Source organism: Miniopterus natalensis, chromosome 15 (genome assembly GCF_054644295.1).
Source record: "Miniopterus natalensis isolate mMinNat1 chromosome 15, mMinNat1.hap1, whole genome shotgun sequence".
NCBI lineage: Eukaryota > Metazoa > Chordata > Mammalia > Chiroptera > Miniopteridae > Miniopterus > Miniopterus natalensis.
The window spans coordinates 52,747,266-53,020,924 of NC_142095.1; the positions used below are offsets into that span (position 1 = coordinate 52,747,266).

At 43.1% G+C, this 273,659-nt stretch overlaps 1 protein-coding gene across 1 annotated transcript; it reads right to left on the bottom strand.

Annotated features, from left to right (window-relative positions):
* Window positions 1-129,805: 129,805 nt before the first annotated feature.
* On the bottom strand, window positions 129,806-237,254 carry SHQ1 (SHQ1, H/ACA ribonucleoprotein assembly factor). Its single transcript, XM_087825138.1, has 11 exons — window positions 237,043-237,254; window positions 233,185-233,249; window positions 231,368-231,490; window positions 230,489-230,640; window positions 218,765-218,877; window positions 211,161-211,288; window positions 201,955-202,109; window positions 200,214-200,267; window positions 197,787-197,910; window positions 170,536-170,656; window positions 129,806-131,218 (listed from the first exon to the last, which is right to left on the bottom strand). The coding sequence occupies exons 1-11, from the start codon at window positions 237,183-237,185 to the stop codon at window positions 130,666-130,668; spliced, it is 1,731 nt and encodes a 576-aa protein (XP_087681264.1). The 5' UTR covers window positions 237,186-237,254; the 3' UTR covers window positions 129,806-130,665.
* Between the last annotated feature and the right edge of the window lie 36,405 nt (window positions 237,255-273,659).

Genomic DNA, 273,659 nt, shown 5'->3' on the forward strand with positions numbered 1-273,659 from the left:
GTTATCCTTACTAACTGGAAGGATGCACAAGGGAGATTCAGTGGTGCTAGGAATGTTTTGTTTGTTTTTAATTTATCTTTATTATTGAAAGTATTACAAATGTCCCCTTTTTTCTCCCATTGGTCCCATCCTCCCTGTACCCCTTTCCCCAGTTCTTCCTCCACTCTTGTCTGTGTCCATGGGCTATGCATATAAGCCTGTAAGTTCTTAAGTTAACATCTCTCCATCCACCCACCCACTCCAGCCTTCCCTCTGAGATTTGTCTCTCTGTTTCATGCTTCTGTGTCTCTGATTCTATTTTGTTAATCAGCTTATTTTGTTCATTAGATTCCACGTATGAGTAAGATCATGTGACACTTGTTTTTACCTGACTAGCTTATTTTGCTTAGCATAATACCCTTCAGGTCCCACCATTCTGTCTCAAAGGGTAAGGGATCCTTCATATTCCACAACTGCATAGTATTCCATGGTGTAAATGTCTGAGACTTGTTTTGTGTCCTAACATGTGGTCTATTTTTGAGAATGTCCCATGTGCACTTGAGAAGAATGTATATTCTGCAGCTTCAAGGTGAAATGTCCTGTAAATACCAATTAAATCTATTAGATCTAATGTGTCATCTAGAGTCACTGTTCCTTTGTTGATTTTTTTGTCTGCAAGATCTATCCAGTAAAGTCTGTGGATTGTTAACATCCCCATACAGTCAGATCTCTCCCTTAAAGTCCTCCAGAAGTTTTGTTCTGTTTCATTTTGTTTTGTTTTGTTTTATTTTGTTTTCCCCCGCTGTGTGAGTCTTTTGTTCTGAGGTGGGTCTCTTGTAGATGGCATATATTTGGGTCTCTGTTGTGCCGGTCCTTTGTGGATATACCACCGATTCAGAAAACGTGGTTTCTGTCTGTTGTTAAAACGGAATCTAGGGGAGCAAACAAACTGACTCTAGATGACACACTAGATCTAGTGTGTCAGCTTGTTTCCTCCCCCACATCCCAGGGTAGCCGCTATCCTCAGTTCTAACAGTGTAGATTCTCCTTGCCCTTTTCTTAGTTTCATATAAAAAGGCTCCATAGAATATGGACTTTTAAAAGTCATTTTCTTGAGGAAACAAGATGGTGGCGTAGGTAACAGCTGCACCCGCCTCCTCCCGCAACCACATCAAAATTACAACTAAAATGCAGAACCACCATCACTCAGAACCTCCTGAGATCTAGCTGAACAGAAGCCCTACAACCAGGGAACTGAAGAAGCACCAAGACTGGTAGGAGGGGCAGAGATGCGGACAGATCAGGCTGAATCTCGGAGACGCGGCCACAGGCCCACACCCGGTACCACAGGGTAAACCCAGGAGGACATCTCGGCAGTGGAGGTTTCCTAGAGGAGTGAGGGGTCCCAGCCCCACATCAAGCTTCCAGCCCAGGGCTCCAGGGCTGGGAAGAGAAGTCCCCACAGCTTCAAGCTGTGAAAAACAGCGGGGACTGTCTCTGAGGGTCCTGGAGGCTGCTGGAGCCCCAGGCAGCTTCTCTCAAAGGGCCCGTGCACGGACTCACTTGGACGTGCTCCCTCTGAGCCCCAGCGCCTGGCAGCAGCTTGAAAGGAACCTAGGACATTCGGGGAGGAACTAACCTGCCTGGAATCGAGGCACAAGGTGGAGGGGCAGCTGTCTCCCAGACAGAAAAGCTGGCTGAGGCCGTTGCTCCTTAGGTGAGTCCTCCGCCCCCCCCCCCCACAGAGCCCACAGGCAGGAGCCACGTTTGAATCTCCAGCACCTGACTCACACATTTGCCCCCCCCCCAGTGATTCCTGGAGGCTACGCCCCTCCCCACCTGCAAGCACATCCAAGCCATTTCAAGTGACTTTTCTATGCAAGTGGCCTCTCCAGCCTTATGCTTAGGACTTTCCTAAAATCTCTCAAACAAGCAGCAGCAGGCCCCGTAGGGCTTGATTAGTGGCCCCAGGCCTGGCGCTAGTGGCAGCCTGCATTGGTTCATAGCTTGGCCTCTCCTGGACACCTCCAAGCCCAGCACAAGTACCAGCAAACTACAGTTTGCTGAGTAGCTCATGCTGGGTGGCCCTGGGCAAGGGGCAGGCAGAGGCTGACTTTGCACCTCCCAGGAGGCCTCAGAGACAGTGCACCTGGTGGTCAGGCTCAACCATGCTGGATTACAACACTACCACATCCACAAGTGATACACTCAAGGGGCACACTTGGTGAAAACCAAAGCTCCACGGAAGTAAATTCTGCTCCATAGGGGTGTCTCCAGCACAGCAGCTCTCTGGCTGTAGTTGCAGCTGGTCCTCACAGCCAGTTGGCTTGGGAGTCAATTGCTCCCAGTGAGGCCAGCAGCAACCAAGGCTCAACCACAACAGGACAGTGCACACAGCCCACACAGGGGAGCACCTAGAAGGCCCAGCTCAGGTGACTGGGGAGGCTGAGCCACTAGGTCCTACAGGACACCTACTCCACAAAGCCACTCTACAAATTCCAGGAGACATAGCAGCTCTACCTAATACATAGAAACAAACACCTGGAAACAGCCAAAATGTGGAGGCAAAGAAACAAGTCACAAAGGAAAGAACAGAAGAAATCTCTAGAAGAGGAACTAAATGAAATAGAACCAAGCAAGCTAACAGATACAGAGTTCAGAATTTTGTTTATAAGGATGCTCAACCATATTAGTAAGAGTACTACAAAAACAACTGAGAAAATCGATGACATAATAAAGTACCAATTTGAAATGAAGGCTACACGAACTGAAATGAAGAATAATTTACAGGGAATCAACAGTGGAGTAGAGGACGCTGGGAATCAAATCAGCAATTTGGAACATGAGGAAACAAAAAACACCCAACCAGAAGAGCAAAAAGAAAAAAGAATCCAGAAAAATGAAGATAGTATAAGGAGAGTCTGGGACAACTTCAAGCGGCCCACCATTCGTATTATTGGGGTGCCAGAAGGGGAAGAAAGAGAGCAAGAAATTAAAAAACTATTTGAAAATATAATGACAGAAAACTTCCCCTACCTGGTGAAAGAAATAGACTTACAAGTCCAGGAAGCACAGAGGGGCCCAAACAAGAGGAACCCAAAGAGGCCCACAGCAAGACACATCATAATGAAAATGCCAAAGGTTAAAGACAAAGAGAATCTTAAAAGCAGCAAGAGAAAAGCAGTTAGTTACATACAAGGGAGCCCCTTTACGACTGTCAGCTGATTTCTCAACAGAAACTTTGCAGGCCAGAAGGGAGTGGCCAGAAATACTCAAAGTGATGAAAAACATGGAACTACAACTAAGATTGCTCTACCCGGCAAAGCTATTATTTAGAATTGAAGGTCAGATAAAGGGTTTCTCAGACAAGAGAAAGCTAAAGGAGTTCATCACCACCAGACCAGTACTACAGGAAATGTTGAAGGGTCTTCTTTAAGAAGAAGCTAATGAACAAACTAATCTGATGAACTAAATAGATCCAGAGACATTGACACATGCAACAGATGATCGTATTTCAGAGGAAAGAGGGAAGGGGTTGGAGGGTGAGAAGAGATTAATCAGTCATATGCATATATGCATAACCCATGGAAAACAGTCAATAATGGGGTGAAGGCCTGGGGAAGGGGTGGAGGTGAGGTGAAGGGGGTCAATTGAGGGGGGAAATGGGACACCTGTAATACTTTCAACAATAAAGATAAATTTAAAAAAAATGAATCTAGGACTACTCGGGCCCATAACATTTCCCAGACATGGAAGAGCAGCTGAGAGCTGTGTGTGGTGCTTAACCCTTTTCCCCCTTCCTCTGAGCCAACAAGGCCATCGAGCGCATGCCTTTACCAAGCCTTTGGAGTGGCTTTGTCGCAGCTCCTAACCACAATAAAAGTAACAGCCATTGAGAGAGTCCTAGAGGATGTTCACATCTCTACCTAAAAATGTAAATAAATACAAAGCTCCCACAGAGCACAAGATGAGTCATTTAAAACTCTTGCACTAAATCTCTGATCCAGCCCCTGCCCACCTCTCCCAGCCCACCCCCCACTACTCTCTGCCTGGCTGTTGTTCTCCATTAATACTTAACTACTCTGAATTCCTCAGTAGCCCATTGTTTTTATTTCTATGTGATTTTTCAAGATGCACCTCTCCATGCAATGTTCCTTTCCATCTAGCAACCTGCTTTTCAACTCCCTGCTCAGGTGTCCTTTCTCAGATACTCTTCTTCCAGTAATCTATGGTTGTGTAACAAACTTAGAGCCTCAAACCAACAACTTATTATTGTTTTCCATGGTTACTCAAGGTCCTTCGGTTGCCTGAGCTCAGCTGAGTGGTTCTTACTTGGGTCTCTAACAGGGTCACAATCAGGTGACCATAGTCAACTGGAGTGTCTGAAGGCTTAACTGGGCTGAGCACCCAAGATAGCTCCTTTACAGCATCTGCCCATTGCTTGACTGAGATGGACGGAAACAGTGGCTGCTGGGCAGGGTCCTGTTGTGATGCCTCCTCCTGGCTTGGTTTGGCTTCCTCACAGCATGGTGGTCTCAGCGTAGTCAGACTTTCCATGACAGCTGATCTCTCCCAGAGCATGTGTTGCAAGAGACCAAGGCAGAAGCTGCAGCTTCAGAAGTCACATAGGCCACTTCCACTGACTGCTATTGATCACACAGCCCAGCCCAGAGTAACGTGGGGAGGGCCTACAGAGGGGGTGAAGGCCAAGAAGTACAGTTCATTGGGAGGTCATCTTCCCAGACTGGCTACCACATCCTTCCTGTCTCTCCCCTTCTCTGTGCTTTCATGGGACCCATGGGCACCCCACCTTAGCTCAAGGCATTTGTCTCAGGACATTACACTTCTTTGTCTCCCTGCTCCACTGTGAGTGCTTTTGGTTGGTTGGTTGGTTGGTTGGTTGGTTAGTTGGTTATTTTTGAATCTTCCATGCCTGGTCTAGTGCTTAGCCTTCACTAAATACAACTTTACTTTATAGAATTCAACCAAACTGAGGCTTAGCGCTGCCCCAGCCTCAGATCTACTCAAGGCTCTAGTCAAATGGCTCCTTTGCTTGCAAACTAAAGAGGAGCCCCCTGAAACCGGAACTCAATCCAGGCCAGTTACCCTTCAGACAACATGAAACCAAGCATTTATTTCTCCTTTTCCCCTCTGTCAACAAGTTAATTCGGTTCTTGAAAAAGACACCAACTGACAGCTCCACAGATTGAGAAACACATATCTTCCTTCAGATGGGCCCTTGTACACCAAGAAGCAGGGTGGATTCTGAAGAAGGCAGCTAAGCGTGGGCCGGTGTGAAGACCTCACTATCAACTTCAACCACCAGGCATCAATTCTACCCTCTAGAAAGAGCCAAGTAGGGGGATGTTTCTTTAATAAGACATGACCTCTGGGCACTTTGATTTTCTAACACCTTCCTGGCTTCAGGCTTTGGTTCTGCCCGAGTTCTCCTGTATTCACTGGATTTGGGGTGAATTGGAGTGGAAGGAAGAGTGAAAGGAAAACCTGTCTTGATGGTGGAGACCAAGGGAAGAATTATGGGGTGAAGTGGGAGAAAAGAGAAGTGAGAAAAAATGTTCCCCTTCACCAAGTCACAGGGAAATAAATTCTCACTCGTTCCTGCCCCTGCAAACCATACTCACTCACCTTTCTTCAAGTTGTGACCCAAACCTTCTTTATTAAAAATAATAAATGTCACAAAGGCCACGATGAACAAGTGCTTACTATCAGCCAGGTACTGTGCGAGGCACTTTATGTGTACCCCTTTGAAGCCACACCATTTTGGGAGATGGTTGTCTGCCTTTTCTCCCCTTATGCCTTCCCCTCATTTTATAGAAGAAACCAAACAATTTGGCCAATATCACAGAACTTATAAGGGCAAAACCAAGACTCTCACCCTGGCCTGTCTGCCTCTAGAGCCTTCATGCTCAAAATTGGTCTAGCAACATCAGCATCACCTAGAAACTTATTGGGAATGCAGATTCTCAGGTCCTGCCTAAGACCTACTGGGTCAGAGTCTGCATTTCAACATGGCCAGGTGATTCTTAAACTCCACATGTGCACAGTGGAGTTTAAGTGGTCTTGGCCTCTGTCCCCTGGTGGAAGCAGTCCTGAGGACATTGGCTGGACACCTTAACATTGACTGAGCCTGGGTGCCTGTTACCCAGGACATGAGAACATAATTAACCTCAGATTGCTACTATTAGGCATGGTCGTTGGGATGGCTGATGCTGCTGCAGCTTCTCAGACAACTTTACCAGTGGGAAGGAACTCCCTTCTTTCTTTTTAAGTATTTTTCTATTAATGTATATTTTACATACAGCTAAGTGCTCAAATCTTACTTGCGTAACCACCACCCAGATGAAGATGTCGAGCATTTCCAGACCCCAGGTGGTCCCTTCATATGGTCCCCAATCAACACTCCAGTATTTACTTTTCTGACCTCTATCATCACAGAGTCACTCTACCTATTCTTAAACTTCAAATAAATAAAATGACACAGAAAGTTCTCTTGTGTCCATGTGGCTATGATATTCAGCCATGTTGCTGTATATTTCAGTATTTTGTATCTTTTTCACACTCAGTAGGACTCCATCTGTGACTATCCTGCAGTTTATCCATTCCAGTGTTGATGGACATTTGTTTTTTTTCATTTTTTGGCGATTATTATTACAGCTTCTATTAATATTTTGTGCCTGTGTGTAGGTAGACATGTGCACATATTTCTCTTAGATAAGCGCACAGGCATTGTATTGCTTTCATCCAGCATATTTTAAGTTTTATTAGCTTCTGTCAAACAGTTTCTCAATTTACACTTCTGCCGAAAGAGTGTGAGAGTGAGGCCCTGGTAAACCCTGGGCCTGTAGTTAGCCAGGACCCCTTTCTGTGCATTGAGTTGCTCTCCTTTGAAAAGGGGAAAGAAAGACTTCTTCCTCATTCTTGTCTAAGGGTGACAGCTCTACATGTCCCAAGTCAGCAGATTGTCCATGTGTGTTTGACATCAGATATTAGATGCAGGACCCTTGTATAGTGCACAAGAAAAGACACGCAATCCCAGTCAGCTGCAACAGCGCAATTTTTATAACTTCTCCTCACATTAGAAAAAGGTCCCAAAGACGTAATCAACCTTTACAAACACATGGGGCAAATTTCAGGGCAGTGCTTGGGGAACTCAGGGCACAACTCACATAACTGATAACCTGAAATAATAGAAGCAACGTGGGTACCACTGGCAGGGCAAGTGGAAATTACAGCCCTGAAGTCTCCTGCTCCACACCAGAGGCCATATATTAGCACACACTCCCTCCAGAACCCTGCAGTTCACTAGAAAGAGCCAGGACTTGGGTCTCAGAAGTAAAGGTCAGGGGCACTAAGCCCATGCTATTGCTCACTGACTCTCCACCAGCCATTTAGCCTTTCCACACGTCAATGCCCCTTCAATAAAATGAGCAGCCCAGCTCCAGGCTTCTCCTTCCTCCTCCCTGACTCTTAGCCTACATTTCCTTTTCCCCCACTCATTTTAAAAATCTTTTCATTTTAAAATCATTTTAATCTTATAAGAGATTCCAAGACTGGAAGGAGCATCCTTAACCCTTCGCCCAGCTTATATTTCTAACATTTGCCATACTGTACTTGTTTTATCACTTCCTCTGTCTAAAAAATAGAATTTTCCCCTGAAACTTTTGGGAGTTCACTGTAGACATCACACCTCTTTACCCCTAATATTTCAGTATGAATTTCCTCCAGGGCATTCTCTTATATAAGAGAAAATGGGATTTTAATAAACACCAATACAACACTTATTTAATATAGAGCTCAAATTTAAACTTCACCAATTGTCTCAATAATGTCCTTGTAGTGCTCCTGCTTCTCCCCGTTCAGGGCCCACTTAGAATTGTGCATTGCATTTAGCTGTCATATTTGTTAGTCTCTCTCTTTCATAATATTGACATTTTGAAGAGTATAGATCAGTGGTTCCATAGCATGCCCTTGAACTTGTCACTCTACATTCTTACCATGTTCAGATTGCAGATCCCCAGAAATGAAATGCGTTCCCTCCCCAGGCTTCTGTTCAACCTAGCCCCTCCACCTGGAATTCCCTTCCCTTTCTCTGGGAAATTCCCATCAACCTCTGAGGCCTTTCTATGGCCCCCTAAGGTTTGAATGAAAGCCCCTCCCATGAGCACCTATAACACCCCAAGCTTAGGCCATCTGAGCATCTACCAAACTGTACTGTGTCACCTGTGTGACGAAGAATCACCAACCACCACCCCACTCAGGGCTCTCACATCTGCCTGGTTCAGGGTCCCCCTAACAAGTACAGGTATGAAGGATTTGCACAGCAGCCTGCTATTTGCCCAGGGCCCCTCTGACTCCTAGGTAACCTGGGACGTTGTAGGGTTGAGCCCTCCTGGTCTGTCAGCGGTGGCATGACCAGTATGGCCAGCCAATCATGGGGAAGCCCTCTGTGGATGGAGTGGATCGCTGGGGCCTAGGTGAGGACAATAATGACAGAAGCAACAGGAATGTTAATAGCAAGCCCAGCACTTACTCTGGGCTATGACTAAATTATTTACAGATATTGAATCTTTCACTGCATTGAGGTAGATATTTTGGCAGTGTGTTGGAGGTATATTGTGCTGGTTCATGAGAGCCAATTATTAAGATTTAGGAATTCTACCATCTGGTTTTTAAACCATTGGTTACTTGAAATTGACCACTATGGGAGTATTTACACTAAAGACATCAGCAAATGCTAAAAATCATGGATTTATTTTTTGAGGGGAGAGCTAATTTACCAGCACACTGGATATTGTTGTTAACTCCATTTCATAAATGAGAAAACTAAGGCATAGAGAAGTTGCATAACTTGCTTGAGGTCACAGCTAGTATTTTAGTTATCTACTGCTTCATAACAAATTGCCCCAACTTAGTGGCTTAAAACAACAATGATTATTGGTTATTTCTCACAGTTTCTGTGGGTCAGGCATTCAGACAGGCTGGAGTGTGGATACCTTGTCTCTGCTCCATGCTGTGTGGGGCCTCAGATGGAAGCCTAGAAAGCTGGGCCTGGAGGAATCTGAAGGCTCCTTCACTCACAGCTAATGATGGACACTGGCTGTTGCCAGGGCTGAACTGGAAAGCCAGGATGCAGTCCCCAGGTGGCCTCTGCTTCCTTACAACACGATGTCCCTAGAGAGTGATTGCAGGTGGAACTAGATCCTTTGTAGGACTGAGACTGGGCAATCCCACAGCGACCCTCAGCCTACTCCTTTGGTCAGGGCAGTTACAGTCCTGTTTCTGCTCAAGGGGAAGGACCATAGCCACCCTCTCAGCAGGAGTGCCAGTCGCATAGTTAGAAGAACCTGTGGGGTAGGTGTGGCCATCTTTGGAAGAGACAGTCCCACACTGCCAATAGGTGGTGAAGCAGAGACTTGAACACATGGTCAGGCTCTGGAGTTCATGCTCTGAGAAGGCGAGCAGCGAGGGGCGAGGCCTGCTGGTAACAGAGCCCAAGCAGGGACCAGGCGCCCTCGCTGGCCTCCTGCTCTTGTCCACCCAGCACTGCTGAACCCTTTTCCTGAACATCCGCCTCAGGGCCCTCCTGTGTTATCCATAATCTCATCCTCTCTTTCCTTTCCCAATAGACCTTGGGAGCATTAACATTGACACCCAAATCATTAGTTGTCGGAAATCCGCCTCAGGTTTTCTTCCTTCAGCCTTCTGTCGTTGAGACGACATGGTTGCCTGCGCTCACTAGTGAGCAGCTTCCTAGAAAAGCACCCGCCTTCCTACCTAAAACAGTTCGAATTCTTGTATGGTAGTGGAGAAAAAGAAAAACATAAAGGCCTGGTTTCCTGGAGGCGGGCTGAATAACCATTATCCTAAATTATGTTTCTCACTAGACCCTTGGGGCTTAGTGACCCTGTTGCTGCAGGACATGACATTAAGTTGGGGCTTTATTTACTTTATGAATGAATTGATGAGAACAAATATATTTTGTAAGTTACTTTGCGCCAGGTACTGTCCTAAATACTGTATGGGTATTAGCTCATTTAATCTTCACAAAAGCTCTGCAACGCAGGGAAATAATAATCCTATTATTATCTCCATTCTACACGTGGGGAAATAGACGCAAAGAATAAGGAATTTGTTCAAGAGCATGGAGCTAGTAACTGGTAGAGTCAACTCTGCTACCCTTCTTAACAGGAGGGAAGGAGGGGAGGGAGAAGGGAGGGAGTTCCTTGTAGGTGGCATAGGTACAGATCTTTTTTTTAATTCCATTCAGCCACTCTATGTCTTTTGATTGGGGCATTTAGTCCATTTATATCTAAAGTAATTATTGATATGTTTGTAGTTATTGACATTTTATTAATAGTTTTCTGATTGTTTTTGCAGTTCTTCTTTGTTCCTTTCTTTTTAAATTTTATTTTTCAATTCCAGTTTACATTCAGTATTATTTTGTGTTAGTTTCAGGTCTTCAGGACAATGGTCAGACAATCATCTACTTTACAAAGTGATCCATCCAATATTTCAAGTACCCAACTGGGAACATACAAAGTTATTACAATATTATTGACTATATTCCCTAGACTGTACTTTACTATTTTGTAATTTCCAATTTATACTAAAAAACCATTTTTTTTCTTCACCAGAAGATGTATTTTTATTGATTTTAGTGAGAGAGAAAAGGGAGGAGAGAGACAGACAGACAGAGAGAATCTTCAACTTAGGCATGTGTCCTGACTGGGAACAGAACCTGCAACCTTTTGGTGCACAGCAAAACGCTCCGGCCAACTGAGCAGCCTGGCCTGGGCCCAATTTGTACTTCTTAATCCCTCCCCTTTGCACCAGCCCCCCCTCCCCCCGCAGTCGGCAGTCTGCTCTCTGTTGATGTGAGTTTGATTCTATTTTGTTTGTTCATTTGTTTTCTTCTTTAGATTCCATGTACAAGTAAAATCATGTGGTATTTGTCTTTGTCTGACGTATTTCACGTAGCATAATGCCCTCTAGGTCCATCCATGCTGTCACAAATGGTAAGATGTCATTCTTTTTATGGCCGATTAATATTACATTGTATATGTACCACATCTTCTTTATCCACTTATTTATTGATGGGCACTTGATCTGCTTCCATACCTTGGCTGTTGTAAATAATGCTGCAGTGAACATAGGTGCGCACGTATTCTTCTGAATTAGTGTTTTGGGTTTCTTCAGCTATATACCCAGAAGTGGAATTGCTGGGTCATATGATAGCTCTATGTTTAAGTTTTTGAGGAACCTCCATGATGCTTTCCACAGTGGCTGAGCCAGTCTGTATTCCCACCAACAGTGCATGAGGGTTCCCTTTTCTCCACATCCCCAGGTGAGTTATTGATGATGGCCATTCTGATAGGAATAAGGTGATATCTCATTGTGGGTTTTTTGTTTTGTTGTGTTTTTTTAAATCCTCACCAGAGGATATTTTTTCCATTGCTTTTTCAGAGAGAGTGGAAGGGGGAGAGAGAGAGAGAAACACTGATGTGAGAGAGACACATAGACTGGTTGCCTCCCTCACAGGTCTGAACTGGGGCCGAGCCTGCAACTGAGGTACATGCCCTTGGCCAGAATCAAACCCAGGACCCTTAAGTCCCTAGGCCAAAGCTCTAACCACTGAGCAAAACTGGCCAGGGCTCTCACTGTGGTTTGACTTTGCATCTCTGATGATTAGTGACCTTCATAATCTTTCCATGTGTCTCTTGGCCATCTATATGACCTCTTTGGAGAAGTGTCTGTTCAGGTCCTTTGCCCATTTTTTCATTGGATTATTGTTATTTGGTGCTGAGCTGTATAGTTCTTTACAAATTTGGATATTAACCCCTTTTGCATGTATCATGGACAAACATCTCCCATTTGGTGCGTGGTCTTTGCGCTTTGCTGATGGCTCCCTTGCTGTGCACACCCTAGTTTGGTGCCATCCCGTTGTGTTTGTCTTTTGCTTTTTCTGGCCCAAGAAGGTGTATACAATATTGCTAATAGAAATGTCAGGCACTTTGCTACCTGTCTTCATCTAAAATTTTATTGTTTTGAGTCTTGCATCTAAGTCTTTAATCCATTTTGAGTTTATGCTTGTATATGTTGTAAGAAAGTGGTCTAGTTTTTTGTTTTTTTGCATGTATCTGTCCATTTTCCCAAAATTATTTATTAAACAGAGTGTCTTTACCTCATTGTATAATCTCACCTCCCTTGTCGTTTATCCAGTGACCATATAGGCATGGGCTTATTTCTGGGCCCTCTATTCCATTCTATAGATCTGTTTGTTTTTATGCCAGTACCATGCTGTTTTAATTGCTGTTTGTTTTCTAGTATATTTGACATCAGGAGGTGTAATACCTCCGGCTTTGTCCTGTTTTCTCATGATTACTGTGGCTTTTCTGGATCTTTGGTGGTTCCATATAAATTTGTGAATTGTTTGTTCTAGTTCTATAAAGTATGACATTGGTATTTTGGTAGGAATTGCATTGTATCTGTAGATTAATTTGAGTAGTGTGGACACTTTAATGATGTTAATTTTTCCTATCCATGAACATGGTATATGCTTCCACTTACTTGTATCTTCTTCAGTTTCTTTCTTCAAAGTCTTATAATTTTCTGAGCACGGGTCTTTTACCTGCTTGGTCAAATTTATTCCTAGGCATTTTTTTTATGCAATTGTAAATGAAATTTTTTCTTAGTTTCCCTTTGTTCATTATTGGTCTATAAATATACAACAGATTTTTGAATATTTATTTTGTATCCTGCTACTTTATTGAATTCATTTATCAATTCTAGTAGTTTTTTGGTGGACTCTAGGATTTTCTCAATACAGTATCATGTCATCTGCAAATGATAGTTTTGCTTCCTCCCTTCCTATTTGGATGCCTTTTATGTTTTCTTCTTGTCTGATGGCTGTGGCTAGGACTTCCAGTGCTATGTTGAATAAGAGTAGTGCAAGTGGACATCCCTGTCTTGTTCCTGTTCTGCTTTTAGGTTTTTCCCCATTGATTATGATGTTAGCTGTGTTTTGTCATGTATGCCCTTTATTATGTTGAAGTATGTTCCCTCTATTCCCACTTTGCTGAGTTTTGTCATAAATGGGTGCTGGATTTTGGCAAATGCTTTTTTTTTGCATCTATTGATATGATCAGATGATTTTTATCCTTCATTTTTTTATGTGATGTATCACATTTATTGATTTGCATCCCAGGAATAAATCTCACTTGATCATGGTGTGTGATCTTTTGAATGTATTGCTGAATTTTGTTTGCTTATATTTTGTCGAGAATTTTCATATCTGCCCAGCCTGTGTGGCTCATTGATTGAAAATCAACCCATGAACCAGGAGGTTGCTGGTTTGACTCCCAGTCAGGGCACATGCCCTGGTTTCAGGCTGTATCCCCGGTAGAGGACACGTAGGAGGCAGCTGGTCAATGATTCTCTCATCATTGATGTATCTACCTCTCTCTCCTTCTCCCTTTCTCTCTCTGAAATCAATTTTTTTAAAAAGAATTTCATTAAGGATATTGGCTTATAATTTTCTTTTTTCTTTTTTTTTTTTTTTTGGTAGTGCCTTTATCTGGTTTTGAAATCAGGATGATGCTGGCCTTATAAAATGAGCTTGGGAGTTTTCCATCCTCCTGAATTTTTTGGAACAATTTGAGAAGGATAGGTGTTCATTCTTCTTTCAATGTTTGATAAAATTCACCTGTCAAGTAATTCGGTACAGGACTTTTGTTTGTTGGGAGTTCTTTGCTTACTGATTCAAGTTCATCGGTTGTAATTGACATGTTCAGATTTTTTTTTTCTTGATTTAGTCTTGGAAGATTATATGTTTCTAAGGTTTTATACATTTCTTCCAGATTGCCTAATTTGTTATCATACAGTTATTTGTAATATTTTCTAATAATCCTTTATTTTTCTGCGTTGACAGTTTTTACTTCTCTTTCATTTTTATTTAGTTATTTAGTTAGTTATCATTTATGTCTCCTTTCTTTTTCTTTATGAGTCTGGTTAAAGGTTTATCAGTCTTGTCTATCTTTTCAAAGAATGAGCTCTTAGTTTCATTGAACTTTTGTATTTTTTTTAGATTATTTTGTTTATTTTTGCTTTGATGTTTATTATTTCCTTTCTTCTACTCATTTTTGGGCTTTGCCTGTTGTTCTTTTTCTAGTTTCTTTACATTTAAAAACAAATTGTTTATTTGAGATTTTTCTTGTTTCTTAAAGTAGGCCCTCATTGCTATGAATTTTCCTCTTTAGAACTGCTTTCATTGTGTCCCACGGATTTTGGGTTGTTTTTATTTTTTATTTGTACCAAGGTCTATATTGATTCCGTCCTTGACCTCATTGCTAACCCATTCATTGTTTAGTAACATGTTATTTAGCCTCCATGTGTTTGTGTTTCTCAATTTTCTTCTTGTATTTGATTTCTAGTTTCATACTATTGTGGTTGGAGAAGATGCTCTTTATGATTTCAACCTTTTTAAACTTACTGATACTTGTTTTGTGGCCTAACATGGTATTTATTCTGGAAAATGTTTCATGGACACTTGAAAATAATATATATTCTGCTTCTTTGGGGAGAAATGCTGTGAAAATGTCAATTAAATTCATCTGGTCTAAGGTGTCATTTATGGCTGCTGTTTTCTTCTTAATTTTCTGTCTGGAATATCTATCCACTGATATCAATTGGGTGTTAAAGTCCCCTACTATGATTGTATTACTGTCAATCTCTCCTTTATGTCCATCAATATTTGCTTTATACAGGGTTGGGCAAAAATAGGTTTATAGTTATGAATACGCAAAACACAGAGTTAATAAAACTATTGTAATAATCATAACCTGAATGTCTTTTTCCAATGAACAGTGGTAAACCTACTTGTGTACCCCCTGTGTATTTAGGTGCTCCTATGTTGGGTGCACATATGTTTACAAGGCTTATATCCTCTTTTTGGATTGTGATCCCTTTATCATCATATAATGTCTTTGTCTTTTTGCATTTGTTTTAAAGTCTATTTTGTGTGATATCATTATTGCTATCACAGCTTTAAAAAAATTTCTATTCATGTGAAATATCTCTTTCCATCCCTTTCAGCCTGTGTGTGTCCTTTGCCCTGAGGTGGGTCTCCTGTAGACAGAATATTCATGTTATTGTTGAGAAATCAGCTGACAGTTTATTGGAGCATTTTTCTTTTCCATTTATCTACCTTCTGTCGTTTGATTGGAGCATTTAATCCATTTACATTTAAGGTGATTATTGATAGGTATGTAGTTATTGCTATTTTATTATACATACCTATTTTATTTCTCTCTTCCTTCCCTTCTTTCTTTCATACAGAAGTCTCTTTAGCATTTCTTTTAATAGTATTTTGGTGTTTATGAACTCCTTTGGTTTTATTTATCCATTTATTTAGGTCTGGTAAGCTTTTTAGTTCTTCAATTTTAAAAAATAGTCTTTCTGAGTAGAGTAGTCCTAGGTGTAGATCATTGCTTTTCATCACTTTGAATATTTCGTTCCAATTCCTTCTGGCCTGAAATGTTACTGTTGATAAATCAGCTGACAGTTTATGGGGACCCCCTTGTAAGAAACTGTCTTTCTCTTGCTGCTTTTAAGATTCTCTTTTTGTCTTTAACCTTTGCCATTTTAATTATGATATGTCTTGGTGTGGGCCTTTTGGATTCATCTTGTTCAGGACTCTCTGTGCCTTTTGGACTTGTGTGTCTTTTTTCATCATCAGGTAGGGAAATTTTTCAGTCATTATTTCTTCAACTAGGTTCTCATTCTCTTGCTCTCTCTCATCTCTTTCTGGTACCCCAATGATGCGAATATTGTTACACTTAATGCTACCATAGAGGTCCCTTAAAGTATTCTCATTTTTAAAAATTCTTTTTTCTTTCTGCTGCTCTGATTGGGTGTTATCTGCTACATTATCTTCCAGATCACTGATTCGATCCTACTTCATCTAATCTGCTGTTGATTCCTTCTAGTGTATCCTTCATTTCACATACTTTATTCTTCACTCCTGGCTGGTACTTCTTATAGTTTTTATGTTCTTTTTATGCTTACTATCTCTTTGTTGAAGTTCTCACTGAGCCCATCCATTCTTCCTCTAAGTTCCTTGAGCATCCTTATAACCATTGTTTTGAACTCTGTATTTTGTTAATTGCTGCCTCCATTTTATTTAGTTCTTTTTCTAAGGATTTATTCTGTTATTACATTTGGGGCATGTTTGTTTGTCTTTCTATTTTGGCTGCCTCTCTGTATTTGTTTCTGTGCATTAGGTAGATCTTTCATGTCTCCCAATTTTGGTAGAGTGGCCTTATGTGGTAGGTGTCCTGTGGGGCACAGTGGTGCAGTCTGCTTGATCACCTTAGCTAGGTGCTTTAAAAGTGTTTTTGTGCTCGGCTGGGTGTGGCTCAGCGATTGAGCAGTCGACCTAGGATCCAGGCAATCAGGGTTCGATTCCTGGTCAGGGCACATGCCTGGCATGCAGGAAGCTGATCAATGACTCTCTCATCATTGATGTTTCTATTTCTCTCTCTCCCTCTCTTTTCCTCTCTCTGAAATCAATAAAGATATATATATATATATTTTTAAATGTTTTTGTGGGGGTTATCTGAGCTCCTGTTGTAGTTGAATCTCTTTTTTTAATATATCTTTATTAATTTCAGAGACTCTCTATAGTGTTGTGTTTAGATTCCTTTCTCTTTATTTATTGTATATTTCTTGTAGATTTTTTATTTGTGTTACCTTTTTCTTCATATATACTAATCTATATTTATACCAGTCTATTTTAAGTTTGATGGTTGCTTAAGTTTGAACACATTCTAAAATCACTACAATTCTTACTTCCCCTCCATATTTATGTTTTTGTCTTCTTTTTAATTTTTTTATGTGTTTGTGCATATCCTTTAATTTATAGTTGTAATTACACATAATCTTTCTACTTTTGCCTTTTCACCTTTGTACTAGTTTTGTAGGTGGTTGATCTACTGCTTTTACTGTTTGTCTTTCTCAGTTAACACTTCTTTCATATATATATATATATATATATTTAAAATTAAATTTATTGGGGTGACATTGGTTAATTAAATTATATAGGTTTCAAGTGTATGGTGCTATGATATCTCATTTGTGTATTGCATTGTGTGTTTACTATCCCAAGTCAAATCTCTTTCTGTGACCATATATTTGACTCCATTTATTCTTTACCACCTGCCCCACACACACACCCTTCCTTCTAGTAACCACCACACTGCTGTCTGTGTCTATGACTTTTCGAGGGTTTGTTTGTCCTGTTTATTCATTTGTTGCTTTCAGTTTTATATCCCACATATCAATGATTACCCATATTTTTGCTCTTTTCTTTTCTACTTGAAGAATTCCCTTTAACATTTCCTGTAATACTGATTTAGTGGTGATAAATTCCTTTAGCTTTTTCTCATCTGGGAAACTCTATTTCTCCTTCGATTCTAAATGATAGCCTACCTGGGTAGAGCAATTTTAGTTGTAGGTCTTTGCTTTTCATCACTTTGAATATTTTGTGCCAATCCTCTGGCCTGCAAAGTTTCTGTTGAGTAATCAGTGGACAGTGTTATGGGAGCTCCCTTGTAGGTAACTAACTGCTTTTCTCTTGCTGCTTTTAAGATTCCCTCTTGTCTTTAGCCTTTAGCATTTTAATTATGATGTGTCTTGTTGTGGGCCTCTTTGGGCTCATTACGTTTGGGACTCTCTCTTCTCTTTCTGGTTTCCTTATGATACAAATGTTGCTATGCTAAATGTTATCTCAGAGGTCACTTAAACTAGCCTCACTTTTCAAATTATTTTGTGTTTGCTGTTGCAATTGCATTTGCCTGTTATCTTACCTTCCAGATTGTTGAACTGATTCTCTGCTTTATCTAATCTGTTGTTTCCCTTCTAATATATTCTTCATTTCAGTTAGTGTTTTTCATTTCTGACTGGTTCTGTTTATGGTTTCTATCTGTCTGTTGAGGTTCTCACTGAGTTTATCTATTCTGCTCCTGAGTTCATTGACCTTTCTTGTAACCAGTGCTTTGAGCTCTGTATTTAGCTCGTTCCATCTGTTTTAGTCCTTTTTCTGGATTTTGCCCTGATCTTTAATTTAGGACACATTTCTTTGTATCTTCATTATGGCAGCCTCCATGTGTTTGTTTCTATGTATTATATAAATCTGCCATGTCTCCCAGTCTTGGCAGAGTGGCCTTATATAGTAGGTGTCCTTTGAGGTCCAGTGCCACAGTCTCCCTGTTCACCTGAGCTGGGTGGCTCAGGGATGCACCTTTTGTTGGTTGTGTGTCTCTCCTATTGTAGCTCTGCCTTGGTTGCTGTTGGCACATCAGTTAGTAGGATCGACTACCCAGAGAGAGTTTCTCCCTGGTCCCTCTCCCTCCTAGTGAATCCACGTTTCTGCTGTTTAAGAGAAATGCCTGGGACTCCAGCAGTCTTCCATCTCACTTGAATGCAATCTTCGCTGGTTTTCACAGCTAGATTTTATGGGGATTCCTTTACCTGGAACCGGTGCTACAGGCTGTGGAGACCTATGTGTGCCTGTCCTCGCTCTGAGTGGGATCTTGCAGCTGAGACATTCCACCAGATTCTTAATCACCACATATGTGCCATGGGACCAGTCCATTTTGTAACTGCCCCTCCCATCAGTCTCAGTGTGGCTTCTTGTTTATATCCCTAGTGATAGGATTTCTGTTTGACTAGATGTCAGGTGGTTCTCAATGATGGTTGTTCTATAATTTAGTTGTAATTTTGAGGTGCTTGTGGTAGGAGGCAAGTATAGCATTTACTTACCCACCATCTTCACCAGAAGTGTCCTTTCTCAGGTTTTTCCATAATGCACAGAGATTACTTATTTAATAAAAATGATAAGCATTCCCTCTGAAAAAGAAAAAGTGCAACTCATAAATATTTTAGGAGAATTTGCTAAGATAAATATTTCTGAAAAAGGAAGTCTTCCTCCAATAAGGTCAACCTTGCTTCCTAGTTTATGTTTGGTACAAAAATACAGTTTTAAGGAGGGGTAAGATGTTTCTAAATAAACAGTTATCTTACCAGGTACACCTCTACCTATTATCTGAGAAAGCCAGATATTTGCTGGCTTTCACAGGCACATAGAGCCCTGGTCAAAGCTGCTCTCCTAGCTACCTCTTGTCATCCCAAGATGAGGCACCAGCCCTCAGTGTACTCCAATCTGTGTGGCATATGAAGGGTCAGTCTCTTGCCCTACCTTTTCCATCAGACCCATAGCCCAGAGAGCAACCTGACAAGCTGGAGCCTGTTTGCCATGGCCTAGCCAAGTGGCAGCCTCAATGGCTGAGTGGTTGTGGCACATCCTGTTGGGCAGGACCAACTTGATGGGCAGCCTACTCAGTATCAACATGGGGCAGACTCTCCTCCCTGAGAAACCAAAGCTACATGGCCCAGGGGAGTTTGAGAAAATTCTCGCTCCTACATCATCCATGGACATATAATTTTTTCCTGCGGGATGGCAGCTATGGTGGTTTTGAACATTTTTGCATAGCCTCGAGGGGCAGGGCCTGCATCATTTGAGGGTCATGATCAGTAAACCTGGAAGGTGCATTATTCTTCCATGTGCATCAGATACAGAAGCTCAGCTCTAGGCACAGCACGAAGGTGGGCCTTGTGCCTCTTTTCTCTTCCCTCACCAGCCTAAGGGCTCCTACCTCCTTGCTCCCTGGTCCCTCTCCCTCCCCCAGTGGCCAGTCTAACCTATCCCCTCTCCTCTTCACACATATGCAGCATCTTTCCTTCTTCTTCAAAACTTTTCAACAAAGGTCAATTTTTTTCAGCTTTATATTTGTGGAAGAAAAGGATCTAATCACCCAATTCATGCTAAGTATTAATGAATAAGAACACTTTAATGTATTCACCCAAAAGAATGAATCTTCTAACAGCAGAATTTTACTATTTGGAGGCAGAGTGGTAGGCAGAGGTTTGTTTTGTTTTATTTAATGCATTTCTAGAAAACAAATCCCAAATTACATCATCTAGTAACTGGAAATTGGGTTCTCAATTATTGTATAGAAACATCACTGCCAACCAGAATCTCACAGATGCATAATTTATTAGAACTTTAATGGAAATTGGATGCTAAATAATAATAATAACAATAATAATAATAATAAACATGTATTGAGACATTTCTATGCAATACAAGTTATGTTATCTTACTCAATTCATGCAACAACTTTATGAAGTAGGGACTGTTATTCTGGTTCGTGTTTTATGGATGAAGAAATCATGCTTGAAGAAGTTTTGCTAAGGCTATATTGCAACTAAGGAAGCTGGAGTTTGAATCCTGAAAGTTTGGCTTCAGGGTATGGACACTTCTACTATGTATTACCGTCTTCCACCTACTTTTCAGGGACTAGGACACTGAAGTTGCATGGGAATTGGCAGTAGGGTGAACAATGAGTGAATAGCCAAGGACAGAGCCTTCCTCCTCCTTGGCACCAATTCTCTTTCACCAGAAGCAAGACATGCAATTCTATGAGCCACAGAGGGCAGAAGGAGGCAGTAGAGACCCTGAAAGTTACTCCTAACTAATTGGTATTCAAATGTCTTTTATTCACGACTTTTATTCAAATGAGAGGCTACTTGAAGTTCAATATATCCTGAAGGTAGAAGTGAGTTACTCTTCCTGAAGGTGGGAGGGGGCAGCCCAAACTTTAATCTTGACTTATGACTTACTTTGACCAATAGAATACTGTGGAAGCAATGTAACACTTCTGAGCTTAGGCCTCAAGAGACTGCACTCTTTTGCTCTTCTCTTGGAGTCCCACCATCTTGTGATCAAGTTCAAGCTAGCCTTCTGGATAACAAGAGCCTATATGGCCTCAGTCATCCTTGCTGAGACCATTATAAGCCAACCCGCCAGCTGACCATGCCCATCGGAGATCAACAAAGCCCAGCCCAGACCAGCTGAAGCTGGTCCAAATTGCTGACCTGCAAAATTGTGATCTAGGTAAATGGTCTTGTTTTAAGCTACTAAGTTTTAGAATGCTGCAACAACTAATATGGTTCTCCAATAAAAGAATCACAAAATGATTCCATGGACTTCCTCTCAGATCTCAAATGTGAGGAAACAGTACAGCAAGGTTTCCCTCCCCAGAGGATGCCCTACCCCCCATTCTAACCAAAGCCCTTGCCAATCCACCTGTGCCTTAGAATGTGCTGGGCAGACGAGACACATGTCCCCACCTGTTCTAACTTCAAACAGAATTACAATCACACAGGGGGAAAAAAGTTTCCATTACTTGGCCCCAAGAGAGGCAAACTTCCATCTAGAGAATTCTGTTCAGAATTCACTTGTGTGGAGAGAGGGTACCTCTCTGTACTCCACAGGTATCTCCAGACTCATGTCATTCTTGAAGTCTAAGGTGGGGGAAAGAGTGGCAGAGAAAAGGTCTTAAAAGTTAAACCTAGCACATTAGAGCTGCTCAGAAAATACCAAAAAATGTAAATACAAATTTTCAGCTGCAGTGGTAGAAATCCAGGCCCAAGGCCCCAGGTTGATCTTTCAGACTGTTGGGTGCACTGTAAAGCTGTCTCCATTTATTTAGCTCTAATTGAAAGCTGGCATGCTGAGGGTTACTCCACAGGGCATGAAGTATAGCCATCTGTGAAAGATTTCCAAGACTTCCCCTTTACAGAAGCACCCTTCATGTGCTTGAAAAAGAAAATGTCACAGACACACTAAATTAAAACTCAGTTTTGTCTTTGAAAAATAGATTCATTCATTCTTCAGTAGGATGTGGTTGGAGAGATACCAGCATTAACATAATTCTTCAGTGCACTTTATATAGGCCAATCAGAAGAAAGGATACTCAGTAATCTTCCAGAAAAAGTGTTCTTATGGGGGACACAAATGCTAATTCTCACAGAGAGAGACTCTTGGACTCACAATTGACAATGGATAGTTTTCTCAGGGAGATTTTATCTCTTACAGGGGTTGCTTCAACACAATTGGTCAGCTAGTGCTAACTACCATCCAGGAAAAATAAGTTGACTTGCTTTCAAGGTTGTTAGCTATATACATGTTCATTAGTTCACTCACTCACCCCCTTTGTTTATTCAACAAATGCTTATTGGGCCCCTACAGTGTGTGAGACACCATGTTGGCTACTGAGCATACAACTGTGAACAAGATAGGCTCCCTCAAAGCCTACAGTCTCCCAGGAAAGAGAGACAGGCAAACAAGATAGTCAATTTTGGACAAAAGCCAGGATTGTTCAAAACTCTGGACCCATTCACCAGGTATCCATACAGCAGCACTGAAGACATCTGAGCATGCATTGGGCTGCTTACTTAGTCTCTTGCCTTTCTCCTTAGCAAACTTTACCATTAGCATGTAGAGGTAACGAATGTGGGCACTGGGGTTGGGGAAACCTCCATTCAAGTGCTGGCTCTTCCTTAACATCAGTATAGTCTTGGGCAAGATGCATGATTCTCATTGGTAAAATGAGGGGGAAAGCAGCACTATACTTTATATTCATTTTCCTCTTCTTTCTTAGTAACATAGCCTTGGCATTAGTGAAGGCTACAGTGAGCCCAGCTTAAAATAATACCTTGACCAACCTCCCTTGCAACTAGGCATGGCCATGAGAGCAATCTCTGACCCATGGGATGAAAGTGAAAGTTGTTGGTGGGATTTCTGGGAAAGCACTGTAGAGCAAACTCATAGAGTGAGCTGGCATTTAAATATTTTGGCTTTTCTCCTTTCCCTTATTGTCAGGAATATAGACATAAGGGCAGCAGCTACAGCAGCCATATGAGGTAACCTTGAAGATGGAACCAGTTTCTTCTAAACTAAGAAACCAGAAAGACTCTGAGACTCTGATGATCATGGAGCCACCCTCGTATGCCAAGTTTCAGGCTTCTTTTATATGACAGAAATATTAGTGTCTTTTAAAATAACTATTATTCCTGGTCTTTATCAAGAAACTAAAGGCATTCAATAAAAAAGTTGAAAGAAAGGAAGGAAGGAAGAAAAAAGGAAGTAGGAGAGAAACTAAAAGCAACTCCATAAGTGTTGCTGTGGGAGTTGATTGAGGCCATTCATATAGAGCACTTAGTCCAGGGTCTGGTTGCAGTAACTTCGCAGGACAGGAGAGTTCACATTTTCAATACACATTTAAAATATTCATATGTCTTAGCTCAGGCTGCTATAGGAAAATAACACAGACTGTGTGGCTTAAACACCAGATATTAATTTATCAGGGTGCTGGAGGCTGGGAAGTCCAAGGTCAATTTAATTCCTGGTGAGGCTCCTCTTTCTGGCATGTAGATGCCATGTTCTCACTGTGTCCTCACATGGCAGAGAGAGGGAGAGAGCACTGGTCTTTCTTTTCTTATAAGGGCCACATCTCATCATAGGGCCACATCCTAATCACCTCATCTAAAATTAATTATCTCCCAAAGTCCTCACATCCAAAATCATCATATTGGGGTTTAGGTCTTCAATATATTAGTTTGTTAGACATCAGTCCATAACATATATGGGCCCTACCAGAAGTGTTAATTACAGTTGATTTGCATAAGTTACATTAGCATAAGTAGGAAACCTCCTGGATTACAGTTAAGAGTCCTGACGGTTAATAATAAAGGAAAGTCAGGGTGCTGGAGAACTGAAAGTCCAGTATGATGATTGGGGATTGGAGGTTGTGTCCATAAGCTGTTCTCCCTAGCAAGATTTAGATGGGAGGGCCAGCTATTTGTCAAGGCCAGTCCAGATTCATGAGAGTACAGCCACAACAGCTGATTAAGAAAAGAAGGCCCTGAACAATGAAATCAATGGTCAAACCACAAATCCATCTTGCGTTGCATTCTCTCCTTTGTGGGTGAGAAAACAATAGCAGCAGCAGCTGTCTGGAGTGCCTGCCACGTGCCAGGCTCCACCCTCAGTCTCGCCTCCAATTGAATCAGTCAGGACAAGCAGAAGCAGAGGCACATTCAAATGGAAGCTTTGAGGGGAGTTTAATAGAAAGACCATTTGCAAAGGTGTGTGGGCAAGATACAGAAAAACCAAAGGGAGAGTGCAGCACTTGTATGTCAGTAGCAGGGGCCTGTCACCACCCGCCCTCTGACCTGAAGCCATGAGGAGACAGAGCAGTCCCCAGAGACTGTAGAGAGGGTCACCTGGCAGGACACATCCAGCCCATGCTGACCTCACAGGACTGAGCTAACCTTACTCCTCCTGCTCCAAATTCATGTTTCCCAGGGGCTGAAACCTTCCAGAAACTGGAAAGGACTGCTGCCCAGCCTCCCAGACATGGCAGGGGTGGGGTGGGGGTGGGGGTAGAGAGTGAGTCTGGAGGGGCCATGGCCTTTTTTTTTAATTTAATTTTCAAAGCCATCTTATGAGATAGATACTATTATTACCTCTATCTTACAGATGAGGAAACTGAGGACGAGAGAGAGATTAAACCATTTACACATTTAAAACACATGGTTTTGTAAAGATGCACAAAATACTTGGATTCTCTAGAATGAGATGGTGAGCTCCTGTTACCTGAGCTACTCAAAACAGAGTATTTATATTGAAAGATAGGCATGTCTATGTTATAGCTTAATGGACGTGACACTCCCACCTGTCAGATGCAGCCTCTGATTATCTGTGTTTTACTTTGATGAAGTAGAAGTGTAATGAAGTTGAACTAGGTGACCTCTAGGATTCTTTGAAATCAAGTAGTCTCTAATCAGTGACTACTTAAACTATTACTTTTGATTTGTTAAAAGTAAACCATAAAACTATCTTTACCACCAACAACAAAAATTTGTGCTGAAATTTTATAAAACCCTTTCCAGTGAAATATACCAATGCAGTAAGTCATTCTATTCATGGACACGAAAGGGGTTAGTAAGCACAGCAGAGATGACCTAGCATCGGGGAACCCATATTCTGCCCCTCCCAATCGCATTCCTGACCATAATGCCCGAAATTCATTCTTTCAGCCTCTTTTGCATCCCAAGACTTTTTCTTGGAGAGGAAAAAGAAGGTTTCCCTGAAGCTATGACATTTCAGTGGATTATTGGACACTATTAATTGGAATTCTGTTGGTACAATCTACAGGAAATCCAACTCGAACTGGCTAAAGCTAAAAAGAAAATCTAGGATAAGACAGTCTTTAGGTATTCATTGATGCAGGACCCAAAGGGTGTCACCAGGAACCAGCTTCCCTCTCTGTGTCTTGGCTCTACTCCGTGGTATGGGCCCCATATTGAGCTTCATGTAGTTGCAAAGTGACCACCAAAAGCTCTGCGGACCACACCCTTCCAGCATCAAATCCAACAGGAAAACAGAATTCCACTTCTTTAGTAATTCAAATGAAAATCCTAGAATTGAGCCTCTCGGGTCCTGGTTGGCATGGCATGGAGCGTGTGGTCCCTCTGACCAAAGGACTGTAGTACTGTATCCCAATCCCCCAGGGTGGGGTTGGCCCCTCCTACAACAAGGAGGCTGAGGCTGGGCAAAAGATGATCCTGTAGAAGCAACAGGGATGATGCTCAAAGAAGGGGGAAAGGTGAGGGGAAAACAGCCCCTGTGTGCCACAGCCTCAGTGCCATCTTCAGAAAGACGCCCAGGGAACTTTTGCAGACCAGAAGCTGGCTGCAGAAATTCCGAAGTTCCCCAAGCCACAGTGGGATCTGGGGACATGTCCATAACCTCCTCGCTCCGCCCTCCCCTAGAAGCCCCCACCTGTCTCAGCCTTCCTTCTCGGGGAAGGGCACAAAGATGGAAAACGTAGCTCCCAACACCATCGCCTTCCATTTTCCACTCGGTCCCTGGAGAGTTCCTCCCCTGCCCCATGTCTGAGTTGGAATGTTGCCTTCTAAAGCCATCCCTAATAAAACCCACACCTCCCCATCTTTCTCAAGAGCAAAACTCCTCCTCTTTTATGTACTCACAATACTCCGTACATACATTATCTTCAAAAGAGCATTTTTTTATGTATCAAAAGTATTTACACACCAGTCCCTCATATTCTACACTCACTGCGCACTCACACCCAACTGGATTAGAAGCTGTTTGAGAGCAGGGGTTTGCTTTTGTTCATTCTGAGTCCCTAACATGTGCGTAACATCTAGAATGGTATTCAGAAATGTTGGATGGGTGAATGAATGAATGAATGAATGAATGAATGAATGAATGAAAGCCTTCTACAGCTCTTGACCGCTAAAGAAAAACAGCAGCATTCATTTGTGTATCTAGTTAATCAATAGTGTTTAGTAAACTCTTATTGTGTATATAGGAGGCCTAAGCAAAATGCAGAAGATAACATTAAATCAGGAAAGAGAAAATCAATACTATGCTTATTCTGCTCATTTAAAATAGAAAAACCCTTCTGACAGGAGTGAGGTGATACCTCAGTGTGGTTTTAATTTGCATCTCTGATGATTAGCGACCCTTGAGCATTTTCTCATGTATCTCTTGGCATCTGTCTGTCCTCTTTGGAGAAGTGTCCATTCAGGTCCTTTGCCCATTTTTTAATTGGATTGTTTGTCTTCCTTTTGTTAAGTTGTATGAGTTCCTTATATATTTTGGATATTAACCCCATATCAGATGTATCATTGGCAAATATGTTCTCCCAGACAGCGGGTTCCCTTTGCATTTTGTTGATGGTTTCTTTTGCTGGGCAGAAGCTTTGCAGTTTGATGTAGTCTCATTTGTTTATTTTCTCCTTTGTGTCTCTTGTCCTGGGAGATGTATCGGCAAACACATTGCTATGAGAGATGTCTGAGATTTTGCTGCTTTTTTTCTTCTAGGATTTTTATGGTTTCATGACTTACATTTAAGTCTTTTATCCATTTTGAGTTTATTCTTGTGTATGGTGTAAGTTGGTGGTCTAGTGTCATTTTTTTGCATGTACCTGTCAATTTTCCCAGCACCATTTATCGAAGAGACCGTCTTTACTCCATTGGATGCTCCTGCCTCCTTTGTCAAATATTAATCTAGTGTCATGGTGTGGGTCGATTTCCGGGGTCTCTGTTCTGTTCCACTGATCTAGATTAACAAAAGAACTTATATGGTATATACATTGCTGATGAACACAGATAGTAGAGTGGTGAGGGCAAAGGGGAAAGGGAGAGACATCTCTCAACAATAAAGATTTAAAACAATAGAACAACCCAGAAATAAGAAGGTGCAGTGCCTATGGATTCACATGAGGGACGTACACCGTCAGGGCCTCAGAGGACACGGCAATCACTGGGGAAAATGTGCTGAGTTTGTTCCCATAGCACAAATGCACAGGATGGACTAGGGGCACACTGATGAGTTGTGAAAGCGCCGTTAAAAATCAGATCTGCGAGGCAGAAGGCCCTGGTCTCAAGTCTCCACTTTGCCCCTTACTATGAAATCTCAGTCCAGTTGATCAACTTCTCTGGGCCTCTGATGACTACCTCCTGATCTGCCTGGGTGGCTGAAGCCTTTAAACTGCCTTCATCCTCGATTCCTCCCGAGAGCACGCCCACCTGCCAAATATATCCAAATCCACTGCCTCTGTTTCGCTTCCCGGGGGCACATCTGTCTGAACCACAGTGACTGAGACAAGCACCTCAGTGTCCAGGGCACTCAGCTCCAGCGGTGCCAGCACAGTGAACCCTACTGTGAGCAACTGAGTCTGTGGTGTTCCTGAATTTGAAGGGGAGGGGACCCACACACTGAGGCAGCTGTAGCTTTCTCTCTTCCTTTGCCCGGTTTGGCCCCTCCAGCCTCTTCTCCACCCAGCACAGAGCCCTCCGCACCTGACTGAGCTGCTTCTCCCACCAAGGTGACTCCACTCTCTGCCAGGTCCACCCACTGCCCTTCGACGCTGCTGGCCTCCTACCTGCTCGCCGGATGTGCCAACGCATTTCCCCTCTTGGCCTTTGCCCTGCCCTTCTCTCTCAGGACAGCCACCTTCCCATGTCTTTGCAGCTGAATTCTCGATGTCCTTCAGATCGTAGCTCAGCGAGGCCTCCCCTGACCACCCAGGCAAGTTAAACAGGACTCAGTGGTTCTGTTTTCTTTTCTTCATAACACTGATCACTACTTGAAACTACCTATTCGCTTGCTTAATTGCAGCTGAACTAGAATGTGTGCCTCAGAAATGCAGGGATGCAACTTGTCTAATTAACACTGTGCTTCCAGACCCTGGAATAGTGCCTGACATGTAATAAACAATCACAAGTGTTCGATGAATGAAAGGGTGAGGGAAGGAGGGAAGGAGGGAGGGAGCAGGGCCCTCACAAGGTGATTATAAACACCCAGAGGATTCCCATAGACGTGTCAGCACAGTGCCTGGCAGTCAGGAACTCCTTCATACGCTGTAATTATTATTCCGTATTAGGCAGGCGAGTGAGCAGCACACACCTACCACACGCGACAGAGGAAAGGAGACAAGCGCCCCTTTGCTTGGCCCCAGCCGCCTCTGCAGAGCACGTGCGTGCCCCCCGCGAGCAGCCGCTCAGCTCCCTGGGCTCAGGCTTAGCCAGGGCCGCCCCCAAGGGTGTGGAGTTCACTTTCTCTTGGCAAACCATTGGCTTTTCTTTTCTAAGGGAAAAAGATTCTAAAAAGACACTCATATAACTTCTTGCAGATCAAATGGCTCTTGAAAAACTGCACTTTGATGAGTGAGGGAATCAAAACCACATGGATTAAATTCTTCTCAGGTCTCCAGGGAAAATGGGGGCAGGGCCAGGGGCAGGAATGGCGGACAGTCCGAGATGTTTCAGGTCCTTCAAAGCAGTTTGTTGACCACGTGCCAGCTGACTCAAAGAGAAGGAAACATAAAAGGTTTATTTTTATCACCCATGCTTCTTTTCTTCTGATTTCCCCTCCCCGATGGGGCTGACTTTTGAAAAGGGTAGTGGCTGGACTTTGAGTTTGTATAATTTCTCCCAGAAAGCAATTTCCAAGTCTGTCCCTGAGGAAATGGCCTGAAATATCTGCTGAAGCCAAATATTTGTAATCAGGTACTTAGCGAGTGGCGTTCATTTTTTTATGGTTCTGTTTCCATCTGCATTTTGCTGATCTGGGCAAGTTGCAAAAAGCAGGCCCTGACTCTACAAAGCCGTGACTCACTCTCCCGTTTCTGTGAGAGGGAATCAAGAGGGACACGCACCTCTCACGTCCTTACCTAAGGCAGAGGGAAGCCTCGAACCTCTTCCTCTGCTCCTCGCCCGCGTGCCCAGCACAGTGAGCACGGGTGGGCGTTCGCGTGACGGAGGCCCAGGGTGGCATCTCACTGTGCCCTCCCAAACCACTTCAAGGGACTGCTCTGCTCTGCTCGTTTACAACGGAGGCCGAGGCACAGGGAGATTAGCAGCTTGGCCACAGTCACACAGCTCGTGACTGGCAGAGCTGAGATTCGAACCATGGTTTTGCCAGTGCCAGAGCCTGTGCCCCTGTTATTTCTCTCAGGGTATTCTGTACCTTTGACGTTGTTTCTTTGCTTTTGCTTTTCTAGTCGTCTAAAAGCCACCTTGCTGCCCTGCCTTTTCTCCCAACCACATGACAGAAACGTCCCTGCCCTCCAAGCTGTGTCTCATAGGAAGCTTCTGACACCCCTAGTCGGTGAGACTCCTCCCACCTCTGGACGCCAGGGCACCTGGTGCCCCTCGGCAGCTACCCGTCACAGAGCCAGCTCAGTAGGATGGTTAGGTGCCCCGGCTTTAAATGAGACACAGCACACTTAATCCCTGGCGCGGGACTTTAAATTTACAAACCACTCCGAGACTCAGATTCCTCACCTACAAACAGGGAAAACGGAACAGGCCTGAGCAGTGAGCGAGCGAGGCGCGGACACGGGCCCGTCCCCGCGGGAGCTCACAGCTGGGCTGCTGTAGGGTGGGCTTCCGAGCGGTGGGTTCCTGTGCAGGCCGGCAGAGCCTGTTTCCGCTCTCCTCCCTGACCGCACATTTTCTGATTTGGGCAGCAATTGGATTAGCATTTGACTAACTGAGTCTGAAGAAGAAGAGGGGAGAGAGGGGCTGGTGGGAGCAGCAGAGGGAAACACGGCTCAGGGGAAACAAGGGCAACCAGTGCGGATTGAGAGCCTGCCCTGTGACAGGGTTTCCAGGGTTAATGCGTTTAATCCTCACAGCCCTGGGAGGTAAGTGTTTTTATTGTCCCCCATTTTACAGATGAAGAAACTGAGGCCCAAGAAGGTTGAGTGACTTGCCCAAAGCCATACACTGTATTTAGGACATGCAGAGCAGGGATTCAAAACTCAGCTTTCTGAGCTGGAACCTGGCACTGGGACAAGTTTACTAACCCTTTCCTGGAAGTTTATCCAATGGGGGAGTGGTGGATACTCCCCCAAGAAGACATGTTGGCCTTGTGGTTGCCCATGGCCTTGACAATAAAACAAGCAAAACACTGACTATATAATTTCATGTGTGTCTTTTTAAAGGACTTGATTTATCATATACCTCAGGGTGAGGTTCAGCAAAAATATCCAGGAGGAGTAGGGAAAACTTGAAAGATCAATACGATGGTGAAACATCTAAATTAGTACTAAAATGGTGGGGATCAGGGAAGGCTTCCAGGAGGAAGAGACAGCTAAACTGAGATCAGAAGTGTGAGCGGAGGTAGCTTAATGGAGAAGACACTGTGGATAGGTTAACTCAATAGCCATCCCAGCCCTTTCTGCTGCACTGTCCCCACTATGGAGGCTTGAAGAGCTAGTAGCTCCCAAGACCCCTTGAAGTTTACAGCCGATACAACTCCAGTGGAAGTGGCTGGAGGTTCTTCTAGAAAAACCTTGACTTTTCTTATGAAAGAAACAGAAACGGCTGGTTTAGCCCCTTTCTCTTCCTCCTGCTGCACATGGATGTAATGCCTGGGGCTATCGTATGACCACAGGCAACAAGGTTGAAACAAAAGAGAGTGGCGGAGACCCAGCCCTGTGGTCAGAGGGCCCAGCGCTGGAGCCGTGCTGCTCACACCCTCTGCATGTCTTGTCCTGTGAAAAAAATGAGCTGCTATTTGAGCCTCTAGAATGCAGTTTTTCCCCATTACTTGCAATTGAAGTATTTCTAACTCAGACAGTGGGAAAAATGGGAAAAAATGAGCTGTTCTAGGCAGAAAGCCCACTATGTGTAAAAACCTGGAGGGGAGAAAGACTGGCATATTTGAAAATGGGAATTAAATGTAACCCAAGTACATGGTGCCGGTGCTGGTGGGATGGTGGATGGTGGGTGGTGGGCCCTGGGTGCTCAGAGCAATCAGACTGGAGAATCATACAAGGGCTGCCACAACATGCAGGACCTTGTACAGCGTGTAAGATTAGAATTTGGAAACTATAACAATGGGGGCCATGGAAATGCAGTGTGTGTGTGTGTGTGTGTGTGTGTGTGTGTGTGAGAGAGAGAGAGAGAGAGAGAGAGAGAGAGATCAGGGGAGTGACTGGGATAAAGTTAGTTCTAAAAAGACCTTCTAGCCTGAGTATTTTTATTCTGTAAATACTTCATGAACAGGTGAAAGTAAATTGCTGCAGCCACTTTGAAAAACTATTTTGAAGTATCTACTAAAACTTAACACCCACTACCCATCTCACTACAAGGAAATGAATGCAGGTGTACACCAGAGACAAGCCTAAGCATATTTATAGAAACTTTACTCACAATAGCCAAAGCCAGGCAGCAACTCAAATGCCCATCCAGTCTGAGAGAGCGTGGTGGTCTGCGGGCACCCTCCCGGTCCGGAGCCTACCCGGAGGAAGAGGGCAGGCCGCTGCTCCTGCAGCCACGGGGGTGAAAACCACAGGCCTGACGGTGAGCCAGAGAGGCGCAGGCAAGAGAAGCTATTCTGCTAGTCTGCGCCCCCACGAAGGCAAGGTCAAAGCAAACGTCCAAGAGACAAGCAAGGGAAGTGCCCCTGAGGGAAAACGGGGAGGTCAGGGCAGGCTGGGACCCGTCAGACTGTGACGCAGGTCTGCCCACAGGAGGGAGGGAGGTCGAGTGGAAACATCCTAGACCCCCAGGCTTTTCTAAGGACCCTCGGCAAGGCCGATGGGGAGTCCTTCAGCCAACATTGCCCATCAGAGGACTCCCCGTCGCCCAGGAATGAGCCTGCCATGCGCGATTTTCAAAGGTAGAAGCAGCCTGTGGAAAGCAGCCTCTTGCAGATACACTGATGGGTTTCAGAGCTCAGCACGGTAGGTCAGTCCCCGCAGTCAGAGATCTAAGAGATGCGCTTTCATGGCCAAAACCATGGACAATTCCATAGATGAAGGTTACAAACAGGCAAAATCAACATTCGGGAATAAAAGTCAGAGTGGTGGTTATGTCTGGAATGGGTGGGGTTGGGGTGTGACTGGGAGAGGGCATGGGGGAGCCTTTTGAGATGGCTGGAAATGTTCAATATCTTTTTGTTTTCATCCCAAAGTATTGATTTATTTCTTCTCAATTGCTTCTTTCTCTTTATTATTATTTTTATTGAATTTATTGGGGTGACATTAATTATACAGGTTTCAAGCGTACAATTCTATAATACATTATCTATATATTGTATTGTGTGTTCGCCACCCAAAGTCAAGTCTCTTTCCATCACAATTTATCCCCCTTTTTACCTCTTCTACCTCCCACCCCACTCTCCCTCTGGTAATCACCATGCTGGTCTCTGTGTCCAACAGACAGAGACAGTCTGTTCTCTGTCTCTATAAATGTTTCTGTTTTGTTTGTTAGTTTACTTTGCCAATTAGATTCCACATATGAGTGAATCATATGGTACTTGTCTTTTTCTGAATGGTTTCTTTCACTTAGCGTAATGCTCTCCAGGTCCATCCATGCTTTCATAAGATTTCCTTCTTTTTGACGGCTGATTAGTATTCCGTTATGTAAATGAACCACAGCTTTTTTTATCCACTCACCTGCTGATAGGCACAGGGGCTGCTTCCAAATCTTGGCTACTATAAATAACACTGCAAAAACATAGGGGTGCATATATTCTTTCTGATTAGTGTTTTGGGTTTCTTAGGATATACTCCCAGAAATGGAGTCACTGGGTCAGAAGGCAGCTCCATTTTTAATTTTTTAAGGGAACTCTACCCTGTTTTCTACAGTGGCTGCCCCAGTCTGCATTCCCACCAGTAGTGCACCAGGTTCCCCTTTCTCCACACCCTCCCCAGTACGTGTCATTTGTTGATTTGTTGATGGAGCCATTCTGACAGGTGTGAGGTGATATTTCATTGTGGCTTTAATTTGCATCTCTCTGATGGTTAGTGACATTGAGCATCTTTTTATGTGTCTCTTGACCATCTGAAGGTCCTCTTTGGAGAAGTGTCTACTCAGGTCCTTTCCCCATTTTTTAATTGGATTGATTATTTTGATTGGGGTAGTAATGTGAGGTGGGTAAAAATCTTTCAAGACAACACCTAAGATTTGTACACTTTGTGTGCCACCATAGAAGAAATTAAGAAGTGTCTACTGAGTGAGTGCTCATAGCAAATGCAGTGCTTAGCCCTGGGCACACCGGGGTGGGGCTGAAGCAGCAGGGATGCCACCCTCCAGGGGCATGCAGCAAGGAGCCTGGCCTGGACCCCAAGACCGAGACAGGGAGGCCAGTGGCAGTGAGGCCAAGGCCTGTGACACTGCAGACAGTCATGTCCAAGAGACAGTTCATCTGATCCTTGAAAAGAGGGAATGAAGCAAAACAACCAACTCACAAGAAATGGGCACTGGAGATATGAGAGCAGGTGAGCCCACTGCGACCGCTGACAGTGGAGAATGCTTTTGGGGAGATGAATTCTAGGGAGACAGGGTGACAGTTCACACTGGGACCTCAGGGAGCCCTGAGTCCCTGGAATCTCCTCTTCCCTGGAGTCAGGCTCATCTCCCCATGCCCAGCAATCAGTTTCATTTGGTTTAAAAGGATCCACAGGGAAATTATGTCTGATATTTTTCAAAGCCAGGAAAGGATTTCACACCTGCTGGGAGGCAGGTAGAGGAATGGAGCCCCTGGGGGGAAGGGGTGCCAATTAGAGCCAATTAGAACTAAATTGACCTGTCATTTGCCAGAAATGCATAATGGAACTCAATTTATGCTGTTCTGGAAAACTAAGGATTCCTCCTGTGAGTTCATTTGCTCAGAGAAAGTTTTTTTTGTTAATCCTCACTCCAGGACTTTTTTTCCATTGATTTTTTTTAGAGAGAGTGGGAAGGAGGGAGGGGGGAGAGAGAGAGAAACATGGATGTGAGAGAGACACATTGCACAGGCAGGGCCAGGAATCGAACCTGCAACCCAGGTGTGTACTATTGACAGGGAATTGAACCCTCGACCCTTCGGTGCACAGGCCGATGCTGTAACCACTGAGCCCTGCTGGCCAGGGCCAGAGAAAGTTCTTTATAGAAAAGTGCTTGTATGATCATTCTTTCTGAAAAATTTTAAAATGTAAACTCATCCCCAATGACTGTGTTTGCCACTGCTTCTATTATCAGTACTTAATTTCCAGACATTTTCAACTTGAGACGGTGATGTTGACTTCCAGGCTCTGAATCAAAACATATACACAAGGTGGGGCAAAAACAGGTTTACAGTTGATGGTATGGAAAATAATACAATAATTATGAATAGCGTTACAAGGATAGACTGTGCTCTGCACCCTCACAATTGTAAACCCACTTTCCACCAGCCTGCCCTCAAAATGTGAGTCCTCCACAGCTTTCTAGAAGAAAAATCCATAAATAAAACATTTCACACTTGTCTAACTTTTCTAGGTTTCTGTGAGAAATGCATAAAAAAGTATTTATCCAATAATTTTCTGTGCCAAGATGGCAGCATACTTGAGTTAGCCCAGTCAAGTGCTTCAGGAAAATTTCTGTCATGTGCCTCTGCTCTCTAAGCTTTACGTAAACTTACTGGATCAATTTGAATCAATATGGCATTCTCACACAGGGCATGGTTAGTTTCAAGCCAGTTGAGCTTCTTATGACTTCATGATTAAGAACCCAAGGTTATAAAACATTAATATAAAAGTCAAAATTATAAAGGGAAAAGTAAAAGCACCTAACATGTCATAAAAATTACTAGAATCATTACGTAAGCTTAATTAAACAAAGTCCGAGTGATTAGGCAGTAAGTTGAGTACAGTGGTTGCAAAAGGCCCTCACTGGGCCGGATGAAACATTTTAGGAAGCTGGGATCCAGAAGGCCTTTCAGGGGATTTGAATCTGAAAGGAACCCTCAGAGTTCTGGTGGCCTTGCAGCAGGAATTCACAGCTCCCGGGAAAGCAGAGAGTGGGCTCTAGACCTTCTGGCCCTTCCCTCCTGACCTTGGCCGGCCTGCCCTCCACCACCAGACACAGGATGACTGACTCTTGGCTGGGGCCAGTGGGCAGCTACCTGAAAACATTTTAAGGGTCAGTGAAATGTGATTCTCGCCTTCTAGAGCTCACATGGACTTTTCCTCTCCCGGTTCTGGAGCACAGAGAGAGGAAGTGAAGAGGAGGGAGTCAGTTGGAGTTTAAAATGATAATAAGGGCTTCCCAAGGGCCAGACCCTTTGACAAGCTGTATCATTCTTATCAGTCTCTGCACTTGCCCTGGAGATTGTGGGGGATCATCCTCCCGCCTGCGACAGAGACTGAAGCACAGAGAATTTAGACAGCTCCCCGCTGGGTCACACAGTGAGGAGGGCAGAACCCGGGCCTGAATAATCAATCAGAAGGATGGGTTCTTTATCTCCACACAGTGATGAGGCCTCTTGCACCCACTTGTTCAAGATGCATTGACTGGGTGCCTTTGCCTGCCCTGCACCAGGTGTTCCAGGAGCTAAAGATACGGTGTGAACCACACAGCCAGGTTCCTGCCCTCAGAGGACTTTTATTCCAGGGCAAAGATATAAGTGATAAGTAATTAAACAAATTAATCAAGTCAGAGAGTGATAATGCTCTGCAGCGATTGTTTAAAGAGTGTTATCATAGGAGACATTCCAACCTGTGAAGAATTTCTGTGATTTTATGTGAGCCAAACTGTCAACCAGCAGAATCTCAATGAATTGATTTAATGCTCCACAGAAGGGCAGTTTTGCACCTTGTTTTTTACATTACAGTCAAAGGAGGAGACGTAGGTGGGTTACATGAAATCCATGGGTGAGAGATGAGGGAGGAGGGAGAAAGCAAAGTGGGGAAACCTCTGGGATTGGATAAAAAGTAAAATGATGGACACACACTTCTTTTTCTCAGGTGCAGGACAGTTAACAGTCAACAATTAACTCAATAACAATGAAGGGATCTGTGGTCTCTGCAGAGCGATGTCTGTGCTTTGAGAGGTCTGGAAAAAGGAAAACTACTTTGCCAGTCCAATGGTATGTTATCGTAGATGCAGAAAGACAATAGAAAGGCTTGGTTAAGGTAAAGATTGACCTTTGTCAGGGAAGATATTGGCCTAGGACATGACTACCCACCATAAACTGCTTTTTAGCTAAACAAATTTAATTCCAGGCATCCTTTGTGGTTATTTAGGCCTCTGAGTTTGCAAGGCCACCACGCAGGCCTCCCTGAGCTGTCAGGTTAGCACGTGGCCCCTTTGTGTCCATAAGGGTAAAATGATAGTGATTGGTTGCTTCTTTCATTGTATGGCCACCTCTTGAGAGATGACAGATGAGCTGAGATTTGAATGATAGGATGGTGACAGCTGTCCTGAGACCAGGGAGAAGGGGGTTCCATGCTGAGGGCAGAGGCAGGCCCCAGGGCCCCAGGGAAAGATGAGTTGGTCTTCTGACAGCAGCAGGAAGAGGCCAGGGCTGTGCCCTAAAGATTAGCACAAATTCTTTGTGTTTCCCTCCCCTTGAATCTGGGAGCACCTTGTGACTTGCTTGGACCAGTAGAATGCAAATGAGATGACAGTGTTCCAGCTTTGGGCCTAGGATGCTGGCAATTTCCTATTTCAGTCTTTTGGAGCCCTGAGCCAGTTCATAAAGGGACCCAGCTACACTACTGGAAAGACCATGTGGAGAGAAGGAAATGCCTGGCCAGGCCCCACTGAGAAGCCAGTCATGTGAGAGGAGGCGTTGCAGCCCCAGCAGAGGTCCAGCCAAATGCAGCCACATGAGTAGCCCCAACTGAAATCACAGTGGAATGGAGATGAATCTCCCAGCTGAGCCCAACCAATCCAGAGTCATGAGAAATAACCCATGGTCGCTGTTTTAAGCCAGTAAGTTTCAGGATGGTTTGTTTTGCAGCAATAAATCATTGAAGTGGCCAGTGTGGCTGGAATTGAGTGGAGCACAGGGGAGCAGTAGAGAATGAAGCCAGAGGGGTTGGTGAGGGCTGGGTCAGGTGGGGCCTGGAGGCCAGGGGAAGCAGTTGGGATTTCATCCAAAGTGTGGTCAGGAGCCATCAGAAGGGGTATGACATGGCCTGATGATTTATATATCTGTAAAGCTTATTCTGGCTGTTGTGTGGTGACTGGTGGGGTGGGGAGAGCAGGGGAGGAAGCAAGGAGTTAGGTGACAGTTGTGAGAATGCCAGCAAGAGACAATGGCAAGCTGGGCGAAGGTGGTGGCAGTGGAAATTCAGTGACCTGATTTATGTTGTGTTTTGGAGATAGAGTCAAAAGAATGTGCTGCTGATGGAGTGTGTGCTGGGACTGACTGAGGGTCACTGCTTGACTTTGTCTCGAGGAGCTCAGCTGATGGTGCTCCGCCCTCTACAAGGGAGAAGGCTGAGCAGGGAAGGTTTGGACAAAACAGAACAAGAGTCATTTAACTTTATACATTTGAAGCATCAATAAACTATCCAAGTGGAAATACAAATGGACAGTTGACTACAAGGGTATGGAGAGTAATGGGGAAAGTGTGGTATTTCAAGCTATGATCTAAAGAGGATGTTTATATAGATAAGAAAAAGGGCCCCTTGACTGAGCCCCCGGTACCGCTGTGCACTCTGACATTTGGAGATGAGAGGAGGGGAGGATGTGGCCACAGAGGCAAAGAAGCAGCAGCAGTGAAGTAGGAGGAAAACCCCGAGGGCATGGGAGTCACAGAAGCCAGGAGGAAAAGCTTTTAAAGCAGGAGGAATCAAATGACGTCAGGTCGGATAAGAACAGACTGGCGCCCTGAGCACTGTTCCCTGAACCAACGAAAGCCACTGGGGCCCAGGAGCAACCACCCCTTCAGAAGGCGTGGCATAGAGCAGAAGCTGTTCCCCACCCTCCCTAATCAATGCCTCGGTAGCATTTAAATCCCTAAATAGTTTATCAGTACAAGGGAGGGAAGAAAAAGGGTCCTGAATTGACTGGGTTTAAACTTTAAAAGAGGGTTTCCCCCTAGGTATCATCAGGAAGGATGGTGGCTCCAAGGGGAGCATATAGAAATGATTTATAGGAATGGGGAATAGAAATACAGCCTGGCCGGTGTGGCTCACCAGTTAGAGCGTCAGCCCCTTGCACCAAAGGGTCGTGGGTTCAATTCCCAGTCAAGGGCACGTGCCTGGGATGCAGCTTCGACCCCCAACCGCGTGCAGGAGGCACCAAGTAGTCTCTTTCTCGCATCAATGCATGTGTGTCTCTCTCTCCCTCTCCCTCCCCCTTCCACTCTCTCTGTAAAGCAATGAAAAAAACATCCTCAGGTGAGGATTAAAAAAAGAAAAAGAAAAAAGAAGAAAAATATAAAGTAAGTTAAATTTGATATGCAACTTGAATACATGGCTCAAAAATATTGGGCCTGCTGCCTCAGTAGCCAGGCCCTCCCAGGGGAAGGATCCACGTTGGCCTTGGTACACAACTAGGGTGACTCTGGCCTCCCCAGGGGACATGTGGTGATGTCTAGAGACTACTGGTATCTAGTGAGTAGAGGCCAGGGGAGCTGCTAACCACCCTACAATGCAGAGGAGGGTCCCCACGACAGGGGATTATCTGGCCCCAAATGGCAAAGTGCCAAGGTTAAAAACCCTAGTCTCTAGGAAATCCCAGTTGCATAGAAAGGAAGTAATCTATCATAAGGTGGCACTTGTTAAAAAAACAAAAAAACAAAGCTAATCACCTCCAGCTTGCTTTACCCTGTTGACCAGGCTGTGGGGCTGAGGAGGCCAGGTGCCTTGGTTCAGCCTCTTTCTGATCATTTATCTGTGTTCTCCCTGGGATCACAACCTGTACCCCAGCTCAACAGACCTCACTCACCACAGGAAGAGGCTGTGACTAGCCCAGTCAGCCCATGGTTCCAACATTTTTAAATATAAAACACCCTTTTTACCTCAAGCACTTTTACAGGCCCTTACACTTTAGTAATTATACTTTTAGCTTCTGTTGGCTCAAGAAACTATCTTATTTTCAGTACTACTTTTAAAACAGTTGTGAAGAATTATTTTTATTGATAACCCTGCACCTAATGTAACAAGATGTGTTAATGGTAAATGGAATTTTTCCTGTTGTTCTAAAATTGCTGCCAAGGCCCAACGTTGACAATAAAGGATATTAATGCTCATATTACAAGTTTAGAGATATGACCTTTGAGAATCAAAAGGACCAGCCACCTCCCCTCAGGGCTGTCTTTGGAGGTAATTGTTTAGGAAAATCACCATCTCTGCCATTACCATCATTTCTACCATCACGTCCACCATCATCGTCTCTACCCCTCCTTCATCACCACTCCCATCACCCCCAACATCATCACCACTGCCACTACCATCATCAGTGCCACTGTCTCCATTGCCATCACCACCACTGTGACCACCACTGTAGGGAGAAAAAGTCATTTTGGGGAGCAATGCAGCATTTATATATATATGCTTTTATTGATTTCAGAGAGAAGAAGAGAAAGGAAGAGAGAGAAACATCAATGAGAGAGAAACACCGATCAGTTGCCTCCTGCATACCCATACTGGGGATCAAGCCCGCAGCCCGGGCAGGTACTACCACTAGGAATCAAACTGGCAACCTCCTGGTACACAGGATGCTGCTCAACCACTGAGCAACACTGGCTGGATGCCCTTTCCTTTCTTTTCTTGTCCCTTGATGAAAAAGTGTGTTCCCACCTCCAAAGCCAGGAGAGGGAGGCCCAGAAAGAATACCTCCTAGTGGTCAAGGGTACCTGTAGATCAAAGAGGCTGAAATAGCAATTTCTAATTGGAGGACATGCTGACTTTCCCATGTTCTAGAATTGAGGTAGGCTGGCCTTTAGAGTCCACTGGGAAGAGAGGGCCACCCCTACTCTAAGCTTCTAGTCCTTGAGAGGTACAGAAATTAGATCTCATACATGTCCCGAGGCCCTGAGTCGGTCACGGAAGGTAGGTGAGCAAGGACACTTCACCATGGTAGGGGACCAAGAGGTACTCGTGCAGAGGGTCAAGGTGAGGTCAGCGAGAAGGTGTGGCCAGATCCAGGTAAAGACCAACAGTGCCCAGGTAGATGCTGGGAAATGAGTCCCTCGCAAGGTCAACCATACAAAGCCCACAACTCTGGGGCAACAACAGCTCTGGGCAACCAGACAGAAGTTTTGAGCTTACCAGGTCCAGGCAGGAGGCATGGGCCATCCTTCCTTCCCTTCCTAAAGCCCCTCCGCATATGTGAGCCAACGCAATGGGGGATGTGGAGGCCCAATGGTAGGAGAGAACATCCTTGCTTCCCATGTGTCTAGCTCAAGCCTCACCCGGGGCAAGAGCAGGAAAAGGACTTTCAATCTAATAAGACAGTGAAGTTTTAAATCAAACTTGATGGTTTTAGTAAAGAATTTGATAAATTATAAAGTCCAGCTGAACTTCTACTAAGGATATGTTTCCTGATGTCAAATGTTTTGTAGCCAGGTTGGGGACAATTATTATAAAAATAGAAACATTTCTTATGTATCCTACCAATGAACTGAGACACTTGAAAACAGGGGTTACACTGTACTGAGGAGCAGCCCTGTGCCAGGCCCTGAGCTGGCACCTGGCATGCCTAGCTTCATCTCATTGTTACACCAGCCTGTATGGCAGGCATGGCCAGTCTCTCATCCCCCTTTTGCTAAAGAAATTGAGACTCACACCAAGCCACATAGCAAATAAATGACAGGATTCAAATTCAGGGTACTTAGTGTGACCTGAAAATCTAATATTGTAACCAGGACCCTGACTTCTCAGAAAGCCTTATCGATCACAACAGCGGAAAGTGGACCACACTGCTGTGCATGTAGAATTACAGGCTGCAGACTCAGCTGTGAAGAAACATTTCTCCATTTTTATGACAACTAAAATTAATTTCTTTGTTAGGTCCCTGATCCTGGAGGTGGTAGAAACAAAATTGTTCTCACTTAGGAATTTCTCTGACTCTCCCAGGTTGAGTCCAAGCTCCAGGGGCCCTCAGGAGGACCCAGGCATGGGAGGTGGCTGCAGCCTCCGGAGGCGTCCGCGCCCTGTCCGTGCTCCCCTGCCAGCCCGAGGCGTCCTCCGCTCTTTCTGCCCAAACGCCCCATCAGCCAGGACCACCCAACTGACCCCATGCTGGGGCCTTTCCTCGTCTATCTAGGGTATGGCTATGGACGTGGGCTTTGGAGTCAGATTAGTCATGTGGCCCTGGGCAAGCTACTTAGCCAGCTTGTGCCTCAGTTTCCCTGTCTGCAGAGCCGACAGTCACATAAGGCTGTTAGAGAATTAGAGAAGAGGATGCTTGTCGGGTGCGTGGAACCATGTGTGGCACCTAACAAATCCTGACCAAAGTTAGCTCTTATTCAGGCGTCAAAGGGAGGAAAATGATAACTCACTAATCAAGTCTTTTTCTTATGCTTGGACAATAGCTTTGAAATTTAAAATGCCAAACTTTAGCCCATTTATTCCCTGGATTCTGTAACACCCTTTCTTTTCTTAGACAATACAGGCAAATTTCTGGCTTCACAAATTAGAGAGTTTGGAGATGGGCTGTGGTTATTATCGCAAGATCCCCCTACCCAGTCATAGGTGGACAGTTTTTTTTTTTTCTTGTTTTTTTTTTAATAGATCTTTATTGATTTCAGAGAGAGGAAAGGAGGGGGAGAGAGAGAGACAGAAACATCAATGATGAGAGAGTCATTGATCGAGCCCGCAACCCGGGCCTGTGCCCTGACCGGGAATCGAACCCCGATCGCCTGAATCCTAGGTCAACGCTCAACCGCTGAGCCACGCCCGGCCGGGCTGGACAGTTCTGTTTGAGACCCTGCAATAGCTTGCAGCCCCACCCCCCACACCATCGCTGCCTCCACCAGCACTCTCCAGGGGGCAGAACGTTCCGCATACACAACCACTGCCCAACTCACGGGACTTACCTCCCAGCCACAGCCATTCACTGGATCCTTATCAGTACCTTTGAAAACAAAGAAAAGCAGATTCAGTTCTGAGCCACCACCCTTTTTTTTAAACAAGAATTTGTATCCTTACAAATCTGTTCATAATTGTTTCCCACTCTACAGAGGGATGTACACAGATGAGGGTGAAATGCTGACATGCGCATTTCTTAGCCTTATGTCCCCCACGTAGACAGATTGCTCCCATAATCAAATCTGGTTTTTTTCACTATGGAAAACTTCAAATGTACACAAAAGTGAAGCAGTGGGACCAGAAATGCCTACACTCTTGCCCTCAACCAGTTCTGCTTTGTCCATCTCTATCCGCAGATTTTGAAACAAATCTCAAAAACCCTATCATTTCATCTGTAAATATGTGTGTGTTTCTAAAGCCTTGGGATGCTCTTTTAAAACACAGAACTATTATCACAACTTTAAAAACTAAGGGTGATTTCTTAATATCATCAAAAAGCCTATCAATGTTCAAAATTTTTAGCAGCACACAACTTGGTACATCGAAGTTAAGGTTTGTATAGCTGGTGGAAGTGGGTGTCATGAGAAAAGCATTTTCGGGGACCCACCAGGGAGGATGAGGTCTGGTGGTAAGATTTATTTGGGTGCTAGATGCAAAATCAAAAGAGTGCCCCTCTGGGTTCCCAATGTCCCATCCCTGTCCATCCATCATGGAAAATCAGGGCCAGAAATAGGGCCAATGTTCAGAGATCCGGGGCCGTAGTTAAGCTCCGTCCAGTCCAGCATCCCGCTAGCTCGGCTTGTGTTCCCGGCTGCAACCCTCTGCTGCGCTGCCATATCCAGACGCCCGCCTGCGGTCTGTGTTTGAGACCCTGAGAGAGGGCCGGACAAACAGGGGTCAGCGAGCGAGAGAGTGAGAGAGAGAGAATGAGAGAGAGAGACCAAAGCAGAGAGAGGGAGGGAGAGAGAGAGCTTTTTTGTTAAACTGGGCAGTGCTGGCCCCGTGGGTATTTGGGGTGGAAGTGAGTGAAGTTTTCAACATATCTATAATTGATGTTTTTACAAAAGACCATTTATCATTTGTCTTTTTTAAAAGAGTACATAATAAAAATTTGGTTTTGTTAACAATTAGCAAATATTTGTTTTATAATTTTTAAAGGTTCATTTCTACTTAAAATTTTTTAACGTGAAGAAAACAAATTAGGTGTTAAAAAAAAATTTTGGTGACTTAGGGCAATGGTTGTCAAACTTTTTAGGGCTCCACATCTTTTTTTACTCCTCCAGTTACAATTAGATACTAGTGGAGCGGCTGCTACTAAAACAAGGGCCTGGGGCCGGAGCCCCGTCCACTTGGCCTCCCCTTCAGCCTCAACACCTTCCCCACCTCAGGTGACCACTAGGCACCTCCTGGGAACAATGAAGTTGTTGTCAACCCAATGTGAAGATCACTGTCACCGAGGATTATTTAATGGCATGACAAAATATCATTAACTTTTTACTTTAAAACATATTATTAAATGAAAAGAGCAGGTTAAAAAAACACAAAAAAAACAGCAGTACACTCTGCTACCTTGATTTTGTGGAGGAAAAAAAACAAAAACACTTGTACATATTCATATACATAGAAAAAAGACTAGAGAGAAATACACCAGAGATTTTCCTGGGTCCCCAGCATGTTCTTACGCTCTTTTCTGTCCCAGTGCTATATTACCTCCATTTTAAATATAAATCATTTTTAGGCAAATAAAAATACAAGACATGATTTTAAGGAGGGGGGAGAGTAGAAAAAATGATTCCAAAGTCACATGTAGACACAGTAATAGTATCCAGACTCGATGCCATTGTTTTTAGATACTGATCTGAAGAGCAGGGCCTGACTCAGGCTTGGAGGGTTTCCCACTGAAGACGGCGTCACCCGAGTGACAGTCTGCAATTGTGCCCTGAGGGTGCTGCTTGAGCTCTGCCTATAAAATAAGCAAACAAGGGTGACCTTTCCACCCCAGCACAGGGAGAATCACAGTGTTCCCCACCTGGGTGCCCACCAGAGTCACTGGTGTTGTCTCTTAAAAGTGGGTTCCTGCCCTGGCCACTTTGGTTCAGTGGCTAGAGGGTCAGCCAGCAGACTGAAGGGTCCCGGGTTCGATTCCAGCCAAGGGCACGTACCTCAATTACAGATTCCATCCCCAGCCCTGGTTGGGGTGGGTGTGGGAGGCCACCAATGACTGCGTCTCTCACATCGATGTCTCTCTCCCCCCACTCTCTGAAAAGCAATGGAGAAAATATCCTCCAGTGAGGATTTTAAAAAAAAAGGGTTTCCAGCCCCACCCTGACCCCCTGACTCAGGAAGCCCAAACTCTAGCTCATCTGCTTGGCCATGCCACTTCTGGGAAGCTCCACCGCTTTTCCTGGGAGCAACAATAGCATCGGAATTCTCCTCTCCCCACCTCCTGTCCTCCACCTGCTCCTCTGGTCACGACACGCGCCTCCTGAGCCTGGCCTGCATCTGAACCGCTGGAATCCCGCCCGAGACATTCTCTTACAAAGGCTTCTTCCCGCAATATTCCGACTTCTTGTCCTTGCGTGTCTTTCCTTAGCTATAGGAAGCCAGTTATTACTTGATTCCATTGCAATTCTCTTATTTAAAAGGAACTGTTGCAAATATCTTAAGCAATTTGGTTATTCAAAGCATAAAGTGTGTGATGGTGGCTTCCCCATCCTCCTGAAGTCAGAAGTCCATGGTGGCTACGGATTTCCCCACTGACCCCTTAGCCAGGAGCTATGATACAAGGACAGCCCGTCTCAGCCCAAATTCCACCACGGGGGACACAGCTATTAGTGAGCAGACACAGCCAGACGCTCAGCCCGCTCTGCAAGCCTGGGGCCCTCTCAGCGATCTGTCCTTTTAAACACCTCGGCAGCTGCTTACTTCAAAAGCGCATTTTAGGCAGATGTGACAGCCCTGTCAGTGCAGCATTTAGCTAACTGAGTCAGGCCGGCGATGAAATCAACCCTTCACTGTGTGACAGACGCAGGGCCGGCTGTACTTCCCGGCTCAGTGCCTTTCCCCGAGAACGAGCAGATGGTCCCGCTTGATGGTTGCCCAGTCCAGACAGGACACACACCGTGAGACGTCTCCAGTCACTTGCCTTATTTTCATCCATGAAACACTAGTCTAGAATGGCATTATGCTAGTGGACACACCCTAGGCACTCAGACAGGTGTGAGCAGCCCCCAGCGGTAGCGGTCTCGGGAGTGGAACACCCTGCAGTGTAGGTGAAGGGCACACACAGCGCATCAGCTCTCCTTTAGTTCTGGAGTGAACTACGGTCCCTTAATGAGACCTACTGTACGCCAGGGGCTGTGCTAAGTGTTTAACCAGAAGGAAAGCCGACCTCATTTGATCCTCGCTGAGGAGGCCCCGGGAGATCAGCCAGGGCTGACTTAAAAGCTGTAAATCTCCGGGCCGGGCGTGGCTCAGCGGTTGAGCATCGACCTAGGACCCAGGCGATCGGGGTTCAATTCCCAGTCAGGACACATGCCCGGGTTGCGGGCTCGATCAGTGACTCTCTCATCATTGATGTTTCTATCTCTCTCTCCTCCCTCTCCTTTCCTCTCTCTGAAATCAATAAAGATACATTTAAATAAATAAATAAATAAATAAATAAATAAATAAATAAATAAATAAATAAATAAATAAATAAAAGCTGTAAATCTTTCCCACTCGGGAGACTGGTTCCCATGAGTTCCAGCCTCCTGAGAATTCTCCAGTCATCATCAACAACAATTTTTCACTCTTGGCTCAAAACTTTGAACAATAAATAAAATCCTGATCCCCAGAATGACTTCTGAGCATAACTGGTCCTGAGGCTAGCTTGGGAACTCTTCCCAGGTGACAACTGTGCTCTACTCAAAGCATGCGGGCAGCTGGCTCTGAGAGCCCCCAAGACCAAGGTGGCCAGAGTCTGCTTGGTGTCCATTTCAATTTATCAGCTGCCCTGAGGGGCCGAGTGTAGAAGCTGAAGAGGAGGGCCACCAGTCACAGCCCAAGAGTGCCCTCCCCTCCTGCCTAGAAGGCGCAAGGACCCAGCAGCACTACAATAACTATAGAGCTGCCGAGGAACTGGGCACGGATGGGCTGAGACATGGTCAAAGTCTGGATACATTATGAAGGCAGAGTTGAAAGAATTTGCCAATGGATCAAGACAGAGAGGAGTCAAGGCTGACCAGATGGGGAAACCTAAGGGGGAGGTTCAGGGAATAGCTGGACATAGTGGGTTTCAGATGCTTATTCAGTGTCCAAGGTATGCTTGTTTCTACTGCTGTGTAACAAATTGCCCCAAATTTAGCAGCTTGACACAAAATCCATTAGTTCACAGTCTTGAAGATTGCAGTCCAGGCAGATTCAGCTGGGTTCTCTGCTCAGGGGTCCAAGCTGAAGTCCAGGTGCTCACTGGACTGAGTTCTTATCTGAAGTGCTGTGGAAGAACCTACTTGCAGACTCCTTTGGGTTGTGGGAGAATTCAGTTACTTGCAGTTTAGGCTTGAGGTCCCTGTTTCCTTGCTGGTTGTCAGCTAGAAGCTGCCAGCATTTCCTGCCACAGGGACCCTCCTTCTCCAACAAGAAAGGTGGGTCGAACCCTCTTGCTTCCAACTGCTCTCTTACTCTCCTGCCATAGCCACAGAAAACCCTGCCTTCACAGAGCTCCTGTTATTGGATCAGGTCCACCTACAGAGTTTGTGTGATTGGTCAGGTCCACCTACAGAGTTTGTGTGATTGGTCAGGTCCACCTACAGAGCTCTTGTGATTGGATCAAGTCCACCTAGATAATGTAGCTTCTTTAGGTCAACTGTAAGCACAACATAATGCAATCACAGCAGCAAATTCACCATGCTCTCAGTCCCAGGAATTCTGCCTGCCACCCAAGCGGCAATGTGGAGGAGACAGTCTCCTTCAGAAACTTCCAGGACTGAAGGATGGAGCAGGATCTGGGAGCCCATTTGGATTTTTTTAACCTTTGGAACCTGAAGCACTCAGGAAGGCCTGCTCTTTGCAGAGCCAACTTCCTGGGCCCCACACGGCCATCCTGGCAGTCCTCCAGCACAGGCCCTGAGGCATCTTGGCTGCAGCTTCCCCATCTTTGGCAGGTGAGTCAACATTTGGCTTCTCTCCTGGGCTTTCCTGGAAAGGGCTCTGCTCCAGTTGGCAGCTGTGCTAGCTGAGGAGGAGGAAAGATAAAAGCCAAGTTCTGGGGCCTTGCTGCCAGGTGGACAACTGGGCTTTCTCCCCATTAGCCTCTGAAAATGACAGGAGGAATTTTTACTGTCACTCTAGGGAAGCTAGGTAAAGCCAGGTAAAGCAGGGTAGTAAAACTCTCAGGCAGTGGAGTCAGATGGGTGACTTGGCCTCTCAATTTCCTCATTCATAAAACGAGGGTAGTCCTTAGTAGCTGCCATAGGAGGTCTGTGACAAACAGCATGGAATCCATAAATCATTTAGCACAGTGGCTGGCATATAGAAAGTACTGATAATGCCCACACAATGAGTATTTTTTAATTAAAAAAATGTTTTTTAGGGTGGGAGGGAGGGAGAGACAAAAAGAAACAGAGAGAGAGAAACATTAATGTGAGAGTGTAATATTGATTGGTTGCCTCCTGCATGCCCCCTACTAGGGATCAAGCCCGAAACCTGGGTATGTGCCCTGATGGGGAATCGAACTGGCACAGGAGGATGCCCAACCCACTGAACAACACTGGCCAGAGCACAATGACTACTATTAACTGTAGCAGAAAGGACTGGCCGAGAGAGGTTTTTCAACCAGAAGGGGTTAAAAAAGAGAAAGGATCAGGTAAAGAGGTCAAGGGATGGGCAACCCCTTTTATTAAAAACCTCCCATGATATTGGAATGCGAGTTGGTTGTTTCTATAAAGACAGGGACCAGGGGCAGGGGCTTCTGCCCATAGAAGCCAGCTCCTCCCTGGCTCGGGGAGTCCACTTCCCACCAAACACTGAGGACGCGTTTCCTTGGTTAGAGCTGAAACACAGAAGATGTCTTGCTGGAGCGGAGCAGAGCAGACCACTGGGGAGTGGAGTAAAGAAGAGCTGCCCAGCTGAAGCAGGGCCTCACAGCCATGCCATTTCCACAGCCACACGGCGTCAGACTGAGCTGTTCCACAGCCGGCTGTTCACAGCCCTGCTGTATCACTGTTGAACTGTTTGTACTGAATAAATTTTCCTTTTTTACCGCACCCCAAATTGGGGATTCCTGTTGGCAATGAATTGGCGCCGATGACCGTCAGTTGATACGGTGATGTGTCCCATGGGTAACATCCTTCATTCAATGGCCAGGACAAAAGCCTCCAGGACAAAGGGGCCCACAAAGTCCACTGGACCCACTGAGAGCAGATGGTGGCATAAAAATGAGGTCTTACCCATAACCACGGTGGGCGAGCTGCCACTCTTTAGGAACCCCGCCAAGCGGGGGCCTTGAACATGCTACAGGCAACCCGGTGAGGACCCAGAAGGAGGAAATCAAGGTAGCTAGGCCCTACCATTGCTTGACTGTCCCTCTTCTGACTGGTGTGCTCTCTGACTTCTTAAGAAAGCACACATGGCATATGAGTCAGTAACCCAACCTGGCTTTACATCATCTCTCAGTTCAAGGGCTGAGCACTGTCTGAGTAGAGCTGTGTGCCTCTTAATTAACATGTCTGAAAGGCAGAAGCTGGTTGGCTCATAGACTGAGCCTATTGATTGGTAGCTAGGTCAGGAATTTACTTTTGATACAGTTAATGACGAGAGTGGGCCACCGGGTCACATGGAATAGTCATGGTCAGAGGACAGGCAGGATTTGGCAGGCACCCAAAATGTATTCACCACAAACCACCCCAAACTAATTCAGATTTCACAAATTTTTCTGTGACATATCATTAGAGTTCTTGCTATCTAACCTAGCCCAGAACATTATCAGATGGCCCAGGAGGGATTGGTACATCTTTGTATCTCCCTCTCTTCCAGAATCAAATTTTCAGTTATTTTGAAACTAGCTTTTATGGAAATCCCATTTTGCAAAACAAAGCCTCTTGTGGTTAAATAGTTATCTTTCATTTATCTTTTCAACAAGTCTCAGTTTTCGTAGAGTGGGCCTGTTTAATATGGGGTATACTCATGTGGGTATTTCTGGGGCAACAGTGTATCACAGAACAAGCTAATTAATTACAGGAGAGTTAATGACCTTGCCCAGGTTAATAGTAAAGCCAAGTGCCACGTGCTGAGTCTTCAACTCTTCATTAACTCAAATCCCAGCTGTAACTTTCCACTAGTTCTCATTTTCTATCCACCAGGTAAAATCAGGGCATCACCAATGACTGTAAATACTGTATCAGGCATGAAAAATAACAACAATAAGGCATCATGTTAGGAGAGAAGATTCGTCCGTCACACGTTGTTTACCATCTCAACACCCCAGTAGGTTTGGTGTCACAGTCTCTGGGGAAGCAGTTGGATTAAGGAAATCAGATTTTGGAAGAAAGAATGTGTACTTCGCAGTTGTGGAGGCCTCATTCAAACCCTGGCCAAGCCCCTCACTTCTCTAGTGGGACAAACCTGATTGTTCAGTGCCCATGCCCTAACCTTAGAGTGTGAATGTCAACCTGCTTCCCTGGCTCTCAATATTCCTTCTAAGAGGGAGAATAACTACCTCACAGGATGACTGAGGGTGACGATACCACATATGGGAAAGTGCCTGCATCTAGTAGATGCTCACTATGTTAACTTCTTTCACACTGTAACTGACTTTTTCTAAGTTTCTGGAATGAATGTCATGACCAACAAAAGCAACACAACAAGACCTAATGAGGAAAGGCAGAGTTTCCTCACTTTCCTCACAGGTTCTGAAAAAAAAAATCTCCCTCAGAAAGGTCCCGTTTGAGGCTTGAATCCCAGCCTCTTTTCCAGATCCTCCCTTCACTGCAGCAGAGGCTTCTGATTATCCCCTGATATCAACCTTCCTTAATTCTATAATAATAGAATTCTTACACACACGTCAAGTTTAAGCTGAACATGTGGTCAATTAGGGAGAGAGACTACAATTCCCAGCATTCCTTGCAGCCAGGCAAGATTATGTGACTAAATTTTCACCAATGGGATGTGAAAGGAAGTGAACTGTGCAATTACTGGGATTGATTGGGCTTCTCTTTCCCCGTCCTACTAGCTGGAATGTGGACAAGAAGCTGGTGAGTCAGTCGTGACCACAGAGATGAAGACAACAGACTGAGCAGCAAGAGAGAAGGAACCTGGATGCCTGGACCACCTCAGGCAGCAGAGTGTCCCGGACCATCCACCGACCTCCAGGCTGCTACATGAGGAAGAAGCATATTTCCATCTGGTTACTAACACTATATTGGGGGAGGGGAGCCTATTACATCAATTCAATCTCCCTAACTAATACATCCACCCTCACTTATCAGACTTCATCTTTGGAGCAAGAATGGTCTGGAGCCAAGGCTAGCCTTTAGGATAGTTCAGATTTCATAATCTGGCTGTTTGGAAACCTGATCCAACCCACAGACATACTTTGGTTGGCTCCCATAGTGTATTTTTAAAATTTTGAATTTGTCATCAGCATTTACAATTTGAGAAATTTCCCCTAAAAATCTAAATGTCCAGCTTCTTTTGAGAAATCTGAAGGTCTGGCAACCCTGGCCCCACATTCTGGCTTGGCAAAATTCAGCTATAAGCATGCTTTTGCTCAACATGGTCAATGCTTGTGACAGATGCTGTTGTGCCATGGGGCCTTGACACTTTGGGGTCCAATGGCCTGACTTCCAGCCCCCAGAACCTGTGGTCCTTTGCTTGAAGGCTTTCTCAAACCCTCTGGAGCCTAGTCAGCCAGAGGGGCCAGAAAATTAAAGCACTACCACCCCAACAGTCACCAACCAACAGTGGATGGAAGTGATGTATTAATACCCCAACTCCCCATTTCTTAGATCAGATAACTGAAGGGCACCTTTTACACTGCCTCCCAGAGTTCGAGTCCCAGCTGCTCATAGTGGTAACTCACCCCATAATGCACCCTTTATTGACCGGCTGCCACCCCTTCCCTCTCCTGGTTTCCAGTTCCCTTCCCAACATGTTCCAGGATCACCTTCCAAATAAACTACTACTTGCATGCAAATCTACTCTCAGAGTCTCCTTGGTTTTCCATATAATAGTCAGCATTTATCATCATGGTGCAGTGTCATGTTTCTCCTTAGAGCAATATTTATTTGCATTTGATCTTTATTAAACAGGAAAAATAGTTCCAGAAGATGATGTGTTTTAGAAAAAGTAGGAGAGAATATCTTTGTGGAAGTAAAGGATATCTCTGTATAGCCTGCTTAGTTCACAGACGCTATCTGCCTTACCCTCAGACGTTCATATTTGTGATCCCCGGTTTATAGTACTGAAGACTCTTGTTAAAATTCAGGTGTCTTTAATCCCTGACCTTAAATGAGGCCCTAAGGTTAGCTAGGCAGTCATCTGGGAGCACACTGAGGGAAGAGAAGGGAAGACACATAAGTTTCAAAGAGAGAAAGGACCAAAGAAAATCTTGGCACTTGGGCCAGGCAAGGGAGATCAAGGTGGCACCAGGGTGAGGGAGCTGAGGCCTTTTCCTAATCTGTGACGCTCCCTTCACCCACAGTGTCTGTGGTGCTCTGGGTCCACAGCCTCCTCTGAGTTTTGCTCTCCTTATACTGACACACCTTCTGATTGGACCCCCCGACTCCACAGTAATCACTGTGGCATGGAAGCTACACCTCTTCTATTCATTACCCCGTTATCCCAGTGCCAGGCAGAGGACTTGCCACATGGTGGGTGCCTAATAAAGGTTTGTCTTAAATTCCTCTGGGCCTCCTTGACCCTAGAGTGAGCAATCAGGATTGCATGGAAGCCAGAGGGCGCTGTGGTCCACCGTTCATGTCTCAATTCTGGAGCTGAAAAGATTTTTAACTGTATGCTGCAGGGATGGAGTACTCTGGCTGGCCCTGCACCGTTTAAAGCCAGGAATATAGGCTTTTGGGAAAACTAGCTATCTCTTACCTGGTTTACAATCAACTGGTTTGAGAATGTGGGCTCTGGAGTTAGATTGCCCAGGTTCAACTCCCAGTTTGCCTCCCTGTTTGACTACTAGCTATGTCACCTTAAGCAAGTCACTTAACCTCATTATGGCCCCATAAAAGATGGGAATTAAATGAAATATGCATGTAGAATGCCTCCTCCGCACCTGCACAGAGGGGTGCTTAAAACAGGTCAGCTGTTATTGACTCAAATTGGGGAGAGCAGGGTCCCAATTTAAAAGAAAGCCAGATATTATTGTGGGGCTGATGCCTACATTTTGAACAGAAATAAATACCAACTTACACTTAGAGATTAGCAAATATTAAAAAATTAGTCTTTTTCCTATCCAAGGCAAAAATCTCTTTCCTAAGAGGAGGCACAGAACATCCAGGCATATTAAGAGACACCCAAGTTAGTCCTTCCTTCTTTTCTTCCTTCCTTCCCTCTTTCCTTCCTTCCTTCCTTCCTTCCTTCCTTCCTTCCTTCCTTCCTTCCTTCCTTCCTTCCTTCCTTCCTTCCCTCCCTCCAATCTGTACACACAGACAGTGGGGATGGAGCAGGGTTGAGACTTCTGAGGAGGGTGGTTCTCCTTTGAGTCAAGGCGGGACGCTTCAGGGGAGGCGCTTAGAGACTGAGCGGCTTGCAGGGGAGCTGGGCATCTCATTTCCTGGTTGGGTTCCCATTCACGACAGGAATTCCAGACCTCTTCTAGAAGGGCCAAGAGAGAATTGGAAACAGTGAGGTGGGGAAGGGGTACTGTCAACCCTCCACCACTGAGAGAGAGGAATTGGGAAACTCCCTGGGGTAAAGAGAACCCCATAGGCTCGAGTCCTTGGGGCAAGAAGACCCCAGGAGCCAGTGTCCAGGAGGAAGGGAACCTTCAAGGGGAAGGAAGCAGGAAAAGGTCAAGCAGGTGATTCTTCCATGCCCGAGACGCGCACTGAGTAAAGGCCCTGCACCCCATTCTGCCCACACACCTCAAACACACTTCAAAAACCTCACAAATGGACCCATTCGGAAGTCAGCATTTGGAGGTCATCACTCAGGGGGCATGAGACACACCCATGTGAATGGAGCGAAGGCTCCCCAAGCTCAGCTGAGTAAAATCCAACGTGCTCCTTTTCTCCAGTCCCTCCTCCTCCCAGCACAAAGGGCTCCTGAAAACTCCAGGAACACACGTCACAGTGTCTTCTGTGTGGTGTCTGTCCCGGCTGCGCCAATGGTGTTCCCTGGAGCAACCCAGGGAGAGAATAGGGAGAGAGAAGGGGAGGAGAGAGACCCTTAGAGCAAACTGAGCTCCCTCCTCACTTCCAGCCCCAAGCTGAGCAGGGCAGGGGGAGGAGATGAGACTAGAATTTTAAATAAAACCTTTTTATATCCAAAGTGAACAGAAACCTATGGGATCCATCCAGAATGTCATTAAGCGACAAGAAAAGGCAATAGAGCAACTGGAGAAAAAGAATCTAATCCATGTTTATGTCTCATCAACTTCAGACTTGTCAACACCTGAAGTCAGCTTTGCAATTAGGGCACCACCCACATGCAGTCATGGGGCCCGAAGTCGGGTGGAGGCTCATCTTCATCTCAACAGCTTCCTCTCAAAAGATTGACCCCCAAATGGAAACACATTGCAAAACTGTTGGCTGATTGTCCCTTTCTCTTGGGGGACACAGCAGTCCCTCTGGTAGGCGTGCCAGCCAGCTGGAGCCTGCCCCAAATGCAGTGAAGCACCTTCGTAATCAGAGCTTGAAAAGAAACTGAAGAAATGAAGGAATTCACACCCCAAGAGACAATCCCAGCTCCAAGGATCATGGGTGTGTGACTGGCTACAGCCAAGGTCCACATGCACAAGTCCTGTGAGCGCTGATGTGGAATCCCTCGAAATCCCTCCCAAACCCCACCCAAGCACTGGCCACACATTTATTTCTCCAAAGCCAGGAAAGCCGTGGGGTCGCACAGACACACATGAAGCGCAGGGCAGTTAGTTTTCCAGGGGTCCCTCCCACAGTGGGGATGGCGTCAGTGGGTGCAGGCACCAGGACAGTGGAAGGTGCACTCCCTCGACCTGGTGGTCACCAGCAGAGAAGGCACCATTCTCAGCGCTCTCCTTGTCTCACGCTCCCTCCCTCCTGCTTCCTGAATCACTTCCCAGGTAAACTATTGCACCAAGCCCGACCTCAAGGCCAGCCTTTGGAGAAACCTAGCTGAGAAAGTCTGGCTTCAGCAAAGCCCGCCCCACCCTGCACACCTGGGTAATGTCAGGGCCAAACAGTGAAGGCCCTGGGAAGAGTCAGACAGGCGAGGACAATCATTAGGAAACTATAAAATTAAGTAGCTTACAAAGAGCAGAAGCCTGCCTGGGAAATAGGGGCAAGAGCACAAGTTGAAAAACTGACAAGAGAGGGCTTTATGGAGAAAAGGAAACTGTGTTGGTGTCAGGGGACAGAGGGGCCCACTGAAGGACAGGGGGCTGGGGAGAAGGAGGGAGTTAGGGTGCCCTGCGTGGCCTGCAGGAGTCTAAACTAGCCATTCCCAGAAGGATGGGTGGGCCCAGAGGGAAGGTGGGCCAGAGTCCCTCCTGTCTACAAGCTTTGTCCCCAGGGTCAGGAGACTCTGGTGGAGCCAGCGTACGTTGCTCCCTCCCCTGTGGGAGCTTCCCCGAGGCACACCGAGCATTGTCACTGCCACCTGGGAACACTGATGCTGTAAGATTCTGCAGGAAGGCTCTTGGAGATTCATTCAACAAATGCTCCCTGGGTCTGTTCTAGGCCTGGTGCTGGGTGCACAGGGGTGGCACAGATAACCCCAAACACTGCAGTCCTTTGGGGAGAACAAGCATTAAATTATATCAGCTGACACCAATACAATGGCGGGCACTAGTCTAGATCCTTGCATGTGCTACCTCATTAAATCCTCACCAGGACCCGTGCGGTGGATGCTGCACGATTATTATTATTTTAGAGAAGAGGAGACAGGCACAGAAAGGTTAGGTAAATGGGCCAAGATGACAACACTAGTAAGGTGTTGAGCCATGACCCAAGCCCAGCCAGTGCAGCTCCCAAGTCTGCACTCTGAGTCACTACAGTTTAGTGACTTTTGTGTTAAAGAACCTGACAAGTCTGTAGGCCAGACCCCCTACATAATTTGTGGGACCTAATGCAAAGTGCGAATGCAGGGCCCTGGCTGGTGGTGGGGAAACTGATCTCCTCTTAGCATGGCCGCCAACCCACAACATGAAAACTGAAACCTCCTCAGTACCCGGGTCGGGGTGAGTGAGAGGCCCTCACCAAGTTGTCTGCCAAATATGTGGGGACACTGTTAGCAGGCCCACCCCGGGACAGCTGCCGCCTTGCCCTGCCCTGAGGCGCCACGGGACAGGCTCCAGGCTCCAGCTCTGCCTTCACCTGCACCCAGGCCCCGTGGGGGCCAGAGAGTAGCAACAGGGTGCTCCCCCCAGTGCTGACCAGTCCCTGCCCTGAGCTCCCTGGTTTGGGCGCCCTTCTGACATGGTCTCTGGGCAGAGCAGGGAAGAGGAGCTGGTAGGGCCTGAGCCCCAGGGAGGAGCAGGCAGCTGAGGACCCAGCCTCGGGAGGCCGTGAAGAGGGGACTGCTATAGGCCGAGACTTCAGGCCTCAGCACCTGCGCTATTATTCCATCAAACTTCATTCACAAAACACAACTTCAAAGATAAAATCATTAAGAACTTCAAGACAGCAACCACAGGGCATAAAACTCTGGTGCAAGGTTGCATGCCCATGGAGTTGGCCCTGCCTGCAGTCAGGAAGGGAGGAGCGACCGGACTCTTAACAATTTTCCACACTCAGCTCTGCACAGAACCCCTTTTGGGATTAGCAGCCCATGGTGTCAGTGTCCCATGGACCACCCTTTTGTAAATGCTACATCAGCTCATGCAAACCTAGTAATAGCCATGTGAGTCAAATAGGACCAGGGTTATCACCATTTTTCCCAGAGGGAGAAACTGAGGCACAGAGAGGAAAGTGTTTCCTTTGAAATACGATGGCAGGGAAGTGGCACGGTCAGCTCCCAAACCCAAATATCGGCCTTCAGGTCCAGCACTCCTTCCCCTGCAATGCCAACCTTCCCAACCCTCCAAGAGGCCACACCCATCCCTGTGTGTCCCTCCAGAATGGGTTGTAATGCTGGCAGACTGCCGACCTAAAACTGGTGTTTATTAGGAAATCTCCAGATGCACCAGGAAGGTATAGGCCAGCCAACTAGCTTAGTTGTTTCACTAGCTTATTTAAGAAGCTCTCCATAAGGTCTGAAAAAGCTCTTTCAGGTACAAGTTGCTGGAAGGGGTCTTTTTTTGGTGCCTGAGAGATGCCATATTATCCTGAGCATCCAAAGTTGTCCTAGGGGAAGAGAATTCCCATCATATTAAGAAGAAACTTTAATAATACTTAGCACGCCCCTTGCCTCCCTCAAGAGTGTGGCAGGCAACCCCAATGACTCCTGCTCCCTGGTACACACACCCTTGCGTAGCCCCTTCCACTCTGAAGGGCTGACCTAAGCTATCAGTAGAATGTTGCAGAGATGATGTTTGTACTTCCAAGATTAGGTCACAAAAGATGGTGCAGCTCCCATCTTCCTCTTTCTCAGATCACTCACTCTGGGGGAAGCCCGCTGTCACATCAGGGGGACACTCAGGCAGTTCCGTGCAGAGGTTCCTGTGGCTGGGACCTGAAGTCTTCTTCCTACAGCCACGTGAGTGCTCCACATTTAAGTGGATTCCCCAGCCCCAGCGAAGTTTTCAGACGACAGCAGCCCTGGTCCATGTCTTGACTTCAGCCTAATGAGAGGCCTTGAACTAGAAACACTCAGCAGCAAAGCTGCTGCCTGACCCACAGAAGCCACGAGATAGTCAATCTCTGGTTCTTTTAAGTCACTAAGTTTTGGGCCCGTTCATTATACAACCATAGAGAACTAATACACTTTGTACAAAAGATAATGGGAGATCAGCTGCTATGGGGTGGGAGGGGCCTGGTCTTCTTGAGTGGGATCTGAAGACAGTCACATCCTTCAGGCCATCTGTTCTCCCCTTGCAGCCACTGTCACCTCAAGAGAACCAGAGGACACAGGAGTCACAGCCTTGGAGGGAGATGGAGAGGTAGGAAAGGGGCTGTTACATAGGATCCCTAAGCTGTCAGCAACCTGAGGCCACACCAAAGCTGAGAAGCAGCACAGTCTATGGTCATGTGTTTACAGCTGTGAACTGCTACCAAGCAGTCACCTTAGCTAGTGGCTCCCGAGTCCTCTGCATGCTGAGCATGTTGCACTTGTAGGTGCTTTACCCAAGTCAACCCTCACAGTCACCCAGCGACATGGTGTGCTGCTCAGATCACATCCATTGTGATTGACAAAACCCAGCTCATGCTGGCTTAAGCCAGAATGGGCACTCATTGGTTAATTAACTAAGAAGTGCAAGGGGTGATCTTGCTACAAGAACTGTTGAATCCAGAGTCTCAAACAAAGTTCTCTCCCTTTCTTGCAATCTCCATCTCTCTCAATCTCTGTCTCTTTCTGTCTCTCTCTCTCTGATGATTGGCTTGGCCTGGATCATGTGTCCAACAGTGAAGCCAGGCCCACCAGAACCACATGCCATGGTAATTTTCTAACTGAAAAAGGCGTGATGGGCAGACAAAACAATACATTTGTTACTATTATTATCCTCATTTTACAGGTGAGAAAACAGGCTCAGAGCAGCTACAAACCTGCCCAGGATCTCATAGCTGGTAAATAGCAAAGCCAAATCTGTCTGATTCCAGGTCCAAAGTTCTTATCCATGCCCAATGATGCTCCTCCACCTCCCTTATCTTATAGGGTCTTCTTACCCCACACAGGAGGTGTAAAGGCCCTGTGTCTAATGCTGCATCTGACCCAATTTGTCCCTTCCCACCCCTACCCCTTTCTCCTGAGGCTAGAAAACACTCACCCAGAGAACCTCCTATCCAGGCCCCGACTGTGCCAACCCACCCAGGGGGAAGCCCTCAATGAATCCCTTGTGTTTGGAGTGAAGACCAAAACTCTTACTTCAAGTAAGGGCCCTGAACATCTGGCTCCTCCCAACCTCTGGCTTCCTCTTTTCCACTTTCTGTTCCAGCCACACTGTTCTTTCACCTGCGAAAGTGCTTTGCTTCCTCTCACCGCAGGGCCTTTGCATATTCTGTTCCCTCTGCTTGGAATGCTCATTCCTCTTCTCTCCACCCAAGAGCACCCATCCTTTAAATCAACTTATCTGGAAGCCACACACTTCCACATTCAGGCTAGTTCCTCTGGTTGGACTCTCATGGAAATTCAGAATACTCACTGCAGCTAGGAGCATATATTTGTGCGTGACTCATGGTGAAAATCTGTCTCCCAGCTGTTAAGCTCATCAGAGCAGGGATAGCGCCTGTGTTTCTATTCACTATTTCTAATACTCAGCTCAGGGCCTTGCCCAGAACAAACCCTCACAAAATGTTTATTGAAAGGGAGACAGAAAGGAAGGGAGGGCAGGGAGGGATCTTCCATGACTCAAATAACGTCCCATGGAGTAAATCACAAGTATCTCAAAGATGTTGATTAAACTCTTCAACTAGGGTCAGCATAAAGAAAATGAAACTTACAAGCATTAGAGGGCTTATCGGCTGGGCCTGGCCGCTCTTCAGCTTGTTCTCTTTCTTCTCATTTCCCTGGCACACAGGGTGAAAGTCCCGCGGGGAGCAGTGAAGTGGAGGAAAAGGGACAAGAAACAAGGAAGGAAGGAAAGAGAGAACAAAGACAGACGTACAGGAGGGGAAATGGAGGGAAGGAGAGGGTAGAATGAGGCTACAGGGGAGGGCAGGAGGAGCCACCTAAGCCTGAGGACTCTGAGGAGGGAAAGGAAACTACACACGGCGCTCACAGGCCCAGCACTGAAACGAGACCCCGCCACGCCCCAGAGATGCCAGGCTTGGGACCCATGCCAATGACTCGCCACCAGCCTGGAAGCTGGGCAGGAATATGATCCATGGAATTGAGGACTTGAGGTGGGAGGCAGGCTGGAAGCAAGCAGAAGGAAACCAAGATGAGGGCTGACATGGGGAGAATAGAAGACAGTCACCTCATCCCCACGGAGTCCCCTCATGACACCCAGACACTTCTGGGCCTGTTTCCTCCCTGGTGGTGGTGGCAAGATGAAAGGATAGGCATTTGTCACTAACACTGCAAAGTGTGGCCCGGCGGCCAGGGCTCTCCCTGGCCCGATTAACTGCTGTTGTGCACAGTGAGCCAGTTTGTCCTGCCGGAGTGGCTGTTTTCCCCGGGGCGGGGGGGGGGGGGGGCGGGAGGGAGGGGAGCTGACCCCTGGTGTTGGCTGTCAGCGAGTCCCTGGACGCACAAACACCATGCACTGGTGCATCCCTGTAAATGCCCCATTTCCCAGTGTGGGTTCTGGGGCCTTTATTGTTAAAAATACGTGTGCATTGCCTCTGGGGTGAAAGGCTGTCTCCAGCACAGCATTCGTGTATCTCAGGCAATGTTTTTGAGCAAGGACAGGTTTGCAAAAATGTACGAATACAAGTGGAAACATGACAAGGATGACTACAGAAGGAGGGGAAATTCTTAAGGCAGAAGCAAGTGTCGGGTGAGATGGCCAGTAAAACGCCTGAGAGGAACTCAAAACCCCCACCACGTCCCGGCCCAGGGCTCAGCTTTGCTTCTGCTGAAACCAATTCAGCCCTATAACACACAGCCCTTTCTGACTCAGGTCACTGAAAAATCCAGGGATTAAATGGCTTCAGGCATGGCTAACCCCAGGAGTTCACTGAGACCATTTCCTCTCTTTCTCTGGTCTGCTTTCCTCGGTGCTGGCAGCCACCCAGTCTGAACAGTGCTTCTCTTTCCCAACAAACCTCAGGCCTGGGCCCTCCTGGCTGAGCTTGGGATAGGTGTCACCCCTGGAACAGGGACAAGAGATCAGTTCTACCCAAATAAGTGCTATTAGCCAAATGATGACCAATGGCTACTGTGCAGTCAAAAGCAGATACGCCCCCAGAGCCTGCCAACCACAGCACCCCTCCCCCAGGAAGGTAAACACAAATGCTGGTTGCTAGGGAGGGATGCTGAGGACAGCCCACATATTGGTTACTTTTAGAGACAGAAAGTGCTGGTGGGAGTGATCCCTCCCTCGCTGGTCTTCTTTGGGTGTTGACTCGGCAAATATATCCTGATGTCTCCAGAATTACTAGACCTGGAATGTGGCATATAACGACTTTGCTAGTGAGAGAAACAAGATGGCGCGTAGGTAACGGCTGCCTGCCAGCTGTGTGCGGGGAGGACTCGCCACACGAGCCATGGCCTCCCGCAACCACATAAAAATTACAACTAAAATCCAAAACCACCATCATCAGAGCCTCCTGAAATCTAGCTGAACAGAAGCCCTACAACCAGGGAACTGAAGCAGCATCGAGACAGGTAGGAGGGGGGTGGAGATGCGGGTGGATCGGGGCTGAATCCCAGAGACGTGGCCTCGGGCCCACACCCGGTGCAGCGGGTAAACCCTGGAAGACATCTCGGCGGTGGGGGTTTCCCGGAGGAGGGAGGGGTCCCAGCCCCACATCAAGCTTCCAGCACAGGGCTCCAGGGACAGGAAGAGATGGCCCCATATCTTCGGGCTGTGAAACCAGTGGGGACTGTCACTGAGGGTCGTGGAGGCTGTGGGAGTCCCCGCAGCTCCTCTTAAAGGGCCCGAGCACGGACTCACTCGGACGCTCCCTCTGAGCCCAGCGCCGGGCAGCAGCCTGAAAGGACCCAGGACACTCGGGGAGGAACTAACCTGCCTAAAACTGGGGCGAGAGGTGGAGGGGCAGCTTCCTCCCAGGCAGAAGAGCTGGTGGAGGCCATGGCTCGTGTGGAGAGTCCTCCTCGAACACAGCCGGCAGGCGGGGGCCATGTTTGAATCGCCAGCACCTGACACACCTTTGGCCCCGCCCTGAGATTCCCGGAGGCCCCGCCCCTCCCCACCTGCGGCTCATCCAGGCCATTTCCAGGGGCTTTTCTGTGCAAGGGGCCTCTCCAGCCTCATGCTTAGGGCTTTCCTAAAATCTCTCAAACAAGCAGCAGCAGGCCCCATACATCTTGGTAAGTGGCCCCAGGCCTGGCACTAGCGGCAGCTGCACTGGCTCATAGCTTGGCCTCTCCTGGTCACCTCCCAGCCCAGCACAAGTAGCAGCCATCTACGGTTTGCTGCGTAGCTTATGCTGGGTGGCCCTGGGCAAGGCACTGGCAGAAGCTGACTTTGCACCTCCCGGGAGGCCCCAGAGACAGTGCACCTGGTGGTCAGGCTCGACCACGTGGATTACAACCCTACCACATCCACAAGTGACACACTCAAGGGGCGCACTTGGTCAACACCAAAGCTCCACTGAAGTAAATCCTGCTCCATAGGGGTGTCTCCAGCACAGCAGCTCTCTGGCTGGAGTTGCAGCTGGTCCTCACAACCAATTGGCTTGGGGGTCAGTTGCTCCCAGTGAGGCCAGCAGCAACCAAGGCTCAACTACAACAGGACAGTGCACACAGCCCACATAGGGGAGCACCTAGAAGGCCCAGTTCAGGTGACTGGGGAGGCTGAGCCACTGGACCCTGCAGGACACCCACTACACGAAGCCACTCTACAAATTCCAGGAGACATAGCAGCTCTACCTAATGCATAAAAACAAACATCAGGAAGCAGCCAAAATGTGGAGGCAAAGGAACATGTCACAAAGGAAAGAACAGGAGAAATCTCTAGAAAAGGAACTAAATGAAATAGACCCAGGCAAGCTAACAGACACAGAGTTCAGAATAATGGTTATAAGGATACTCAAGGATATTAGTAAGAGTATAATGAAAATAACTGAGAAAATCGATGACATAAAAAGTACCAATTTGAAATGAAGGCTACATGAACTGAAATGAAGAATAATTTACAAGGAATCAACAGTAGAGTAGAGGATGCTGAGAATCAAAGCAGCAATTTGGAACATGAAGAAACAAAACACCCAACCAGAAGAGCAAAAAGAAAAAAGAATCCAGAAATATGAAGATAGCATAAGGGGCCTCTGGGACAACTTCAAAAGGCCCAACATTCGTATTATTGGGATGCCAGAAGGGGAAGGAAGAGAGCAAGAAATTGAAAACCTATTTAAAAAATAATTACAGAAAACTTCCCCTACCCGGGGAAAGAAATAGACTTACAAGTCCAGGAAGCACAGAGGGGCCCAAACAAGAGGAACCGAAAGAGGCCCACAGCAAGACACATCATAATTAAAATGCTAAAGGTTAAAGACAAAGAGAATCTTAAAAGCAGTAAGAGAAAAGCAGTTAGTTACATACAAGGGAGCCCCTTTACGACTGTCAGCTGATTTCTCAACAGAAACCTTGCAGGCCAGAAGGGAGTGGCCAGAAATACTCAAAGTGATGAAAAAACATGGACCTACAACCAAGATTACTCTACCCAGCAAAGCTATCATTTAGAATTGAAGGTCAGATAAAGAGCTTCTCAGACAAGGAAAAGCTAAAGGAGTTCATCACCACAAACCAGCACTACAGGAAATGTTGAAGGGTCTTCTTTTAACACGAAGCTAATGAACAAAAGAATCTGATGAACTAAATAGATCCAGAGACATTGACGCATGTAAGACAGTCATATTTCAGAGGAAAGAGGGAAGAGGGGTGGAGGGTGGGAAGAGATTAACCAAAGAAGTTATATGCATATAAGCATAACCCATGGACACAGACAATGACGGGGTGAAGGCCTGGAGAGGGGGTGGGAGCAAGGTGGAGGGTGTCAGTTGGGGGGGAAATGGGACACCTGTAATACTTCCAACAATAAAGATAAATTAAAAAAACACACAACTTTGCTAGTATGCTGTTTGTCCATCCATCCATCCATCCATCCATCCATCCATCCATCCATCCATCCATCCATCCTCCCCTCTCACCTCTTCCTATCCTTCTTCCACTCTCCACCTTCTTCCTGTATCTCTCAGGAACTGTGCTTGTGCACATGGCCGATGGCTTACATTTTCTGCAGTCCTGTGGACAGTCGCTATTTCCTTCTTCGATGTCGGCTGACGCAGCTCTGTTGGCAGCCTCCTTCTTGAAACCTGCCTTCTTCATGTCCCCATCTCTCCATTGGTCCCCAGTCCAGATCCACAGTACAGACCACTCTGCTGAGTTTCAGGTGTTGAATGCAAGTGCCTCCTGGAACCTGCATTCAAGTGTCCTACTGGTATCCTGTACTCAACATGTCCAAAAAACTGAACTCCTCACAGCCCCTCCCTAAGCCTATTCCTTGCCTAGGGTTCCCTAGCTTGGTGCCTGGTACTACCTTCCCACCACTTGCTTAAACCACAGACTGAGAACTGGCTAGCCCACCTCTCACTCCCACATTCGTTGAATCAGTCAATCCTTCTTGAAAACACCCACAACTTTCACCATCTCCAGTGCTTTCTAAGGCAGCCCTGGCCCCCATCATCTCGCATCAGGATTTTGGCCAACAACATCCAGCTGGCCTCCCTCCTCCCACCTTGTCCCACTCCAGTCCATCATCCACCCTGCAGTCAGACAGGGCCTCTTAAACACAGCTGATTGGGTTGCTTCTTTAGTGGCTTCCCACCGCTCTTAGGAATAAGTTCAACTCCTTGAGGTGGCATTGAAGGCTGTTACAGCTCAGGCCCTGCTTGCCCCTCCTGATTCTCTCAAACTTTACATGCCTGCCACACGGAACTCTTTGGCTCCATTTTTGCATAGGCTGTTCCCTCTGCCTGAAATGCCCTTCCTCCTGCCTGCTCACTTAGCCTTCCCTTGCCCATCCTCCAAGTCTCCTTTTACATCTATCACTCCCTCCAGGACAACTTCTCTGACCATCCCAAGACTAGGCGAAGTGCCTCTTCCACATGCCCCAAAAGGTAAATGAATGAATGAATTCAATCAATCAACCAACCAATGGAGATGGTGATAGCGTTCAAGTTCTTGATGAAAAGGAAAGGTCAAAGGAGGAGAAGGTACGAGAATATTTTTAGCCAATAGAGACTTTTTTTTTTTTACTTTTTTTTTCCAAACAAAAATGTGTGCTTACCCTGAGTCAGGTGCAGCTCTGCTGAACACCGAGATGTATATACCAGCCAACAAGACAGGCACACACCTTGCCCTCTAGGAAGTCATACTCTAGTAGAAAAGGGAGATTCTAAATAAACAATTCAGCAAAATTCACTGCGTACTAGCCCTAACTCTCTCATAGCAGACTGCATTTTCCAAAGACAGCTCCAGCCATACCACCCCCCCATTCAATATGCTCTCACAGTGTAACTGACACCACATCCCTTTCCTTCAAATCAGATGGACTTAGTAGCTGCTTTGACCAATAGAATGTTGACACTCATGACTTTGCAGTCCATAGAAGGCAACACGGTTTCCACCAATCTCTCTCTCTCTCTTTCTCCCTTTCTCTCCCTTTCTCTCTCACCTCTCCCCATTGGAACCCAGCCCACCCAGTTGTGAGGGAGCCTAGACCCCATGGAGAGGCCACATATGGGTTCCCTAGCTAACAACTCCTGCTAAGGCTCAGCAGACAGACAGCATCTACCTGCACTAATATGAATAAACGAGGCTACAGGTGAGCCCAGCTCTAAGTCTTTGGTCTTCCAGCGGAGGCTGCAGATGCTGTGGAGCAGAAAGAAGCCATCCTCGTGCTCAATCAAATTCCCAACCCACAGGACCCATGAGCATAACAAGTGGTTGTCTTATGCCACTGGGTTTTAGAGCAATTGGTCCTGTGGCCACGGCAACTACATTCCCTCTCTGGGCTTCCTTGTAGAAAAGAACACAGGACTTGGAAACAGAGTTAAGCAGATTGCCATCTCTGTCCTTGGCAGCTATTGATGCTCACCGGCTGTGTGGACTTGGGCCAGTCGTTACTCGTCTCTGGGTTCTTAGCCTTCCCAACCATAAAATAAGTGATGGGGCTAGATGATTTCTAAGACTCTAAGCAGCTTGAAAATTCTACCAACAAACTTGTTTATGAGATGACCTAATCAAAACCATGTTTGCTGGAATGACAAGAGGTGAACTTTTAAATTGAGACTCCTGGTTAAAATATTTTTCCTAAGAGATGAACTCAGCTAAGGCCATGAGAAAAACAAAAGGCTTCCTCTTATGCATACTTCATGAAAGGACAGTGGGTTTGACCCAGGAAGTCATTTGGAATAAAAATGCTGTAAAAATAAAATGTTAACCCTCCCTTCTGCCTCCCTCATCTCTTACACTAACTAATGGAGGGGGAGTGAGAATTAAACTAGAGTTCAGGGTAAAGATTTAGTCGATTTTTTACAGATGGTCATTCCCTCTAGCTGCTCCAGTAATGATGGACACTGCAAATGTTCAGGCAGGTTTTGTCCCCACCCCAGGGCCCCTCATCCTGAGTGACAGGACTCTCTCCTTCCCAGGGGAGATGAACTCGCCTTCTAATGGCCTGCCCAATTAGGAAGCATCTGAGCCCAGTGAGAAGACACCCTGTCTGCTTCAAAGCTTTGAGAAATTCCCCCAGGAGCTAACCTGTATCACAGACACAAAGGGAAAAAAGTAGACAGCCTATCATTAGTATAAAAATGTGCTCAGGTTCTACCTGCCTGTGATTTCCCCAGCTGGCTCATCCATTCATGTATTCATTCTCTCGGGCAACAAATACTTACAGATCCGCTGTGATGTGCAAACCCTGCTGATATGACAGGTCCCCCAGAAGGAGCCAATAATTTGTGTGCAAGCAACTGATTAAGGAAGTGCTCCCAGGGGCACCTGGTGGAGCATGGGGGTATCAGAGCAGGGAAGGAGAAACCGAGCAAAGGCTGGTTTCCTAAGTGCAAGCCTCTGCCAATCCTGCAGGGAGCCCTGGAAGGGGAAGTTTGCTCAGGATTTGTCCCAATTCAAAGTGAAGGAGCTGGGCCTTCCGCACTCTGCACCCAGCACTGGCAAGGGCTTCCCTGGTAGGAATGTAAACTCCAGGCCCTCAAGCTCAGGGACAGGCACATTACTCAAGCCAAGCCAGTCAGTCCATCCTGCGAGGTTTGCCTTTTCCACCAGGAAGAGCCACTTCTTCCTGAAAGCACTCTTGATAAGAGTGTGGCAGCCTCCTGGCATCATGAAGAGCCTGGGAAAAAGTCATCCCAAGGAGGAAAGCGCAGTGCAACCAAGAGAGGTAGAGACATCAGATCTGGATGACTTATTCAGAACCCCAGATCCAGGCTTGCCTAAGCCAACCCTAAACTGAGTCAGGAAAAAGTCCCTTTTTGCATAGCCAGCTTGGATTGGTCTTCCGTTCCTTGCAAGCAAAAGACTCCCAGGTAATACAAAGTGACAAATAACTCAGACCTTACCTCTGCCCCAGTGGAGCTCGCAGTCAAGTGGGAGAGACAGGTGAGCAGAGGTGCCAGCCTGGTTAGGCTGAGAGGGCTCCCGGGGCTGGGTTCTAGCTGAGGTTGCCAGGGAAGCAGCTGTGGTTACCCCTCGATTGCCCAGAGTGGATCTGGTGCTCTCCCAGTACCCCTCACTTTTTCATACCCCATTCTCCCAATACTTTAATTTTTTCAAAAGCTGCTGAAAATCATCCGATCCCCTCACCCCCCCTGTACTCCTGTAAAAGCCTTTAGTTCTGGAGAAAGACTGATTTCTTTCATGTTCAGAAATGTTTCCTTTTTTATGATTTTTTTATTATTGTTGAAAATATTACAAATGTCCTCCTTTTTCCCCATTGACCTCCTCCACCCCCTAGACACTCCCTGCTGCAGGCCTCCACACACATATAGTCTGTGTCCATGGGTCATGCATATATGCACGTAAATTCATTGCTTAATCTCTCCCCAACCACCCACACCCCCCCACCCTCCCTCTGAGGTTCGTCAGTCTGCTCCATGCTTCCATGTCATTGAATCTATTCTGCTCATCAGTTTATTATGTTCTTAGATTCTACATATGAGTGAGATCATGTGATACTTGTCTTTCTCTGCCTGGCTTATTTCACTCAGCATAATACTCCCCAGATCCCTCCATACTGTCCCAAAGGGTAAGAGACCCTTCTTTACAGCTGTGTAAATGGTGTGAATGTCCCACAGCTTTTCTATCCCCTTATCTACTGATGGACAGTTGGGCTGTTTCCAGATCTTAGCTATTGTAAACTGCGCTGCTATGAACATAGGGGTGCATATATTCTTTCTGATGAGTGTTTCAGGATTCTTAGGATATTTTCCTAGAGGTGGGATCACTGGGTCAAACGGCAGCTCCATTTTTAATTTTTTTGAGTAACCTCCACACTGTTTTCCATAGTGGCTGCCCCAGTCTGCATTCCCACCAGCAGTGCACCAGGTTCCCCTTTCCCCACACCCTCGCCAGCAGGTGTGGTTTGTTGATTTGTTGATGGAGCCATTCTGACAGGTGTGAGGTGACACCTCAGTGTGGTTTTCATCTGCATCTCTCTGATGATTAATGACAAAGAGCATTTTTTTATACGTCTCTTGGCCATCTGTGTGTGCTCTTTGGAGAAGTGTCTATTCAGGTGTTTTACCCATTTTTTAATTGGATTGTTTGTCTTCCTCTTGTTAAGTTGTATGAGTTCTTTGTACACTTTGGAAATTAGCCCCTTATCAGATGCATCCTTGGCAAATATGTGGTTCCTTTTTATTTTGAGGCTGTTTTCTTTTGCTGAGCAGTAACTTTTTAGTTTGATGTAGTCCCATATGTTTCTTTTTCTTTTGTTTCTCTTGCCCTAGGAGATGTATCAGTGAAAATTCCACTACGTGGGATGTCTGTGACTTTACTGTCTATGTTTTCTTCCAGGATTTTTATGGTTATATGGCTTACATTGAAGTTCTTTTTATCCATTTTGAATTTATTCTTGTGTATGGAGTAACTTGCTGGTCTAGTTTCATTCTTTTGCATGTATCTGTCCAATTTTCCCAGCACCGTTTATTGAAGAGACTGTCCTTACTCCACTGGATGCTCTTGCCTCCTTTGTCAAATATTAACTGACCATGTGGCGTGGGTCTATTTCTGGGCCCCCTGTTCTGTTCCATTGATCTATATGTCTGATGTTGTACCAATACCAGGCCGTTTTGACCACAATGGCTTTGTAGTATAGTTTGATGTCCAGTAATGCGATCTCTCCCACTCTGTTCTTTCTCAAGATGGCTATGGCTATTCACGGTATTTTTCGGTTCCACATAAATTTTTGGAATATTTGTTCTAGCTCTGTGAAATATGCTATTGGTATTTTAATAGGAATTGCATTGAATCTATAGATTGCTTTGGGTAGTATGGCCATTCTAATGATATTAATTCTTCCAATCCATGAGCATGGTATATTCTTCCACTTGTTTATATCTTTCTCTATCTCTTTTTTCAGTGTCCTGTAGTTTCCTGAGAACAGGTCTTTTACATCCTTGGTTAAGTTTATTCCTAGGTATCTTATTTTATTAGTTGCAATGGTAAATGGTATTTCTTTTTCAGTTTTTCTTTCTGAGAGTTTATTGTTGGTGAATAAAAATGCCATTGATTTCTAGATGTTAATTTTGTATCCAGATACCTTGCCAAATTCATTTATCAAATCTAGTAGTACTTTGATGGAGTCTTTAGGGTTTTCTATGTTCAATATCATGTCATCTGCAAATAATAACAGTTTTACTTCCTCCTTTCCAATTTGGATCCTTTTATGTTTTCTTCCTGTCTGATGGCTGTGGCGAGGACTTCCAGTACTATGTTGAATAAGAGTGGTGAAAGTGGACAGTCCTGTCTTGTTCTTGTTTTAAGGGAAATGGTTTTAGTTTTTGACTACTGAGTACGATGGGCTGTAGGTCTGTCATATATGGCCTTTATTATGTTGAAGTATGTTCCCTCTATTGCCACTTTGCTGAGAGTTTTTATCAGAAATGGGTGCTGGATTTTGTCAAATGCTTTTTCCGCATCTATTGATATGATCATGTGATTTTTGTTCTTCATTTTGTTTATGTGATCTATCACATCAGCCTTGCATCCCCAGAATAAATCCCACTTGGTCATGATCTTTTTAATGTATTGCTGGTCCAGTTTGCTAGTATTATGTTGAAGATTTTAGCATCTATGTTCATCAGGGATATTAGCCTATAGTTTTCTTTCTTTGTAGTGCCTTTATCTGGTTTTGGGATTAGGATGACGCTGGCCTCCTAAAAAGAGTTTGGCAGTTTTCACTCCTCTTGAATTTTCTGGAATAGCTTGAGGAGAATAGGTGTTTGGTAAAACTTGCCTGTAAATCCATCTGGTCACAGACTTTTGTTTGCTGGGAGTTTTTTGATTATTGCTTCCATTTCATTAGTTGTTATTGTCCTGTTCAGGTTTTCTGCCTCTTCCTGATTCAGCTTTGGAAGATTATCTGTTTCACCCATTTTGTCCAGTTTGTTGGCATACTGTTGCTCATAGTAGTTTCTTCCTATCCCTTCTTTTTCTGTTGGGTCAGTTGTTATATGGTGTCTTTCATTTCTGATTTTATTTACTTAGGTCCTCTCTCTTTGTTTCTTGGTGTATCAATCTTATTTATCTTTTCAAGGAACCAGCTCTTGGTTTCATTGATCTTTTGTATTGTTTTTTAGTCTCTATGTCATTAATTTCTGCTCTGATCTTTATTATTTCCTTCCTTCTACTTCCTCGGGGCTTTTCTTGCTGCTCTTGTTCTAGTTCTTTTAGTTGTTGTGTTAGATGGTTTAGTAAAGCTTTTTCTTGTTTCTTGAGATAGGCCTGTAATGCTATGAACTTTCCTCTCACGACTGCATTCAGTGTGTCCCATAGATTTTGGGTTGTCTGTTCATTTTTGTTACTTTCCATGAAGTGTTTGATTTCTTCCTTGATCTCCTTGGTAACCCATTCATTGTTTAATAACAAGCTATTTAGCCTCCATGTGTTTGAATATTTTTGAGTTTTTTTTATAGTGGTTGATTTCTAGTTTCATGGCATTGTCATCTGAGAAGGTGCTTGATATGATTTCAGTCTTCTTAAATCTGTAGAGACTTGCCTTGTGCCCTAACATGTGGTTCGTTTTTGAGAATGTTCCATGTGCACTTGAGAAGAATGTGTATTCTGCTGCTGTGGGATGAAATGTTCTGTAAATGTCAATTAAATCCACTAGATCTAGTGTGTCATTTAAGGTCTGTTTCCATGTTGATTTTTTGTCTAGATGATCTGTCCAATGATGATAGTGGGGTATTAAAATCCCCCATTCTGATTTTGTTGCTGTCGATCTCTCCTTTAAAGTCCACCAAGAAATTTTTATATATTTAGGTGCTCCTATATTGGGTGCATATATACTTATAAGGGCTATTTCCTCCTGTTGGACTGATCCCTTTAGTATTATGTAGTGACCTTCTTTGTCTCTTGTCATGTTCTTTATTTTGAAATCTATTTAGTCAAAAACAAGTATTGCTGCTCCAGCTTTTTTTTTTTTTGCTTCCAGTTGCATGGAATATTTTTTTCCATCCTTTCGCTTTCAGCCTGTGTGAATCTTTTGCTCTCAGGTAGGTCTCGTGTAGACAGCATCTATATGGGTCCTGGTTTCTTCTCCATTCAGCTACTCTATGTCTTTTGATTGGAGCATTTAATCCATTTATATTTTTTGATATATACTTATTTAATGTCATTTTTTCTTTTATGCTGATGTACCTTTCTCTCAATATTTCTCCTTCTTAAAGCAGTCCATTTAGCATTTCTTGCAATGCTGGTTTGGTGGTACTGAACTCCTTTAGCCTTTTTTGTCTGGGAAGCTCTTTATTTCACCTTCAATTTTAAATGATAGCCTTGCTGGATAAAGCAGTCTTGGTTGCATGTTCTTGCTTTTCATTACTTTGAGAACTTCATGCCACTCCCTTCTGGCCTGAAGGGTTTCTGTTGAGAAATCTGATCTCAGCCTTATGGGGGGTTCCCTTGTAGGTCTCTGCTTGTCTCTCTCTTGCAGCCCTTAATATCCTCTTTGTCCTTGACATTTACCATTTTAATTATGATGTGTATTGGAGTGGGTCTCTTTGGGTCCCTCTTGTTTGGAACCCTCTGTGCTTCCTGAACTTGTGTGGTTTTCTCCCTCACCAGCCTAGGGAACTTTTCTGTCATTATTTCCTCCACCAGGTTCTCTATCCCTTGCTGATTTTCCTCCCCCTCTGGCACCCCTATGATGTGTGTTGTTTCAATTCATGCTGTCCGAAAGCTCCCTTAGTCCTCATGCTTTTTAACTGTTTTTTCTTCTGCCTCTGTGATTGACTGTTTTTTTCTACCTTACCTTCTAAGTCACTTATCCTATTCTCTACTTCATCTGCTTTTAATTCCTTCCAGTGTATTCTTGATATCAGATATAGTATTCTTCATTTCTGCCTCATTCTTATTTGTCATAACTATATCTATTTTCACGATGGTTTCACTAAGTCCCTCAACCTTCCCATTAAGTATCTTGTTCTCATTAATTTCCTTGAGCATCTTTATAACCATTACTCTGAACTCTATTTCTGATAACTTGCTCAACTCCATCTCGTCACAGTCTTTTTCTGGCGATTCTTTTTTTTCTTTAGTTTGGGGGTTGTTTCTTTGTTTCCCCATTTTAGTGACTCTTAGGGCTTGTATCTGTATATTAGATATAGTTTCTTTCTCCCAGTCTTGTGGAGTGGGATTTTGTAGTGTATGTCCAGTGGGGCCCAGGGATGTGTTTTCCTTATACTTCTGAGCTGTTTGCTCTAGGCATGTGCCTCTTGTGGGTGTCCTTTTTGTGGGTTCTTTGGGGGTCTCCTGTTGTGATTGGGTCTAGATTGTTGTTGACCCATTCTTAGGACGACTCTCCTCTCAGGTTGGCTAACTTTGAAGCTCAGCCACAACCACACCATGTGAGCTGTTGTACAGGTGCTGACAGAGCACAATAAAACACAACCAAACTGCCAGAAAACAATCAGTAACTTACACAATATCTTGACAATCACAATGAAAATAACTCAAGAGAATGTAGAATTGGGAGAGCAAAGCGAGAACACAAAAGCAAAAAAAGAGAGAGAGAGAGAAGGATATTATTGCTAATAGTAATAAAAATAAGAATAATAAAGTAAGATAAAAAGTAAAAAAGAGAGAAGCTACTGGGAGATAAAAAGGGCAGAGAAAGATTCTGAAAGGAAAGAAGGGTGAGCAAAAAATTAAGGGTAGAGAGTAGGAATAGAAATTGGTTGAAAAATAAAAAATAAAAATTAAATAGAGATACAAACACAAACAAACAAACAAAGAGACAGGAAGACAGAATAAAAAGGGAGAAAGAAAGAAAGAAAGAAAGAAAGAAAGAAAGAAAGAAAGAAAGAAAGAAAGAAAGAAAGAAAGAAAGAAAGAAAGAAAGAAAGAAAGAAGGAAAGAAAGAAAGAGAGAGAGAGAGAGAGAGAGAGAGAGAGAGAGAGAGAGAGAGAGAGAAAGAAAGAAAGAAAGAAAGAAAGAAAGAAAGAAAGAAAGAAAGAAAGAAAGAGAAAGTTATGCCAATGGAACAAGAAGAGAGAGAGGTAAACAAGGGCAGGGAGGGAGGCCAATAAGAGATAGGAGGAAACAATATAGAAGAGCAATAAACTTATTGTTATAATGATAATATCCCAGCAATAAAACAGAGAATATCAAGAAAATCTTGATAATAGAACAAAAAACAAAACAAAGCAAAAAAAACAAGCAAAGCAAGACAAAACAAACTAAAAAATTAATTAAAAAATTGAAAACAATTAAAACAGAATTTTTTTTCTTTTCTTTTTTCTAAAAAAAAAAATGTCAATCAGGTGAGTTTTTTCTGGGCAGCTTATATTGTCTGAGGCTCACTGTTTTGTGGGCTGATCTCAGGTCTCCTGGGAGGTCCTTGTGTATCAGCTGATGTCAGGAGCCATCTAGGTTTGGCTCTGGTGTCCTTAGGTAGTTGGCTGATCTGAGGCTCTCTGTGGACCACCTCCCCTTGTCAGCTATTTTGCCTCCCCTTTGTGGTCACCTGGTCTTACTCCAGAGTCTTCTGTAGAGTCTTTAGGGTGCAGGGTGGCCAGTGTAGCTCAGGGTGTCACTCCCCTTACTTAGAGGTTTCACTGTCAGGCACTCACTGTGGGGAAGTTAGTCTCTGCTCCACAGCCAGCTCCTCAGTTTCTACCCTATCTTCCAATTCTAGTTCCCCATACAACAGCCTACTGCACGTTCAATTTTAAATCAATCTGTTGCCTTTTCTGTATGGGCAGTTTAAGCAGCTTGAGATCAGTGGGTTCGATTAAAATAAATTCCAGTGAGCATGTTACCTGCCCAGCCCCCAGAAGGGGTTTTAAGCTTTCCCTCCAGTTCCCAAACAAGAGCCCGTGAGTGATTTATTCTTGTGAAGTCCTTCTGTTAACTGTTCTCCCTTCTCCCCCAGGACTGTGCCCTGCAGGAGATATTTGGAGCTTCAGTGAGCTAAACCTGCCCCTTTCCTATTGGGGGTGGTGCTCCCAGCCTGCAGGAGAGGTAGGGGTGCTCCGTCCCTCCCTTCCCAGATTTGGTTGCTGATCTCACAGGGCTGCTCAGTTCAAACTCTCTGCAATCTAGACACAGATCCCAGCTTTTGCTGGTCTGTCTCCCCAATGCAAGCCAGGAAGGTGGACACCCATTCAGTGATCAAAAACTCAAAAAAGCACAAAGCAATGCATAGGCAGAGAACCAGCCCTGCAAGGTCCTGGCACCCCCATGCCTTGGAACCAAGCAGTAGGAGTCACAAAGTCAGCCCCACACAAGTCCCCTGTACAGCTAATCTCAGTAAAACTGAGGCAACTCCTTGTGCACTATCCTGGATCCCCTCAGAGCAGGTCAAAAATCCCCGATTCACTGCACCAGCAGCTCTGGCTGCTGGAGTCCCCATCCACCCCTATGGTAGCTCCTGTCTGTCTCTGGTGGCAGAAGGGCCCTCTTCCCCTTCCCCACACCACACAGTTCAAATGCTTTCTGAGGTTCCACAAAATGCTTTACAGGAAAGCAGAGGGTCCATGTAGGTGGCTGCTGAGTGCAGCTCTCTGGCTCTTTTCTATTCAGAAGCCACACACTGCAGGACAGCCTCTCTTGCGGTCCATACCTGGGGTGAAACTCTTGTCCCGGTTGCCACCATTAGGCACGTTGTTTCACTGGGAAGGTGCAGTCCCCTCCTTGCAGGCACACTATTGCTCTGGCTCCCTCTCCCCACCCTGCACAGGATTGCCTTCCCCTCTCCTCCCCTCTGGCTCTGAGCTCCCAGCTTTTGGATATCAGTCGACACTCCCAAGGGGAGGGAGCTTTGCAGCCTCTAACCCTCAGGCCTCAAAGCCCAGCTCTGGTTTCAGGGGGGCTCCGCTTTCTATGCCCCGCTCTCTTACCAGACTATGTTGTTTCTTCAGTGCTCCTTACTCAAAATATGCCCACTCAGGTATATTTCTCTTGTTTTCCAAGCTGGTTACACAGTATTTTAGCAGTAAATCCAGTCTGTGCCTGTGAGCAAGGGCATAGCTTCTTGTCAGAGTGCCACCATCTTTCCTTTTTCCCAGAAATGTTTTCTTAAGTCCTTCGCTGCCCATGTGCACTGGGGCAGTCAGGTCAGGTGTGCAGAGGATTCTGGCGCTAGGAGGGGGAAGCCCCTAGGAATGCGGAGCTCGCACTTTTGCAGATAGGAAAACCACTCGCTGTTAAACAGGGGAGCATAGATTCCTTCTGATTGGTGCTTCAAGATTCTTAGGATATAGTCCCAGAAGTGGAATCTCTGGGCCAAAAGGCAGCTCCATTTTTAATTTTTTAAGGAAACTCTATACTGTTTTTCACAGCGGCTGCACCAGTCTGCATTCCCACCAAGAATGCACTAGGGTTTCCTGTTCTCCACATTACAATAGCCACGATCTGGAAACTTCCCAACTGCCCATCAGTAGATGAGTGGATGAAAAGCTGTGGTACATTTACACCATGGAATACTATGCGGCCATAAAAAAGAAGGAAATCTTACCTTTTGTGATAGCATGGGTGGACCTGGAGAGTATTATGCTAAGTAAAATAAGCCAGTCAGAGAAAGTCAAATACCATATGATCTCACTTATATGTGGAATCTAATGAACTGATGGACAAAACAGAAACAGAGGCATGGATATGTGGAATAGACTCACGGCTGTCGGAGGGGACAGAGGTTGGGAGACTGGATGAAAGAAGGTGAAGGATTAACCAAAAAACATACATATATAACACATTGACTCAGACAACAGCATGGTGATAGCCAGAGGGAAAGGGGGATGGGGGGAGGGGGAGGTGGGTATGGGGGGAGAATGGGGACAGAAAGAGACTTTTCTTGAGGTGATGGGCACACAAGGCAGTGTGCAGATGATGTTTTATTGAATTATACACCTGAAACCTGTCTGCTTTTGTGAACCAATATCAACCTCAATAAATTCAATTTAAAAAAAGTTAAAGAAGAAGAACCACCTATACTCTCTCCTAACCTGCCCAGGGATGTTTGTCCTTGAGCATCATGAGCTAACTCAGAAAGGAGCAAAACTTTAGGTCCAAATGCCCCAGAGCCAGAGCACTCTTCCTAACTGCTTGGTCTCAAACAAGGCTCTGAGACTGTTTCCTAATCTGTAAAAGGAGGAAGGGAAGTATGGCTGATTTTATTATATTTCGATAAAATCTGAGTGACTAAACTAACTCTGAGGGCTTGAGTGCACCAAAGGTAGTGCTGTTGGCTGCTATGCAGACAGGCAGGCTCTGTCAAGCCCGGCCTGAGATTGTGCAGCATCCCTCCACAGTGACCCCAGGCCCCGTTCTCCAGCCGCAACAGAGGGGCCAAGTATTCGAAGTCTCTTTCCTTGCCAACCTGGCCTTGTGTCCAACCCAACTAGCACCCCGACCTTGTGTCTAACATGCAGCTTCCGTGCCAGGTGCTGGATGAATATGGCAGGAAGGTCTCTGCTGTGGTTTGCCATCTCAGGCTGGGAAGGCCAATGCTTCCACTGTTCCAGGCCCAACCTGGCCTCCAGGATAAAGGTACTTTGCCATCCACACTGTAATGTTTGTGAGTTGCACCTGAGACCTCACTCTGTCCACATGATGTAAACAGGGCTTGGAATTGTTCCAGCAGCTCAGTGCAGCTCTTAGCTCCTACTGGAACACACCCCACCAAGCTCTGCAGCCACATCAGGCCAGGCTCATGAAACAGCAGTTAGCTGGGAATCAGACTCAGGGGGTCCTTGGACAACGTTGGCCTCTGCTCCTCAACCATCCCTGGCTTCAGATGATGTTTCCAAGGCTGCTTTAGAGGTGGCAGAGAGAGGGAGGGCCTTCAGGTGGGCCTCTGGAGCCTTCGCACACATCCCTCCACCCTCCTGAACTCCACAGAAAACAGCCCAAGCTTTAGCATTTTAGAAGTGGGGTGCTGAAAAAGAATGTGTTTCAAAGGAAGGGAAGAGGGAAGGGCCTGACCTTTGCACAAGTCTCCCTTCCACTTTCCCTGGTTAGCTGCAGCCAAGAATCTCTAATCAAGGATTTTAAGATAGCAGTGGAGTGGAAGCTACACTGACCTTCTCCCAGGACAAAACTGGAATTACAACTCAAATAGAGAAAAAACATCCTGAATAATCAACTGAAGTCAAGCTGAAGAGCACCCTCATGACCAAGGAGGAAAAGTAGAGACCACATAGAGACTGATAGGAAGTGTGGAGGTGTGAGAGGGCTGGCTGGGCTCCCACAGGAAGCAGCTGAAGATCCCAAGGGAGATCTCAGGTCCTGGAGGTTCCCAGTGAGAACTCTGGGGCCTGAACCCCAAGCTTGGCTTCCCAGCCCAGTGCACCAGAACTGAGAAAGGTGCCCACATAACATTTGGCTGTGAAAAGCAGAGAGGTTTCAGTCTGCCAGGGAGAGACAGCTGGAAATGCAGGCACCCTCTTAAAGGGCCAAGGCACAAAGTGTCATGTGCAACCACTCACCTTGGGCTCTGGTGGAGGGAGGGCAGAGTGGACTAGAGCTGTGTGAGGAGAACCCAGGGATGCTGGCTGTGGAACAGAGCTCAGAGGGCAGCCATCTGGACTCCTGTGTTGAGTAATTCCCCCATATTGCAGAAGACATCTTTCTCAGGCAGACATTTACCATCCAAGCAGCTCTTGCAGGGGTGGGGGTGGAGAGGGGAGCAATTGCACCACCCATTGAAAACCTCTCACACTACCCAGTGGAGTTTCTACAGCCTGAGGCTCACTGAATAACAACCAGCCTCTGGACTTTTTGAGTCTTTTGCCTGATTTGCTTCAGGACACAGGGCTTGAAAAAGCAGAACTTGGTGTGCATCTTGGTCCTTTCCAAATGCACCCAGCCCCAGCAGAGGGAACCACAGGCTGTGGAGTGTGGAAAACTTCAAACAGAGATCTCAAGGCCAGTCACAAACAGTGCCTGACATTGGCCTGCACCAGAGACCATCCAAAAGACTGGGAGTCCTAGCCTATCTATCTAATACATAGAAACAAATCCAAACAGGCAGCCAAAATGTGGAGACAAAATAACAAACCCCAAATCAAAGAACAAGAGAATTCTCCAGAAGCAGAGATAAATAAAATGGAGATAAGCAATCTATCAGATATAGAGTTCAGAATACTCATCATAAGGATGCTCAACAGCATGAGAAAAGATATGGAAACTATGAAGGAAATTAAGGATGGCATAAAAAAAATTAAAAAATAAACATTGGAAGGAATGAACAGTAGATTAGTGGAAGCTGAGGATCAGATCAGCAAATTAGAAGACAGAAAAAAATCACTCAATCAGAGAACCAAAAAGAAAAAATAATTTAAAAACAGACGGACAGTCTAAGGGAGCTGTGGGACATGAAATGTAACAATATTTGCATCATGGGAGTGCCAGAAGAGGTAGAAAGTAAGCAAAGAACCTGTTTGAAGAAATAATGGCAGGAAATTTCCCTAACCTGGTGAAGGAGGCACAGAGAGTCCCAAGAAAAACCCAAAGAGGCCCACATCCAGACACTTCATAATTAAAATACCAAAAATTCAAGACAAAGAGAGAATCTTAAAGGCAGCAAGAGAAAAGCAATCTGTTACCAACAAAGGAGCTCCCATAAGGCTGTCAGCTGATTTCTCATCAGAAACTCTACAGGCCAGAAGGGAATGGCATGAAGTATTCAAGGTAATGCAAACCAAGGACCTGAAACCAAGATTACTCTATCCAGCAAGGCTATCACTCAAAATAGATGGTGAAATAAAGAGCTTCCCAGACAAAAAAAGGCTAAAGGAGTTTATCACCACCAACCCAGCATTGCAAGAAATGTTAAAGGGACTGCTGTAATTAGAAGTAAAATATAGAGAAAGAGAAACATAGGGAAAAGAAATAAAATTATAATAGATAAGTACCTATCAATAATAACCTTAAATATAAATGGATTAAAGGTTCCAATACTAACATAGGGTAGCTGAATGGATAAGAAAACAAGACTTAAATATATACTGTCTACAAGAAACCAACCTCAAAACAAAAGATTCACACAGGCTGTAAAAAAAACTTCTGGAGGACTTTAAGAGAGAGATCTGACTATATGGGGACCTTAACACCCCACTGACTTTACTGGAAAGATATTCCAGACAAAAAATCAACAAGGAAACAGTGACTCTAAATGACATACTAGAGCAGATGGATTTAACTGACATTTACAGAACTCTCCACCACAAAGCTGCAGAATATACATTCTCCTCAAGTGCACATGGATAGTCTCAAAGATAGACCACATGTTAGGACACAAAACAAGTCTCTACAAGTTCAAGAAGACTGAAATCATATCAAGCATATTCTCAGGCATTTACACCATGGAATACTATGCAGCTGTAAAAAAGAATGATCCCTTACCCTTTGAGACAGCATGCTGGGACCTGAAGAGTATTATGCTAAGCAAAATAAGCCAGTCAGGGAAAAACAAGTGTCACATGATCTTACTCGTATGTGGAATCTAATGAACAAAATAGATCCAGAGACATAAACATGGAACAGACTGACAAATCTTAGAGGGAACGTGTGTGTGGGGGGGGATTAACCTAAGAATTTATATGCATATATGCATAACCCATGGGCACAGGCAATAGTGTGGTGAAGGCCTGGAGGGGAGTATAGGTTGGAGGGGATCAATGGGGGGAAAAGGGGGACATCTGTAATACTTTCAACAATAAAGATAAATTAAAACATTAAAAAGAAGAATCTCTAATCAATATTTTTATTCTAATGACTTCAGGAGAAACTCAGATCCTTTCAGTCTGATGTGAAGTGAATGGATCAACTGCTTCTTAATCCAAAACAATGCAAGTGGCTCTAAAAGAAAAGATTCTTTTTAGTACAAGTGTTTTGCTTCAGGGTGCACAGGGCTGCTTGGCAAACTGGTTAACCTGACACCTCAGCCCCACCACCCCGAGGGTCAGGACTGGCTGTTTGGTCTTGGAGCCAGGGCTGAAATCCCCTCCACACCCAGAAGCTCGGTCACCTGGATCAGGTTGGTTAACCTATCTGTGCCTCAGCTATCTCATCAGGGAAATGGGTATAATCATGTATATATCTTAGGGTTTGTGCAGATAAAATGAGTTAGTAACTGTAAAGCACTTAGAACAGTGACCGGCACATAATAAGTCCTCAATAAATGTGAGCTATACCAGGTTGAAGCCCCTGAAGCTGCATATGTAGCATGGAGCCCTGGATGTTTTGGATGCAGAGAATCTGGGGGCCAAACTTTGAGGACATCATTTTTATAGGTACAAGGACCAGCCTTTGTCATCTGCATGCAATGCCTGTCCGTTTTGTAAGAAAATAGGACTGAGGCACTTTTGTACGGCCAAGCCATCTGTGTCTGATATAGAAATAGCTTCTTATTCCAGTTGGACACATAATATATGCTAATGACCCCCAAATCACAAAGGTCATAGAGATGAAAAGAAAAAAACAGTAAATAATCCTCAAACCCAGAGAAAACAACTAGTAATGTGTTGTTTCTATGCACACACACATAACAGAAAAAGAGATCTTTTCAATTCTTCCACTTATCGTAACTGCCCTTTTCCCTCAGTAACATGACAGGAACACCTCGCGATGCCAATAAGCAGCCCAGTGACCTTCACTTCGCGCTGCTCACTGTACCCAGTGTGCGCACGGTGCTCCTTAGTCCGGCCTGGGTTGTCAGACACTTCGGTTACTTCTTTTCTGGCTGGGTGACGACCAGCACCTGCATGGGTGTCCCAGGGTGCCCTGCGCCTTCCTTCATAAACTGAACACGCACAGGTTTTGCTCAGTGTCAGTCTCACCTGGGAGGCTGACTGCTCTGAAATGAAATGGTAATGAGTTTATACAGTGCTCTCAAATCGGATGCATCTGGTCCCAACCCAGCTCCACTGCCAATTAGCTCTGTGACTCTGGGGAGCTAATTCACCTCCCAAGTCCTTGCTTCCCTGTGTATGAAACGGGGACATGATGGTGCATCTCAGGGGTCGCCCTGAGCAGTTTATTCAAAATAATGCAGTGAAGTATTAGCAGGTGCCTGGCATCTAGTACGTCTCAATCACTTACCAGGCATTTACCAAATATTCAGTAAACTGAAATATCTTTGCACTTTAGGCAAAATTCCTAAGATAAGTGCCTAAGGTCTGAGGACTACACTTTTTAAAGACTTAATTCATAGCATTAAATTGCCCTCCAGAAACATATTACCACCCATAAAATATAAGAATTCTGGTTTCTTTTTGCATAGCAATTTTTTGAGGCCATAGAGGTAAGGCCTGCTGAGTCACCCTTCTGAGGGGCAGAGAAGCACCTGCCCTTCCTCACTCTGTGACTAAATCAGGTGAAACTTGCCTGGACATCAGTTACATCTGCCAAAGTGTTTCAGCAGAACACTTAGCACCTCGCCTGGATGCTGCAGGTGAGGTCTGCCTCTCAGCCTGCGAGGGAAACACCCAGGCCCAAGGAGAGGGTCATGGTCTTCCTTGACAGTTCTTGGGTCTTGCAGCCACGCAGAGCCCAGGCCCCCTTCCATAGCCTTTCTCCTCTCCGGCTGGTGATCAGCTATGTTTTTTCCAGCTGCCAATGGGTAACACCAGGATCACACTTTCCAAGGTGAAGAAATGTCGTATCCAGAGTGTAAAATCTTTAAACTGGCTCCTGGCAGTGACACGTGGGACATTTCTCCAAGAACTGAAGATGGCATTTAGACTGTGGTAAAGCATGGCCAGCACTACTAAACCCCATCACGGCACGTGGCCTTGAGAAAGCGAGGGCACATTCTGGCTGAGAGTTGTTTTCAGCTCCTGAGGAATTGAAAACTCTGCTCTCAGTGGTGTTCTCTGGATGCGTGGAGAAAGGCCAGGGGAGGGTTCTTCCAAGTGGTACAACAGTCTCTCCTCAGTCTCACCCTCAGAGCCCACTGGGAAAGGGGATCTGAGCCTTGTAGACAGAAAATGCACTTTGGGTTTTCTTCAGTGACTATCACAAGTAAGTTCAACCCACAGAAAGGCCCATTTTAGTTTTTTTTTCTTCCTTAAATTTCTTTCTCACCTGAAGAATAATGACATTTCCCCCAGATTTTTAAAAAATTAGGCATTCAGAGAAATCTAAGTCTAAGGAAAAGAAATTATTAGCAACAAGATTAACAACAAGCCCAGCCGGGCGTGGCTCAGTGGTTGAGCGTCCACCTGGGATCCAGGCGATCTGGGTTCGACTCCAGGTCACGGCACATGCCTGGGTTGCGGGCTTGATCAATGACTCTCTCATCATTGATGTTTCTATCTCTCTCTCTCCCTCTCTTTTCCTTTCTCTGAAATCAATAAAGATATATTTTTAAAAAATGAAAAAAAGATTAACAACAAGAACAATAGCCATTGTTTATGATGCATCTGGTATGTTTTAGGGGGTTCATACCCACTAAATTTCAGTGTAACCATTGCCCCAAGATGAAGACTACAGTGCCTATATCTCATAGGTAAGGAAACCAAGCTTAAAGAGCAAACAATCTGATCAAGACTGGCTAAGGTTTTTCAAACCTTTTATTAAAGTATACACCAGAAAAGTAAAAATATACACATTAGGAGTAACCAGTTGAATGGATTCCATCAAGCGAACACGTCTATGTAACCGGCGTCTCAACTAAGACACAGAACATAATCACCAGCCCCCAGGAGCCCCTCTCCTGTTCCTCCCACTCACTGGTCCCCACGGGCCACTGTCACCTTGACTTGTGCCTATTCTAGGATGCACATACATGAAACTGTACAGCACTTACTCTTTTGTCCAGAACTTCCTTCCAGGGGCAGCGGATCTGGAGGCTGCTGTGGTTGCATCCGCTCTGTAATTGATAAACTCCTCCGCTGTTTCCAGTGGGAGGCTCCTACAAATGGCGCAGTGGTGGAACACTCTCGGCAGTGTCTTCTGGGCCCACACGTGTGCACTTCTGTCAGTACGTACTTCAGAGCAAAGTGCTGAGCCTCCGCAGAGCCTGCTTCTCAGAACAGCTGGGCCCATTCACACTCCCACCGGCAGAGCAGGACAGTTCTCACTGCTCTGCTGCCTCTTTGGGACGGGATCGGCTCTGGGTTCTGTTCTAGCCATTCTGCTGGGTGGATAGCACATAACTTTTGGGTGGAGGAGCTGAGCATCGGATCCGAATGTTTCTAGTTCATTGCTTAGACTGGTGCCTGGCATTGGGGGCTACTCAAGGGATATTCGTTGAACTAATTAATTAATGACCTCAATGCTCATGGTGTTTCTTCTACAGTATTCTGCTTGTCGCTCTTCCTCACTCCCAGGCCCCCGCATGTCAAAGGTCCCGGCCTCTCCTCTGAAACCACACAGCCCCACAGCCTGATGGACAACTCCAGGCTCTAAGGCTTCGTGTCAGGAGCAAAGGGGGAGCCAGGACAGCTGTGGGTTCATTCAGGAGCCTGGGCTGTGGGAAGCAGGTAGGGCCATGGGGTGAGGTCCTGGTCTGCAGACCAAGGCAAACGCCCCCGGTGCCCAGCTGCAGCCCCATCAGCAGCGATGTGCCCCTCGGAGGACGGGCCGTGCAGGGAAGGGAGGAAGGGAAATGCGAAGGCTGTGCGGCCACCCGCACGTGTACCCACGCGTCCTGGAGAGGGGAGCTTCATTAGGGCAACCCTGTCAGAGGAAGTCAAATGAATCACCGCTCCGTTTTACAAACCCTCCTGAGGGCAGGCCTACGTGTGTTTGAGGCAACGCTGCCCACTGGGAAAGGGGCAGCTGCCAGGCCCTTGCCCTCGGCCCTCAAATGCTCGGCGTCTGCGGCCTTTGTCCCCCTGCCCCGCCTCCCTCCGGCTGGCAGCCGCCCCCTGCCCCACCTCCCTCCGGCTGGCAGCTGCCCCCTGCCCCGCCTCCCTCCGGCTGGCAGCTGCCCCCTGCCCCGCCTCCCTCCGGCTGGCAGCTGCCCCCTGCCCCGCCTCCCTCCGGCTGGCAGCTGCCCCCTGCCCCGCCTCCCTCCGGCTGGCAGCTGCCCCCTGCCCCGCCTCCCTCCGGCTGGCAGCTGCCCCCTGCCCCGCCTCCCTCCAGCTGGCAGTCCCGGCGGGCTCGCCGTCGAGGGGGCCCTGGCCCGCGCCCCCGAGGCTCCCCAGCCGGGCCGAGCAGCGCCCTTCGCAGGGAGGAGCCTGCGGGCCGGCGGCTCAGCTGGGCGTCGCCCGAGCGGAAAGGGCGCAGGTTTGATGCCCCGTCGGGCACACGCCCAGGTCCGGGGCTGACCCCCCGCTGGGCGGGCCCGGGAGGCAGCGGGTGGACTCGCGCTCAGTCTCTGGACCAGCGCGTCGGGAGCGGCGGGAGGCGGCGGGAGGCGGCGGGAGGCGGCGGGAGGCGGCGGGAGGCGGCGGGAGGCGGCGGGAGGCGGCCGCGGGCGCCCGGGACCCCGCAGCTGGACGCGCAGCCGCCGTCGGGGTCCCCGCGCCCCACGTCGCGGGGCGGGCTTCGCGGAGGGGCCGCCGAGGCTTCTCCACTCCCCGCGTTTCCCGCCTGGGGGACTCCGGCGCCCTCGGCCGCGTGGGTGCAGCCGCCCAGCAGCCCCGTCCGCCCTTTAGTCCCAGGAGAGAGGAGCCGGGAGGGGGGGCTCGGGGGGGGGGGCTCGGACCCGGGAGGGGGGGCTTGGGGGGGGGCCGGGGAGGAGGGGGGCTCTGAGGGGGGGCCGGGGAGCTGGGAGGGGGGGCACTGTGGGGGGGGACCAGGGGAGCTGGGAGGGGGGGCTCGGAGAGGGGGGGGACGCGGAGAGGGAGGGGGCCCGGGGAGCCGGGAGGAGGGGGGCGCGGAGAGGGGGCCTCGGCGGTGGTCCCCTCGCAGCCCCGAAGCTGCAGGTGCCGCTCAGGACCAAAGGCGCTGCCCCGAGGGGGCCTCGGCGCGGGCGGGGCCTCTGCGGACCGGGGCTCGGCCACCGGGAGGGGCCGGTCAAGTCGCTGTGACTCCCCTGTTGCTGTTTTCGGTTTTTTGTTTGCATTTGTCCTGATAACTCTCACGCATACACAAAAATGTGAATCTAATTTAATTTCGGCCTCTCAAAATTACTGCTACTGTGATTTCCTTTCTTATAAAATTTATTTTATTGAGAGTATTACAGGTGTTACAGATCATTTAATGTGATTTCTTAATACCCTTGATTCAATCTTAGAATTTCAAAAAGTTTTGTCTAAGACTCTTTCGCTGGAGCCGATGTGTCCGGGAGGCTGAAGGTGTGGGTCTAAGGCCAGCCTGCCCCTCGGAGGCCGGGCCTCAGGACTCAGAGAGGGGGACAGAGCCCCTCCCAGTGCACTGTGAGGTTAAAAGATGCAAATATGAAAAGTTTAACACAGCATCTGGCACTTATCTACTGAGTGTTCATGTTCACTAAGTATTAGCTGTCTCCATACCATTATTATTAAGTAATCCCCAAAATGCAAATATCTAGAGTCATACACACCATGTGGATATGTACATATCTTGGTGCAAAATGACCAACTTTATATGCCCTTGTCAATCACTCTTAAACATTTTACTTATTATAACAGTAATTTTTTTATTGTGGGGTTTTTTTAAATATAGAAAAGTAGAAAGAAAAAATAATCACCACTTATCATTCCATGGCCTGGAGATAAGCATTCTTAACATTTGACCTATAGGCTTCCAGCTGTTTTTAGCGAGCATAATCTTTTTTCATAAAGTACTTGCTCTTTCATAGCTTACTCTATTTGCTAGTGATAGATCATAAATATAGTCATTAAATAGTTAAATAGCCTGGACAAGATCATATTAAACAGCTTAGTGTAGTCTTCCATCCCCTGAATAGGTTGCTATTAATTTAACTGGTGCCTGCTGTTGAACATGTAGATTGATGTAGATTGCTTCCAGCATTTTTGTAATATTAAAAAATACCAAAATTAACATCCTTGGAAATAAACTATTGTACACTTCCATGGGCAATTTCCTTAGGATAAGTTTCTACAAATAGAACTTCTAGCAAGAGTTCTGCTTATTTTTAAGGTTATATACAGGACCATGGCATCCTCCAGAAAGGTGCCTCACTACCAACACTGGTGGATGAATGTTTCTTTCCCCTAAATTTACTGTCCCCGAGCATCCCTGGCTCAATTCGACCACCTCTCATTTAGCACCTACTTCTTCCAGACACTGCTGGAAATAGCCAGAAGCCCTTCTCTCCCTAGGTTCCATGTTTAAGGATCCCTTGTATTCAGCCTTAAAGACCTGGTTTCAGTCTGGCCCCTTTATCTCTACTTGACTGTCTGACAAATGGAACGGGGTGGAGACGCCCTTCAGCCTGGGCTGTGAAGACCCTGTTCTGTCTGCCTGGGTCAGGATTGCCCTGTCCTGATGCTCCCCGGTGACTGTTTTTGTGCCCATGTCTTCTCCCTAAATGTGTGGCAAGAGCTTATAACCCAGAAGAGGGTTTCCAGGCAGACATAGCTCAAGGGAGTTCGTAGTGATAACCTGGGCCTCTGGCTGAGAAGGATTCTGAGGTGATACTTGAGCTCAGTTGAAAAAGGGCTGTGATTGATTAGTGACGCCTGCCACAGGCAGAGGGTAAAATAGCGGTATTTGTACCTGTAAATCCCTTCATTCATTCAACCTCAGAACCTCCGACTTTGTGTGCTGTTTCCTGGGCTTCTACTTTCTTCTTGTTTCCCCTCCTCCCAGCAAACTTTCTCTTCTGTTTCTGTACTTTGGACACATCTCTCACCCCTGCGAATCGTGTGTTTCCTGCACACCAGACCCTCCTGTTCCTCCTGCTGTGCTCTGTCACTCATCTGACTCCTCTTTATTTCTCCGCCTCTGCTCCCACAGCGGCAGCCGTCCAGTGAGCCATTCCTCTCTGTGATACCAGAAGCCTCGGTGGTAAACAGCCTTCCCCGAGCCAGCAATTCACTCCTGACCACTGGCCATAGGAGGGGCTGTTTCCCTCAGGAAGCCCTACCCTTTGGGCAGGAGAGGCTGGTGCCCCATAGAGCCACCAGGAGGGCACCCCCTCAGGAAACAAAGCACATCATTTACGGTGTCTTCTCACCTTGTGCATCTGCTGACGCTTCACAAGCTCCTGGAGATTGTCACACGTCACCTGTAGTATCAATGCCATGTTGGCCCAGGCCTGTGAATAGCCCGGAGACACTCAGCCTCATGGGGTTCACAGTCTTTGGGTAAGTATTACGTTCCCATTAACAGCGTCCCCCTTAGTGAGCTCTAACTACGAACCCACTGTGTTCAGGGTTTGCTTGTGTTATCTCAATGGATCTTCCCACTAATCTAGAGGTTGGTTACTATCATTACCCCCATTTTACAGATGAGAAAACTGAGCCTCTGGGGGTCTAAGTAACTTTCCCCAAATTACTCTGCTAGGGAGTTGAGGGGCCTTCAACTGGTCTGTCCATCTCCACATCATATATCAGCCAATACAACATGCGTTGCTCCTGTGTGGAGCCAAGACATCACACCTGCCCATCGTGTGGCAACAAAGAACTTGGAAACCAGAAGGAGAGGATTGCCATCTGGAAGCTAAACCGTAGGGTCAGTCCACAATGTCAGATCAGCAAACTGCAAGGTGGTTGTAAGGGTATCTGGGCACCCAGGTCTGTAAGAATGAAGGTTTTAGCATATCTAAAGAAAACTATTGTGTCCCTTTGAAGGTTTGGTTACTACTACAGATGGCCTGACTTACAATGATTCGACTTGAGATTTTTCAGCTTTATGATGGTGCAAAAATGTTAGGCATTCAGTAGAAACCAACTTTAAATTTTGGATTTTGATCTCCTTCGACGCTGGCAGTGTGTGGTTTGACAGTCTCTCATGATGCTGGGCGGCAGCAGGAAGCACAGGCCCCTGTCCGCTGCATGACCACGAGGGCAAATGGCCGAGACCTTACAGTGCACTCCTTGGGGTTTGGCCCAACTGTAGGCTAGTGAAGTGCTCTGGGCACAGGTAAGGTAGGCTAGGTAAGCTATTATATGCAGTAGATTAGATGTATTATAGGCATTTTCAATTTATGATATTTACAACTTATGATGGGTTTATTGAGACATAACTCCACTGCAAATCGAGGAGCATCGGTAGTAGAAACCCTCGATAAGGGCATCAGCGATCGAGCACCACCCAGGAAAGAGGCTGCAATACCAAGTCTGCTCTGCCCGGTAGCATAGCCCTGTGAGGCCGTCATTGGTTATTATGTATAGAATACCTGCTATGAAAGAGCCACTGTGCTGGACAGTGTCCCGGCACTCATGAAAACTAAGTCCAGTTCAGGAGGTAGATTTATGGTGAAATAATGAAGTCTGAGCATCAGGGCTCTCACCTCCCTGGTCCCCTTCCAAAAGCCCCAACAGAAGGCTATGTCATGCTCATAGATTGGTAGGATTAATATTGTTAAAATGCTCTTGCTACCTAAAGAAGTATACAGATCCAGTGCAATTCCTGTTAATTCTCAGAATTAAAGCAGCTAATCCTAAAATGTATATGGAATTACAAAGATCTCAAATAGCCAAAGAAATCTTGAGAAAGAACAAAGTTGAAGATATCATGCTACCTGTAATATATTAAAGTAAACTACAAAGCTACAATAATCAAAATAATAGTTTAGTACTGGCATTAAAATATTATTATAAAATACCATATTATTTCATTTATATGTGGAATCTAAAAAAACAAACAAAAGCAAATATAGATAAACAGATATAAAGATCCATGGAATAGAATAGAGAGCTCAGAAATAAATTCTCACTTATATGGCCAATTAATCTATGACAAAGGCAAGAATATAAGTGGGGTAAAGACAGTCTCTTCAATAAGTGGTCCTGGGAAAACTGGACAGATACATGCAATGACTGAAACAAGACCACCTTCTTACCCCATATAGAAGAATAAACTCAAAATGGATTAAAGATTTAAATGTAAGACCAGAAACCATAAAACTCCTAAAAGAAAATATAGGCAGTAAACTCTGACATCAGTCTTAGAAATATGTTTTTGGATATGTGTCCTTAGGCAAGGGAAACAAGCAAACAGAATAAATAAGTGGGACTCCATCAAACTAAAAAGTTTTTGACAGTGAAGGGAACCATCAACCAAACAAAAAGGAAACTTACTGAATGGAAGAAAATATTCACCAATGACACATCCAATAAAGGGTTAATAAACAAAATATATAAGGAACTCAGACAATTTAACACCAAAAAACAATCTGATTTTAAAATAAGCAGAGGACCTGAGTAGACACTTCTGCTAAGAGACCATACAGATGGTCAATAGACATATGAAAAAATCCTCAACATCACTAATCATCAGGGAAATCAAATTGAAACCAAAATTAGATATCACCTCACACCTGTCAGAATGGCTGTTATCAATAAATCAAGAAATAACAAGTGCTGGTGAGGGTGTGGAGAAAGGGAACCAGCATCACTATTGGTGGGATTGTAAATTGGTACAGCCACTGTGGGAGACATTATGGAGCTCCCTCAAAAAATTTAAAAAATAGAATTACTATATGACTCAGCAATTCCTCTTTTGGGTATTTATCCAAAGAAAACAAAAACACTAATTCGAAAAGCTATGTGCACCCCTATTTTCATTGCATCATTACTAGTAAGAGCCAATATATGGAAGCAACCTAGACATCCAACAATAGACAAATGGATAAATAAGAAGTGGTGCGTATATACAATGGAGCATTGCTCACCCATAAAAAAGATGACATCTTAACATTTGTGACAACATGGATAGACTTAGAGGGTGTTATGCTGAGTGAAATAAGTCAGAGAAAGAAAAATACCATATGATTTCATTTATATGTGGAATCTAAAAAAAAAACAAAAACAAAACAAATAAAACAAAACAGAAACAGACCCATATAGAGAACAAACTGATGGTAGCCAAAGGTGAGGGAGTGGGGGAGATGGGACAAATTTTTTACAGAAAAATATCTGGGAGGATACACATCCAGCTGCCAAGGGAGCTATTGTTAGAAGCACTGGAGGGGAACCTCCCTTTACGAATCTCTACCTATGACTTTTATACACACACTCACTGACTCACTCGCGCAGTTTCTCTCTTTATGAAGGTTTATAGCATTCTCATTATTAATAAATAAATACTCTAATTGCATTTACCATCTCTTTCTATAAGGAAATATCAGTTAGGGTTACTTTGGAAAGCACTATTTTTTATGTGTGGTTTTTTTCCTGCTACAAAAGTAAATAAATAAAAATCTGAAGAAACAGAACAATGAAATGTATATTGCTGAATAAGAACCTGGACCAGAAAAGAAAAGAGACATTATTGTCGACAAGATCTGAGTGTCTCAGAAGCAGTAATATTGGTTTCCTGTCTGTCCTACACATGGGCATGCAAAGAGAGCATGATTATGAAGAATAAATGTAATAAGTGTTCATTGGAGATTTTGGTGAAGGAGATATGGAAATTCTTTTTACTGTTCAGAAAATTTTTTCATCAGTGTAAAATTATTTCAAAATAAACTATTAAGAGCCTAACTGTGTGTTCACGTGGCCACGTCTTGTTCTAGTCTGCCTGTGAAGGCCAGCACTCCACTTTTATTTCCTCTCTTATTTAAAATACAGACTCACCTTTGTGCTGACTTGATTCATGCCCCTGGAAGCAGCCCCTGGAACAATGCTGGGAATATAGTTGGTTTATTTGGGAGGTGCAGGAAACACTGGCAGGCGAGTGGGGAAATGAGGCTAGGCAGGCAGCCAACAGAGGCTGCATTACTAAGTCCACTCCTGCTGTGGGCACCTGGAGCTTAATCCCATGGGGGCTTTGAGGGGACAGGGTATTTTAAAATGTGGGTTTTATTATTATTTAGTTATGGCAAGGCCAACAGGTAAAGAGCTCTCCTGGCCCACCATGCCCTGTAAGCCACCCGGGAAGCATCGGGCAGGTCAGGAGGCAGGAGGGGCTGTGATGAACCTTTATTGTGGTTTCTGAGGAAAAGATCAGGTGAGGCGGGTGAGCAGGCTTGTGATTGGCTGGTCTGAATAATTTCTGTAGTCTCTGGGGCATAGGGCTGTACCTAGTTATCTGGTACCTGGCCCTTAGATGATTAGGGCAGGTAGGTGGTAACCTGGAGTCCAATAAAGGAGGTGGTTGGAAGTGTGGAGTGTGGATTGGTTAGTTTTCATTTTAAAGATACACTCCAGGGTGCATATTTTATTATCTCCAGGAACTGGCTAACCCTGGGAGGGGCAGTCCCTCCAGAGTCAGGAGGCAGATGTCGAAACAATAGTAGTAAAGAAAATAAGACATAGTTAATGCAAGGGACAGAACACACACCTGGGAGTGGTCCCACCCCGTGGTGAGGGGGTCACTGTCCCCGGGTTTCTGGGGGTGAAATTGGGGTACTTTCCCAGCATTTTGGTGGGCAAGAGGCTTTGGAGAAGGCGGGAGTTCCTGGCAAATACATAATTGTATATCCTTATTTATAAAGAAGGCCTCCAACACTGTATAAACTTCATAGTATATGACTGGGTCTGCCCTATGGGGAAAGTATCAACACCTGGTTGCACTGTCTCTCCCTACAAACCCATATGTTGAAGGTATAACTCCTAGTATTTGATGTGACTGTATTTGGAGGTAGGGTCTTTAAAGAGGTAATCAAGTTAAAGCGAGGTCACTGGGATGGGTCCTAATCCCATATGACTGGTGTCCTTACGTGGAAAGGAGATGAGGGCACAGACACACACAGAGGGAAGACCACACGTGGACACAAGGAGAAAGGAGCTACGTCACGCCAAGGAGAGAGGCCGGGGAAACCAACCTGCTGACGCCTTGACTCCCAGCCCCCAGAGCTGTGAGGAAATAAATGTTTGTCATTAAGCCACCTAGTCTATGGTACTTTGTTATAGCAGCCCTACCCCAATACACTGGCGAAGTCTGCGAGGCTGGCACCCTTACCCGGTGCTGTCCAAGCACTGCCCTCGGCCGCTCCAGCCGCCTGGCAGCCCTGGGGCTGGCTGTCCGCCCTCGGGCGCCCGCGCGGGTGAGGCTGCCCACGCGGGAGGTTCCTGTTCCTTCCTCCGCAGGCAGCGTCCTCAGCCCCTGCCAGGCCCAGGCCCCTGGTTCCCAAGGGAAGGCAGAAATCTGCTCTTTATGTGAACAATCTCCAGTTTTGAAAGTTGGTAATAAATTCAAACATGTTTTAAGAACACTTTTCAAGCCAAATGAAACAACTCTGCAGGCAGCATCCGGCTCTAGGCGCAGCTTCCAGTAGCACTTCTTCCCTTGAGGGAGCGACAAAGCTCCCACTGGCTGGGCGGTTCTGTTTCTTGTCAGTGGATCACTGGGTGTTTGCCCGGAGCCAGATCCGCCTGGGTCGGTCCCAGGAGCAGCCCCAGCTCGCCACTCGCAGCTCTGGCGCCAGCGCAGGTTTGCCTCTGGTCCTCAGGCTCCTCCCGTGGAGCGTGGCCAGCTCCGGGCGGGCGATTACGAAGGCCCTCGGGCCCGAGTGTGCAGCAGGTGGATGCCAGCTCTTTCCACCTGCCTCAGCATTTGCTCTGTGGCTGCTGCTGGCCTCCCAGCAATGCTGCCACAGTCAGGACTGAGTTTCTGAGCCCGTGGAGCCTGTGATAACTGGATCACAAGGTAAATATCTCCTGGTTGTGACCTGGGGGATGGCCTGACCTTGAGACACTCATTCTGAGATCAGTTGCTATTGGTTTGGCCTTACAGTGCTCACAATGCTGAGGGTTAAGATAGACTCTTTTCCTGATAAAATCACTTTTTGAAACACACAGCCTGACATTCACTTCTAAGCATCAGGCTGAGATGTCGGCAAGCTCCAGGAGGTCAGCTCCCAAGGTGCCCCGGCTCTGCCATCACGCTCACTGCATCACACATGCTCTTCTTTTTCTTCTCATACATTTTTTTAAAATTTTTTTTCAATTCCAGTTGACATTCGACATTATTCTGTACTAGTTTCTGGTGTACAGTGCAGTGGTTAGACAATCCTATACTTTACAAAATGTTCTCCAAATAAGCCTAGTCCCCACCTGCCCCATGCACAGTTATTACTCTGTTACTGCCTGTATCCCCTGTGCTGCCCTTCACGCCCCTGCGACTGCTTCGTGACCACCAGTCTGTACCTCTCATTCGCTTCACCTGTTTCACCCCGGCCCCGAACCTCCTCCCCTCTGGCAACCATCAGTCTATTCTCTGTATCTATGAGTGTGTTTCTTGTTTGTTTGTTTATTTGGCTCTTTAGATTCCACATTTAAATGAAAGCATGTGGTATTTGTCTTTCTCTGACTCATTTCACTTAGCGCAATACCCTCTAGGTCCTTCTATGTTGTCACAAATGGTACAAGTTCATTCTTTTTCATGGCTGACTAGTATTCCATTGCATACATGCACCCACAGCTTTTTTTATCCACTCATCTATTGATGGGCACTTAAGTTGCTTCCATATCTTGACTATTGTAAATAATGCTGCAGTGAACATACGGGTGCATATGTCTTTTTGAATTAGTGTTTTAAGTTTGTTCAGATAAATTCCCAGAAGTGGAATTGCTGGGTCAGAAGGCAGCTCCACTTTTACACGCCTTAGTTTTTCATTCCCATCCAGACACATAAAGATAGGAGGCACTTTCCAGGAAACAAGACACAAACAAGCGACCGCCCCCCAGGCCCGTTCCCCCAGGCAGCAGGGCAGGTGAGGGAGTCGGCATCTCCCTCTCCGCTGCTTTCCTTACGCGAACCCCACTCGCGCGTGGGTCAGTCTGAGGACACGGGCAGCGCTCACTGCAGCGCCGCGGGCGGTGTTGAGCGGCCGGGAGCCTCCCTGCGCGGGCTCTGTCTGCGGGCAAGGGCGGGAAGGCTGCAGCGGGGCCGGCACTCCCTTGCCGTGTGCGGACGAAGGAGGCTGCTTAGCGCTCTGAGCCTCGGTTTTCTCCTCTTGCCTTAAACGGGCAGACAGCCATGCCGGCCTCACTGAGAAGGCGGGAGACGCAGAGCCTGGGAGCCGCTCAGCACAGAGCTGCGCGTGGCCGCGGGAGCCCCTCCGCTGGGCACGCGCCCCGGGCGAGGCCGCCCCACGCCCCGCGCCCCGCGCTGCCGCCAGCCCCACCTCGCCCGGGACAAGGGCGGGGCTGGAGGGCGGGCGCGGGCGGGCGGAGCGGGGCGGCCCGGAGCCAGGGGGCGCCTCTTTGGGGGTGTGACTGCCAAGGACCCCGCCGCCCCCCCCGCCGCCACCCCCCACTGCCACCCCCCGCTCTCACCCCCACCCTCACCCCCACCCTCACCCCCACTCTCACCCCCCACTGCCACCCCCGCTCTCACCCCCACCCTCACCCCCGCTCTCACCCCCCACCCTCACCCCCACCCTCACCCCCCACCCTCACCCCCGCCCTCACCCCCACTCTCACCCCCACCCTCACCCCCACCCTCACCCCCGCCCTCACCCCCACTCTCACCCCCACTGCCACCCCCGCTCTCACCCCCACTGCCACCCCCGCCGCCACAGCCACCCTCACCCCCACTGCCACCCCCACCCTCACCCCCGCCCTCACCCCCGCTCTCACCCCCACTGCCACCCCCACTCTCACCCCCACTGCCACCCCCCGCCGCCACAGCCACCCTCACCCCCACCCTCACCCCCACTGCCACCCCCGCTCTCACCCCCACCCTCACCCCCACCCTCACCCCCGCCCTCACCCCCACCGCCATCCCCACTCTCACCCCCACCGCCACCCCCACTCTCACCCCCGCCCTCACCCCCGCCCTCACCCCCGCCCTCACCCCCACCGCCACCCCCACTCTCACCCCCGCCCTCACCCGCGCCCTCACCCCCGCCCTCAACCCCCACCGCCACCCCCCACTCTCACCCCCGCCCTCACCCCCGCCCTCACCCCCGCCCTCACCCCCACCGCCACCCCCACTCTCACCCCCGCCCTCACCCCCGCCCTCACCCCCACCGCCACCCCCACCCTCACCCCCGCCCTCACCCGCGCCCTCACCCCCGCCCTCACCCCCACCGCCACCCCCACTCTCACCCCCGCCCTCACCCGCGCCCTCACCCGCGCCCTCACCCCCGCCCCCACCCCCGCCCTCACCCCCGCCCTCACCCCCGCCCTCACCCCTGCCCTCACCCCCGCCCTCACCCCCACTCTCACCCCCACTCTCACCCCCACTCTCACCCCCACCCTCACCCCCACTCTCACCCCCACTCTCACCCCCACCCTCACCCCCGCCCTCACCCCCGCCCTCACCCCCGCCGCCCCCCGCCTGCCCGGCTGCCATGCCCACGGCTCCCCTCCGCTGTCACAGCCGGGGCATCAGGACCCTCTTGCCCAGCCAGGTCTGGGACCCCGCGGGGCTGGGAGGGCCTTGCCCTCGAGCCTCTGCCCGGCCCCGCGCTGCTGCAGGCCTGGGGAGCACGCTTCCGGGGAGCAGAAGGGGAGCAAAGGAGGAGGCTCCTGGGGAGGGAGCTGCAGGCCCCGGGCCTCGGCTCGGTTAGCCCAGCTCCCGGGGCCGCTCCAGCGTCTCCCCGTCTCCCGTGGCCGCTGAGAGAGGCGGGCCGAGAGCGCTAGGGCAGCGCGTCCTAAAACCTGGCCGCGGCGGAGGCAGGCTGCAGGCCAGGCCTCGCGCTCACACGGAGCCCCACTCGCGGCCCCAAGAAGGGACGTCCCTCCCAACAGCGGGAGCCCACAGGCAGCGCCTCAGGCTCTCGAACCTGCCGGCCCCACGGCTCGGGAGGCCCAGGCCTGCCTGTCCAGTCCCTAGGACTCCCCGTGACAAACAGCCTCCCCGCCGGCCCAGCTCCCCAGGAGAGCCCCGGCCCTGGCAGGCTGACCCCGGCGGGGGGCGCGCGGGAGGCAGCCGACCAATGACTCTCTCAGCATCGATTTTTCCATTTCTCACTCCCTCTCCCTTCCTCTCTCTGAAATAAATAAAAACATATTTAAAAAAACAACAGTGCCTGGGTCCCAGCAGTGACAGTGGAAGTTGTGTTATGTGTCAGTGGCTCTGATGATTCACTGCCCAGCCCTGAGCCAGTGCTTGGGGTCAGAGGATCATCATGAGCTGACTGGCTTGGGCCAGGTCATGAGCTTTAGGTCTGAGCTGGGGATAGAACCAGCTCCTAACCACATGTCTGACAATGGGGATGGGGTGGTTTCCAAGGGAAATTAGAAGTTATCAGAAGTCTGAATAGATTCCACATATGATTGCCAAAGAGTGCTGTACCTCAATTTCCACTTCTGTAAAATGGGCATTAAGATAGTGTCTCAGTTGGCTTGAAATGCATTAACAAACACCACGCACTGGGTGGCTTAAACCACAGGAATCTACTTCTTCCCAGTCCTGGAGGCGGGGAGGCTGGGCCAGGGCGGGTGGGCAGGGTCGGGTTCCGGGGAGCTCTCCCGGCTGGCGGGTGCCCCTGCTCACGGTGTCCTCATCTGTCTTTTCTCTGTGTGCCCGCATGCACAGGCAGGGAGACCTCAGGTCTCTTCCTTTGCCAATAAAGCCCGAATCTCATCATGAGTTTCCCAAACTCCTGACTTTACCTCCCAAAGGCCCGTCTCCAAATATCATCAGGTTTGGGGCTAGGGCTTCAGTGTGAGAATGAGGGGGCACAATTCAGCCCCTAGCAGAGCATGTACCCCATTCAGGTAATGTGAGAGCTAAGAGGCAATGCTTTAAAGTTCCAGTAGTACTTGTCCCCCAAAGTACCAAGTAATAAATAGTAGTTTCTAGACTATATGTTTTGGCTTTTTAAATTTGAGGTACAATAAAATTCACCTATTGTAAGTACAGAGTTCTCTGAAGTTTGGTAACGCTGCACCTCGGCATCAGTCCACCACAATGGAGATTCCGAGCAGCGCCTTCGCCACAGAAACCCTGTGGCCCCTGTGGCCCTTGTGGCCCCTGTGGCTGAGCTCCTGGGGCCTCCAGCCCCAGGCAACTGCTAATCTGCTTTCTGTCACTCTACAGCTTCGTCTTTTTTTAGAATTTCATATAAATGGAATCATATAGTGTCTTCTGTCTCTCGTGTTTGACTTCTTGCGCTTAGCAAAGTAATTTTGAAATTCATGTACGTTGTCTTAATTTCCTGTTGCTATACATCACTGAGCAGCATTCTGTTGTATAGATGGACCAGTTAGTTCAGCTGCTCACAGCTGATGATGTTAGAGCTGTTTCCAGTTTTTGTTTATTATGAATAAGCTGCTATGAAGAGCCATGTGCAGTTCTTCATGTGAACTTATGTCTTCTAGACAATAAGACTTCTGTGGCAGGTTCTCTGATTTATTCACAATGTTCAGCAGATGTTTAAAAATTATGGATGATCACTGAAAACAATATGGATGATCACTGAAAACATTATGCTAAGTGACAGAAGCCAAACAATGACATGGTCCTACTTATACAAAATGCCCAGAAGAGGAAACTCTATAGACACAGAATCAGATCAGGGAGTCCAGTGCTGGAGGGTTTGGAGGGAGGAAGAGAATCACTACTAATAGGTATGGCGTTTCTTTTCAGGGCAGTGAAATATTCTAAAGTTGATTATGGTAATTGTTTCACAACTCTATGAATGTGCTAAAAAACCATTGAATTGTACACTTTAAATGGGTAGATTGTATGCTATGTGAATTATTTTTTAATAAAGCTGTTAAAATTATTCATTAAATGAGTGAATAAGAAATTGAATGATTCCATGTATGAATAAATACATGTTCTTGTTCCTTGGCTGTATAATCACTACAATACCCTTTGGCATTTGTTTTCAATTCAACACATTTATTGCTCATCTATTAAGGTCCAGATACAATGCAAGGGGCTGGGGTTGAAAGACAGACACTTTAGAGAAGGAACCAGACTGTCACTGCAGCTGCAATAACTCACACTCACCCATCATACACAGTGTGCCAGGACCTCAGAGCCATTTATATTCTAATTAAAGGCAAATAAATACACACAGTTGTATATAATATATTGATTTGACCTTCACAACCACACTTAAGGAAGATACTAGCATTATCTGCACTCTTAAGATGAGAACACTAATGCACAGAGAGGATCAGTAACTTGCCCAAGGTCATCTAGCCAGTAAATGGTGCAGCTGGGACTAGAAGACCAGAAAGCCCAGCTCTGCAATGTCAACCTGACTGTTGTGCTCCTCTGTCTGTTCAGGGTGACACTGCTCCTGTGGTGAGGGTCCTGTTCTTTCTAGAGGTGTGAGAGCCGAGGACACTGTCTTCTCCCCTTGCCTGGCTTGGGCCCGTAGGCCTGCACAATCTCGGTCTTCACACTTCCCCCTCCCCTTGCTCTCTGCCTGGCCCTGACCACAGTCTGGAGCTTGTAGTAAAGGACCCCAGCCCTGCCTCTGGCATCAAGTACTGCCTCGTCTCCTCTCTGTTTCTCTTCCCTCCCTGTAGAGCAGAAGCACCACACTGCTTATGATGGACGGAATTGTGTCCCCTCAAATTGGTATGTTGAATCCCTAACCTCCAATGTGACTATGTTTGGAGACAGGTCATTTAAAGAGGAAATTAGGCTAAATGAGGTCATAAGGGTGGGATCTTGATCTAATAAGACTGGTGGTGCCGCAGGAAGAGAAAGAGACTCCAGGAGCGTGGTGCCCAGAGGAAGGGCCACGTGAGGACGCGGCGAGAAGGCGCTGTCCGCCCGCCAGGAAAAGAGGCCTCCCCAGAAACCAGCGCTGCCGGCACCTGCCTTGAGCAGCCAGCCTCCAGAGCCGTGAGGAATAGGTGTCTGTTGGTTAAGCCGCCTCACCTGCAGTATGCTGTTCCGGGCACCCACACCTGCTCGGCTGAGAGAGGGAGCAAGCCTGGCCCTGGCTGGGAGAGACGGACTCGGGCAGGGAAGGTCTGGAACACAGGCCCTTCTCGGAGACCTGTCCGACCGTGGGCGTCACACCAGCAAGGCGTGCAGCGGCTCTGTACCTGAGAGTTGAGTGCAAAACCTTCAAGAATTTTTGAAGCTGGTTATTAAACACAACCATTTAAAAAATTAAATTGCATAAAGTTTTATTAAATAAATTATATCAAAGTAAAGGCAATCAATACTCAAAACCAGTATTTTACTGCATTTTACTGTTATGTTTGCTTCTGAGGTTACTTCTGCTGTTCCTATGTATATAATATACATAGAATGGTATAAAACTGCACATTGCTGCCCAAAGCCACACTCAGTGACATCATATGGGCAGCTGAAAATAGGTCAAGGTAGGAGTATTTACGCCACAGACATTGGCAAACACTACCGATCACAGCTGGATCTATTGTTTTATCATCTTAAGAAAGTGATGGAGAAAATGTCAGTGGTTAATCTCACCATTACATTGCAAATAGCACAAAAATCAAGAAGATATTTTTCCAATATTGAAACACTGTCATCCACTTCAGCACAGAAACCACTCAGCCCAGATGCGTGCACGGCATTCTGGCACACGCCTCTAGTGCCTCACTTTCACCCTGCTCTTTAACATAAGCAAAGTATCAGCCAATATTCATGTTGGAACCACATTCATGTGTCATTTGCAACTTTTGGCTGGATACAGATATGAGGTTTCTAAACCCTGCACAGGCCAGGATTTTGTTTTTCCTCTGATATTTGTTATTTTTCATTATTTTCTTACCCCTTGAGGGCGGTGTTCCTACAGATGGACCTTTCTCGGAACAATAGAAAGAAATGAAGACCTTGGTTCAAAAACAGTTCTAGGGCACCATTAAAGAAATGAAAAGACAAGCCACGCACTGGGGAAGGAAACGTCCATATTAAATATACATGCAAAAGCTTAGTATATATAAAGAATTCTTTAATCTCAGTAATTTAAAGAAAAACAATCCAATTAAAAATGGGCAAAATATTTGAACAAATACTTCACCAAAAAAGATATACTATTGGCCAATAAGCACATGAAAATGATCAACATCAATAGTCATTTGGGAAATGAAAAGTTACGTCACAAGGAGACAGTGCTGGACACCTAGTTCAATGCTGAAATTTAAGAAGACCAACCACACTAAAGGTCAGTGAGGGTGTAGAAGGAACCATCGGAATGCCCAGGTACTGCTGGTGGGAATGCAAAGCGGTGCAGACGCTTTGGGAAAGGGGCCATTTCTCCCAAAGCTAAGACTAGAGTGAGCATACAATGTCCCAGCTCCACTCCTAGGTGTGCACCCAAGAGAAATGAAACAGTGTCCACACAAAGCTTGTGCATGAATATTCACAGCAGCTTTATTTCTGATAGGCAAAAACTAGAAACGATCCACGTGTCCATCAACAGGAAACGAATAAAGACCCGAGGTCCCCATGTGACAGAGTGCGGCTCACACTAAAAGTAGGAGTGAGCTGCGGATGCAGCAAAAGGAACGAATGGCCAACAATCACGCTGAGCACTTGCTGTATGACTCCATTCAAAAGTTACCTGAGCCACCTACTGGCCACCTACTGGCCACCTACTAGCCACCTACTAGCCATATCTGGCCTCTGGCCAGCCAGTCAGCTTCGCAGAGCCTTAATGTTCTATTTGAGGCAAGTTGGTGATGGCCACCTAAGAGTGCTCTGAGGACTAAAGGAGTTCACACGGCAAGGCTTCACGTAATCCCTGGTGCCTTTTCAGCTGGGACCCCCCGGATATGTGGTGCCCAGTTTGCAGGCCCCCTCTCCTGACGACGAAAGGCTCCAGAGTTGCATTGCCGGTCAGATTTTGGCAGTCCCAGCACTGTTTCCCTGACTTTCCAGTTGGCCTGTGCAATTTGAACACTTCTCCAACTAGATGATTTTCAATTCATATTCAATAATTTATGGAAATAGATGCTGCTATTTTCCCCTCCCCGCTCTTTTTCTAGCACTTTAAAGAGAGGGCCCAGTGGACGAGCATTCTGCCGGCGACAGAGTGGTTCCACTTCTGTGGTAACTGGGCTTCCTGGGGAGACCCCAGAGAGGAGAAAGCTTTTCTAAAACAGTTTAATTTTAACTGGAGCTTATTCATTTAGATGCCGTTCCACTAAATTATTATTTGGTGCTTCAAATCTTAACAACATGGACACTGCAATGGTTCAGGTCTCCCACGTCTGAAGACAGACCTATGATAAACCTACACTTGATGGTAACACCAGCAGATTGGTCCTCAACCACACCAACTATTTGTCCCAAGAGGGAAAGCCCTCCATCTGACAGTCAAAATAGGAGCCTGGGTTCTCTTAATTTTCTGCGAAGAGCAGTAACATTGAGTCCAGAGGCAAGCTGATCATGGCAGTCTCTGCTTAAGACCCTCCACAGCTTCCATCACGATTTGAGAAAGTTCTGCCAAAGAATAATGTTTAGAAGATAAAAACCCAGCTCTTTCCCCTACTTGTATTGAGATATAATTGACATACACCAGTGTATTAGCTTCAGGCGTGCACCACAATGATTTGATATTTGCGCATATGGGAAATAACCACCATAAGTTGAGTTAATATCCATCACCTCACATGGCTACAGATTTTTTTCTTATGATGAGAACTTTTAAAATGTACTCTCTTAGCAACTTTAAAATATCTAATATTGTTAACTCTAGTCCCCATGCTGTGCTTTACATCCCACGACTTGTTTATTTTACAACCCGAAGTTTGTACCTTTTGACCCTTTCACCGGTTTTGTCGGCTCCCAGCCCTCACCCCTCACCTCTGCAACCACCAACCTAGCCTACGTATCTATTATTTTGGCTTTTTAGATTCCACATGTAAGTGAAACCACATGGTATTTGTCTTTCTCTGTCTGACTTATTTCACTTAGCATAATACTCTCCAGGTCCATCCATGTTGTGGCAAATGTCAGGATTTCATTCTCTCCATTGATCTGTGTACAGGCACTCAGGTTGTTTCCCTGTCTTGGCTACTGTGCGCATGGGGGTGCAGATCTCCTGACACAGTTATTTCTGAAAACCCAGCTCTTACACTGATCTAGGACACACGTGTGAAGTGTGTGTTTGAATTGTTGATGAGAGAACCAGCGAGTGGTGGAGCTGGCTCAAAGCACCTGACGGCAGGGTGTCTACGCCCTCAGGAAAGGTGCGCAGAAGAAAGTTTTTATTTATTTGTTCATTTTTTAAGTTAGAAACAAAACGGACTAAAATCCTTCAGGCCAATAAAGTGATACCTTTAGGGTTATCTCCTCTACCTGACAGAAATCACTGGCTTCCCTGCAGGAGAGCCACATCTACAAATGTACCTGTAACTACACAGATGCCAATGTCAGAGACATTCCAACCTGTGAAGAATTCCTGTGAGTTTATTTGAGCAAACTCTCAACAATGCCGGGAAGCAGAATCTCAATGGATTGCGATAACGCTCCGGAGAATGGCAGCTTTGCACCTTGTTTTATGCATTATAATCAATGGAGGAGACGTAGGTGGGTTACATGAAATCCACGGGTGACAGATGAGGGAGGAGGGAGAAAGCAACGCGGGGAAACCTCTGGGATTGGATAAAAAGTGAAATGATGGGCACACACTTCTTTTACTCAGGTGCAGGGTAGTTAACAGTCAACAATTAACTCAATAACAATGAGGGGATCTGTGGTCTCTGCAGAGCGATGTCTGTGCTTTGAGGGGCCCAGAAAAAGGAAAACTACTTTGACACTCCAACAATATGTTACTGTAGATGCAAAAAGACAACAGACAGGCTCAGTTAAGGTGAAAACTGACCTTTGTCAGGGAAGATACTGGCCTAGGACATGACTACCCACCATAAACTGCTTTTTAGTTTAAAAAGTTTTAACTCCAGACCACCCTTCGTGGTTACGTAGGTCTCTGAGTTTGCAAGGCCACCACACAGGCCTCCCTGAGCTGTCAGGTTAGCACGTGGCCCCTTTGCGTCCACACAGAGGTCAGACCCAATCTGTGAACATCAAAATCAAACAAGGAACAATCTCAGCAACAACTAAGTACTCCTTGCATAGCAAATAATGCTCTCATCTGATATTGAAAGAATCTATTTTGCCCTATTTCTAATTTTTGCATCATTTTTTCTGAACAGTTCTGTCTTCATGGCCTACAAAATCAGCTCCTTCCTCTGCCCAGCCTCATCTGTAATGCTGTCCTCTTGTGCCAGGTCCCTTCCTCTCTGGGCCACCACAACTGACCTGTGCCTGGAATGACAATTCTCCCCTTCCCTTCTCCTACTCTCCTTAGAGTTGCAGTGAAAGTCACTCAAGGGAGTTTCTCTAAACCCTGGACTAGGCCAGATCCTGGCAAACGCCTCAGGCAGCCTCCTGTAGGCTCCCTTTTGGCACAGCGGTGGTTAAATCCCTCACTGCGCAGTTGTGAAAGTCTGGCTCCCTGGCTGGAATGTAAACTCTCTGGGAGTAGGTGGGTCTGTCCCAGACTGAAGCGCAGAGCAAGGAGCGAGGTGGGCAGGGTGCGGGCCGGCTCTGCACAGGACCAGTCTGTGTGCTCGGGGTCTCACTGTGCTCAGCTCTCCCGAAGCCTGGCTGAGTCATTGGGTTCAAGGGAGCACCTGTGAAGACAGGCTAACTGGCCACAAGGAACACCAGAGGCCACACACCCAGAGCTGCCGGCTACATTCACCACTTACACCCATTTTGCTTCACAATGTATTTAAATTACTTATCACCATGTTTTAACAATCCAAAATTCCCAGTTCCTCTTGGAAAATCACGAGGTGCAAGAGGCCCCTTGGCGGAGCTGAGGAGCAGCTAGCTTTCCCTGGTCTCCCTGCCGGCAGAGCTGGAGCACCAGCTGCCCGTCTCGGTGGTTTTCCTGTGCACTCAGCCCGCTTCACCTCCCTGGGCCGCAGAGTGGGGACCCTGCGTTTTCAACACTCGGGTGGGAGTTTCCAAGATCCAATCAGTTGTCAGGAAGAAACACAACGGGCCGTGACTTGGGGTCCCCGTAGACATGTCCACCTGTCGCACGTTGCCGAGACGCCACAGTGTGCTCTCTATCTCCAAAACTCAGCAGGAGGAAATCTCCACACATTTCAAAAAACTAAATCACCTGAGAAATCTGAATTAGTAGTTGCTGATGAATCCTCCATTGCATTTCCCTGTTCGCCTTCCATATAGAACCTCTCAAGAATGTCCCCTTGGTAGAAGGAAGCTGGCGGCGCTGTGAGAAGCAGCAGAGGCCCCCGCTCCCAGCCATGGACTCCATTTACTCCTAAAATCCTACGGAGCCAGCTTGGAAAAACCCAGGGAAACATATCTGAGTGGACGGAGTGCGAGTGGGGAGCACTGAAGAGACATCACGGAGCCTGGTAAGAGAGGGGGGGCATAGGAAGGGGGAGTCCCCCTGAAGCTCTGAGCCCAAAGGTTGGAGGTTGCAAAGCTCCCTCCCCTTGGGAGTGCGGGCCTGCATCCAAAAGCGGGGATCGCACACCTAGAGCGGCTTAGAGGGGAAGGGGCGCCCCGCCAGAGAGCAGAGGGACCCAGGGGAGCGGTGAGTCCCCGAGAAGGGGATAGCGCCTTCCTAGGAAACAAAGCTTCTAGCAGAGGACGTGACCAGTGTCTAAAGCTCAGGGTGCCGACCATAGGAAGGGCTGTCCCAAGGTGTGTGGCACCCGAGTAGTAAGGGACCAAAGGTTGAGACTGAGCAGCCGCACACGGGGACCCTCTGCCTCCCTGTGGGGCACTGTGTTGAGCCCCAGAAAGCGCTGAATCTGCGCGGTGTGGGGGAGGGGAGGAGAGTCCTCCTGCCCTGAGCTCCCGGTGCCAAGAGTCTGGGATCTGTACCAGCCCTGGGGTGCCCTCCTGCCCTGAGCTCCCAGTGCCCAGAGGCTGAAATTTGTGACCAGCCCTGAGGGGTGCCTTGGTGGTGTGTGAAGCTGCCCCGGCTTTGCTGAGACCAGCGGTGTGGGGAGCTACACTTTGGGTCCCCTCCCGCTGGGACCTTGCAGGCCGGACTCTGCCTGTGTGTTGCTCTGTGTGTTTGCAAGTTTGATCTCGGAACTGGCTCCCACCTTCCCGGCGTGCACTGGGGGACAGACCAGCGGAGGCTGGGATTGGGGGCTGCACAGTAGACCGTCTGAGGGGCGGGCCTGGAGCGACCAGCCAACCAGAGCTGAGCAGGGAGGGGTGGAGCCCGCCAGCCTCTCCCGCAGCCGGGAGCACCGCCCCCAACAGAACAGGGGCGGGTCCCACTCACCAGGCCCCAGACACCCCGCAGGGCACAGTCCTGAGGGGGAAGGACAGCAGCTCACAGGAGGACTTTACAGGAATAAGACTCTCAGGGACTGTCCTTTGGGAGCTGGAGGAAATGCTGAAACCCCTCCTGGGGGCTGGGCAGGCAAAGGGCTCACTGGAATGTTATTTAATCGAACCCACGGAGCCCAGGCTGCTGAAACAGCCCAGACAGAAAAGGCAACCGGCTGAAATCAATCTGAAGCTGCAGCAGCTCAGAGCCTGGGGAACTAGAACCAGAGGACAGGGGAGGGACTGAGGAGCTGGCGGTGGAGCAGAGACTAACTCCTGCAGAGGAGCGCCTGACAGCTACACCTCAAGGGGAGTGACACCCTGAGCTACACTAGCCACCCTGCACCCTGAAGACTCTACAGGAGACTCTGGAGCAAGACCAGGCAACCACAAGGCTGCAAAATAGCTGACAAGGGGAGGTGGTCCACGGAGAGCCTCAGATCAACCATCTACCTGAGGACACCAGAGCCAAACCTGGACGCCCCTCACATTGGGTGATATACAAGCACCTCCCAGGAGAACGGAAATCAGCCCACAAAACAGTGAGCCTCAGACAACAAGCTGCCCAGAAGAAACCCACCTGGTTGACTGTCTTTTTTTTTCTTCCTCTTGTTTTCCCTTAGGAAGAAGAGAAAGGGGAACAAATCATTTGTTTTTTCTTCTTTTTAAACTTTATAATAATTTTTTTAATTTTTAATTTTTTAAATAATTTTTTTCTTATTTTATTTTATCTTTTCAAAGAATTTCCTTTTGCTTAACTTGTTTTTTGTTTTGTTTCTCTCTTTTGTTTTGTTTTGTTGCTTTGTTTTGTTTTATCCTTGCTTCTAATACAAGACTTTCTTGATATCCCTGCTTAACGACTGGGACTTTGTCATTATAACCAAGTTTACTGCTTTTCTCTATAGTTTCCACCAAATCTCTTATCAGACTCCCTCCCTGCCTGGGCTTCATCTCTCTCTCTCCTCTCGATCCATTGGCATAACAATTTTTTTATTTTTTTTTTATTTTTCTTTTCTTTCTTCCTTTTGTTTTCCTCCCTTCTGTCTTCCTGACTCTTTGTTCGATTGTTAGTTTCTCTTTTCTATTTAATGTATTTTTAGTTTTTCATTTTCAACTATTATCCTATTCCTATTCTCTCCCTTGTTTGCTGGCCGTTCTTTCAGAATCTTTTCTCTGCCTCTATTATCTCCCAATAGCTTCTCTATTTTTTACATTTTAGTTTATTATTATTATTTTTTAAATTTTAGTCACTATTAACAACACAATACTTCTCTCCCTCTAAGCTTAACTTTTCTTTATCTTTCTTTGTTTAAGCTATTTTTTTTCTCCCTTCACTCTCCCAGTTCTATTTTCACTTGGGTTGTCTTCATTGTGACTGTCAGGATATTCTGTAAGACACCCCTTGTTTCCTGGAAGGTTAGCTGGGTATTGTCCTGCCTTGCCAGCACCTGTACAACAGCTTACATGACGAGGTTGGGGCAGAAACACAGAGCTAGCCAACCTGAGAGGAGAGTCCTCCTAAGGACTGGTCAGCAACACTCTAGACCCAACCACAACAGGAGAACCCAAAGAACCCACAAAATGGGCACCCACAAAAGGGACACGCTTAGAGCAAAGAGCTCAAAAGTATAAGGAAAACACACTTCTGGGCTCCACTGGTCTCACAATACAAAATCCCATCCCACAAGATTGGGAGACAGCAAATATACCTAATATATAGATACAAACACTAAAATCTACCAAAATGGGGAGATAAAGAAACATCCCCCAAATCAAAGAAAAGGAAAAATCGCCAGAAAAAGACTTTGATGAGATGGAGTTAAGCAAGTTATTAGAAACAGAGTTCAGAGTATTGATGATGAAGATGTTCAAGGAACTTAAGAAGACACTAGATGATAATATCGAGGACCTTAGTGAAAACATGAAAAAAGAGATACATACCATAAATAAAACTCAGACAGAGATAAAGAATGCTGTCTCTGATATCAAGGATGCACTGGAAGGAATTAAAAGCAGGCTCAATGAAGCACAGAGTAGCATAAGTGACTTAGAAGACAAGGTAGAAAAAAATCACTCAATCAGAGCAGCAAAAAGAAAAAACACTTAAAAAGCACGAGGACAGTCTAAGAGAGCTTTGGGACAACATGAAGTGAAACAACATTCGCATTATAGGAGTGCCAGAGGGGAAGGAAAGAGAGCAAGGGATAGAGAACTTGGTGGAGGAAATAATGATAAGAAATTTCCCTAGGCTGGCAAATGAGAAAGCCACACAAGTCCAGGAAGCACAGAGGGTTCCAAACAAGAGGAACTCAAAGAGACCCACTCCAAGACACATCATAATTAAAATGGCAAATGGCAAGGACAAAGAGAAAATATTAAGGGCTGCAAGAGAGAGACAAACAGCGACCTACAAGGGAACCCCCATAAGGCTGACAGCTGATTTCTCAACAGAAACTCTTCAGGCCAGAAGGGAGTGGCATGAAGTTCTCCAAGTAATGAAAAGCAAGAACATGCAACCAAGATTGCTTTATCCAGTAAGGCTGTCATTTAAAATTGAAGGTGAAATAAAGAGCTTCCCAGACAAAAAAAAAGGCTAAATGAGTTCAGTACCACCAAACCAGCATTGCAAGAAATGCTAAAAGGACTGCTCTAAGAAAAAGAAAGAATAGTGAGAGAAAGGTATATCAGCATAAAGGGGAAAAATGGCATTAAAAAAGTATATCAATAGTAACCTTAAATGTAAACAGAATAAATGGTCCAATCAAAAGACATAGGGTAGCTGAATGGGTAAGAGAATAGGACCCAAATATATGCTGTCTACAAGAGACCCACCTGAAAGCAAAAGCCTCACACAGGCTAAAAGTGAAGGGGTGGAGTAAAATATTCCATGCAAATGGAAAGGAAAAGAAAGCTGAAGCAGCAATTCTTATTTCTAACAAAATAGATTTCAAAATAAAGACCATAACAAGAGACAGATGGTCACTACATAATACTAAAGGGATCAACCCAACAGGAGGAAATAACTCTTATAAACATTTATGCACCCAATATAGGAGCACCTAAATATATAAAAATTTCTTGGTGGATTTTAAGGGGGAGATTGACAGCAACACAATCATAGTGGGGGACTTTAACACCCCACTGTCAGCATTGGACAGATCATCAAGACAAAAAAAAGGGGGGGAAACAAAGACCTTAAATGACTCACTAGACCTAATGGATTTAATTGACATTTACAGAACATTTCATCCCACAGCAGCAGAATACACATTCTTCTCAAGTGCACATGGAACATTCTCAAAAATAGACCACAAGTTAGGGCACAAGGCAAGTCTCTACAAATTCAAGAAGACTGAAATCATATCAAGCATCTTCTCGGATGACAATGCCATGAAACTAGAAATCAACCACTATAAAAAAAACTCAAAAATATTCAAACACATGGAGGCTAAATAGCTTGTTATTAAACAATGAATGGGTTACCAAGGAGATCAAGGAAGAAATCAAACACTTCATGGAAAGTAACAAAAATGAACAGACAAGAACCCATAATCTATGGGACACACTGAATGCAGTTGTGAGAGGGAAGTTCATAGCATTACAGGCCTATCTCAAGAAACAAGAAAAAGATCTTATGAACCATCTAACACAACAACTAAAAGAACTACAACAAGAACAGCAAGAAAAGCTCCGAGGAAGTAGAAGGAAGGAAATAATAAAGATCAGAGCAGAAATTAATGACGTAGAAACTAAAGATCAATACAAAAAATCAATGAAACCAAGGGCCAGTTCTTTGAAAAGATAAATAAGATTGATGAACCTTTAGCCAGACTCACCAAGAAACAAAGAGATAGGACCCAAATAAATAAAATCAGAAATGAATGAGGTGATATAACATCTGACCCAACAGAAATAGAAACGATTGTATGAAAATACTATGAGCAACTATATGCCAATAAACTGGACAACATGGGGGAAATGGACAAATTCCGAGAAGCATACAACCTTCCACAGCTGAATCAAGAAGAGGCAGGAAACCTGAATAGGCTGATAACAACTAATGAAGTTGAAGCAGTAATCAAAAAACTCCCAGCAAACAAAAGTCCTGGACCACATGGATTTACAGGCAAGTTTTACCAAACATTCAACGAAGAATTAACACTTATTCTATTCAAACTATTGCAGAAAATTCAAGAGGAGGGAAAAATTCCCAAACTCTTTTTAGGAGGCCAGCATCATCCTAATCCCAAAACCAGATAAAGACACTATAAAGAAAGAAAAGTACAGGCCAATATCCCTGGTGAATGTAGATGCTAAAATCCTCACTAAAATACTAGCAAACCGGATCCAGCAATACATTAAAAAGATCATACATCATGACCAAGTGGGATTTATTCTGGGGATGCAAGGCTGGTATAACAACCCGCAAGTCAATAAACATGATATATCACATAAACAAAATGAAGGACAGAAATCATATGATCATATCAATAGACGCAGAAAAAGCAGTCGACAAAATCCAGCACCCATTTCTGATAAAAACTCTCAGCAAAGTGGCAACAAAGGGAACATACTTCAACATAATAAAGGCCATATATGACAGACCTACAGCCCATCATACTCAATAGTCAAAAACTAAAACCATTTCCCTTAAAACAAGAACAAGACAGGGATGTCCACTTTCACCCTCTTATTCTACATAGTACTGGAAGTCCTCGCCATAGCCATCAGACAGGAAGAAAACATAAAAGGATCCAAATCGGAAAAGAGGAAGTAAAATTGTCATTATTTGCAGATGACATGATATTGTACATAGAAAACCCTAAAGACGCCATCAAAGTACTACTAGATTTGATAAATGAATTTGGCAAGGTACCTGGATACAAAATCAACATCCAGAAATCAAGGCATTCTTATACACCAACAATGAACTTTCAGAGAGAGAAATGAAAAAAACAATACCATTTACCATTGCAACTAAAATAATAAGATAACTAGGAATAAACTTAACCAAGGATATAAAAGACCTGTACTTGGAAAACTACGTGACACTGAAAAAAGAAATAGAGGAAGATATAAACAAGTGGAAGAATATACCATGCTCATGGATTGGGAGAATTAATATCATTAAAATGTCCATACTACCCAAAGCAATTTGTAAATTCAATGCACTTCCTATTAAAATACCAACAGCATATTTCACAGACCTAGAACAAACATTTCGAAAATTTATGTGGAACAAAAAAGACCCCAAATAGCTGCAGCCATCATGAGAAAGAAGAACAGAGTGGGAGGGATCATTTTACTGGATATCAAACTGTATTACAAAGCCATTGTGATCAAAGCAGCCTGGTATTGATACAACAACAGGCATATAGATCAATGGAACAGAACAGACACCCCAGAAATAGACCCACACCATTATGGTCAGTTAATATTTGACAAAGGAGGCAAGAGCATCCAATGGAGTAAGGACAGTCTCCTCAATAAGTGGTGCTGGGAAAATGGACAGATACATGCAAAAGAATGAAACTAGACCACCAACTTTCACCATACACAAAAATAAACTCAAAATGGATAAAAGACTTAAAACGTAAGTCACAAAACCATAAAAATCCTGGAAGAAAACATGGGCAGTAAAGTCACAGACATCCCACGTAGTGGACTTTTCACTGATACATCTCCTAGGGCAAGAGAAACAAAGGAAAAAATAAACATATGGGACTACATCAAACTAAAAAGCTTCTGCACAGCAAAGGAAAACAGCCTCAAAATACAAAGGAACCCCAGGGTCTGGGAAAACATATTTGCCAAGGATGCATCTGATAAGGGGCTAATTTCCAAAGTGTAAAAGAACTCATAGCACTCAGCAAGAGGAAGACAAACCACCCAATTAAGAAATGGGCGAAGGACCTGAATAGACACTTCTCCAAAGAGGACACACAGATGGCCAAGAGACACATGAGAAAATGCTCAGCATCGCTAATCATCAGAGATGCAAATTAAAACCACACTGAGGTCTCACCTCACACCTGTCAGAATGGTTCCATCAACAAATCACCAAGCGACTTGTGTTGGCGAGGGTGTGGGGAAAGGGGAACCTGGTGCACTGCCGGTGGGAATGCAGACTGGGGCAGCCACTATGGAAAACTGTGGAGGTTCCTCAAAAAATTAAAAATGGAGCTGCCTTTTGACCCAGTGATTCCACTCCCAGGAATGTATCCTAAGAATCCTGAAACACTCATCAGAAAGAATATCTGCACCCCTATGTTCATAGCAGTGCAATTACAATAGCTAAGATCTGGAAACAGCCCAAGTGCCCATCAGAAGGTGAGTGGATAAAAAAGCTGTGGGACATTCACACCATGGATACTATGCAGCTGTAAAGAAGAGGGACCCTGTACCCTTTGGGACAGTATGGATGGACCTGGAGAATATTATGCTGAGTGAAATAAGCCAGGCAGAGAAAGACAAACATCACGATTTCACTTATACGTGGAATCTAAAGAACTTAATAAACTGATGAACAGAATAGATTCAATGACATGGAAGCATAGATGAGACTGACGAATGTCAGAGGGATGGAGCAGGGCGGGTGTAGGGGGAGAGAGTAACCAAAGAATTCATATGCAGATATGCACAACCCAGGGATATGGACAATGGTGAGGAGAGGGACTGGGGAGGGGAGTGGGACGGGGTGGAATGGGTCATTGGGGAGATAAAGGGACATTTATAATATTTCAAATAAAAAAATAAAAATTTAAAAAAGAATGTCCTCTTATCTTTAGTGGAAGAAAATGCTTTTCTTTTCCAAAGATCTGCTCCACCTGTTTTATTAGCCAATGAGAACTCTAATGTCCAGTCAGGCCTCTTTTTAGCTTTGGCTGCCAGAAAGTTCAGAGCTAAATTCTGAGCTTGCTTCCAGGTACATTCTTTAACTTCTGGTTTTCAGGCAACTTGAACACTTTGCTTACTCTGCCCTGCACGCCCACCTCTCTTCTAGAGAATTGTTCCCCTGGACCTGACCCCATCCTTACCGAGAAGCTACCAGGATGTCGAGTGTGATATGCCTCACTCTGGCCATAGCTGACTGGACTCCTGGCGCAACCCAGCACCCCCTGCCACCCTGTTCTTAGCTGAGTCATGTTGGAACTGAGAGATGCATTGCTGCAAGATGCCAACTGTGGAGTGAAGTTCATATGCCCCAGGAGCAGTCGGCTGCCGGGCTCTTCCACATGGACTGCAGTGCAGTGAGCAGGGCAGAGAGAACGCCCTCCAGTGCTCAAGCCCAGTTCTGTTCCTGCACAGCTTCGCTGAGACATCCCCAGAGTCTTTAATAAATTTGTCCTTTTGATTAAGCAACCTCGAGTTGTGTTTCTAAACATTTTAAAATTATATGCCTTTGCCATGCTTCAAGCCCCCAAAGTTCCTTAAAATGAAAGTTGAACCCTCTGCTGTGCCTCATGCAACCCACCAGCAGATGGGTCTCTCCACTCTTTCCTTCCCTCATTTTGCTCCAGCCCCAAAAGCTTCTTGATGTTCTTCCAAGAACTCGCCAACCTCCGGCACACCTCAGGACCTTTGCACGGGCTGCTCCCTCTGAGTGGAAACTTGTCTTCCCAGAGATTTGCATGGCTGCTCTCCCATCACTCTGCCTTCCTGGGAGGCCTTTCCTGACCACCCACCCGCGGCCCTTTACCGCCACCTGCTCATCTACATTCTCTTCGTTACTCTGAAACTGTCACACCTATTTGCTTGTTTGCTTGTGCTTTGTGTGCACCCACGAATGTGGGCTCCATTAGGTCACTGCCGTGAGCCCGGCAATGGGCACGCCACCCCGGTCATAGCAGGCGCTCATTTCACAGTCCTTGGATGAGTGTTCCTTGCAGCCCAAAGAGTCCTAGTTAATATATTAGGTGGGACCTTCTCCTTACCCCTTTCCCTTTGTGGTTCTTGAGTTCCTTGGTCTGGTCTTTATTTTATTGGTCTTGGTGTGTCTTCCCAGGTAGACCTTCCAGAGCCTTTTTGGAGCAGGCAAAAAAAATAAGAGCATTTTCTTATGTGACCAACACTAGGTGCCAGGTAAGTTTCTAAGCACTTTATAAACAGTCACTCATTGAACCCTCCTGCCAACAGTGTGAGAAATGTAACCTGCTTATCACCCCCGTTACCCACAGATAAGCACACTGAAGACCAGGGGTGGTGTCCCTTTCCTAAGGTCACCAGCCTATCAATAAGGGACAGAGGGAGGACTCAGGCTCAAGGGGTCCAGCTTTGAGCACAGCCTGTGACCTTCAGCCAGTCTGCCTCCCAGGTGACTGAGAGAAACGTGTCCCTGCTCCTGTAGGGTGGTCCATGTCTTTCCGCGTTGGGTCCAGCTCACACTTATTTGGGCCTTTTGAGCAGAATCCAAAAAAGTGCCATATTCATCCCAGCACACAGGGTAAAGCTCCCTGATGAGGATTATGACAGATGGCCACTGGGGACCAGGGATGCCCAAGTGCTTTCTCTGATCACACAAACGGTGGAAATTACCACGCGGCTGCCCCCCAGCAGCTGTGGAACTGTACCTCCTCAGAGGGATGTGTCAGGTGAAGCAGCAGGGTCCAGCCATCCCTCCTTAGGAAACGTTTCTGTTTTAAGCAAAAACTACAAAGGGCAACTGGAATCAAAAGCCTCCAGCAAAGAACAGAGCTGGAAGAAACTGAAACTTGTCACAACAAGTTTGCACTTGGGGGTTTCTGATTTGAATCCGGTCTTTACACTTCTGCCAAAGTCCTGCTTCAGATCTTGCAAGGTCGGCGATTCAGCCCAAGAACAAGCACAGCCACAGAACTGGGCGCTGTGCGGAGGGCTGTGAGGAGGGGCTGAGTTCTAGGGCCTGGGAGTCAGCAGAGGCAGGAATTCAGCTCTGCTGGGGGTGATGCCTCCCCATAATTTTCATGGGCACCCCCAGTGAGCGAACAGTGTAAAAGGAAGCAGTGGGTCTCGAGACACACACAGCTTCGAGACAAGGCCCCAGCTAAACCTCTGTCCCTCAAGGCCTCACCCCCGGGCTTTGCGCAGCCACCTGCTGCACCTGCCAACACTCCCCTGTGGTCCACAGAACAACGGGAAGCGGGTGCCAGGAAACCTGGATTCCTTATTGGCCCCAGGGCGCAGGAGGGGGAGAGAGAGGGGCCGGAAGGCAGTGCAGACCAGCAGCCAGGCGCAGGCCCCAAGCGGGGCTGTGAGCCGAGCTTCTGCCGTGGCTGCACTGCCCAGCCGCGGTTTCTTCCAGAAGGAATGAGCCCCAGTAGACAGTGGGGGAACCGTCACAGGCGTGCGCGGGCAGCCACCGTGCGTGGAGGCCGGGGATGGGAGCGTGGTGTCAGGCTGGCCCAGACGGTGCCTGGGGACGCTGCCCTCCTGCCCAGATGCCCTCCACACGCCTGCCACCCGGCAGCTCCTCAGGAAGAGCTGGGGCCCTGCAGAGGGGCTTCCTGCTGCCCAGGGCCTTGGACACTGTCCTCCGCGAGGACAGGCGGGGAGCAGGGATGGAGATGCTGCAGGGAAATGCCGCCCGCTCTTCCCAGGGCCCCGGGGGGCTGGGCTGGCCGTGCGCAGCGATGGCCTTCCTGACACACCCCTTCCTTGTCTGACTTCCCTGCTTCCCGCCAGTGCTTCCTGGGGATCGCGTCCGACAAAGACTTGCACTCCAGTGCTTGTCTTCAGGTCGGCATCCAGGAAAACTCAAACCAATGCAGTGCCTTTGTGCAATTTATTAAAAAGGCACCGTCTGGGCAGATGTGGTCTTCAGGGTGTAGGACTTGGCAAGCAACCCTTCTTTAGTCTGACAAAGGCAAACACAAGGTACTGACAGGCAGGTGATGACAGGCAGGCGACATCGATGAAAAGCCCCCACTTGCTTCCTCCGTGGGCATCTTTGCCCTCCCTGTGCAGGGCCCCGCCAGCATCAGCCCCTCTGCCAGTCCTCTCCTTGGGCTGTGGGGAAGGAACAGTTTACCTAGAAGGGACAGCTAACCTGTTTTTGAGGCATACCAGACACCCCACCAATCCTGGGGACTCAATGAGTGAGCAGGTGTGGAAGAAACATGGACTGTGGCCTTTCCGAGTTCAGATTCCCCCTCGGCCCCCACCTAGCTGTGTGACGTTGGGTAGATCGGCTCAGCTAGCCGCAGCTTCCATTTCCTCGGCTGAGAAAGGACACACAACTGCTTGAGCAATGAAGTTCAGAAGCAAACACCAAATGCAGGTGCAGTGCCTGGCAGTCAGGAGGTGCTCCTCCAGTGTCAATCCGCCTCATGCCTCTGTCCCCTACCCCGAGCAGCCAGCTGGCATCACAACAGTCGAGCCAGACTGGGACCCCTGGGCATGATTCGCTGAAGTCCCCTGACACAGAGAACCTGGTCGGCCCCATGCTAGTGTTGAATGCTCACTGCTGTTGAGTCCACGATATAAAGTATGGATGGAAAGGGGGCCCCTGATCAGGTGATGGTGACAAAGCTCAGGTCCCATCTGTCCTTCCCCTCCATCTGCTTCAGGCTGGTTATGAAAACAGTTTCTCGACTATCCCTTTGCTGAGTAAAGTGATGTGTGAACAGACGGCCCCGAGAGTTCCCATGCCGGGTGAAGGGCCGGGCCTCCCCTCCTGATTTCTGGACTCTTGTGCCAGGAGAGTGCTACTCACAGTAGTTACTAGATTTCTTAGCAGGGCCTACTGCGTTTGGCACCTCCCCAGGTTTTCCTCATGGGTGGTGCTGATTTGAATCTGATTTGCAGGCGTCCTTACCTAAGCACATTCCCTGCCAACCATATTATTTCAGTAAGGGAATCAGTCGATAAGACATATGAGAAATAAGACTGGAAGCCTGAGAACCTGAGAACTGGAGAGCCCTCCTCCAGCTCCTGTCTCCCCGCCCCGCCCAGCACACCTGGTTTACCCTCTGGGACATGCCACATTCCAGGCCTCATAGACATGTTGGAGACCAGCAGAAAATAAAGGTATTGGCTCAGAACAGTTAAAGAAAAGTATACAAAATCAAAAGGAATAAACTGTTCATTAAATATTTACAAACATTAGGTCCAAGTGAACCTAATTGTTCAATGTCATGTTTAGTTTTCACAAAGATTTTATTATATTTGAAAACAACTGTGAGTCAGTTACTTTGCTTTGAGGAACTCAGAAAGTACAGTCACAGTAAGTTACACGAGTCACTACTCATAGCCAAGTAAGTTCAAAAGCAAAACCCTGCCTGGCCAGGCGTGGCTCAGCGGTTGAGCATCGACCTAGGATCCAGGCGATCAGGGTTCGATTCCCGGTCAGGGCACATGCCCAGGTTGTGGGCTCAATCAATGACTCTCTCATCATTGATGTTTCTATCCCTCTCTCTCCCTCTCCTTTCCTCTCTCTGAAATCAATAAAGATATATTTAAAAAAAAAAAAAAAGCAAAACCCTAAAGTTTCTTTAAAATATACATTACATGTATTTTATAGCATATGTTTATATATACTTATATATAACATGTACACATGATATGGGTGCATTATATTTAATATAATATATAATATAGGGTGAGATTCTAAAAATAAGAGTTATAGGGCTTAAGAACATCTTTAAATGATCTGCTTTATGGCAACAGTTGCAATTGTTATTGGTCCTTGGAGAACTCCTTCCTAGGGTACACACCCTCCTGTGGGATTTTCCCCCTAGAGATGCTGATTAGAAAGTCAGTCACTGCCACTAAAAATGCACACAAATAATTCCTGGTTTATTACTTCCAGGTAGGAAAATGGCATTTTGTCCCTTAGAATTAGAGGCTCTATGAGCAGCAGCCCATATAGAGTCAAACTTCGTTCTCAAACATCTCCCATCTCAAACAGTCCGGTCCCGACCCAACAGCCCTTTGACGCTGACGCCTGTGTGGTCAGTCACGCATCTCTCGCCCGACAAACACAGGGGAGAATATGTGAGTGTGGGTCTGTTTACCTCTAAACCTCGAGCTGTTAGCATCTCAGGAAACTGTGCTGTGACTATTTTCATGATTTTTTTTGCTTTTGTTGCTGCTCCTTATTAAATATGGATGGTGGGTCCCCGCGGCTCCTAAGAAGGTTAGTGACAGCAGCGAAAGACAAGGGAAGTTGTGAGAACAATGACGGAGCTTGAAAAAGAAGTAACCGCAAAGTAGGACAGAGGCGTTGGTGTGTCTGACCTGCCCGAGTGCGGCCTGGCGGCCTCGGCGCTCAGCACGAGCTTAGAGCATAAGGAGGCCTCCAGAGTGCCGATGTTGCCAAGGGTGTGAAGAGGCTCGCGAGGCAACGATCGCGGGCAACTGAGAGAGGCTGAAACAGCGAATCATGTGGGGGTCTGGAGCGTGTTAATTCAATTTACGTATTTTTCATGGGAAAAATGATTCGGTTTTCAAACAAATCACTTCCCGAACAGCCTTTCGGAACAAATTATGTTCGAGGCTGAGGTTCCATCACGTGCCATTCTCTGGCCTCTTGTCCTGCAGATGAGCTGCCACATCCTCCAGAGATTCCAGGAAGCTGGATGGGTTCAGGGGCAACTTAAGCTTTTTTTAAAAATTCTCACTGGGCCCAGCCAGTGTGGCTCAGCAGTTGAGCACTGACCTAGGATCCAGGAGATCGCGGTTCCATTCTGGTCAGGGCACGTGCCCGTGTTGGGAGCTCAATCCCTAGTCAGGGGCATGCAGGAGGCAGCCGATGAATGGCTTTCTCATCATTGATGTTTTTATCTCTCTCTCCTTCTCACTTCCTCTCTCTGAAATCAATAACTATACATTAAAAAAAATCCTCACTGGAAGATATGTTTAATGATTTTGGAGAGAGAGAGAGATAGATGTGAGAGAGAAACATCAATTGGTCACCTCTTGTACACACCTCTGACTGGGGATCGACTGGGAATCAAACCCACAACCCAGGTATGTGCCCTGATCAGGAATCGAACCAGCAACCTTTCTGTGTACAGGATGACGCTCCAACCATCTGAGTCACACCAACCAAGTCAACCTCTTTTTAAAATCTCTCAAATCTTCCTGCTGTCCCCTAAGGGGCCTGGGGAACACACCAGTCCTCCCTGAGTGGCCACTTCAAATGTGCCAGCTATTGCAACCACCCCCATCTTTTTAACCCTGACTCCCAGAGGCTGTGCCTTGTGGGTGAAGCCACCTCTGAAAGGCCATGTTCCCCAGAAAGCCCTCTCCACCCCATCACCACTTCTGCCAACCTCTTTGGAGTGGAAGGTGCAAGGAGGCCATTCGCTGCAGGTCTTGAGCTGAGCTGGCGGCCCCAGGGAATCCCCACAGCAAGCATGCCTTAGACTTGTTTTCACGCCAATTCAAGGAGCAAACTGATTTCAAATATACACTTGAAAGCCTCCCGTTAAGGCAAGAGGCTTAGAGCAGCCAGGTCTTCATTACAAGGAAACCACAGTCAGGTCTGAGTTGGAGGTGCCTTGAGCAGCTTCTGGGTCCAGGGAGATGCCAGCAGCACTGGCTGGAGACAGATGGGTGCGGGGCTTGTTGATGAACAATTCATACCCTCAGAGAGCCCTGCTGATTCTTGGCATCAAAGAAGGATCCTTCCTGAGCCTGGCTGCTGCACAGACGGTTGGGGGCTCCGGGGCGGAGGCTGCGACCTGCCTTGAGGACCAGTGCAGGGCTGCGGCCGGGCTCACTGGCTGCCTCTAGGACGCTCCACCCACATCCAAGCAACTCCCAAGCCGCTCTCCTGCGCTGGGGGCTCTCCTGCTCTGGAGGGCTCCTGGCAGAGTGGGAGTGGACCTCTCACCTCTTCCTGGCAAAGCTTTGCTCACAGAAATACAGAACTCAATTTAAAAAGCATGTCCTGAGTGCACGCGATGTGCCAGGCCCTGTCCTGGTGCAGGGGATACAGAGTAAACAGAATAACTAAAATCCCAGATTCTCATGGAGTTTACATTCCACTGGTCAATGCGATCAAGTCTCCTCCAACAAAAGGGAAAGGGAAAGGAACTGGGCGGCAGCTGTGGGCTGGATGCTGCGCTACGTTTATATTTCTCATTCTCTCCCCAGCCACCTGGAAAGACGAAATTATCAGCTCCACTCTACAGATGAAGAAATTGAGGCCCATGGAAGTGCAGTGAGATGCTCCAGGTCACCGAGCAAGGAGGGGTAAGCCCCAGCTGTCTCGGACGCAGATGGGATGTCTTTCATCCAGGCTCCCCCTTTCTCTGGTGCAGAGCACTCACCTCCCTGTGAAAAAGAACCAGTTCAGTTGCTCACCCCAACATTTAATAACTTTGTGCGCCTGGTCAAGTGATTCTATTTTCTCATCTGTGAAATGGGATTGATGGCACTCATCTCCCAAGCTGGGGTGAGGACAGGATTGTCCAGAGCGTTCAATGAATGTGACCATGATGAGTGGCCACAGCATTTCCCAGTCTTCTCTGTTTGGTGTCTCCCGTTGCTGTTCAGAAGCTGCTCAGGAGGGGCTGCTCTGTGTGCAGGCATGTGTCCGAGTGCCCTCCAATGCATCACCATCCTGGACTTTGTTTTAATAGTAATATTTTAATGTTTGATATGAACAACCTCATATAAGGATAAAATGGTAAATTACATCTAGCAAATCACCCCTAATAAAGAAACAAAACTGCGCCCAGCCGGTGCGGCTCAGTGGTTGAGTGTTGACCCACGCACCAAGAGGTTCGATTCCCAGTCAGGGCACGTGCCGGGGTTGCGGGCTCGATCCCCAGTAGGGGGCATACAGGAGGCAGCCGATCAATGACTGTCATCATCCATGTTTCTTTCTCTCCCTCACCTGCCTCTCTCTCTAAAATCAATAAAAACATATGAAAAAAACACACAAAACAAAACTGTACTAAGTCAGAGAGACTCACTAAAAGTCCGCTGAGTCAGGTCTGTAGAGCTTGGTCTCTGCGACACTGTGAATCCAGCTGTGTTCAGTGCACTGCTACGGCTGGACCCCACCGGATGGCACAGCACCAGCTGTTCCAAATCGCCGCTGCGCACCTGGCCCCTCATCCAGAACAGATCCGTGCCCGCCACGCCACTGCCTTGAACACTGCTGGCACTGGCTTCTCGGGGCTACGCTCAGGAGTCAGTGTCTTGAGCTCCTTAAATGGAGCTGGGGTTGTTTTAAGCTCAGGCAATATTTCAATATCACAGCCCTTTATTTTCTTCAGCTATTGAAGGAGCCACCAGGTGATAAGCTACATTCTTTTAGTACTTTCATAAGACCTTTTTTCTCCTCTTGCCTACGTATCAGTTTTTGCTGCCTAACAAACCACCCCAAAAGTTTAAAACATCTATCATCCATTCAGCTCAGAGTTCTGTGGGCTGCCAAGCCGGACTGGCCTCAGCTGGGCTCATTCTGTGACTACAGACAGCTTCCAGAGAAACTCGAGCTGGTCGATCTTGGAGCCTCAGTCAAGACAGTCCGCCAGGCTCGGTGTGCCCCGCTTCCTGCAGGCTAGACTGAGCTTCGCTGTGTGGCAGCAGGCGGGCTCCAAGAGCTGCGAGAGGGAGGCCAAGCCCCACGGAGCCTGCATCACACGTGCAAGAGTCCCAGGGGCCAAAGCAAGTTGCTCTAAGTCCAAAGTCACAGTGGGAAAACACTGAGGATTTTGTAGCAACAGGCTCTGGGGACCAAGGGGACAGACCCAATGTGCCAAGGTAGCCGGTAAAACCCCTATACTGGTCAGGATGTATTTGGATCCAAGTTACAGAACCCTACCCAGATTAGCTTAAGGGGGGGCGGGAAGCAACTTACTGGCTTGGGGGCGGTAATTGACTGGTCCAGGTGGAGCTCGCTTCCAGGGCGGCTGGTGAGAGCCCCACCAGATGCTGTCAGGTCCCCCTCCCTCTCTGTCTCTCTCTTTTCCTCTGCTTCCTTTCCCTCCATTTCTGTTTTCTTATATTGAGCCTCCTTTCCCAGGAAGGTTCTCCTCACGTGGTTACAAAGATAATCATTATCTGCTCACAAATAGCGTGCTTTCAGATTACTAACTCAGGAAGAAAAAGCACTATTTCTAGTAGCTCTGGCTAATGTTCTGAGGAGGAATTTCACTGGCTGGGCTTGGGGTGTCCGCCCAGGGCTGAACTGATCACTGTGGCTACAATGGGATACTCTGACTGGCCAGCCCTGGGCCGCGGGTCCACCCCTGTGGTGCGATTAGAGGGTAATATCAGCCCTTAAGATACCCAGGGTCATACTCGAGTGGGACAGGGATGCTTTCCCTGAGGATGTGTCTAGGACAACAGGCCTGCCAACTATTGCCCAGGCACTCAGGTGATTATGGGAAGGTGTTTAGGATGACAAGCTTTTCAAAAGGCTCAAAAAAGAAGCCAGGAGAAGGCCTCCCAGGATAAAAGGCAATAGGGGCATTAACCGCACGTAGGAGAAGGGACCAAAGCAGAAGGCTGTGTTGTGCAGCTGTGTGCGCCTTACGCTCCAGGAAGGCATTTCTCGTGGGCTCTTGGACTGGGAATCGAACCCATGACTCCGCAGTGCACAAGCCCACGCTCCTCTAACCACTGTCCAGGGCCCTAGTGGGCTATTTACTTCTTGGTCAAGAACATACTCCACTGCTGGCGCGACTCAGCGGCTGAGCTTCGGCCTGTGAACCAGGAGGTTTGATTCCGGCTCAGGGCACACGCCCAGGTTGGGGGCTCAAGTCCCAGAAGGGAGTGCGCGGGAGGCAGCCGGCTGATGCCTCTCCACGGACGCTGCGCTCTCCCTCTTCCTTCCTCTCGCCGGCAAAAAATACTCCACTGAGAAGCCTGACCTGCCGGCCACTGTCTCTGGACTGTGGCTCTCCCAGTGCCTGCCCAGCCGCCGTCCTCCACGCCCCCGTTACCGCGGAACCACGAGCGGGCTCCAGCCTGTGCGGAGGGCCCGGAGCCACCGCGCCCTCGGAGAACCAGCGCGCGGGGCAGACGGGCAGGGTCACCCCGGCTCCCGACGGCCGGCGCCCCCGGGCAGGGTCACCCCGGCCCCCGCCAGCCGCAGACGGGCAGGGTCACCCCGGCCCCCGCCAGCCGCAGACGGGCAGGGTCACCCCGGCTCCCGACGGCCGCAGACGGGCAGGGTCACCCCGGCCCCCGCCGGCCGCAGACGGGCAGGGTCACCCCGGCTCCCGACGGCCGGCGCCCCCGGGCAGGGTCACCTCGGCCCCCGCCGGCCGGCGCCCCCGGGCAGGGAGCGCCCGGCCGGACCTTTCCGAAGCCAGGCCGAGCGCCCGCTTCTGTAAAGAGCCGAATGATAACATACCTGAGACTTAAGGGACCAAAAAGCAAAGTCACACTGTCGCGTAGCTACTAACGTAACGGGGGGGACAATTCCCACAAGTGACTGTCAGGCGCTCAGGGGCGTGAGGGTGAGAAGCGGGGGGAGACGCCCACAGTGGTCGCTGTGCCTCAAGTGCAGTTCGCCGGGGCGACAGTAAAGACGGGACTGCTGCTCGGCCGCGGCGGGCACCGAGCTCTCCTCCGTGGCAGCGCCGCGTCCGCGCCGCGAGGGAACGCGCTTCTGAAGCTGCTTCCAGCGCCGCAGCCCCCGCGGCCCCTCTGTGCCGGCGGCAGCGCGGTCGGGTCCCGCGCCCCCCCCCACCCGGGACGCGCCCCCGCCCCCGCGCCCCCCCACCCGGGACGCGCCCCCGCCCCCGCGCCCCCCCACCCGGGACGCGCCCCCGCCCCCGCCCCCCCACCCGGGACGCGCCCCCGCCCCCGCCCCCACCGGGACGCGCCCCCCCACCCCGGACGCGCCCCCGCCCCCGCCGGGACGCGCCCCCGCCCCCGCCCCCCCCACCCCGGACGCGCCCCCGCCCCCGCCCCCGCCCCCACCGGGACGCGCCCCCGCCCCCCCACCCCGGACGCGCCCCCGCCCCCGCCCCCCCACCCCGGACGCGCCCCCGCCCCCGCCCCCCCACCCCGGACGCGCCCCCGCCCCCGCCCCCCCACCCCGGACGCGCCCCCCGCCCCCGCCCCCACCGGGACGCGCCCCGCCCACTCCGGCCCTGCCTTCCTGGGCCGCCTTCCGCGCCCCGCCCCGTGGGCCGCCCCGTGGGGAAGGCGGCGGACCGGAGAGAGCGCTACGCAAACCGCGCCGCCGACACTGCGCCTGGTCCCAGGAGGCCGAGGGCGCGTCTCCTGCGGCTCAGCCTCGGCCCCGCGGAGGACCCCGGGCCCGGGAGAGCGCTCCCGCCTGTGCGCCGGAAGCAGCCGGCGTGGGCGTGGGCGCTCTGATTTCGCCCCTAAAGCCGCCTCGTTTCGCAGGCGATTATTTCACGTATCGGGAAACTTGGAGCGTGTCGCCCAAAATGAAAGACGCGGGCGTGTCCCCCCCAGCGAGGCGCGGGCCGCTGCCCCCACCCGACAGCGCCGCCCCCGCGGCCGGGAGGCGAAGCTCAGCCGCCGGGGGCACCTGCGCCGCCCCCGCCCCGCCAGCCCCGAGGGACGCGCGCGGCGCCCCGCAGCCCCTGCTCCACGACACGGAACGAGACGCGCGGTGGGCAGCGCGGCGCGGACGGCAGCCCCGAGGGCCGTCGGCTCGCGGAAAGCGCGGGCGCCCCCCGCCCCCGGGCCCCTCCAGCGGCGTCCCACTGGCCTCCCCTTAAGCACCACGCGGGAGGCGACACGAGCTGCGGACGCCCCGCGTCGACGCGGCCCCGTCGTCTCCCGGTCGCCGGGGGCGGGACAGACGGCGAGGAGGGGCCCCCACGGCCCCGGCCCCGCCCCGGCGTGAACGCTTCGAGAGGAGCCCGGGTGGACACGTGCTGGGACTCGGCGTCCCGCAGACGGCCGGCGGCTCGGGTGCGGGGCTGCCCTTGCGCGGTGACGGGCGGTCGCGAGCCTGCAGCCCCGGCGCCCGCGCGTCCCGGGCGGGTGGCAGCCGGGCGCCCGGCCCGCTCCCCCGGCGGTGCCCCGGCGGCGGTGCCCCGGCGGCCGCAGGGCTCGGACGCAGCCGCCCGGCAGGCTCCGCGCTGTCGGCCCGCTGGGGGCGATTCCGGGCCCGCGGAACCGGCGCGGCCGGAGCGCCTCCGAGGACGCGCTGGGGCGCCGGAACACAGGTCCCCTCTTTCCCCGTGCCTGTTCACTGGGCGGTAGATTCGGGGGCTGCTGGCGGCTGCTTTGGACAGAGACGTGTTCGCATCGGGGTAGAGTCACCCCGAGAAACCACAAGGGCCAGGGCTCAGGCCACCCCGCGCAGCCCCGGGGAGCCTCTCCGGGGACGCGCTCTCCACCGCGCCCTCAGCTCGCCCACTGATAAGCCAGGGTGCAGGAGTTTTCCTGTTACTGATAAGAAAGGCCTCCGATTTGACCAGCAGCAAGGGAACCCAGTGCCCTCTGACCACAAATAAGCACAGGCAGAGCCACGCTTAATGGAGTGGTGGTTGGTGGAAGGTGGTGTGGGCATCCAAGACTACTGGGGCCTCAGGGCATAAATGTCCGCATCCCTAGTTAGAGGCTAAAGTGACTTAACTCCACGTGTCTGCGTCCCTCTGCGCCCCCCCCCCCCGTTTTGTCCAGGCCCCACTGGTGTCTTTACCCTCTCCTTTGTACATTTTCTCCACTGCAGAGATCTAACTCATTTCTTCTCTTTCTGACTTGAGTTTGCAAGACTGACTCCAGATCCACTTTGTGGCTTTTCTCAGTGCATCGCTCTCTCAACATCTGCTGCCAAGGGCCTGATCCTCTCTGCAGTCCCGATTTGCATTTGTGAGGGCACCGATGTGATTATCCCAGCTCTTACCTGCTTACATGCCCTGGAGATTGCGACTCCACTGCCAACAGAGGAGGGAGGTATCTGTATTTCTTCAAAGTTTCTCAGATGGTCCAAGTGTGCTTCCAGAGTCGAGAACCCCTGGCTTAGTGTAGCGTTCCAGGTAAGCAGACCCCCAGCCTGCCTGGGTCAAGTTCCACCCCGATCAAGTCAGTTAAGAGCAGAGCCACATGGTCTGAACATGCCCCAAGCCTCCTCCTCTGGTGGGGCCTCTGCCTATAGGACCCAAGGGGACACAGGCCCTGCTTGACATGCTTAAGACAAGCCCAGCACAGAGTCTGCACAAAGCTGTGGCTTAACAAGTGACAGTTGCATTAAAATCCCATCTCATCTCTAAGCCAAAGGCACACTGTCTTCAGAGCACAGCAGGCTGCTGCCCACGCCGGGCAAGCCCCTAGAGAGCTGGCGTCCAGGCCTGGCAAACGCGCCGCGGCAGCGAGGCTCCAGTGCGTCCCAGTAACACTGGGAGTCATTTCTTCCTTCCGCTGCAATAAGACTGTGTCAATACGGCTAGGAAAGTCCTATTTTAGGAGGTGGTTCAATGACATGGGGAAATATTCATGACCTCATGTTAACAAAGTGATAAAACTTATGTAGTGCATGAATCTAATTTTGTTTTGTTTTTTAAAATGTGGATATGTATTTACTTATGTACAAAGGAAAAAAGCCTGGAAATAGAGACATCAGAAAGGTAACTGATTCTAAGGTCAGAGTTTTTCTTGAGGCTAAATAAAATATTTTCAATTTAGAGGACTTATTCTAACATGTCCTTTTATTTTTTTGATGTTAACATGCTTTTATGAAGGAATGGTTTTAGTAGAACACTAGCTGTATAGATGTATTTGCAAAATTAAACACTGACAGCCTATGTCAGCAGCCCTGTGCACCCCACCCTGTTTTGTTTTGTTTTCCTTAATTTTACAGAAGTCTGAATACAGAACTCTGGAACCCACTGCTCTAGGGAAAAGACTTAGGAATCTCTTCCTCGCTCCACTTCCTTTGGCTTTCCTTGGATTCAAGGTTCTTGCAGCAGGACCTGGCCCTGATTCAATGGGAGTTTAGAGGAGGGAATTTATTTCCATCCAGGAAAAATCAGTGTAACCTCCTGGAGGAGGTGACATTTGGGTGGGGCCTTGACTGATGGGTGAAATGTAAAGCTGTGCAAATTAACAAGGGGAAGTGAAAGCAATAAATGAGCAAACATGCTGAGGTGGGAAAACACAAAGCAGTATGGGAAGCAGAAATATAGAATTTAACCAAGCAGTACGGCCAAGCTGTCCACCAGAGGCACTGGTTGCAATGGGGCTATTGTTTTCTGGGAGTTTCTAGGCTGTGTCAAACTGCAGGAACTTCAGGCCAGACAACTGTATGCTGCAGGTCTCGTACTCAGCCATCCCTGCTGCTGCTTCCCCTAAATGAACACTCCAGCAGGAGCAGTTGAGGAGTCTCCCTAGTAACAGCTTAAAAGGCAGCGTCCACTGTAAACACTTGGAGGACTGGAGTCAGAGCTGGGTCTGGGGCATGTGTGGCCAAACCGCTGCTTCCCGCGTCTGCGGTGAAAGGAGCGCAGGTCCTGCAGCCAGGTTCCTGTAGAAAAACCCTGGTTGTTTTTTCCAAGCGCTTAGGCGTCCACCCCACGTTCATCCTTTCCCTCTAAACTTACTTTTCTAAAATTCCTGTCTGGGAGCAAGTGGCCTCCACGGGGAGCTCAGAGCAGCACTTCGTGTATGTTAGACACGTCCGCGTTCTCCAGCCTTGAGACTAGAGTCACCTGTGCAAGGCAGTGCCTCAGTGGGTGATGAGCTGTTACTCAGCTCCCAGCTGCACAGATCACTTGCTGCCTCAAATCAAGTCAAATAATGCCCCCTTCACTTGGTGTGGCCTGAAACTATACGTGACACACTCCGAAACCCCGGAGAGGAAGCAGATCACAAACAATTCCATCGGGAACAAATGGGAGATGCCTGACCAAGCAATCAGAAATATGCATTTATGAAATTTCCCTTCCACTTACCTGACATGCAGTGACAGATTATTTTTAAAAAAATAATTCCTGTATTATTTTTTTTAATAAATATATCTTTATTGATTTCAGAGAGAGGAAAGGAGATGGAGAAAGAGATATAGAAACATCAATGATGAGAGAGTCATTGATCGGCTGCAGCCCGCAACCCAGGCATGTGCCCTGACTGGGAATCGAACCCCGATCGCCTGGATCCTAGGTCGATGCTCAACCGCTGAGCCACGTCCAGCCCAGCAGATTCCTGTATCTTTAAAGTTCTCACAATTAATACATTCTAAAGATTTGGTATTTTTTAATAGAGGAGCAACTCTACAGTTGCCTAGAGGTTTTTTTCCACATTGTCTTTACTTCATTTCTATTTCTTTTAGAGGTGTCTGTCACCATTGACTATATAGATCGATTTCGTTACAAGATATATAATAAAAATCTCTTTATATAAAAACAAAATAGATACCCAGAAGCCCCTTCGATTTCAAATAATTTTACAGTCTAACAACTGAGGTAACTTCACCCTCTCTCTCCTTTCCCCAATTCTTGGTAATGTAATTTGATCTATAGAACCAAAGTGAATTTTTCACTAGCATGTGTGAAAACGTCCCCCCTGCTGTCCAACCCAACTTAGAATGTGGCATGCAGCAGCCCTGTCTCATTTGTAAATGAGTCCTATGCCACTGAAAGATGGAATCAACCTAGTTACTGGCACTTAAACCGATTGTGCCCACAGCAAGGCCCCACGTTGTTCAAGGGTAATGGGAGAAGAGACAGGACATAGAAGCTGGGTCGATGATAATGGGAACCCAGTGCTGCGACTCCCCGATGCAATATTTCTATTTAACCTGCTGAACTGTGTAGACTTTTACAACTAGCATGCCTCTGACGTGATGGACAAGGCTAACTCATTTCAGCGGGGCAGCTCCCCCAGCAATCTGCTGTCAAGTAGCTGAACAGAGAGCCCTGCTCAGCTCTGGGAAGTCAGACAATAATAAACCCTTATGTTGGTTTAATACTTTCTAGTTTACAAAATATTTTGAACATACAGTTTCATCACTCTGTAAGGTAAACAAAAGTAGTTCTACCCCCATTTTCAAGATGGAGAGATTTGGAGGCTGGTACACCCCCTTGCGGGCTTGGTCAACCTGAGCTATCTTGCCAATCCCAAGGCCTTGGTTCTCACTGAGCTGCAACTAGGGAGTCACCGAGGTGTCCTCCCTGTTCTTTCCCCAACTTATTTTTTTCTCCCATGACCCAGAATTTTTGGGAAACTCAAAGGGTTTTTAAGAGATCCCTATAGTTAACTGGGAGGTTGTCTAGTTAAAAACAAAAGCAGTACCCCTGGACTTGTTTCGGACTGTAGACACGGACAGTGTTCTTCACTGACCTAAACAGAGAGTGACATACACGACAGAGGGCAGGAGAGAGACAAGTGCAACAGCAGCACGCTCTCCTGGGTCTGACACTCGCCACAGTTGTGGAATTAGCTCCTCTACTTCGAGAATGTCCGGGAAGATTATGTTTGCTAATTCTTGGAGGAGGGAAGTAATATGTTTTTCTACCAAAGACAAGCAAGCCTCACCAAAGTAGATCCTTTGTAGAGTCCTAAGTAAGGACAGAAGCTGATGGAAAGAAGAATTTCCATGGCTTTAAATGTTTGGACAAGAGTGGATTTGCTCAACTTGATGTCAGTAGAAGGAAATGAAGGGAGTCGAATAATGTGTTTTCAAACTAGCTTCAGGGCACGTGCTCCTGAGAAGTGATGCATGTGTGATGGTCACAGAGATTTTGAAGCTCTCTAAGGCGCCTGAGAAAAGTCTTGAACACATTCTGACAAAGCTGTTACAGTGTCCAGGAGTTAACATACATATCAAATGGCACAATCACCCAACTATCTTGTTAAGACAAACTAAAGTTTATATTGGAAATACAAATACTCTCAACCTATATAAACCCAGGATAAAAGGATCATACCCTTTCTTGAAATAAAAATGCTAAAGATATTAATGCTTATCATTTCCATCCCAAAGAGCAATTGGTTTATTTAATTTGTTCATTCATTCAACAAATATTCATGGAGCACTGAGAACATGGGCACTGATGATTCAGTGGTAACAAGACACGACATAGACCCTACTCCCTAGATGCTGACACTCAAGTGAGAAGATATTAATGAACACTTCCACTCCCAATCAAGATGGGGTAGCAGGGAGCAGATTTACTCTCCCATCTGAAATAACTGAAAAAGAAAAACAGAAATAATATACAAAACAATGGTTTTCAAGATACTGGACATCAGGCAATAAAAGACAGTGATCCTGTGAGATGGAAAATAAACACGGTGAGCCATATGACTGCCTCACCCACTGCCCTGAAAGACTGTCCAGGCTGCACAGAGAGGGGAAATCCCGGCAGAACCCAGTGGACACTGGAGCTCAGGAGATAGAGGTGAGGGCTCAGGGAGAGCAAGGCAGCTGGAGTTTGCAGAACAGAGCACCAGAGAGGAGAGTGCTGCAGAGAACCTGATATCTAGAGAGGGTTCCCCTCTAGTACTCAAGAGAGTACCTACTGATGAGAATATGAAATGAGGCTGGGGAAATAACCATTGGAAAGGATTAAAGGGAATAGCACTCAGCACTCACACAGGTACCTATTTCCATTAGCTAGATTAGAAAGCTCGTAATTCATGGGGCATGGGAAAACCTTTCCTTAGTATTGTGAAATAGTTTGTCCCAGACTGAGCCCTCTTTCAGGCCTGCCTAATAAATTACAAAAGACAGACCCACAGAAATCGAACTATTTCCAAGTAACTTAACTGTATCCCAACACAAAAGTAAAGAATATTTGTAAGACAGACCCAGTACCCAACAAGATAAAATTCACAATGTCTGCATTCTAATTGAAGATTATAAGGTATGCAAAGATGACTTATACTGAGGATTTGTATCCAGAATTTATTTTAAAAATCTTCCCAAAACTCAAAAATTAGAAAACAACCCAGCTTAAAATAAAACTGGCAAGAGATTTGAACAGACATTTCACCAAAGATACGTGAATGACAAATATGCACATAAAAAATGCTCAACAATATAAGTCTTAAAATATGCAAATTAAAACCACAATGAGATACAGCTTACCTACTAAAATGATAAAATCTTAAAAAGTTGACCTACCAAGTGATGACACGAATGTGAAAGAACTAGAGCTCCTATGCATGGCTGGTGGGAACGTAAAATGGCGTAGCCACTTTGGGGAGCAGTTTTTTTAAATTGTTAAACATACACCTGCTTCAATGGCTCAGCCATCCCACTCTTACTTACCTAAGAGAAATAAAAGCTAACATCCGTACAAAAGCTTGCACAGAAATATTCGTAACAGGTTTATTTGGGTGGGCAGTGGGAGGGGGACACTTGGAGATGATGGTAATCACAGTGTTTCCATCACCAGGATGATTCGACTGGGTGCCTACGTCTGCATCATGCTGGTGACGTTGTACACTGTAAGTATGTGCAGTTTATTGCATGTCAAGTATACCATGGCAAAGCTATTAAAATATTAATGGGCTCTACATTCTAGGGATTCTGGGAGAACAATTGGTTTCATCTTCAAATATTAATTACACTTTGGTAAAAGTACTTTAGAACTTTATTTTTAAAGTTGCAGGAAGAAAACTAAAAGTTATCAACATTAGCTCACTGAAAAACAATGTTGTATACACTAAGTACAAAGTAAAAATGAAGAATTCTCAGTCAGTAAATAAAACCAAATCTAACATAATTCTCAACAACGAATAACACCACTCAGAGTCCATCATTTGGAGCCTGGCAGTCGTCTCTGCTCTGGGCGCTGCTGTGGCTCCCAGCAGCGGAGCCCTCGGGTCTGGAAATCTGAAGGGTAGTCTTCAGTTGTCCTCCGAGCTCCTCTATCAGAGGCCTAGCTGCTCCAGGAGCCCGGGAAGAGGGCAGTGGCTCTCCCTGACCAACGCTAGCCCTCAGGATAGCTGAACTTCTGCACAGCCCTCCGCCATCAATGAACAGGGCACTGCTTTCGTCAAGGCAGGGACCTTGCAAGGAACTGACTCTCTCAGATTCACTGTCTTTGAGCTCCTCAGCCTCTGAGCCTGAGTCTGCAGTCTCAGGTGATGTGCTGCTGTCCGACTCCTGTGAACCACTTGCCTCAGAGCTGGAGGAAGGTATCCGCTGCCTGGGAACGGAACGGATTGCTTTCAATGCAGCTTCTTCCTCCTGAACGAGAAGAGCTGCTGCTTCCAGCTCTTCCACTTCTAATCCCAGCTGGGCCTTCGTCAGGGATACTTCTTTCAAGGCTTCTGCAAGAGTTGCCAACTTTTTGGACCTTGAAAACCATTTGAAGAAGAGATACTAAGATTATTCATTAATCGGCCTGTGGAAAACAGGATACATTGCATAAAGTAATGACAAAGTAAAGCTGGATCCATACTTTACATGACTTGCCAGGATACACCCCCCAACATATCAAAGATGTAACTGTAAACCGAGGCTAGTCAAGTATTACAAGGAACCATGGGAGATTTCCTGATGATCCTAGAATAAAGAAGGTCTTTCTAGCCAGGACTCAAAAGCCAGAAGCCACAAAAGAAAAGAAAAGGTGAATAAATTCAACCAGTAGAAACCAACAACTTCTTCAGGGCAAAAAAGCCATCATAACTAAAGTCAAAAGGTTAATGCAAAATTGAGACAAATACCTGCAACTCCAATCACAGAGCAAAGGCTAATTTCCATAACCCATCAGTAAAATGGACAAAAGATGTAATTCTCACAAAAGGAAATACAAAAGCCTCTTAACTTCAGTCAAATAAGAGAAATACAATCTGAAGTCACACTGAGATATAGTTTTCACTTATTAAACTGGCAAAAATCTAAATATTTGATAACATGCTAAGGCTGTGGGGGAAAAGGTGCCTCCATACCCTGGTGGTAAGAGATGAAGCAGGCACAACCCTATGAAGGAGCACTTGGCAACAGCTTTCAAAATCGAAAATGTCCATACTTCTGACCCAGCAAAACCATCTCTGGAAATTAAGTACATATGCTACACAACACAGGCCCAAGGTTTTTACTACAAACTGTTTATAATACCCCAAGTGGGAAACGATCAAATGTCCATGGGACCAGCTGGGTCATTACGGCACATCCATACAAAGGAAAGTCCACAGCTGCAGAAGGAAGGGGGGGGGCACTCCATGGGCTAACCAAGACAGACTGTTTATCTTTAAGCATCTGTGAATGCAATACCTATTCAATAGTTTTAAATGCACAAAAAAAGGGGAAAAAAGGCAGTATTAAGAGAGTAGCATAGTGTTTTTTATTTTTGTCAGAAAACCATTTCATGTTATTTCAGAGGATATTTTTCTAAATTTATCACATTACGTTATATTGATTAAACTTTTTCATTAACTTGCAAGTACTGAGTTGTTTTTTGCTTTGAAAGAAGCAACACAAAGCATACTGCAGTTCTCCAAAACCTGTCTTTACTATTTTAGAGAGGATAATCTGATGGGACTACTGAGAAAAGGAGGCAGTGAGTGAAAATGGTCGTGGCTTCTATGTTTCCCTAACTCCAAAGATTAAGTAAGTGTGTAAAACATTTAGTGGCTCTGAGGCAAATGGGATGAGGGTGAGTTCACAAGAGAAACTCACTTATAAAAGTGCAGTCCATCTCCTATGGAGAACGGGGCTTCATTTCAATAGAGCCGAAGAGAATGGATCCTGCAGTGGGAACTACTGAACAGAGGTGGTAATTTTTATCTAAGTGCCAAATATATTTGAGACCCTTTGTCTCAAAATATTTAGTCCAGTAATGAGTTTGTGCAGGCATGGCCCCCACCACCTCTCCACAAGTGAAGTCATGCCCAGGGCTCCACGGCAGCCTGGAGACGGGGTAAGGGCAACGGCCACGGCTGATGGGCAACTCTCTCCTATGTGAGGCAAGCCCTGAGTCTCGCTGGAATTTCCAGAGCCGAGGAAAGGAAAGGTGGCAGGGTAGAGCAGAGACTGGGTGAGATCTACAGGAGCCAGTAACTAACTCACCAAAGGGCGATAAACTGCATTAACTCTGGCCAGCGAGGCAGCTTTAAAAGCATACTGATGGAGTAAGATAGCGGCAATGTAATTCCCATCCATGTTCAAGACCGTTACAGATGCTGTCCACCAGACACATACACTGAAACCTTAACTACCAGTGCTGAAGAGATCAGCCAGAGCTTGTGGACCAGTCTGAAATCCCTTTCCAGGCTCTGCCAGCCTGAGAGCGAGCTCACAGCCTCCTTCCCACTGAAGAAGCCTTGTCTGCAAAGTGACACAGCTTTAAGAAATAAAGAGCAATGAAAAAGCAGTGGGAAAGAAGACAATGCCTCTTATTAATCTGTTATATTAGAAATAAAACTTTTTAATATTAGAAATAAAAATTTTCAAATAAAAGCTTTTACTTTAGTAAATGTGAGACCATACATCTCACATTTTTAATACTCATGACAAATACTTCCAACAATACATGAAGGAGAGTGTTTCACCGCACGGCCCCCACAGTACAGATGGCGAAGCAGACGCTGGGAGGGGCTGAGAGACCTGGTGGGCGTCCCCAGCTAACAGGGGCGGCCAGGGCGGAAGCCCACTGGCGCATGGTACCCAGGCTCTGAAGTTTTGCCTCCTAGGGCACATTCTTCACCTTCCCAATTAGAGCTCAAGTCAACATCTTCCAAATAAGCAAGTTCTGACTTGCACAGGCCCAGAATTCTCCAAAGAAGCGATGGCTGATACCTTTTACTTAGCACTCTTAGAGTTGGTTCTAAGTCTGCCACTCCTTGAAGTATATACACCTAAGCTTTGACTACAGAGGTTTAGAATAAGAGAAAAAAACTGAATTATTTTGGTGGATATTAGTACATACAATAGTAGGTAAGTGTAAGGACAGAAAAAAGGCTGCTCTCTTTGCTGTGGTCGTCCACAACTTATGCGAAGCACCTGCTGATTAAGCCCCAAGATTGCTGGCTCCTCTGATTCAAACAGCCCCTCTGTTCAAACTGCACACAAGCTAAGCTACTCTCAAGGCTACACTGCTGCATCCCCCCCTCTTGCTGTCGTCACAGCTCAGGGATAATTCCCACCAAGGAGTCTCTAGTTAGCAGAAAGTCCCCTTCAAACAAGCCTTCTTTGACCTCTTCATCACTTTTGCTCTGAACATGTTTTACAGGCCTGGGAAAATACTGGTAAGACATGTCCCTAGGACATCTGCCGGATTATCTCCTGGAAAGCAAACAAATTATAACTTTTCAAGACAGCCCCTGGTATCTGCTCAACTTCAAGACAACCCAACCGCCCCGTTCCTTGTTGCCTAGCAACATACCTGCTTAAAAGAGCAGGCCGGCCCTTTGTTTCTTGCCCTTGTATTGATTAGCACGCATGGGCCCTTTCCCTTCTCAGGGAAAGTAAAATAAACTTTCTCCTTGTATCTCTTCTTTTAGTTGTGAAATCTCTCACAGCCCGGTGTCACTGGTCAAAATCCTAACAATAAGTCACCTCAAGTTAAAATTATTTTGATCCTTGTTATTATCTATTATAAAAATGTTACATCTGTCATTTATAACAGTATCAATCTGGAATTTCACAGTCCCTCACCTGAAACCCTGGCTCCTTGCATACCCCACATATGTTGGGACTAAAAAGCGTCAGCTCTCACAGGCAGAGAAGTGTTGAGGACGAGCCCTGGGCCCACTCAGAAGCTCATGCCTATTACCAGTTGCCTGAATTTTTATCCTTCAGAAAGAAGTCTGTTTCTCACTTCGCACTACACTATGTTTAAGGTGACCCACTGACAGAAGATACGTAAAAAATGATCTACATGTTCATTTTTGGCTCTTTACCATGCTGATTCTTCTCTATTTCTTATCCTACTCCGACTACTTCAAGCTGGCTAGTTTCCGAAATGAATGTTAAGGTTCTGATAGGAACATGAAGTTTATAAAAAGGCATACTGAACCCTCTCCCTAAAGAACGCTAGGAAAAAAGTGATTAAAAATTTCAAAATAAGCCCGGCCGGGCGTGGCTCAGCGGTTGAGCGTCGGCCTAGGATCCAGGCGATTGGGGTTCGATTCCCGGTCAGGGCACATGCCTGGGTTGTGTGCTCGATCAATGACTCTCTCATCGTTGATATTTCTGTCTCTCTCTCTCTCCTTCTCCTTTCCTCTCTCTGAAATCAATAAAGATATATTAAAAAAAAAAAAAAAATTCAAAATAGCACTGGTGTAGAATGTGTTCTAATAGTCTGAAGAATGAAAGTTGGGTTTGTTTCTATTCGATTCTTTTCCACAGATAACTTAGCAATCACTGTTTGCTGAAAAAAAAAAAAATTACATTATTCCTTTGGAGAAAAAAATTAAGCCATGAAAGAGCAGCTTTTGTCCTTTCAACCACGTACAATTAAATTAAAGGTGGTTCTAAGTCTGCCACTCCTTGTAAATTTGAGAGTCTGCCTCTGTAGTGCCTTTCCACTTCAGAAAGCATCTCACTTAATGTAGTTAGCGGCTTTTCACTGTCACACTCAGACCAGAATAGTTCACGTCAAAAAGCCTTGTTGAATGACATTATCAGTTAACCACAGCACTTACAAACACCAGGCACATGCTGACGCATCTCAATAAGCACACATGCTGAGTTAGTTACTAGCTGTACTTACAGTATATATTTTATATCTAAGTAAAAAACATCTACCTATAAGAATGTATTTATTGCAGAACAAGAACAAAGAGATTTAGCATTTAAAAGAGATAAATGAATCATACTGTCATATTTTAATAAAATTGTACTAAAAACAGGTTTTTCTTAGAAAGTTTTAGGACATGTAATCCTACCATGTAACTTCAAAAAAGTTTCATTTTGTTTGTATATGTGAAATAATATTCTATTTAGAAAAACGTTTTAATTAAAGACTGCTTTCTGACAAGTTACAGTAAATACAACTACCATGAACAAGCAAGAGCTAAAAGTATACGCCTTTACCATGGCTGAGTTCACATAAAATCTCCTCGATTATTTCATATTTGGTGACCAAGTTTAGGGGGAGAAAAAAAGGATCCATGGCCTTATGAAACAGCCAAAAACAAAGTGCAAACAGAGCCCTGAAATTTAGGAAAAAAGAAAACTGGGTATAAATAGAAAGCATACATTCTGTTTCTTGCTGTTGAGCTTTGTCTTAAACTATCAATCGACTTTTCACTATTTCCTGCAGTATCAGGTCTACTATAAATCTCGTAGTAACTGACTAGGTTTCATTTCCTCTGCCCAAACCTGCTAACCTGCTGGGCATGACAAACTGACACTAGAGAGAGCAACTGATAATGTAGCACAGGACACTGGTGATGCGATTCAGGAAGCATTTCATGCTGGATGATGGAATACACTGACCTGGCCTTTTAGTTTCAAAGGACACACACACACACACACACAATCTCAGGTTCCATCTGGGAACAAACAGTTCACCATCTTTCTTTTTAAAGGGAATTGATGAAAATGATGTATAATCATAACTCCTCTCTATTGAAAAGAATCAGTTCCAAACGCCAAAATCCCCTGCCCAACACAATGATGTAGCCTGACCTAAAACGTGATCCACCAGCTTTAAGTAGAAGCTGCTAGTCAAACTCTCCTCTGACAGCTGCCATGAGAAGGACACAGCAGCTGATGTGCAGATGAACACTCTAAAAGTGAAAACCACTTCCAGCTCTGTCTTTAATAGAAACAACCAATCTCTTTGAACAATAAGCTACTAATTTAATATAGAAAATATTGCAAGATTAAGAGTTATTTAAGCTATACTGAGTTTGGGCTAATGGGATAACTTTTCACCCATTTCCAACTTGACTATAAAAAATAACATCTAGTCCATGAATCAGTAGAATAATTTTCTGAAAACTCCTGTATTAGTTTCCTAGAGCTGCCAGAACAAACTACCAGAAACTGGTGGCTTAAAGCAACAGACATTTATTCCCTCACAGTCTGGAGGCTAGAAGTCCAAGATCAAGGAACTGACAGCTGGTTCCTTCTAAGGCCCTGGGAATGGTTCCAGCCTCTGTGTTTTGGGTGTCTCACCATCCAGCCGGCTCTGCCTCTGCTGCAACAAGGCAGGTTCTCTGCTCTTCCCTCTGGGTGTGTGCCTCTCCCTATAAGGACATCAGTCATAAGGATTAAGGGGTCATCCTACTCTAGTAGGACCTCATCTTTACAACTAATGACCTTTATAACAACCCTATTTCCAAATAAGGTCATATTCTGAGGTTCTGGGAAGCACATAAGTTTGGGGAGGACACTCCAACACAGAAAGCCGCCTGCAGCTGAGATTAGATAGTAAAGATGCTCATTCACAGGGGACAATCAAGACCATACAGCAGAAGCCAAAATCTAATAGTGAACATGATTAAAAGGTGAAGATTTCACTTTGAGCCTGGCCAGGCGCAGCTCAGCGGTTGAGCGTCGACCTAGGATCCAGGCAATCGGCGTTCGATTCCCAGTCAGGGCACATGCCCAGGTCGTGGGCTCAATCAATGACTCTCTCATCATTGGTGTTTCTATCTCTCTCTCTCCCTCTCCTTTCCTCTCTCTGAAATCAATAAAGATATATTTAAAAAAAAGATTTCACTTTGAAAAAAACTGACAAAGTACAGAAATAAGTTTATAAAATACTTGATAATGTTAATATGTAGGTTATAACTGCAACTATGCACTAATTCTAAAGATAAACAAAGAATGAACCAAACACTAACTGTATTTATAACTGTGATTGCTTTAACAAAATTACGTTAACAGCATCATACGATAGTCATCACTTCAGGTTGGTCTTTTACAGCAGAATCATAAAGGAATTTTCACAGACAAGCATCATCAGTTTCCTCAAGGGTCTCAATCACATGAGCCTGAAGAGAGTCCTTTGATCTTCAAAATAAAGACTTCCACTAATGTCACTATTACTGTAGAGTTTTCTTCAACTATTAATTAGTCCCACATCTCCAAGCCTCATTGTCAATGTTTCTGTGTGTGGTTCAAACACAGCTCCCATATTCCTTCCACCGCCTTGTGAGATCCTTGACCTTTTGCTCAATTTGCAATTTTTTTGCACTGTAAAATACCAACAATTGGTCAAATAACAAAAATACTGGCAGGATGGGTGAGAAAGATGCTAGGAAGAAAGTTGTATGTTAGAACTGAGGCTAACTATATTAAGTGGTTTAATCATTAGTGAGTATGTTTGTGTTTTGACTACTATCACTTCTCTTTGTAACTTTCTAAGTACAGAAACTCAAATAATGAATATTCAGAAATAAGGACACCCACCCTTCATGGCATATAGAGGTGGCTAAAACAGATCCTCTAACAGTTTATGTTCGCAGGGAGCACAGACATCAGCTATCCCAACCCTTCCACTTGTAAGTGAAGCTGGTATGGTTGGCTGTTTTGATGCAGCTTCTATGTTTGAGGGACTTATATAGGAAAAGCTGCAACTAGATCTGAATCCCAAAGTTCCCAATTTTGAAGGGCTATATGTTTTCAACTGCTTACCAGAACAGTTATGACAATAATAGAATTACTTAATCTTTAAAAAGATAGTTGAAAACGTCAATGCTACTTAATTCCCATTGAGAAGTCAATTTCACTGTGATATAATAGGTTTCGGAAAAATACAATGTGAGGTGAGTAAAGTGAGAAAATAATCAGTATCAAACCATTCTTTAAGGACATAGTGACCATGTCCCAGAAGTCCCTAGCAGAAAATAACTTTTGTCTTGAAATGTTGTAAAGTATTTCAAGATAATTTTTTTTAAATCACAAAATAGATCTATATCCTTTTATGAAAATTTAGGTAATTATAAGTAGCCTGTAATTACATTAATATATGCTCTTAGAAGGATAATTCAACAATTTTATAATTATACCACTGCCTTTTTTTTAAGTTTATGGATTCTAGTCTTTAAGTAGAGAAAAGGTAAATGCTCATTAGGTCACTAATACATACTTCATACACAAACTACAGATAAAAAAAAAAGGGGGGAATAAAATCTTTAAATGTCTTTGAATGACAGAGTCAAATTATTACAGCCTCCAACTATTACAAAGACTTCTTGGGTGCTACGTACAGGCAGAGATTCCTTGTCAGCATCAGTTAACAGAAGCAGCCCGCACTTCCCAAGCAGTGACCTGGTGGCAGGCTCATTCCTAAGTATCTCACGTGGTACGGTCATCTCATCCAGGACTCACAGCAACCCTCTGAGGCAGGGACCAGTTTCATCCCACTGGTCAAGTGAGGAAACTGACCCACGGAGGCACAGAGAAGTTTTCAAATTAACACAGACAGACAACTCCAAAGGCCCCCAGGAAGAATGCTTATTTTTCCTACACTGATACATTTGTAAACTCACATTTTTCTCCCAGTTCACAATTATATAATCACTTATGTTAAACTTCAAATGATAAACTGCTGGCCACATGTTTAAAACTTCACAGAAGAAAAGCTCCTCTCCTGCACATCAGGGTGAAGGCAGCAGAGTTACGGGCAAGGAAAGGAGCTCTGGCTCCAGCAGTTACTCCGTGAGCACATAACACCCATGAACACACACAGCCCCCCCCACCCATAACAGACTTTGATTAAAGGTGGGGGGTAAGAGACGGGGGGAGAAGTAGCAACAAAACGAAAAGGGAGGAGCTCCAGGTGCAGTCATCACCCTCACACTATTACCCCCTTTTTAAAATGTGTAGTCCATTATCAAATTTACTTTCAGAGCTAAGTAAATGAATTTGCTAAAAAAAATTTCTATGAATATCCTACATACTGAAGAGTTTGCCTCTCGTGGTGAATGTTTACCCAAATCTACAGAATTGTTCATTCTGTCGTATCACGACCTCCATCTAAGAAGTGAAAGGGTAAGTGATAAATAGGTTGAGAAAACTACGATGTTCATGAAGAACTGCCTGAAAGAAATGCAATCCGCCGGTCCTTGAAAATGTTTTGCATTTGACAGACTGAGCCAAATTAGCAAAAATGGAAATGTGGGTATCACAGATTTGACACATTTCTATTGACTCCCCCTCCACCCCAGCAGAAATGCTTTTGCTGAAATGTGCTTGGTTTTAACCCCCAAACCAGCCCCAAGAAACTCCTGGAATTGGCTACTCAAAGGTCCCCCTTTGCCTACTGGCTGTGAGGAGATTCAAATCTGTGACCTACCTGGCACGATGAACGCCCCTGGAGCGCCTCCCTTTTCATTCTGTTGCTCCTTTCCCCCCACTTCTCTTACCTTTAGGTCTTCAACATGCCCTTTAATCATGTCATCTGTTTTACACACACACACACACACACACACACACACACACACACACACACACACACACACACACACACACACACACACACACACACACACCCCCCCCCACCCACCACCACCACCACCACCACCACCACCACCCCCTCCCTTAAACAATTTATGGTTTTAAATTCATTTACATAAGCCAAATGAATGAAAAATAGCTGGTTAAGTAAAAACAAAAACTTTTGTAGGGTAAAAAGGACACGGGAAATTGGGGACTTCTTAAAGTCCAAGGCTGAGACAGACAAAATCTTTTCAATCCATTTTCTTCTCTAAAATTATCCCATAAAGCACAGCATTTGGATGGGTGAGGTGTGAACGGTTCTGACACCGTTTCTACAAGTCACCTGTGTGAAAGGGCAGGCAGTGCTGTTTAGTGACAGAGCTGCAGTATTTTGACCTATTAACTGTTCAGATGACATGGCTGTTTGGATTCCATTAAACAAAGTGGAGGCAAATCAACAAGATGAAGGAGGCATTACTGTAAGGATGGGAGCAGAAGGAAGGTATTTGGGTGGAACTGTGTCCCCCACAAAGATGTGTTCAAGTCCTAACTCCCAGAACCTCACCATGGGATCTTAGTTGGAAATAGGGTCTTTGCAGATACAAGCAAGTTGAGGTTATACTGGGTTAGGATGGACCGTAAATTCAATGACTCAGGGGAACCAATGTCCTTATAAAAGTATCTTGTAAATAAAAATTTTTATTCCCAACTATCTCAATATTAAGCTGTACTTGATGTTTAAAATTAAATGACTGGTGTTTTATGTTAAGGAATAATTTAAAATGTAAATACCTTGTTTTTATTTATAAATTTTAAGTTATTTTAACATAAAAATGCTGTAGATTGTGAATAAGCAAGAAAGGAAAATTAAAAGTTGTATCAGTCTTAAAAAAAAAAAATTACCATGTGAAGAAGACACAGAGACAGAGCCAAAGCCATGTGATGAGAGAGGCAGAAATTAGAGTGACACGTCTACAGCCAAGGAATGTCAAGGATGCCAGCAACCAGCAGAAGCTGCGACAGAGGCGTGGAACAGATTCTGCTTCCAACCTCCAGAAGGAACCAACCCTACTGACACCTTGATTTTGAACTTCTGGCCTCCAGAACTGGGAGAAAATACATTTCTAATGTTTGAAGCCCCCAGTTTTTGGTCTTTTGTTACAGCAGCCCAAGGACACTAACAGAAAGGGGTGGAAACACAGGGATCAAGATCTTTAGAGTTAAACTACAAAATATCTCATTCAAATTCCTGACTTTACAATCGAAAAAAATGACACCACCAAAAATATCAACAGCACTTTTACATTATGATCATAATGTTTCCATGTTTAAAAACCTGCAAAGACTTCCCAACACATAGGATAAAATACAAACTCTCCCACAGGCTCCTGGGCCATGTCCTTCTCAGTGGGGTCACCCTCCATTTGTGTCCAGGTCACTGTGTTCCAGCTCTACCCACTGCCCTTTCTCCATCCCACGGACACAATAATGCATTCTCACCTCAAGACCTTTGCACTTGTTCCCTCTTTCTGGAACATTCTTCCCCCAAGTCTCCCTATGCTGGCACCTACTCATTTAGTACTCAGCTAAAAGGCAACCTCAGAGAACTATACAAGAATCATCTATTTAAAGCAATGCTTTCCAAGCTGTATCATGTCAGAGACACACAGGAAACGGTATTCGCCTGGCAGGGCACAGGGGTGAACTGAGCAGACTGGCCCACATCCTACCTGCCATCCTGAAGGCTGATGGTGCAATACCTCCATTCCCCTGAAACCACCTGTGATGCCAAGGACCGCTGGCTGGGACTGAAACTTGCTATGATGATCTAAAGAAGTGGAAATTTTGGCTAAATTTTCAAGTATGTCCCTTTTTTCTCCACTTTCTCATCTTGAAAGCAGAATGAAAATGACTGCTTCCAAATTTCCTGGCATACTCAGAAAGAAAGACTGAGTAAGTGATTACACGTGTTTATTTCCTTATATGTTTGTTCCTAATGCTAAAATTTTCCTTGGTTACAAAATAGAAAGCTTGCGAGCTGTGCTGCTTTCACAATACTGAGACAGAAAAGCACTCAACTGCTTATCTGTTTATCACATGCATCGCAGAAGCATGCTGCTCTCCAAATTATAATGGAACTCAAAAATTTTGAAAACTCAGAATATTTATCCACTCACTGGTAAGATGCACAGTGAAATATGTCTTCTTACGTGCGTACTACAATGCACGAGTCAGTTAAAGCAGAGCTGTTCTGTGGTTTCTTAGTGACAATCCCATTCCGTAAAGCGGATGGCAGCAGTGTTACTAAACATCTGACATATCGGGGCAGATAGCTCCTCACAAGGCCAGTCACAATGCTAAGTGGCCAATTCCAGGGCCAGGCCCACTGTGCCTTCCTGTATTCTTACACAAGACAACTCCACACTGAATAATCAGGACAGCTCACGGGTAGAATAAGGGCAGCTATTCACTTTGCCTCCACTCCGTGGGGGAGCCAGGCCTAGGAGCCCAAGCATTCAGATCCTTCTTGGCTGCCGATTTACTGGGTTTGTTCCTGTTAGACCAGGGCAGCTCTGCTGGCAGGGAGACTGATGTGTGTGTCTGGACTGGTCAGCAAACAGGAAAGTGCTCCAAAAATATGTCCACCTACAATCTACTCAGCATCCAACCTCCCCAATTTCCCCACTTTATATCCCTTTATATCAGCTACATTACTGATTGTGTTCCTTTTTAGGATTTAATGCTCTCAGGCAACCTGCCAGAAGATTTTTTTAAAGGTGCCCCAAAAAGACCTTTAAAAGTTGATACTGACTTAAAATCCTCACAAAACTAAAGCTGAATGAATGAAGCCACACACAAAAGTATGCACTGTATTATTTCAGTTCTACAAAGTTCTAAAACAGGAACAGTTGTTGATTTGGGTGGTAGTTACACAGGTGTTTCACTTTATCAGAATTCATTATTTGTACACTTATAATCTGTGCATACTTCAACAAAGATTAGCTTTAAAAAAACATGAAACCTGACAAACATGAGTCCTAGAGAAGAAGTCTTGGGCTTTGGAACATTTGCCCTGGAAAAGAGAGGACTGTGCCCGTGCACAGGACCACAGGACTGCTCGGACTTCCTCCAGGCAGCCTGCCAGGACTGCAATACAATGCTCTTGCCCGGGACACCTGATCTGCAGACCAACCCTAGACTTTTCTGAACTAAGTATAAAATAAGAATTTCTATTATTTTTCCTTTTAATTCTGTTCCAAGCCTCTTCCCTATCAAAACCTGAAAATGAGCATCCGATGTCTTTATACCACTTGTGTGAATACTTTACTCAAAGTGAGCAATTTTATCTAATTTGTGTACTACAGAAGAAAGCTTACTTTCTCAAAACAGATTGTTTTTTAAAAATGAGCATAAAGATGTATAAGACTCCATTCTATATTTGTAATTCCAATGAAAATCCACACAGTAACAAAGAAGAAACCTTTCCCCTCAGGGGGAAAAGACAGCTAGATCAAATCTCCAGGTCATTATTAACTATTATTATTAGATAACTAGATGGGGAAAACTTTTTTTGGTTGACCTCAGTAATTTGAGACTTTTTTGCTTCACTTTTAACACTTCTATTTTTTTTTTAACAGAAGAGTATGTTTTACTAACACATTTCTCTGTGAAATGATTGATTTTAATATTATAGTCACACTTTTCAAATAAATTCTGCAATTCAAGGGATTTCTTTCTCCACTAAACTCCACCCATGCACATATTTATATATGCACATGTAGATGTAATAAAGACTCAAACATTTTTAATATTTATGACAAAGTCGTTAATCAGCTCCTTTGTTTTTATTATCTAAGCTTCCTATTCACAAAATGAATGACTCTCGGCACTCCTCAAACCTACCAGGACCTTACGTGCTATCCCCCAGGAGTCACACCATCACATTATGTCACTTTAGTTTCCTCTCATTGGACTGGAACCACTCATGCCTCTGGATAACTCCTTTCTAAATAAATTGTTAATTTCCTCAAATAAAATTCTACCAAAAAAATCCCCCAATTCTACTTAAGGTCAGCAATGCCTTACCTAAAACCCCTGGACCTAGAGGAGTTTCAAAATTCCAATTGTTTTGTTTTGCATTTCAGAAAGGTGATTCGGAATATATATTATTAGCATATATTACCTAATATCCCCAGTAGCAACCTGTTATCAAATACGACAATACACTAATATTTCTGTAGCAAAATGTACGGTTGGTCACTCCAAGTGAGATAAAGATAGAAAATAGTTTCATGTCATCAGATGAGTCCAGATCAGTCAGGTTTTGCTGCCAATTGCTTTGAAAAGTCTCATGCTTTTAAAACTTTCTGGATTTAGAATTGTGAATAAGAGGATATGGACCAGAAGCAATTAGAATGAGCTGCTGCCTTACAGATCAAGCACCCGGGTCCAAGGTCAGCCTTTTGACAAACATTTATTGACCACCTAGTATGTGGTGGATTTGGTATACACAATGGTGACTAGAAAACAGTCTCTAATCTGAAGAACAGATCATCTCGGTGTGTCGGGAAGAACAAGCCTCAGGCCACAGTGAAGTAAGTCTGAGAAAAATCAGCATAGGTGTGCCAGGTACCTGCAGCTCAGGAGCTTTGGAAACCCAGGGCTCTTGAGGAGATAGTCTTCTCCCCCATATAATTTAACATGAAAACCATTTCATACTTTAAATTGAGGGTAAGAAGGCCACCAAAGTCCTAATTCTGCCCAGGTTGAAATTTCAAATACCAACATTTATTTTTTTGCCCTACTGTGCTGGTACAAGTTCCAATGTGTAATCTGTCTAAAAGCTACAGTCGATCCCCATTATTCGAGGAGCCCATATTTGTGAATTCATCTACTTGCCAAAATTTATTTGTAACCTCAAAATCAATACTGCTCAGCACTTTTGTGGTCATGCACATATGTGCACACGTTCCAGTGTGCAGCTGAGGTCTAGCAAGATGGCACTCCGCTTCTTGTCTCAGCTCTCATACTGTTAACAGGGTCCTTTCATGGTCAGTTCAGGTCCATGGTTTTGTATCTGCAGGCTTTTTGTTGATGATTTCACTGTTTAAAATTGCTCCCAAGCTTTGTGCTGAATGGCGTCTAATGTTCTTAAGTGCACAAAGGCTAGGAAGTGTGGGGAAAATACGTGTTAGATAAGCTTTGTTCAGGCATGAATTATAATGCTGTTGGCTAGGAATTCACTGTCAACCAAACAACAATATATACTAAGTAAGGGGTCTTGTATTGATTGTTTGATGAAGATGTTGTGACTAGAGGCTCGCAGGAACCTAACCCTATGTTTCTGTAGGAGCAATGATTCAGTGTTTGCAGGAACTTTATAGAACACAACTACTGTAAATAATGAAGACTGACTGTAATTCAGTACTGGCCATGAGACCACAGGGCGTGGGCAACCACTCCAGGTTTGGAATGGTGGGGAGAAGAGGGTGGAGCAGGTTTCCTATAGAAAGAGTAACTTAAACTGAAACTTTCTTAAGGCCCATGAAGAGCTGTCTAGGAGAGGAGAGTGGGGAGGTTTTAGTGATATGGGAACTGTGGCATCATAGTGTGAGGCAAACGGCACTGCTTGGCCCATGGCTGCCTCCTTGGACAGCAGGACAGCGTGGCTGCATTCCACAGGATTAACTACTCTACCATGGAATGTGGCAGGAAGGAGACATGCACAAAAGATCGCCTATTTATGCCAGACCTTGACTATCAGAACACAAATTCCTTTTTTACCTCATTAAATCTTCCAGGAGAGTAATTTTTTAAAAGCATGGTGAGCCTGCTAGCTTCTCCGAACCCCAAGAACAGACTTCTAATCACAGTCCAGGCCCCTGATTAGACCAGTTTGGTCAGTGGCTCAGTACATACACAGCCCGCCTTACTGGGCACAAGAAATCTCTTGCATGTAAGTAATCAATGTAAAAGTCCACTAAGAACCGGAGTATTTATTGACTGCCTTAGGAAGCCTTGAAATTGAAGGTCAGGCTTGACAAGAGTGCTGACAAGTGTTCAACTATAGAAAATCCAAATTGGGAAAGTCCAATTTTCTTAATACTTTCTTATGCTCTGAAAACAATTTCAACTAAAGTGAAAGCATTTGTCTATCAGAACATCCTTAAATGACAAAACTGATAAGAATCCTTGTGCTCATGGAATTTATACTCTTGTGCAGGAAAAGGCAAACAATAATCAAAGACTCAGTAAATATAGTGTGCCAGATAGTGTAAGTGCTTTGCGAAAATACAGAGCTCAAAGGGGCCTGTGAGTACTGGGGGAAGGGAGTACTCAATTTTTTATGAATGTTTCAGGATGGCATCACTGAAATGTGATATACGGACCAAATTATATTTGAATATTTTCAACTGGGGGATCTAACTTTGTTCTTGCTTTTTACCTATTTCATTTCTTCCTGGATTGAATCTCCAGTCTATTAAGCCTAGTACAACACTCACATCCACCCCCTGCTCCCAGTCCTAACAGACATCGGCTGTCAATCCCCACGTGGCTGTTCCTGCTCTCCAGACCACATGTCTATGCCTAGAAACTTCTTGCATCTCTATCCACCTGGGCTGACACCTAACCTATGCTGTCTCATGTCCACAGAAGAGGACAACTGGTTACCTTCTTCCTGAAAAGAGGCTTAAATAAGAGAAAAATTCTAGCGTGGCAGAATTTTATATTATAAATATAAATGAGATAAACTATTTGAGGGCTGCAGAATGTATCACTTTTTTTTGTAGAAAAGCAAGCAAGTATTTATTGACTGCAGCAAAAATATACTTAGAATAGTGAAACAAGGAAGGAGCATAGACGAAGCAACAGGTGAGCCCAGGCTGGGCTGCTCTGGGTCACTGAGAAGTCAGAAGGAGAGAAGGGGGCCTTGGGGACAGGTTCAGGGGGTTAGCCTGGGAGGAGCTGCCACTGCCTATTGCTCCCCTGGTTGTAGGTCTCGTGGGGTCCCCTTGGAGGGGAGAAGCTGATGGCGCTAGCATGCTCCCCTTGGGGAATGTGGGGGAGAGTGCGCCAGAATGTATCATTCTATAACTAACTTATCTCTTCCAAGAAACTGATTGTAAAAGATACCACAGGAAGGCCTCATGTGCAGTTACCAGGAAAACAAGAAGTAAAGATTTCTGCACATCCAAGTCCCTGGTGCGGGTGGTGGTGGATAGTGTTAAAAGGCCAAATTAATTCTTCTTTTAGGACCAAGCAAGACACTCTGTTGAAGCCTACACAACCTCAGACTGGAAAAAACCTGATACTGAGTCCAGGGTCGTCCAGTAGAGCTTCACACCATGACAGACATGTTCTCTATCTGTGCTGTCCAATGCGGTAGCCACTAACCACATGTGGCTATTGAGTGCTTGAAATGGCACCAGCACAACTGAAAAACTCTACCTTAAATTTTATTTAATTTTAATTAATTTAAATTAAAATAGCTTTATGTGGCTGTGAGCACAAAATTAGACCACACAGATTTAATCTAAAGCCCTAATTTTCTGTGACAAAGATGAGGCCGATACATAGCTAAGACCACAGGACTAGCCACAACCTTAAGTGTTAATACTCCACACTGGCATCGGCATGAGCCCAATCTGATCTTTTCTCAGCCTCATCAGCTAAGCAGGTATGTATGACTCTCCATATTTCACCAATGCTCAGAGGGAAACAACTGCCTATTGCCAGAGGGTTAACCCCAGGGAAGACCACAGCTTCTGACATGCCAACCCACTATGTGCTGGCTCACACTGAATAGTCACGCCATCTGGGTGATCATAGTTAACTACACGATACAAGGTACTGGAGAATGACACTTGCCAGTGAAACACTGAAGAATCTTCCCTATGTTGTGGAATCCAATCCCTGACAAAATGTTTATGCAAATTAAGTTTCCTAGGATAGTTTTATCAGGATGGGAACTACAATTTACTCCATATATTAAGGTAGTAACTGTGATTTTCAAAAATTAGGACTCAACTAGTTTGCTGGACATCTCTTTAAAATCCTACATTCACTTTATCATCAAAACGTATAAGCAAAAAGTTCTCTATAACAAGAGCTGAAGAATTGCCAAAATGTCTCAATCAGATCCAAATTACTACCTATAAAAATTGCTGATCACTAAAAATAAGAATGAAAAAGTCCTCAAAATATTATTTGACTAAATACAGGAATGCACAGTGCAACTTACACCTCCAGTTAGCAGCTGTTAGAACCAAGCTGATTGGCTGAACAGCAGTTCATGCTCCTACAAGAACTAGATGCAAAAGCCTAGTTATGGTTTGATTCCAATGATGTTATCAAAAAGGCTTCTTCACAGGACAAGAGATAAAGTGCTCTTCTCCTTCCATTCCTTGTCGAAGTGTCTGTCTGGATGGGCTTTTTCTTGGAGCCGCCTCATTTTACAGAGACAGGCCTAGCCCCAAACGCAGGGCTGCTGTGGGCAGGAGGAAGCAGCTTTGCTCACAGTGCAGTTCCCGCCTGCTGAAAAAGACAGCAGCAGTGACCCCCCTGCTCCCAAACACAAGAAATCAGCTGAGATAAGCTGACACGGACAATGTTACACAAGTCGCTGACTCTGCTGCAGGCAAAGCGCGGCTTCTGCCTGGCTTTGATTTTCCAGAGCCTGAGCCCGAGGGAAGAAGCGTCTGGCTTTCTTCTTTCCTAGTGTTCTCGATGACAAGGTGCATTCAGAGGGAACTCAGAGAATACCACGTGCAGAAGAAAGGAAATAATCAAAACAAGAACACAGGCTAACCTACGGCAGAGCTGCCACCAGCAGCCAGGAAGAAAGGTCATATCCCTCCTTAAAAGCAACTAGGCCTTATAGGATTTAGCTAAACCAGAGTCCTGAGCCCCAGCTGTGATCTTTGTCAGACCGTTGTCCTGCTGAGCGAGGCAAATAGTATGTGCCACAAATCGTACCTATGCATTCTCTATTCCTACTGTGTAGTGTGTATCTGAAGGAGAAAGAGCAGGGTAGCTGTCCATGTCTGGCGGGGGAGCTGGAAACAGAGGAGCAAATGATCAGCAGTTTCTTCCTTGACACAGGAAGACTGTTCTCCACTCGATCAGCAGTCTATTTCCTGCTGAATGGTCATCCACACTCTGCCTTACACAGGGAGTGCGCCTCCAAGCCTGTTTCTCCTAAGCAGTCTAGAGGCTGCTGCAGCTTTGGAAATGGATCCCACCAGAGTGCAGGCCCTGCTGCCTCCAGGCGCCAGTCAGCAAGGGCCAGTGCCTGCTGGGTACTCTGCTGCCCCAGCAGGCAAGCAGTGCAGAGCAAGCAGGCTCCTGCTGCGTGGGGCCTAGTTTCTCAGGAAGAGAGGCCAGGGTCTTCTCACCCTTCAGGCTGAGGTCACAAACCCCTGCTGCCCTCACAAGTCATGCAGGCTGAGTCTAGTGGGCGGCGGTGGAGGGGTCTGTGACTCAGTGGAAGGCACTTGTCCTGCATAATGGAGACAGCTGGTCTCAGCTCTAGTCATTTGTTACCATGTTGGGATGTGGGCCCAGCAACTGCCAGAACTTCCCTTATTTCAAAAGCAGCTGTAAATCTGGATTTTTACATAAAATCTTCCAAATTTTAAGTGCTGACAACCAATTCAAAGTTTCTGAAAACTCATGAGAGTCAAATGTGACTCAAGGGGCCACTGGCCTGCAACTTGTACATTCTGCAGATTCAGCTTCACCTCCCCAATTCTCTAACATAGTCTATATTCCCAGCACAACCCTGCTTCACCAGTATCCTTACTGCTCCCACCCACAGCACAACTGTTTTGACTTGCGGGATCTGCCTCCCATATCTCTGTCCTTTCTTTTTGTGCCTGGTCATATCCCACCCATCTTTAGCTTCAAGTTCAAGACAGCTACTGCACGAAGCTGTGCAGATCACCCCAAGCTCCCCCTTCTCTGAATCATTATCTTTCTTAGGATCGTATCACTGGCAACGAGGCAGGCGGTTCACTCCACAGTCCTCTAATTCTGCCATCTGCATATCCTATCTCACCAACCAGACTAAATGCTCAATAACAGACACCATGCTGGAACTTCATCAATAGAGTGCAGTGTCAATTGGGGGTGGGCGGGTATGCTATGGAAAATGACAGGGGACTGAATGACCACAGCAAAGGACCTAAGAGCTCAGGCTCTAAGGACAAACAGGCCTGGGTTACCTATCTCTCTGAGTTTCCGTATTTGCAAGCTGAGGCTTTAATAAAACAGGGACATAACCCAAATTCACATGGAGCCTGTGAGATTGAGAGAGGTGATTAATGTAAAGCGCAATGTCCACAGCGCAGTGCAGTAAGTTATTATTATGGGCCGAGTGCCTGATTCAGCCAAGGTTATTGTTGAGCAGGCAGCAAGCGCATCACTGGAGCATTGCTGTGTGCAGACCATTTATTCCCTACTTACTCTATGTCAATATGCTCTCAATACACCGTACAGTTAACTCACCTAACTTTCCTGATTCTCCCCAGTGTACGAACAGCTGCAGCAGAGAGTTTAAAAACATTTGTCAGCTCCCATACTCTTAACCATGACACTCTATGGTCTCCCTACATTTCTAATGTAAGGGACAACCTTCTGACCTCAACTTTCCCAAATCAAAAGCAGGATCTGACTTTGTGGACAGTGGTTCAAGATGTGAGAATGACCAGGGGCTCGGGCCAGACTGTATCTTAGAAGATCTAAGACGAATTTTGCTTCTCTGTCAGTTTGACCAAGGGCTGCCAATTTGTTAACTGAGAACGATGAGGAAAAGAGAAAAATTCCCATAAAGAACCATAAGTTATAGCTATTATTATGAAAGGCAAAAACTGACATAAGAGAAAAGGCATTTTGCTGATCAGAGAAAAAAATAACTGGAGAGGGAATCAGAACGTTTCTAGCCTACAACATCCACACAGAAGATAAAAGGCAAATGTATCTTGCTTAACTTCCAAAAAGGCATAGAAGGAGAGTGATGAAATCACAGACCACGAACTCCAAATCCATGAACCACAGGCAGTTAAGAGATGAAGTGGTGATCTCCAGGAGGTGCCGTGGGTTCATGAAAACTGATGCTATTCCCCTGGGATTTGGCCTGAATCTGGGAGCTGTGTGCAAAGGTTGTGCCTGGGTTTTAAGAAGACACATGACAGTCTTCTGTGGCTTATTATAAGCAAAATATAGAAAATGCAGCGCATGATTATAAAGCTCACTGGACTCACATTTGACTTACAGGTGAGAAAGAGTTCAACCTGAAGGAGGGTATGCAGTGGAGAAGTACAGAGTTCTGACGTAAGACATCCTCATTCAACATTATATTCACTGTCTTCGATGAAAATAGAGTGTTTGTTCCAGTTCCTTCAGGGCAGAAGCCTTATATAATTCCTCAATTCCCATGCCTTGCCTTGTGCTTGACATACAGAAAGTGCTCCAAAAACAATTACTGATTGATTTCAGGAGTCAAGTTTACAAATAGTATCGCAAAGATGAAAAGATCAGGAAATAGCTGGGATGACATATTCCAGTTCCAAAAAATTAAAACAGGTGAACGGGATAAACCTAGTCCAATACGGTGAAAGTAAACAGGGATAAACAGAAAGTTTTTCAACAGCTAATACAGAAGAATAATTATAGTTAAACAACGACTGAGACAAAGATTTTAAGGGTTTTGGCTAATGGCGAACTAAGAATAAGGTTTCCAATGATAAGAAAATGAGCTCCTTGACTACACGAACACAGCAGTGTTCACCCAAAACTGAAAGTAACACCCCTCTCTTTCTGGACAAACCTGGAATATTATACTTAACCTGAAGAATATTTTAAAAGGGCACTGATAAAAAATGGGGGAGGGGAGATTGAAGGCACTGACAAAGTACAGTTTGCCTAAAAAGAGACCAGGAGGAAAGGCAAATAATGGGAAATTTTGACCTACGAGAATAACTTAAAGGCAGAACAGGTTGATCTGGAAGACTCAGAAAGAATATAACAGCAATTCTCCAGATAGTTCAAAACCGATATTTAAAGAGAGAATGGACTTATGTGTGTGGACTGAAAATGAAAACTAATGTGAAGAAAGTAGATTTCAATCCAATTTAAAGGAGAACTTTTAAACAATCTAAGGTGCTTCAGGCAGAATAGGTCCCTCATTCATTAGCCAGTTTCCAGGCACGGGAGTCCTTTATGATAAGGGTCAGCAACCACATAGTGCTGACAGTGCACAGGGAATGATCCGCATAGTCAAGACTTGCAAAGGAAAAGAGTTTGCCAGACATTTCAGTTCTATGACTGACTTAACAGATGATCACCACCAAGAAAACTGATGCCAATGTTAGCTTCAAGCCCTATAATGGAGATATGACTTTGCTGGGGTCATTAAAAGCTTCAGCCAAAATGTAACATTTCTGGTAGAGAACATGCAATGCACAGAGGCAATGAAAAGCTGAAGTTTATGGCAAATTTGGGAAACGGTGAATCTATCTGTTTAGCAGGAGAGAGGGAGGGTGCCCAATCAGCAGAAGCAGGGATACAGCGTAAAAGATGAGGAAGGCTGAAGAGGGTGTTGAACCCAGTGAGGCAATTAGGCTTTTATCCTGTTGGCAAGGAAAAATCATCAAGAACTTCTGAGCAGGGAAGCCAGGACCAAAGTGGCATTTCAGAAGGATCAGACTGGACTGTCCTAGGAAAACCAAGAGGGAGATGAGGCTCTGGTGGTGAGGAAAACAGAGAGGACACTACGGCAGGATATGAGGCCAAATTAAGGAAACAGAGTAAGATCAAAGAGAGAAATTTAAATGAAAAAGGTTATATAGGAAGAATGAAAAGGATTGGTGACTGAATCAGTGTGGATCAGAGAATCAAAGACAGATAAACTTGAATCAGGGGACCCAGACACGCCAACCTGCCTAATAATAAGACCCAAACCCCCAAATTATCTAATTAATAACTACTCCCAAACTACTGATTCATCATGGCTTTATATCATATGTTCATAGTATACTTTCCACATACAAAAAAATGATTTTATAGTTATCTTTGAATTTGAAACCAGTCACCAAATTCAAAAGTTTACTGAAGCAACATTCACATAATTTAACTCCTCCAAGGACAGAAAGAAGATACATCAAGCAAATACGAACCAAAAGGAAGCGAGGATCTCTATTGATAGTAGGCAAAGGAGAATATAAGGCAAAAAAGAATTATTAGTGATAAAAAAGGTCACTACATAATAAACACTGCAACTTGCCAGGGAAATATAACAATTATAAACTAAAACATCAAATAATATGCCTCAAAATATAAAGTAAAAATTGACTACAGGTCCACAGGAAGAGAATGACATGATCACCAACATTCTGGAGATTTTCACACACCCCTTTGAATCTAAAAACTGATAGATGAAACAGCTAAGCCAGTAGGCATATAAAAAAATTAAATAGCCCAACTGACAAGTTCATCAATGGAAAAACAACACAGCAGCTAACAATTAAAGAATACACATTACTTTCAAGTTTTAAAATTTAAGAAAATGACTGCATGCTAGGCATAAAATTAATCTCAACATATTGAAATCAATAACAATGATATTACAATAAAAAGCAAAAAAAAAAAACTTTTTAAAAAAGAGAAAGCACAAATATATGGAATGTAAAATAAGACATTATATATGCCATACAGGCAAAAACAGGAAAGAGGAAATAAGAACACCTTTATGCCAGAAAGTTTTGAAAAGTTAAATGAAATAAACAAATTTCTAGAGAAACATAACTTACCAAAACTGACTCAAGGAGAAATAAAGAACTAGAATAGTCCTATACCAACTGACATTTTTGAGTGAATAGTTTAAAAATTATCTCACAGAGAAAAAAGTCAAGATGGCTTTTTTGGTGAATTTTACTGATGAGATCAAGGATGAGGTCAATTCAATTTTACATAAAACTATTTCAGAGAATAGAAAAGGCCACCCTCACCCCAGTTCATTTCATCAGGCTGGCACACCTTGATAACAACCTAGAAAAGGACAGTACAATGCAAAATCATAGGTCAACCTCCTTCCCTTCAGTTTCTTCCTCCTTCCCTTCCCTCCCCTGTCACCGTTTCTCCCTCGTCGAGCATGTGGATAAACACACACACGCCCCCAAACAAATTCAGCATCATATTTGTATCATCTATTTTAATCAAGATGGGTTTATCCCAGGAATGCAAGGTCTAATTTAAGTTAGAATTTTATAAGTGCCATTCATTACATTAACAAATTAAAGGAGAAAAACATTAAAAATCATCTCAAAAGATGAAGAAATGTATGCAATAAAATTCAATGATCATCTGGGATAAAAGCTCTTTGCAAACTAAACACAATGAAAAGCTTTTTTAATTTGATAAAAGCCATCTACAAAAGCCTGTAGCAAACATCATATTTAATGGTGAACTGTTTTTGTTGTGTTTTTTTTTAAAATATATCTTTATTGATTTTAGAGAGAGGGAAGGAGAGGGAGAGAGAGAGATAGAAACATTAACGCTGAGAGAGTCACTGATCGACTGCCACTTGCACGCCCCCGACTGGGGATCGAGCCCACAACCCAAGCATGTGCCCTGACTGGGAATCGAACCCCAATCGCGTGGGTCCTAGGTCGATGCTCACCCGCTGAGCCACGCCCAGCTGGGCTTAATGGTGAACTGTTAAAAGCATTTTCTAAAGATAAAGAGCAAGATAGGGAAACACAATACCACCCTATCTATTCAACGCCGTGTGGAAGGTCTAGCTAGTACAATAAAATAAAGAAGAAACAAAAAGAAGAAAGAAATAAAGGATGTAACGACTGGCAAAGAAGAAACCCAACCAACCGTTACTATTTGCATTGCTATTGCCTATATAGAAAACCGGAGAAAATTTATACATATGAGTTCACAATAGAGTGTTAGCAGGGTAGCTGGATACAAAAATCAATATAAAAAGTGAATTGCATTTCTATATACCTTAAATATGTAGTTTGAAAATAGTTTTTCTTTTTAAATACTATTTACAATTGTAACACAAAATACAAAATGATAAATCTAACAAAAGATATACAACATTTTTATGGGAAATGTTATAAATTTTTATTGAAAGACATCAAAGAAAACCTAAATAGAGAGTCATACCATGTTATTGGAAAGAGACTAAATGTCTTAGCCTCCCCAAATTGATTAATGATAGATTCAAAGCAATTCTAATCAGAATGTTTGTCATGGAACTTGACAGGTTGATTCTAAGATTAAAAACTACAGTAATTAAGAAAGTATGGCATTGGCACATGGTAGACAAGTAGATCAGCGGAACTGAACACACAGCCCAGAACCAGATCCAGGCATCTCTATAAACCTGGCATATGACAGAGTGAGTACGGCAGGGTGCGCGGGGAAAGGACAACTACTAAATAAATGAAGCTGGGATGAGGTTATATGGATGGGAAAAAATAAAACTGGTTCCCCTATCTCATAAATACACAAAAATCGGTCCCAGGTGGTCAAAAAGACTTTAGATGTTTAACACAGAAACATTTTTTAAGAAGATACTATATGAGAATATCTTCATGACATCTAAATCAAAATTCTTTTTAAATAAGAAACAAAAAACACCCATAAAGAAACACTGACAAATTCTACAACATTAAAATTAAAAACTCCTGTTTACGAAGACATTACAGGAGACTGAAAGATAAACTGTGAACTGGGGAAGAATGTTTGCAACATATTTAACCAATAAAGGACTTGTATCCAGAATACCAGAAAAATCCAAAAGTCAAAAAGAAAAAAGACATCACTAATAAAAAAAAATAGGCAGTATGACAGGAGTTTCAGAGACAAGGAACACGAATGGCTCATAAATGCATGATCCATTCATTAGTTATCAAGAAAATGAAAGTGAAAATTATACTTTCACACCCTTGCAGGTTGTCAGATCTTTGAATCTGAACAAGTGTTGGCATGAAGGCTGAACCAGGGAAATTCTCATACACTGCTGGTGGGAATATAGTTGAAATAAATTGGTAGACTTATTGGAAAACAGTTTGGCATTACCCAGTAAAGCCTAAACTATAGCCACTCCCAAACCCTAGCAATCCCATTTCTAGGTATAGAGTACTTAGTCAAGAAGTTGCACACAAGTGCGCCATGAAGCATGGCAACGCTGCTCTGAGTAGTGTTTTCCTAAAATAACCCAAACTAGAAACCCTTTATCAACAATACACTCTACAGAACAACAGATAAACAAACTGCAATATATTCAGGTAGTACACAGCAGAAACACCTGTGTGTTATCAAGGATAGATCTAAAAAAAAAAATTACATGAAAGCAGCAAGTAACAGAAAAACACATCCAGAAGACTCCACTTACAGAACGTTCAGAAGCAGCCACAGTAAAGCTAACCTGGGATGAGTACACAGATGGCACAACCGCAAGGAAAAGCAAGGCAACGATTAGCACAAAGTTCAGGGTTGTTACGGGGCAGGGGTGGGGCAGGACTACGACTGGGACTGCTTCAGAAAACTGGTCATGCTGTTTTCCTTAAGATTGCTTGTAGGTACATGCATGTTCAGTTTATTAATATTTCTTAATATTAATACATCTATATTTTATATATTCCTGTATTTCGTAAGAAAATATTTCAAGAAAATAACTCTATAAACATACAAAAAAGGCAGATAAAAGGCAATCTTCAATAGATAACAGCCCAATATTTCCTTTAAATAATAAAGACAACAATAACAGAGGGACAGAAAGAAAACTAACCACTACCTAGAATTATGAACTAAAGGATAAATGATCTAGAAGAGCTGTTATGCAGACAGAAGAATTTCTCTAATAAAAGCCAAGTCTGAGAATTATTTTTCCCAAATGAGGTCTCTTTATTCATCCAGCTGTGCCAGCCACAAACCCAGGCATCATGCTCCATATTGCTCTCTCGTTTCTCCTCAAATCCTTTTAGTTCCTAAGTCCTACTTCCCTGGTCAGGCTACACGCATCCCTCACGAGCAAGGGAATCTTTTTAACTGGCTTAACAAGCTCTTCACACTACACCACCAGTGATCTTCTCCCACCATATGCTTAAAACCCTTCACTGGCTTCCCACTGCTGTAAATAAAGATGAAAATTCTTTTTTCTTTTCTAAACATATCTTTATTGATTCCAGAGAGAGGAAGGGAGAGGGAGAGAGAGAGAGAGAGAAATACCAATGATGAGAGAGTCATTGATCGGCTGCCTCCTGCACGCCCCCAACTGGGAATGGAGCCCACAACCTGGGCACGTGCCCTGACCGGGAATCAAACCCCAATCGCCTGGATCCTAGGTCGATGCTCACCTGCTGAGCCACGCCCGGCTGGCGAGATAAAAATTCTTAACATTTCTTAGAAATTATACAGTCTGGGCTGTGCCTAAATTACCAGCCAAATCTTGACCCCTCTTCAATTCCCTCCCCTTTTCTCCGTGTCTCAGCCACCCTGGCCTGCTTTAAAGTTCCCTCCTGCCACAGAGCCTCTGCACACGGTGGACCTGCTCCACCCCCCTGAAGTACCTCAGTACTCAAAGCAAGCAGTTTCCCAGGGGGCATCCCTGACATACTCCCCTGGCCCCATCGCCCCACAGGTCAGCTACCACAGGTTGTTACAGCAGATGAATCTTTCTTTTGCAGTACTTTCAAAGGTCTTAATTTTACTTTTTGTGTATGTGAGTATTTAATACCTCTCTCCCATTAGAACACAAGTTCCAAGAGGACAGGGGCCAGGACTGGCTTTTGCTTTGCCTTTGAGTCTCAGAACCTTCTCACAGAATGTTGCACACAGTAGGAACTCATAACCATTTGTTGAATGGATGGATGGATGGAAAACAGATATTCAAGCCTAAAGCAGTCACAACTTAGGATAACAAGACCCCAAAAGATGTGAAACGAAGTAGATACCTGGCATCACCTCACTCGCAAGCCTCAAGGGGAGAGCTCATCTTATGCTGGCAGGTAATTTTTAAAAACGTATGACCAACGGACATGTTATATTGTCCTACACAGATGATAAAATCTGTGTGGCTTCTGTTTAAAAACAAAAGCAAAACTGCTTTCACACAAACCTGGAGCAAGACTGAATCTTTCTGACAAAAAGGTTAGGTAAGCCTAGTATTTGCCATATGAAAATTTTAGATTTTCAATTTCCATCTGAAATCATAGATTATAATAATACAGAGGTGTAGTATTGTGGTGTTCAGAATGCTAGCTTCACAACTTCTTGAGTTTTGAAAGCTTGGTTTTTATAATTAATCTAGAATTTAATATAGTGGCAATTCTTTCACAATAGTTTTATTCAGATGGCTTCAGCTTATACAGAAGTAAAATCCTTTTTAAAAGTTATGTCCATTAAAATATATACAGGACATATGCTAACAACAGTAATTTTAAACATCATGTTGAAAATGAGGTCAATTTCCTCCAGTAAGAACTAAACCCTAATTTTTCTGAAGTTTTAAGGTATCCTAAGGAGAGAAATAAAATCTAAATAGACTGCAAGCTTACTTGGTACTCACATGGCATAAGGTGCTTAATACTAGATGTAAAAAGGTGTTCTATTCTTTGCTCAAATACACTGTCTTTGGAGTCTAGTACAGTATGAAAAATGACATCATCAAAGAACAGCTCTGGGTGTATGTGTGGCCTGGGTTATGCAGCAAGAAGGAGTCTGAAGAAAACAAGACATCAGAACACATCCCTTTCACACTTCCCTGTCATTGAAAGCACACCACATAATTATAACCTATGGGGCCAAGTGGTACCTCCCCTATCATAACACCAACAGCGGTTCAGCTAAACAAAGGGGAAGAATGCCACGACATCCGAGGTATATTTTATTACTTGATATGTTGTGGTGAAACTTGGACGACGCATGCACAGTGGACTTCTAATGGTACATTCCATTTTTTCTGCTAGGTAATGTTGTATAATAAAATGGTGTACTCAAACAATGAGAGAAACTCTATATTTGAAAATAATGTTAAATTACCACTTGAGTTAAATGCTAAGTTCATATTTGAGAAATCTAAGATAAGCACTGATGAATTATCTAATTAGTATGTTTAATCCATTTCATTTAGGGCATAAAAGCTTCCTTTTTTCATTCATTTATTTATTTGGCTGGGCCTTGAGTGTAGACCACCACACTTTTTACTTAATTCAGTTCTGTAATATTGTTACTTGAGGGTGAAAAAAACTATAGCAGGTATTTATACCACCCCCGTAATTTCTTAAAATGCATGCCTGGAAGAAAAAAAAGATGTTCACTATAAAACATACAAAACTTAAGTATAAAACAGGAAAGCCGCCCATGAATCCACAAACCAGAGATAGCTTTTATGAATATAGTGTGCTTCCTTCTAGGACTTCTGTGTGAATATATGTATTGTTCATGTGATTGTGCCTTTTCAGCAATTACAGATTTACATAGGCTGCTTTTTCTATTGGGCTTACCAGCTATGATTTTCCATAGCAGTTTAGTATTGTTGCCTCGTAAACAATTTCCAATTAACCTTCCTAGAGAGTGGGCTACCTGATGCCAACATTTTATCTTGATCTTACCTGCAGCACTGAGTGAATTGCTAGCTGGCCACAGCGGGTGACCAATAAACTTTGGATCAATCAGACTCTGAATTTATTTAAACAAATGAACCATGAAGAACAGAAATATTTATAAGTAATCATATTTAATAATTATAATTATGAATTTATTAATGCAATTATAAATATCTCAGATATATGTAGTTTGATTTTGGAAGCTCTGTTATTCACAGGTATCTCCCTATACAGCAAACAGTTTGACTGAATGGCTACACATAATACCCTTCAGCTACACTGCAGATCACTCAATCTGTCTCCTGCTCAGGTGCATAATTTGGAGAAGGTCCTGGAATTAAAGGTTGGAGTACCCTTATCCTTCTTAACTGGCCCATACTTTCTGTCTCTAGATTTTGGGAAAGCACACAGCTGCAGACCCTGGGATAGTCAATTATTGGGCTTGACTTCTCGGGGAAGCTACATGCATTCCAACACCACACTCTGAGCAAAGCTGCTCAACAATAAGTAGGTAACATGCAAGTGATCTGAACATCCACTCACCTGACCATCCAAACATCCCCACACCACTCTCTCTCTCCCCGGTATACCTCCAGCCCATTCTGACTTTCCCAGGCCTAACTAAGTAAGCATTTGCAGAGAGTTATGTTTCCTTTTACATTTATCTGAATACATAACACCAGTATAGGTAAATGCATATATCCTTGTTTTGAGACTAGGATATGAAGAGTAGAACAGACATCGGAGAGGTTTAGTATTGTGTAAAGTGAGGGTAAAACTACTTGTTTTCATTGAAGCTTTGTACTGAATTAAAAAATTTTCAATTCTATGAGCATTTGCCAGGTGTCATTAAAAAGTGTCTGACTTAGCCCGGTCCAGCGTGGCTCAGCAGTTGAGCATCAACCTAGGATCCAAGAGATGGAGGTTCAATTCCTGGTCAGGGCACATGCTCAGGTTTCGGGCTCGATCCCCAGTGGGGGGGCGTGCAGGAGACAGCCGATCAATGACTCTCTCATCACTGACGTTTCTATCACTCTCTCCCTCTCCTTTCCTCTCTCTGAAATCAATATAGATATATTAAAAAAAAAAAAAAATGTTGGACATTTTGTTAGGTTTGAGGTACCAAGCTGACCTTTAGGACATTCACAGTCCAGACTTCTTTTGGCTCTTTTTCCTTGGATCACTAACAATGAAATCACAAAATCATTCCTCAGGGAATCATACACCTTGAGATTAAACCTATGTCACACCCCACCACCAGATATGAATGTTGATTTCAAATTTCTTTCTTTTTTTCTTAAAATGATAGTTGGCTTTTTGTTCTTTAATATTTTACATTCACACACAGGAATGCTAAAGCAAAGACTAAGGCCAAGTTGTTGGTGCCCAGACATGCACAAGTCAGGCTCTGTCTCTTCCCCAGGCCAATGGGGCATAAACCGAGGCATGGAGCGAGTATTTTGCATCTGGCATAAAATCTCAAGCTCCAGCAGATGAGTTTAACTTAGTTCAAGCAACTGGCAGAGACTAATTAGAGTCCTGAACCCCAACTCTAATTTCCTAGGTGAGACAACTCAAATTCAGGCTTTGAGAATAAATGTGCTTCTCTTTGGGAATAAAGGATGGTTGTTTCTCCAAACTTCTGATCAAATATCCTATCACTAAAAAAATGGTTGATACTCACAAAGCATGATTTTTGCCATCAGTCTGATAGAGACAGTGAGGCATGAGCAGAGCAGAACGATAGGACAGGTATAGAAGGTCACCAGGGCAAAAAGTCCAGGGTGCTCAGCAAGGGGCAAAACTAGAGAAAACAACTATCATAGGCTAGGGCCTCACCTCCAGGGTGACCTTTCCTATCCAACCATGTTGCTAGTCATGCGGGTTAGACCCCCTGACCTTTCATATCGCTAGTCAAGCAGTTTAAACTCCCTTAGAAATGAAACAAGGGGACTGGAGAATGGCCTCAGAAGCCTCGTATACAAGTCCTTGCACTACCACTCCCTTAAGCATTAAGCCCTCAGGAAAATGAGCTTCTGACCTGCATCAAATAATCTAAAGAACAAAGTCTCAGGTGTGTTGACCACAAAGCAGAGATAACATATAGGCCTCAGTTATGTTTCGGCTCCAGGCCCAGAAAAGCAGCAAAACCAGGTGGGGTAACCACGGCTGAGATCAGGAACAGCTACATTGATTAATGACCCCCTGCCCTGATGCTGACCAATCAGTAGAGACCACAACCCTGAAAGGACACACCAGGAAAGACTGATGAATATTCTATTAAGATCCTCCCTCTGAGACCTCTCCTAAAATTCCTTCTTTTATAAAACAGATAAAAACCCTATGGCAAGGGACCCAGAGCACACTCCCTCTCTAGAGCACAAGCCCCTCTCCCCTCCTTTTCCCTCAGGCATGTGATCTTTGCTTTCTTTCTGCTGACTGAGCTCCAAGGGCCCTTCTTTTGCTTCTGCAACTTGTTTCCTGAGTCCACACAGCCCAGCTGGCTCTCTTATACCTCTGTGACTTTCTAAATAAACTTCTTGAGCTGAGTTCTTGGCTCTGAATTTTTTCTTATCCAAACTCAAGAACTGAGGTCCCACTCTGCCACTAACAGCGAAGCCCAATTTCTTTCTTAAAAAATAAACAGAGCCCAGCCGGGCTAGGATCCAGGAGATTGGGGTTCGATTCCCAGTCAGGGCACATGCCCGGGTTTCGGGCTCGATCCCCAGTTGGGGGCGTGCAGAAGGCAGCTGACCAATGACGACTCTCTCATCACTGACGTTTCTCTCTCTCTCTCTCTTCCTCTCCCTGAAATTAATAAAGATATTTAAATATATATATATAATATATATATATATATAAAAAGCCTTGCCCACTTTATTTTTTTAAGCCTCTATTTTTATTAATATAATATAATCAATGTTGCCCAAAGTACATGCAGAAGTAAACATGATAAATGATTACATTTCCAAATTTCTAAAAATTCTCAACTATACAAACCTATTTTTTCAAAGTTTGGATTCACAATGATTAGGATGTGTGTATTAAGCTTTTCTTAATATCCCAATAATATTTCACTACCTTCCAATAGCATTTAAGCTCTTGGATAACCAAAATGTGCAAGAAACTGGGCATTTGAGTTCCAGTTCTTCGTAAAAACAAAACAAAACAAAACAAAACAAAATATGATATCCTGGATTAGGAAAAGAACATCAGGAAAAAACCAGGACAACCTTAATAAATTATGGACTTCAGTTAATAATGTATTAATAGTGGTTCATGAATTGTGACAAATGTACCACACAAACACGATGTTAGTAATAAGGAAGACTGAGTGTGAGGTATCTGGGAATTCTCTGTATCATCTTCACATTTTTTCTCCAAAATCTAAAATACAAAGTTTACCTTAAGAAAAAGTAAGATTGAAATTACAAATTTAAAAAAACTAGCAAAAAGACCAACCAAAAAACTCCACAAAACTTGAACATTCAGATATATAATTCTAGGGCTAGTTTTCTCAATATGCATAGTTACAGGGAGCACTCATATCTTCACAAAGGGTTAGTTTCCTCTGAAATCTGTAGGAACACTCATAGCCCTACGATTTACTGGCATATTTCTTTTTTCTTTTTTAAAAAAATATATCTTTATTGATTTCAGAGAGAGGAAGGGAGAGAGAGATAGAGAGAGATAGAAACATCAGTGATGAGAGAGTCATTGATCGGTTGCCTCCTGCAAGGCCGCCACAATCCAGGTGTGCGCCCTGCCTGGAAATCAACTTGAGATCTCCTGGATCCTAGGTCGATACTCAACTGTTGAGTTACACTGGCCAGGCTACTGGCACATTTCTTGAGAGAGAAGTCTACTGAAGAGCAACAGTCCCCAGCGGGCACTGCCAGACTCCCAGTGGTCAGGTACAGAACCACCAAGTAAATCCTTTGTACACAAAACCACAGGGAAGGGATCAAGTGAGTGGATACTGGCATGTACTAACTTTTTTTTTATAGAGATAAAACCCCCTCCCATCCAGAATGAATTTGTGGATTAAAATAAACAGTAAAAAATAAAGAATAGCCTGATATGTCAGAAAAAGTACCTTACCAAGAATGATTAGCTTGAAGTTATGTACAATTGTTTCTTGAAATTTCTATATGCTAATCATTAGCAGCTAATGTAACATAACATTTTATCATTTGTTAGAGAACTTCCCATACAAAAGTAAAACCACCTAGTCCTACAGTGTCTGATGATCACTTGGTAGGCCTGAATTTTACAGAGCCCTGAAATCACCTTCAGTACTGTATTTTTATTATGAACATCAGCGACGTGAGCAATGGTAGGTGTCAGTGCTCGCCTTCAGCTATGGCTCAAAACAGTGCCATGGAATTATACCTCTTACAGTGTCTACATATCCCACATGCACACTTCTCCGAGAAATGCCACTCACTAGTGACAAAGTGGGCCCTGGGTCATGTGTGTACCACTCTGGGGGACCTCAAGCTCACTGTTACCAACACAACTGGGTCAGGAAAAGAGACTGACCCATGCTGGTCCAACCATCTTCTCCACCCCTGGAATTTTTTTTTTTTTTTTCTTAAACATATCTTTATTGATTTCAGAGAGAGGAAAGGAGAGGGGGAGAGAGAGATAGAAACATCAATGATGAGAGAGTCATTGATCGAGCCCGCAACCCGGGCATGTGCCCTGACAAGGAATAGAACCCCGATCGCTTGGATCCTAGGTCGACACTCAACTGCTGAGCCACGCCAGGCCAGGCACCCCTGGAATTTCAATCAGGGGAGTGGAGTCCATCTCTCCTGAAACTAGGAACATGTAAGGCTATGGAATACCATTTTCCATATGCCTCAAGAAAGAAGAGTGGCAGTAATCTGCAGAAAGAAGCAACATGAGATCAAGAAGATGACCTGTAGCCTCCTAATAAAGTCCCCATTTTGACTCTAAAAGTCTCAGTGGGTTTCTCTTATGTAACCAACTGATTTCTAAGTCAAGAATACATAGAGTATCCAGCACACGGAATGAAGAAATAAGGATTTCATATTTAGCCCTGTTACTAAAACACTGTGACCCAGGCTAACAGTAGGCTCCCCTATTTAATAATAAAGTGACAATACAAAGTGAGATGAAACTGTGAACCAAGTGCAAAAAAGCCCCACTCCCATTCTTCCCACACATCCTCGTTACAACCAGCCCGGAGATCTGCTCGCCATGCCACTACGTGTTTTACTATCTGCTCCTCTGCATGATGCTACTTCCCCAGCCTGGAATGCATCCACACTCCCAATTATTATTATATTCAGATGTGTAGCTATGCAACCAGATACCATTTTTATGTTATGCTATTAACTCATATGCTTTCTTTGTCCAAACTCCTCCATGTATCTTTTCCAGCTGTGACCCAAATGTTCCTTTTTTCTTTTTTAATCCTCACCTGAGGATATTTTTTCCACTGCTTTTCAGAGAGAGTGGAAGGGAGAGAAGAGAGAGAGAAATATCGATGTGAGAGACACACATCAACTGGTTGCCTCCTGCACGTCCCTGAACAGGGCCAGGGATGGAGCCTGCAACCGAGGTATGTGCCCTTGGCCAGAATGAAACCCAGGACCCTTCAGTCCACAGGCCGACTCTCTAGCCACTGAGCCAAACTGGCTAGGGCCTTAACTATTTCTTTACGGATATTCCTTAGAGACCTCAAATCAACATTTCTAAAACTGAACTCCACATCTTCCCTCGCTCTCACTTCTCTTCCAACCTCTCACACTCCAATATGATTTAATTTTAGTAAATGCACCTCCAACAGCACAGTTAACTGGCCAAGTCAAAAGGTGGATCACACCTTTGATTCCTCCCTCCTCTCACCTGCCACACCCATAGCCAATCAATTACTAAATCCTGTCTCATCTGCTTCTCAAATTTGACCACTAGTCTCCTTCCCCAATCTCAGTACACTAGCTCAGATTACAACTGCCTTTTGCCTGGATCACGTGGTCTCCTAACTAGCCTTTCAGTCTTGAGTCTGATCTCTGCCCCTGGCCAATTCATTCTCCACAATGTGACCTAATGGATCTTCCCAGAAACTGTATCTCATTAAGTGACTCATTCAGATACACTATAGCTTAAACTCTTCAGTTGCTCCACGAACTCCCAGGACAGAGTACGAACATCTTTTTTATGTGGCCAAGGCCCTACTTGAAATTTCTGGCCTTATTTCTTTTCTCCCACTCCTGTACTATGGTCCATCCATCCTAAGCTGAGTTCTTTAAAGGGCCCATTCTTCTGTCCCTATTGTCTGAAATCCCCTTCACCTCTGACTCCCCAGCTGCAGCTGGCCAGCCCTTACTCTCTTTCCACTCTCAGCGCCCTCTTGCTTCCAGAGGCTGTTCCCAGACGCCAGGAGCACGGTGTGTGGCCTCCGTGGTGCTTTCACAGCACCCACACGTCCCCACTGTAGCTGCTGGCAAGCCTCAGCATCCTGTTCCCGACATCCGCACTCCCCACGAGGTCAGCTCTCACTCACCAGAGTATCCCCATTGCCATTCTCACTCAGAATGGTAATTAGTGGCTCAGTAATTTTGGGCTCCATAATTAGTGGCTGAAAAAATAAATAATTCTACTTTCATATTCAGTGCTGATGAATCTGAGTTACCCCCACTCCCCCAGTGTTTGGGAGATACCAGGAACAAGAGAGAGCCAAAGGAAGAGACCTGTGCTGTTCTCAGGAGCATACCCTCTACCAAGTATACACAGAGGAAGCACATGAAGCAGTATGAAGCAATAAGAAGGTCCCAGGTTTTCTAAAATGGTAAGATTTCAATGCCGAAATGGCTTAGGGTTTTTTACCATTGAGGAAGCTGTAGTCTAGGGTTTACCAGATGAGAGAAAACGCTTCAGTGATGAAACTATTTTCCTCTACAAACTTCTACATTAGTGTCCAAATGGTCAGAGAATAAGATTTTTTATTGGGGGAAATGTATGCTAAAAAGCAGTGAAAATAATAAATGAACTAAGAGAATTAATTAAAGTAAAGTATTTATTACTTCAATGTAAAAAGTTTCAGAATTTCAAAGACATTTTTTTTTCTTCCCCTCACACTACCCACCTTGAGAAGCTATACCAGTGAACAAAGTGTGATCTGAAACCTTCACAAGCTCAGGTCTGTACTGAAGCCTGTTAGGATTTTAGATTTTAATTTTGTTTAGAAAAAAAAGCAATTTTCCATGTAGCAAAAACAAAATAATACCCTCGTGATCCCGTCATTTCAAACACACCATGTATTAAAACCGTATAGTATCAGATTTTCTTCAGTGGGTATATGCTCCTTTTATAATGAGGAAAAATTAGCTATTTAAAAAACACACACCACTATGCTATGGATATTATGTTACCAAAAAATGATTTATACTATTATAAGTATAAAACAACTCATAAAATGATATGTATTTTTTATTTTATTTTTATTTTTAAATATATCTTTATTGATTTCAGAGAGAGGAAAGGAGAAGGAGAGAGAGAGATAGAAACATCAATGATAAGAGTCATTGATCGAGCCCACAACCCGGGCATGTGCCCTGACCGGGAATTGAACCCTGATTGCCTGGATCCTAGGTCAATGATCAACCGCTGAGCCATGCCCAGCCATATTTTAAAGCAATTATTTTCACTGGCTTAAAAATTCACTACAAAATAACTAGAAATGCTAGAATACTAATCTCAGCTGCGTAAGATGAAATAAAGAAGTGGCTTGCTAAGGTCCTATAGCCATTGAAAGGTAGAGCTGGAACATGTTTCCCAGTTCATGCTTTTCCATCCCAGCTAATATAAAAGGGTATAAATGGTAAACTTTCAGAAGGTCAAAACCATCACTGTTACTGATAAATGCAGCCCACCAGCAGAGACATCAGGGAAGGGTTAAATCTTATATTGAATGAAGCTGCTATACTTTTTCTTTTTAAAAAATGAGAAATTCTCCCTCAACTGGCACCATTCAACTCAACTAAAATGTACTGTGCTCGTAAGAGTCTATGACGGGCCCAGGTAGGTGCTCCTTCACACAGACTTTACAATTTTAGAGGGCAGAAGAAATATGCACCTAAATTACCACACTATAAGGCAGGCGTGAGATATGTCCAAATCATGTCCACACCAAGTGCTATGGGAGTATCCGGGAGGGAGATCAATGAAGCCTCAATTCCTCTTCCTGTAGGAAAAGCTCTCTAACGGGAGGAGCTTTCCTTTTTCTCTTCCCCCTTGTACCACGGGTAAAGACAACCAGTCGTCTAGATGGCATCTGGAAAACTATGAAATCCAGACCCAGAAGTCCTGAGACTACCACAAGCTATATGACCTCAAGCAAATGGTTTGCTGCGGTGGCCACCCCACTTAATGAAGCTTACAGTGAGAAATGGTGGGGAGCATTCTTTTTCAGAAAAATAATTTGCAAAGTGTATAACTCAGAATAAGAATACAGGAGCGTATAAAAAAAAGAATACAGGAGCATCAGTTTTTAAGATCTGCAAATATACTCTATGAGATACAGATAACACAAAGAAAAATAACCTAGTAGTACTAAAGCAAACTTATAACTATTGCCCTAACTTCATTAATTCAATATGAGAATGACTCTTCCATCCACATTCCAATTAGTTTTTTGCCAAAGTAAATGCCTGACTGTAAAAATGGAATGATGTTCTTTGTACTGGTCAGAATTTAGCATTTGTCTGGTATTTCAAATAAAAATTTACAGTCTTTATTATAATGAAAAACAAATAGAGACTAAGTAAAATACAGAATTATTTTAAAATAATATGCTAGCTTTCACTGATAAACTATATGGAAAAGAAATAAACCAGAAGGTGAAAGGTGAGAAAGAAATTAGTTATGAAAATCATGGACATTCACTGCAGTATAATTAAGAAAGTTCACAGCAACAATGATACTGAAAAGCCCAATTATGTTGTACTTGAAAAATTAAGAATGAAATTAGAAAATTTAATAAAAATTAGGTAGATGAACAAATATCTTACTTCAAGGAAGAGAAAAAACAGCCAAGTTAGACTAGAGTGAAAACTACATAAAAGCACACAAAGTGAAAACAACCTGCCTATTCAGGGAAAGGAAAGTTATGTCCAAGTTGGTAAAGCTGAAAAAAATTTTTCCAAAATAATCTGAAGACTTCCTGATAAACTTTTTCCTATCTCACTTCCCCTTTCCTATCTCACATTATCCCTTTTAAAAAATTACTATTATAACAATTATTAGAACCTAAGAATTTCAATCATTTCCTGCAACTTAAAATCAAAGGGAAAAAATGTTTAAGAGAAAGTCTAACACTTCCCATATCAACCTGAGGGCACCCTTCTACTTAATGAGATATGACCTTCTTTCTCGTTAAGAAGTGCAACTCAAAGAAATGGGATCCTAGCACAAGTTTCAACGTTCATTACATGCTTACAAAATCCTCACCCTCAAAGAAAAGAGAAAGATCTAAACCCACACAGACTATTTCAATTTAATTTTATTATGAAATCAATGGGAAATGGCAGCAGAGCACTTGATAAGCTCGATTAGCTGAAGGATTTAATGGAGTGATGATTGGCCATCATGACCTCAGGGGTTGAAGATTCAATCTCCCATCTGGAAAAATCTAAATTTCCAACACAAATGCTGACACCACCTGCTGAATATTATTAGGGGTTATCTTGAGCAGTCCCTAAGCATTTTCTTTACAACAGGTAATAGCTTCAAGATGTTTTATTTCACTCTGCAATATCATTGCTTCCCCACGAACAGAAATAAAAAATAAATTCCATATAATGGCTCACTTGAAACAGGCATTAAAGCCATACTAGAGCATTAATTGACCAATCACAGTAATAGTAAAAATATCATAGTCATTTTTCTTCTAAGTCACAAATGATATTGTGCCACCTTTTCTACAACACCTAAGAATCATTCCAATCAAGAGCTCTCTCTGTGTGTTCTCAATTAATAGTTTCTTGATTCTGAAATGGATACCTGGGCATGTGTGACAGGAATCAGGTCTATAGAACCCCTTCACAATGGAAAATTCACTGCATTTTTAAACTTAGTGTGGTTCTTTGAGTGAGGTGATAGGAAACTCTTTTTTAAAGTTTATCTTCCACTTGTGTTCAGGTATGTTACCAAGAATCATGTGATTCGGCTCTGAAGGTTGTATTTTTTTTACTCTGAATAATGGGTTCTGTAAGCCAGTGGTTAGCCAACGAACGCACAGTTCTGTGATTAGCAATGATTTGTGTGTGCGCACACACATGCACACTCACCCTGTAAGTAAACTATCAACAGGTTCCAATACCTAGTCTTGATATTTCATATTGCATAGTCAATAGTATAGCACTAAACACTTATAACTGCCTGTTCTAACATTTATTTATTTATTTAGTGAAATTAACTTTTCAACATCTGCAACTCCTCCATAAGCAAATTCCCTATGCTACCCATGTTGATCCAGTTACTTCTTAAAGTGTTTGGTAGCTAAATGGGGCTTCTCTTGCATTAAAACTTATCTCCCAGATTATTTCATTTTCTTCCTCTGGGGTAAGTAGGTATTCTGGAAATGGAAACATACAAAATTCATAAGTAATTCAAAACTTACTTGGCTTTCTGAATCCACACACAGTAGTCTGAGATGTAGAGATCATTTAAGATGTAAGCTGGGTCGCTTTCCTGAAAAATTTTGTGAATATCCAGTAGACACTTTAAAACTGCACTTTTACCTAAAGGAAATTAAAAAAAAAAAATCATCCTTAAGAAAATATATCTGATTTTTTTAAACTGAGAAACTCAGACACTGAGAGGTAATACATTTACAGAGGTTCCGATTTTTAATCATCCTTTAGAATATTTCTAATATTCCTTTATTGCATAAAATTATATCAGTACTGTTAGGTCCAAAGCTCATTATTTTTTCCTTAAGAATTATGAGTAAGCGTTATACTCTATTGCTACAGCTAATTAACTGTGGTTACAAAAACAAAAGCTATGAAACACAACTAAGTACATTAAACAAAAAGAAGTAATCCAAACGAAATGAATACTTAAATGCATCATAACTTCAATTAGATAATGTTCTTCTAATTTAAACTTTCAAAATGCCATTGGAAATTATATTTTAGTTTTCAACTTCTTTATTTCTTATGTCAGCACATTTTTGGTCAAGGAATTATCTAGTACTAAAATTTTTTCACCTTAAAGAGTGAAGAAAAGCCAGACTGAAAACTAAAATATCATAGCACTACTTCAAAAACAAGGCAACAAAACCACCTGGAAGAAAGCCACCAAGTACCACACTCTTGTTTATTCTCATTACTTCCTCCTAGTTGTTAAATGAACCTAATTTGAATCCCAACCAAAGCCTACAAAAAACCCTTTCACAACAACAATTTCCAAGGTGTTTCAAATTTCATGACATTCCCTGAAATTTATTAACCATCAGGCAAATTACTAAATGTATAGTGCTACCACTTTCTCTGATCTGTAAATACAACATTTTCAGTTTAACTGTTTCACTCTTATCTTTACGGTCCTAAAACATGAAAACACGCTATATTGATTTCATGAAGACACTAGATGTGTTGCCGTCAACGTTCCCCACCTAGCTTTTAGACCCAATAAAAGAATCATGAGCTAAATGAAATTTCAGGATGCCAAATTGTTGCTGCTAAATTTTTAACAGTTAACATTAGAAAGTAAGTTTCAAAAGAGCAGGGACTTCTGTTTTATTTAGTATAGAATCTCCAATACCTACAACAGAACCTTGCAGCAGCAGTTTTTCAATTTCAAAATTTAAGAATGAATGAATGAATGAATGAATGAATGAATGACATAGTAACTGCCCACTTAAACCCACTGTTTCTTTTCTTTTGGAAAAAAAAAAATATCTTTATTGATTTCAGAGAGAGGAAGGGAGAAGGAGAGAGAGAGACAGAAATATCAATGATGAGAGTCATTGATCAGTTGCCTCCTGCACGCCCCTGACTGGGGATCCAGCCTGTAACCCGGGCATGTGCCCTGACCAGGAATCAAACCTCCATCTCCTGAGTCCTAGGTCGATGCTCAACCACTGAGCCACGCCTGGCTGGGCAAGCCCATTGTTTCTTTTATCCCATAGCCCCACACCCCAAGTCCTAATGATTGTTCCTTGAAAATGCCCCTTGTAGCTACCCTTCTCCACCACTCCCTGACCACCTACCTCACTAATAATCTCATTATCTCATGCCTCGATTACAAATTCTTCTTCCTCCTTCCTCATATTACAGATGCTCTCCCTTTTAGTCCTGACACATTTTTATGCATTGCTTCCACAAATCCCCCCTGCACATACTTTCAAGGCTCTCTGGACTTGCTCAGTCTTTTTTGCAAATTGGTCCCCACACCTAGAATGCCTTTTCTTCTCCACTGCCCTAGTGGAGTCTCAGCCATCAGAGCTCTTTACTAGCCCCTGCAAAGGGAATAAGTGGAAGGGAAATTCAGCTGATCCTCCCCATAACCTCACCTGCTCATCTCACAGAAGCAGAACCTGAGGCTCAAGAACAGTAAGATACTCACAGTGTGACTGTGTTAAGGGCTCAGGATCCAAATTCTGGCCTTACTGGCTCCAGAGGCTCAGCCACGATGCTATGCTACCCACATGTTCTTGGCCCATTCAGTCTACATCACAACATTTTTTATTATTCAAGAGTTAATTAGGCAATAAGTTCAAAGCAGAAGCCATGCCTTTTTCAAAAATTTTATTTATATGGCTTCCTCATATGCAGCTGGAAAGAATGTCAATAAAAGCTTCATTGCTCAGTTGGTTAAGAGAAATAAACAGCAATGCACTGCTTAACAGGGACACACTGAGAAATGCAGCGAGGGGATTCTGTCATCATGTGGCGATCACAGATTGCATCTACACACACAAACCTGGATGGTCTCGCCTACTACAATGCCTAGGCTACATGCTACAGCCTATTGTTCCTGGGCTACAAGCTTCTGCAGCATGTAACTGTACAACACAAGATTAAATCAAGTGCGAGAGAAAATGATGCAATCCGTATTACCGGAAAGGGGACCTGGCCCTTGGCGGCTCTGCCTAGGGCCAGCCAGGGATAGTATGTGGGTTCTTGACTTTGTGCAGGAAAAATTTCACAACACGAGTCCAGATGACGATGAGGGAACATTTATTAAAACTGGGGACAGTAAAATAAGAAAGGGCTTAGCATAGAAGAAGCAACAGGAGAGCCTAGGCTGGGCTGCCCCGGCTCTCTGAGAAGTCAGAGAAAAGGAAGCCTTGGGGTCAGGTTCAGGGGACTAGCCTGCAACGAGCTGCTTCTGCCCATTTCTCCCCTGGTTGCAAGTCTCGTGGGGTCCCTTAGAGTTTAGGAGATGCGGGCCTGTGCAGGAAGAAGGGAGAGGAATGGTGGCTTTGGGGGAGGGGGGTGTGCTCCCCAAAGGGAGAGCACACTGGGTCCTTTGGCTGAGGCTTTCATTTCTTTCTTGAAGGCAGGAATCTTAAGGGAGGTCTCAGGGAAGGGTCTCAGTAGAATACTCATCAGCTTTCCAGGGGTGCTCTTTCAGGGTCCTGGTCTCCACCGACTGGTTGGTCCCAGGGCAGGGGATCATTAGTCAGTGTAGCTGGTCCTGAGGCAGCCAAGGCGCCATGTGTCTGGTTTTGCTGCTTTTCTGGGCCTGGAGCTAAAATACAACTGAGGCCTAGATGTTATCTTTAGGGAGGAAACATTCAGGGGTCTAAACCGCGTGACCAATGATATGCTGGGGTAGGACAGGTTACCCTGGGGGCAAGGCTCTTGTTTTCCCAGTTTTGCCCCTTGCTAAGTACCCCATGCTTCCTGCCCTGATGAGTTTCTGTACCTGGTCCATCTAACACAAACCATTTACTCTGAAGTGCCCTTGGTTTAGGGAAGATAGGATTTACTAGGTGGCTGCAAACTGCCGTTTAACAATCTGTCTGTTTTCCTGTTCCATTTGTCCTGGTTTATTGGCCTGTCTCAATCCATAGCAGTGGTGAGCATGAAATGTATGCGGCTGCTGCCAGCTTAACAAGTCATACTGTTTTACAGTAATTTTTTAATGAGTAGAAAAAGTATACTCTAAAATAGCAATAAAAAGTATAGTAAATACATAACCAGTAACAGTCACTTACGAGCATCCTCAGTCCTGGTCCTGTACATAGCTGTGCACTACCCTTTCACACCACGGGCGGCGCAGTCTGCTTGTTTCCAGCAGCAGCACCACAGGCATGTGAGCAGTGCACTGTGCTGCAAGATGACCATGGGTTCGAGATCACTGGCCTATAGGGATTTTTCAGCTCCATTACAATCTTACAGGATCTCCATCCGTTCTGGAAACATCATTCTTGGGTGCATGACCGTGCTTAGAAAGCCTAAAACTACATTTAATTAAGTCAAGGACAGAGCTCTAGCTTATTAAAGTGGCCCAGGATAACTATATCGAATGACTGGACCCCCTCCACCGCCAGGCCCACTGCAGGCCCCTTTCAATCACAAAGTGGGTACCATGAAGGCAGAGTTTGAAGACGTGAGGACGGAGCACAGCATGCTCTCAAAGGCTCCCTTTGGTTTAACTTCAACATCGCTTTGTAGGGACTTAACGCTTATGTCAACTAGCCTATGGTGAAACTGGTTTTCTTATACAGTGGCACCTTGGTTTTCCAACGTCTCCCTTAATGAACATTTCGGGTTATGAACGCCGTAAACCCGGAAGGAAATGCCTGTTTTCAACACGCCTTGGAGTTGAACATGCCCTGCGGCCCCCGCTGAGGGCGAAATCCTGAGGCCCGGCTGTTGGCTGTGGGTCCCTCGGTTTCTGGACGTTTCAGAGCTGGAACGGTCCCGGAACAGGTCACATTTGAAAACCGAGGCACCGCTGTGTGTCTTTCACTTCAAGTTACAGATGATGACATTAAGTGAGGACTTACTGTACAATCAAAACTCACAGCAGTGATGAAACCAAATAAGCTGTGTTATTCAAACGGAAAAAAATCAAGGGAGAACTAACTGTAAGAATTTTCTGAACAGTTTTAATTGCCATAGAGAAGAAAATACCAGGGCAAGCATATGCCAATCTCTCTCTCTCTCTCTCTCTCTCTTTTGGGGGGCAGGGTAAGGGGAAGTTTATTTTTATAACTACCAAGTTAATGCTTTAAAAGTCAACAATAAGTCTTTACAAGAAAAAAACAAACAACAAACCTATTCACGTGCAACTTGCATAAGCACCTCTACAGTGCGACACCCCAGCATACTGCCTCTCACAATCACACAGCTTGCTAATACTGTCAGGTTAACAGAAAATGCAGGATTTGGAGCTGGGCCTCCCTGCAAATAATTCAGTGAGTGAAGAAAAGGGGGTAGGTGTGCCAGCTTGGAGGAGTAGACGTGGGACTTAAAATGGGGTTGGTTTAGTGAATTAACAGAAAAAAAACTTATTTAGCTGGAGCAGATGGTTCAGGTAGGGAAACGGGGGAGTAAACAGATGAGTTTGGCGGAAGTCAAACTGTGATGAGGAGACCGATGCAATCGGACAGGACCGGTGAGAAGGCCTAAATGCAGGCGTCCCCAGTAGGAATAAAAGTCCCAACTCTAGAGATTTTTATCAAGAAAGGAGTGGAATTAAGGCTGAGTATTTAATGAGAATCCATAACCACCATTACCTAATGAAATTATATAGCTTCATTTAACAGACATGCCAAAAGTGAGGTTGCCCCTTTGCTAAGGGCCACAGGCAAATTTATTATCACAAAAGAATAATAATAAAAGAAATGTCAAAAGTATTCCATTTTTTTAATTTAAAGAGAAGTTACATTGTATTCGCATTTTTTTAAATTACCCTCACCTGAGGATATTTTTTCCATTGCTTTTCAGAGAGAGTGGGGGAGAAAGAAACATCGATGAGAGAGAAACACATCGATCAGTTGCCTCCGTACGCACCCAAGGCAGGCCAGGGATCGAGCCTACAACCGAAGTATGTGCCCTTGGCTAGAATCGAACCCAGGACCCTTTAGTCCGCAGGCTGACACTTTAACCACTGAGCCAAACCGGGTAGGGCTGTATTTGCATATTTTTATCTCTATTTTCTTTAAAACAAGACAAATACACATGGAAAAAAGTTATCTCTCTCTTTCTCTCTCTCTCTTTCTATATATATACATACACATATACATACACACACACACGTTTGTCTCTAGTAATTGAACAAATACGTGTGTACCTGATGTATGCCCAACGTTATTTTACATGAGGAATTACACTTGTTTATTCTTCTTTTTACTTCCCCTATTTTCCAAATTCTCCACAATAAACATTTATTTGTTCAACAAAAAGGTAGACATACTTGGTTATATAAACAATCCTTAAAATACTGAAAAAAAAATGCTAAAAATTTTAATTCATACTTGAACATTTTCTTTAAAATGTATTTTTGTACAACTGAGAAGCAATATTTAGATTAGGTGTTTTAGAAAATTATATTATACGGAAAGCAGTTTTGAAAAGGAAAGTGATACACTCTTCAAAAGCTATGTTTTAACTTTAAGTCCTTTTCAAACTATTTTGCAGGATGCTGTGTGACAAATAGGCCCTGGCTGGCATAGCTTAGTGTTTAGAATGTCAGCTCATGCACGGAAGGGTCAAGGGTTCAGTTCCTGGCCAAGGGGATGTACCTGGGCTGCAGATTGGATCTCCGTCCTGCTTTTTTTCTTTTGTACTGACTGTTCTTTTCTCTAAGGTTGTCAACAACTTATCTAACAACTATCAGCAAGGAGAAAACTGGCCCTCCTCCAGGCTGTCACATGGCCAGTGGACAGAAGCCTTTGGGGATTCAAAGTACCTGACTCCTATGTCCAGTCCTGGGCTCATCACACATCTTATGGGCATAAAAAACTGCTCAGGTCTAAATCCAACAGAATTATTTCTACTCAAAGACACTGCAAGGAAGCAGGAAAAAGAAGGTACCTGGCACAGTAACCACAGTAACTACTTTCGCTGCAGCACTGAAGTGCCTCTCCAGGACGTTCGATCTCCAGAGAGTTAGGATCAACTGGTTCCTTGCTTAAGCCAAGCAGGTCCATGCAGAAAGGCTTCTGGGTTCAAGCTCTCTTAATGAGAGTTTAAAACTAGTGGAAGTGGTTTAAAACTAGTATCCTGGTCTATAAAGGACAAGTGCGATGAATATTTTACCCCAGGGAAAATGACTCTCTAATAAAAGGGAAACATGACAACATAAACATGGAGGACAGTGACAAGCAGGTGGGCAGCAGACCTCATTTAACACATTATCTGGCTACGCACCCTCCAGCGTTCCTTTAAATACAGGGAAGGTAAACTAAGCAACGTGCTTTCCTGTTCTGGACAGATGTGGCATCTCAGGTTAATAGATCCTGAAACAGAGACAAGATCAAGCTGTTCTAAATGAGAACCCAATGGCTATTTGAAATCCCCCATGAGCAGACCAGACTTCACAATAATCTATCACTGACAGACCAGATCATGGTTGGAGGCCCTTAAGAAATGCCTCCCAGCTCTAGGAGATTATCAGAATAGTAAATGTTCTTCCCAGCTAAAACTCAGCATAGGTAAAATAATATAAATAGCTAACTCTATACAGTAAGAGCTAGAATTTTTTCAATCTATTGGTACATTATAGCTGCTATGTGGCTGTAGTTGTCTGGATATCTAGTTCTCTCCTTTAAAGTTTTTAACTACCCAAGCCAAAAAGCCAAAAAGAGTAAAATAAAAAGATGTGGTTATTCAAAATACCTAAAGAAAAGAACTGCTTGGTCTTTATTTGTAAAATCATCTCAGAATAAAAGCAAAAAAAGAATAAAAAGAAAACAAACAAACACTGCTATCATTTTACAATGTATAACTTAGTAGATACCTGGTTAGAATTCTGGGATTTTGATGAGACTACATTATGAAAAGGGATAATTTATGAATTTTTTCACATTAATTTTTATTGATCATTACACCATAAAACAGGATAACAGATGAACTGTGTCAAAATAATCAAAATTAAGAGAATGAAAATGCAGTAATTTGCTTTAACACCTGCCCTGTTAGGAAGTAACATAAAGCCAAGCCCCTAACAACACAAACATATGTTAAATTTACTATTATAAAAGCTTCTTAGTTCATTTAATTTTTTTATCCTCAGATGCAATTTTCTCAGATGCAATTTAAGTTCTTACATTTCTGAGTTGTAATAAGAAACACACACACTTGGAGCAATAATAGTTGTTATTTTGAGCACAAATTTATAGTCCTATATCAATTTTTAAATTATTTTGTTATTAAAATTACATATATTATCTGCATAGCCACAAACAAGATTAACACAAAACAACATATACTCTGTGACTGTTCCCATTGCCTGGATGCGCAGCCTCAAATCCAACCTTCATTTACTTGATGTTGCAAACTGGACATTACTTCCTCTAGGAACCAGGATCCAACTCTCCCCCGACTGGTTTAGGTGCTTCACAATTCCTGGCACAACAGTCTAATCTATTACAAAGCTAGAGGTTACCCACATGCTCTACACCAAGTACCTTCTACGTTGCATCATTTAATCCTACTATGTTAGGTACTTTCTTGCTTATTTCACAAATGAGGAACCTGAGTTCAAAGATTGGAAAGTCAGCCACTATGCAACAGATACAGTGTCAGTACGGACCACCTTGTGTGGCAAACTCCTTGACGAGAAAGACTACGGCTTTTCAATTTTCTTTCCTGGTCTAGAATGATGTCTAGCAAGTTGCATGATCCTATTCAATAACGGCTGGTTGTTGATGTAGTCTGGAGTACATGAGCCTCAGTTTAAAATCACCTGGCAACTGCTCAGTGAACACGTACCAGCTCTAACATCTTTGTGACCTACAGATTTAAGTTACTGTATGGTGACAAATACAGAGCACACAATCTGTTTGTGCATTTCCTCCTCATAGCTATTCCCTGACAAGAAAAGGGTGCAGGTGTGCCAACTTTCTTTCTGACATCACTCTACCATTGAAAGTTCAATGAAGAATTTTACCCAAGGCTGTTTTTGGCCTCTTCTGCCCTAGCAAGTCCCTGTTAGAGGTCCTGGTTGAAAGGATGTCCTGACGCTTCTTCTACGCTCCCCTACATTCACCTTTAAGAAGTGGTTGTGCTAGTTTAGAAATGCACGACCAGTTGAGGCCCCAGTGACTGCAATGGTCGACAGGCCCCCAGAGCGATGAAGGCTGGCTACGGTACGCCCCGGAACCTTTGCTGAGTGCCTCCGACCCAGCACTAGTGTACCAAGTTTGAATATTTAGCAATCTAGTGAACACCACTCGCCCCTACCAGGTGACTCCCTGAGAACCTACTCACATACACCAGAGGCTCTTTCGGTGACTGAACCAACAGGCAGAGGCACATCTTGGGGTGCATTGGGCCTTTGCTGATCTGTCCCCAGCCCGGTTTTGGTGGAAGCTGGCTTGGTGCACAGCTTAGACCCTCCCGTATGTGCCCAGGCCCAGCAGAGGCAGCCACAAACAGTGGATCACTCTGTAGCTCCAAAGAGGTAGGCCAGGCTGGTCACATGCAGCACCTGCACCAGAGTCCCTCCCAAGAGGTCCCAGAACCAAGACACCTGGTAGCAGGATTTAGCCCACATCAGAGCACGAGCTAACAAACTCCAAATGTGGCATCCCCCCAAATGGAAATCACAGCAGGCACCAGACCTCTATACAGTGTGGTTGGAGTAGAGCCTCACAGTCAGCCAGCCTGAGGGTCAACTGCACCCATGGACAGGCCAACAGCTATCAGGAGTCAACTACAACAGGAGGGCTAACATAACCCACACAAGGGACATTCCTAAAGCACCTAGCTCAGGGGATCGGGGAGACTGTACTACTGAGCCCCACCAAGATACTAACCTACATAAGGCTATAATAGCAAGACTGGGAGGCATGCAGATCTACCAAATACACAAAAACAAATGCAAGAGAGGCAGCCAAAATGAGGAGACAAAGAAGCATGCCCCAAATGAAAAAACAGGAGAAATCCCCCCCAAAAGAACTGAATGAAATGAAGGCAAGCAATCTACAAGATACAGAGTTCAAAACAACGGTTAAGAGGATGCTCAAGGAACTTAGTGAGATTGTCAACAAAGAGGCAGCAAGCATAAAAAAAGACATAGGAACCATTAAAAAAAAAAAAAAAACAGGCAGAAAGGAAGAACACAATATCTGAAATGAAGAATACACTAGAAGAATCAAATGAGTGATTTAGAAGACAAGGAAGCAGTAAACATCCAATCAGAACAGCAAAAAGAAAAGAAATTTTTTTAGTGAGGAGAGTTTAAAGGAACTCTTGGACAACATCAAGCATAACTCCATCTGCTTCATAGGGGTAACAGAGGTAGAAGAGAGCGCGCAAGAGATTGAGAATCTATTTGAAAAAATAATGACTGAAAATTTCCCTAACCTGGTGAAGGAAATAGGTATAGGAAGTGCAAAGAGTCCCAAACAATTTGAACCCAAAGAAGCCCACACCAAGAAACATCATAATTAAAATGACAAAGGTTAAAGACAAAAAGAGAATCCTAAAAGCAGCAAGAGAAAGCAAGTTGCCTACAAAGGAGGCCCGATAAGACTGTCAGCTTATTTCTCCACAGAAACATTTCAGGCCAGAAGGGAGTGGCAGGGAATAATGAATGAGATGAAAAGCGAAAACCTACACCCAAGATTACTCTACTGAGCACTGATACGTAAAACTGGAGAAATAAAGAGCTTCCCAGATAAGAAAAAGCAAGAGTTCATTACCACCATACCAGTATGGTAAGAAAAGTTAAAAGAACTTCTTAAAGAAGGAAAAAAGGAGAAACATATAGTTATAAAGAATAACATGGCAATAAATACGTACGTATAAAAGATCATGTAGAAGTAAATGGATTAAATATGCTAATCAAAAGACATAGGGTGACTGAATAGATATGAAAACAAGTCCCATAAATATTCTGTCTACAAGAGCCCCACCTCAGAACGAAAGATTCATACAGACTGAAAGTAAAGGGATAGTAAAAGATATTTCATACAAATAGAAACAAACAAAAAGCTGGGGTAGCAATACTTATATCAGACAAAACAGGCTTTAAAACAAAGGCTATAATAAGAGAGAAAGAAGGGCACTACATAATTAAAAAAGGATCCATTTAACAAGAGGATATAACCCTTGTAAACATTTGTGCACCCAACACAGGCACACCTAAATATACAGAACAAATACTGATGAACATAAAGAGAGGGGTTGACAGTAATAGTCATAGTAGGGGATTTTAACACCCTATTGACATCAAAAGATAAACCTTCCAGACAGAAAATCAACAAGGAATCAGCGGCCTTAAATGCCTCACCAGACCAGATGGAATGAATTGATATTTTCAGAGCATTTCAGCCCAAAGCAGCAGAACATACATTCTTTTCAAGTGCACATAGAACACTTTATAGGGTAGACCACATGTTAGGACACAAAACAAGTCTCAATAAATTTAAGAAGGTTGAAATTATGTCAAGCATTTTTTCCAACCATAATGGTATGAAACTAGAAATCAATTATGAGAAAGAAACTAAAAAACACACAGCACATAGAAGCTAAATAACATGTTCCTAAACAATGAATGGATTAGCAATGAGATCAAGAAAGAAATCAAATGTTGCCTTGAGACAAATGAAAATGAACACACAACAACCCAAAATCTGGAGGACACAGTGAAAGCAGTCCTAAGAGGGAAATTCACAGCAATACAGGCCAACCTCAAGAAGCAAGAAAAATCTCAAATAAACAATCTAACTTTACACCTAAAATACTAGAAGAACAACAAACAAAGCCCAAAGTGAGTAGAAGGAAAGAAATAATAAAGATCAGAGCAGAAATAAACAAAATAGAGTCTAACAAAACAATACAAAAGATCAATGAAACTAGGAGCTGGTTTCTCAGAAAGATAAACCTTTAACCAGACTCATCAAGAAAACAAGAGGATACAAACAAATAAAATCAGAAATAAAAGAGGAGAAGCAACAACTGACACTATAGAAATACAAAACATTTTAAGAAAATATTATCAACTATATGCTAACAAATTGGACAATCTGGAAGAAATGAATAAATTCCTGTAATCACACAATCTTCCAAAACGAATATAGAAGAAACAGAAAATATGAAAAGGCCGATCACAATTAACTAAATTGAAGTAGTGATAAATAAACTCGCAGCAAAACAAAATTCTGGACCAAAAGGCTTCACAAGTGAATTTCACCAAACTTTCAGAGAAGAACTAACACCTGTCCTTTTCAAATTATTCCAAAAAGTTCAAAAGGAGAAATGACTCCCAAGCTCATTTTACGAGGCCAGCATTATCCTAGTTCCAAAACCAGATAGATGCTACAATAAAAAAAATAAAATTACACGCCAATATTCCTGATGAACATAGATGCAAAAATCCTCAACAAAATATTAACAAAATGAACTCAGCAATACCTTTAAAAGATCATAACCATAATCAAGTGGGATTTTTTCCTAGTATGCAAGGTTGGCACAATACCCTAAAATCAATTATGTGAGAATACACCACATGAACAAAATGAAGAATCTAATCACATGACTAATCAACAGATGCAGGAAAAGCATTTGACAAAATCTAGCACCCAGTCCAGCCAGTGTGGCTCAGCAGTTGAGCATTGACCTAGGATCCAGGAGATGGAGGTTCAATTCCCAGTCAGGTTTTGGGCTCGAACCCCAGCAGAGGGCATGCAGGAGGTGGCCGGTCAATGACTCTCTCTCATCATTGATGTCTCTCTCTCTCCCTTCCTCTCTCTGAAATCAATAAAAATATATTAAAAAAATAATCCAGCACCCACTTATGATAAAAACTCTCAGCAAAGTGGGAATACAGAGAACATACCTCAATATAATAAAGGTCAGATATGATAAACCCACAAGTAACATCATACCTGACAGGCAAAAACTAAAAGCATTTCCCTTAAGGTCAGGAACAAGACAAGAATGTCCGCTTTCACTTTCTTATTCAACAAAGTACTAAAAGTACTGTCCACAACGATCACACAAGAAATAAAAGGCATCTAAATTGGAAAGGACGAAGTAAAACTGTCATTTTTGATGACATGATACTATATATAGAGAACCCTAAAGACTTCAACAAAAAGCTACTATAATTGATAAATGAACTCAAAAAAGTAGCAGGATACAAAATTAATATTTATAAATTGGTGGCATTTTTATATACCAATAATGAACTATCAGAAAGAGAAACTAAAAAACACTCCCATTTACAACTGCATCAAAAAAAAAAAGAAATACCTAGGAATAAATTTAACCAAGGAGGTAAAAGACCTGTACTTGGGAAACTGTAAGACACTGACAAAAGAAACTAAAAAAACCAGAAATAAATGGAAGCACGTACTGTGTTTATGGATTGGAAGAATTAACATCATTAAAATGTCCATACTACTCAAAGCAATCTATAGATTCCATGCAATTCCTATTAAAATACCAATGGCATATTTCACAGACTAAGGACAAGTAAATCCAAAAATTTATATGGAACAACAAAAGACCCCAAATAGACACAGCAATCTTGAGAAAGAAGAAAAAAGTTAGTGGTATCATGCTACCTGATATCACACTATATAACAAGGTGATAGTAATAAAAAATTCATGGTACCGGCATAAAAAGAGACATATAGATCAATAGAACAGAATAGAGTCCAGAAAGAAACCCGTGCCTATGTGTTCAATTAATATTTGACAAAGGAAGAACTTACAATGGGGTGAAGACAGTCTATTCAATAAACAGTGATGGGAAAATTGGACAAATACATGCTATGAAAATGAAACTAGACCCCCTTCTTATACCATGTACAAGAATAAACTCAAAATGTGTTAGACTTAAATGTAAAACTCGAAACCATAAAACTCCTAAAAGAAAACAGAGGCACTAAAATCTATGACATTTCTCTTAGTAATATTGTCTCATATTTCTCCTCAGGCAAGGGAAACAAAGGAAAAAATAAATGTTACTACATCAAACTAAAATGTTTTTGACAGCAAAGGAAACTATCAACAAAACAAAAATAATCTGCTGAAAGGGAGAAGATATTCACCAATGATACACCCGATAATGAGTTAATATCCAAAATTTATAAAGAACTCATACAACTGAACCCACCCCCAAAATAAAATCCAATTAAAAAATAGGCAGAGGACCTAAATAGACACTTCTCCAAAGAGGACATACGGATGGTCTATAGACACATGAAAAGCTGCTCAGCCTCACTAATCATCAGGGAAATGCAAATTAAAGCCATGAGATATCACCTCACTCCTGTCAGAACGGCTATCATCAAGAAATCAACAAACGAGTGTTGGTGACAATGTGTTAGAAAAGAGAACCCTCGTGCACTGTTGGTGGGAATGCAGACTGGTGCAGCCGCTATGAAAATGGTGTAGAGGGTCGTCAAGAAATTGAAAATGGAGCTGCCTTATGACCTAGCAATTCCACTTCTGGGACTATATCTGAACAAACCTAAAACACTAATTCAAAAGAATATATGCACCCCTATGTTCATTGCAGCATTATTTACAATAGCCAAGGTATGGAGCAATCCAAGTGCCCATCAATAGATGAGTAGATTAAAAATCTGTGGTGCATGTATACGATGGAATACTAGTCAGCCATAAAAAAAGAATAAAATCTGACCATTTGGGACAGCATGGATGAACCTAGAGAGTATTATGCTAAGAGAAAAAAATAAGTCAAAGACAAAAACTATATGATTTCACTTACATGTGGAATCTAAAGAACAATATAAACAAACAAACAAAACAGAAACAGACTCATAGATACATAGAACACACTGATGGCTGCCAGAAGGAAGGAGTTGGGGGACAGGTAGAAAAGGTGAAGGGATTGAGAGGTACAGATTGGTAGTCACAAAACAGTCATGGGGATGTGAAGTGCAGCACAGGGAATAGTCATTAATACTGTAGTAACTATGCATGGTGCCAGGTGGGGACTGGAAATACTGGGGAAAACACTTTGTAAAGTATATGATTATCTAACCACTATTCTGTACATCTTAAACTAAAACAAAATAATATTGAATGTAAACTGTAATTGAAAAAAATATATATATACATATATAAAGAATACATGGCTGATATCATTAAAGCTACATAATGGTGGCATGACTAATTTCAGTTTCTTTACAGACAGTTAAGAGTGAGGCATCCTAGCTCAAGGCAGAACATTAAAACAAGCCCATCCGTACAGTAAGTACAAAAGGAGAAAGGTTAAGGAGTTGAACATGCATGGAAAAAAAAACTGTGGAAACAGCTGCTATCTAAACCTGGATTTTAAAAACTCCATATGCATCTACAACTTCCTAATCCTGTGGCTGTAATTTTATGTCAACTATTCTACCTTATGGCTACAGCATGTTGCTCAATGCTTGGTGGTAGCTCAATTTAAATTATTTTTATTGTTGCTTTAATTAAGACTAGTAACCATTTTCCCTATAGATATTAATATTAAAAGTTTGACTTATTTTTTGGAATTATCTTAGTTTTGAATTGGAAAAACTAAAACTGTGCACGAAATCAGAAGGAAGAAATATACAGAAAGAAAGACAACTAGATTCTTCAGAAGGTTCGTGAATGGAAATAAACACAATGAGATTAGACTGATCTGAAATACTTATCAGTATAAAACGGTCGAAGGAAAGGAGGTAAACTCTCACTGCTGAATGGCTGGCATACTGGTAGCACTGAATCATGCTTCTCTACATTTTAATCAATGCGTGGTAAATTAGTAAAAATGATTAATTTATATTAAAAGGTTACACGACAATTTTGATTATGAAATTAGATCTTAAGATTCTAGTCCCACCCTGGCCAGTGTGGCTCGGTGGTTAGAGAGTTGGCCCGAGGACTGAAAGGACATGGGTTTGAGTCCCAGTCAAGGGCACATACCTGGGTTGCAGGTTCGCTCCCTGGCCCCAGTTGCGGTGAGTGTGGAGGCAACCAATTGCTGTGTCTGCCTCTCCCTCTCCTCCCCCATCTCTCCCTTCCACTCTAATAAAATCAATGAAAAAATAGCCTCAGGTAAGAATTAACAAAAAAAGATTCCCAAATTCTAAAAGGCTAAAAAAAGATCATTAAAAAGCTAAGCATAAATAATCTTGTGCAGGTCTTAGCTAATTTCTCTATAAAGTTAAAATGATATTAAGCCAAGGATCTGTTTGCTCTTGTTGACACGTCTTAGCTGTTCGGTAGTTAATCTGAACCTGTTTCCACATAGGTGAACTGAGGGATGCTTCAGAACTGCCATGGGATTAGATGAGATCAACAGGTAAACAAGCTGTAGATGATAAAGGGAAGGACAAAAGCTCACACAGGATCAAGGGCCCTGGGTCTCCCTCCCCACACCCTTCTTCCTCCACACCACTAACTGGTGCTCTAGTTCAGACATTACCTGTCCCCAAACTACTTGGTTTCAGGCAAGAACAGTGGTCTCCTCTCTTCTCTATACCCCACTAGTCTCACCCCTTTCAATGATGCGATCCTTGGTGTTACTGCCAGGCAAATGGGATTTCACAGACCACACCACCAAACTCTCCACTGGTCACTCCCTGAATCAGACCAAATCTGTCCACCAGCCACTGCAAGCTGTCCACAACCCTGCTCCAACACGCACCACTTCCACCCCTTCCCTACAATTCCCTTTCACATCCCAGGCCTCCAAACAAATCAGAATATTTGCCATTTCTTAGACATATACGACTTTTATTTCCCTCTCTCTGATCTTCTTTACCTCCCACTTTCTCGGGGAATACCTACTTCCACTCCTCTTTTCTAAATCCTACACATTCCTTAAGTAGTAACTACCACTGCACCTCACTCATTAGGCCTATGCTGTTTGCTTCTTCCATGCCAAGCCCGTCCCTACACCCATACTCAAAAGCACCCAATGAAGTCAGAGTGAAGTGTGCTACTGGAATCCCACGATGCACTCTCCACCCTGACAGGCTCTGGCTGACAACAGTAATAGGAAGTAGGAAGTGAGTGGAAAGAGAAGTAAGGGATCTTTTGTTTTGTTTAGTTTTTTTGTTTTTCAGGTTTCTGAGAGAATGCAGGACATCTCCTACCTCCTTCCACAGCCTAATCTGGGAACCCACACAGGGCTGAGACTCAGTCTCCAGGTAGGGTTGAAGGAGCTTGGACCTGGTGCAAGCCTTCAACGCAGCTGGAAATGAGCAAGTCCAAGAGGGCATGAGAAACAGCGGGCACTTAGCTTTTTGTAGAGTAGAAATAAAAACTAATGACCCACAGAGGCTGACTTAGGCTCACAGAATTCCCATGGCTCATGAAGTATTATTTTCAATCTTTACAGTGCCTTTCATACTTAAACTTTTGAAAAACTTTGTATTAAAGATCATTGCTTTCTACTTCTTTTTAAGTTCCACAACTTAGCAATTCTACATATCCATATGACAACAAGCAGCTACAGACAGGGCATGTATGTCTCCAGTTCAAACAGGCCTCACTACCCCCGAGTTTCTCAAAGCCTGCCATCTTCACTCACTCAGTCACTCACTCACTCGGCCAAGTAGGCATCTCAGTTTGCTTCTCCTAATGTTAAGAGACCCACTCTAATGGAAACCAATTAGATCAGCCACATCCCACCCAGTGAGGAGGTGAAAGCAGCTGAAATGATCCCCTTCAACATTGGCTGTTATTTAGGATCGAAGGCAGCCAAAGCTCCCTCCAAAAGGGCTCCCTTCCAACATTGTATAGACACCTAGAGCAAGTCTAGGCACATTTTTTTCTATAAAAGAGCCAGAAAGTAAATATTTTGGCTTTGTAGGTCACAAAATCTGTTGTAACTCTGCCATTATATCACCAAAGCAGCCACAGACATTATGTAACGAACAAGCCTGCCTCACAATAAAGCTGGAGTTGTGGGCATTAAAATCCGAGTTTCATATAATTTATGTCATGAAATACTACTTTTATTTTTTTCAACATTTAAAGATTTAAAACAGCATTTTTAGCTCACATGCTATATAGAATGGATTTGACCCATGGGGGGGCAAATAAGGTATTTTCTCAAGAGACTTTCTCTTTTGCATCTTATATTTACATATTTTGTATCTTATCTTTTGTCTTATCATTCCTGTTACATAATAACCTTCTTAAGAACTAAGACCAAGTCATACACATCCTTATAACTCTTTTGCTCATTCTGTTATATATTTCCCCCTATCCATGAGGAATATGTTACAAGACCCCAGTGGATTCCTGAAACTGCAGATAGTAATGAACCCTATATATACTATGTTTTTCCTGTAAATAAATACCTATGATAAAGTTTAATTTATAAACTAGGCAATTTCATGAAGAGAAGATTCGTTTTTACAGTAAAATCTTAGCAACCTTAGCATATTTTTTTCTTTCCTTACTGAGAAGTTCTTTTCACCTTTTAACTCAAAGGAAGCACTTTATAGCTTCTCTTTGGCACACCTGAATTCCAGCATCACTACTCTTGCACTTAGGGGCCATTATTAATTAAAATAAGGCTTGAACAGCTGATCTGATGACCTAGAAGGCTATTAAGTGACTAATGGGCAGGGAGCATACACAAGACAAAGGAATGAGTCGAGTTTACCAGGACAGAGAGAGATTTCATCACGCTACTCAGAACAGTACGCAATTATCTCGAAACTGACTTAGCCCAGGTGGCATGGCTCAGCGGTTGAGCGTCAACCTAGGATCCAGATCTTGGTTCGATTCCTGGTCAGGGCACATGCCCGGGTTGCGGGCTCTATCCCTGTAGGGGGCGTGAAGGAGGCAGCCAATCAGTGACTCTCATCATTGATGTTTCTCTCTCTCCCTCTCCCTTCTCTCTGAAATCAATAAAGATATATTTTTTAAAAAGCCAAAAAACTTTTAAAAGCCATAATTTTCAAACCATGAAACTAACCACTTGGGTTTTTTTTACATTGCTCAGCTCAGAAACTGCAGAAATTAACAAAACTTATTTTTTAAAAAAATATCTTTATTGATATATTTTTCTAAGAGAGAGAGAGAGACAGAAACATCAGTCTCTCAATGATGAGAGAGTCATCATTGATCAGCTGTCTCCTGCATGTCTCCGACTGGGGATCGAGCCTGGAACCCGGGCATGTGCCCTTACTGGGAATCGAACCCGCGATCTCCCGGATCAACCGCTGAGCCACACCCGGCCGGTAACAAAACTTATTTTAAATAAATAGTACAGGAAATACAACGTAGATTTAAAGTGGATATACAGTTGACCGTTGAACACATGAGTTTGAACTGCGTGGGTCCACTTATATATGAATTGTTTTCAATAAATATATTGAAAAATTTTTTGGATTTACCACAATTTCAAAAACTCACAGATGTAAATAAATATTTTTTTGCATTATCTTTTCATTTTTGATATCTAATATTAGTAACCTAACATCTACAGTGTCTTGTATTATATATAAGACAATACTAATGTAGGGACTGACTGACAATTCATCTTATAAACAGCTGAGGTAAACTTATGGTATCAATAAATATAATACAGTACTGTAAATGTATTTTCCTTATGATTTTCTTAACATTTTCTTTTCTCTAGCTTACTTTATTATAAGAGTATAGCATATATCGCCCAGCTGGGTGTGGCTCAGCAGTTGAGCGTCGACCTAGGATCCAGGCGATCAGGGTTCGATTCCCGGTCAGGGCACATGCCCGGGTTGTGGGCTGCAGCCGATCAATGACTCTCTCATCATTGATGTTTCTCTCTCTCTCTCCCTCTCCTTCCCTCTCTCTGAAATCAATAAAGATATATTTAAAAAATAATAATAATAATAATACAGCATATAATCCATATAACATATAACATATGTGTTAATGGACTATTTATGTTAGCAGTATGGCTTTCAGTCAACAGTATACTATTAATAGTTAAGTTCTGGGGGAGTCAAAGTTATATGCACATTTTCTACTGTGCATCCCTAACCCTTGCATTGTTCAAGGGTCAACTGTATGTATAAGTATTTAAGAGATCAGCAGATTTTGAGCAGTTACTCACCAGTAAGCATTGCGATATAACTCAACTTTCCAAAGAACATAATACTCTAAGATACCAGAAGTAATTCTTTTTTCTTTTTTTTGCATCAGAATAATCATAAGCTCTGTGTGTGGCAATTAAAAGGCAATTTATTATTTGTAAACCACATAAGAAATGCTGCCCCCTACAATGTATTTTAAGAGAACAAAGAATGCTGTATATAAATGTAACCTAGAAATTTTTACAAGAGCAATTTAAAAAATTTCAGTGATTAACAGGTTAGAGGAAAAAGAATTCTAGAGAGACAACTGGAATCTGATTTTTTACTCTTTAATATTTATGCTCATATACCATATCCGTATATACAGAAGTGTATGTATAAACCCACAAATGTTCTGAGGATAAATAATATAGATAAATAAGAAAAATATGCCAATTTAAGAGTATGGGAATACAGATTTGGGCTCTGAGGAAGAGATGAGAGTAAAAGAAATTTCTTTGCCTTGTGGAAGAAAAATTCCTGTAGGGAGAGTGAAGCTAAGGGTTGGTTTGTCATTGCCTCCCAGCAGAGTCTCTCCTCCCCATCAGAGTTCAGCTGGAGCTGATTCCAGCGCTCTGACATCCCCTCTTTCTTAGATTACTTGTTATGCAAGGAAGTGGTAAGCAAAAGCAGGTATATTTGATTTGAATTCAATGCTATTTAAATTTCCTGAAATCACTATGATTTTTCCATCCTTAGAAACATTTTAATTGCAATGGGGACCTGACTAAGAAGCAAAATGATCAAGAACAGTTTAGAATGAGGGAGAAAAGAGAGTAAGAATTATCATCTCCTGGGTGGGGAGCGGGGAATTCAGTGATAATATTAAAGAAGTAAAGAAATCAATTCTGACCAGTTAAGTCAGGCAGGAAAGGAACTATCAACTAGTTTTAAAGGCTGTAGGGCAAATCTCAGGGTCACCCAGCACATCAACTCCACATTTCCATTAATGAAACTGATAGTGTTGTAATTAGCTAGTTATTAATAACAGGAAAGAAGCAAAGGGGGAAGCCACACGTTACAGGCATGTCATCTGGGCAGCTTCACCAGGAAGCTGCAACTCTGTAGTCCCCAGGGAACCACCAGTCTATTCCCTGCAAAACACTGGGAGAAAGGATCCAAGAAAGGGAAGATAGAGGCATGCCCAGTAAAGACGGATGGCACAGGGAAGGCACTTGCCTGTCAATCACACCCGGGCACAGACATAATTGCCAGAGCGGGCGTGGCTCCTGCAAGTATGCCAAAATTTGGGAATACATAATCCCCCAAACAAAGGAATTCTCTCTCTTGGTGCTCCCTGCTCTTGTGCTTGACTCTTGACTTGTGGGGCTCTTCTGCTCCTGCTTCCTTGCATTTGCTCCTATGGCCCATGGTCCTGCAGGCCCCACTTGCAATGGACTAATGGACTGTGGCCCTGCAGACCCCACATGCAGTGGACTAATGGACTGCGGCCCTGCAGACCCCACATGCAGTGGACTAATGGGCTGCGGCCCTGCAGACCCCACATGCAGTGGACTAATGGGTTGCGGCGGGAAACACAAGCTAAGCTACCTGATGGTGGGGTGGACCCAGCTGCAACATGGAACGGAAACTCTGGACACTGGCTCTGATTTTAGCTCTGCGGAAACCCCAGCTACACTTCTTCTATACTGGACTAAGGGAGATGGAACTTTGGAAACCCAGGGACGTAATTCCACACAAATAAAAATCACTCATCCTCCTGTGCGAGTCTCAAATTCTTTTTTTGGGCTATCCCAAGAATTACACCCCCACAGCAACTGGGGGAGACGAGGCCCGCTTCCCTCAGTTAACAAAACTATGCTATTCCGCGACCTTCCTCATGCTGCTCACTCACAATATTTAGGACACCTCCCTCCACCCTTCACTGTCTAAATACTACCCATCCTTTTGGGCCCAGGTCAAATCTCATGCCCTCGATTAGGCTTTCTCTGGTCCCCAGTGAAACGCCCCCCTGCCCCTTTTTGCGCCCCTCTGCCCCTTTAACAAAGGCAACTCCACTGTCTACCGTGCGTCACGTGTCTGGTTAATCCTCCTCCGAAGATATTTTTTCCATCGATTCTTTCAGATAAAGAGGGAGGGGAGGGAGGGAGGGAGGGAGGGAGGGAGGGAGGGAGGGAGGGAGGGAGGGAGGGAGGGAGATCAATATGCGAAACACACCCTGCCACACCTCGACCAGGGCTGGGGATCAGCCCATGACCCTGGAATGTGCCCTTGGCCAAGACCCCGGGCAGGCCCTTTGGTGTGTGGCCGATGCTCCACCCACCGAGAACCCCGCCAGGCTGTACTGTCTTGACGGACACCTTGGCTCTCCTGCTAAGACGCATGCTCCCTCAAATGCAGTACAGCAATCTCATTTCTGCTGCTCTTCATATTTAAGGGTACTGTGCACATAATAAATGTCTTTTTAGTAAGTACTAACAAAATACCTGTTGAATGAGTAAGTTAACAGATGAAGTCATCCACCAATAAACAAGTACCTTAGAAGAACAGGAAACTGTCGTTGGAGCTGAGAATCAGAAGACAAGCCAGGCAGAGCTCCCTCTGTAGGAGGTCATGTGTCTAAGTGACTTCAAGGTAAGCCAGTTTCCCTGGCTTTGTATTTGTACCCACTGTATTTCTCTTTTGAGCTCCTATTAAAAATGCCATTTTATAACAACCTGGTAGCTGTGCTATTCCATGTCTACCCACTCCCCTTAAAATTTTAAGCTCCATGAGAGCATAAGTCAAATCCCTCCTGTTCACTACTGTATCTCTAGACCATAGGAAGTGCTCAACATATACTTGTATAATCACTAAAAATAATGCTACTGGCCCTGGCCGGTTTGGCTCAGTGGTTAAAGTGTTGTCCCATGAACTGAAGGGTCCTGGGTTTGATTCCAGCCAAGGGCATGTGCCTCAGTTGCAGGCTAGATCCCTGGCCCTGGTTGGGGGGCATGAGGGAGGCTACCTATCGATGTGTCTCTCACATCGATGTTTCTCTCTCTCCCTCCTCCTCCTTTTTCCTCCCTTCCTCCCTTCCACTTTCTCTGAAAAGCAATGGAAAAAATATCAAGTAAGAATTTAAAAAATAAAATAAAAATTAAAATAATGCTACCTAATGTACTTAAGGAGTAAAATTAAAAAGCCTAACAATGCTTTGAAATATCCATAACTGGGAATTCATAAAATTTAAATACAGATAAATGTCAACAATGGAAAATCCTAGTGATTTCATCTTTTAGTTTTCAAGTTTGGAGTAATCTTTATAATTCAATAAAAAGAAGCACTTGGACTTTGGAAAACACAGATTTAACTGATAAAAACAAATTCACCTTCAAGGCTGCATTGGAATCCAGTGCTCACACGATATACTTGCCATACCTCAATTTCTTGAACTCCTTTCCTTAAGGAAAAAGGTCAGCTCCAGGCCTGTACTGTGGCTATTCCTTCCTTTCACGTGGCTGTGTTATTACATATTTCTACCAAGGAGGCGAGTAAAGCGGTTGTTTCTGAAAAATTGATTACTGCGCCCAGTGATGACTAATATGCAAGGGATATGATTTATATGAAGTAAAACCAGATTTTAATTGGTAAAAAGTAACTAATCTCCTGAAGACTGTTTATTGGGTTATAGCCTGCCATGTAGCTATTAGTATTCAGACCTCAAATGTTTATAGAAAGGTAGGTTTCTGTTAGCCGTACAAACAAAACAGAACCAAAAAAACTAATTTCAACTGTGTTATTAGCAAAAAAAAAATCCCACGAAAAAACTAAAAAACACACACACAAAAACGTTATACAACAAAAATTACAGTATTTCCACAAAATGGTGAATAGTTTTAAATTTGAAACATAGAAGCATAGTGATTAGGAGTCCAGAGTTTAAAAAATAACTTCTTTAAAAAATATATTTTTATTGATTTCAGAGAGAGGAAGGGAGAGGGAGAGAGACAGAAACATCAATGATGAGAGAGTGTCACTGATCGGCTGCTTCCTGCATGCCCCCCAGTAGGGATCGAGCCCACAAACCCGGGCATGTGCCTTGATTGGGAATCGAACCATGATCTCCTGGTTCATAGGTCAACACTCCACCACTGAGCCACCCCAGCTGGCTGATACCTATTTCAACACTACAAAGGGCACAGACTTTGAGTCAAACAGACCTGGCATTAAATCCAGGGTCTACCAATTACTAGCTGTGTACCCCTGGGCAAGTGATTGAACTTCTCTGAGCCTGTCTTCTATTTGCAAAATGAGGACAGTAATCACTGCTTCTCAGGATGACAGTATGGATAAAATGAGATAGGTATCTAAAGAACTGACACACACAAAGCAGTTCATTGAGCAGGTGTCATTATTACTGTACCAGCTTATTAAGGCAGGACTCTTTCTGACTCATTTCCAATGAAGCTCACAAAGGATATAATAGATATCAAGTATTCCCGTGTTAAAAAGAGACACTAAACTCTCTATGCTAACCTTGTAAAGAAACTAACAAAAAACTGATTTGTGACCTGTTAGATCAATATTCCCCTCCAGGATTTTAAGGGTAGAGGTCCAGAAAATCTCTGGATAAAGTTGTTGGAGTGCTGTGGGGTTTCTAACACCCTCCATGGGAGAAGGGAGGAGGTGCTTTCCTGTTATCCCAAACCAAGAAAAAGGGGGTTTTAAGAGGGGCCCCTGGAGAGTGTAACCTGCCTCCCCTGGAAATTGTGGGGTACAAAGACTAATGTCTGACCCATACCTGCTAAGATTCCCCCATCGAGAAGCAAGAAGCAGCAGCCTGCTTTGGAAGCAAGGGGTACTTCCTGCAATAGTGAAAGAAGCCTCCTCCCCACTGCTGGCTTCCCAATCAGGCCATAGCTGGAAAAGGGAAGATTTCTTCCTTTTAATCAAGTTCAATGGGTACATTTTAAGTACTGTAATGAGACTCGTCTTATAATCTAAAGTGAGAAAAAGTTACAGAATATTTACTGTGTCTTATAAGATAGATGCCTGTATATGTGTGACATGATACTTACAGGATATACCATCCAGAAACAAACAAACAAACAAAAATTAGACAGAATGAGAACAAAGGGAAATGGGAGAAAAAAATTAAGTAGTTGTTTCCTTTCCAAACCACGATGATCAGCCCTTTCAATAATTGTTACAGGACATGTTCAACAGCTGCTCAAGAGTACAGAAGAATGAGAAATACCTTTACACAGATTATAAAATTTACGCAATGTAGATATTAGTACAAATAGTAAGCTGTATGAATAATGTATAGAAAATTATTAAACTATGTCACTTCTAACAGAATATCATTTCTGAAGACATGTCAGAAAAGCTTCTGTCTTTTGATCCCTTTTCCTTTATCTTCAATGAGGAACAGCAGCTAAGCGGTGCCTCCGTGAAGACTCTACCCACTTTTCCCAAAAGAATGGAACAGGAGAAGGAAGTGACATTGCTGAAGACAGGAACAGAGGAAAAAAGGGGGGATGATCATGTGCCAGAAGATAATTTATTCAGGGAGAGCAATTTCAAGTGCAAGGTCCAGTATTAAGCACTAAAACAGTACTAAAGGGACAAAGTAGGATTTCTGACCTTATAGGAATTTGAATTAGACATACAGCAACAGTGAGAGATAAACATACAGTCTTTTCAAAGTGGGAAAGGAGTGGGAGAAAAAATACAAAATTAAAAACACTCCAAGTCTCAGTAAAGGATGTTGTAAAAGCTGCAGTAAAGTCAGGTAAAACAAATGCATGACTCTTTAAAAACTCAGGGCTTAGTCTATTAGTTATAATAAAATATTCTGTAGATTCTGAAGCCTTCCTACATTGGTTCTGGAAGCCTATTCCATTTAAGATCAGTATTTCTTGTGGGAAAATAATTACTTATTACTTTCAACTATGGAAACATTAGAATGCACACTCTAGCATAACAAACAAGAAATTAACTGTGATGTGTAATAACTCCAGCTCGACAGTCATTTATAGCAGATTGATTTTTCACGGTAATTTTTACAATTCAAGAAATATTTTGCATGGGAGGCAAGAATAACTAACATGAAAAAACAAAGCTATTTGTTTCCCACTGTTAAATTAAAGAAGATAGATTTAAATTAAAGGTAGAGTTCTCAAAAGTAGTGGCTCTGCTGTTCTATAATCAACAATCCTTCAAAATAAAATACAGCTAGTCTAAACCAATGGGATAGATAAAAAGGCATCTTTCACTTAACTGTTTCATTTTTACAATTACTGTCTACTTTATTATTTTTTTAATCCTCACCCGAGGACATGCTTAGAGAGAGGAAGGGAGAAAGACAGAGAGAGAGAAGCATCAATCAATTGCCTTTCATACCTTCCCCAACTGGGGATCAAACCACCAATCCAGGTATGTGCCCTGACCAAGAACTGAATCAGCAACCTTTCGGTGCAGGGGACAACACTCAGCCAACTCACAGAACCTGCTTCAAGCATGATTTTCCCCAGGGCAAGAAGATCACAGGTTACACAAGTCAGAGAAAAACCCAGGTGCAGCTCTAGGAGAAACAAGCATTAGATGTAATTCTTCCCTCTGAGCCACGAAGTCACCTGAATATAAAGGGAAGATTTTTCTTCCTTTCCCTTTTTTATTCTGAAGTGTGAAAAGTAAGCCCCAAGCACTTATATCTAAGGACAAGGAATGATGAGACTCCCAAGGAGAGAACATAAGAAATGACGATAAAGTACAGAAGGCAACTTTTAAATCAGTGTGCCAGAACTAATACTGTACATAGAAATGGACATCATCCCCATCAAACTCATTACCTTGGAAATTATATACTTAATCCAATGATGCTGTTATAAGCACTTTGGAATTTGTTTCGGAGATTAAAATTTTCCACATCCTTAAAACTAGCAAATAGTTATCTTTTTAGGTTGGATTAAGCATTAGTCAAAAGTCCTGAGAAGAGCTATGGCTGGCGTGGCTCAGCTGGTTGGAGTGTTGTCTCGCACACCAAAGGGTGGTTGGTTCAATTCGCAGTCAGGGCACATGCCCAGGTTGTGGTTAGATCCCAAGTGAGGGTGCATGCGGGAGGCGGCCGCGATGTTTCTCTTTCTCCTTCCCTTCACTCTCTCTAAGATCAATAGAAAAAAAAATCCTCAGAATAGCTGTGCTTTTGTCTAGAAAGCCTTACTTGACCTCCCAAGTCCAGGTTCCATGCCTCTTCCTCGTGAATCACTATTTCCCCCAGGAAAGTGCATTTCAGTCTATACTGGAATTCTTTATCATTTATCATTTGTCATCCAGGTAAAACTGTGAACTTCATAGCAGCAGGAAATTTACCTTATTTATTATACCCACAGTCCTAGCATAGTACCTAGAAATTATAGGCACCCAAGAAATACTGAATGATGCCGTCTACTAGAACACAAAGTAGCTTGGCATATGGTGTGTGCCTTCTCTGTTTACCTTCTCATCCTTTCAGGAAGAGCGCCATGCCTCTGCATGATTTGTGTGAATATACATCTGTACAGAGGGACTATTACTTTATACATACTTGCAAGGAGAAGTGGTTGGATGAATGATTTTCATTATTTATGTATAGAAAAGAAGCAAAAATCATGATTACTTCCTCAGACTAAAAACTTAGAGAACTTTTCATTCTGAAGTCTGTAAGCACAGTAATCTCTCACCTAGTTGCAGGATCTTTATAGTATCTCTGCAGGCTTCCACCACCAGCTTGAAATGGCGGTAAAGTGGGTAGCACAAAACTCTTCTTCCAAAAGACACGAGGACTTCACGAACATTAGTCCAAGTCTGCAAGGTGTCAGTGAAGTAAGTAACCACTTCTATATTATACAAACTAAAGCACATAATGAAATACTGTCCATTAAGAATTAAAAGTCTGGACCACTGCGAAACCAAGTAGAAGAGAAATATAAAACCACAAACTGAGACTTTTTGTACACCTTACAATAAATTATTTAATCTTATTAGTCTTTCTAATTTCTTATATTTTATCAACAAATCAGAAATGCTCTTTAAAAATCACATATGTAGTAGAAAAGTTTTTAAAAGTCTCTTAAGAATTACAAACATGAATCTAAAACACATGGCACTAACCAAATGCATATGCACATAAAAGACATTTCTCAATAACCTATGTTTCAAGCCTTTGTCTTTTAGGACCATTCAAGAGAATGTAGATGAAAGGTGCAGAACTTTTCAGTGACCTGTGTTCAGTCTCTTTCTCTCTCTTTTTAACTTTGGGCATGAGTAATACATGGTATTTACTTCAGTAATTTATTTTTACTCATCAAAGAGAAAACTAGCAATTTCTGAAAAAAAGTGTTTTATTGTGAATAGTATTAAACTGAACTGATATCATTAGCAATTTAAAACTTACTGAAATCACTAGACAAAGGTAATGTTCTACAAAACTGTTTTTAAATTGAATTTTGATAAAAAATGTTACCCATATTTAAAACTTAAAATATAAAGTTAAAACTAAGGGAGCGGCATAATTTCCATGTACATTAATCCTTAATAAATGAGAAATCTGATTAAGCATATTGAGTATCTGATAAATAATAGTTTATATCTAATAAGAGTTACAAACTTTTTAAAAATTCTAGCAAAAAAATGAAATACTTATAAAAGTTTGATAGTTATTAACATGTCTGGAAATTCTAAGTTTTCTCAAAAACAATAAAACTTTCAAATTAAAATCATAAATAGGTGAAGTTATTCATGTAGATTTTAATAACTGAACTATAAAATTAATCACCAACTCTAATGCAACTGCTACAAAAACCAGTTTCTCCATTATATGCCGATCATGGCAATATGTAGAACCTAAATGAAGTCTAGAGAACAGCACTTCTCTATCTTTAATATACACATAAATCCCTAGAGATCTAGTTGCAGACTCTTGACTCAATGTGTATGGACTGATATTCTGTCCTGCTAACAAGCTCCCTGCTAAGGATGCTGGTCAAGCTTTTGGTCCATGGACCCATTCTTGGAGTAGCAAGACTCTCTGATAAAGTTAAATGTTTCAGTTCCTGTTTACATCTTACTTTTTACTTCAACCAAATGATGCCACGAAACAACTTTGATTTTACAACTTAAAATGCACTATATGTAGGATTTTAACTGGGGGAAAAAATCTATTTGTCTTAATTGATGATACAATTATCAAATATTTAAATTGACACTTTTTAAAGCTTCTCTCTTTTTTTTTTTTTACTCTATCTTGATTGATTTCAGAGAGAGGGAGGGAGAGGGAGAGATCTAGAAATATCAGTGATGAGCCATTGGTTGGCTGCCTCTTGTACGCCCCCTACAGGGGATCGAGCCTGCAACCTAGGCATGTGCCCTGACCAGGAATCAAACCACGATCTCCTGGATCATAGGTCAATGCTCAACTGCTGAGTCACGTTGGCCAGGCTAAAGCTCCTATTTTTAATTACTGTTTTTGATGTACAATAGTTTGTCCAAAACAGGTAAATTTAAAGATACCACCCTTTGATATTTTTGGTAAGACCTACACAACTATTTCCTAGAAAATATATGTAAAAACAATTATTACTATATTAAAAGATTTATCATCAGATCTAACCATACTAATTATAGGACCTAAGCAAAGTTATTTAAACTGTATGACCTAAGTCTTCTGGTCTCTAAAATATTAATAATAGTTTTCACAGACTTACTGAAAGGAATCAGTGAGTTAATACATGTAAAATGCTTATCACAGTCCCTGGTGGTCAATGGCACCTGGGTTTGAGTCCCACTTTGAACTCTGAGCCCAGTATATGCCAACTCACAAACATTCCTCAAACTCCATCCCACGATCTCTCCCAACAGACCACATACCTATTCTTTCTCCAAAGTGTGTTCTCCCTCTCCTGATTTCCAAAATACCCCATCTATAATTAGAATAAGCCTAATATATGGAATCAGAATTTTATTAAAAAGATGGAAAATAAACATGTACAATAAAGCTTCCACTTTTAAAAAGTCAAGGAATTGCTTGAATTACTCAAAATGAACTAATGACAACGAAAAAATAACTTTCTGGACAAATAAATTTAAATAATTGTGATTAAAAATCGTACCTCAAACCAGCACAGTGTTGGACTCAGTTTTCTGATATTCCATGCAGATTCAACCTTTATTTGTTTTAGAGAAAAGAGTACTGTCACATTAGAGGTAAAGTCATATAAAAATAAAGCAAATATACCCATTTATTCAACTAGTATGTGTCAACACTACTCAGTGTTGACATATAGAAGAACTAAGAAGAGTCTAAGATTGAAAACAAAACAAAACTGCTTTACTCAATGCAGACATTATTAAAAGCAAGTTTCTGTCTACTTTCCTTGGGATTTTATAAAGTAAAGCTTTCCCACTAATAAGAGCCCCAGGACACAAGAGCAAATAAGCAGGGACTTTGAAGGTGAAATTTAAGCAAAGCGATGTGGGCTCAATTTCTGTCCTCAACTAAGTTACTTGCCTCCCAAACATTCTACAAAAAATCTGCCAAGGGACACAAAGATAATAGTAATGTGCTGCCTGTGGCACAAGAGCTGCTAAAGAATTTGGCCTTTCAAAGAATGCTTATGAGAATAAGTCTATTCTTAAAGAAGGTTTTGAAGCTTCAAGACTTCATGATTTTGAATATGCAAATATAAGAATAAAGAATAAATTTTACTGAGTAAAACTAAACATTCACTTATCTCCTCAAGCAATAATATGAAGCACTTTTTTGCCAAATAAAACATTTTTTCCAACTGTAGCATCTTTAAAAAATAAATGGAAACAAAAAACATTTTCAGTTACATTAAGCCCTTGATACACTCATTAACATTCACTTTGGAGTAAAATGCAAATCTCAAGAGTTACTGTTGAAATTTTAAGAATCATGACAACAAAAAATCTGGCACATATAAAATTCTAACCCTAAAACTATGCTAATGCTATGATGTTAAGTGAGAACGGCAGATTAAATAATACATGCATTACGACCCAAAATAAATACACATACATACATACATGTGCACAATGAAAGAGTGAGAGAGAGGCAACACTTTATAACAGTGGCTTTTTCTGTGGCTGAGATTACGGGAAATTTTAATGATTTTCTTCATGTGTTTATTTCCCTTTAAAATGTATTTGTGTATTTCAATAAATAAAAATAAAAGCATATGCTTTTTATCACTGTTCTAGCTCAGAAAAGCCCGCTGAGGGAGGACAGCTATAAACAGCTGCAGGGCACATTAACCAGAAGGACTTTTTTTGGTTTTCCAGACTTTTTTTACATGTAGGTGAGAAAAAAGTTTAGCTCTTCATTTACAAAATCAAATGTGGTTTAAAGAAGAGATACAATAAAGTCTATGTTTTTAAAAAAGAATATAACTTAAGAATACTAATGTACTTTACAAAAGGATTTACTTTTATAATAGGATTTCTTTAAAAGATTCCTATCCCCAGTATCTGCTGACAGCTCGGAAAAAGAATATAAATGGTTTGGTAAAGTTTACCCCTTACCAATGTCAAGTGTCATGTGGCAACAGCCCTCTCATTTGGCCAATTTACCTCCTAAAGACCCTTTTTCTCTATCCTCAGTTTTACTTCCCCACTTTGCTATTTGTAAAGACTGATGCCAAGGGAGGAGAGAAAGAAACCAAGCAAGCATCATGCTTTCATGCTGATATCCACCACCAACAGACATGTGCAACTCTGCCCCACATGCGCCCTAAGTAAGTGATCACAAGAGGTCTTACTCTCAACAAGAGGAGCGCAGCTGACAGTCTACTCAGGGCAGTGTCTGGGCCACAAGCAGACACACGCACTTACGTTCTTGTCTCCTTCACTGACACGAGTTTCATAGCAATACGCCAGAAGGATATCAATCAGGCTGTAGTACACTTCACTGCGGGCTCTCTTGTCCAGCAGGTAAGATTTATGGACAAATTTTCGCAGCTGATATTTCTCTTCTTCAGAAAAAGATACTAGAAGAAAACGTATTTAAAAATTAGATGTTCTGTCCAGTTTTGTAGAACCCCCAAATGTGCAAGATTTGTCAAAATTAGAACTTTGATTATAGAAACTGAAATAAAGTTATTTAACTCTAGCGATATAAATAACTTTTAAACTAGAATTCACAGTTTTATTAAGGGTTTTGCACTTTCTCAAACTCTAGTAGGGCTAAATGAGAAATGTCTAAACAATATCTATTCCTTATTTCCAGACGCCTCCCCCCACACACCTTTTTTGTTACACTGTTCTGTATTCAAGGCATCTAAATGTCAGAGTTATTGACTTTCAAGTTAAGATAATATATTTTTACAACAGAAAACATTTAATAGCTACATAAAGCACTCTGTAAATATTCACTCTCCATTTTTAAAGTTCTATACAAAAAAAGTAGGAATATTCTCATATATAAGTCCATTTAAGTGCATAGTAGCAATATTCTGCAGACATGGAAACAAAGTTATACATAAATACACAAATATGACCTTATCACACATGAGGCTTATGGAAAGAGGATGTTTCTCTTCAACACAGTCATCTCCCTTTTCTTCTGCTTGGCACCCTCTTTTCATCTTCATCAACAGCCTCCCCCAAGTTAAATATTTAGTATATATGCTTCATATTTTCTTGACAACCATGTAATCACATACAGACACACAAATATACATATATACATGGGAGCTTATATCCCCCACACAAATAATTAGATTATGTTCCCCGATCTCTTCAAGTCAACTGGCAGGTTGGTTAATTTTTGTAAAGGACTAGAACATTCGTGGTGTAGCATGTTCTGTCCAACCACTCCCCCTACTGATGAGTATTCACATTTCATCTTTTTATAATCATTTCCAGTCTGATAAATATACAGTGACTGTGGTAGGAGGAATCCTAAGATGACTGCCAATGAGTCACATGTGAGTGTGGAAAGAACCTGTGACTTCTATCCAAAAGAATACCACAAAGGTGGTAAAACAGTCACTGTCATGATTATATTGTTATTAGCAGACTGGAGCCAGAGACTAGATGCCAGTTTAGAAGAAATAAGATGCCGTGTGTGAGAGGGCAACTTGAGAGGGCAAGGTGGGGGGTCTAAGATCTCAGAGCAGTCCCCGCTGACAAACCAGCAGGACCAGAGGGGTCTTGGTCCTACAGCCTCAGAAATGAAATTCTGCCAAACATTTGAATTCAGAAGAAGACACAGAGAACATAGCTGCCAACACGTACTAAAAATAAGAAAAAGAAAGAAAGAAAAGATGGCATATTTGTCAATAGCTTTGCAAGACCCTGAGCAGAGGTCCCAACTAAGCGATACCTGACTCCTGACCCACAAAAAATAAATCATATTAGGACTGTTTCTAATTTGAGGTAATTTGTTATGCAGCAAGAGAAAACTAATAGTGACATATTGTTACTTCAGTTACTATTTCTCTAACTGCTGAACTTTGAGCATTATTTCATAAGTTTGCTGGCAATTTGGCTTTGGCTTTGCTCTCCTGCTAAACATTTGTGTTTTGTCCCAACTTTTTGATTGGATGGCTTGTCTGTCAAATTAAGAACTCTTTGTCTATTATAGATGTGAACCCTAATCATCTCTCCGAATCTACAGCATATCTATTGACTTTATGCATGGTATCCTGTGCCACTGAATTATTTGTTTTTTGTGTGGCCTAATACGTCCATCATTTAAAACAACAACAGCAACACACCAAGAGTCTGGATTTATAGCTTTCAATAAAGTTGCCCCAAGCCCTGAAGTATATAAGAAATCTCCTTTTCTTTAAGATTTACTGTTTCCTTTCTTAAATTTAAGTCTTTAATCCATCTGGAAGTTATTTTTTCATATGCTTTAATATTTCAGTTACTTCCAGATGAACAGTTAATTGTGCAAGCAGTTTGTTCAGTAATCCAATTTTTCCCATTGAAAACACCAACTTTATGAAATAGATCTGTTGCTTTTCTTGCTAAAAATTACTTCAAAACATTTTTTCAGTTTTTGTAACTTGCAAATACAATATTTTCTCTATTTCTATTATTAAATACAATTGGTAGAAAAGAGAAAAGCTATTTCTTTTTACATATCAGGAACCTTGCCAAATGTTGGGTACACAGACCAAAAGAAACCCTCACCAAACTAAAATACTTAATAAATGCTAATGATTTTTAAAAAACCATGTTATATCTACATTGGTAAGGCAAGAAAAGTATGAGACTGTAGTTCCTTCTAAGTTTCCTTTGATGCGTACAATTTAGGCAAGCTATCACAAAGCATATATCTTCTAACATGAACAAAACATGAGCATTAATGGTTCCTCATTACTATACATACAAAGTAAAATATACTTTGTCTTAGAGCAAGATTTACAGAAAGAATAACAGCTAATGACATGTGTGCTGTTCCTAGCTGACATAAGTAAAACATGCCCTACTAATTGTCTTAGATTTTTTAAGAAACTTAAGCGTTTAGATACATTATGTTGCCTCTAAATAAAAGTATTGTCAATCTCCTACCTTGAAAAGTAATCCTTAATTTTCCTTCCAAGCCCCATCAGACAATCACTTTGAAATTCACTTGTTTTTAAACCCAGCCAAGAGGAGCATTCAGCTTCCAGTTGCAGTGCTTCAAATCAAAGTAATGCCAGAATAACTTCCAAGCCTTTTTCTCCAGGTTTTAGACTTGTCCATTACTTAATACAGGACAGGATAAAAGAAGAGATGTTTCCTTCTCATGCTGATATCCTAAATGAAAGATCCAGGACTTGTGGGGCATCGCATCTCCATAACTCAACTTCCAGCTATGGGTCCAAGACAGCTAACTCCAGGTTTTTACCATCTTCTAACCAATGGGAAAGCAGAACAACAAGAGGACGGCCAGCACCTTCTTTCTAAACACTTGATCCAGAAAGTGTACATAGCACTTCCCATCATCCAGAACTTAATCACATGACCACACCAGTGGCAAGGAAGGCGGTGCAATCACTAGCTGAGCCTTCAAGTGCCCTGCAATAACTCAGGGAGCTCTTGGGGAGACACCTGGCTATCTCTATCACCTTTGTAGAAACCAAAATTTATTAAACTGTCTTTTTTTTAAAAATTCATTTTAGAGAGGAAGGGGGAGAGAAAGAGAAAAACATCAACTTGCTGCTCCAATTACTTCTGCACACATCGCTGACTCTCACCAAGGATATGCTTTCTGTCGGTTTTCAGAGAGCAGAAGGGGGAGAGAGAGAGCAAGAGAAACATCGATGTGAGAGGGACACATCAATTGGCTGCCCCTGCACGTGCCCCAACCAGGGCCAGGATTAAGCCTGCAAATGAGGTACATGCCCTTGGCCGGAATCAAACCCGGGGCCCTTCAGTCCGAGGGCCGATGCTCTAACCACTGAGCCAAACCAGCCAGGGCTATTAATTAGTTTTTGTACATGCCCTGACCCGGAATCAAACCCACAACCTTGGTGTATCCGGATGACCCTCTAACCAACTGAGCTTTTTGGCCAGGGCCTAAACTCTGTTTTTAATATTTCCAAACCACTCTTCTGATAGCTAGCTACCCAGCCCCTTTCTGTCTCTGCTCAACGAAAGACAGCCCTTCTGCTCATCACAACTGGGCAAAGCCAGAGGAAGAGAAGGTGATTACTCACACCTGATGGCCCCTGTTCACATATAGTTTTCCAAACTCACTTCTGTCCTCTCTTAGCAACCTTAACACTGCTTGTTTTTGTTTTAAGGCTTCCTTCCAGCAAGTTTGCAGCCTCTCCTCTGGGGGAAAAAAATCTTAAATATACTTATTAGAAATTACTAAAAGCAATAACTCTTTTGCTTGTTAAAATTCACATAGTGTGAAAATAAGGTTTTGAAACATACTTTTATAATTATTTTTTTCAATGATGTTAGAAATCCTATGTTTAAAAAAGAAAAAGAAATGTATTTGCACAAGCATTGCTTTCATAAATAACAAATAACTGAGAATGCATTTATTTAATTTGCTGGCCAGAAATATAAAAAAATGTGCATATTTTTAAACTTTACGCTGGTAGGTGTCAGGTGAAGCATTCTTCAAGACACATTTAAAAACAAAATAAGGTTATGAAGATCTCTTAATTTAAACAGAAGCTCAGCTCACTTAAACTATCAGATTTAAGGAAACTGTAAGGAGAAACATACTGCATGAAGAAAGTACACCTGACAAAGTATTTTAAGAACCCCAGTATTCAGCAAGAAGGTCTGAGACAGTTATTCCCTTAGGTAAAAAAATTTTTTTTAAAATATATCTTTATGGATTTCAGAGAGAGGAAGGGAGAGGGGGAGAGAGAGGTAGAAACATCAATGATGAGAGGGTCATTGACTGTCTGCCTCCTGCACGCCCCTGAATGGGGATCCAGCCCGCAACCCAGGCAATATGCCCTGACCAGGAATCAAATCATGATCTCCTGATTCATAGGTTGAAATTCAACCGCTGAGCCATGCCCAGCAGGTACCTTAGGTATAATTTTTTTTTAATTTTTCAGAGAGAGAAAGGGAAAGGGAGAGGGAGACAGACAGAAACATCAACTTTGAGAGAGTCATTGATCGGCAGCCTCCTGCACGCCCCTGACTGGGGATTGAGCCCGCAACCCGGGCATGTGCCCTGACCAGGAACTGAACCTCTATCTCCTGGATCCTAGGTCGACGTTCAACCGCTGAGCCACGCTGGTCGGGCCTTAGGTATAAGTTTTGTAATGTTCATTAATTTAGCTAATAATAGGAAAATGCCAGGTGTTCCCGATGGCAGTATCTCAGTGGGGAAAGCCTTTCTATCTTAGTTGACCAATAATGACTTCTTCTTCCACATGGTTCTGAATCACAAAGTAATGTGCCCAGAACCATTAAATAACACATCAACTCATCTACATGTTATTAAATAATCACACCTGTATGTTTAATGAATTGTAAAGGTTGACCTGGGAACTGTAGGATTTGATGTTACATTACCACAAGTGTTTCCCATGTCACAGGTCACTTTCCATGGCTCTATACATAAGAAAAGTCCCCTTGAATGCACTCCTCTCAATTCTTGGATGCTAAGTAGCCCTACCCTTTCCTTAAAACACCACCACCTTTTCTGAGTGTTTTCAAGTTCCATTTTGGCCTAAGGGCTTCATTAATAATACACAGACACATTTAAATTCTGAAATTCAAGCAAAGAAACAGGAGATGATAAATAATAACAACAACAAACCAGGAAATCACTACAGAAATCAAAAGTCTGAGCAACCCAAGGCCTATGTTATTAGAACTGTAAATCATATCAACCAAAGGGAACAAGAGGAGGTTTGAACAATCAGGTATAACTGAGCAGCAGCACGGAAAATAACTACAGATGCAGTGCCAACAATATTTGGATGATTGCAGCAATGAGTAACATTTGTCAAGCATTTGTATGACTTAGCTACACTACAAAGCAGCTTTGCATATAGTTCAGGACATTTCGATTAATTATACTTCTATAAATAATCTACAGGCGTATAAAAGCAAGCTGAAAACTCCATTCATTTAGGGTAGAAACTGGTGTCCTGGCATTGAAGCAAATGGCCCAAAACCACCTTCCAACATTAAAAACCCCACCCACATTTTTGATGATTGCAAAGAGGCTCCTCTCAAAATGGAAAGTGGCCTTCTTACTTCATGTAAAATATTTTCTAGTTTAGTTACTTCTACATCCCGCTCCCAAATATCCTTGTCTTCTGTGGGCCAACAACTAAATCATCCATGATCTGGCTCCTCTCAGAGGAGTGCAAATCTATTAAATTGTACATTTTCTGGAAACATCAAGGGAACCAGAAGAAAATGTGATGCATTCGAAGCCCCAGTCTAAATGGCTAGCCTGCAGTGGTTACAACTTTCCAGTTGACTGACAGCTCTACAGACATTCACAGGATGTCCCTGTTAGGAAGTTCATTGACTCTAAATGCTATGTGGTGTCATAATGAGCAGCCATGTGCAAAAATTCTTGGGCTGAAGTTAACCACTGAAAGACAACATGGGAAATGTGAAAAATCCATCCTCATGAAACCGGAGGTTAGTGGGAGCATAGCATTTAACACTTCCAGTTACAAGCCTTTGGGGAGGAAGATCAGAATCATGACAAAACTGAAGATATTAATAAAAGTCTCCACATTGTAACTAAGGGCTGTGATGAAAATGATGAGACTGATAACAGAGGCAAAAGGCTTATCTGGAATTCAAAACAACTGTAGCTTAATATTTTATGAGGATGAGTCAAAGGTCCCCTCACAGGTACACTAGGTACATCTGCCTGGCAACATCTGATGAGGGAGCACAGAAGAGGAAGGAGGCTGGGGATGGAGAGAAAAGAGGAAGAGGAGGGAAAACCGGAGCAGCAGCAGGCCCTTGAGAACCTGAAAGTTTATTTCTTGGTTTATTTATTTTCTCCCATATTTTATTCTGGTTTAGCACACTTCAATTTATTCCTCCAATTCAGGGGGGGCTCAAATACTTGAACAAAGAAAAAATCTCATTAACAAAGAACTCCCTCTTAAAGCTTTGTGAATGTACAAAAACTGCAATTTCACAGAGAAGCCATTCAATTCCTGGCTCTCCTGCCATTGAATTTACTCTATAATAATTTCTAACAATTACAATATGCTAAGGATTTTAAATACATCATCTTATTCAACACTGAAGACAACTCTGTGAGGAAGGTAGAGGATTTCCACAGCAAGACCGCACAGCTAGCCTGTGGTGGACCAAGGTGTTAAACCTCAAGCCCTATATTTAGTTTACAGTATATCCTTAATCCTGTATTTGGCATATTTAGAAGAGGCGTTTTCTATACAACACAGAACTCAAGTTCTTCTTAGATCACAAGCCCTTGCTATTTTTAAAGGTGACTTTTAGAATGAATCACCACACTAGCTTAGCAGATTATGATTATTCTTGAAGCACCAGAGTGGATATGTGCCCTGGGTCAGATGAAGATGAAGAAGGGTCAGGAGGGCAGTGGTTAAATAAAGAGCCTGGATTAATCTGTTAAAATTACACATAGAAAACTAACTCATAGCACAGCTGACACAGAAAAGAGGACCTAGAACAAGCCACCACTGATCAAAGTAGAGCAAATTAGAATTTAAATCAAAGGTATTAATGCCTTCTCTTGTTTTGAGGGGCAACTAGCTCACCCTTGTGGGCAGAAAACGTAACTGCGCAACCACCACCTCATTAAAACACTACTAAAACTGGGGAAGCTGATTTAGACTAGTAGATAGCCTCGATGATCTAAGTTTGGACAAACTTTCGGAGCAGATCTACATGGCATATACAGTTACTACCTATATTGTGCTAGCAATCTTATTCCTGAAAATCTGTCTATACAATGTGGGAAGTTTCTGGAAGATTTTTAAACCCAAATCAAATATAAAACCAAGAATTTTTTCAAAACAATGTAACAAGAGTCATTATTTATAAATGAGTTTCTGTGGTGCAGTAGAGTCAATTCTAAAAGATTACAATAGCAATTTTTCAATCTGGTAGAAATCACCTAAACTCTAACAGAACCTAACTACAAAAATATTTCCTACAATATTTATTTTTTCTGTAACTATTCATTGAGTACCTATTATGTAATAGGCACTACCCTAGACACTAAATACAGAATAACAGACTATTGTATTGCTATGCAGAAAATCAAAATACTGTCATACAACAGAGACCCTACAGCAACTTCGGATTTAGTAATCAAAGGAGGCCACTCCAAAAAACTATAAACAACCCAAATTTCCATCAGTAGTAAACAGCCCAAATGTCTATCAATCATGATACAAATATACAATAGAATTCTAGGCAGACATTAAAAGTATCAGATAGAATTGTAAGTGCTAATATAAAAGATATACAACATAAACCACAAACTTGAGAAAAGCAAGGTAAGGAGAGAATTTTATGTATATCAATTTCTTAAAGCAACTATTTAGATGTGAGTATATACATTAAAAATATACCCCAAAATTATTAACAGTAATTACTTTCAAGAAGAGGAGTTTGGAGTGGGGAGATTCTCTATATTCCATTTAATGTGTGTGTGTGTGTGTGTGTATTCCTTTTATTTAAACACTGAAATTTTATTTTTTTATTTTTTTATATATATTTATTGATTTCAGAGAGAGGAAAGGAGAGGGAGAGAGAGAGAGAGAAACATCAACGATGAGAGGGTCATTGATCAAGCCGGCAACCCGGGCATGTGCCCTGACCGGGAATCGAGCCCCGATCGCCTGGATCCTAGGTGGACACTCAACCGCTGAGCCACGCCTGGCCGGGCGAAATTTTATTTTTAATAGATAAATAAAAGGCAAATTAGTATGACAGAAAACATGAGCCTGATCTACTCCTGATCTATCTGAAACTGTTATAATTCTGATTTATAGACCTTATATACCAACCTCCCACTTAGAGAGGGTGGTAATAAAATGACCATCTAAGAAAGGACTCTTTGTGGATAACATTGGCTTGATGTTAAATATGGCATAGCCATCTCCTATGACTCATGACCCCCCAGCTCAGCTTTCATTGGTAAAAACTGGTCCACCTGTTCTCTGTAAGGTGCAAGTATGAGGGTAACTATTCCAACTTCTACACAAAACCATTTGTAAAGAAACTGGAGAGGACACATCAAATTCATTCAACAGAAAAAAGGGAATAAAAACTGGGTCTTCTCACACCATTGCTAACACTAAAATGCCCTTCCCACAAAGGAATATTCAGATCCCTCAAGCAGATTCCTCAGCAACGACATAAAAATGTCCTATGTGCTAGTCCCCTAATTTTACTAAATAAATAAACAAATAAAAATTTTTAAAAGGACTCCAATGATTCAAAAGTAAAACATACTTCAGAAGAATTTAGAGAAATAAGTCTAATATTGAGTGGCATTTTCCAGCCCAGGTTGAAGACCCCATTTCCAAAATTACCAAACCAAAAAAGTATCTCCACTCTATGAGGCGGTAAAAAAATGAACCTATTTTTTAGTTTCTTACCTAATGCAGCATGATTTTCTTGCTCCTGACTCTTTCCCATAAAGGTCATCATTTTTGAATGTGTATCAGTCCACCAAGGATTATACTTCAAAACCTGTTCAACTGTCTCATCTTCAAAAAAGTCGGCTCTGGAAAAAACACCCAATGTCAGGTGGGCTTGTTATACAGACTTTGGCTGGTTTTCATTTGCATTAGAAATACAGATTAACTAAAATTCATTTCAAAGAGACTGAGCACTACATTTACTTTCTTTGTGGTTAGCAATCATCATAAAATGAAAAGTAAACAACTAACTAAAAGGATATTTGACATTAATGATCTCTTAAAATGGAAGGTACAGAGAAGACCAGTCTTACCCTGAAGTCCCACCCCCTGCCCTACAGTGGCATGGGATGAAGTGAAACTGAACACACAATGGACTGAAGCCTAGCAATTGTATTAGGTTTGCAAGTATCATAGAATCTGGTAAAGTTACAACAAAGGAAAGAATCTTAACTCCACCAACAAAGAAAAATAAACACATGAGTAGAAAATTTAGAATACTGAAAAAAGAAAGAGCTCTACAAGAGCTATCTGACTCCATCAGAAAAGCAATATAAGAACAATGGATATACCAAAAGGATAAGAGGAGAAGGGAACTGTGAGCCTGTTCAAACAAATCATCAATGAGAACTTCTAAAACCTATGGAAAAAACTGGATTCTCAAGTCCAAGAAGCAAACAGAACACCTAATTATCTCAATCCTTTTTAGGCTTTCCATGGAACAACATATTAAAACTGTCAAAAATTAATGACAAAAAATTCTCAAGGCAGCCAGGAAAAAGCTGGTAACCTATAAAGGAAATTCCATTACAATATTATTGTTTTTGGTTTTTTTAGTAAAAATCCTACAAGCTAGAAAAGACTGGAACCAAATATTCAAATTACTGAAAAAGAAAATTTACTGGCCAAGAATAATATATCCAGCAAAGATATTCTTTAAGTCTGAAGGAGAAATAAGGACTTTTCCGGACATACAGAAGTTGAGGGAATTTACCACCAGAAGACCTGCATTACAGGAAATACTGAAGGGTATTCTACCTAAAACAAAACGACAACAGAATACAAAACTGAGTAAGATAACAGACAGACAGACAAAAGCAGGAAATAGCAACCCTTGTTCAGAACATGATAATATACACTTAAATACAGGTTAACAGAGGTTAAAACATTTTTAAAAAAGACAAGAGCTACTGCAATTTAGAAATGAACTCACAGTACAAAAAGGGATAATTCTGACAACAAAAACATAAAAAGGGAGGAGGTAAAGGTCTGAATTTGCAGAGAAAGGGAGATAAGATGCAATCAGAAGGAAAAGGACCAGTGCACGTGTGACACTAACTTTTACATAAACCTAGTTACAACCGCAGAATAAAACCTAGAACTGAGACACATAATGTAAAAAAACAACTCATAGAATAACACCAAACTAAAACAAGACAGAAACACAAGAAAACTGGAAGAATAAAGATATCAGAAAAAAAAAAAAAGATAAAATGGCTATAGAAAATGCTTACATATCAATAATCACCTTTAATGCAAAAAGACTTAACTCATCAATTAAAAGGCACAAGTAGTGGATTGGATCAAAGCCTAAAACCCAACTATATGCTGCCTTCAGGAGACACATGTCAGTTGCAAGGACAAACAGAGACTCAAAGTGAAGAGGTATAAAATGATACTCCAAGCAAATGGCATACAAAGAAAAGTGGGTATAGCCACACTTATATCTGACAAAACAGATTTCAAGATAAAAAAAGGTAAGAAGAGAAAAAGATGAACATTTTATAATGATAGAATGGGGCCAATGCATCAAGAAGACATAGCACTTGCTCACTCTCTCTCTCGCTGTCTCTCTCTCTCTATGTGTGTGTGTATGTGGGTGTGTATGTGGGTGTGGGTGTGGGTGAGTGGCAGGGTCCAATCAAGAAGCACCAAAATATATAAAGCAACTAGTAATAAACTAATGGGAGAAACTGACAAAAACACAATTACAGTAGAGGACCTAAATATCCCATTCACAGCAATGGATAGATCATTCAAATAGAAAACTAATAAGGAAATATTGACCTTAAATAACACATTAGATCAACTGGAAATCATGGATATTTAAGAGCTTTTCATCCCAGAACATCAGATTATATACTCTTCTCTAGTGCACATGGAACACTCTCAAGGACAGACCATATGTTGGGCACAAAACTAGCCCCAGAAGATTGTAATCATACCAAGCATATTCTCCAACCACAATGCTTTCAAATAAGAAATTGAAAGAAGAAAATGAAAAAAAAACACAACGAAAAAACAGAAAAAAGTGAAGATTAAACAACATGCTATTGCCCTGGACAGTAGAGCTCAGTTGGTTGGAGCATTGGCCCATATACCCAATTCCTGGTCAGGGAACATACCTAGGTTGCAGGTTCAGTCCTCGGTTGGGGCATGTACAGAAGGCAACCAATCGATGTTCTCTCTCACATCGATGTTTCTCTCTCTTCCCCCCCCTTCTCCCTCTTTCTTTCCCTTCCCTTCTCTCTAAAATCAATAAGCATATCCTCGGGTGAGGATTAAAGAAAAAAAAACATGCTACTAAACAAGGACTGGGTCAAAGAAGAAATAAAGATCAAAAGATAGAGAAAATATAGAATAACAACACAATATAGCAAAATTTGGGGGTTACAACAAAAGCAGTAGTAAGACAGAAGTTACAGGCCTATCATTACAGGCCTTCCTCAAGAAACAACAAAAATCTCAAATAAACAACGTAACATTTCACTTTAAAGAACTATAAAAAGAACAAACAAGGCCCAAATTCAGTAGAAGAAAGGAAATAATGAGCATTAGAGAGGACTTAAATAAAATAGAAAACAAAAAGACAATTGAAAAAAATTAATGCAACAAAGAGCTGGTTCTTAAAGATTAATAAAATTTACAAACCTTTGGCTAGACTCACTAAGGAAAAAAGAGAAAAGACTCAAAAAGTATCAGAAACGAGAGGACAAGTTACCACAGACCACAGAGAAATACAAAGGACTATATGAGAACACCATGAAAGGCTATGTGCTACCAAATTCCATAACTGAGAAGAAATGGACAGGTCTGTAGAAATACATAACCCTCCTAGACTGAATCATGAAGAACTGGAAAATCTAAATAGACCAGTAAACAGTGAGAAAATTGAAACAGTCATCAAAGACCCCTCCCCCATGAAGTAAAAGTCCAGGACGAGACGGCTTCACTAGTAAATTCTACCAAACATCTGAAGAAGATTTAATACCTATACTTCTCAAACTCTTCCAAAAAATTGAAGAGGTAATATTCTGATTTTATGACGTAAAACCTGGCAAGGATAACAAACACAAAAAAAACTAAAGACCAATATCTCTGATGAATACAGATGCACAAATTCTAAACAAAATAGTAGCAAATCTAATACAACACTATAGTAAGAAGATAAAGCAGGTTTATTCCAGGGGCACAGCAAGGATGGTTCAACATACGCAAATCAAGAAAATAAAAGATAAAAATTATATGACCTTATCAACAGACACAGAGAAAGCATCTGACAAGATACAACATCCATTTATAATTAAAACACTCAATAAAAGTGGTGTAGAAGGAAAGTACCTCAACATAATGAAGGTCATATATGACAAACCCTCAGCTAATATAATTTATGGTGAAAAACTGAAAGCTTTCTCTCTAAGGTCGGGAACAAGACAAGGATGTCCACTCTCACCACTGTTATTCAATATAGTATTGGAGGTCCTAGCCAGAGCAATCAGCATGAGAAAAAAAAAAAAATGCACCCAAATTGGGAATGGAGAAGTAAGACTGTCACTTTTTGCAGATGACACGATTCTTTACATAGAAAAACCTAAAGACTCCACAGAAGAACTATTACAAACAATAAACAAATAAAGTAACAGGATACAAAATCAATGCACAAAAATCCATTGTATTTCTATATACTAACAATAAAATTTCAGGGGGGAAAAATCCATTTGCAATTGCAACAAAAAGAATAAAATACCTAGGGATAAACTTAGCAAAGAATGTGAAGGACCAATACATTGAAAACTACAAGACATTATTGAAAGAAACTGAAGATGACACACAAAGAAATGGAAAGATATTTCATGTTCATGGATTGGAAAAATCAACACAGTTAAAATGGCCATATTAGCCAAAGCAATATACAGATTTAATGCAATCCCCATCAAAATCCCAATGGCATTTCTCAAAGAAATAGAACAAAAACAATCATCAAATGTGTATAGAACCATGAAAGACCTCAAATAGCAAAAGCAATCCTGAGAAAAAAGACCAAAGCTGGAGGCATCACATTCTCTGACTTCCAATTATATTACAAAGTTACAATAATCAAAAGAGTATGGTATTGGCAAAAAACAAACAGACAGACACATAAACCAATGAACTGGAATTGAGAGCCCAGAAATAAACCCACATGTATTTGGGCAATTAGTTTTTGACAAAAGAGTCAAAAACACCCAACAGAGAAAAAAAAGCCTCTTCAATAAATGGTGCTGGCATAATTGGAAAGCCACATGCAAAAGAATGAAACCAGATTGTTGTCTGTTCCCATATAAAAAAAATAACTCAAAATAATCAGAGACCTAAATATAAGATCTGAAACAATAAATTACATAGAAGGAAACATAGGTAGTAAACTGATGGACCTTAGTCATAGAAAGAATATTATGAATTTGACCCCAAAGGCAAAGGAAGTGAGAGCAAATCAAACTAAAAAGCGTATGCACAGCAAAAGAAACCATTAACAAAACAAAAGGCAACTAATTGAATGGGATATTTGCAATAATACCACCAATAGGGGCTAATATCTAAAATATATAAAGAATGCATAAAACTCAACAACAACAAAAACAAACATCCCAATTAAAAAATGGGCAGAGGAACTGAACAAACCCTTCTCCAAAGACATATAAATGGCCAACAGACAGAAGATGTTCAGCTTCACTAGCTATTAGGGAAATGCAAATCAAAACCACAATGGGCCCCTGGCCAGTGGAGCTCAGCTGGTTAGAGCAACGTGCTGTACACTGAAAGGTCAAGGGTTCAATTCCCATGAGCACACACATACCCAGGTTTTGGGTTTGATCCCGGTTCAGGGTGTATAAGGGAGGCAACCAACTGATGTTTCTCTCTCACATCGATGTTTTTCTCTCTCTCTCTCTCTCCTCCCCCTCCCTTCCCCTCTAAAATCAATTTTAAAAAAAGCCTCAGGTAAGGATCAAAAAAACTACCACCACCACCACGAGATACCACCGCACATCTGTTAGAATGGCTGTTATCAACAGGACAAGGCGTGACAAGTGTCGGAGAGGATGTGCAGAAAAAGAAACCCTCATTCACTGCTGATAGGAATGCAGGCTGGTACAGTCACTATGGAAAACAGTATGGAGGCTTCTCAAAAAAATAAGAAGACAGTGGTTACCATATGACCCAGCAAGCCCTCTCCTGGGTATTCATTCAAAAAATTTGAAAACATTTATTCATAAAGATATATGTACCTCTATGTTTGTTGCAGCATTATTCACAGTGGCCAAGACATGCAGACCACCTAGGTGTCCTCTGATGTATGACTGGATAAAGATGTGGGACATGTATACAATGAAATTTTAGTCATGCCCGGCCGGGCATGGCTCAGCGGTTGAGCGTCGACCCAGGATCCAGGGCATCGGGGTTCGATTCCCAGTCAGGGCACATGCCCGGATTGAGGGCTCCATCCCCAGTTGGGGGCATGCAGGAGGCAGCCAATCAATGACTCTCTCATTGATGTTTCTGTCTCTCTATCCGTCTCCCTTCCTCTCTATGAAATCAATAGATATATTTAAAAAAAAAAATTTTAGTCATAAGAAAGGATGAGATTCCTCTTTGTGACAACACAGATGGATCTTGAGAGCATTACGCTAAGTGATACAGGTCAAACGAAAAAGGAAAAGAACCACATGCTTTCACTCACACGTGGGTTATAAATCAGGAAGCAACAAATGAACAGAAACAAAATAGGCACAGAGGACAGTAGTGGCTGCCAGAGGAAGGGGGAGGAGGGAGAGGAGAGGGGTAGACACACGTGACAGAGAGGGCTGGGACTCGGCCGTAAACACAGCGCAGTACAGGTGTCACGGAATTGTTCATTTGAAACATATAATCTTACTAACAAAAGTCATGCCAATAAGTTTAATTTAAAAAATGAGCAACACAATAGCTAAAGTCTCATGGCTATCAGAAAAGTCACAAAGAGCCTTTAACTGATGATCCCACTCTTCAAGCTTGTTCATGACTAAATTTAAACAGGTTTCCTGAAATTACTCTTCAGTGGACCTATAAGACCACAATTGGAGAGATAAAAGGTAATTAGAAACAGCAATGTAAATGGGTTTGAGTCTCTCAGATGTCCTCCAAAATATAACACACTCTGCTCTTAACCAGTTTTCCTTAGGATGTGGAAACGTTCAACCATTTATCACGACACATTACTCAATGCATTTGCACATCACAAGATATATTTCTGCCATTCCAATTGGTCTCCAACTATGTCACAGGAGATACAATGTTAATCATAAGAGCAAAAGCAGTTGGGACTATTTAAACTGAAACAGTATAAATGAAAAAAATACAAAACTATAAATGGAAAGACTCTTTTTCAAGTCCTGGCCAAGCTACTTAGTAGTGGTGTGATCTTGGGCAAGTCCCTTTACCTCCTTTCCCCAGCTGTTGTGAAAACTGAAATAATCACATGAGGGCACTTGATAAGCTTAAAGAATTAAAGAAATATAAAAACTATATGGGAATATAGCTGAATATATATCAGTTTAGAAGTTGTTGGGCAGAGCTTAGGAAGAATAATAATTGAGGGCTAAGTCAACTTACAATAGGACAGCCCAGCATCCATAGAGGCCAGGTGACACTAGTTTCCTTGGAAGAAGTGTTGCTTTCATAGCCAATGAGACACATCCAGTCTCTCCTCAAGTGATTATTTACCTACCTATTTATTAGATAAGTCCCTTGGGCAAATTTAAGCCTGACAGAGATGCACTATGGCTAAAGACACAATTAATGCAGGTGGGTAATAAATACAGCAAAAATTAGATTACTTATATCCTACTACAAAAATTAATTATTTATTAATTTGAAACTTGATTACTGATGCTGTAGATGAAACTGTTAGGAAAACCCTGAATCAGCCAAGAAATGCAGTAAATGTAGATTCAAATTCATAAAGACAGTTAATCACAACAAAAAGCCTACTTAAAGTGCAAACATGCTCAGATTCAGGGTTCTATCTTTAAGGCTGGAGAAAAAACAAAGAGTTCTCTGCTGGAATGAACTGCTAAGCAGCAACATTCTACAAACATCACAGAGGTTTTTAGAGTGGTAAATTAATACAAATGTCAATTAGGCCCTAAGCCATCACTAATTTCCAGAATCCAAAAAGCACATGTCTAGCATAGTTAAAAAGACACTGAAAATTTATAAATAAATATCAAGTAAATTACTTAATTGTCAAAAAACTCAGTACTCACAGATAATGATCAGGATCAAATTTGGCCAGCTCAGCAGCCAGGCGTTTCTGCCTTCGTGCAGCTGCAGGAGTAAAATCTGGATCCTTAATATCAATGATTTCACTGAATTCTTCCTAAGGACACCAAGAAAGAATAATTGCTCTCTTATTTTAGCACTGACAAATCTATTTTGCACAAAATGCCAAAACACAGGAAGAATCTGATTGATCAGTAAGCTGTGATACTACCTGTGACATTTTGATTCAAATCTAGCAAATGTTTGTTCAACACCTACTACTCGCCAGGAAACAATTATCTCATTTAACCCTTGGGACAAACATTTTAAGATCTATTAAGGCTATAAAAGGTTAACATAAAAAACAGAATAGAATAAAGCCTGTAAGCTGGCAGGAACATTCAATTCTCCTTTACTCCCCATTTACTCCGACAGGTTTGAAAGTCATTAGAAGCAAGTTGAAGTCAGTCTGTAGACTCAAGATGGAGGAGTGCCTACCCCGGTGCCACGTGAGCGAACCAAAACTCAGGCGACAGCTTTCGTGTCCCTGTAAACACTCTGCTTGGCCAGGAATGCATTATATTCACTCAGTCAGCCAATCCCCAAATGTCAAGCCAGCTCTGCACTGTCCTTAGATTCTTATTCTTCCAGTCCAAAGCAGGGGTGACTATGTGCCTCCCCAATCAGGTGTTTTCTACTTTCCTCCTCCTTCTTCTTTATCCTCCTTCTATAAAAGGTTCCACCCCACTTCGCAGTTCTCCAAATGAAGACTGTCTGCTTCAGGAAGTGTGCAAATTGTCCGTACACCTAAATCGTCTTCTTTAATCATTTTTTAACAGACAGAATGATCTGAGTATCAGTCATCTATCTACACACAGACTTTCCTCTCGTTTTTTTCCTATTTCTAGCTCAGCTGGTCTCGAGGAGCACTATATAAAACACACAACACTATACATTCTGCTTTATGAGCAGATTAAAGAATTTTTAAGAGCAATTTTGATGTATAGGACTTCTCATCTGAAAAATTAAAAATCTAATTCTAAGTAATATTTTACTTTATTATAACCATCTTCACCTAGATGCATACATATTTATATGTAGGATGTTTCCTAAGGCAAATTCTATAGAAAATAGGTATATTAGGAAAACTGCCTAGGATACCATATGGTCTTTTTTCTTTTAATCAGAATTACAAAGTAAAGAAACCTATACCATACAAAGTATTTCTAAAACTATACCTTTTTTCTTTCTTCAACCTCCCATTTCTACTACCAACCCCAAGTGAGAAGTATAGAAATTAGAAAAAGCTTAAAGAATATTAGCTGAAAAGAAATCAAGGGAAATAATTTGGTAAAGAGATGTGCAGCAAACTATTAAATCAGATTTTGTAAGTAGAATACAGGATAGTGCCTAACAATCAGACTTAAAGTCCACTATGGTAATGCAAAATCCCTACAATGAAATGAGCTATGCTGAATTACTCAGGGAAAAACTAGGGTACAGAATCCCCACATAACCAAAATGTCTGCATAATAAAAAGTTCTCTAATCCCTACCACAATCCATTTAGCTTAAGTAGTATCAACATTTAATCTAAGCACATTCAAATGCAATATAAGGGCCCAGAGACCTTTTTGGAAGTTACATCCAGAACATCTTAATACTTCTAAATAAACATTCTGAGTAATAACCACAAATCTGTCTGTCCCAAACTTATAAAAATGTGTATTCCAAAAGCTCTTTTGCAATTTACTTTTTGGGCACTTAGAATGTATTTTCCTATAGAAATACTATTATAAATGTAGTTAGATTCTCAGGGCAACCCACAAATTTATTCAACTCATAATAAACTTGAACACAGAGTACTTAAGACAAATTATTTAATAAGCACTCCGCAATGTTACCATGGGAAATACTTTCAAAGTTCGAGTTTAATCCACCAGAAGCATCTCTTCCTCAGCAGGGCAACGTAGACTCTTCCTCCACTCTTCCCAATCTTCCTTGTCTGCTGAAAATTAGCTCCTCCAGCCACAGAGCTGGAAAGAGCATTGCTGGAGGTGTTGAAGGAGGAGTTATACTGTACCTGTAAGACTTGCCTCAGCTAGATGAATACTTTGAGAGCCATTTCCTGCCCATGGACCCCAAGTCCCTCTACCCAGCATCCTTGAGTCACTGCTTTCATTCCTTGTAGCCCCAAGAAGGTCCCTGCATACACATACACACACATCCTGAAAGCAACCTGATGAAGTAGAAAAAGCATGACTTTGATGTTAGACAAACCTGGATTTTTTTTTATTTTTTACTTTTTTATGTAAGTATAGTTAGTATACAATCTTATATTACTGGTTGTATTAGTTTCAGGTGTACAATACAGTGATTCGACATTTTATCTTACAATGTGATCATCCCACTATTTCTAGTAATCATCTGTCACCAAGCAAACTTATAACAGTATTACTGACTATAAAGCCCTCACCTTTTTTATCCATCTCTCTACCCCTTCCCCTCTAGTAATCACCTCTTTGGTCTCTGTTTATATGAGTCAGACAGAAAATGAGAAATAACACATGGTTTCACTTATATGTAGAATCTAAAAATACAAAACAAACACACAAAACAGATAAGCCTGAATTTAAAACCCAGCTCCAGTCTAACTGTACAACCTCTCCGAACCTCTAAGCTTCCTTACTGTTAAAATGAGTCTAGTGACTCCATTATGGGGCTGGGTATTAGTTTCCTTTCTGCTCTAAGAAATTAGCACAAACTTAGTAGTTTAACACAATACACATTTTTTCTCTAATAGTGCTGAAGACCAGACCCAAACCCTGGTTCTTTCTGAAGGTTCCAGGGGAGAATCTGTTCTCTGCTTTCCCATGTTAGAAGCAGTCTGTGCTCATCCTTGGCCCATTGCCCAGTATCACAATGTCTTTCCTCCCTCAGCTTCCATCATCACATGCCTTCACTTTGTTCATGTTGACTCTTGCCTCCCTCTTATGAGGACCATGTGATTAGATTGGGTCCACCAGGATAACCAATGATAATCGCCCCATCTAAAGGCCCTTGACTTAAATCTATAAAGCCCCTTTTGCCACATAAGGTAACACAATACACATTCACATGTTCCTGGGATTAGCATGTGGACATCTAGGGGGTAGGGGGTGTCATTCTTTCTACCACAGGTTATCATGAGGATTCAGTGAAGTCAAGTACAGGGCTTGATACATTCAATAATGTTTCTTTTCTCTTTGTCTCCCTATTCCATTGCTGTTCCAGTTACTGGCTGACTTCCTACTGAGCATATAAATATGCCCTCCCCTTCAGTTTCCTCACTTGCTAGTACCAATGGAAAAAAATTGGGATTAAAATGTCCTACTTCATTATTTCACCTGGACCAAATATAAGGTCATAAATAGTGTATAATCTGAGTCTTTGTAGATGATTCTACACTTCGGAGGATAAATGGATTGAAGTAACCCCAGGCATTTTAAACACTAACCACACTGAGAACAAAGTCAGATTCTCACCACAGCTCAAAATTCTATATAATCAAGCCCATCTTGCTCTTCAACCTCACCTCCTACCTTCCCACACACCAGACTTATTTCCACTTCTGGAACTCTAAGCACTTACAGTAAGGAGCCTTCTCATCATTCAGGACTCAGTGCAAATGCCACGTCCTCCAAGGGGCCATCCCTAGACGCCCTGGTCAAACGACTTAGCACCCGAGCGTCTCACACCACACCACCCTTTTCCTTCACTTGCACTTTCTGAAACCATCTTGTCTATTTGTTGTTTGCATAATGACAGTCTAGCTACCCAAAAGAATGTTCCATGAGGGCAGAGGTCTGGTCTCTCCCATTCCTCATGGTATCCCCAGCACTCTGCCTGGTGTTCAGTATCAAATCATTCATGCAGCATATAAGGCATGAAGGCCTGCTCTGGGCTACACACTGTGCTGGGTGCTGAAGATCTAGAAATAAAAACACAGACAAGGTCCTTGTTCTCACGGGGATGATAAATGGTTAAGAAACAGACATCCTCGCTCCCTTTCTCCTTCTTCCCTTGCGTCCGGACTCAGGGCCTCCACATATAGCTATGCAACGAATGCCCAACAGAATGTGAATGTCCACAGCAGCGCCAGCCCAGCCCAGGCTTGTCCTAGGCACAATCATATGCAGTAGCGCTGTTCTAAGCAGACCCTCAAGAAAAATTGGAACAAGCTAAAAAGCAGTTAGCTTGGGGTAGAGAAACCTGAAGCATCAATTAACCAGAGGGAAGGAAGAAGAGAGGAGAAGTGTTAAACTACAGCAAGACAAACGTGATTTAAAAAAAAAAAAAAGTATTTAAAGATGGGCATTGCCAAGAAAAGATCATGTAGGATTTAAATCATGCTAGACTATCCAGAGAGAAAATGAAGAACTGTGTGCACATCTGACCAGTGGATCTGAAAACAATGGCCTCAGGTCCCTGGTGCAGCTGAGGGAAGGAAAGGGCCAGCAAACTGGAGCTGCTGCCAGCAGCAGTCCTGGTGATGACTGGGTGGGTGCCAGAGACTCCAGGGCTGTTGCTGCTAGCAGCTGCCACCGCCAGAAGCTGTGAAGCCCTGACTGTGGGCAACCAAGGAAGATTTCCAAAGGCTGTGTACCCTGGTGGCTGGGAGCAATTTCAGAAAGGAAAGGAAGAAGGGGATATATGTGGGGAGAGAAGGGAGTTATGCTGAAAGAATTTGTTTCAGCAAAAATATTTTTATTTTCCTCTTATCAGTGTAAAACACAAAAGTTCACAAGCAAATCCTGTGAAAATGGTTGGAGACAAAAAACAACACATGGAAGATTATACTACCCACCATAAAGAGTTAATTTGTCAATTAACAGAAGATACCTGGTATTGGAATTACGTATGTTTTATATTCTTTGTTATATTATATTTTTATAATGCCTTTGCATTGCTTTTTTAAAAATATATATATATTTTTTAATCCTCACCCAAGGATATTTTTTCCATTGCTTTTCAGAGAGAGGGGGAGAGGAAGAGAGACACAGATGTGAGAGAGACACATAAATGGTGGCCTCCCGCAGGCAACCCGACCAGGTCCAAGGATCGAGCCTGCAACTGAGATACGTGCCTTTGGTCGGAATCGAACTCAGGACCCTTCAGTCCCCAAGCCAACGCTCTAATCACTGGGCCAAAAAGGCTAAGGCATTAATATGGTTTTTTTAAATTGATTTCAGAGAGAGGAAGGGAGAAAGAAATGTAATGATGACAGAGTCATTGATGGGCTGCCTCCTGAACACCCCCTATTGGGGATCGAGCCCAAAACCCAGGCATGTGCCCTGACTGCGAATCGAACCGTGACCTCCTGATTCATAGGTCAACCACTGAGCCATGCCGGCCGGGCTACACGTTGCTTTTACCATAAGAGAAAATAGAGCTATTTTTCATTTAAGAGGGAAAAAAAGAGACTAAAAATACTAGTAAAATATGAGTAGTTAACAAAACTTTACAGATTTTTCTCATCCAAAGGTAGAGCTACATAAACTCTAAACTTAAGAGAAATCACTATTTGAGAAAATGATGTTTCTTAAATACATCATTTTAAATGAGAACAGACGCTCATAACGCTCTTATTTATGCAGTAAATGTTTTTCTTTTAATTTTTATTTTTTTATTTTAATCCTCACCTGAGGATATTTTCTCCATTGCTTTTCAGGGAGTGGAAAGGGGAGAGAGAAGAAGAGAGGGAAACATCGATGTGAGACAGACACACTGACTGGGCTGGGGATCAAGCCTGCAACTGAGGTACATGCCCTTGGCTGGAATAGAACCCGGGACCCTTCATTCTGTGGGCCAACACTCTAACCACTGAGCCAAACCAGCTAGGGCAGTAATCGTTTCTTTTAGCTACTTGAGTCACAGGGAAAGGGTCATTTGGTTAATCTTACATGATCACTCAGTATTTAATCACATGGTATAAATGTCACAAATACAGCACCTGTAAATGCAAAAGAACTCTGTAAGTAATACCAATTATGTAAGATTTTTGTAGCACTATCTCATAAAACACATCTATGTGAATATCTCAAAGGGGGTAGCCTTTTATTTTTTTTAAATATATCTTTGATTTCAGAGAGAGGAAGGGAGAGTAAGGCAGACATAGAAACAACAAAGAAGAGAGAGAAGCATCGATTGACTGCCTCCTACATGCCTCCTACTAGGGATCAATCTCCCAACCTGGGCATGTGCCCTGACCAGGAATCAAACTGTCACCTCTAGGTTCATGGGTCAACACTCAACCACTGAGCCACACCAGTTGGGCAAACAGGGCAGCCTTCAATTCTTGGCATCTCTGTTCACATGATTTTCTAAAGTTCTGATATTTCTTCATTGTTATGAAGGACACAAAAGTCTTCAAATTTAATTCGTGTAAGAAAACATGATATTCTTTAAAGATTACCTATATCTATTGGAGGGTCCACTGGTAAAATGTGCAGCTATCATAGCAATGATGCCATGATGGAACAATAACATAAAGCTGAACAGGCACAACAGCCCAGCACAGTGTCTGGCACCGGGACAGACTTAAGAGCTGTCAGCCACTGCTGTGTAAACACTGGAGGTGCAAGTCTGTGACCCAAATCCCCTGGAAAAAAATGAGCTTTAGGGTTCAACTCTTTGAAGAGTTTAGAAAAGCAAGATGGTATACATACATGCCATATTTTATATAAACCCCTCTAAGAAGTCTGGGTCAGCACCCCACATTCAATTTCATTACTGTTTCCACAACAAATTTTTTAAATATGAACACTAAGTTGGAGGAAAAAACTATTAAAAGACTAATCAGTTCATACCAGGTTTTACCACCAACCTAAATATAAAAAAAACTTTGTTTCAGAATTTTTTGTGATCCCAGTATTACACACATGGAGTTATATATCTTTATGACTAGTGGCATTACTATTGTATCACCTTAGAGTTTTGTCATATGCACAGCTTTTTTCCCCCTACATTGAAGGGAATTATGAATTCAAACTGCTTAGAATAACAATGTTCATTCCATTAAAATCTGAAGAACGGTTTAATGATTTTAGACAATCGAGCTAAATGCTTAGAAATAATAAACATTAAATTCAATGATTCATTTCTGTGCGAAAACAGAGGGATATAACCAGGAAGGGACACACAGGGGCTTCAACTATTCTGGTAATGTTTTATTTTTTAAGTTGGGTGATAGGTACCTAGAGATTTGGGACATTAGTTAAGATACTCAGAAAGATATAAAGAATATTTCATAACAACTTTTTTCTTAAATCAACCTAAATTACTTATTTAGTAAACATTTTAATAGACGCGAAAACTTTGGACTTAACAGGGACTTGGCTGAGGTTTATATTACAGCATTCCTGCATCTTCTCGGCGTTCCAGCAGACATCCCTTTCAAAGGTCTTCCCTCAACAGCAGCAGCAATTAAAAAAACAGGTTCCCTGGCCTCAAAAAACACTTTCAATCTGAATTTAAATCTGCACTTAGCCTGTGTGACTTGTACATTCATTAATAGGTTTAGACAGGCAAGCCCAAAACAGACCACAAACCAGCTCTCAGCCAAACAACTAAGGTTCATTCATTGTATTTTCTGCTGTAGACAAAACTGACTCCATTCTTACTACCTCAAAGATGAGAAGGGAATGTAATTAGGAAGAGAGAACAAAGAGATCATACTTCAGCAGAAAAGTGTCTGTTACAGGTTTTAGAAGAAATACAGTTCATCAGCATTATTTGCTAAGTAAATCCCAATTTTGTTCCCTTTAAGGAATCTTGAAAGCATTTTGTATTTTTCAAGGACAGAGGTGTTTCTAGCATCTTATGGCTATTTTCAAAGAGTTAACACAATGTAGCATCTCCTTAGATTTTCTAGATGGCCTTATAAAAAGGTGAACAAAGTTATCTCCAGTTTACTAAGAGGAGATGAAACTTTCCTGTAGTCAAGTAATTGGTCTGGTATCCCAAATCTAAACACAGGTAGAAGTGGGACTACAGCATAGGTCATTTACCTTTCCTTGGTAGACTCAAATGTCTTATTATAATAAATCACATTCTATTTTACTACTATTTTTTTATGTTTTTATTGATTTCAGAGAGTGGAAGGGAGAGGGACAGAGAGATGAAAACATCAACAGTGGGAGAGAGTCACTAATCAGCTGCCTCCTGCACAACCTCTGCTGGGGATCAAGCCGGAAACCCAGGCATGCACCCTGACCAGGAATCAAACCTCGATCTCCTGAATCACAGGTTGATGCTCAACCACTGAGTCACACCAGGCAGGCAATAAACCAAATTCGAAACAGGTTTAACATCTTCTACCCAGACGGGTGAAGTTAAAAAAAACCTCTTCATTGCTATCTCTCATTTTAAAAAAGTTAAGACCCTAAGTTAGTAGCTCACCGACAATTTCAGCATACAGCATTCTAGGAATACATTTTCTTTTTCCTTTTTTTAATTTTCTTTAAATTTATCTTTATTGTTGAAAGTACTATAGGTATCTCATTTTTTTCCCCCATTGACCCCTTCCACCTCACTCCCACCCCCTCCCTAGGCCTTCACCCCATTATTGTCTGTCTTTGGGTTATGCATATATGCATATGACTTCTTGGTCAATCTCTTCCCACCCTCCTACCCCCCTTCCCTCTGAGACAGGACCGTCTGTTGTATGCTTCAATGTCTCTGGGTCTATTTTGTTTGTCAGATTCTTTTGTTCATTAGCTTCTTCTTAAAGAAGACCCTTCAACATTTCCTGTAGTGCTGGTCTGGTGGTGATAAACTCCTTTAGATTTTTCTTTATCTGTGAAACTCTTTATCTGACTCTCAGTTCTAAATGATAGCTTAGCTGGGTAGAGCAATCTTGGTTGTAGTTCCTTGTTTTTCATCACTTTGAATATTTCTTGCCACTCCCTTCTGGCCTGCAAGGTTTCTGTTGAGAAATCAGCTGAAGTTCATATGGATGCTCCCTTGTAGGTAACTAACTGCTTTTCTCTTGCTGCTTTTAAGATTCTCTTTGTCTTTAATCTTTGGCATTTTAATTATGATGTGTCTTGCTGTGGGTCTCTTTGGGTTCCTCTTGTTTGGAACTCTTTGTGCTTCCTGGACTTGTAACTCCACTTCTTTCATCAGGAAGGGGATGTTTTCTGTCATTATTTTTTTCAAATAGGTTTTCAATTTCTTGCTCTCTTTCTTCTCCTTCTGGCACCCCATAATGCGAAGGTTGGGCCACTTGAAGTTGTCCCAGAGGTTCCTTATATTATCTTCATATTTCTGAATTCTTTTTTCTTTTTGCTCTTCTGGTTGGGTGTTTTTTGTTTCCTCATGCTCCAAATTGCTGATTTGATTCTCAGTGCCCTCAACTCTACTGTCGATTCCTTGTAAATTATTCTTCATTTCAGTTCATGTAGCCTTCATTTCAAATTGGTACTTTATTATGTCACTGATGATCTCATTAGTTTCCTTAATTGTCTTACTAATATCCTTGAGCATCCTTATAACCATTATTCTGAACTCTGTATCTAGTAGCTTGCTTGGCTCTATTTCATTTAGTTACTTTTCTGAAGATTTTTTTCCTGTTTTTTCCTTTGTGACATGTTTCTTTGCCTCCACATTTTGGCTGCTTCCAGGTATCTGTTTCTATGTATTAGGAAGAGCTGCTATGTTTCCTGGAATTAGAAGAGTGGCTTTGTGTAGTAGGTGTCCTGTAGGGTCCAGTGGCTCAGCCTCCCCAGTCACCTAAGCTGGGCCTTCTAGATGCTCCCCTGTGTAGGCTGCATGCACTGTCCTGTTGTAGTTGAGTCTTGGTTGTTGTTGGTGTCACTGGGAGGAATTGACCCTCAGGCCAACTGGCTGCGAGGCCCAGCTGCAACTATAGCCAAAGAGCTGCTGTGCTGGAGATACCCCTATGGAGCAGGATTTACTTCAGTGGAGTTTTGGTGTTCACCAAGTGCGCCCCTTGAGTGTGTCACTCATGGATGTGGTAGGTTTGTAAACCAGCATGGTAAAGTCTGACCACCAGGTGCACTGTCTCTGGGGCCTCCCCGGAGGTGCAAAGTCAGCCTCTGCCTGTGCCTTGCCCAGAGCAACGCACCATGAGCTACACAGCAAACTGTCGTTGGCTGCTACTTGTGCTGGGCTTGGAGGTGTCTAGGAGAGGCCAAGCTATGAATCAATGCAGGCTGCCACTAGTGCCAGGCCTGGGGCCACTTATCAAGATGTATGGGTCACACTGAGGCCAGCTGCTGCTTGCTTGAGAGATTTTAGGGAAGTCCTCAGCATAAGGCTAGAGAGGTCACTTGCATAGAAAAGCTACTGGAAATGGCTTGGATGAGCTGACAAGTAGGGAGGGGCAGGGTCTCCAGGAATCACCTGGGCAGGGCCAAAGGTGTGAGTCGGGTGCTGAAAATTCAAACATGGCTCCTGCCTGCTGGCTCTGTGGGGCAGAGGGCTCGTCAAAGGAGCAATGACCTCTGCCAGCTCTTCTGTCTGGGAGAAAGCTGCCCCTTTACCTCTTGCCCCAATTTCAGGCACATTACCTCCTCTCCTAATGTCCCAAGTCCTTTCAAGCCACTGCCCAGCACTGGAGCTCAGAGGGAGCGTGTCTGAGTGCATGCACGGCCCTTTAACAGGAGCTCCCTGGGACTCTGCAGCCTCCGTGTCACTTAGCCACTGTCCCCGCTGGTTTTCACAGCCCAAAGTTATAGGGATGTCTCTTCCCAGCCCTGGAACCCTGGGCTGGGGGGCCTGTTGTGGGGCTAGGACCCCTCACTCCTCTGGGAAACCTCTACTGCTGAGATATCCCTCCTGGTTTTAAACCTCGCACCTGGGTGTGGGCCCATGGCCAAGTCTCCCCCATTCAGCCCCATGTCTCAACCCCTCCTACCTGTCTGGATGTGCTTCTCCAGTTCCCTAGTTGTAGGACTTCTGTTCGGCTAGATTTTGGGAGGATCTGAGTGATGGTCATTCTGTATTTTAGTTTTAATTTTGAGGTGGTTGTGGAAGGCAGTAGGTCCCCTGTTACCTACACTGCCATCTTGCTGTTTCTCTGTAGGAATACATTTTCTACAAAACAACATTACAAAGTAATCCAAAATCTCTCCTCTCGATTTCATTTATTTCAATCTCCCTAGATAACCTAAAATGAAGTAGAATTTCCTACATTATTTGAGAAAGTGATGTCATTCCTGTTTAGCCTAACTGACACATATAATCGGGTTTCAACAAGAGAATACATTCAATCCCCACCAAGAGTAGAGAAACAAATGTGCCTACTGTACACCAGAAACTAAACAATTTGACCAAACAACACAAACTCACTCTCACCAGGAACATTTATCTATAAAACAGAAGAGACATGACTTTTATATAAAACACAAAGCTTTCCAGGAAGTATGAGGAGGGAGGGCCATTTTGTATTTTAAAAACCTAATGTCTAGATCACTGACGGAAGTGGAAAACAAAAAAAGAAAGACTGTCTTCCACCTGGAAGTGCACTGGGACTGAGCATAGCAGCCAATGCAATGAAAGGGAGCAAACACCTCTGTCATGTGTGAGTACAAGGAGTTGAGCTTTGTGCTCTAAATAGGTCACCTCCTGCAATGTTCACAAACAAACACCCAGTATGAGAAAAACTGAGATTACATTATCCATGTGGTAAAACCCTAGGTACCCAGGTCTTTCAGGAAGACAGCATACCTGTAATCGCTGAAATACTCCTGATCGTAGGCCTCCAAATCCATAGCGGCTCTGCAGGTTCAGAGCACTTTCTGATACCTCTTCATAGGGGGACTGTTCAATTTCCCAATCAAAGTCTTCGTCATCATCTTCTACTCCTCCCTCAGAAGCACCTAAATGTGTTAAATATTAATTTTTTTAAATACTGGATTTCCTAGGTATAACATGGGAAGAATAAAATGGGAGGAAAAATGACTGCCTATGTTGCACCAAAAGAGAGTAAAAGAATATGCATATTCTAGATAGCCAAAAGAATGGATCCAACCCAGAGTCCATCAATGATAGGATGAATAAAAAATAAGTGCAATGAAAGCAGAGACCTCGGCCATACATGCATAAATCTCACAAAAATGTTAAGTGAAAGAAGCCAGACAAAAAAGAACACATACTATGTGAGATACATATACACAGAATTCAAAAACAGGCAGCAATGAGGATAGTGGGCATCCTGGAGAGGAAGAGGGAGAAGTGAGTGAGAAGAGACACAGGTAGGATTCCAGGGTGTTGGAAATGTTCCATTTCTTGACTTAGGCGGTGTTCACTTCCTGTAACTCACTGAATTGTACACTTCTAATCTTAGTTCAAGTGGTCAATATTCTGTTAAAGACAAAGATGCTGTTTCGATTGGTCCAAAAATATGACTGACCAACTGGTTCAGGGGAGTTCTTTATGTCTTTAAATTATATGTTACCAAATGAGCTATTTTCACATAACCTCCTTATCTTGTCACCTGAAGTATTTTCTCCAATCTCCTGTTTGCTAAATCACCCTCCCCTGGAAACAGACAGCATTATAAATATTCTGCTTTTCTTTATTTTCTTCCAACTGCAATAAACATACCTATTTCCTCCACAAGTGGTTTTGCAGTCCTGGATTTTCTTGGTGCCAGAAGCGCAGTTAACATGTTCAACCCCTCAAAATGCTGGCCAGGAGTTTCTTTGGGCAACTGAATGGTAAAAATTCCTTAAAGATAAATTTGTTTTATGCTTAGCAAGATTAAAATATTCAAAGAATTCACAACTATATCTATGTAATACATATCTTGTTTAAGTATAATTCTGTTATAGAGCTCCAAAATTATGCCTTTCATATAGTGAATAAAAACCAAAATAGAAAAGGTTCCAAGAAGGCTTTTCAGAACCACTGATTCAGCTGTCACTGCTATAAATTAATCTGTTTAAGCTAAAGAATGCTTTAGTCTTTGCGGTATCACCTTAACTAATTATTAATAATATTAAAAGTCTAAGTCAAAATGTCCAAAACTCAGTGGTGTGAGAAGGTAACAGCTTAGAATTAACCAGTAGCTACTTATAAAATTTATTTCTGGACTAGGAAGGCAAAAAAATCAGGATACATTATCCTATAGAGAATAGCAGCAATTTCAAAAATACAAAAAAAGCAGTTATGGCTTAATAAAGTTCTTTACTATCTCAAGAGCTACACTCCTAAAGTCTGTCTAAAGCACACACAAATTATACCTATGTACTTCTTTTCTTTCCTTGACTGGGTTTATCAAACTTCATCTCAGCTCTGCTATGAATTCATTACATTATTTAATACTCTTACATTTTAAAACATTTTACCTCTTTCACTGTACTGAACCTTATCCTAATATATTAAATACAACTTAACCCAAAATATTTCCACATACAGCAACCTTCCTAAACTCCTGTGTCTTTTTAAAATGTAGTAACAACTTATCTACAATTAAAAGAAGATTTACAACCTAGGAAGGCAGTTTCATTATACTTCCTTATCACATTAATTACATTGCACTTTTGGTTAGAACTTTGTCATTTAACATTTTCATCCCATCTTTCCTCCGTTACCCTAGTTCATCAAGGTAAATAAATAAATATGCACTGAAGCCCGGCCGGGCATGGCTCAGCAGTTGAGCATCGACCTAGGATCTAGGCCATCGGGGTTGATTCCCGGTCAGGGCACATGCCCGGGTTATGGGCTGCAGCCGATCAATGACTCTCTCATTATTGATGTTTGTCTCTCTCTCTCCCTCTCCTTTCCTCTCTCTGAAATCAATAGCTATATTTTAAAAAATAAATAAATAAATATTCACTGAATAAATTACATAAGAGTACACAGTATATTCTTATTCATATCCAGTAACAAAGTAAAATACAGGGGTTTCTATAATGGGAAAATAAGTAGTTTTATGGCTAGCTGAAGTGAAGGACTTAATCAATCACAAAAAGAAAATTTAATCAGCCTTTAAATGACACCTATGGACAGCTTCTTTCTCATCCACATATTATTAAATTTTAAGTTGGAAACTGTACAAGAAAGATTTGATTCACAGCTAAAATCATCTGTATCTTCTATTGCCTCACACATTCTAACTTTTACTTTTAAACATTTAATAAATGTAGAGGAAATAGGAAATAAAAACTATTATAAGTAAATAGAACCAGGGTGTTTAACTTTACTGTGAAGAATATTGTGAAATACTTTAAAAGACTAAATTGTCATTGTTAAGAAATCCATGATAACAGCACTGGAAACTGAAAAACTTTAGTGACAGGAACAGACTGCACTTGCAATACACCTAAAAGGTCCTCACAGTATCTTGAAAGATTTTTACATAGTTACTCTAACATGAAGAATCCAAAGGACAAAACTAACAAAATCTCCAAAGTAAATACCTTTATCTGCATCATAGGACCCATGTTCACTCCCATTCTCTACAATTCTTCCAGGAAGGGTCAATCTGCAGATTTAATATAAGGTCTCATGAAGTGCTTAAATTACAAAGTATAATAAGTGGCCATCAATGACAGTATACATTGAAATCTATCAACCATTTTAAAAGGCAATCCCTCAGCATTTCTTTAACATTTTACAAACTAAGTAACTTATATTTCTTTCCTAGCTAAGAAAAAAGAAATCAGAGATGACTCAGCTGTCTGAATACCCACTAGTCACCAACAAAACAGATACTTAAAAAGAAAAGCCACAATAAATATTAATTATCACTACTGTTACAGTACTTCCATCTCCCTAATGAGTATTTATATACCTGGTGCCTGACACAGCAGGGGCTCAATAAAAGTAGATTAACTGGCTTCCAAAAAGGGGGATGGAGACAATAAACAAATTGTATTGGGCAAATTACTACTTAAAAAAAGCAGAAAGCAAGAGTATTTTTTTCAAATCCCATAATTAATATGTGGGGATTTCTCTTTCTTTCACACTAAAGGAAATGAACTGATCTCCCTGTTTCCAGTTTTACTCTGATTCAGTCTTCCACTGAGGCCCCAAAAGAATTTTTCTAAAACAGAACACTGATTGTCACTTTTCTATTTGAACAAGTTTCTGACTGCCGACACTAACTGAATTAACTTAAACTCACTAGTAAGGCACATCAAGCCAGCACCCTTCCATTCCAAACTTAAAACCTGAGCCCCTTTATTCCCACCCCCCTCCCTTGCGTCCTATTCTAACAATAACAGCAACAGTAATAATAATAACACTTGGCAGACCCCAAAGGGCCCAGGGCTTCACAACTTAGTTACTATTGATCCCAACGGTTTCCTGGAGCTACAATGAACTTTCCAAGACAAGATCCCTTCTAAACCCAGTATAAGGAGTCAGTTTATGGATAAATTATAGTTATAATTGTTACAAATACTAACTTTACTATCAGAATCTGAATTGCATCCCAGCTCTGCTATTTACCAGCTCTGTAATTTTCTTTATACGAGTTAATTAACTTCAAGGCTCATATTCTCATCTGTAAAAAGGTAAAAATAACAGAATCTATCCCAGGGTTACTATGAGAAGGAAATGATAATACAAAGAGCTTAATGGCTGGTACAGTAAGTAAGCATTTAAAAGATGTGAACTATTATTATCAGCTCCTTCCTCCTAGACTCCTTATAAGTATAAATTCTTACTATGTAAGAGTGAAATCATATTTGTTCACAGATCTGCCTCCTCTGCTAGACTCTCAATTCCTCAAGGAGAGGGGTGAGATTTTATTCACCTTTGATATACTGTAGCAAACTGTATTTTTAAAGATGGCCCATCTCACATCATTCCTCCCAACAGTGGGGGGGCCTATGTACCCTCCCTTTAAAAGTGGGCTTCTGGAACTGTTTTAACCAATACAATAAAGCAGAAGTGACACTGATTTTGGAGATTAAGTCATAAAAGATGGTATAGATTCTGCCTTGCTCTCTGGAATACTCACTTTCAAAACTTTCAGCTACCCTGTTAGTAGCCCAACTCCCTGAAGAAATCACAAAATAGACCATGCAAAAAGATCACACAGGGAGGCCCTGAGACTACAGGAAGAGAGATCCTCCCCACCTCACCCCACCAGTCTCCAGTTGCTTCGGCTGTTCCAGATCTAGCCACCATATGGCCACAACTGAATTAAAAACAGCAAGCCAGGAGAGCTCAGCCAAGCCCTCACAAAGTTCCTGACACACAAAAACCAAGACAGGGAGTTAGTGACTGTTGTTTTACACCATTAAGTTTTCTTGGTTATGTAGCAACAGATAACTGGAACAGCAGGCCCTTAATAATAACACCACCAGGCCCGGCAGGCGAGGCTTAGCTGTTGAGCATCGACCTAGCATCCAGAAGATCAGGGGTTGATTCTGGTCAGGGCTCATGCTGGGGTTGCAGGCTCGATCCCCAGTCGGGGGCATGGGGGAGGCAGCTGACCAATGATTCTCTCACCATTGATGTTTCTCTCTCTCTCTCCCTCTCCCTTCCTCTCTCTGAAATCAATAAAGATATATTTTAAAATAATAATAATAATACCTCCTGATTATTTAACACATGGATAAATAGCAGGCATGGTAATAAGGACTATGAATGAATTATCTCAATCCTCATATCAACTCTTTAAGACCACTAAACATGAGTTCCATTTTACAAATTAGGAAAATGAGGCTGAATAGCTTGCCCAAAGTCACAGAGCTCTAAGTGTGCTGAGACTCAGATGGGCCCAACTTCCAAGCCTCCGCTACCCAAGGAATGGATCTTTAGATTGTTTCACACATTACCTCTTATTTTGTCTTCATCAAAACTCCCCAGCTTAAGCATGAGTGATTTTTACTTTGAAATTTTTATTTTACTGTATTCATTTTATTTCATAATCCTATCTCACTTAAGAACTTTTCTCTGAGCCTCTGATCCCTCATCTGTACCAGGGGTAAATAATAGAACCTACTTTGCAGGACTTCCCTAAAATCAAATGGGATCACTCATATAAAGCACCAACCTGGAGTAAAAGTTCAGCAAACGTTTGCTAACAGCATCATCATCTGTGTTAAATATCACCCGCCCAGAAAGGCTTTCCTTGGCAACTTTATATAAACACAGGCTCCCTTTTATTCTCTATCAGCGCAGTTTATTTCCCTTCAGAGCTCTTCCTACAATTTGTAGTTATGTTCACTTGATTTTTTAATTATTATTCTTTCCCCGCTACAATGTAAACTCCATGAGGCACCACTACATCCCCAATGTTGAAAACAGAGCCTGGCCCGGCCGGGCGTGGCTCAGCGGCAAAGCGTGGACCTAGGATCCAGGCGATCAGGGTTCGATTCCCGGTCAGGGCACATGCCCGGGTTGCGGGAGGCAGCCGATCAATGACTCTCTTATCATTGATGTTTCTATCTCTCTCTCCCTCTCCTTTCCTCTCTCTGAAATCAATAAAGATACAGTTTTTGAAAAGAAAACAGAGCCTGGTATATACCATGCACTTGATAAATAAATCAAAGAAACAGATGAGCAAAAAAAGAGAAGTGCGGCGCCTCCGCGGTGTTGTTAGGACCAAACGGGCTCCGGCCGCGGGAACAGCCCGACCGACGGGGAGGCCGCTGGGAAGACCGGGGCGGGGGGGGGGCCCCTGAACTTGGGGGGGCGGTAAGGGGAGGGATTTCCCTCCTGCGAAGCGGAGAACCAGGGCTCGCCGGCGACCGGGCGGAAGGGCCGCGCCGCGCCGTCCGCGGAACGCGGCTCCCGGGCGCCCCGGAGCCCGCCCGCCGGCCGCGCGCCAGCCCGGGGCCGAGCCAGCCCGGGGGCCGAGGGCGAGGCGGCCGGAGGCCGCGGCTCCCGGGCGCGAAGGGGCCGAGGAAGGCGGGTCCCGGGAGGACTCGGCGACCCGGAGGCGACGGACCGCGCCACCCAGGGAGCGCCCCGCCCCCGTCCCCGCCCCCGCCCGAGGCGAACGGCAGCGGACCTGGGAAGGCGACAGAGTCCAAAGGCCACGCTTTACCCGGCCACGAAACCCGCTCGGTGAGTGAGAACCCCAAAACCCGCTCAGGGAGGGAAGGAACCCCAAAACCCGCTCAGGGAGGGAAGGAACCCCAAAACACGCTCGGTGACGGAAGGAACCCCAAAACACGCTCAGGGAGGGAAGGAACTCTAAAACCCGCTCGGTGACGGAAGGAACCCCAAAACACGCTCAGTGACGGAAGGAACCCCAAAACACGCTCGGTGAGAGAGGGAACCCCAAAACCCGCTCCCCGGCCAGACCGGGCGGGACTCGCCTGAGGAAGTAGGGCTTGGCGTAGAACCTGAAGTCCACCCCCTGGAAGTACACGTCGAACTCGGACACTCGAGCATAGGGCACGCGGATGGCCAGGGTCAGGAAGTCGGGGTCCTGGCTGAGGTCGAACGCGGGGGTCAGCATCGTCGCGGGTCCCACCGCTCAGACGCCCCAAGACGCCCCACGCGCCAGCAGTCCTCCGGTAAGTCATTGCTCTTCCGCCTCACGGCGGAAGTGCTCGTGCGCGGAGAGGAAGTCCCGCCCACCCCTGTCTCCTTGGAGACGGGACGCTGTTCGGGAGCAGCGGGAGCAGCGAGCCGGGCCGTGAGCGCCGGGAGCGAGGCCGGGCGCGGCCGGGAGGCTCCGGGCCCGCGTCGGCCGCGGACGCGCCCAGCTCCGGCGAGGGCCTGGGAGACGCCGTCGGCGGCATTGGCGTCCCGGGGGACGCCGGCGTGTGAATCTCTTCTCGGCCGCCTCCCCGCTGTAAGACGCGGGAAGGTCACAAAACCTCTCTGCGCTCACATGTCTTTTCTGGAAAGCGAGGCTAACGCTGGAGGTGCCGTGAGGGTCACCTCGGATTACGGGGAGCTCTGAGAACGCGCCTGGCCGGTCGTCGCTGCTCGGCGCGGCGCACCCGCCGCCTCCCTCTGCGCGTCCCCTCGGCTCCGGCCTGTGGGTCAGCAGCTCTGCCCCCCCTTCTTCTCCCCTCCACGCGTCCCTCCTTTGGCCTTTCTCCTATAACTCCTTATTTGAATAGAGTCGTCTTGTTTACGAGAGTGCGTCCGACTCATCCCTTAACCCGCCCTGTGAACTGCGGGGACCGACTCGGGGTAAGCAGCGCGTCCCGCGCCGACCCGCGCCTCCGGGTGACGACCCCGCGGCGACCCCGCGGCGACCGCGCCTCCCGGCGACGACCCGGCGCCGCCCGTGCTCCCGCGCCGCGGGCCCTCCGCGCCCCCGCTCCCTTCTCCCGAGGTTCCCGCCTAGACGGGTCTGAGGCCCTCTGCCCTGTCTCTCTTCGTTCTCTTCTTTGTACTTCCCCCTGTAGTCTATGCTCCTAATGCTCTCCCAGTGCCTCTCCGATTAATCTCTTTGCCTACGTGTATTTCCTCTCATTTTATTTCGTGTTATTACTGATATCTAAAATAGTCCAGGAAATAACATTTATTTCCTGTTTTTAAATATGAGTGGACAAGGGGTGAAAGTCATCTCCTCAGGCAGTGGACTGGATAACCTCAAAAGACTTTTCAACCTCCAGTTTTTCATGAATCTTGGATATTAACTAGGATTCAGAAAAATATATTAACACAAACAAACAAAATTTAAAATAAAAACCACTCTGCTTAGATCTGGGAGTTTTGTAAAGACAAAATAAAAGGTCATGTGTAAAACAATTTAAAGAGTGCTCTTTACACATTCACCTATTCCTTGGGTAGCACAGAGATTAAATCAATTAATTGAATACTAGTATGTGACAGCACTGTACAAAATCCTTTATACTGATCTCATTTTCTCATCCTGACAGCTCTATGAAGTAGACATTACGTATCCCCTGGTTTGCACAGGATTACATAGCTAGTGAGTGGTGAAAGGGGAATTGAAAACCCAGTGAGCCTGATTTCTGGCCCCAGGCTCTAAAATACAACAGAATTGACTCCCTCTGATATCACCATACCCAACTTGTCTCACATTATGAAACTAGTAAAGCTCAATATGGCTCCCTGTTTCAGGCCATACTGAGCTTTACTAATAATAGTCACTCAATATTGTAAATAATTGATATAAACTTTGAATTAGTAAAGACCACAAAAGGTCCCTTGAGATAGACCTTTGCCTGGATCATTCCAAATTTGCTTCTCTAGAAAGGACCTTTACAATTACAAAGGGACCTCATTCCTGTAGGTCACAGGCATTAATATTTTTAAATTATTAATGCAAGAATATTAACTGAGACTGAAGCTATGCTATCCACAAGGAAACACTAAATTGAAAGCAGTTTACAAAGTAGAGCTATGAACTTTCTAGATATTTTATTTTGGGTTTCGCAACATACACATGCACACACACGGGAATGCAACACAGATCAACAGACTATATGGTTCATTGTCGCTGTTATAAGAAATATATTCAGTATTGCATCTGCTGTATCACAAATTACTGATAGCTGCAACTGTATATAAACAGGGTTTTGTTGGTGGTGTTTTATTGCAAGCTATAATTCACTTTAGTTTTGTATTTCCAATTAGAGGTAAATTATACAGGTTATAAATTCTGTAAAAAAAAAAAAAAGGAATGTAAATTTAAAGAGTCACTTTAAAATGGAATCAGAGCTACCATCCCAGGCTACTGCCTTGCATGTCTTACTCCTCAAATCTTTGCAATATTGAAACAGGGCAAAATAACCTTTGATCAAGATTGTGTCCCAAAGAACTGTTTACAAGGATAACAAGAAAGCAGATATTGTGGCCACCAACTGATGACTACCAAACTAAAAATTAAAAACATTCTTTAGAATTAGTGTCACTATGTTATATTATGTGCACCAATAGAAATACTTTCCTTCTGATAATGTAATTGTTCCCCTTCCCTTTGTCATAAATACACCTTGCCTTTGTCTCCTAATTGGAGCACTATTTGAGTTTCTGCCTGAATTACGCTTCCCAAACAGCAATTTTTAAAATCTCAAATAAATGGTTATTGCCTTTCATTTGGGCTTTTATTTTTAGGTTAACAAATCTGGTTTTAGGTGTGGGATCTGAACATTTCACTTTCATGGACTAGCATGCCTTGGAACCAGGTATGATACCTACAGAGCCTCTTTTGTGCTCATGGCTTCCATGGACCACTATCTCTTTGACTGAAGCAGCCCTCTTGAAACTGGACAACAATGGTTCTGGGCTGCCTGTTACCACTTGAGCCAATTAAGCAGAGGGTTGAATCATATATGAGCATTTATTCCAATATTGCCAGCAATGTGGGAAAGCTGGGAGTCATCCACAAAAATCTGCTCTGCCGCCCCCTATAAGCCAGCTGCTTATATTGGGTAGAAGGACAAAGGTTACATTGGAAAGTAGGAATTACAGGCACGGGGAAGTAGGCAAGGTGGGCTGGGGTTGCAAAAGGCGGGTGCCACTGGGATTCCATCATTTCCAGAACAAGGTTGTTAATCTTTCCATGATGGTGGGCAGTTCTCAGAAAAGGAGACTGGACCAAATTCCAAGGTTAACTCCCATATCCCGGGGCATACAACTCCCAGCCAGGTTAGAAAGTGCTCTTTCCAATTCGAACAGAACAATCACTGTTAATAGAACATGGTTAATATTTCTTATTAACAATCACCATTAGCAGAGCATGATCAATATCTCTGCCCCTAACACTCTTAGGTTTGGAACTCTCTCCTTTTTTGGTTGAGATTAAATGCCTTTATTTAAAATAAGGAGTGGTTTTTCCTTCCAGGATGTGGCCGCAATTTATCGTGGGGATGATTGTCCTGGTGCCAGTATGAAGCATGGAGCAGGATGCTATAGGAGCTTGCTACCTCATGGGAAAGGATCTTTTTTTTCCTCAGGAGGAACATTTCATAGCTCCCAGTCTTGTAAGAAGTGCCCTGTGGGGTAAGCAGCTCACAAGAGTTTCCCTGGTGGATGAGTACTCTTTTGGTCAAGAGCTCTTTTGTTTTTTTTTCTTCCTCTGCCTGTTAGGTCATTTGCTATAGAGAATATTTCCTAAGAGGAATCCAATCCTCTTTGGAACAATGAAATACATTCTTTGATTGATAAGCAGAAGTTTCTAAAAGATAAAATAATTTCTGTAAAAGAATTCAAAAAGAAATTTTGGCCATCTCAGTAGGTACTTGAACATTTCTTACTGTTTGTCCTGTCTGAAGCCTAACAAGATATTTCAAAGAATTTAATAACTCTATGATCAGAAATTTGGCAAAATTGGAAGTTGATTATTCAAGGTCAAATAGGAGTTTAAAGCATCCTCAGTAACTTTCCAAGGCCTTCCTAGCTGATCATCAGAAGTGTAAACACAGCCCATAACTCCCTGAGACTAAACAAAACAAAAGAAAAAAATGGGAAAGAATCTTCAAGTTTTAGACATCTGAACAGGTTGAACTTATTCCAACTATTATGAAATAATGAGATTTTTGTCTTACTGTATCTGTCTCAAAGCTGAAATATTTAAAGCAACAAAACTATCAGGTCTTTGGTTTTGTGTATATGTGTGTGAGTGTGTGTGTGTGTACACCTCCAGAGGAAATTATTAGAATTGATCCATAAAGAGCTCAGTTTAATTGGCTTAAATAAATTAAGCACTTATATAAATTAAGAAATATAACAGAAATTGACATGAATGCTTTTCAACCTTACATGATCTTGGATAGTATTTAATATTAAAGCTAACTTTAAGCTTGTTGGTTTAATTAAAACAAACCTGCCTTTAAATTATTAACATTTAATATAATATAATTATTATTTTATCTGGATTTACAACAAAATGAGTCCATATTATCTCTGTTACAGCTTGGGATAAAAATAACTGTCTAATGTTATATCAAAATTTTTATTTTATTTTGTTTTTTAATTTTACTTTTCATTTTTTTATTCAAAATATTACATTCTCCCCATTGAACCCTTCGACCCCTTGTGACGCCCCTTCTCAGTCCCTCTTCACACCATTGCCTGTGTCCTTGGGTTATGCATATAAGTTCTTTGGTTAATTCCTCCCCCTCCACCCATCCGCCCCCCTCTATCCCTCTAAGACTTGTCAGTCTGATCCATGCTTCCATGACATTGAGTCATTTTTGTCCATCAGTTTATTAAGTTCTTAAGATTCCACATATAAGTGAAATCGTGATGTTTTTCATTCTCTGCCTGGCTTATTTCACTTAGCATAATATTCTCCAGGTCCATCCCTACTGTCCCAAAGGGACAAGATCCTTCTTCTTTACAGCTGCGTAGTATTCCATGGTGTGAATGTCCCACAGCTTTTTATCCACTCAGCTACTGAGGGGCACTTGGGCTGTTTCCAGATCTTAGCTATTGTAAACTGCGCTGCTGTGAACATAGGGGTGCATAGATTCTTTCTGATTAGTGTTTCAGGATTCTTAGGATATATTCCTAGAAGTTGGATCACTGGATGAAAAGGCAGCTCCATTTTTAATTTTTTGAGGAACCTCCACACTGTTTTCCACAGTGGCTGCACCAACCTGCATTCCCACCAGCAGTGCACCAGGTTCCCCTTTCTCCACACCCTCGCAAGAACTTATCACTTGTTGATTTGTTGATGGAGCCATTCTTACAGGTGTGAAGTGATGCCTCTTTGTAGTTTTAATTTGCATATCTCTGATGATTATTTTGTGTATGGTGTAAGTTGAGCATTTTTTCATGTCTCTTGGCCATCTGTCTGTCCTCTTTGGAGAAGTGTCTATTCAGATCCTTTGCCCATTTCTTAATTGGGTTGTTTGTCTTCCTCTTGTTGAGTTGTATGAGTTCTTTGTATATTTTGGAAAGTAGCCCCTTATCAGATGCATCCTTGGCAATTATGTTCTCCTAAAACATGTGTTTCCTTTGTATTTTGAGGCTGTTTTCTTTTGCTGTGCAGAAGCTTTTTAGTTTGATGTAGTCCCATTTGTTTATTTTTTCTTTTGTTTCTCTTGCCCTAGGAGATGTATCAGTGAAAATTCCACTACGTGGGATGTCTGTGACTTTACTGCCCATGTTTTCTTCCAGGATTTTTATGGTTTCGCAACTTACATTTTAGGTCTTTTATCCATTTTGAGTTTAATTTTTGTGTATGGTGAAAGTTGCTGGTCTAGTTTCATTCTTTTGCATGTACCTGTCCAATTTTCCCAGCACCATTGATTGAAGAGACTGTCTTTACTCCACTGTATCCTTATGCCTTCTTTGTCAAATATTAACTGACCATAATGGCGTGGGTCTGTGGGGTCTCTGTTCTGTTCCATTGATCTATATGTCTGGTGTTGTACCAATACCAGGCTGTTCTGATCACAATGGCTTTGTAGTATAGTTTTATATCAAGTAAAGTGATCTCTCCCAGTCTGTTCTTTCTCAAGATGCCTGCAGCTATTTGGGGTCTTTTTGGTTTCATATAAATTTTTGGAATATTTGTTCTAGTTCTGTGAAATATGTTGTTGATATTTTAAAAGGAATTGCATTGAATCTGTAAATTGCTTTGGGTAGTATGGACATTTTAATGATTTAATTCTTCTAATCCATGGACATGGTGTATTCTTCTACTTGTTTATATCTTCCTCTATTTCTTTTTTCAGTGTCCTGTAGTTTTCTGAGTACAGGTCTTTTACATTGGTTAAGTTTATTCCTAGGTATCTTATTTTTTTAGTTGCAATGGTAAATGAGGTTATTTTTTTCGTTTCTCTTCCTGAGAGTTCATTGTCAGTATATAAAAATATCATCGATTTCTAGATGTTAATTTTGTATCCAGCTACCTTGCCAAATTCTTTTATCAAATCTAGTAGTACTTTGGTGGAGTCTTTAGGGTTTTCTATGTACAGTATTATGTCATCTGCAAATAATGACAGTTTTACCTCCTTTCCAATTTGGATCCTTTTATGTTTTCTTCCTGTCTCATGGCTGTGGCGAGGACTTCCAGTACTATGTAGAATAAGAGGGTGAAAGTGGACATCCCTGTCTTGTTCCTGGTTTTAAGGGAAATGGTTTTAGTTTTTGCCCAGTGAATATGATGTTGGCTGTAGGTTTGTTTTATATGGCCTTTCTTATTTTGAGGTATGTTCTCTATATTCCCCCTTTGCTGAGAATTTTTATCAGAAATGAGTGCTGGATTTTGTCAAATGCTTTTTCTGCATATATTGATATGATCATATGATTTTTGTCCTTCATTTTGTTTATGTGATGTATCACACTTATTGATTTGCAGATATTATACCAACCTTGCATCCCCAGAATAAATCCCACTTGGTCGTGGTGTATGATCTTTTTAAAGTATTGCTGGATCCGGTTTGCTAGTATTTTAGTGAGGATTTTAGCATTTATGTTCATCAGCGATATTGGCCTGTAATTTTCTTCCTTTGTAGTGTCTTTATCCAGTTTTGGGATTAGGATGAGGCTGGCCTCATAAAAAGAGTTTGGGAGTTTTCCCTCCTCTTGAATTATCTGGAATAGTTTGAGGAAAATAGGTGTTAATTCTTCTTGAATGTTTGGTAAAACTTGCCTGTAAATCCATCTGGTCCAGGACTTTTGTTTACTGGGAGTTTTTTTTTATTACTGCTTCAATTTCATTAGTTGTTATCAGACTATTCAGGTTTTCTGCCTCTTCCTGATTCAGCTTTGGAAGGTTGTATGCTTCTAGGAATTCATCCATTTCACACATGTTGTCCAATTTTTTCTCATATAATTACTTATAGTATTTTCTTACAATCCTTTGTATTTCTGTTGGGTCAGGTGTTATATCGCCTCTTTCATTTCTCATTTTATTTATTTGGGTCCTCTCTCTTTGTGTCTTGGTGAGTCTGGCTAAAGGTTCATCAACCTTTTCTGCTCTACTCTTTATTATTTCCTTCCTTCTACTTCCTCGGGGCTTTTCTTGCTGCTCTCATTCTAGTTCTTTTAGTTGCTGTGTTAGATGGTTTGGTACAACTTTTTCTTGGTCCTTGAGATAGGCCTGTAATGCTGTGAATTTTCCCCTCAGGACTGCTTTTGCTGTGTCCCATAGCTTTTGGGTTGTTGTCTGTTCATTTTCTTTTTTTTCCATGAAGTGTTTGATTTCTTCCTTGATCTCATTGGTAACCCATTCATTGTTTAATAGCATGCTATTTAGCCTCCATGTGTTTGAATATTTTTGAGTTTTTTAATAGTGGTTGATTTCTAGTTTCATGGCATTGTGATCTGAGAAGATGCTTGATATGATTTCAGTCTTCTTGAATTTGTAGAGACTTGCCTTGTGCCCTAACATGTGGTCTATTTTTCAGAATGTTCCATGTGCACTTGAGAAGAATGTGTATTCTGTTGCTTTGGGATGAAATGTTCTGTAAATGTCAATTAAATCCATTAGATCTAGCATGCCAATTAAAGTCTCTGTTTCACTACATCAGATTTTTATGAATTATCAAAATATAATTATTAAACATTAGTTAATAAAAATATAATAAAGGTTTTACAAGGAAACCTTTTAGCAAGAATTGTTCTATGGTATGTGTACTTTAGAACAGTTCCCTAATTTAAGTTAAAAGGTGAAAAATGATTAAACATCTAGATCATTTCCAAACAGGATGAAATATTGAAACATTGTTACATAAATCAAAGTTTACCAACTTTTGGCTTTTTAATGCAGAAAAACTAAAGATATTTGGGCTTATTAATAAAAATGTCAATGTAAGAAATATCAAACCTGTAAGAATTTTTATGAGTTTATTGGAGCCAAACTGACAGTTGGGGAAAGCAAAATCTCAACAGACTGAGAAAATGCTTTGGAGAATGGCAGCTTTGCACCTTACTTTATACATTAGAATCACAGGAGGAGGTGTAAGAAGGGTTACATGAAATTCATTCCTGGTAGATCAGGGGAAGTGGGAGAAAGCAGAGGGAGAAAATATTTGAGATTGGATAAAAAGTAAATGGATAGCCTGGCTGGGTGTGGCTCAGCGGTTGAGCATCGACCTAGGATCCAGGGGATCAGGGTTCAATTCCTGGTTGGGGCACATGCCCAGGTTGCAAGCTGCAGCCAATCAATGACTCTCTCATCATTGATGTTTCTATCTCTCTCTCTCCCTCTCCTTTCCTCTCTATGAAATCAATAAAGATATATTAAAAAAAAAAAAAAAGTAAATGGATAGACACATAATTCTTTTCCATTGGTGGGTACATGACAGTTAACAATTGTGTTTACAGCAGGCAAAGATGGTGTGCAAGGAAGACAACAATGAGGGGTTCCACGGTCTCTGTTCTGGTAGCAGACTGTGCCTTTGAGGCATCTGGGAAAAGGGGATTATTCTGACTTTCGAAAAGTATGTTATCTGAGGCACACCAAGATAACAGACCAGAGGAAGACAAGCTCTCTCCCCTCCCAAGGGCCGGCGCCACCCCAAGCAGAGGCGGCAGCCTTGATCTATTACTCCAAGCCCCACCTGCACCTTAATGCAGATGCAGCCCTGCAAGGGGGGGGGGGGGGGGGACACAACTCAGAACCGGGACACCTGGTGCGATTCCCTCAAAGTCTCCCTGTAGGAGCTCTGGCGTGATGCCACGCTAGAAGGCGAGCAGCTACCTCTCCTCCCAAGGGCTGAGAGCCCGAGCCACTCCAATCAAAGGGCAGATTGGATTGGCATTCCCAGATCCTGCTGGCCCCATCATGCCAAACTCATATCCTCCGGGGGAAGGGAGCACAACTCAGAGATTATGAAACCAGACACAATGGGCCCAAGCTGCCTGCCGCTACTTCAGCCAATTAAGCAGAGGTAAGTTGAATCAAATATGAGCATTTATTCCATTTTTGCCAGCCTATGGGAGAGCAGTGGGATTTTCCCACATAAAATCTGCTCTGCCCTTCCCTTATTACCTGGCTGGTTATATAAGGCTGCATGCAAGGGGAAGGAGGGTGGAATAGAAGGATGGCTGCAGGGTCTGTGGCCCTTGTGTCTCCTTCCAGGATCTTGAAGTCCCATAACAAGGTAGTCAATGTTCAACGGTGTTAAAACCCATTTCCACCAGTTCCTAGGACCATGCTGGGACCTGCGAATGGTCGACATTCCTGAGGTAAACTCCAGGAAGGGGGTCAGGCTCCAGGCACAGCCACCAGATCAAAGTGCATCTATCCTTTGTTCTCAAAATGCATTTTCTTTTCTGAGTAATGGGACCATCCAGGCCCCAAAGTGTCTCATCTTTCTACAGCTGCTTTTCTTCTTGCAGCACATCCTCCAGTTTCCCAGGGTCTGTAGGAAAACTTATCTATAGTTAGCAAGGTGAATAATTGTTAAACTATGGTCCTATTCCTATTAGGTGCCTTCCCCCTTTCACAATCACAGTTAACAGAGTATGATCCACATCTCTGCCCCCAACACTTGGACATTGAACTTGACTCCCTCAGAGCCCTCCATTAGGGCCTCGGGCAGTGCACAGCAGAGATAAAGGGAGAAGGTTACAATCAACAGATCAACAAACACATGCTGGCAATGGCGAGGCTGTGGAGAAAAGGGAGCCTAGTGCACTGCTGGTGGGAATGCAGACTGGTACAACCACTGTGGAAAACTATGGAATTTCCTCAAAAAATTAAAATGGAACTGCCATTTCACCCAGTGATCCCACTTCTAGGAATATATCCTAAGAATCCTGAAACCTAATCAGAAAGAATATATGCACCCCTATGTTCATAGCAGCATTATTTATTTACAATAGGTAGGATCTCTTTTTTTTAACTTTTCTAAAAAGATTTATTTTCATTATTATAATTTTTTTTAATTTATCTTTATTGTTGAAAGTATTACAGATGTCCTAGATCCAGAGACATAGAAGCATGGAACAGACTGAGGGATCTCAGAGGGAAGGTGGGGGTGGGGGAGTGGGTGGGGAGAGACTAATCAAAGAACATATATTCTTATATGCATAACCCATGGACATAGACATTGGTATGGGGAAGGCCTGGGGGTGGGGTGGATGGGGGGTGGAGGGGATCAATGGGGGGAAAAAGGGGACAATAGCTAAGATCTGGAAACAGGCCAGGTGCCTGTCAGTAGATGAGTGGATAAAAAGCTGTGGCACATTTATACCGTGGAATACTATACAGCTGTAAAGAAGAAGAATCTCTTACCCTTTGAGACAGCATGGATGGACCTGGAGATTATACTAAGTGAAATAAGCCAGGCAGAGAAAGACAAGTATCACATGATCTCACATGTGGAATCTAATGAACAAAATAAACTGACAAACAGGACCATGGACATGGAAGCAAGTAACTGACTGACATACCTCAGAGGGAAGATGGGAGAGAGGGCAGGAAAAGATTAATCAGAGAATGTATATGCATATATGCATAGCCAGTGGTCACAGACAATATACAGGTGAAGGCCTGGGGTAGGTGGGGAGCCAGGTGGTGGGGGCAAAGGGAGCAAAAAGAGGGACATCTGTAATACTCTCAGCAATAAAATAAATTTTTAAAAAAGGCCCTAGACAGGTTCAGTTAAGGTAAAGACTAACCTTTGTCAGAGAAGATACTGGCTTAGGACATGACTACCCACCTTGACTTACTTTCAGTTAGGAAGTTGTAATGTCTGACCTTCCTATGTGGTTACTTTAGGTCTCTTTGTAAGGCCAGCCTTGCAGGCCTTCCCTGAGTTTGTCAGGTTTAGTATGTGGCCCCTTTTTTGTCCATAGTCTTAAAAATCAAAACAGAAGTTGTGATCATTTTAAGTAACAGTGGGCCAGGTGTAACTTGTTTATTTCTGTCCCCAACAGTCCTGAAATCACTTGCACTTCCCTTCATTTCTTATAGAAAAGAAAATCCAGTTTGCTTGCTAGGAATTGTTTAGTGTTAGGTTTACAAAGCTTGTTGCACGTTGAACATTTGTCCAAAGGAGTTTGAAGAAACAGAAGCTGCTCGATCCCTGTTCTCTGCCTGCTAGGTCTTAGGGATTAAGGCCATGTGGCTGGGGTACTTGTTGTCAAGTCCAGAGCAGGCACAGTCCCTCTCCTACCTCTGCCAAGACACAACTGAAGATCAAGTTGACTTATGTAGAGCAGGTAGGACAGATCTCTTAAGGTGGGAAAAGTGCTGGTGGAAGAAGAGCTGCTTGGCCCCAGGGAACTGTAATGGGGTGGAAGACAGCTCTCCTCCCAAATCTCCAAACTATCTTAGCTTCCAACTCAACTTTTTTCCAAGCATCCTGTCAGGTCCCCCAATGTATTGGTTTCCGCCTTGTGCTAACTCCAGCATTGTTTTTTAGCAATTGAAATGCACTTTTTAGTGTTAATTGTGATTTTAAGTATAAAAAATTTATAAACTTAAAACTATGTTTTTGTGTATTTTTAACCACTTGATGTAGCATTGTCTGTTCTATTCTTGTGAGACTCTGGTATGTGCACCACTTCATGATATTTCCAAGATGCTGGGCCTTCGGAAGTATATGGTAAGCAAGCTAATGCTAATGTATAAAAAAGTAATAATAAAAGAAAAATAAATAAAATGCTATGTTGAGGAAACAAATATTTCTAAAAGTTGTGAAATTTAGTTGCCAAAGAGCCTATATTTCTAGAGGTTATGAAATAGATTCATAAATTTGACAGTTTAAGCAAGGCTAATTGCTTACTTTTAGTTGTCACTAGAAATTAAAGTTTCTAAGGGTTATAAATAATAATTACTATGGAGAGAATTAATACAGTTTTCAGTAAAAGATGGTTTAAGATATGTTTTCATTTAAAAAATTAAAATAATTTGTCCTGGTTATTTCAGAATGAGAAGAGAGAAAGAATTTTAGCTATTATAATTACACTGCCTAAAGTTAAATTTTATTAAGCTTAATATCAATATTGTACTTATGTAAAGCTAAAACAAAATACTTTTGTACTATTAGTGCACCTTTAATAACAGATTATAAAGGGAAAGCAAAATTTTACATTTTATTTAAATAATTCCCTGTGATTTTTATCAGTATTAATTGCTTAAGTAAACTGAGTCTTTTGACTATTAAATTTACTTACAACTATTTAACCTTATGTTTTTGTCTATAAAGTCTTTGTTACCATGATTACATGAATAACTTAAGTATTGTTTCATTAAGTATTGTTTTATTTTCTTTATTTTATTTTTTCCATCACCATTTATCCCCCCAAACCCTCTTTCACCTCCATACACAGTGACCTACAAGTCTATTTGACCAAATGTTTTAAAACTTTTGATGTTTGACAAATTTCCCCAAATTCAAAAATTAAATAGTCTTTTTCTTAATTTTCAGATTTTTGAGAACTTTGAAATTTCTCTAAAGGATCCCTGAAACACTTCAAATAATATTTCTCATTCTTTGTAAAAGAGAAATATTAACATAACTGGTATATTTAATATGCTAAATTACATGGGAAGCCTTGTCAAATAAATAATGCTAAACCTTTGATTATACTGATGTAGATATGTTATTAATGTAATGTTTAAAAATTATATAAAATTCCTAAAGTCTAGCATGTCCAGGTATAATGGACTTACATTCTTCTTCTGTCTCTTAAGGTAGTTTTTTTCTCTGTTGTCTTATCATGTCTTTAAAACATAAACACTCCCAGAAGCTAAGCAAACCATTGCCCACAAAGACTAAAGGGAAAAAAAGAAGCCTCTTAAAAATACAGACGGCTGTGTAAGCACCTTGCCAACGTTGATCTGTAAAGGAGCCAAGGTTTCCCCCAAACTACGAGAAAATAATTAGGATAAAACAAAATGATGGTTTATGGAAAACAGGAAGTATGTTCCAACAGGAGAAGGCGTGAAGCATGGAAACAGCTCCTGTTGAGGGAAAGAAAAATACAATGTGTCTTCTAGACAAGGAAGATATCAGCATAGATGTGGTGTTGTTTTGTGTTTGATAAAGAAAAAAATAATTATGTCCTAAAGTAAAATTATTAATTTCAAAATAAGAAAGAAAGAAGTAGGTTAAAAGCTGAAAGGTATATAAAAGTTGCAGGAAGTTTGTGGATGTTGCAGAAGGTATATGGAGATGGGATCTTAAAAAAAGAATTTTATATGTGATTAACTAAGGTTGGAATCTGTAATTAAGTCAGTTGCTGTATTCTCACAAGATATTTAACCGTGGCCATTTTTAAGCCTTTTGTTATTTACAGAAGACTTGTTTTACTATGATGCTTTGGCAAAAAAAAATTTTTTTTTAAATGTTCCTACAAATATGTTTCATCTTCAAAGAGATTCATTAAAAAAAAAACAACACCTGACGGGCACTGATGGGTGTGGCTCAGCTGGGTGGGCGTCATCCCTGTGCCACAAACGTCGCTGGTTCAGTCTCTGGTCAGGGCACATGCTGGGGTTGCGGGCACGATTCCCAGTAGGGCGCCCGCAGGAGGCGGTGAATTGATATTATGCTCTCATATTGATGTTTCTCTCTCTCTCCCTCTCCCTTCCTCTCTCTTTAAAAATCAATAAAATATTTTTAAAAACCAAAACAATATGGCCAGGTACTCTAAAATACAGGTGTCTGATACCTTTAAAAACATAGCACTGAACTGGATAAAGATTTATAGAACTCTAAGGAAAACTGGATTCACAAAAGTGTTAACAAAAAATCAAGATCAATCAGAATTAATAACAGAATGAACTGATAAGGATGATTATAATTTTTATGACTTTTTATATAAAAGGTTACTGGTTAATTTATTAAATATATTGGGGTCACATTGGTTAATAAAATGTTAAAAGTTCAAGTGTACAATTTTATAATACACCATCTGTATATTTGTATTGTGTGTTTACCACCCAAAGTAAAGTCTCTTTCCATCATCATATATTTGACCCCCTTTACCCTATTCAACCTCCCCACGCCCCTGTGCCCACTGGTAACCGCCATACCGTTTTCTGTGTCTGTGACTGCTTGTTTTGTTTGTGTGTTTATAGCTTTGTTTATATCCCACGTATGGCTGTTTCCTTTTCCATCTGACCTATTTTGCATAGCATGATTCATCTATGTTGTAACAAATGACAATATTTAATCCTTCCTTTTTTAAAATTGCTGACATTATTACAGATACCCCCCAATTACCCCCCTCACCCAGACCACATGCCCCTCCCTCTTGCCCTAACATTGTTGTCTCTGTCCACACTCTATGCATATATGCTCTTGGGATATTTTCTTCACCTTTTTTCATCTCCTCTGCCCCACCCATCCTCACTCTTACAACGTCAGTCTGCACATGTATCCATGACTCTGGTTCTCTTTTGTTCATCAGTTTATTTTGTTCATTAGATTCCACATATAAGTGAGATCGCATGGTATGTTATTTTCCTGACTGGCTTGTTTCGATTACCATTATAATCTCCAGGTCCATCAATGCTGTCACAAAAGGTAAGAGTTCCTTCCTCTTTACAGCTGCGTAGTATCCACGGTGTGAATGTCCCACAGCTTTTTATCCACTCACCTACTGATTGGCATTTGGACTATTTCCAGATCTTAGCTATTGTAAATAGTGCTGCTATGAGCATAAGGGTGCATATATTCCTTCTGATTGGTGTTTCAGGATTCTTAGGATATATTCCCAGAGGTAGGGTCACTGGGTCAAAAGGCAGCTCCATTTTTAATTTTTTGAGGAAACTCCGCACTGTTTTCCATGGTGGCTGCACCAACCTACATTCCCACCAGCAGGGTACCAGGTTCCCTTTCCCCACACCCTCGCCAGCACTTGTTGTTTGTTGATTTGTTGATGGAGCCACTCTGACAGGTGTGAGGTGAGACCTCGTTGTAGCTTTAACTTGCATCTCTCTGATGATTAGTGACATTGAGCTTTTTTTTTTTATATGTCTCTTGGCCATCTGCATGTCCTCTTTGGAAAAGTGTCTATTCAGGTCCTTTGCACATATTTTAATTGGATTGTGTATCTTTCTCTTGTTAAGTTGTATGAGTTCTTTATGTATTTTGGATATTAACCCTTTATCAGATGTATCATTGGGAAATATGTTCTCTCATACTGTGGGTTCCCTTTCCATTTTGTTGATGGCTTATTTTGCTGTGCAGAAGCTTTTTAGTTTGAAGTAGGCCCATTTGTTTATTTTGTCCTTTGTTTCCCTTGCCCTGGGAGATATATCGGCAAAAATTTTGCTATGCAAGATACCTGAGATTTTACTGCCTATGTCTTCATCTAGGATTTTTATGGTTTTGTGACTTACATTTAAGTATTTTATCCATTTTGAGTTTCTTCTTGTGTATGGCCTAAGGTGGTAGTCTAATTTATTTTCCTTTTTGTTTTTTTTGCATGTACCTGTCCAATTTTTCCAGAACCATTTATTGAATAGAATGTCTTTACTCCATTGTATGCTCTTGCCTCCTTTGTCAAATATTAACTGACCATAATGGCGTGGGTCTATTTTTTGGCTCTCTGTTCTGTTCCATTGACCTATATGCCTGTTTTTATGCCAGTGCCAGGTTGTTTTGATTACAATGGCTTTTTAGTATAGTTTGATATCTGGCATTGTGATCCCTCCATCTCTGTTCTTCTTTCTCAAGACTGCTGCAGCTATTCATGGTCTTTCTTGGTTCCATATAAGTGTTTTGATTATTTTTTTCTAGATCTGTGAAATATGTCATTGGTATTTTAATAGGAATTTAGTTAAATCTTGAGATTGCTTTGGGTAGTATGGACATTTTAATAATGTTAACTCTTCCAATCCATGAATATGGTATATGCTTCCACTTGTTTGTATCTACCTGTTCTTTTTTCAATTACCTATAGTTCTCTGATTGCAGGTCTTTTACCTCCTTGGTTAACTTTATTCCTAGTTACCTTTTTGTTTTTGTTGTTGCAATAGTAAATGGGATCGTTTTTTAGTTTCTCTTTCTGAGAGTTCATTATTGGTGTATAAAAATGCCATCCACTTCTGGGTGTTAATTTTGTATCCTGCTACCTTGCCAAATTCATTTATCAAGTCAAGTAGTTTTTTGTTGGAGTCTTTAGGACTTTCTATGTACAATATAATGTCATTTATGAATAGTGATAGTTTTACTTCCTCCTTTCCAATTTGGATGCCTTTTATGTTTTCTTTTTATCTGACTGCTGCAGCTAGGACTTCCAGTACTATTTTGAATAAGAGTGGTGAAAGTGGACACCCCTGTCTTGTTCCTTTTCTTAGGGGAAATGGTTTTAGTTTTTGCCCAGTGAGTATGATGTTGGCTGTCGGTTTATGGCCTTTATTATGTTGAGGTATGACCCCTCTAGTCCCACTTGGCTGAGAGTTTTTATAAAAAATGGGTGTTGGATTTTGTCAAATGCTTTTTCTGTATCTGTTGATATGATCATGTGATATTTGTCTTTCAGCTTGTTAATGTGATGTATCACATTAATTGATTTGCAAATATTGTACCAGTCTTGCATCCCCGGGATAAATCCCACTTGGTCATCGTGTATGATCTTTTTAATATATTACTGGATCCAATTTGCTAATATTTTGTTGAGGATTTTAGCATCTGTGTTTATCAGCCTGTTATTCTCTTTCTTTGTAGTGTCTTTATCCGGTTTTGGAATTAGGATGATGCTGGCCTCATAAAAAGAGCTTGGAAGTGTTCCTTACTCTTGGATTTTTTAGAATAGGTTGAGGAGGATAAGTGTTAGTTCTTCCTTGAATGTTTGGTAAAACTCCCCTGTGAAGCCATCCAGACAAGGGCTTTTGTATGTTGGGAGTTTTGATTACTGCTTCAACTTCATTAGCACTTATTGGCCTATTCAGGTTTTTTGAGTTTTGGAAGGTTGCATTTTTCTAGAAATTTGTCCATTTCATCCAGGTTGTCTAGCTTGGTGGCATATAATTGTTCATTGTATTTTCTTACAATCCTTTGTATTTCTGTTGGGTCAGTTGTTACTTCACCTTTTTAGTTTCTGATTTTGTTTATTTGGGTCCTCTTTGTGTCTTGATGAGTCTGGCTAAAGGTTCATCAAGTTTCTTTATCTTTTCAAAGAACCAGCTCTTGGTTTCATTTATCTTTTGTAGCTTAACTTAGTCTCTATGTCATTAATTTCTGCTCTGATCTTTATTATTTCCTTCCTTCTACTTACTCTGGGCTTTTCTTGTTGTTCTCTTTCTAATTCTTTAAGTTGTAGGGTTCAGTAGTTTTTTAAAAATTGTTCTTGCTTTCTGAGTTAGACCTGTAGTGGTATTAACTTTCCTCTAAGGAATGCTTTAATTGTGACCCATAGATTTGGAGTTGGGTGTTCATTTTCATTTGTTTCCAGGAAGATTTTTTATTTCTTCCTTAATCTCATTGGTAACCCATTCATTGTTTAATAACATGTTATTTAGCCTCCATGTGTTTGAATGTTTTTTAGTGTTTTTATTGTAGTTGATTTCTAATTTCATGCCATCGTGGTCCAAGAAGATACTTGATATGATTTCAGTCTTGACTTTGTAGAGACTTCTTTTGTGTCCTAGCTTGTGGTCTATTTTTGAGAATGTCCTGTGTGCCCTTGAGAAGGATGTGTATTCTGCAGCTTTGGGATGGGATGTTCTGTAAATGTCAATTAAATCCATTTGATCCTATCATTTAGGATAACTGTTTCCTTGCTGATTTTTTATCTGGTAGATCTATCCAGTGAAGTCAGTAGGGTGTTAAAGTCCCTTAATATGACTGTATTGCTGTCAATCTCTCCCTTAAAGTCCTCCAGAAGATTTTTTTAAAATTTAGGTGCTCCTATATTGGGTGCATATATGTTTATCGGGGTTATATCCTCCTGTTGAATTAATACCTTTAGTATTTGTTGTGACCTTTCTTGTCTCTTGTTATGGTCTACATTTTGAGGTCAATTTTGTCCAATATGAGTATTGCTATGCCAGTTTTTTGTGTGTGTGTTTTTTTTCATTTCTATTTGCATGGAAAATTCTTTCCATCCCTTCACTCTCATCCTGTGTGAGTTTTTTGTTCTGAGGCGGGTCTCTTGTAGACAGCAGATATTTGGGTCATGTTTTCTTATCCACTCAGCCACCCTATGTCTTTTTATTGGAGTATTCAATCCACTTACATTTAAGGTTATTTTTGATAGGTAATTATCGATTGCCATTTTAATTCTTTATGTTTCTCTCTCTATTTCTACTCCTCATTACAGCAGTCCCTTTAACATTTCCTGCAATGCTGTTGCCCGTAACTAACATAACTAACTAATCTTCCCCTTGATTCACAGCAAACATGCTTTTAGCTTTTTATGCAGAAGTGATTTAAAGTACCTCTTTTGTCATTAAAGAATTGAAATAGGATTGAAAACTGGCACAACCACCTTAGTAAGTTGTCAGTATCTACTAAAGAGAAGCACGCATGTGCCCTAACACCTCGGAATTCTTCTCTGATATATATAACAGAAATGAGTGGAAATTGTGCATCAGGAGACATGTACGAGACTGTCCATAGATGTGTTATTCATGAAAGCCAAAGCCGGGCACAATTCAAGCACCCATCAAGGGCATGAGAGACAAGTTGTTGTTATATTCACTCGGTATTGCTACACAGCAGTGAGAAAGATAAACTACTGTTATACAAAAATGCATCAATCATAGGGCATGTTAAGTCAGAAAAGCCAGTTCCAAAGAGTCCATACTAGATGTGTCCATTTATATAAAGTTCAAATGAGGCAAACTGAAATATGGTCATAGATGTGAGAATAGTGATTACCTTGTGGACATAGTTATTGACTGGGAGGAGCCATGGGAAAGCCTTCTGGGTGCTGAAAATTTAGGCTACATCTCAATTTGGGTTGGAATTATATCAGTATATACAGTGTAAACATTCATAGGGCTGTATAATTAAGATGTATATACTTACTGTATGAAATATCTCAATAAAAAAGATTCTGTAGATGACTAGAAAACAATCAGAAGACCCAGATCACCCCTGAATGCTGGGAATATAAACTGCTGATGGCTCACAGTGTGTCCTTTGTAGGGCATTGCCCTTGGCTGGAGAGAAGTGCCTCATCCTAAGTTATCCCTTCCGTTCCGTGCCCAGAAGACTAATGTGGGATGCAAAGGCATGGCTCCCTGCCTCGATATGGGACAATTCTGAAAGCCATCCAGAGGAGCCTTAGAATTGGTAGAGGCCTTGGTTGCAAATGCACCATGGGCCCTCTGTTTAGTCCCACCTTCCTCTTCTTACAGGTGTATCTCTGGAGAGCGCCCCCCAGGACCATCTGCCCTCAACTCTCTTTCTTAGAGCCTGTTTCGAGGACCCCATAGAAGATGCCGTCTGTGCTAAGGTTTATCTTCCAAGCAGACTGGAATGCCTGCCTTCCTCTCAATATCAAAAATCCTAAATTAACTCTCCACGCTTTTCCTGCAGCAGCATTTCCTGGCATTTCTTCACTAAGGGGTCTTTAAGCAATGATTGTTTCTGTATTTTTAAAATCCATTGCCAGGGCTGGATGCCTTTGATTATTGCAGCCACCCAAAAGGAAAACAATCTTGTGCAAAAACAAACTCTGAGTTTTAAGTAAGAGAAAAATAAGTCCCCCCCAATTTGAAACTATTTCTATTGATCATATGGACTGTAGATGCTCTACAAAGTCATAGTAGCATAACTGGATTGTTTTATATTGTTTCCCCAGAAAAGTTCATATTACTCACTTTCCCCCCTAAAAAGTAATAAAATCCTGTTAACAAGATGCCCTGTTTAAAATGCAGATAGTAATTATGTTATTGTCAATGATGTGCAGTCAAAAGAGCGCTGGGTGCTCCTCCCGACCGCCTCCTGCTTTGCTGCAGCCTGGCCATGCAGGTTCTCTGTTAAGTGTTCATTCATCCTCAATTTATTCACACCTGTTTCCTACACCGACACTTTCTTTGTTTCATACTGATTACTTTTCCTATAGGTTTTGTTTATTTATACTTGTTTCTCTTGGTTATTTCAGTATTTAACAGCCTTTTTAATGTGATTTTTAAAAAAATTATAATTCACATTAGACATATTCTTTCTTAGATAAGATATGAAGAAACGAGAAAATTTAGAGTTATATCTTCATGGCATCAGAAGTTTTCAGCCAGTGAGACAGAGGTGGATGGGCACTTAGAGCCAGCTTCCTGCATTGTCATCGCTGTAGGAGCTTTTTTCATTCTGGAAAATGATGCTTGGGTTTGTCCCTTTTCTTCGGGGCAACACTGCCCCCAAAGTATCATAAGTTTATCATATAAATTTAATCAATAATAACTGGTATTTATTTATTGCTTATTGTATACTAGTCATTTTCCCAAGTGATTTGCCAACAATATCATTATTTCATCCCCTCATCAGCTCTACGAGGAAAAGTCTGTTAAGTCACCACCATGGCCACCGGCATTTCTCAGACGAGGAAACATGAACTTAGAGAGGCTGAGTGACTGCCCACGTCCACAGCTTGTAAGTGAAACAGCAGGACTGGGACCCCAAGCTTATTCTACTTCCCACCCACGGTCTATAAAACACAGGTTTCTGTTCTTTATGCTCTGGGAACAGAAAAGGAAAGAGTAGAGATAATAAAAGATGAGAGAAAAAAACGATTCCTAACTTCAAATAATTCAGACTTTAGTTATGAAAATAAGACACAGAAGGATTAAGTGTGTGGTAGCCAGTTTCCAGAGAGCCACAATGAGCCATTCTTCCAGTGACCACACCCTGGGCCATCCCTTCCCACAGTGAGTCTGGGCTGCTGCTAAGGAACCCTTAGAATGCAGTAGAGGTGACAATGGGTCACTTCTGAAAGCCAGACCATAAAGGGCCTGGTCACTTCCACCTGGTACTACTGGCACATGTGCTCTGAGGGAAGCCATCGACAGTGCAAGAAATACAATGACCCTGAGATCACCGTGCCATGGGCAAGCCCCGCCCCGCCATGTGGAGAGTCTGTGCAACCAGCCAGCCCAGGCACCATTCACAGGAGTGAAGAAGCCGTCATGGACATTCAAGCCCCAGCAGATGCCACCAGAACAGAGGAATCTGGCTGTAAGCCAGGAACAAGACTCCAGCTGATGGCCTCTTCCTGGCCACCTCCAGTCCCTTGAACCATCCCAGCTGAGGTCCCAGTTAGGCCTACCCTACTTCTTAAACACTATTCTGAGCATAATAAAAATGATTGTTAAGTTGGTAGGTTTGGGTGAGGTTTGCAGTATAGCAATTTATAAATGGAATAGCAGTGAAAGACAGCAAACTATGTATAATTAAGTCCGAGAGGTTGAGATACTGTTCCAGCTTAGGGCTTGGAACAATTAGAACAAATCTCATTTCTGATATTTTCCATGGCAAAGGCTCATGGAAAAGTTCAAATAAGTGGGGTAGAACGAGGTCACAAGGACTGAAGCAGAAGCAGTAGGTTTGGAAAAGAGTACAGCACAAATTGGTGAGGGTGATGAATGCTAAAGGAAATAATTCTAACAGGACTATGAAACCATCCAGTACAATCTAATTATTTTTACTGATAAGGAAACTGAAACCTAGAGAAATGATTTGAAGACAGTCATGTAGCTGGTTGGTGGTAGAAGTTAATACTCAAGCCTAAGACATAGTTTCTTTGCTACAGGAAGCCGCAGTTGGTTTGGGAAATACCACCACTATCATGTGTTTAAATCTATATAAGCTTTCTCCCCTTGCATAAAAAATACTATGGCATATCCATCCTAAGTACCTGCACAGACACTGCCGTGTTTAAAGCCAAATTCTTTAATTTGTAACTGTAAAGCACTAATCGTTCTTTTCTCATCTTCATGTTCAAAACAAAACCTCGGATCCTTTTAGTCTCTGAACTTTCACTGAATTCTCCACTAAGTTTGTTAAACAGTTTTATTGAGGTAAAATTTACATTTCATAAAATTCACTGTTTTAAGTGTACTACTCAGTGATTTTTATGTTGAGTTGTGCAATCATCACCATAATCCAAATTCAGAATATTCCCCTTGCCTCAGGAACATCTCTGCACATCTATAGTTCATTCTTGTTTCTACCCAGAGCCTCAGGCAACAAATAGTTTACTTTTTGTCTCTAGAGATTTGCCTTTCTGGTCATTTCAGATCAATGGAACCAGCACTAAATGTCTGTGTCTGGCTTCTCCCACACGGCACACGATTTCGGGCTCGCTTGTGCTGTAGCACGCATCTGGACTCTTCCCTTTTATTGCTCAGTAGTATTTAGCTGTGTGGATGCACTGCATTTTGTTTGTCCATTTACCAGTTAATAGACATTTGGCTTGTTTCCACTTTCTGGCTATCATGAATAAAGCTGCTTCCATCAATTTAAAAAAGCAGCAAGAATTGATTAGTTTAGAGAAGTCACAGAAGTTTTGGGTTTTTGAAGAGATTGCTTATTAAAATAAAATACAGAAACATATGAAGAAGAAAATAAATTGACCATTCAGAGAGAACCACACTATTAATATTCTATACCTTTTGCTAATCATATATATGCTTTCTTCTTATAATAAGACTAACCTGTACATATACATTTTGATAGCTTATTTTAAAATTAATGTTGACGTGCAAATCTTTTTGTGTCAGTAATATTTTATTGAGCTGATGTAGCATTTATCTGATCCCAATTATTAGATAAGTCAGGTAGATCCAATTTGCTTGCCATTATAAACAGCAATGACTTTTGCTATGCTCACAAAACCTGTTTTCAAACTAAATTCATAAAACTACTCCTGTTTTCTTTCAGCTCCTTTATGTTTTCAATTTACATTCAACTTTGTATTCCATCCTGAAGGTAGTTTGGCTTTTTTTTTTTACCCAAAGCCATCCTTCCACACTGACTTGAAACACAATCTTTACTGCATAGCATAGATTAATATTGGCCAGAACCTTTTCCTGGGTTTACACTCTATTTCATCACGTGCCATCAATGTGCCAATATCACCTGTTTCAACGATAGCTGACTAGTGCATTATGACACACAGCAGTGTTAGTCTCCCTTCAGTATTATCATTTCATATTGTCCAGTTCTTTAAAAAATCTTAGGAAGTCTAATTTTAGTTAATGTGTATAGTCCTAAAAATTTTTATAGAATTCATACATTTTAATAGCAAAATCATTGTCTGAGTTCACCAAAAGAACTTCTGGTCAAACTTTTGGGTGACTTATTTGTAATACACATAATCATGGTCCCTCTCTTTTCTCTGTCATCTTCCAATCTGCCACCTGACCATCACATTCTATTCAGACCAGTTTTCAACTTCTTCTCCTGTCCCTGTGATGAAAGGACATGAAAGATGAGTCAGAACTTCTAAAAAGTTGATGATCTTAATACCATTCTGTACCGAAGCAGCACCATTATAATCTGTATTAGGTATAAACATTCAATGAACAAAACTCAGGTGTAGAAAAAACCCGCAACTTTTTGATTTTTTGTATCTGAATTTAATTTCATCAGCTGCAGTTTGCCAGTCAATTTGTGGTAAACGTAGTCACTTCAGAATTTTTCCTCGAACTCTTTGTGGTGAATGCAAAGGGTTAAGGCTCTCTTACTAATTCTTCCCAAGGTGTCATTCCATTTCTAGGAAGTTTTTAAAAAATCATGGCATTAAGTAGGGTGGGGTGGGCCTGAGAGAGCATCTGATCCTTGGACTCATTAATCTTAAGCAGACACATGAAGGAATGTCCAGTCTTTGTGGTCCTCAGGCATGGTCATCTGTTCACACTAGCATCTACTGAGGCATCCAAAGTCTTATCTCTTAGCTTTTCAGTCCAGCTTCTACTGAGGCACTCCCTCATTGAAACAAGGACCTGTGCTGCCCTTCTATTGGAGCTAGGGGAGCCCCTGCTGGGCCCCCATGTTTCATAGGGCCCTGCTCTGGTCCTCCTCAGGCACTTCCCATCCAAAGCCCAAGCCCTAGCCCTTCTAGAACACACACTGAATAGCCAAGACCCCGTAATTCCCTATTTAAATGCTTCTGAGCCCATTTTTAGGGTTGGTGCAGGCCCCTATCCCAAGAAGTCTTCCTAAATGCAAATGCCTCTGGTATACATACCCTGAGGCCTGAGGGTGGCCAAGGGGCAGCTGCTTGCAGGGGAATTGATGAAGCTTGGACATGTGGAGAAGGTGTCTATGAATGTGCCAGGGGTGGTGGGAAGAGTGTGGGACAAAGGGTGGGGCTGGGGACTAGCTTTCCCCCACATCCGAGTAAAGGGTAGAACACTTGAAGTCCATCCTCGCTTCCAGTGGTGTTATAAAAACATATTTATCAAGCAGGACTATAGATATATGTTATTTGACAGTGGTTAGTTTGACTTATAACTTCTAAATATTTAAGTATATGGCAGGTGGGTCTCCATTTATACTCTTGTCCCAGACACTGTAAATTCTAGGGATGGGCCTGGTACGGGCTCAACTTAATGCCTGCCTTGGGATATTCACACTCCACGGCATGGAAGGCTACCTCCCATAAGAATCATTGGGATTACATTTAGGGTCCACCCAGAATAATCTTCCCATCTCAAAATCTGAAGCCTAATCATGCCTGCAAGTTCCTCTTACCATATAAGGTAACAGATATCTTCAAGGACCATTATTCAGTCTACCAATCTCTCTCCTCTGGGTCCCAAAGATTCACAACCATCTTATAGGCAAAATACATTTACCCCATTCCAACACCTCCCAAGTTCTCAAACCATTACAACATCAACTCAAGTCCAAAATCTCATCTAATTATTATCAGCTCAAGAGTCCCAAATAACATAATCTAAATAAGATATAAATGAGAATCTGGGTATGATCCATCCTAGGGCAAAATTTCTCTCCATTTATGAATGTATGAAACTATAAAGCAAGTTATCTGCTCCCAAAATACAATGGTGGGACAAATATAGGATAATAATTATAGACATTCTCATTCCAAAAGGGGGAAAACAAAAAAAAGAAAAAAAATATTGATTTCAAGCAAGTTTGAAATCCAATGGGCAAACTCCATCAGTTACAATGCCTGAGAATAACCATCTGTGGTCTGAGGTCTGTCCTCTGGTCCCGTGATTTTGCCCTCTGAGTTACCCCTTTTCTCTTTCTTGAACGAGAGCATGTGATCACAGCTGAGTCAGCTTGTTTACTGCCTGTAAAATTTGGGGGATCCAGCAGTCTTCTTTCATTTAGTTCTCTCTGTCCCTTTCTGCCCAAGCTGGCAGTTTCTACTGATATATCTTTCTCAGAAATCCTGTGGGCCTCTCATGTTTGCTATGAGCACTAACTCCGTCAAACAAAAGGCTCTTCCATAGATCTTTACTGGACCATCTAATTTCTACCCCTGGCTTCGATAGGATGACTGAGGAGATCCATGAGTCATATGCCTAATTTCTTCCAAGAGGCCTCCGTGTGAGCGAATACTCTGCATTTATAGCCTTTTCCAGGCACTCGCACAGAGGTTGTCCAGCCACATCTTTAACTTTCTCTCCAGAACATACTTTTCAGACAGTGAATCTCCTGAATTTTGGATCTTTTTCAATCTAGATAGGCTGAGAATTTCCCCGGTAATCAAACCTGGATTTCTTTCTTGTTTAACAGCTCTTCCCTAAACTTACTCTTTTACTAAACACAGCAAGAAGAATCCAGGCTGTACCTTCAACACTTGGCTTAGAAATCTTTTAAGCTAAAAACCCAAGTTTACTAAGTACAAATTCTGCTTTCCACAAAGCTGTTGGATGTGATTCCCCTAAGCTGAACGAGGTGCTCTGTGGATATCAGTGGTACCCGGGGCCTGATGGTGGTTTTAAGCGCGACGGCCTTCACTGGCTTCCTCCGGCCTGGTGAATGTGCTTTTCTGACGGACTGCTCGTTAGAACCTCCTACCACACAGTGGATTGATCTGTTCCTCTTTTCGGCGCTCAGGTTTGCTTCGTATTATCTGATGTTCTTTTGTTAGGTGAATACACAATAAGGATTTTTACGTCTTCTCGGAGAACTGTCTTCTTTATTATTATGTGATGGTACCTATTCCCTTGGCAATTTTTCTTGTCCTGAAGTCTGCTCCTTTTGAAATTAATATACCTGCTCCAGCTTTCTTTTTATTGGTATCGGCATGAGTACCTTTCCCCGTCCCTTTCCTTTTAATTTATATGCCTTCACACTGAAGTGGGTTTCTTGGAGAGAACATAAAATTGGATCTTGTTTTTTGATCCATGACAAAAATTTATTTGGTAAGTTTAGAAAGTTTATGTTTAAAGTAATTATAATTATAGTTGGATTAGTATCCCCCCATTTGTAATTGTTTTTGATTTTTTGCTCTGTTCTTTCTTTCTGCTTCCTCTCCCACTCTTTTTCTACTTTTTGTGGTTTTACTTGAACATTTTATATGACTTCATTCTCACTTCTTTCTTACATATCAAATATATTTATTTTTAAACTTTTTTTGTAGTGGTTGACCTAGAATTTGCAATATACATTTACAATTAATTGAAGTCCACTTTCAAATAAAACTATACTGCTTCACAGGCAGTGCAAGTATATTATAATAACAAAATATTCCTAATGCCTCTTTCTCATCCTTTGTATTATTGCTGTCATTGATTTTACTTATAAATAAGCCTTAATCATCAAATGTATTGTTGTTATTCATATTTGGAAAAACTGTTTCTCTTAGATCAGTTAAAAATAAGAAACAGTCCGGCCGGGCGTGGCTCAGGGGTTGAGCATCAACCTACGATCCAGGAGACCACAGTTCGATCCTCGGTCAGGGCGCAGGCCCGGGCTGTGGGCTCGATCCCAGTTGGGGGCGTACAGGGGGCAGCCGATCCATGACTCTCATCACTGATGTTTCTCTCTCTCTCTCCTTCTACCTTCCTCTCTCTGAAATCAATAAAGACATATTTTTTTAAAAAAAAGAAACAAACATAAAACTTTTTATATTATCCTACTAATTCATTCTGTGATGCACTTCCTCTGTGTAGAGTCAAGTTTTTGCAGTGTGTGTGGTTTCTGTGTTGTTTTTTAAAAATCTATGCAATTTTCCTCCTTCTTGAAGGCCAAGTCCACTGACAACAAATTCCTCCAATTTCTGATTTTCTGAGAAAGTCTATTTCTCATTCACTTTTGAAGGATAATTTAGCAGGATTGAGAATTCAAGGTTGGTTAATTTTTTTCTCTTAATGCCTGAAATATTTCACTTGCTCTCTTCTTGTTTGTATGGTTTATGAAGGAAAATTAGATTTGAGTCTTATTTTTGTTTCTGTAGGGTTAAGATAACTTATTTCTGGCTTCTGTTAATATTTTTTCCCTTTTCATTTAAATTTTAAATTTTTTTCAATTATAGTTGATGTACAATGTTAAATTAGTTTTAGGTGTACAACATAGTGATTAGGCATTTATATAACTTACAAAGTGACCACACTTATTACAATATTATTGACTATATTCTCTATATCATGACTGTTTTTAAAACTGGCAATTGATACTTCTTAATCCCTTCACCTTCTTCACTCATCACCCCAATCCCCATCCCATAGAGCAGCCATCAATTTGTTCTCTGTACCTATGAGTCTGCTTCTATTTTGCTTGTTCCTTTTGTTTTTTAGATTCCACATACAAGTGAAATCATATGGTATTTGTCTTCCTCTATCTGCTTTATTTTACTTAGCATAATATCCCCTAGGATCATCCATGTTGTCATAAATGGTAAGATTTCACTCTTTTTTATGGCTGAGTAATAATCCATTAATATATGTACTGCCTCTTCTTTATCCAATAGTCTATTAATGGACACAGGCTGCTTCCACATTTTGACTATTGTAAATAATGGTGCAATGAACATAAGGATACATGTACCTTTTCAAATTGGCGTTTTGGATTTCTTCAGATGAACACCCAGAAGTGGAGTGGCTGGGTCATATGGTTGTTCTTTTTTAAGTTTTTTGAAGAACCTCCATACTGTTTTGCACCAATTTACATCCCAGCAGGCCACGGGGGCCCCCTTTCTCCACACACGCCCCAGCACTTGTGGTTTGTCCGTGGATTGGTGATAAACATCCTGACAGGTGTGAGGTGATTTGTCACTATGTGTTTTGTTGTCATTGTTTTTTGTTTTGATTTGATTGTTTTCTTTTGCATTTTCATGATGATAAGTGATGTTGAGCAACTTTTCATATGTCCATTGGCCATCCGTGTGTTCTCTTTGGAGAAACGTCCACTCAGGTTGTCTGACATGTTTAAAACAGGTTATTTGAGTTTTCTGGTATTAAGTTATATGAGTTCTATATATATATTGGGTATTAATGTCTTATTGGATGTATCATTTGCAAGTATCCTCTCCCATTCTTAGACTGTCTTTTCTATTTGTTGACAGTTTCCTTCACTGTACAAAATTTTTTTTAGTTTGATGTAGTCTCATTTGTTTATTTTTTCTTTTGTTTCTCTTGCCAGAGGAAACAGCCAAAAAAGTATTGTTAAGCATAAGGTCAAAGGGTTTACTGCCTGTGTTTTCTTCTAGGAGTTTTATGGTTTGGGGTTCTACATTTAAGTCTTTAATCCATTTTCAGTTTATTCTTGTCTATGGTGTAAGAAAGTTATCCAAATTTTTTTGCATGTATCCATCCAGTTTTCCCAACACTCTTTATTGAAGAGACTGTCTTTACCTCATTGTATGTTCCTGCCTCCTTTGTCAAATATTAATTGACCATATAGGTGTGGGTCTATTTGGGGGCTCGCTATTCTGTTCCATTGATTTATGTATCTGTTTTTATGCCCGTGCCATGCTGTTTTGGTCACTATAGTCTGTGGATAGTTTGATACCAGGTGGTGCGATCCCTCCAACCTTGTTCTTCTTTCTCAGGATGGCTGTGGTTATTCAGAATCTTTCATGTCTCCATGTAAATCAAAGGATTATTTGTTCTAGCTCTGTGAAATACGCTGTTGGTAGTTTGATAGATATTGCCTTAAATCTGTAGATTGCTTTGGGTAGTATGGACATTTTAACAATGATAATTCTTCCAATCCATGACCATGGTATATGCTTCCATTCATTTGTATCTTCTCCAACTTCTTCCTTCAGTATCTTATAGTTTCCCAAGTACAGGTATTTTATATACTTGGTTAAATTTATTCCTGGGTATTTTATTCTTTTTGATGCAATGTAAATGAGATTATTTTCTTAGTTTCCCTATCTTATACTTCACTATTGGTGTATAAAAATACAACTGATTTCTGAATATTAATTTTGTATCCTGCTACTATGCTGAATTCATTTGTTAGCTCTAATAGGTTTTGCTGCTGTTGTGTTTTGTGTGGAATCTTTACAGATCTCTATGTAGTATCATGTCATCTAGAAATAATGACATTTTACTTCTACCCATACAATTTGGATGCCTTTTATGTCTTTTTTTTTTTTAACCTGATTTCTGTGCCTAGAATTTCCAGTGCTATGAGGAAATGAAGCAGTGAAAGTGGACAACACTATCTTGTTCCAAGTCTTCCAGGTGGTGAGAGGAGAGCTGGAAGCAGGGCGCACAGGTGTGAGCTTGTCCCCGCCCTTCACGACCCCCTCCCCACCCTAGCCCTTGCCGCTCCGCCCGTGATTCTGAGGCCCCGGCAGTCTGTAGGCCATCCTCCCCGGTGGGGCTGGGCTGGCCAGGGCACAGGCTGCGAGGAAGCAGCCTCAGGGCTGTCCTCTTTGCCCTTGCATTTCTTTTTTCCTTGCCTTTGTCTTCCCCCCAGCCCCCTTGCTTCCCTGGGGATTGTTGGTGAACAAAAGTGCAACCTTAAGGTGGCTGATGGCTATGAGGATCTGTGGACGATGACTTACCAAGGCCAACTTACCAGAGCTGTGCCTCCATGAAGCCCCCTGCCCACGACCAGCAGAGCCAGAAGCCAGGGACCAGTCCCACATGTTTGTCTGGGTTGGCTACAGCAGTAACCAAGTCAAAGGATTAGATGACTTTTATCTCCCTAGAGGATAACTAGAAAAAAATTAACCCAGAGGGCAACGTTCCACACTTTCAGTTTAACCAAAATCTCTTGTGATACTAAGCTTAGAAGCAGTCATTTGCTTTAAAGAAACATGGAACTGCCTTCCAAAAACACTTACTTCGCAGTGCTCACCAGAGGTTTGGTAGTAACACTTCTGAATCTTAAATGTTTCGTAGATAATGCCTGGCATGGACAGCAATTCTGTTAACATCAGAGAGTGGTATTGTTTGTAGAGTTATATGCATGGTGGTAGTTTTGCAGCTTTTTGGTTTTAATGTACATGTCAATGGCCTAGAGAACCTATTTTTATGTCTAAAGTTTACAATAAGTGTATTTAACACACACCAAAAAAAGAAAAATATTTCAGCTTTTTACCATGATATTAGCTGTGGGTTTATCATAATGGCAATTATTATGTAGAGGTATGTTCCCTATGCTGAGAGCTTTTATCATAATTGGATGCTTCATTTTGTCAAATGCTTTTTCTGCATCTATTGATATGATTACGTGGTTTCTATCTCTCATTTTGTTTACTTGACGTATCACATCCACTGATTTGTGGATATTGAACAAACCTTACATCTCAAGAATGAATCTTACTTGATCTTTTGAATCTGTCACTGAATTTGGTTTGCTAATATTTTGTTGAAGATTTTTGCATCTGTGTACATCAGGGATATTGGCCCCCAATTTTTTTATTTTGTAGTGTCTTTGTCTAGTTTTGGTTTCAGGGTTATACAAGCCTCGAAAAATGAGTTACAGAGCTTCCCTCTTCTTCAGTGTTTTGGAAGAGTTTGCGAAGGATAAGTATTAATTCTTCCTTGAGTTTGGTTCAGGCGTTTGCCATCTGAGGTTTTGGATACTGATTTAAATTTGCTAACAATTATCAATGTGTGTAGAATCTCTAGCTGTCCTTCATGCAGCCTTAGAAGATTGGATGCTTCCAGGAAATTGATTTCTTCCCAGTTATTGAATTTATTGGCATGTAATTGTTCATGGTATTTTCTTAAAGGCCTCTGTATTTCTGTGGTACTGGTAGTCACCTCTCTTCTTTCATTTCCTATTTTGTTTATTTGGGTCTCTCACTTTTTTTCTTTATATTTTATTTTTGTTTAAAATATTATAGATGTCCCATTTTCTCCCCACCATTTTCCGTGTCCTTGGGTTGTGCCTATGTGCACATAAATTCTTCGGTTACTCTCTTGCCCCCCACCCACCTGCCTTCCTCCATCCCTCTGACACTGGTCAGTCTGATCCATGCTTCATGTCTTTGAATCTATTCTGTTCATCAGTTTATTAAGTTCTTTAGATTCCACATATAAGCGAGATCATGAGATGTGTGTCTTTCTCTGCCTGGCTTATTTCACTCAGCATAATATTCTCCAGGTCCATCCATACTGTCCCAAAGGGTATGAGATCCTTCTTCCTTACAGCTGCATAGTATTCCATGGTGTGAATGTCCCACAGCTTTTTTATCTACTCATCTCCTGATGGGCACTTGGGCTTCTTCCAGATCTTAGCTATTGTAAACTGTGCTGCTATGAACATAGGGGTGCATATATTCTTTCTGATTAATGTTTCAGGATTCTTAGGATATGTTCCTAAAGTGGGATCATTGGGTCAAAAGGCAGCTCCATTTTTAATTTTTTGAGGAACCTCCATACTGTTTTCCATAGTGGCTGCACCAACCTGCATTCCCACCAGGAGTGCACCAGGATTCCCCTTTCCCCACACCCTCCCCAGCACGTAGTTTGATTTGTTGATGGAGCCATTCTGACAGGTGTGAAGTGATACCTCACTGTGGTTTTAATTTGCATCTCTGATGATTAGCGACGCTGAGCATTTTCTTATGTGTCTCTTGGCCACCCGTATGTCCTCTTTGGAGAAGTGTCTATTCAAGTCCTTTGCCCATTTCTTAATTGGGTTCTTTGCCTTCCTCTTGCTGAGTAGTCTGAGTTCTTTGTACACTTTGGAAATTAGCCCCTTATCAGATGCATCCTTGGCAAATATGTTCTCTCAGATCGTAGGGTTCCTTTTTATTTTGAGGCTGTTTTCTTTTGCTGTGCAGCAGCTTTTTAGTTTGATGTAGTCCCATATGTTTTTTTTTTTCTTTTGTTTCTCTTGCCCTAGGAGATGTATCAGCAAAAATTCCACGATGTGAGATGTCTGTGACTTTACTGCCCATGTTTTCTTCCAGGATTTTTATGGTTTCGTGACTTATATTTAAGTCTTTTATCTATTTTGAGTTTATTTTTGTGTATGGTGAAAGTTGGTGGTCTAGTTTCATTTTTCTGCATGGATATATGTCCATTTTCCCAGCACCACTTATTGAAGAGACTGTCTTTACTCCATTGGATACTCTTGCCTCCTTTGTCAAATATTAACTCACCATAATGGCGTGGGTCTATTTCTGGACCCTCTGTTCTGTTCCATTGATCTATACATCTGTTGTTGTACCAATACCAAGCCATTTTGATCACAGTGGCTTTGTAATACAGTTTGAAGTCCAGTAATGTGATCCCTCCCACTCTGTTCTTTTTTCTCAAGATGGCTGCAGCTATTCGGGGTCTTTTTGGGTTCCATATAAATTTTCGAAATATTTGTTCTAGATATCTGAACTCTGCTGTTGGTATTTTAATAGGAATTGCATTGAATTTATAAATTGCTTTGGGTACTATGGACATTTTAATGATATTAATTCTTCCAATCCATGAACATGGTATATTCTTCCACTTGTTTAAATCTTCCTCTATTTCGTTTTTCAGTGTCCTGTAGTTTTCCGAGTATAGGTCTTTTACATCCTTGGTTAAGTTTATTCATAGGTATCTTATTTTTTTAGTTGCAATGGTAAATGGTATTTTTTTTTAGTTTCTCTCTCTGAAAGTTCATTGTTGGTGTATAAGAATGCCATTGATTTCTGGATGTTGATTTTGTATCCAGCTACCTTGCCAAATTCGTTTATCAAATCTAGTAGTACTTTGATGGAGTCTTTAGGGTTTTCTATGTACAGTATTATGTCATCTGCAAATAATGACAGTTTTACTTCTGCTTTCCAATTTGGATCCTTTTATGTTTTCTTCCTGTCTGATGGCTGTGGCAAAGACTTCCAGTACTATGTTGAATAAGAGGGTGAAAGTGGACATCCCTGTCTTGTTCCTGTTTTTGAAGGGAAATGGTTTTAGTTTTTGATCATTGAGTATGATGTTTCCTGTGGGTTTGTCATATATGGCCTTTATTATGTTGAGGTATGATCCCTCTATTCCCACTTTGCTGAGACTTTTTATCAGAAATGGGTGCTGGATTTTGTCGAATGCTTTATCTGCATCTATTGATATGATCATATGATTTTTCCTTCGTTTTGTTTATGTGATGTATCACATTTATTGATTTGCGGATGTTGTACCAACCTTGCATCCCCAGAATAAATCTCACGTGGTTGTGGTGTATGATCTTTTTAAAGTATTGCTGGATCCACTTTGCTAGTATTTTGTTGAGGATTTTAGCATCTATGTTCATCAGGGATATTGGCCTGTAATTTTCTTTCTTTGTAGTATCTTTATCTGGTTTTGGGATTAGGATGAGGCTGGCCTCATAAAAAGAGTTTGGGAGTTTTCCCTCCTCTTGAATTTTCTGGAATAGTTTGAATAGAATAGGTGTTAATTCTTCTTTGAATGTTTGATAAAACTTGTCTGTAAATCCATCTGGTCCAGGATTTTTGTTTGCTGGGAGTTTTTTGATTACTGCTTCAGTTTCATTAGTTATCAGTCTATTCAGATTTTCTGCCTCTTCCTGATTCAGCTTTGGAAGGTTGTATGCTTCTAGGAATTCATCTCTTTGTTCTTAGTGAGTCTGGCTAAAGGTGCATCAATCTTATTTATCTTTTCAAAGAACCAGCTCTTGGTTTCATTGATCTTTTGTATTGTTTTTTAGTCTCTATGTCATTAATCTCTGCTCTGATTTTTATTATTTCCTTCCTTCTACTTCCTCGGGGCTTTTCTTGCTGTTCTCGTTCTAGTTCTTTTAGTTGTTGTGTTAGATGGTTCATTAGATCTTTTTCTTGTTTCTTGAGATAGGCCTGTAATGCTATGAATTTTCCTCTCAGGACTGCTTTCGCTGTGTCCCATAGATTATGGGTTGTTGTCTGTTCATTTTCGTTTCTTTCCATGAAGTGTTTGATTTCTTCCTTGATAGTCTTGCTAACTCATTCATTGTTTAACAGCATGCTATTTGGCCTCCATGTGTTTGAATTTTTTTGAGGTTTTTTTTTTTATAGTGGTTGATTTCTAGTTTCATGGCATTGTGATCTGAGAAGATGCTTCATATGATTTCAGTCTTCTTGAATTTGTAGAGACTTGCCTTGTGCCCTAACATGTGGTCTGTTTTTGAGAATGCTGCATGTGCACTTGAGAAGAATGTGTATTCTGCTGCTTTGGGATGAAATGTTCTGTAAATGCCAATTAAATCCATTAGGTCTAGTGAGTCATTTAAGGTCTGTGTTTCCCTGTTGATTTTTTGTCTTGATGATCTATCCAATGCTGACACTGGGGTGTTAAAGTCCCCCACTATGATTATGTTCCTGTCAATCTCCCCCTTAAGTCCATCAAGAAATTTTTTATATATTTAGGTGCTCCTATATTGGGTGCATCAGTGTTTATAAAGGTTATTTCCTTCTGTTGGATTGATCCCTTTAGAATTATGTAGTGACCATCTTTGTCTCTTGTTATGGTCTTTATTTTGAAGTCTTTTTTGTCAGAAATAAGTATTGTTACTCTAGCTTTCTCTTCCTTTCCATTTGCATGGAATATTTTACTCCATCCCTTCACTTTTAGCCTGTGTGAATCTTTTGCTCTCAGGTGGGTCTCCTGTAGACAGCATATATTCGGGTCTTGTTTTCTAATCCATTCAGCTACCCTATGTCTTTTGATTGGACCATTTATTCCGTTTACATTTAAGGTTACTATTGATATACTTATTTAATGCCCTTTTTTCCTTTATGCTGATGTACCTTTCTCTCACTATTCCTTCTTTTTCTTAGAGCAGTCCTTTTAGCATTTCTTGCAATGCTGGTTTGGTGGTATTGAACTCCCTGAGCCTTTTCTGTGGGAAACTCTTTATTTCACCTTCAATTTTAAATGATAGCCTTGCTGGATAAAGCAATCTTGGTTGCATGTTCTTGCTTTTCATTACTTTGAGAGCTTCATGCCACTCCCTTCTGGCCTGAAGAGTTTCTGTTGAGAAATCAGCTGTCAGCCTTATGGAGGTTCCCTTGTAGGTCACTGCTTGTCTCTCTCTTGCAGCCCTCAATATTTTCTCTTTGTCCTTGATACTTGACATTTTAATTATGATGTCTTGGAGTGGGTCTCTTTGGGTCTGTCTTGTTTGGAACCTTCTGTGCTTCCTTAATTTCTTGTGGCTTTCTCGTTCACCAGCATAAGGAAGTTTTCTGTCATTATTTCCTCCACCAACCTCTCTATACCTTGCTCTCTTTCTTCCCTCTCGTTATTCTGTAATGCAAATGTTGTTTGTCTTCATGTTGTCTCAAAGCTCCCTTAGACTGTCCTCATGCTTTTTAAGTTTTTTCTTTTTGCTGCTCTGATTGAGTGATATTTTCTACCTTGTCTTCTAAGTAACTTTTTCTGTCTTCTGCTTCATTGAGCCTGCTTTTAATTCCTTCCAGTACATTCCTGATATCAGATACAGCAGTCTTTACTTCTGCCTGATTTTTATTTATGTTTTGTATCTATTTTTTTATGTTTTCACTAAGGTCCTTGATCTTATTATCTAGTGCCTTGTTTTTCTTATTAAGTTCCTTGAACTTCATCATAATCAATACTCTCAACTCTGTTCCTGATAACTTGCTCAACTCCATCTCATCAAAATCTTTTTCTGGCGATTTTTCCTTTTCTTTAATTTGGGGGTTGTTCCTTTGTCTCCCCATTTTGGTAGGTCTTAGTGTTTGTATGTATATATTAGATATATTTGCTGTCTCCCAGTCTTGTGGGGTGGGATTTTGTCTTGTGAGTCCATTGGAGCCCATAGAT

Excerpts from the sequence above, each read along its gene's own strand:
- SHQ1 (XM_087825138.1), bottom strand. The coding sequence starts at position 237,185 with ATGCTGACCCCCGCGTTCGACCTCAGCCAGGACCCCGACTTCCTGACC. Across the intron at positions 202,110-211,160 it reads AGAAAATCATGCTGCATTAG|TATCTTTTTCTGAAGAAGAG; the intron begins GTAAGAAACTAA and ends GTTTTCTTCTAG. Across the intron at positions 197,911-200,213 it reads CAACACTGTGCTGGTTTGAG|ACTTGGACTAATGTTCGTGA; the intron begins GTACGATTTTTA and ends GACACCTTGCAG.